The sequence below is a fragment of the Gorilla gorilla genome, chromosome 10 (assembly GCF_029281585.2).
Source record: "Gorilla gorilla gorilla isolate KB3781 chromosome 10, NHGRI_mGorGor1-v2.1_pri, whole genome shotgun sequence".
NCBI classification, from domain to species: Eukaryota; Metazoa; Chordata; class Mammalia; order Primates; family Hominidae; genus Gorilla; species Gorilla gorilla.
The window spans coordinates 68292197-68553207 of NC_073234.2; the positions used below are offsets into that span (position 1 = coordinate 68292197).

The 261011-nt window shown below is 40.9% G+C and overlaps 3 protein-coding genes and 2 pseudogenes across 15 annotated transcripts; 3 read left to right on the top strand and 2 right to left on the bottom strand.

Annotated features, from left to right (window-relative positions):
* The first annotated feature begins 18776 nt into the window (after positions 1-18776).
* Positions 18777-157189, top strand: PKP2 (plakophilin 2). Of its 4 annotated transcripts, none has more exons than XM_019038659.3 (14): positions 18777-19114; positions 36599-36711; positions 37088-37785; positions 46614-46749; positions 64581-64788; positions 74358-74535; positions 91386-91503; positions 92918-93082; positions 94019-94192; positions 112613-112766; positions 118895-119084; positions 122470-122557; positions 154635-154744; positions 156876-157189. In XM_019038659.3, the coding sequence occupies exons 1-13, from the start codon at positions 18892-18894 to the stop codon at positions 154710-154712; spliced, it is 2523 nt and encodes an 840-aa protein (XP_018894204.1). In that variant the 5' UTR covers positions 18777-18891; the 3' UTR covers positions 154713-154744; positions 156876-157189. The 4 variants fall into 4 exon arrangements, with proteins under 4 accessions (XP_018894204.1, XP_018894205.1, XP_055213893.1 ...); XM_019038658.4 differs by lacking the exons at positions 154635-154744; positions 156876-157189 and adding exons at positions 72246-72377; positions 122709-124447 and having other exon boundaries at positions 18796-19114; XM_019038660.4 differs by lacking the exons at positions 154635-154744; positions 156876-157189 and adding an exon at positions 122709-124447 and having other exon boundaries at positions 18778-19114.
* On the bottom strand, positions 52194-52536 carry LOC109029009 (large ribosomal subunit protein eL33-like; annotated as a pseudogene).
* A 1142-nt stretch (positions 157190-158331) lies between the features above and the next one.
* On the top strand, positions 158332-169613 carry YARS2 (tyrosyl-tRNA synthetase 2). 2 transcript variants are annotated; one of them, XM_031001048.2, is made up of 5 exons: positions 158332-159901; positions 160918-161085; positions 165755-165910; positions 166534-166704; positions 169274-169613. In XM_031001048.2, the coding sequence occupies exons 1-5, from the start codon at positions 159123-159125 to the stop codon at positions 169431-169433; spliced, it is 1434 nt and encodes a 477-aa protein (XP_030856908.1). In that variant the 5' UTR covers positions 158332-159122; the 3' UTR covers positions 169434-169613. The 2 variants fall into 2 exon arrangements, with proteins under 2 accessions (XP_030856908.1, XP_030856909.1); XM_031001049.3 differs by lacking the exon at positions 166534-166704 and having other exon boundaries at positions 158823-159901.
* A 1472-nt stretch (positions 169614-171085) lies between these two features.
* On the bottom strand, positions 171086-236174 carry DNM1L (dynamin 1 like). Of its 9 annotated transcripts, XM_019038662.4 has the most exons (21): positions 235904-236122; positions 213851-213998; positions 209555-209593; positions 208008-208054; positions 207198-207269; positions 204401-204487; positions 202065-202227; positions 197978-198098; positions 195967-196098; positions 194131-194337; positions 185666-185786; positions 185289-185444; positions 184858-184947; positions 182995-183087; positions 179510-179566; positions 178722-178799; positions 178368-178400; positions 176419-176595; positions 176141-176250; positions 173883-174042; positions 171086-173277 (listed from the first exon to the last, which is right to left on the bottom strand). In XM_019038662.4, the coding sequence occupies exons 1-21, from the start codon at positions 236003-236005 to the stop codon at positions 173221-173223; spliced, it is 2250 nt and encodes a 749-aa protein (XP_018894207.1). In that variant the 5' UTR covers positions 236006-236122; the 3' UTR covers positions 171086-173220. The 9 variants fall into 9 exon arrangements, with proteins under 9 accessions (XP_018894207.1, XP_018894209.1, XP_055213894.1 ...); XM_019038664.4 differs by lacking the exon at positions 209555-209593 and having other exon boundaries at positions 235904-236148; XM_055357919.2 differs by lacking the exon at positions 178722-178799.
* On the top strand, positions 189431-191528 carry LOC101146936 (nucleosome assembly protein 1-like 1; annotated as a pseudogene).
* Positions 236175-261011: the final 24837 nt, after the last annotated feature.

A 261011-nucleotide genomic window follows, 5' to 3' on the forward strand; every position in this document is an offset into this window, starting at 1 on the left:
GGAGGATGGTGGCCCTCTTCTCATAGCTCCACTAAGTGGTACCTCAGTAGGGACTCTCTGTGGGGGCTCTGACCCCACATTTCCCTTCTGCGCTGCCATAGCAGAGGTTCTCCATGAGTGCCCTGCCCCTGCAGCAAACTTTTGCCTGAGCATCCAGGCATTTCCATACATCTTCTGAAATCTAGGCAGAGGTTCCCAAACCCCAATTCTTGACTTCTGTGCACTCACAGACTCAACATCATGTGGAAGCTGCCAAGGCTTGGGGCTTGCACCCTCTGAAGCCACAGCCCAAGCTCTACGTTGGTCCCTTTCAGCCATGGCTGGAGCAGCTTGGACAAAGGGCACCAAGTCCTTAGGCTGCAAACAACCTAAGTTTCATGGGCCCGGCCCATGAAACCATTTTCTCCTAGGCCTCCAGGCCTGTGATGGGAGGAGCTGCCGTGAAGACCTCTGACATGCCCTGGAGACATTTTCTCCATTGCCTTGGTGATTAACATTCAGCATCTCGTTGCTTATGCAAATTTCTGCAGGTGGCTTGAATTTCTCCTCAGAAAATGGGTTTTTCTTTTCTATCACATTGTCAGGCTGCAAATTTTTTGAACTTTTATGCTCCACTTCCATTATAAGACTGAATGTCTTTAACAGCACCCAAGTCACCTCTTGAATGCGTTGCTGCTTTGAAATTTCTTCCGCCAGATACCCTAAATCATCTCTCTCAAGTTCAAAGTTCCACAAATCCCTAGGGCAGGGGCAAAATGCCACCAGTCTCTTTGCTAAAACATACAAGAGTCACCTTTGCTCTAGTTTCCAACAAGTTCCTCATCTCCATCAGGGACCACCTCAGCCTGGACCTTATTGTCCATATCACTATCAGACTTTTGGTGAAAGCCATTCAACAAGTCTCTGGGAAAGTCTCTGGGAAGTTCCAAACTTTCCCACATTTTCCTATCTTCTTCTGAGCCCTCCAAACTGTTCCAACCTCTGCCTGTGACCCAGTTTCAAAGTCACTTCCATAATTTCGGGTATATTTTCAGCAATGCCCCACTCTACTGGTATCAGTTTACCATATTAGTACATTTTCACGCTGCTAATAAAGACATATCCAAGACTGGGAAGAGAAAGAGAAGAGGTTTAATTGGACTTACAATTCCACATGGCTGGAGAGGCCTCAGAATCATGGCAGGAGGCAAAAGGCACTTCTCACATCATGGCAACAAGAGAAAATAAGGAAGATGCAAAAGCAGAAACCCCTGATAAAACCATCAGATCTCATGAGACTTATTCACTACCACAAGAACAGTATGGGGGAAACCATCCCTATGATTCAAATTATCTCCCACCAATTCCCTCCCATAACACGTGGGAATTATGGGAGTACAATTCAAGATGAGATTTGGGTGGGGACACAGCCAGACCATATCTCCTAACTTCTGTGTCTGGTTCATCTACTTAGCACAATGTTTTCAAGGTTCATCCATGTTATAGCATATATCAGTACTTTATTTCTTTTTATGGCTGAATAATATTCTAATGTATGTATATATCATAATTTGTTTATCCATTCATCTGTTGATAGATATTTGGGTCTCCACCTTTTGGCTATTGTAAATAGTGTTGCTATGACATGTGAGGGCCGGGCGTGGTGGCTCATACCTGTAATCCCAACACTTTGGGAGGCCAAGGTGGGTGGATCACTTGAGCTCAGGAGTTTGGGACCAGCCTGGGTAACATGGCAAAACCCCATCTATACAAAAAATACAAAAAAATTAGCCAGGCTTGGTAGCACACACCTGTGATCCCAGTTACCCAAGAGGCTGAGGTGAGAGAGTCACCTGAGCCTGACAGGTCAAGGCTGCAGTGAGCCATGATCATGCCACTGCACTCCAGCATGGGCAACAGAGTGAGACCCTGTCTCAAAAAAAAAAAAAAAGACATGTGCTTATGTATTTGTTTGACTATCATTTTTCAGTTCTTTTTGGCATATACCTGCTATAGTCTGAATGTTTTCATCCCCTCAAAATTCATAGGTTGAAACCTAATCCTCAATGCAATAGTATAAGAGGTAGTTGGAAAAGGGAGAAGTAGCTTTATAGCCTTTTCAGATAATGTGGGCATTTGCTTTAATGTCACATGAAAACTCAACAGATAGAAGAATCTTAAAGGCTGGTTGTGGCAGGGCACAGTGGCTCACACACGTAATCCCAGTAAGCTGCGAGGTCAAAGAGGGCAGATCACTTGAGGTCGAGAGTTAAGACCAGCCTGGCCAACATGGTAAAACCCTATCTCTACAAAAAATACAAAAGTTGGCCAGGTGTGGTGGCACACACCTGTAATCCCAGCTACTCGGAAGGCTGAGGCAGGAGAATTGCTTGAACCCAAGCGGTGGAGGTTGCAGTGAGCCGAGATCACACTGCTGCAGTCTAGCTTGGGCAACAGTGTGAGCTCTGTCTAAAGAATAAAAAAAATGTTGTTTGTAATGTGGAATCTGAAACTATATTAAGTTTTCTTAATCAATTACATTAAAATCTACCTGTCTATTTTGCACTTTGAATAGATCTTTCAATCATGCATGATCATAACATTATAGATGTTGGTACCTTGAGTTATGTGTCTCCTTCACATGTTGATACATATATTATACAATGGCAAAAAAATCATATTTGCTAATACAACCATTAATCTCATTAGAAAAATATGGGAAGCTGGCTGGGTATGGTGGCTCATGCCTGTAATCCCAGCACTTTGGGAGGCCAAGGCGGGCAGATCACCTGAGGTTGGGAGTTCAAGACCAGCCTGGCCAACACGGAGAAACCCTGTCTCTACTAAAAATACACAATTAGCTGGGCGTGGTGGCACATGCCTGTAATCCTAGCTACTCAGGAGGCTGAGGCAAGAGAATTGCTTGAACCCGGGAGGCAGAGGTTGCAGTGAGCCAAGATCGCGCCATTGCACTCCAGCCTAATCAACAAGAGCAAAACTCTGTCTCAAAAAAGAAAAAAAAAAAAAGAAAAATATGGGAAGCTGAGCTTTCCAGGTCACAGTGGTGATAGATACATGTTGCTATGGTTTGGATGTTGTTTGCCTGTCCCCACCAAAACTCATGTTAAAACTTGATTCCCAATGTGGCAGCGCTGGGAGGCAGGGCATACTGGGAGGTATTTGGGATATGGGAACAGATACTTCTATGAATGGCTTGGACTGTTTTCCCAGTAGTGAGTAGGTTCTCACTCTTAAGAGACTGGATTAGTCCTCTTGGGAACGTAGTAATTCTTGTGAGAAAGGGTTGTTATAAAACTAGGACAGGGTGGGGGTTGTGTCTCACGCCTGTAATCCCAGCACTTTGGGAGGCCAAGGCGGGCAGATCATGAGGTCAGGAAATCAAGACCATCCTGGCTAACACAGTGAAAACCCGTCTCTACTAAATAATGCAAAAAATTAGCCGGGCGTGGTGGCAGGTGCCTGTAGTCCCAGCTACTCGGGAGGCTGAGGCAGGAGAATGGCATGAACCCAGGAGGCGGAGTTTGCATTGCGCCGAGATCGTGCCACTGCACTCCAGCCTGGGTGACAGAGCAAGACTCCGTCTCAAAAAAAAAAACAGGACAACACTCAGATTTTCCCCTCTTTACACATGTCTGCTTACCTTTTGACCTTCTTCACCATGTTGTGATCTAACATGAAAGCCCTTACCAGAAGCCAGGGCCATGCCTTTGGACTTCTCAGCCTGCAGAACCATGAGCTAGATAAACCTCTTTTCTTCATGGATTGCCTAGTTTCAGGTATTCTTTTATAGCAACACAAAATGGACTAAGACACGTGTTTTCCAAAATTCTAATTTTTTACCTAAAACCTTGAATCTTGCAATTTGTAACAAATATTTGTAGTTGATATCCTTGAATTGACATGCTTACTTCACTAATTTTCAAGAAAATACCTGCCAGTTACCCAAGCCTGAATAACTGTATTGTGTCAGTCATTCTTACAAGTAAAAATTGATATCAAATGAACAAAGGTGCTAGTTTCACTTAGAACTCAAACATTGCACGAATGCTTCTCAAAACAATCCTCACACTTCTAAGTGCAGCAGAAGTAATTCATGTGTAATTCTAAATTCATCATATAGAATATTTTTTAGTTTTGACACGGAGTTTCACTCTTGTTGCCCAGGCTGGAGTGCAATGGCACGATCTCGGCTCACTGTAATCTCTGCCTCCCGGGTTCAAGCGATTCTCCTGCCTCAGCCTCCTGAGTAGCTGAAACTACAGGTGCCCACCACCATGCCTGGCTAATTTTTGTATTTTCAGTAGAGACAGGGTTTCACCATATTGGCCAGGCTGGTCTGGAACTCCTGACCTCAGGTGATCCACCTGCCTCGGCTTCCCAAAGTGCTGGGATTACAGGTGTGAGCCACCGCGCCTGGCCTAGAATTTTTAAAAGGTATGTACTTGAGGGTCAAGGTTTAACAAAATTAATAATTTTTATGGTTCCATCAAGGACAACTCTAAATAAAACTGGTATCTCCTTTTTTACTGCAAGGATGTGACAATGAAGAATACAATGACTACTAGTTCATTGCTAGCAATTTTACCCACCATTGCTTTTTATCATCAGGACAAATGTCAACACAGGGAAAAAGGTAGATAAAGTCTCTGTATTATTATGAAAATAGTTTTACTTTGCAGAACTCTCTGAAAGGGTCTCAGAAATCCCTAAAAGTCTGTGGACCATGATTTTAAAACCATTAATTTAAATTTATAGACTAGCTAGAAAAATGTATACAGGAATATCTTTTTAAGAACAGGACTAGAAATTTGGAATTCCCAAGAAAATCAGTTGAAAAGCTGTCTTCTATCAGTTAATTTACATATATTACATAGATCCACAATTCGTCTGTATTACAAGAGTTGCTTGTGTTAAGACCTATAGGAGACTGAGACTAAGAAGGGAAAAGACGTAGTCTTTTTTTTTTTTTGGAAACTGGGTCCCACTCTGTCACCCAGGCTGCAGTACAATGGTGTTATCATGGTTCACTGAAGCTTCAATGTCCCCGAGGCTGAAACGATCCTCCCTCAGCTGAAGGGATCCTCTCTTCTCAGCCTCCCAAGCAGATGGGACTATAGGGTAACGCCACCATGCCCAGCTAATTTTTTTCTACTTTTTTTAGAGATGTGGTTTTGCCATGTTGCTGAGACTAGTCTCAAACTCCTGGGCTCAAGCAATCTGCCTGATTCCCAAAGTGTAAGATTACAGGTGTGAGCCACCACGCCCAGCCTAAAAGAAGCAGTCTTTTTTTTTTTTTTTTTTTTTGAGACAGTCTCGCTCTTTTGCCCAGGCTGTAGTGCAGTGGCACCATCTCCACTTGCTGCAACCTCCGCCTCCTGGCTTCAAGCAATTCTCCTCAGCCTCCTGAGTAGCTGGGATTACAGATGCATTCCACCACACCCAGCTAATTTTTGTATTTTTAGTATAGAGACAGGATTTTGTCATGTTGGCCAGACTGGTCTCAAACTCCTGACCTCAGGTGATCCACCTGCCTCAGCCTCCCAAAGTGGTGGGATTACAGGCGTGAGCCCCCACACCCGGCCAAAGAAGCAGTCTTTACCTTCTAAACAACCAAACTTTTCAGGGGTCTTATGAATGGTGCTAAACATCCACCCTATATAACAAGTGCTTCTGCTACCATTCCCTCCTCTGTATCTGGCTGAGGAAACACAGGCTCTAGAGCCCTGAATTCTCTTTTTGATCCCATAATTCCTACACTGTACCTGTGGTCTCTTAGTTTGTCAATCCATCTCCACTTTCTTTTTCTTCCAGCCCATTCTAGAGATGACAAATAGACTGATATCTCGGAATCATACCTCTGAGCACGGTCAGTCCCCCTCTGTGATTCTCCACAGAATTCTGCGGTTTTCTTATAGAGTCCCCAGAGACATTTTTCCCCCTTTAAACAATATCCATACATTACTAAAGTTTGAGAATGTTGTTAAATACAATCCGCAGTCTTAACATTCAAGGCCTTTGGAGTTTGAACCTTAATTAAGTTTATTGCTTATAAACTACTAATCCTTTTTATCTGTGATTTCCAAAATTGGCTATTCCTTAGAATCACCTTGAAAGCTTTTTGAAGCTACAGATTCCAGACCCCACCCTTCAGAGATTCTGATTTATTTCATCTGCAATGGAGCTCAGAAATCTGTATAATTTTTTAAAGTTTCCTCTTTGATTCTAATATTCAACTGAGTCTGGGAACACTAGCTTGAATTATTCTAGTCACACTGGTTTCCTTGTTAACCTTCCAACTATTACCCTTTTCCACCTCCACACTTCTGCTCTCTCTTACCCTCTACCCACTTGCCACCTAATCAAATCCTACCTACCCTCAAGCCCCTGCTCACTTAACACCCAACCATAGCCTCTACAAATCCTCCCTGATTACACCAATCTGAAAGCAATCTCTTACTCCTGGGACTTCAGAAATATTATTTATCTTTCCAATTTTTTGACACCCTTTACCACCTCCTTTATTTTTGCCTTGGGTAATTTTTGACATACTATTGTTATTTCACCTTTGACATATTTTGCTTTATGAGGAGACATGTTTTGTACCCCTATCTGCAGTGAAAGCCCCTCCAGGGAAAGAATGTGACTTCTCCTCTTTGGATGCCAAGTTCATAGCTATTGTCTTGCATGTTGCTGGCTTAAAGACAATCTCTGTAGGCTGGGCGTGGTGGCTCACGCCTGTAATCCCAACACTTTGGGAGGCCGAGACGGGTGGATCACCCGAGGTCAGGAGTTTGAGACCAGCCTGGCCAACATGGTGAAACCCCATCTCTACTAAAAATACAAAAAAGTAGTCAGGCATTGTGGCACAAGCTGTTGTAATCCCAGCTACCAGAGGCTGATGCAGGAGAATTGTTTGAACCCAGGACGTGGAGGTTGCAGTGAACTGAGATGGCGCCACTGGACTCCAGCCTGGGCAACAAGAGCGAAACTCCGTCTCAAAAAAAAGAAAAAAAAATCTGTTAACTCTGATGCCACATATATAAAAATTCTAAAATATACAAGATAATATTTAACATTAATATAGTACTTTATGATTTTTTTTGTTTTTGAGACAGAGTCTCACTCCCTCACCCAGGCTGGAGTGTAGTAGCACAAACTTGGCTCACTGCAACCTCTGCCTCCTGCGTTCAAGCAATTCTCCTGTCTCTGCCTCCCGAGTAGCTGGAATTACAGGCCTGCGCCACCACACCCAGCTAATTTTTGTATTTTAGGTAGAGACAGGTTTTCACGATGTTGGCCAGGCTGGTCTCGAACTCCTGATCTCAGGTGATCCACCTGCCTCAGCCTTCCAAACTGCTGGGATTACAGGTGTGAGCCACCATGCCTGGCCTAATTTTCGTATATTTAGTAGAGACAGGGTTTCGCCATGTTGGCCAGGCTGGTCTCAAACTCCTGACCTCGGGCGATCCACCTGTCTCTGCCTTCCAAAGTGTTAGGATTATAGGTGTGAGACACCACGCCCAGCCCTTTTATGATTTATAAAGAATTTTCATATATGTTATTTCACTTGTTTTATGATTTGTAAATAATTTTCATATCTGTTATTTCACTTGTCACGTTTACCCTATTAAATGTGTACTACGTATTACCCTCCTTTTCAAGGTAGGAAAATAAGGCTTGGAGAAGTCTAACAACCTGACCAAAGTTAAACAAGTAGTAAGGGGCCGAGTAAGGAAAATAATTCAGGTTTCTGTAACTCCAGAGGCTATGTTCTAAACCATCATGCTGTATTTCTTCATACCTCGTGCATACAAAACAAACAAAAAAGGGGCATCTTTTCAGGACACTAGGCTGAGCTCTTTAAAAATGTTATGTCATCTCCTTTGATTATCAGGAAGCAAAAACATGACTCTAAAGATTCTAGGGAATGGGACAGGAGGAACCCATGAGGGCAGATGAAGTCAGCCTTACTAAGGAGAGGAAGCATGAACTGGATCTTAAAAGATGGGCAGAAATAAACTATGTAGCCACCAAAATAAAAGGAAATGAGCACCAATAATTTAGGGTATAATAAGAATTTTGGCCTGGCTGCTTTCGAATGTTTATGCTGAAGAGTTCCATACATTGAGATAAAGTCAGCTTGGTAAAGTGAGGCCCAGAAGGAAGGTCTTGGAATGCCATGATAATTAATGCTGTCTTGATCACTTAAGCAATGGAGACTTCAATGGGGTAACTTCCTCACTTAGTACTTTTCCGATAACATCCCTGACATTTTGTTTATTGAGTCAATAATTGCCTTGTTATTCATGACTCAAAAGTTCATTTTTTTCTGCTGAAGTCGACAAAATCGAAATATTCCCAAGGTTAATCAAAATAGCTAGCACATCATTTGAACCATTTTCTTTTTTTTTTTTTTTTTTTTTTTTTTTGAGACAGAGTTTCCCTCTTATTGTCCAGGCTGGAGTGCAATGGCTCGATCTCAGCTCACTGCAACCTTCACCTCCCGGGTTCAAGCAATTCTCCTGCCTCAGCCTCCTGAGTAGCTGGGATTACAGGCATGTGCCACCACGCCCAGCTAATTTTGTATTTTTAGTAGAGACAGGGTTTCTCCATGTTGGCCAGGCTGGTCTCGAACTCCCAACCTCATGTGATCCACCCGCCTTGGCCTCCCAAAGTGCTGGGATTACAGGTGTGAGCCACCGCACCCAGACTTATTTGAACGATTTTCACAGAAGCTGTTGCCACAGTCACAACTGCAGAAGAATGTTCTTACATCCTCTTTTGTACCACAAAGTAACCACTCAGATTTCTATTTGACTTTGGCTCTGTAGCAAGAATATCCCTTCAAAAAGTTTCCTGCTACCTAAGCAAGAACACTTCAAGCTTAAAAAGAGTATAACTGAATAGGTTTTAAATTTGAACTAACTTAGTTCAATCCAGTGAAAATATTGGAGAATTTCAGTTGCTGCAGGAAATCTTGGCCTATAAAGATAAAACAAATGACCTTGGGGATTCAGAAGTATGTATTATTTAGACCTATCCCTGAAACCATGAAAATCCAGTTTCCCAAAAGGCCTTTGCCCTTTAGAGAACTGACACAGTAGCCCTAACTAAAGGGCGGTGGTTCTGGGAGATTTGCCAGAACTCAGCACTAAGCTCTGGGTTTCAGGTTCCAGAATCAAAACAGATTGGGGACACAGGTGATTGCTTAAACTTACCTTCACTTAACACTGTTATTCACAGCATTAAGTAAAATAATAATAATGAAATCATATAAATGTCTCAGAATCTCATGTTCATTATAAACCATCTTTCAGAAAAATACAAAAAGGTTTGTCCCCAAATTTAAACTCTATTTAAAAAGTAAGAAGCAGGCCAGGCGTGGTGGCTCACATCTTTAATCCCAGCATTTTGGGAGGCTGAGGTGGGTGGATCACCTGAGGTCAGGAGTTCAAGACCAGCCTGGCCAACATACTGAAACCCCGTTCTCTACAAAAATACAAAAATTATCTGGGCATGATGGCAGGTGCCTGTAATCCTAGCTACTCGGGAAGCTAAAGCAGGAGAATCACTTGAACCCAGGAGGCGGAGGTTGCAGTGAGCCAAGATAGCGCCATTGCACGCCAGCCTGGGTGACAGAGTGAGACTCTGTCTAAAAAATTAAAAAAAAAAAAAGGAGAGAAGCGTCAAAATTAAAATGTCTTTCTGTTATTATTCATTTAACACATCTTGTAAGCTTACTCCATGTATGGATTCTAAGAATTACAGAAGAATTGGTGAACAAGACACAGTTTCTGCTTTCTTAGATCTTACATTCTACTAGGAAAGATAATACATATGAACACATACACCTCTGCAAACAAGAACATTATCACTCATGCTAAGTACTTTGCAGAGAGTGACGAGGTGGCTACTTCAGACTGTTGGCCAGGGAAATTCTTTCTGAGGAAGAGATATTTAAACAAATCTGAACGACAACAAGTGAAGCCCATGGAAATCTGTGGAAAACATATTCCAGGAAGTGGAAAGAATTAATGCACAGGTATATTTCTTCAAGAAATAATAAGGGAATCCCTACCTCTCAGCCTCACTTGGACAACTTTTAAATTAGGATCCTGCTGCAGAACAGAACATAATGGGAAAGCAGTATAAAATAATGGGATTGGAAAAATAAATTGCTGTTATTCTGAAATACAACAGCTATTCTCCAAATGAATAGCACACTTTCCTTCTTACTATTGTAAAGGTATCATGTATTTTTCTCTTATCATTGTAAGTATGGATACCACAATAAAAGCATACTATGAATCAGTTTCGAGGTTCAATTGTGCATTTAGTATTTTCTATTATTAATGAGTGTACTTTGAATAAAATACAAGATGGTGACTGTTCAAGCATCAGTGACCTCACTAAGACAGGGAACAAATTGGAACTCCACTCACTTCTGAACCAGCAGAGGAACAGCAGGGACTGCTTCACGTCTAGTGAAACATGTCATGATTCCTAGATACCCAAGGTTCCTGTGAATAGAGCTTAAGCTCCACTGATATCACAGGCAGAGAGCTATGTAAGAGACAATGTATCTCATCATGAGTAAATAAAGATTGCCTTCCTTTGACTTATTTCCTCCAGCCATCAAAAAGTAATAATAATCCTGACAACCTGTGAGAGATATGCCAACTCTAAAATAAAAAATAATAATAATAGTTACCATTTATTGCGCATTAAGGTGTTAAGATGGTTTGCAAAGACTGCCACAATATCTCCTCCCATGCCTGCATGCATACCCCTTGTAATACAACTTTATCTTTTCTCCCTTAAAAGGTGATGTCTCTTTCCCTGCCCTTTGAATCTGAGCTGGTCATGTGACATGCTTCAATCAGTAGAGTGTGGTCAAAATGAGGCCGGGTGTGGTGGCTCATGCCTGTTAATCCCAGCACTTTGGCAGGCCAAGGCGGGCAGATCACCTCAGGTCAGGAGTTTGAGAACGGCCTGGCCAACGTGGTGAAACCCCGTCTCTACGAAAAATACAAAACTTAACCAGACATGGTGGCAGGCATCTGTGATCCCAGCTACTTGGGAGGCTGAGGCAGGAGAATCACTTGAACCCAGGGGGCACAGGTTGCAGTGAGCCAAGATCATGCTATTGCATTCCAGCCTAGGTGACAGAGCAAGACTCCATCGAAAGAAAGAAAGGAAGGAAGGAAGGAAGGAAGGAAGGGAGGGAGGGAGGGAGGGAGGGAGGGAGGGAGGGAGAGAGAGAAAGGAAGGAAGGAAGGAAGGGGAGAAGGAAGGAAGGGAGGGAGGGAAGAAAAGAAAAGAAAAGAAAAAGAAAAAGTAAAGAAGGGAGGGAGGGAAAGAGAGAGCGAAGGAGGGAGGAAGGACAGAAGGAAGGAAGGAAAGGAGGGAGGGAGGGAGGGAAGAAAAGAAAAAGAAAAGAAAAGAAGGGAGGGAGGGAAAGAGAGAGCAAGGGAGGGAGGAAGGACAGAAGGAAGGAAGGAAGGAAGGAAGTCTGTCAAAATGACATTTTGCTGGGAATCTAGACTTAAAGAGATCTAGATTGTGTCTGCTCTTGCTGTCTTAGAATACTACTCCTACTCAAGACCACCATGTGGAGAAGCCCAAACTAGCCTACTGGAGGATGAAAGGTCACATGGAAGGAGAGGCTCAGTCCTCGTAGTTGTTCCAGTCACACCAGTTGCAATCCCAGATGTGTGAGCATGGCTGTCTTAGACTATCCAGCCCCAGCCAAGTCACCTGCTGGCCTTAGCCACAAAAGTGAAAAAAGCCCAGGCCTGCAGAACTGGATCAACCACAAAATCATGAAAAAGAGATCATTTTTGTTTTAAGCTCTTAAATGTTGGGAAGGTTTTTTGTTTTATGTGTTTACGTTTTTCTTTTGCAACTATAGATAACTGATACACTAATTATAAACTAGGAGATCTAAGTACCTTATATTTAGTAACTAAGTGAATGTTCTGCCAATCCTAAGACGCCAATCCTAAGACGTCAATACTATTAATGATACCCTATTATAAACAAAAAGCTTGAAGCTCAGTGAATATAAATGACTTGCCTAAGCTCACATAGCAAAGCAACAAATCTAATCCAGCTCTGTCTGGCATCAAGAATATATTTTATCACTCCAGTATGTTATGATGATGTTTCAAATTTGTGAAAGAAAAAAGGGTGTCTGTGTGGGGCAGGGGGGCTTTTAGAATCCAATCCAGATTATTAGTATTACTTTTCTATATGAAATGTAATACTTCAGTTTTTTAATTTCAAGGAAATAATAGTGTGTATGGGAAAAAAATGAGACATATTACAAATGCAAATTATTTATTTGAGAATTATATACCTATATCCATCAATATATAGATAATATCCAAACAATTCAAAAAATATACATAGTGCAGTATTATTTAAACAATGCATGACAATGAGGTGCTATACTCTCTACAGAGTTATGAAAATCAATCCTACTGAGTTTCTCTGATATTTTCATAAGCTTAGAAATCACTAAACATTGTCTTCCCATAGCCGGCCCTCAAGTCACTTCGGCATATTGTTTCAGGCCAGGCCATGTCCTTCAGGATGTTTCCTTCTGCTCAGCTGCAGCTGGGCCCACAGGCAAACTAATTAATTGAAATACCTATAGGTGAGATAGTACACTCAATTCACTATTCATTTGAGCACCTGCTAGCTATCTCGGTGCTGGGTTCTATGGTACAGACAAAGGAGTTCTGACCATGGTCCCTATTAAAGCCAAGAACCTATGGTAGGACTTGTCCATGCTGTGCTCACCCTTCAGCATCTCTGAACATCAGGTGAAAGATCTGACAACCATTAATGGGGCAGCTGTGGTCATCTATCCAGAAGGTATTCATTTTAACTAATGTACTGTGCTTCTGCATGCCCATGAGTCACGATTAAAGGGACTGTTTTGAAGTCTCCGTGACTATGAACAAATTTTTCATTGCCAGCCCTCAGGGTTGCCCACCTGATTTCCACCTCCTACACCACATTTGGGGTCTTTCAAAAAGAATAGGTTTCAAACCTACACGCCTACAATATATCCAAAATTGCAGACAAAATGAACATCTGAATGACATATAAACACCTTAACCCCCACTGCTGTTGAAAGTCCCCATCAGAGAGTGGTTTTCAGCATCTTACATGTGAATAGCTTCCTTTTCTAGCCCTGATCCAGTTTCATTACATGTGGTTAATGATAAAACTGCTACCAATTGCCTTGGCAACATATCTGTTTGCTAAAAGAGGGACTAAATTCTGAGGTTTGTTTTAAATTTTCTACCTGCCAGGTCCCTTACACTAATTTAGGAAATATTTTTTTAAAAAGCAATATATATTAATAGCCTAGAGATAGTAGCAGAAAATATTTCACGTAAGTTAGCATTCATGAGAATGTTAGTTTATTATTTTTAAAATATAAATCAAAGAGCTTTGGTGCCATTAATGTTCTTTCCATTAAAATATTCTTTCTGCTCCAACATTTATACTATATTTAGTCTTCTAGTAACTTCCTGAATTTTTTGCATATTAAAATTTCTCATATAGGAATTTATGTATGGTTAAAGAAAATAAAGATTACTCTGTGGAAGCCCTAACTGTAGATTTTAAAACAATAAATGATTATTGCTTGAGGCTATATAGTGTATAAAGCAAATAAAAATGCAAGGTTTAAACTCAAGAATTTCTGAATCTTTACTGTAGGTTCAAAGCAAAAGGAACTGTAGCCTCATAATTTGGTTATCTGTTATTTACATTCCAGTTCAACATTCCTGTGGTTTTGCCTTTTTATTTTTCTTTTTTCAGATTCTGGTGGTAAATGAAAACCAAAGAAATGGAAGAGTTTTTAAAACTGAACCTAAATACTAAAAGGTGGCAAATCGTAAAACAGCCAAACACCGCAAAAGGATTCAATAAAAGGAAGCATTTTATTCCATACTTCGCTTTGTTAGCTAGAAGCTACCTTTCACTGTTATCTCAGGGTTTGCTCACAGTTTAGGAAGTTGGGTAGGCAGCTTTCCCAGGAAATGAGAAGAACATGACAGGGCCTGCTCGCTGTTGGAATATAAGCACATCTAGGCTACATTTAGGAGCACAACACTAGAGTCTGCATACATCCTCACCCTGTGGGTGAGGTTCTCACCTCTAAAAAGATCCTTTTTTCTTTTTTCTTTTTTTGAGACGGAGTCTTGCTCTGTCACCCAGGCTGAAGTGCAGTGGTGTGATCTTGGCTCAATGCAACCTCCGCCTCCTGGGTTCAAGCGATTCTCCTGCTTCAGCCTCCCGAGTAGCTGAGATTACAGGCGCCTGCCAGCATGCCTGGCTAATTTTTGTATTTTTAGTAGAGACAGGGTTTTGCCATATTGGCCAGGCTGGTCTCGAACTCCTGACTTCGTGATCTGTCCGCCTCGGCCTCCCAAAGTGCTGAGATTATAGGCGTGAGCCACCGTGCCTGGCAAAAACATCGTTTTAAGTTGTTTTTCTGATTTTCAAAGGTATTGTTCTACTGAATCATTGCATTCTGTGAGTATTCAAAAATTTTAAACTTTATCTTGGTTTAGTTTGTTTTTTATTTATAAGGATGATTGCATAGCTAATTAGCAGACTACCTAGCATATAATGGTATCCATGTGACTTTTTGTTGTTGTTTTGTGGGGTTTTTGAGACAGGGTCTCATTCTGTCACCCAGGCTAGAGTACAGTAGCAACCAGGACTCACTGCAGCCTCAACCTCTCAGGCTCAAGTGATCCTCCCACCTCAGTCTCCCAAGTAGCTGGGACCTCAGGCGTGCATTGCCACCACAAGCAGCTAATTTTTTTTTTTTTTTTTTTTTTTTGTAGAGACAGAGTCTCCCTATGTTGCCCAGGCTGGTCTCAAACTCCTGGGCTCAAGCATCCTCCTGCCTTGGCCTCCCAAAGTGCTGGGACTGCAGGTGTGAGCCACTACACCCAGTCCTAAGTGACTTTTTAAAAGATAAGAGTTACCAAGAGTTTGAAAGCCTAAATCGTTATTACTAACAGTTGTTAAGCACTTATTATATGTCATGTAAGATACTAAGAGCTTTTATGCATGATTCATTCATTCCATGTATTCCTATTGCCTACCTATATTTCACAGAGTTTATATTCCAGCAAGGAAACAATCAACAATGAAGTAAGTAAAACATAAAGCATGTGTGATTAAAGTAAGTGCTGTGGAGAAGACTTAAGTGGAGAAGGGAAAGAGTGACTGTATGTGAAAGGGTCTCATCCAGTAAGTTGACAAAAAAGCAGAGACCTGAAAGAAGTGAGGTGGTCTAAAAGTGGATCTCAGCCTGGGCAACGTGGCAAAACCCCGTCTCTACAAAAAAAAATACCAAAAAATTAGCAGGGGGTGGTGGCACTCGCCTGTGGTCTCAGCTACTTGGCGATGGGGGTGAGGGTGCTGAGGTGGGAGGCTTGCTTGGGAGATGCAAGTTGGAGTAAGCAGAGATTGCACTACTGCACTCCGGCCTGGGTGACAGCAAGACCTTTTTTTTTTTTTTTTTTTTTTGGAGACAGAGTTTCACTCTTGTCGTCTAGGCTGAGTGTAATGGTGACATCTTGGCTCACTGCAACCTCTGCCTCCTGGGTTGAAGCGATCCTCCTGACTCAGCCTTCCAAGTAGCTGGGATTACAGGTGTCTGCCACCACGCCCGGCTAATTTTTGTATTTTTAGCAGAGATGGGGTTTCACCACGTTGGCCAGGCTAGTCTCGTACTCCTGACCTCAGGTGATCCTCCCGCCTCAGCCTCCCAAAGTGCCGGGATTACAGACGCGAGCCACCACACCTGGCCTGAGACCCTTTCACACACACACACACACACACACACACAAATAAAATAAAAAAGAAAAAAAGAAAAGAGGATCTCTGGCACCACTAAAGAACTTACTCATGTAACCAAATACCAACTGTTCCCCCAAAACTTATGGAAATAAAAAATTAAAAAAAAAAAAAAAGGAAGTGGATGTCTGGGCTGGGTGCAGTGGCTCACGCCTGTAATCCCAGCACTTTGGGAGGCTGAGGTGGGTGGATCACCTGAGGTCAGGAGTTCAAGACCAGCCTGGCCAACATGGCAAAACCCAGTCTTAAAATACAAAAATTACCTAGTGTGGTGGTGCATGCCTGTAGTCCCAGCTACTTGGGAGGCTGAGGCAGGAGAATCACTTGAACCCAGGAGGCAGAGGCTGCAGTGAGCCGAGATCACACCACTGCACTCCCACCTGGGCAACAGAGCGAGGACCCATCTCAAAAAAAAAGAAAAGAAAAGGAAGTGGATCTCTGGGGACGCTGAACATGTCTAATGTACTACTTATTGTTTAACCTTTACAACAACACTATTGATATGGTTTGACTGTATCCGCACCCAAATCTCATCTTGAATTGTAGTTCCCGTAATCCCCTTGTGTCATGGGAGGGACCCAGTGGGAGGTAATTGACTCATGGGGTGGATGGTTTTATAAGGGACTTCTGCCCCTTTGCTCAGCTTTCATTCTCTCTCCTGCCACCCTGTGAGAAGGTGCCTTCTTGCCATGATTCTAAGTTTCCTGAGGCCTCCCCAGCCTTGAGGAACTGTGAGTCAATTAAACCTCTTTATAAATTACCCAGTCTCATGTAGTTCTTCACAGCAGCGTACAAACAGACTAATACAACTATGTAGTAGATACTTTTATTGCTCCCATTTATAGATAAGAGAATGTACAGAGGTATAAAAATCTAAAGAAACTTGCTTGTGGCCATATACTTACAAGGGGTAAGCTAAGGTTAAAACCTAGATTTTCCTCACTCACAAGCTGTGCTTTTAATCACCTTCCCTCCCCTCAAATCACCTAACAATCCAACAACAAGATTTCTATGTGCCCAATTATTGGTACCTACCCAACAGGATAATCAATTCCAACAACACACTTTAAAAAAATTAATTTGAGAGGAAAAAAGTATCTGAGGTTTGGCTCATTAAAATAAATGAGAAAAATTCCTCTCTAGTCTCCTGGTGAGGAATCTAATTGCAGGCAGAGCTGACATTTTAAGTCATGGCTCTTCAGGTACAAAATAACAAGGAATGCCCCAACTGACCCTGTATGGACAGATACTGAAATTGTCTCTCAAAGCAGCAGATTCTGGTCTGCCAGAAGAGGCCATGAAAAGAGAGAGAGAGAGAAACAGGAATGTTGCTGGACGTTTCTATCATCACTTACCCTCAGTTCACCCCTCTCTTTTCAATTACATCTCAGCATCATGGTTGGATGTTTCCACCTGGCTACATAAGCAAGCTTTACACAAGGTGTAATTTGCCTAAATAGTGGTCCATTCTATTGGGGTGGGAGCAATTGCTTCCAGGACTCACATCCATATGGCTCCCACTTAGCCATGTGGCCTGCTGACAAAGGGTGGCGGAACTGTCACTACTCTGTTGTCCACGCTTTCAGTCCTTTGGTTTCCTCTTCACTCCCTGGACGCTCATGTAAAAAGGGAGGCCATATACCTGTGCATTGTGTGTCTAAGCATTCAGTGTGTGTCTAAAGGCAGAAGGGTGTGGGTAGGAAAACGAAGACGAGGGAAGCTGCGTTCTCCAAACACTTCAGACTTGAGTAAGTGGGGTTTTGCAGCAATTGAGTGATTTGAGGGAAAGTGAACATACAAACCCAAGCAATCAAAGGGAATATTATCTTAATACCAGGGATACATGTTTTTCTTTCTGCCTCTTAAGTCCAAAGAAGCAAATCAGGACAAGTGGCTTCGGTTGTAAACTTTAAGGTCAAGGATCCTTTCTGTTGAGCTTAGCTCTCAAGTTCTCAGCAGTCAACTGCGGTGAAACATAATTAATAGCACGATAAATACAAGTTGTGGAAGATTCGATTGAAAGTTGGAGGCCCTCTCCGTGGATCTCTCTACAAAGAGCCTGTAATAAAGAGGACTTAATCAACGTTAGCAGGGCTATTTAAAAAGCATCGTCTATTAAAATTCATTTCTTCTCTAGAGCCTCTTGTTGGAGTTTCTCTGTGTGGGTGTGTTCGTAAGAGAGGAATGGGTTAGCAAGAGTACTGGGTACAATTTGTGTATCCAAGAGAAAACAGAAGCTCTCAGTGAGGAAGAACATATGTTTCTGGGACTGCATCTGTGCAAAAAGTACATAGTCCTGATGTTGTACTAAGAAAAAAACACTCTCTTTAGAAAGTCTTTTATTTCACACGTTATCTTCTTGGCACATTTCCCTCATATTGCCCTTTCCGCCTGACCAAATAGCCCTTTCTCACCCTCAGGTCCAGGAAAACCAGGAAACGTTTCCAACAGTGCGACAAAGCCTGACTAACCAGACATACTACTCGCTCGGGGATCCTGGAGGTAAGCCTCAGTCCAGGAACAGGAGTGACTCTCGAGGGCTCACCTGCCTGCAGGGCAGCCCCTCCCTGCATCGAGCGGAAATCCATCCTGTCCAGCGCGGGGCGTGGGCAGAGCCGGGCGCGGCCCCGGCAGGCGGTATCCGCTGGGACTCCGACAACGTGCGCGACCCCAGGCGAACCGCGCCCCTCTCCCCACCTCCCCGCGGGCGGGTACAAGTCTCCAGGTGTCCGCGCGCTCAGCGGGGCCGACCCGCCCCCGCCCCCGGGCCCGACTGCGCGTGCCCGGCCGGAGCCGCGCCCCCTCCTCAGGGAAGGCCGGGCGTCCGGCCCACGAGGCCGAGCTCCCCCCCGGCCCGGGCCTCTCACCGGCGCGGGGGGCGGGCCAGGGGCGGGGCCGGACTCGAGCGGGGCGGGGCTCGCGCCAGCGCCCCCAGCTTCGCGGCGGCTTCGCCCGCGAGTCCAGAGGCAGGCGAGCTGCTCGGTCGCCCCCACCGGCTCCATGGCAGCCCCCGGCGCCCCAGCTGAGTACGGCTACATCCGGACCGTCCTGGGCCAGCAGATCCTGGGACAACTGGACAGCTCCAGCCTGGCGCTGCCCTCCGAGGCCAAGCTGAAGCTGGCGGGGAGCAGCGGCCGCGGCGGCCAGACAGTCAAGAGCCTGCGGATCCAGGAGCAGGTGCAGCAGACCCTCGCCCGGAAGGGCCGCAGCTCCGTGGGCAACGGTGAGTGGAGCCCGCCGCTCCCCGGCGCCGCCCCCTGCCCCGCACCCGGTCACCTCCTCCTATCCCGCCCTCACCCCGCGTGCTGGGAGTGCGGGACCCCGTGTTCTGCCCACCTGTTGCTCGCCGTCTTCCGTATGACGGACTTGCTTGTGGAAAGCACTCTTTTCCATAACCTATTACTCAGCTTTGTCATATAGGTACCTATGTATATTAAATATTGTACATATCTATCAATGTTAAATAACTCACTTCAAGATTTCACCCCTTTCTTTTTCTACTCCGCCGGTTCGCGCCCCTCACTGGTGCGGACTTAATTTGAAGGTTCAGGGAGTCTATAAACACCTTGAGATGCTATGCAGAATTTTTGGTGTGTACGATCTTTTTCTGGGAGAAGGAGCCCTGCACTTTTATTAGATTTGTTAAATAATTAATGACCCCCATAAATATCTTGGGGAAAAAAACCGACAGCACTGGCGCTCCTACAACCTATAAATTGGGATTTTGCTGTCTTGTGCAAGTACTTCGGGGCGCTCCACCCTGTGTGGGAGGCGAGTGGTGGATCTAGGGAGTGAAGAAAAGTAGCTAGGAGGCTTTGGTCCAGGGAACAAACACGCCGAGGAGGAGGTAGGGGACTTTGGCCCTGCCGGCAACAGCCGTGCCCGCCTAGCTGCGCTTCCTACCCCCACCAGTGCGGGCGTGGTGCAAGTCTGATCCCTCCAAAAAATTAAACCCGAAGGTGAAAGGGGTGTAAACACACACATGCACACTATGTTCATGATTGATAGACGGGGGAGGTGGAAGGGAAAGAAGATGGCAAACCACTTGTGAAAATTAGAGATCATGATGTATCCTTTTCTCCCCTGCTGAAGTCAGGTGATGGGATCAACTCAGTGACCCTTGTTTTACTTCTTGTTGTTGTGTATGTGAGTTTGCATTATAAAAGCACTATGTTGGCTTATAGCAAAAAGAAGAGGAAAGAAATTGAGCAATTAAGTTGGAATATCTGTTTCCTGCAACGTTCAGTTGTTTCTGTATGAAGTAACTTGGGCATTGGCGAATGTAGGCTAACCCATTCTAATTTCTGTTAGGAAAACAGAAAAATTCTAACAGGCCAGACCACAGATTTCAAACAGCAGAGTCTGGGAGGCTGTACTGTGTGTGTAAAAGAATCCTAAAGGATCAGGTAGTCAATATTAACATACTTGAAAGGTAAAGAGAAGATGTTCAATGATCGTAGTTAATATAACTGAGTGCATACTATGTGCCAAGAATTGGGCAATGTGGTTTGCATTCATTTGAGATATATATATATATATATATGTATTTAAAAACTTGTGAGTTAGGTATTTTCATCCTCATTTTACAGATGAGGAAACTAAGCAGTTAAGTAACACTGAAGCTCTAATAGATGGTAAGTGGCAGAGCTGGTATTTAAACTCCCAAACCTGAATTTTAAACTTATCAGTTTTATCATTAAGTTTTAAAATGATTAATACAAAGTGGGATTTGTTAGATGCTAAGCCTCTCCGTGGCCCCTTCCCATTTTTCTTTAAATAAAATTGAGGAAGTTCTGAAAGGCTGGGGAGGTCTAGAAAACACAGAACTGCTGCAATACATGGAGGGAAAGACCTTATATTTATTTAGACTTAGGGGTCTGACTAAAGACTGCAGGATGAGTGAGGCCAGTCTTTGAAAAGTGGAGCCATTACACCCATTCATTCTCTGCGCCCATAGGTCCAGTGCTAAACTGAAACCAAATCAGCTTCCCCTGCGTAGGAGACACAGGAGGCATATTAGATATTCTTTCTTATCCTCTGAGAATGACCAGCTAGGAAGAGAGCAAGCAGATACAACTCTTCCATAAATGGAGGGAATGGAGCATGAACAGAAGAAAAGGGAATGTTGCTGAGCATCTACTATGTGCCTATTCCAGAATCTTCATTATATTCTTGAAACAATTGTTGAGATAGATATGAGAATCCATCTCACATATGAAGTATGTGCCTGTCAGCAATGGTTGGAAATTTAATCCCAACTCCACACATAATCTGTTCTTTCTACAAAGTCATGCATCACCTGTGTGGTGAATTCAGCAAGCATCAAATGAGTATGTTCTTCATGCCGGGCGCTGTGCAGGTGCTGAATTAAACACAAAGACTCTGCTTGCTTTAAAGCAAAAAGTTTGAAGAAGGAAGCCAACCGCTAGAAAAATACATTACCAAATAAAAAGTAGTAAGTGACCCAAAAGAATGGCTAATATATTGTGGAGTTTAGAAGTGTAAATTGTCTGGGCGCAGTGACTCATACCTGTAATTGCAGCACTTTGGGAGGCCGAGGCGGGAGGATCACCTGAGGTCGGGAGTTTGAGACCAGCCTGACCAACATGGTAAAATCCCATCTCTACTAAAAATACAAAATTAGCCGGGTGTGGTGGCACATGCCTGTAATCCCAGCTACTCGGAAGGCTGAGGCAGGAGAATCGCTTGAACCCGGGAGGTAGAAGTTGCAGTGAGCGGAGATCTCGCCATTGCACTCCGGCCTGAGCAGCAAGAGCGAAACGCCATCTCAAAAAAAAAAAAAAAAAAAAAAAAAAAGTAAGTTACTCCTGGTGGCAGGAAATTTTGAAAAGCTTCCTGGAGGTAGATCTCAAAAATTCAGTAGGACTGGACATAGGGAGGTGACTGGAGAAAGATCATTCTAGGAGGGAACAGAATGAATATTTCACAGTTCACAGAGTTGATATGGTAGAACAAAGGGCACTATCTTGGTCCTTCTGCTATAATGCTTGGGGCAACTACTTGACTGGCTGTTCCAACTAAGGAACAAAGCGTTTGAAATATTTTGATTGCAACAGCAGCTTTCCAGTAAGCTGAAATACACTCTGCAGCCTACACAGAAGTACAAATCAGGCAGAGAGATAAGGCAGCAAACAACACCTACTTACTTTAAAGCTGAGGCTTTCTGAGACTCAAAAAGGAAATCAGCTTCAAAGGAATTTAACATTAGCATGCCATGAAACAATTACCAGGGGTGGTTCGTATGTATTGTTTAATTAAAGTTCTTTGTAAAGGTCTGGGGGCTCGTGGTGGTTCTGAGTATAATTTTTATTATTTCCATATTACTATCCTGTCTCTCAAGTTGAAACAGACAAGCAATTGTTGAAACAGTGCTGGTCTGGAAAAAATCCTGTATCAACACAAGAAATTCCAGGAAGAAAAGACCCTGATGTTAACTGCTATTAGCTCCAGGGCCCTGGAGAATTCTGAGTTGTTGACAAACCTGTAAGGTTGAGACAGCGGATAACCTGCTGAAAGCAGAGATGAGATAAATGTGGCTGATTTGTTGATAAGTATCTTGCAAGAGTCTTTAACCCTTTGACTTCTTTCCAATGCCTTAGTATAGCTGGGTGGTTTTCATTGTAAATCACTCAGTGACTTTTGGTGTTATTTTTAACTGTGCTGAACATTTTAAAGTTGGCTGTAACTCTTTGGGAAGAGGCCTTCAGAGGTGTATAGCAGCATTGTGAAGTAAGTCTGTATTGTAGCTAATAGTTAAAATATTTTTCTAAAATAGAAGACATTTAAGAATTGCAAGTACTGGCAAAGGGAAAAATTAAAAGCGTCCATATCCTATTTATTACACTTGCCTTAAAAGTACTACTTGTTACACAGTTCTCCCCCCTGCACCCCACCCCAGGTATCTGAGTGGAGAGAAAATTATGTTTTAAATTGTATTTACTACTTATAAAGGACAGTGAACAATCTCCTAATGCAATTATATTTACAACCTCTTTGGAAATCCACCACAAAACTTGAGGCACACTATTATCTTAGGTGATTTCCTTGGTGAAGCTGCTTTTCAATATCTGTGATCAAAGTGAATTCTGGGCTGGGCGCAGTGACTCATGCCTGTAATCTCACCATTTTAGGAGGCCGAGACGGGTGGATTACCTGAGGTCAGGAGTTTGAGATCAGCCTGGCCAACATGGTGAAACCCCATGTCTACTAAAAATAAAAAACAAATTAGCCAGGTGTGGTGGTGCATACCTGTAATCCCAGCTACTAGGGAGGCTGAGGCAGGAGAATTGCTTGAACCTGGGAGTCAGAGGTTGCAGTGAGCCAAGATCATGCCACTGCCTCCAGCCTGGGCGATGGAGTGAGACTCCATCTCAAAAAAAAAAAAAAAAAGTGAATTCTGGAGAGAGAATTGAAAATTGGCTCAGGGTAGCAAAAGAAAGGTAGTTACTAGGTGCTACTGTTAAAAAAAAGTTAGACATTGTTCAAATTCTGCATAAATTCTTTCTTTGACAAAAAGGAATCCCAGGAATGAAGCAATTCTGGGGAGCAAGGTGACTAATCGTTGAGAAAGTAGGAGGGATCAGGAAAGGGAAAAAAAAGAGTGAGATGGCGGGTGGCAGGGTCATGGCCCTCTGCTCTGAATGTGAGGTGTCAGTAGCACACTGGATTAAATGCACCTCTGTGTCTGTGTAATGTGGCCTGTGAGCCACTTTTTGTGCAGGGCCAAGCAGACTGAGTTCGGTAAGTCCAAAAATAATTAAAGAAATCCTTCTGATTATAGTAAGTGAAACAGAATGTTAACAAAATGGTAGTTACAAAAAAAAAAAAAAAAAACTTCACACCCCTGGAAATGTTGAGAACACATCTCTTAGGGGTGAAGTTTTGTGTGAGGGTAAAGTAAGGATGCTTCAGAATCCGTGGAACTGTAAGAAACCACAAGTAGACCCAGAGTAGCAGGGTTTGATTATGAAAGTACATTGTTCTATATGTGACAGATAAGACGCAGGAAATTACCTTAAAGGAAGAAAGACTGTTCATTTAGGCTTTTAAAAGACTGTTGTTATCTGTATGCCCTGTGCTAAGAGTTCCACAGTCATGGGAACAGAGGGTAGCTTTTGTATTAAATATTCTAGGTATTTGTAGTTCACATTTCCTCAAAGTTTTAGATAGCAACTTTACAGTTTTTTCTCATTTATTAAAATAAGCCTATACATAGTTACATTATTTTATCTTCACATTTTAACATTGATTTTACCCTACAATTGAATTCCTAGTCTGATCAATACAAATTATTAAAAGTTTTGATTTTTTTTCTCTGAGAGAACAAGCATATTATTGGCAAACTATGATAGTAATGAAATATAATAAATATGATGCTAAAACCTGTGGAGTTTATAAATCAGATGATTAATATGGCCTATAAGATGATTTATTTCCATCTCAGATGACATTCAACAAGTTTAAATTATACAATTCTGAGACAAATGTTGGACTTCAGGTATCTTGTGCATGTCTACAAATATATGAAGATAAATACCCTACTTCTCCTGAGGAAGTAAATTAGCAGCAGTAAAAGGCAGCAATGCAAGTGGAAATAGACAATAAATTAGGAGAAAACTTTATTTTTCTATTAGAGTGAGCCACCTGGCTCCCCTGACTAGTAGAGTAAGACTACTAAACAAACTATCAAGTGCTCTCATAATAAAAACACACAACAGGTTGTGTGTCTTTTCTTTTCTTTTTTTCTTTTTTTTTTTGTTTCGCTCTTGTTACCCAGGCTGGAGTGCGGTGGTACGATCTCGGCTCACTGCAACCTCTGCCTCCCGAGTTCAAGCGATTTTCCTGCCTCAGCGTCCCGAGTAGCTGGGATTACAGGCACCCGCCACCAAGCCCAGCTAATTTTTTGTATTTTTAGTAGAGACAGGGTTTCACCATGTTGGCCAGGATGGTCTCAAACTCCTGACCTCAGGTGATCCGCCCACCTCTGCCTCCCAAAGTGCTGGGATCTCAGGCGTGAGCCACCACACCCGGCCTGTGTATCTTTTCTATAATGCCATTTCTGGTAATTGGATATTGGACATAAAAACAGTTGTAATGTTCTTAAAGTGTTTAAAGACAAAAGCTTGAGAGCTCAATATGTAGATTTAAATAAAAATGGACAGTTGGAAAAAAGAAACTTAAGCATTTGAAAACACAACCTGCCATTACTATTAAAATAATTCACATATTTATATTCTTGGAATAATCAGCTTTAGACTTAATAACATTCGTTAACCAAAGCAGTCGTAATCAAAGTTCTGCAATTCCTTGATTTCCAGAATTTGTGGATGAAAACATTCATTAGAAGTTTAATGGATTATTTTTTCTGAATCTCTCAGTAAGCTATTTATGGGGGCGGGTGTGGGTGAGCATCAAGCTTATTGGATCTTGATTACTCTTTTTCATTGAAGAATGAAAACAAATGGGAACTTTTCTTGGCAGATAATATGAACTTATAGGCCACCGAAATATTACAGATAAATACACAAGCCATACAGATAAAAGAATGATAGTAAACATATATTATTCAAATATAGAAACAACCTTGCCAAAATGAACAAAGTCAGCTTTTCTTTTCTTTTCTTTTCTTTTTTTTTTTTTTTTTTTTTGAGACGGAGTCTCGCTCTATGCCCAGGCTGGAGTGCGGTGGCACAATCTCGGCTCACTGCAACCTCCGCCTCCTCGGGTTCAAGTGATTCTCCTGCCTCAGCCTCTCGAGTAAGTGGGATTACAGGTGTGTGCCACCACACCCGGCTAATTTTTGTATTTTTAGTAGAGATGGAGTTTCACCATGTTAGCCAGGATGGTCTCGATCTCCTGACCGATCCACCCGCCTCGGCCTCCCAAAGTGCTGGGATTACAGGCATGAGCCACTGCACCCGGCCCAAAGTCTGCTTTTCTAATAACTTAAGAAGAAAGTCTTCCTACATTTTGGGGAAGCAACTTTTCTTCCTCTCCATATACCCAGAATGACAGAGAACAGTCTAAACTATTTGAGCACCTTCCATCTACCCCAAGACAAAAGCATGTATGTGACTATCATACTCACATTTTAGTTCCATTCTGGTGAGCCACAGAATAGATACCTGCCTGAATGATTAAGCGCAAACTGAATTTGTGTAACTAGGATATTTCTAATGTACAGGTAATCTGACTAATCAACAATTAACTTGTCAAGTACTGATACAAGACTGTGCTAGAAGTGGTAGTGTAAGATACAGTTCTTTCTGTCAAAATCTCTTTGGAAGAGAAAATAACCTCTTTTTGTTTTAACGTGGCCCCGCTCCAATCCATTCTCCACACAGCTGCTAGAGTGAACTTTCTAAAATCTCATTGCATCATTTCCCAGTTTAAATTCCTTCAGTTTCTTACTGTTATCTGCAAGAGTAAAATTATTTGACACAGCATTCCAAGTTCTTCGTGATCTAATGCCTGCAACTTCTCAGACTTCATCCCTGGGGCCACTACCCTTGTTCCCCACCAAACACACACAGGCAGTTTATCTTGTTTGGTATTTCTACCCCTCCTTGTCTCCCTCCCTTCCTTCTCTTGCCCAGTTAACTTAGTTCAGTTGTGTCCCTTATAGGCAGCCTCCTTCACCCCTCTCCTCTGATCTTGAATGCAAGTTAAAGAGTCACAGATATTTCCACAGGGAAGAAACATGAAAAGTGCGGGAGTTTTGTGAAAATACATTTGACAAATTTGGTGGATTTAAAGTAGGAACAGACCTAGCATGGTGGCTCTTTCCTGTAATCCCAGCACTTTGAGAGGCCGAGACAGGAGAATCGCCTGAGGCCAGGAGTTCAAGGCTGCAGTGAGCTCTGAATGCACCACTGCACGCCAGCCTGGGCAACAGAGTGACCCTGTCTCCAAAAAAAAAAAAAAAAAAGAGGCCGGGCACAGTGGCTCACGCCTGTAATCCCAGCACTTTGGGAGGCTGAGGCGGGTGGATCATCTGAGGTCGGGAGTTTGAGACTAGCCTGATCAACATGGAGAAACCCTGTCTCTACTAAAAGTACAAAAAAAATAAGCTGGGCGTGGTGGCGCATGCCTGTAATCCCAGCTACTTGGGAGGCTGAGGCAGGAGAATCACTTGAACCCGGGAAGTGGAGGTTGCAGTGAGCCGAGATCGCGCCACTGCACTCCAGCCTGGGCAACAAGAGTGAAAATCTGTCTCAAAAAAAAGAAAAAGAAAAGTTGGGTTAGCAGTTATGAATCAGTTGGGAAGGGTTAACCCTGGCAAGTGAGAGGCAGGGGAAATATAATGACTTGAAAGTCAATACAAAGAAAACCTGTAGTAAGTATTTTAAAGCAAAAAATAATTTGTGAGTTCTATAAATTCACCTTTTTTTATATTATTGGGAGTATAATGTGATATTTGCCATGGAAGTTATAAAGTCTTACAAATCTTAAAGTCTCATGAGATATCTCAGCAAATAATTGGCAGGAATGCCAAAGTAAAGACACAGTTACAGAAATGAACAGTGTATTCATTCATTCATTCATGAGACAGCATCTGTCTCTGTTGCCCAGGCTGGAGTGCATCTTGGCTCACTGCAACCTCTGCCCCCCGGGCTCAAGCCATTCTCTCACCTCAGCCTCCTGAGTAGTTGGGACTACAGGTGTACGCCACCACACCCAGCTAATTTTTGTATTTTTTTTGTACAGATGGGGTTTTGCCTTTTTGCCCAGGCTGGTCTCAAATTCCTGGACTCAAGCGATCTGCCCACCTTGACCTCCCAAAGTGCTGGGATTACAGGCATGAGCCACCGTGCCTGGCTGAGAAATGAACAGATTTAGATACTTCCAGGATATTTCTATTTAATACTTCACCAGGATGCTAAATTACCAGTTTATAATAACAAATTCTACAATTACATATTCTAATACCTCAAACAAAATATGACATGAACACCTGTGATATAAAAGGGCCATTTAATGGCTTACGCCTAAAGCGCTGGCACTTTGGGAGCCTGAGGCGGGTAGAACTCTTGAGGCCAGGAGTTTGAGGCCAGCCTGGCCAACATGGCAAAACCCCATCTCTACTAAAAATACAAAAATTAGTCAGCATGGTGGCACACACCTGTAGTCCAGCTACTTGGGAGGCTGAGGCACAAGAATCGCTTGATCCTGAGAGGAAGAGGTTTCAGTGAGCCAAGATCGCACCGCTGCACTTCAGCCTGGGTGACAGAGCAAGACTCCATCTCAATAAAAAAAGTGGGAGGGGGACATTTAAAATGTGTTTTTGTCATTACCTAGAGCAGTGATTTGAGGATTGCCCCCCAAATGTCATAAATTGGTATATCAGAAGATAGCTCTTGAATTGCTTAGGGGGCTCCTGAAAAATAAGGACTCTAGTGGCTGGTATATCGTGTGAGTGATAACAGCGATGGATTAGTCAGTCGCACACTGGCATGTGGAATGTGTGGCCTACTCTTGCAGGAGAGCTGTTCTGTCCCTGGCATATTCAGCGTTTTAAGAACTCATAGCCAGTACTTTCTAGCATATACCTGATACACCAAGTTGTTTCTCATGGTTGATTATGTGAGCTAACTGGTCACAAAATATAGCACTGTACAACTGTTGGTTAAATTTCCAATAGTATAAAACTTTATTAGACTTTCATCTGCTTTGAAACAATTTTTCACCATAGTGTTCCCTTTTTTTTTTTCCTTTTTGAGACAGAGTCTTGCTTTCTGTCACCCAGCCTGGAGTGCAGTGGCCCAACCTCAGCTGACTGCAACTTCTGTCTCCAGGGCTCAAGCAATCCACCCACCTCAACTTCCCAAGTAGCTGGGACTACAGGCCCATGCCACCATGCCCAGCTAATTTTTAAATTTTTAAAATTTTGTAGAGACGATATCTCACTATATTGCCCAGGCTGGTCTCACACTCTTGGACTCGAGTGATCCACCCGCCTCAGCCTCCCCAAGTGCTAGAATTGCTAGTGTGAGCCACCCTGCCCGGCCAACTATAGTTTTCTAAACCAACAAATTCTACTTATTTTCCAGCCTAAGCAAATGCTTACTTGGGCTGTTGTGATTTCCATCAATATCTGGTTGTTCTTCTTGGAAAGTAAGAATAGAAGATAAAATATAGTTTTAAAAAATATGTAAGTCCAAGGAAATGAATCGTATGTTTTATGCCAACACAGACAAAAAACAAAAAAAAATTCCTTCACCAACTCAGGAGTGCGGACATACGTATGGTCTTTGATGAGTCTCAGTATATTTTATGCTTTCTTTTAAGCTCCTACTATTGCTAGTACATGACTTTAAGGATCCATTCAAATATGAATTGCTATACAAATTCCTCTGAATAAGTGTCAAGATCCCATGTCTTACCTGGAATAACATGTCCTCAACTTTACTGTAATGGGAGAAGTTAAATCTTTTAAGATTTGTGGAGAACGAGAGCTGTTGCAAGCCAGAGATTACTGTAGAAAGACCAAATAACAGTAAGATGATAAGCTTTTAGACTTTCAGGCTCTTTCCTTCTAAAAGACCATCGTGAATCCACACTGTGAGGACAACTGCTCACGGTTGTTAGCCCAATTACCTGCAGCATTTAGATCAATACTAATAGCGAACACCTGCTGATTTCTGTGGTTACATTTAACCACACCTGTTTTTGTGGGAACCTCTACACATATCTTCATCTCCAGAAATCCTCCTTTTAGAGCTCAGCGGGAAGCAAATCACTTTTTTTAAACCACACTCAGTGCTAGAAGATTGAAAGAAAAGACGCTTTTCTGAATGTGAGTGCACCTCTCTTCTCTCTAATAGAAGCAGGCTATATAAAGGTCTTGCTTGTTTAGCAGTTCTCTGTCATCTGCTTACTATAAAAGAAACTGTAGTTGGTTTTTTATAAATATGCCCAGAAACAGGTAATGGAACCACAATAGAGACTTGTCAATTTGATTTCATAAATATATTCAATCTAACCAATTACATAATAAAATTGTTCACAAAACTGTGATTATGAAAATCAACTTAGTTTTTTTTTTTTTTTTTGGTTTTTTTTTTTTTTTTTGAGACGGAATCTTGCTGTGTTGCCCAGGCTGGAGTGCAGTGGCACAGTCTCACCTCACCGCAACCTCTGCCTCCCGGGTTCAAGCCAGCCCCCAAGTAGCTGGAATTACAGGTGCCCAACAGCACACCTAGCTAATTTTTGTATTTTAGAGACAGGCTTTGTATTTTATGTTTTAGAGACAGGCTTTCCCCGTGTTGGCCAGGCTGGTCTCAAACTCCTGACCTCAAGTGATCTGCCCACCTTGGCCTCCCAAAGTGCTGGGATTACAGGCGTGAGCCACTATGCCTGGCCTTATTGACTATTTTAACCCTGACAATAATTCATTATTTCGAGCAATGTTTGTATTGGTGACCAAACACAAAGCTTCTTTTTCCATAACAGCTGCTTAGGAATCTTATCGTTCCAATGAACACTCAGATTGGGAAAGGGAGACAATTACATTGTCCTGTGACGGCTTCACCTCTGCAATTTTCTGAGGAATTTAGAATCCTACCACCATCCAAACAGACCTCCTTCACCATTACCCACCCCCGCAGTTGCTTTGACCTGAATTGCTTGTTATTTGAGAAGAGTGGAGTTTAAAGTTGCTCTGCAACTACCTACTTTATTTTCCTTAAAATGGGCTCCCTAAAATGTGCATGGTATTTTTAGAAAAAACAGTGTAGGTAATGTTGCCTGAGCCCGTGTTAATTTGAAATATTTCCTAGTAAATCATCCCCTTCTTTAGGAAACATCGAAAGCACATTATGCACTGTGCAAGTGAAATGAATGGCTGGAAAACACAGTAATGTCATCGTGCTCCTCAGTGGCGGGTCAATCAGAAGTCACCAGAAAAAGTCCAATTCAAGACCAGTGGTAAACTTAGCAGAAAAAAAAAAAAAACTGCTCTACCATGCACACTAGTTTATCCCTGTTATTAGAATAGACTAATTCATGAAAAAATGTGAAAATCAAATTTTTATGACTCAAATTCTATTTAGAAACCTTATCTCATTTTTGCATATTGCTTGTGTAGAGGAGAAAAGTTTTCTTTTCTTACCCGTCACCAGGTGTATGCCTGAGACCCCTATAACAAAAGACAGATTAAAAAGAGAAAAGCATAACAAATTTATTTAATATAAGTTTTATGTGGCATGGGAGTCTTCAGAAATGAAGACCCAAAGAAACAGGGAAGACTGTATTATTTATTTTTTTTCTTGAGATGGAGTCTCACTCTGTTGCCCAGGCTGGAGTGCAATGGCGTGATCCTGACTCACTGCAACTTCTGCCTCCTGGGTTCAAGTAATTCTCCTGCCTCAGCTTCCCAAGTACTTGGGATTACAGGTGCCTGCCACCACGCCTGGCTAATTTTTGTCATTTTAGTAGAGACCGGATTTCACCATGCTGGCCAGGCTGGTCTTGAACTCCTGACCTCAGGCGATCCGCCCACTTGGACCTCCCAAAGTGCTAGGATTACAGGCGTAAGCCACCTTGCCTGGCAGAAGACTGTATTTTTATAGACAGTCATGCAGAAGTCTGATGAGACAAAGGTGGGCCTGATCTAATGGTAATAAACTGAGAGAATTTAGCAAGGCTTGTTTGTTCAAATTCTTCCCTTTATGATATTCCTTTCCTCCAGGTATAGGGAGGATCCTTCTGGAATGAGTCTTTGACCTAATTCAAAGGAAGGTCAGCTTGATTTTATATGGTCTGCTTCAAGGAGAAGGGGTGAGAGGAAGGCGTAAGGATACACTTCCTGCGCCTGCTGCTTCCTCAAATGCCAAGTGCCATATTTTGGGATGACATGTCCTGAAACCCATCACTTCACAATTTTGAAAGCGTTTGAGTCTATGCTTTCTCAAATAAACCTCTCTCTCAGAAATCCTATTAGTAGCTGGAATTACGGGAAACAGGCATCTAACTGATTTGTCCAGACACATACAAAGCGGTGGAATAGAGGTTCCAGATGAAGCCTACAGATTTCTTCAATGTAGGGAAGATGCCTACTTCTTTTTCGAAATAAACAAGTCCTTTGAAATAGAATGACACCTCAATTTTCAGTGTAAGAAAATCTGGATTTTCATGTTGGATTTGTTTAAGGCTGGATTCACCTGTGTGTATGTTTTTGTTTGCTTTCTTCTATTTTCAGAAAAGGACATGGCTGAGTTATTTTATATGGTCAACAGTCATCACGATATCATCTTATTCTCTGAACAGAAAATGACTTAAAGAAATTCATTTCCATCCTTATTAGTATTTACTTTAAAAAAATTTTACTCAGTCCAAAATTTCTTTAAAATCTTAGAACACAGCTATTAATTCACCTTTAATCCAGCATACTGATCTCAAACTCATGACTGCCTAGGCAAATTAGTCTGCAGTATTTGTTGTTTGAGATTGGCTATTTATCCAGAAAAACTATCGATTGTGCCAACTTGCAGGCTGAATATCTGGAGTCACATCTTTCATGTGTATTCCACAGGGAGAGTGTCTGTGATTTAAAAATTCAATCTTATTTTTTTCCCTGTTTCCAACTACTTTGTAGTTATTTGGCGAACCATTAAAACAGTCTCAGTTCATTCATCTGAAAACTGAAGAAGCAGCTTTCTTCTAAGAACTTATGTTGGCAAATAAAGAATTAATATTTACAGAGTATTTGGAGTTGCGTAAGTGAAGGTTTTAGAGGAAAGAAAAATAATTTTTTTGTTCTCAGATCAAAACTGTAATAATAATCCCTCTAAGGCCTTGATAAATGACAATGTCATAATAGCCACCTTGCAGTCAGACAGCAGAGACCAGGGGAAAGGAGGAACCCAGGTTGATTTAATAATCAACCCTGACTATTAAATCTCTTTGCAATTTAAAGCAGGTAATTTAAGTTTCCCTATTTATAAACAGAGATGATAGTAGCTGGCTCCGCATCACAGAATATTATAAAGGAACATAAAATAATTTGAGCTCCTTAAAGGAAAAGTCACATTGAAATGTAAGGAGTTCACACAAGTTGCTTTAAAAAGGCTTAAAACTCACAGCAACAACTTGAATGTTTAATGTCAGTTAAACATTTTAGTTCAATAAACCTGATTATAAATCTCACTGATTAATTAGCTATTTGATAGGATATACTGTTTCACTGGGTCCTGTCCAAAGATTCGTACACATTTAGAAAACCTTTGCAGGGATCTCAGCTTAAAGATGGAAGAAGCACGCCATTAACTGTTCCTGAATATCTACCTACTCCTGGAATTAGGGCAAGGGTATATTCCAGGTGATGATGGGCTAAAGGGGCTGATTTACAGAATTTTTCTTGAATTCCTAAAATTGCCTGCTTTCATCACCTGCCATTTTATTATAGAGTAACAGGAATTAATGGTTCCAGCTACGGTCCATAAATGACCATTAGTACTTTGCCATTCTAGATTGTCCCTGACTTTCCTAATTCAGTTTTCATGAGGTCTAAAGGTTTGAACATGGATAGCCCTAAACTAATTTTTATAAAGACAGTAAATTGGATTTCTTATGTATCAGCTAACTAATAATGTTCTGCCTGGCTGTGGCCTTTGTACAAAGGCTTGTTTTATTGGGGGTGGGGATAGTGTAAGCACTCTCCCCAGCCACTCCCTCTACCCCGAACCCTTCCCCTTTCTGCATATTCCCAGTGCTGAGGGTACTCTGGCCCCTGGACTCTTCAGGATTAGAACCTTTTTATGTTCCCTGTACCTGGCCTGCTAGCCTCCTTTCCCACAGCAGCCGGGCCCTTGCAGGCCTACCTCCCTGGTGGCCTGGGGAGGAGAGAAGGAGTGCAGAGTAGAGGATAAAGGGTTAGCCTAGGCGCGAGCCTCAGCCAACATAAAATAATAATATGAGTCCGGACACGGTGGCTCACAGAGGCTGAGGCAGGAGAATTCCTTGAACCCAGGAGGCAGAGGTTGCAGTGAGCCGAGATCGTGCCATTGCACTCCAGCCTGGGCAACAAGAGCGAAACTCCGTCTGAAAAAATAATAATAACAATAATAATACGAGTTGCTTTCAACTTATTTATAATAATAAATGTCAGCGTCCTTAAGGATCCAACTCTTAATGTGTCCTTGATTTCTCTCTTAAATTGGCTGTGGGGTCATGGAAAAGATTGCTTTCAAGTAAGGGAGGCTGAGGCAGAAGGATCACTTGAGCTCAGAGGTTGGAGTTCAGCCTGGGCAACATAGCGAGACTCCATCTCTAATAAAATTTATAGAAAAAAATTTTTTTTTCTTTATTTAAGGTCCAAGTTCCAGCCGTTCTTTGCCATAGAGATTAAAAATTAAGTGGCTGCCTGACTTTTTGCCAGCCCTTGTGGAGAAATCAAGCCCCTGGAAACAGGAGATGCCTGGTTTATCTCAACTGCTCTTGTCTCTAGGGTGACAGTTACAAGCCTGCCACTGCCTCCTCACAAGACTCCTTGAGGCCTGAAAATTGTTTATCAGGCAGATTGTTTGGCTATAGGGAATAAGGACACGTGTACAAACATAATTTAGGATGGATTTAGACTTTTTAGCTCTCTGACAAAAATAATTTCAAATTACCATTCTCCCTCCCCTTGAATGTATCATCAGTATTTTGAAATTTTGTCTTTATAACAGTTTATTGGAAAAGTTATGTTGATGTGTTCCCATTGTACTGGAAAGGAGCACCCTGTGTTGTTGTATTCTCAACATCTTTCATGAGTCTCTGAAGCCTAGAAGAGTTAATTGAGTATATTTTCCCTCTGATTTCTAAAAAATGCTACATGACAGAAAGAAATTTCAGTTAAACGTAAGAAAGTAGATATTACTTGGCTTTTGGAGATTGTTGATTATTTTGATTAGCCTTTTTTTAAGGCAGTAAGAGAAAACTCAAAACAGAAAAAGCTGAGAGAAGGATAAAGGAGGCAGAAGAGGGACACAACATACTGCTTTCCACCACTCCCCCCTCCTCAGACAGGAGTATGTGAAGATGTATGAGACAGGCATCAGTTGAATCCCTGCAGGCTTCACAGAGCTGAGCACAAAGGGCTGGCTCCTGTCTGTGTTTTCATGAGAGTGGGCTGGCTATTAGACCACCAAACAAAAGAGGGGCCAGGTGATTCCACAAAAGCAGCCATTTGGATGGAGCATAGAGGTTGATTTCCTTTCCTGCCTAACTCTCCTGTTGCCAAATATCTCAACCCCAGCATTGGCCTGAAGTTGATCCATGTTTCCCTTGATCATGCTGATCTACCCTGTTGTTTTTCTTGTTTTTGTTTTTGTTTTTTTGAGACAGGAGTCTTGCTCTGTCGCCCTGGCTGGAGTGCAGTGGCGCTATCTCGGCTCACTGCAACCTCTGCCTCCCGGGTTCAAGCGATTCTCCTGCCTCAGCCTCCCAAGTAGCTGGGATTATAGGCGCCCACCACCACCCCCGACTAATTTTTGTATTTTTAGGAGAGACCGGTTTCACCATGTTGGCCAGGCTGGTCTCAAACTCCTGACCTCATGATCCGCCCACCTCGGCCTCCCAAAGTGCTGGGATTACAGGTGTGAGCCACCACGCCCGGCCTATCCTGTTGTTTATACAAGCTGTCTTATCTAGTAGTGCTGAGTCACCATTATATTTATTGCCTACACCTGCTTATTACAAGAAGCTTCCGAATTCCTGCCTTGGGAACAGAGTTCTGTGACTCGGGAAACTGAATTTTATAGTCTCGACCACCTAAACCAGACAATGAGTCCCAAATTTTTCAGCACTATAACAACCAAACATTTTTAGATTTTTGTGAATTTCCTCTCCCTTCTTTTTCTTTTTTTAAATTCAACTTTCATTTTGAAAACTTTTTTTTTTTTTTTTTTGAGACTGAGTTTCGCTCTTGTTGCTCAGGCTGTAGTGCAATGGCGCAATCTCAGCTTCACTGCAACCTCCACCTCCTGGGTTCAAGCGATTCTCCTGCCACAGCCTCCCGAGTAGTTGGGATTACAGGTGTCTGCCACCACGCACAGCTAGTTTTTTGTAGTTTTAGTAGAGAGGGGGTTTCACCATGTTGGCCAGGCTGCTCTTGAATGCCTGACCTCGGGTGATCCACCCACCTCTGCCTCTCAAAGTTCTGGGATTACAGGTGTAAGCCACCGTGCCCAGCCAAAACTTTCTTTTTGAGACAGTTTCACTTTTGTTGCCCAGGCTGGAGTGCAATTGTGTGATCTTGGCTCACTGCAACCTCTGTCTCCCGAGTTCAAGTGATTCTCCTGCCTCAGCCTCCTGAGTAGCTGGGATTACAGATGCCCGCCACTATGCCCAGCTAATTTTTGTATGTTTAGTAGAGATGGGTTTCGCCATGTTGGCCAGGCTGGTCTTGAACTGCTGACCTCAGATGATCCACCTGCCTCTGCCTCCCAGAGTGCTGGGATAAGAGGCGTGTGCCACCACGCCCAGCTGAAAAACTTTTGTAGAGAATGTTTTGATAACCTTTGATCACTTGCCATATCCCAGGGTGGTGTGAAACTAGCATTTAAAAACATTAACGTACATTTAATACTTGTTCTTGGCCTTCATTACTTAAATTTAAAAGTTTAATACATCATTGTTATACAGTCTGTAAATCTTAATTAGCCTACTTGTATTCTGAGTTATTTTAATATTTGCTTGATTGCAGGAAATCTTCACCGAACCAGCAGTGTTCCTGAGTATGTCTACAACCTACACTTGGTTGAAAATGATTTTGTTGGAGGCCGTTCCCCTGTTCCTAAAACCTATGACATGCTAAAGGTAGGATATCAAAGAATGTAACCCTAGTGATCAGATTACTACCATGAAAATATTTTCAAACTTCCTAAGATTATTTTTGAGTGTTTGCTTTTCCCAAGTATTATCATTTCCTAAATGAGTTTTGAGAAAATTTATATTTATGAGGATACCATGGAAAACTAGGGATGTGAAACATTCTTACATCCTAGTGCAAATAAATATGACTCAAGTCAACCAAGTCTTATTTTCAAAAAGCCTTTACCCAGAAAGGGGCAAACTTCTCGTCATCTGATTCAGAGAAACGGACATGTTGGGTAATAGTCCCAGAGTAATTAGTCCTCAGCAAAGTTGAAATTTGATTTATACCCCCTTTAAACTTTATTTCTCTCATGTGCAGGCTGGCACAACTGCCACTTATGAAGGTCGCTGGGGAAGAGGAACAGCACAGTACAGCTCCCAGAAGTCCGTGGAAGAAAGGTCCTTGAGGCATCCTCTGAGGAGACTGGAGATTTCTCCTGACAGCAGCCCGGAGAGGGCTCACTACACGCACAGCGATTACCAGTACAGCCAGAGAAGCCAGGCTGGGCACACCCTGCGCCACCAAGAAAGCAGGCGGGCCGCCCTCCTAGTGCCACCGAGATATGCTCGTTCCGAGATCGTGGGGGTCAGCCGTGCTGGCACCACAAGCAGGCAGCGCCACTTTGACACATACCACAGACAGTACCAGCATGGCTCTGTTAGCGACACTGTTTTTGACAGCATCCCTGCCAACCCGGCCCTGCTCACGTACCCCAGGCCAGGGACCAGCCGCAGCATGGGCAACCTCTTGGAGAAGGAGAACTACCTGACGGCAGGGCTCACTGTCGGGCAGGTCAGGCCGCTGGTGCCCCTGCAGCCCGTCACTCAGAACAGGGCTTCCAGGTCCTCCTGGCATCAGAGCTCCTTCCACAGCACCCGCACGCTGAGGGAAGCTGGGCCCAGTGTCGCCATGGATTCCAGCGGGAGGAGAGCGCACTTGACTGTCGGCCAGGCGGCGGCAGGGGGAAGTGGGAATCTGCTCACTGAGAGAAGCACTTTCACTGACTCCCAGCTGGGGTAAGTCCCCTCCTGACTCTGCAGCTCAGTCATTGCCAGCACATTCTGTTCCCACAGCCCTGACAGCATGAGCTGGCACTTCTGGGGCTTGAGAGAAAGGCTTCCAGAGATAAGTGATTAAAATAATGACTTTTCAGGCAGCTGCCTAATTGACAGATCAGCCTATTTACCTCAGGGACAGGGGCCAAGCTACCTGCTCACATGGCAGCTTTGTATGGAAATGTGACATTTAGTCCATCTGTTCCAGATTAGATGCTGGCTGAAGGGATCCTACCCCTCAGCCATATGAAAATTTGCTCTAAACTCCAAAGTAGACCAAGACATGGAGAATTGCATGCGTATTTTCTTCATCATCCCATGAAATAAAAGGAAAAAATGCTTATTCTTAGCACTAATGCCATTTGGATAACTATGACTGTAAAAAGAGCTAAGGAAAGATGGCTGACTTCTAGATGTCTTTTTTCTTCCTTTGGTACTTGGTACCTTTTAGATTTCTAGTGTCAGTGATTTGAAGGGGTATTCTTTTGGCAGTATTAAATTATTAAAATAACTGAATTTTTAAGTCATTCCTTTCCATTCCTATTTACTTTATAGCTTGACTAATTTAGTGTTTGGAACTTAACCCTTATTCAAGTTTAATGCCTGATCACAAATTTTATAAACTGTGCACATTACTAAGAGAAAGATTGAGAAATGGATGGCTGATTAGATCAGTAACTCCTGCAATAATGAACTAACATCATTAGGCTAAAACATTAGATATGTTATTGTCATTTGATTGCTAAAGTTGTCTAATGATAGTTGTTACCTCTAAACATCCCTTCAAGTGAAATTGTACAGCATGCTCACTGACCAGGTAGCATCATTAATAAACTACTTCTCAAAATGATGAGGGCTAATCTAATCTTAACACAGGAAATATTTTTTATGATGTAAAATTCACCATGAGATTTCTAACATTTCTTATAGTAAGCAGACCTTAGGCAATATGAGCATACTTACAAAGAGGAAAAATAAGCCGGGAGCAGTGGCCCAGGCCTGTAATCCCAGCACTTTGGGATGCCCAGGCGAGCGAATCACTTGAGTTTAGGAGTTCAAGACCAGCCTGGGCAACATGATGAAACCCCATCTCTACGAGCAATACAAATATTAGCTGGGTGTGGTGGTGTGCACGTGTGGTCCTAACTACTCGAGAGGCTGAGGCGGGAGGATTACTTGAGCCCAGGAGATGGAGGTTGCAGTGAGCCAAGATTTGTGCCACTGCACTCCAGCCTGGGGAACACAGTGAGACCTTGTCTCAAAAAAAAAAAGAGAAAGTGTATCAGGTCATTGTTTATGGAGGAAAAAGCTGATAAAGGCTTTTAAACAGGTAATTCAAAATTTATGGAATGCCTACCATAGCCTAGGATTTGTGATAGCCACAGTTTTAGCAAAATGATTTTAACAGTAACAAAATTATTATCCGACATCCTCCAACAACTGGCATTCTCTCCCTCCGTCTCTGTGTCCCTTGCTTCTTGAACCACCCTGTCACTTCCCAGTCTCTCGTCAACCCACTGCAATATGATTTCAGTCCCCTCCATTCCACCTAAACGGTCTCCTGACAAATGTAGCAATGATGACCTTATCTGCTACATCCTAAGCAGACACTATATTGAGTAATATAAGCACTGCTTATATTACTCAACCTGTGGGTGGTGTTTGAGACACCATGAAATTCTCTTATCCCTTGGTTTTCAGGGCGCCAGCTTCCCCTGGTTTTCCACTCACCTCTCCAGCCATTCTTTGTTAGTGTTCTCTGCGTGCTCCCTTTCTGCCTGCTCAAAGAAGGCATCTTCAGTAACCCTTCTATTCCAAGTCTTGATGCTCTTCCAGAGAGGCCCTATGTACCTCACTTTTATCCTTATGGTTCTCAAAGTTTTGTCTGCAATTCCATCCTTGATGCTGAATTCTGGACCTATATGAAAATGTAACAACCTCCTGGAAATTTCACACTCAGTATATCCTAAACTAAACTCATCATCTCCCTATCCTCAACTTCCACCCATCTCCTCCTGCTGTAGTCTACTATTTTCAAACCTGGAAGTCATTCTTATCTTCTCCCTCTGTAGTCACCTATCACCAAGCCATATTTTTCCTTCTATAATGGGTCTTGAATTTTTACCCTTCTTTCCATTTCCGTTACACAGGGCTCTCTGCCTCTGGTCTTGCTCAGTCAGAACCGTTCTCTAGGACTGTCAGAATTATCTTTCCACATGTGATTGTTTATAACCCTTCCATAATTCCACTAAGTGTTCATGCTTTTAGGCATGACCTACAAGCCCCATTGTGTTTTCAGCTCTGCTTATCACTTCAGCCTCTTCTCCTTCTACTCTTCTCTGCCATTCATCACCACCATCCCCAAACATACCCACATACCAATACCCAAACCACCTGGAACCTCTTTACTTTCCTTAATGCAAGATATTTATCCATATTCATTTTCTCTCTCTTTCCTTCTTTCCCCCCCTCCACACCTTTACATATGCAACTCTACTTTTGTCTGACTACTTATAATTCTGGATTTAGCTCAGATACCACCTTTTTTCTGACCACTTCCTTCCCAGTCTAGCTTAGGTGCCCCAGATAGCAGCCTTGTGTGAGTGTCTCTATCAGAAAAATATATTGTGGCTATTCATTTGCTTATCTGTTCTTCCTCTGGGCTTTGAGCTTTTTGTGAATGCTCAATCATCTTTATATTCTCAGCATCCTAAAATGGAAGTAGGCCTATAGTAGGCACTGTATAAATATATGATGAGGCCAGGCACAGTGGCTCACATCTGTAATCCTAGCACTTTGGGAGGCCCAGGCTGGAGGATCACTTGAGCCCAGGAGTTTGAGACCAGCTTGGGCAACATAGGGAGACCCCGAGACCCCACTTCTATTAAAGATACACAACTTAGCCTGGCATGATAGTGCCCACCTGTGGTCCCAGCTACTCCGGAGGCTGAAGTGGGAGGATTGCTTGAGCCAGGTAGGTTGAGGCTACAGTGAGCTGTGATTGTGCCACTGTACTCCAGCCTGGGCAACAGAATGAGATCTTCTTTCAAAAAATAAGTATATGGTGAAAGAGTGAAGGAATTAAAGGAAGGAGAAATGAAATATAAACTTTACTTTTTGCCATCTAGGTTCTTTTGTTGCTCAAATTCTAGAAGTATTAGTCATACTATTTTTGGATTATTGTTTTAATAGACAGGGTAAATTGTATTAGAATATTTAATCATATTTCCAAGAGTAGAAGGAACACTTGGGGTCAAGAAATTTAAAAATAATGAGTAAGAAATCTCTTCCTGAGATTTCCCCAAATTCTAGAGAGTAGAAATCATAGAAATCAACTTTTTTTCTCTGATTATGAAAGGAAAATTTGGCTCTCCGTGAAAAGGAGAGGGAGCCAGACGTATTTTGTGTAATGAGGAAGATAGATGCCCAAGGTGGTGCCTGTGCCTGCCTGACCTCCCCCTTTCCTCTGCTGGGCTCCACGCCTCATTTCAGTTCCCCAGGCTGCTCCCTGGGACACCTGCCCTGAGACCACACACTGTGTTCTCTTTGGTCCCGCATTGTCAAACTTTGTCCAGCCCTTTTTTGGGGGGGATTTAAGTTTTTATGCCTAGTGAAACTCCCACATGTAAAGGAGTATTCTTTCATATATGTTGAATATTAACTGGACAAAACCATAAACCTGCATAATGACTTAAGGTATTAAACAATGGACCTGGCTTTCCAAAAGAAGAATGGCTGGTTAAACAGTTACTAATGCAGCTAAAAACTGAGACTTGGAGTGTGAGAGAGACAAACTGATGAAACCGATGTTCTAAGTCAAACTGACGAAAAAGGTTTTTAAGAATCACCACAAAAAAAATTATAGATGAATTTTTCTAAAACCATGATTTATGACCGGTTGGAGACTGATGGTTCTGCAAATGAGTAGTAGGATCTTCATAGGTCCTTCCCAGTAAGCATCACAAAAGATGAAAATGGGCCGGACGCGGTGGCTCACGCCTGTAATCCCAGCACTTTACGAGGCCAAGGTGGGCGGATCGCATGAGGTCAGGAGTTCGAGACCAGCCTGGCCAACATGGTGAAAACCTGTCTCTACTAAAAATACAAAAGTTAGCCGGGCATGGTGGTGGATGCCTGTTATCCCAGCTACTCAGGAGGCTGAGGCAGGAGAATTGCTTGAACCCAGGAGGCGGAGGTTGCAATGAGCTGGTATCGTGCCATTGCATTCCAGCCTGGGCGAAGGAGCAAGAATCAGTCTCCAAAATAATAATTAAATAAATAAAAGATGAAAATTGAGTGAGATGTATGATGGTCTAGGAGAGGAGCAGTGAAAAATAGGATATATCATCAAGTGCTAGGTTGTGTGATACATATTAGTGTCTACAGAAATTTAAAGAACACAAGAGCAGGGCCGGGCATGGTGGCTCACACCTGTAATCCCAGCACTTTGGGAGGCTGAGGCTGGCAGATTGCTGGAGCCCAGGAATTTGAGACCAGCCTGGGCAACATGGCAAAACCCCACTTCTACAAAGTACAAGAATTAGCTGGGCATGGTGGTGCATGCCTGTAGCCCCAACTACTCAGGAGGCTGAGGCAACAGAATCACTTGAGCCTGGGAGGTCCAGGCTGCAGTCAGCCATGATCGTGACACTGCACTGCAGCCTGGGCAACAGAGTGAGACCCTGTCTCAAAGCAAAACAAACAAAACCCACAAGAGCATCGTGCTCTGGGATTAGTTGAGGGAGACTAAGCAGAGAGGGTGGATCTTCTCTAGGATTGACAGTCAAATTTGTGACCAAGAGCACTGCAGAGCAGAAAACAGATCATATTGACTTCCCTCCACGTCCTCTTAATTACTACCTGCTTTAGTTCTTTAATTTTTCATCTCTTTCAACTCTACCTTTTTTTTCCATTTCCATTTTTAACAGCCCAGTTCAAGGTTTTTTTGCCTCAGCTGAACCTTTTATAGTGCCCTCAACGCTGTCTCTCTTTCAAGAAACACATATCCATTCCAGAGTCATCTTTCCAAAGCATTGCTTTCATCCTACTTTAAAATATTTGTGGGGATTTGCATTTACTGAGCGTCTGACAACACTTGTAGGAGCTATCCATTCATCATTTTATGTTTGCTTTGCCTTCAGAGGTGTAGCCATATTCTAATATCAGGGGAACCAGCCTGGGCAGGGCTGTGTTGTTAGTTGGCAGGAATGCTGGCTACGGGGAGATTACACACACACACACGTTACTGGGTTGTTTTGTTTTGTTTTGTTTTGTTTGAGACAGACTTTCACTCTTGTTGCCCAGGCTGGAGTGCAATGGCATGATCTCGGCTCACTGCAACCTCCATCTCCCAGGTTCAAGCAATTCTCCTGCCTCAGCCTCCCAAGTAGCTGGGATTACAGGTGCCCGCCACCACGCCCAGCTAATTTTTTGTATTTTTAGTAGAGATGGGGTTTCACCATGTTGGCCAGGCTGGCCTTAAACTCCTGACCTCAGGTGCTTCACCCACCTCAGCCTCCCAAAGTGCTGGAATTACAGGTATGAGCCACCACCGCCCGGCCAAGTTACTGGGTTTTTTTCTCCCCCTGTAATGTCTCGTATTCTGACCAGTGGTATTTTACACTGCTTTCTCTTACATTTTTAAATTTATACTGATATCACTTAAAAAATTGTTGCAATGACTTACCTCTGGAGAATATGTTCAGGGGTCAGTGGGGCTAGGGAACAACTTCTCTTCCTGATCCTCCAGCCCAGGCCCATCGCCATCTCCCAAGACACATTTCTGCAGCCTTCAAGAAATGTTTTATAAGTGAGTGGGGAGAGAGAGAAGGAGGGAGGAAGACAGAGAAAAGGAGTTGGAACGGGGGAATGCTATAGGAGAATAGAGGAGGAAAGAATAGCTCTAGCTGTTCTAGGGGATGGGGCACAGAAAAGATTTCACAGAAATGAAGATATTTGAGCTGAGACAGGAGAATTGCTTAAGACAAGGAGTTGGAGACCAGCCTGGGCAATATAGGGAGGCCTCATCTCTACAAAAAATTTTAAAATGTGGCTGGGCACGGTGGCCCACGCCTGTAATCCCAGCACTTTGGGAGGCTGAGGTGGGTGGATCACGAGGTCAGGAGTTCGAGACCAGCCTGGCCAACATGGTGAAACCCTGTCTCTACTACAAATACAAAAATTAGCGGGGCGTGGTGGTGGGTGCTTGTAATCCCAGCTACTCTGGAGGCTAAGGCAGGAGAATTGCTTGAACCTGGGAGGCAGAGGTTGCAGTGAGCCGAGATCATGCCACTGCACTCCAGCCTCGGTGACAGAGCAAGACTCCATCTCAAAAAAAATAAAAAAATAAAAAAATTAGCCGGGTATGGTGGCATGCACCTGTAGTCCCAGCTATTCAGAAGGCTGAAGCAGGAGGATCGCTTGAGCCCAGGAGGTTGAGGTTATGGTGAGCTATGATCACATCACTGCACTGTCACACCTGAAACAGAATAGGACTGTCTCTCTAAAAAAAGAAGAACAAGAAGAAATGAAGATACTTGAATTGAGTCTTGAAGAATGGGTGAGAATTAGGTAGTATGATAAGCTTCCTGGAAAAGTCAAAGAAGGTGGCTTGTGAAGAAGGTGGCAGTGTTTAGAGAAGGATTAAAAGCCTGGTGTGATTGGAGGGGTGTAGTAGATCCAAGGAGGGGGAGGAAAAGAGGTTGAGGATGACAGGAAATGGAGTCAGACTTGGGCCAGAATGTATGCCGTGTTATGGAGTTGGACTTGATAGATAGTCAAACAGAAAGTTGACCCCCTGACAGCTGTAGTAAACCTTGCTGAGGAAGTCTTCACTTAGTTTAGGAATTTTTTTAGTGATAAAGTGAAATCGCATTGGGTTGCCTAAGTGTGAACACAGAGCTTCTATGTGAATCATGTTCAGGAAAATAAAGGATTAGAGTAGTGGAATTATTTGTGGGTGTTAGAGATGGGAAATTCAAACTTTCCTGAGTCATGTATGGCTTATGAAATGGATTAATGGCTCAATCTTTTTTTTTAAAAAAAGCTGCATAACAGAAGGCTGTTCTTATGAATGATCTTTCATCAGTTAAAACACCCGTGATGGCTGGCAAAGACTTTGCCATTGAGCTTGAGACTAGACTTACAGAGTTTTGACTTCTCTGTAAAGGCCTCAGTCCATGAATGTAAAATATTCCCATCTCCTTTAAAAGGTGTAATATCCTCTAATATTAGATAAAAATATTAGATAAAAGTGACTCAAATTCTAGTTTTAGTGGTAATAGCCTGCATTTTTTTTTTACTAATTATAATTGACTCATGAGGCACATTAAAAATATGAGATCATTATATAATTCTCAGTATAGACGCCAGAGATTTTCTGCTTCACTTTTAATACCCTTTATACTTATGAGGTAACCCTTCTGTGTTTGAACATGGGTTTCAGAAGCAGGGGGTATTAGTTTTTGGTCATGAGGCGCATTACTCCTTATCACCCCACCTGCACCACACCCACCCGCATCACACCCACCCACACACAGGCACACCCTTCATAAGGCTGTACACACTAACACCTGTACACATGTGCATGTATTCATGGGTTAGCCTAATAGAAAAGAGTATTTACTCACTATGCTTGCTAGTAGATATTGGAAAACTTCTCAGGATGTCTCCAGTGTCTGGAATGAATGTGTCTGGAATGAATGTGTCTGGAATGTTACCTGGAATGAATCAGGTATAACCCTCTTTGAAGCCAAAGAACACTCCTAAATTACCTTTAAAGCATGTCTTTAGTCATTATTTTGTTTGTTTGTTTGTTTGTTTTTGAAACAGAGTCTCGCTCTGTTGCTCAGGGTGGAGTGCAGTGGTGTGACCAAGGCTCATTGCAGCCTTGACCTCCCAAGCTCAAGCGATCCTCCCACCTCAGCCTTCCAAGTAGCTGGGCCTACAGGCACATGCCACCACACCCAGCTGATTTTGTTTGTTAGTTTGTTTTTTGTAAAGACAGGGTCTCACTATGTTGCCAGGGCTGGTCTTGAATTCCTGGACTCAAGCAATCCTCCTGCCTTGCCCTCACAAAGTGCTGGGATTACAGATGTGAGCCACCATGCCCAGCCTAGAAATAATTTTTAATTTCTGTAAACAGATTTCTTTTGGATTCTTTTAAAAGTCTTATTGTGCCTTTAAAGTTGCTTTTAAAGATGTAAGAATCATAGGATACATATTTATCTTTTTTCTTTCTTTTTTTTTTTTTTTGAGATGGAGTCTCGTTTTTTCTCCTAGACTGGAGTGAAGTGGCACTATCTCTGCTCACTGAAACCTCCACCTCCTGGGTTCAAGTGATTCTCCTGCCTCAGCCTCCTGAGTATTACAGTATTACACCTGAGATTACAGGTGTATACCACCACACCCAGCTAATTTTTTTTATTTTTAGTAGAGATAGGGTTTCACCATGTTGGCCAGGCTGGTCTTGAACTCCTGACCTCAAGTGATCCGCCCACCTCAGCCTCATATTTATTTTTAAAAGTTCAGCTTCTTTCTTTGGTATATGGTATAATTCAATCGAATGACATCGTCCAATGTCTTCTATCTGATCAAAGCTGAAGAATTTCTATCCAGTAGTCCCTCTGCCTTGTGATCTTGGGTGCTGATTTTTCTTTTGGCTGAAGAAAAGCCAAGGTTCAGATGTTCTAGTGCTTCCCAGTATTCGCTTAGTCGTCTCTGGAGGACCAGGTTGGTAGGCAGGAGGAGGGAGGTTTGGAATCTGGCTGAATCTGTGCCTGTTTGTCTAGGAATGCAGACATGGAGATGACTCTTGAGCGAGCAGTGAGTATGCTCGAGGCAGACCACATGCCGCCATCCAGGATTTCTGCTGCAGCTACTTTCATACAGCACGAGTGCTTCCAGAAATCTGAAGCTCGGAAGAGGGTGAGTGTCATCTTCAGTCCATTGCAAAGCGCAACACACTTTCACTTCTATTATGGTGACTTTGCACACTGAAACCAATAATTTATTTAAATTTTTAAAAATTGGGACCGGGCATGGTGGTTCACGCCTATATTCCCAGCACTTTGGGAGGCCGAGGCAGGTGGATCACAAGGTCAAGAATTTGAGGCCAACCTGGCCAACATGGTGGAACCCCTGTCTCTACTAAAAATACAAAAATTAGCTGGGTGCAGTGGCAGGTACCTGTAATCCCAGCTACTCGAGAGGCTGAGGCAGGAGAATCACTTGAAGCCAGAAGGCAGAGGTTGCGGTGAACTGAGTTCGCGCCACTGCATTCCAGCCTGGGTGACAGAACAAGACTCCATCTCAGAAAAAAAAAGAAAAGAAAAAATCGACCGGACGCAGTGGCTCACGCCTGTAATCCCAACACTTTGGGAGGCCAAGGCGGGCAGATCACTTGAGGCAAGGAGTTCAAGACCAGCCTGGCCAACATGATGAAACCCCAACTCTACTAAAAAAAAATACAAAAATTAGCCATGTGTGGTGGCACATGCCTGTAACCCCAGCTACTTGGGAGGCTGAGGCAGGAGAATTGCTTGAACCAGGGAGGCAGAGGCTGCAGTGAGCCAAGATTGCACCACTGCACTCCAGCCTGGGCGACAGAGCGAGACTCATCCTGAAGAAGAAAAAACAAACAAAAACTTCATTGAGGTCTTTTACTTTAAAAGAAAACAGCCACTCATTACCAAAAATATTTCCTGCAATTCGGAAATGTAGAAAGTAAGTCACTACACAAATTTCCCTCTTATTTTCCTGTCTCCCCAACCTCTCCATTTAGAACCATCCCCAGAGGCAAGGGTTTTGCAACTTTTTTTTATTCAGTGATTCCATTAACATTTGTAACAATTGTTCAATGAATTGCTTTGTGCATATATGTTTTGACACTTCTGTTCCTGTAGGACAGATCCTCAGAGATGGAATCAATATGTTATTTTATATTTGTTTTAAAAAGTGATACATTTGTGAGGGAGGAGGAATCACAGCTCAAAAAGGTGTTCAGTGAAAAGTAAGTCTCTTCTACTCCAAACTCCAGCCTATATATTCTCTCTGTTCTGTCTCTTTCAATCTCTCTCACACACAAACACATATATCAATTTTTTTATCTTTCCAGAGATATTTTATACACGTAAAAACAATTGTTGAAACAGTTGATTGAGTTTCCTTTTTAAAACATGAAATCATAAATGATAACTTACTACTTATAATACTTTATTTTTTCACACCGTATCTTGGAAATCTTCAATATGTATTAATCTTACTCATTCTTTTAAGATGCTGCATAGATTTCTGTTGTCTAAATGTATCAGTTTTGTTGGTTGATTTTTTAACTACCTCATTGAGGTACAATCTGACATAGTTTTGACAGGTTTGACACTAAAACCATCATCACAATCAAGATAACAAATGTATCGATTACCTCCAGCGTTTTCTTGTGCCCCTGTGTAATCCATATAATCCCTCCAGCCCTCAACCTACGAACAGCCTCCCAAAACAACCAGTGATCTGCTTTCTTTCTATGTTTTGAGACAGGGTCTCACTGTGTCGCTTAGGCTGGAGAGCAGTGGTGTGATCACAGCTCACTGCAGCCTCAACTTTCTGGGCTCAAGCAATCCTCCCATCCCAGCCCCCTGGGTAACTGGGACCATAGGCGCACACAACCATGCCCAGCTAATTTTTGTATTTTTTGTAGAGATGGGGGTCTCACTATGTTACCCAGGCTGGTCTGGAACACCTGGCTCAAGCAGTCCTCCTTCCTCGGTCTCTCAAAGTTCTGGGGTTACAGGCGTGAGCCACCATGCCCAGCCATGATCTGGTTTCTGTCACTATAGATTGAATTTTCTCGAATTTTATATAAATGGAATCATATAGAATATAAGATTTTTTTGGTTTGAATTATTTTACTCAGAGTAAGTCTTTTGAGATTCACCCATTTCGTGTTAATCAGAAGTTTTGGCTATTACAAATAAAGCTACCATGAACATTTGTATACAAGTCTTCATGTAGATGTATGCTTTTATTTCTCTTCAGTAAATACCCAGGAGTAAATGCCTGGATGGTATGGTAGGTGTATGTTTGACTTTTTAAGAAACTGCTAAACCATTTTACAAAGTAGCTGTGCCATTTCACATTCCCACTCACAATTTATGAGAGTTCCAGTTCCTCCTCATCTTAACATTTGATATAGTGAGCCTTAATGTTAGCCTGTAAGTTTGTACAGGTGTTTTACTGTGGTTTTAATTTGCATTTCCCCAATGACAAAGGGGTTGAACTTTTTTTTTTTTTTTTTTTTTTTTTTGAGAGAGGATCTGCCTCTGTTGCCCAGGCTGGAGTGCAGTGGCACAGTCTTGGCTCACTGCAACCTCCACCTCTCGGGCTCAAGTGATCTTCCCACCTCAGCCTCCCAAGTAGCTGGGCCTACCGGTGCACTACCACACCTTGCTAATTTTTGTATTTTTTGTAGAGATGGGGTTTCACCATGTTGCCCAAGCTGGTCTCCAACTCCCGAGTTCAAAGGAGCCAGCTACCTTGGCCTCCCAAAGTGATGGGATTACAGGCATGAGCCACCACACCCAGCCAGAACATCTCTTTATGTGTTTATTTGCCACTTATATATCTTCTTTGGTGAAATGTGTATTCAATTCTTTTGCCCATTTTGTTTTGTTTTGTTTTATTATTGAATTTTGTAAGTTTTTTAATATTTTCTGTATACAAGACCTTTTCTAGATATATAATATGAAAATATTTTCTCCCAGTTTCTCTCCTAATAGGTTTTCATTTTAATGGGATTTAATTTATTCAGTTTTTTCCCTTTATGGTTTCTGCTTTTCATGTGTATCCAAGAAATGTTTCCCTATTCAAAAGTTAGAAGATAATCTATATTTTATCCTAGAAGTTTTGTAAATGTTATATATTTTAGTTGTTCTATGGTCCATTTGTGGTTAATTTTTTATATATTGTAAGATGTGGACTGAAGTTCCTTTTTTTGGTATATGTAAATTTAATTGTTCAGGTGTCATTTGTTGCAAAGACTTTTATTTCACTGCCAAATTGTCTTTGTATCTTTGCTGAAAAGGAATTGATCAAATATGTGAGTCTATTTCTGGACTGTGTATTCTGTTCTATTGATCTATTTGTCTTTTTTTTTTGAGACGGAGTCACTCTGTTCCAGACAGGAATGCAGTGGCGCAATCTTGCCTCACTGCAGCCTCTGCCTCCCGGGTTCAAGCTATTCTTCTGCCTCAGCCTCCCGAGTAGCTGGGATTATAGGCATGTGTCACCACACATGGCTAATTTTTGTATTTTTTTTTTTGTGGAGTTGAGGTTTCATCATGTTGGCCAGGCTGGTCTTGAACTTCTTGCCTCAAGTGATCTGCCTACCTTGGCCTCCCAAAGTGCTGGGATTACAGGCATAAGCCACTGCACCCAGCCGATTTTTTTTTTTTTTTTTTTCCTGAGATGAAGTCTTGCTCTGTCACTCATGCTGGAGTGCAGTGGCATGATCTTGGCTCACTGCAACCTCCGCCTTCTGGCTTCAAGTGATTCTCCTGCCTCAGCCTCTTGAATAGCTGGGATTACAGGCACCTGCCACCACACCCGGCTAATTTTTGTATTTTTGGCAGAGACAGGATTTCACCATGTTGGCTAGGCTGGTCTCCAACTCCTGACCTCAAGTGATCCGCTCACCTCAGCCTCCCAAAGTGCTGGGATTACAGGTGTGAGCCACCACACCCAGCCTGTAAGATTATTTTTGAATGTTTACTATTCCCAAGTATTATTTCCTAAATGAATTTTGAGAAAATTGATTTTTGTGAGGATACCATGGAAAACTGGGGATGTGAAACATTCTTACGTCCTAGTGCAAATAAATATGACTCAAGTCAACCACATCTTACTTTCAAAAAGCCTTCACCCAGAAAGGGGCCAACTTCTCATCATCTGATTCAGAGAAACAGACATGTTAGATAATAATCCCAGAGTAATTAGTCTTCAGCAAAGATGAAGACATTTGTCTGTCTTATTCAAATTCCACAGTCTTGATTACTATCATTTTATAAGTCTCAAAAGTAGGTAATGTTAGTCCTTCTATTTTATTCTTTTTCAAAGTTTTGTCTATTCTACATCTTCAGCAGTTCCATTTGAAGTTTAGAATCAGCTTGTCAATTTCTTAAAAAATAATTGCTGGGATTTTGTTAGAGATTGCACTGAATCTGTAGATCAATATGGAGAGAACTGACATCTTAACAATATTGAGTCTTGTGACCCATAACCATGGTACATCTTAACATCTATTTAGGTCTTCAGTTTTTCTTAGCAGAGTTTTATAGTTTTTACTGTAGAGGTCTTTCATGTCTTTTCTTAGATTTATCCCTAAGTTTATCATATTTCCAGATGCTATTATAAATGGTACTTTTTAATTTCTATTTTTGGTTGTTCATTGCTAGTATATAGAATAGATTATATATATAATATATATATTTACGTGTGTGTGTGTGTGTGTGTGTGTGTGCTAGAACCTCTCCTACAATCTTGAAAAGAAATGGTGAGCGTGGGCATATTATCCTGTTTCTGATCCCAGGGCAAAAGTATTCAGTCTTTCTTTCACCCTTAAATATTATGCTACCTGTAGGTTTTTTATAAATGACCATATCAAGTTGAAGGACTTCCCTTCTACTCCTGCTTTAATGGAGTTTTTGAATCGCGAATGGATGTTGGATTTAGTCAGATGCTTTTTATGCGTTTATTGAAATATTTTTATGGTTTTTAATTTTAATTTTGCCATTATGGTAAATTACCTTGATTGATTTTAAAATGGTATTCCATTCATAAACCCCACCTGGTTATGATGTACTGTCACTTTGTAGGTTTTATGACTAGATTTGCTAAAATCTTGTTAAGAAATTTTACGTCTGTGTAAAAGACATGATCTGTACTTTTAATGTCTTTGTCTGATTTTGAGTTGTGGGTAATACTAGTCTCATAGAATGAACTGGGAAGTATTCCCTTCTTTTCAGCTTTTTGAAAGAGTTTGGTTAGAAATGGTATTATTTCTTCCTTAAATGTTTGGTAGACTTCAGCAGTGAAGCCGTCTCAGCCTGAAGATTTTTATGTGTGAGAAGGTTCTTAGCTGCAAATTCAGTTTCTTTAACTGCTGTGGGGCTGTTTAGACTATCAGTGGCTTTTTTAGTGAGCTTTGGTAGTTTGTGTCTTTCAAGGGAGTCTTTCAAGGGATTTGTCCATTTGATCTAAGTTGCTCCAGTGCTCTTTATTTGTTTGTGTAGATAGTGTGATCCTTTACCTTTACCTGAAAATTTTTATTTTGTTTTGTTTTTTACAAATCCACTTTTATTTATTATTGTTTCATTAGTTTAAATCCTTGAGGGGTACAGCATCACTCAGACTCTGTGTCCAATAGCTCTAGCAGGAAGATTGCTTCGGAATTTGGCACAAACCATGCCACTGTTTTCATGGGCCCAAGTTACCTTTCCTCAGATTACTCTGGTTTTGTTTGGTTTGCTGCCAGGAGTCACCGTGTTGTTCTTTGCTTTGTATACATAAGGACATCTCTTGCCCAAATAGAATTCTGTTTCATCTCGGGCATAAACACCTTTAATTTTAAGAAGAGATGTGTTCCCTTTTGTTCTGGAGACCCCACTTATAGCCAGCAAAAATGGCCTCGGACTACAGCCTGCTTTCCAGTCGTATTTCCATTTAGAAGTCCTATTCCTAGCAGGTCTCCACAGGATCCAACATGGCGAGGCAAGAATATTTATGTATGTATGTATTTATTTATTTATTTATTTATGAGACAGAGTCTCACTCTGTCACCCAGGCTGGAATGCAGTGGCGCGATCTTAGCTCACTGCGACCTCCACCTTTCATGTTCATGCAATTCTCCTGACTCAACCTCCCAAATAGCTGGAATTACAGGTGCCCGCCACTATGCCCGGCTAATTTTTGTATTTTTAGTAGAGGTAGGGTTTTGCCATGTTGGCCAGGCTGGTCTTTCACTCCTGACCTCAAGTGATCCACCCGCCTCTCAAAGTGATCCTCTTGGGTCCTCCTCAAGTGATCTGCCTCCCAAAGTGCAGGGATTATAAGTATGAGCCACCATGCCCAGATGACCTGAAGAATTTTCTTTTCTTTTCTTTTCTTTTTGAGACAGAGTTTCACTCTTGTTGTCCAGGCTGGAGTGCAATGGCACAATCTTGGCTCACTGCAACCTCCACCTCCTGGGTTCAAGCGATTCTCCTGCGTCAGCCTCCCGAGTAGCTGGGATTACAGGCATGCGCCACCATGCCCAACTAATTTGTATTTTTAGTAGAGATGGGGTTTCTCCATGTTGGTCAGGCTGGTCTCAAACTCCCGACTTCAGGTGATCCACCTGCCTTGGCCTCCCAAAGTGCTGGGGTTGCAGGTGTGAGCCACCATGCCTGGCCTACCTGAAGAATTTTTTGAAAATATTTGTTTTAGTTCATTACCAGCAAACCTGCATTATTTCAGCTTCTGTATGTCTGAAAAAGAATTTCATCTTTGCTTTTGAAAGGTATTTTCACTGGCTTTAGAATTCCAGGTTAACAGTTTCTAAATATCAGTACTGAAAGTTGGCCACAGCGTGGTGGCTCATGCCTGTAATCCCAGCCCTTTGGAGGACTGAGGCGGGCAGATCACTTGAGGCCAGGAGTTCAAGACCGGCCTGGGCAACATGGTAAAACCCTGTCTCTACTAAAAACACAAAATTAGCCAGGTATGGTGGCGGGTGCCTGTAATCCCAGCTACTTAGGAGGCTGAGGCAGGAGAATCGCTTGAACCCAGGAGGCGAAGGTTGCAGTGAGCTGAGATCACACCACTGCACTCCAGCCTGGGCGACAGAGTGAGACTCTCTCTCTGTCTCAAAGAAAGAAAGAAAGTTGCTCCACTGTCTTCTCACTTGCATCACTTGCATTGTTTTAGATAAGAAATCTCCTGTCATCCTTATCTTTCTTCCTCCATACATGAGTCTTTTCTTCCCACCTCTGGCTGCTTTTAAGATTTTCTCTTTCTTACTGGTGTTGATCAGTTTGGTCACATGTGCCTTAGTGTAGTTTCTCTTAGTTTTTTGTGCTTGGGAGTTCACTGAGCTTCATAGATTTGTGAATTTCTACTTTTCATCAAAATTAGAAAATTTTCACAGTTTTTCTATTCCTCCTTTGGGAACTACAGTTACGTACACATAGGCTTCTTTAGATCTTTCTTTTTTAGTCTTCTTTCTCTGTGTTTTTAGATAAGTTCAATTCCTATGCTTTACATTTGCTAATCTCTTAGTATGTGTTTAATATGCCATTAATACATTAATATGTGTTTAATATGCCATTAATCTTACTCAGTGTATTTTTTCTTCATACATTGTAGTTTTCATCTCTAAAATTTAGATTTCAGTGTTTTTATGTCTTCTATGTTTCTATTTAACATGTTCTATCTTTGCTCAAGATTTTTGAACATATGGAAGACAGATAAAATTGCTACCTTAATGTCCTTGTCTGCTAATTCTAATATCTGTGTCTATTCTAGGTAGCTTTTGATTGATTGGTTTTTCTCCATATTATGGGTCATATTTTTCTTCTTCTTTGCATGCCTGGCAGTTTTTATTGGCTCCTAGGCATTGTGAATTTTATCTTGTTGGATGCTGGATATTTTTGTAAATATTCTTGAGCTTTGTTCTGGGTGCAGTTAAGGTACTTGGAAACAGTTTGATCCTTTCAAATTCTGCTTTGTTTGTTTGTTTGTTTGTTTTGAGACAGAGTCTTGCTCTGTCACCCAGGCTGGAGTGCAGTGGTACAATCTCAGCTCACTGCAACCTCCACCTCCCGGGTTCAAGTGATTCTCTTGCCTCAGCCTCCCAAGTAGCTGGGATTACAGGCGCATGCCACCATGCCCGGCTAATTTTTGTATTTTTAGTACAGATGGGGTTTCACCATGCTGGCCAGGCTGGTCTCAAACTCCTGACCTCATGATCTGCCCACCTTGGCCTCCCAAAGTGCTGGGACTACAGGCATGCACCACCGCGCCCAGACCAAATTCTACTTTTAAAAAAAATTTTACTTGAAGCTTTGGGATACATGTGCAGTGCGCATTTGTTATATAGGTATACATGTGCCATGGTGGTTTGCTGCATCTATCAACCCGTCATCTAGGTTTTAAGCCCCGCGTGCATTAGGTATTTGTCCTAATGCTTTCCCTCTCCTTGCCCTCAAATTCTACTTTTAAGATTTGTTAAGTGGAACCAGAGCAGCATTTATTCTAGAGATAATTAATCCCTGCTTCTTAAGGCAAGACACTTCTGAGAACTCTATCTAATGTAGCAGGAATTTTTGAGATTTTTCTGGCTGGCTGATAAGAATAGTCATTGTTCCTAGGCCTGTGTGAACATGAGGAGCTGTTCCCTTAAATCCTTTTGGATGATTATTTCCCTGGCCTCAGACAGTTTCCTCATACCACATGTACTAATTAATACTCTACTGAATACTAGCAGGCAGGTCCTCTACACACCTCAGGAGTTCTGTTTCTGTTCAGCTCTTTTCTCTGTGGTACTCTTTTCTGCAAAAATTAGCCCCTTTGGTCTTCTCAAACTCTGAGCTCTGTGCCCTCAACTCTGTTGAGTTTCACTTAAGTTTTCTCTCACTGCCCCATAGCCTGGGAACTCTCCCAAGGCAGTGATATCTAAGGGATCACTATCCATCATTTACTCATTTTCAGTTATTGAAACCATTGTATGTTTTGTCCAATTTTTGTTTCAGGCAGTAGGTAAGTTGAGTTGTTAGTTACTATCGAGTCATTTTTAATTTTGATAAATAACTCCCCAATAAGTCCTCCCAAAAATTGCACAAATTTACACTCCCATCAACATTTTATCAGAGTGTTCATTTCCATGTACCATTACTACCACAAGGTATTATTCTTTTGTTTTTGTTAATCTGATAAGCAAAAATAGGCATTTCATTATCATAGAAATTTTATTATATTTGAAATCAAGACTAATAGTTGTGCAATCAAACAGTTATTGAGGGCCAGGTACAGTGGCTCATACCTGTAATCCCAGAACTTTGGGAGGCCAAGGTGGGCAGATCACCTGAGGTCAGGAGTTCAAGACCAGCCTGGCCACCATGGTGAAACCCCATCTGTACTAAAAATACAAGAATTAGCTGGCATGGTGGCATGCACCTATAGTCCCAGCTACTCAGAAGGCAGAGGCAGGAGGATAGCTTGAACCCAGGGGGCAGAGGTTGCAGTGAGCCAAGATCATGCCAGTGTACTTCAGCCTGGGCAACGGAGAGAGACTCTGTCACACACACACACACACACACAAAAGTTACTGAGAAAAATATTTTTTAAAATGATAAAATAAACCCTTTTATAGAATTTGTCATCATCTTGCATGCATAAACTATGCCCATTATATATCATCTGCCATTTTTAGTTTAAGTTTAAAGTGGAATGAGAACTTAATGGAACTAATTCATCTGAGTTCAAATCCTAGTCTCTTACATTAATTCTATCCATCACTAATTACAGAGCTCTCTTAAGCTTTTCACCTTTATCTAGTCTTTCCAAAGCATTCAAATTAATTTTCAGAGAAATAAGTACTCTTTCAATACTTATATTTCATCCATTTATAGAATAGGTAAGTAAATTACATAATTATAACAAATACAATTGACATAAATACCCTGGGAAGCAAACCTAAATTACTGTTGGTAGACATGTAACTCAGTTGGTAGAAATAGAAGTGCAAAGGCTCAAATAGAGTAACCTACCAGCTTTGATAGTACTCTGAGAATCAAGGAGGTTTCACAGAGGGAAAAGAGAATGTTATTGGTTAGCCTTGCAGGTCAGTCAAGTAAGGATCACACAACAGAGCTTCTGCTGATTTTTTTTTCACTTGCATTTCATTAATTATTCATGAAGTTGAGCACCTTTTGGTGTGGTTTTTGACTTTGTATTTCTTCAGTGAATTGTCATTTTTAATCCATTGTGTATTTTTTCTACTAAGATATATCTCTTTCTTAATGACTTACAGTTCTTTACCTATTACACATATTAATGTGTTGTTACATACGTGGCAAATAGTTTCTCCTGCTTTATTTTTGTTGTTGTTTTTGTTTTTAACTTTGTTTTTTGTATCTTTCGTCATGCAGGATTTTAAAATTCTTATGAGATCAAACTAAATATTTTTCATCTCGATGTCTGTATTTTAGATATTGCTTTAAAAGACCTATCCCTACATCTAGACTTTGCCGTTTCAAAAGTTGTATAATTATGGAGCATTTCTCACTGACCCTTTGCCTATTTGTTCTGTAGGAAGATTGAATAAGGATTTTAGAAGACATTTAGCTAGTGATGAACATTCTTTATACATATAGGTGAAGGGAATGGGGCTGAATATTGATCCTTTAATAGCTAGTCAGAGATAAATCTTTAAATCTTTTTTTATTCCTGGTTTTTTGGGGCATTTTGTTTGTTTGTTTGAGACAGGGTGTTGTTCTGTTGCCCAGGCTGGAGTGCAGTGGTGTGATCATGGCTCACTGCAGCCTCGACCTCTGGGGGTCATTCCTCCCACCGGAGCCTCCCAAGTAGCTGGGACCACAGGCATGGACTCGCCTGGCTATATATATATATATTTTTTTTTTTTTTTTTTGTAGAGATGGGGTCTCCCTGTGTTCCCAGGCTGGTCACAAACCCCTGGGCTCAAGCAGTCTTCTCACCTCAGCCTCTCAAAGTGCTGGCGTTATAGGCATGAGCCACCACACCAGAGCCTATTCCCAGTTTTTAAAAACTGGGCATCATTACGTATGCTTCGATTTTGTAGTACAAATTACTGGAATTTTTATTATGTTTCCCAAGTTGGGCTAGATTTCTATTATCTCTTAAATTACTAATTTGATTAAAAATATCATTTTGCTTATACATAGGATTGAAGTTGTTTGCTGGCTTGACTGTCACTCAGAGATAAAGGTAGAACAAAGACTGGTTTTGAGAATGATGAAACATGAAAATTATATGCAAACCTAAAAATGTATATGCTTCATAGAAAATCTAAGAATTATAATATCATAACCCAAGAACATTTGAAAAATCCTTCTTAGGTTAAACATGGTGCTATAGTTTTTAAATGTATGTATAAAAGAAAATTATAATTTGGACATAGAGATCAAAATTTTAAATCATAATACTTTTAAAACCAGTAGCAGCTTTTCAGTCCTCATTTTGTTTGATTAGGATTCTTGGTGTTTGACGCTGTTGATCTCTCTCTTTTTTTTTTTTTTCTGAGACATATTCTCACTCTGTTGCCCAGGCTGGAGTGCAGTGGCACTATCATGGCTCACTGTAGCCTCGACCTTCTGAGCTCAAGCAATCCTCCTCTCTCAGCCTCCCGAGTAGCTGAGACTACAGGTGCATGCCACTATGCCCGGCTAATTTTTAAACATTTTTTGTGCAGATGGGATCTCCCTGCATTGCCCAGGCTGGTCTCAAACTCCTGGGCTTAAGCAATCTTCCCACCTTGTCCTCCCAAAGTGCTAGGATTGCAGACATGAGCCGTCGCGCCCGGCCTGAACATATTATCTTCTTTTGCTTTTCTTCTCTACTCTCCAACCCTCCCTCTGTCCTGTTGGGCTGGGAGGCAGGACATTGGTGGTTTAATCATGGACTCTGAAGAGTCACTGCTAGCTGAGTTTGAATCCCAGCACCCTAATTACATAGGTGCCCTTGGGCAAGATATTTTACTTCTCTGAGCTTCAGCTTTCTTACCTATAAAGTGGAAATAGTTCTCCTACCAAGAGTTGTCCTGAGAATGCAGTCAGATAATGGTGCACTGCCTGCCCCAAGGCAATAACTCCGGGCATATTGTTCCCTGTCAGTGAACGGTAGGAGGGTAGTTCACCCAGGTAATTTCACACCAAAACTTGAACACTCTTTGAATCTTCTTTTTTTTTTTTTTTTTAATTATACTTTAAGTTCTAGGGTACATGTGCACAACGTGCAGGTTTGTTACATATGTATACATATGCCATGTTAGTGTGCTGCACCCATTAACTCGTCATTTACATTAGGTATATCTCCTAATGCTATCCCTCCCCTTTCCCCCCCGCCCCATGACAGGCCCCAGTGGGTGATGTTCCCCATCCTGTGTCCAAGTGTTCTCATTGTTCAGTTCCCACCTATGAGTGAGAACATGGGGTGAACCTTCTTTTTTCCTTACCTCTCATAGTCACTCAGTCTTCAGGTCCTGTTAATGCTACTTCTAAAAGTATTTGGAATCTACCCACATCTTTCCCTCCCTACTCAGAGATACTGTCTTGGTCCCAGCACCATCTTCTGTTAATCCAGCTGTCTCCAGATTAACATCCCTGTCTGCATTCTTATCCATTCCTAATAGTCTCATGCTTCACAGCCCCCAGGGAGACCTTTCCAATAACTGCCCCCATTGCCTGCAGGATAAAAGACAAATCCCTTAATTTAGTCTGTAAGACCCTTCTTAACGTGGTCTTATCTTCATGCCTGTTTCATATCTCATCACTGAAGTAGTCACTGCCAGAAGTATCTTGCAAAAACTTACTATAAAACAAATTCAAGTTTTTGATAAGAAATTTGAGAAATTAAAAAACAAAAAAGAAAATGCACCCATAATCTCACCATTATCATTTTTGTTTTGTTCTCTAATTTTTAATGCATATATTTACATATCTTCAATCAAATTGCATATGTAGCTTTCTTTGTCCCCACAAAAAAAATTTTTATTTCGATTTTTAAAAGTGTACACAAATACAGTCTCATTATTTGAAAACATAGAAAATGGCAGATCCTATTTATGATTCATACATTTACCACTTCTCCCAAATTCCCTAATCTCATTTCCTTTTTGCCTGTGTTTATGAGTAGAAATTCATAGATATTTTCTTCCTTTTTTTTTTTTTTTTGAGATGGAGTCTCTCTCTGTCGCCCAGGCTGGAGTGCAGAGGCTCGATCTCGGCTCACTGCAACCTCTGCCTCCCGGGTTCAAGCAATTCTTCTGCCTCAGCCTCCCCAGTAGCTGGGATTACAGGCTTGCGCCACCACACCCAGCTAAATTTTTGTATTTTTAGTAGAGATGGGGTTTCACTATGTTGGCCAGGCTGGTCTCGAACTCCTGACCTCAAGTGATCTGACCTGCCTCGGCCTTCCAAAGTGCTGGGATTACAGGCGTGAGCCATCATGCCCGGCCTTATTCCATTTTTTAAATGACATATGAATTTTTATAACATTAGTATTTTATAAATTTCAGTTAACATTGTTAAAGGTGATGGTAGTTGCTACCTTGTGTTGAGTAACTACTGTGTGCCTGACATGTAACTGCTCATCTTACACAGTAATTCCCATTTGACTAATGAGGGAACTGTATGGCTAATAAAGTGTCAGCTCTGCCTCTCCCGTGGATACCTCAACATGTGGGTATGTGACAACCATCAACCAGTCTTCCCCCATTGCTGGATGTTAATGGTTTCTTATTTTCTGCTATTACAAAAGATGTAGTCACTATTTTTGCATGTTAGTCTGTGTCTTCATTTCACATTGTTTCCCAATAAAAGTTACTAGAAGTGAATATTTTAAAAGTTTTGACACATATTGCCACTTGCCTTCCTGAAAGGTTATGCCAGTTTACAGGGAGTGATTAATTCTAATGGGAGAGAAAGCAGAGAAAGGAGTGACATTTCATAGAGGAGGTGACATTTGAGCTGGATCCCACAGGATGAGTAGGGCTTTGCCAGAAGAGAGGCAGAGTGGACTGAACCTTCCAGACAGGAGGAGGAAGCAAGAGCAAAGGCTCCAGGTCTGGAGAGAGCCTTTGCCTCAGCAGAGGCTGTGTGTTCCCTATGCTTATTTGCAACCAGAAGTCCTCGTCATTTACTTATTTTATAATTGACAGGGAAGATAGTCAGAATAAAACCACAGAGAGAGTTAAAATTCTCATATGTGACTCTGCCCTTTCATGTATTTAGAAACCAACTCAAATGAGAACTTTTTTGAAGTTCTGAAACATTCATGGTAGTCTGTTTCTTTTTTCCTTTTCCCAAAGGAGGGAAAAATACCCCGAGGATTCAGTATAATTGGGAAACTCATCAAACCTCCGTGGTTCCAGCTGCTTCCCTGAACGTTAAGGGACAATAGCAGCATATTTGACATTGGTCCTAATATGGATAGGATTCATCACCTACCATCTTCTAGTTACATGCAAGGAGAAGGTCATTAACTTTTTGCATTTAGCAGGATTTATATCCATTTGCTTGATAAAATGGATGAAAGTAACTAAAATCTATTTTTAAGCTTGGGATAAGTGCCAGACACTAGGGAGTCAAGTTATACAGTAAGTAGAGCTGTAGCCGGATTTCGGCCTTTATCTAAGCACTGGTGTGTCTGTAGTTCTCTCTTTCCGGGCTAGAGCAAGTGCTGAAAGCCAAGGTGATAAAGGTGACAGGGTAAGGGAGCAGGTCTGAGCTGGGGAGGCTTCCGTATGCCACTTCTTACTAATTCTATCATTGCAGCTTGAAATGCAATATGGCCAGTAAGCCATTTCCCATCATATTTTGAAGAAAGCAACTTATAAATTATGAATTAAGTTAATAAAATATTTCTAAAGCTGCCAAAGTACCTCAGGACAAATAGGATTTTTTTTGCATCTGATATGTATACTGCTACTGGGAGGATTTGGTATATCTGGCATTCATGAAGCTTATAAAGTGTGAATTTATATTATGAACTTATATTTTCTCAAAAACCTAAAAACAGGCACTGTGCCACGGTAGCAGAATAACAGACCTTACCCAGAAGACACGGGTATATATCGCACAGTGCTATTTTGCCAGTCAAGGCCTTTCTTTCTGTAGTTTAACTTATTAAAAGGAGGAAGCCGGCTGGGCGCAGTGGCTCACGCCTGTAATCCTAGCACTTTGGGAGGCCAAGATAGGTGGATCACTTGAGGTCAGGAATTCGAGACCAGCCTGGCCAACATGGCAAAACCCCATCTCCACTAAGAATACAAAAATTAGCTGGGCATGGTAGGGCGTGCCTGTAATCCCTGCAATTAGGGAGGCTGAGTGAGACAGGAGAATTGCTTGAACCCAGGGGGCAGAGATTGCAGTGAGCCAAGATCGTGTCACTGCACTCCAACCTGGGCGACAGAGCGAGACTCTGTCTCAAAAAAAAAAAAAAGGTATGAATTTACCTTAAAACCTTACCATAAAATAAAAATTAGGGAATTAGGGAAACGTGAATTACAGGTTGTTTTAACGTAAATTGTGTATTTTGGTTTTTTTTTTTTTTTTTTGTCTAAGGAAATGTAATACAGGTTAAGTATCACTTATCCAAAATGCTTGAGACCAGGAGTATTTTGAATTTAGGGTTTTTCAGATTTTGGAATATTTGCATTACATTGGTTGAGCATTCCTAATCCAAAAATCCGAGATCTGAATTACTCCCTTGGAGCATTATGTTAGCATTCAAAAAGTTTCAGATTTTGAAGTATTTCAGATTTTCAGATAAGGGATACTTAGCCTGTAATAGGAATAGATGAAGTGGTGAAATAATCTGTTGGACCAGATTTACTTGACAGCTAAGAAATCTTTTTTTTGAGATGGAGTCTCACACTGTTGCCCGAGCTAGAGTGCAGTGGTGCCATTTCTGCTCACTGCAAGCTCCACCTCCTGGGTTCAAGCAAATCTCCTGCCTCAGCCTCCCAAGTAGCTGGGATTACAGGCACCCACCACCATGCCTGGCTAATTTTTTTGTATTTTTAGTAGAAATGGGGTTTCACTATGTTGGCCAGGCTGGTCTCGAACTCCTGACCTCATGATCCGCCCACCTCGACCTCCCAAAGTGCTGGGATTACAGGCATAAGCCACCGTGCCCGGCCAGCTAAGAAATCTTTATCATGCATTTAAATGGCTTTAGACACAGTCCAACAAAATTGCTGTGGCCACTCTCCCATCTGTCTCTTGTTCTGCAAATGTCTCCTCAGAAGGGAGCCAGCAAGTGGAAGTATTTACTCCTTATTACGTCCAGTGAAGCCTTAAAGGAATCAAGAGTACTTTCTTCTTAAGGTTCTTGCAATCTATTAATTAGATAATGTATATAAAACTAACATTATACTGACGCTTCTTAATATTAGAAGTAGGAGGGAGAGGAGTTGTGATTTTTGCTTTATTATGATGACTGTGGTTGTTATTGTTGTGGCTATTATTTAGATTGTTTTACAATTCTGATATTTATTTCAGCCTTTCTAGTCTTTTCTCCAGTCCTGTCAAAGGAATATGTAATATTGGAGGGCTGTGTCCTAAATACCATTTACCTGTCTGTGAAAGGGAGGCTAGAGCTTGGTACATAGAAAATATGCAAATCTGCCCCGGGCCAGGCGTGCAGCTCTCCGCTGAGCATAAACTGCTGGTAGTTAGGGTGTCCTTCCTAAGTGACAAACTTCGTCTGAAAGGCAGGTTCATGCCCATTCATGAAAACTTATTTCCTCAAAATTTCTTCATGAAGATAGTGAAAATGAGATCTTTACCAACAGCTCTTGGCAACTTAAAAGTTTCAAAATCAAATGTGAATGGAAGCCTAAGAGAAGGAAAGCCTTCAGTCTACAACCTAATGTTTTATTTCACCAACGCTGTGTCTACCTTTAATTTCTTTAGATCATATTTTCCAACTAAAACAGAAAATCTCCCTGCTTAGATTAGGATTATTTGGCCCCTTCTTACATCAATTTGTTTCCCATTCCTGGTTGTGCCCTTTCTCTAATAGCATGCGCTTTCTTACGTATTTGGATAGAAGGAATATTTTTTAAATAATACATTTAAAAGTGTAAAATTATTTTATCTGCCTAAAGTGCTTGCATAAGTTTTATAAGTCTTTTAAAATACTCCATGCAATTGGTTATAAGAATTTAGGGTTAGTGGCCGGGCGCAATGGCTCACGCCTGTAATCCCAGCACTTTGGGAGGCCGAGGCGGGCGGATCACAAGGTCAGGAGATCGAGACCATCCCAGCTAACATGGTGAAACCCCATCTCTACTAAAAATACAAAAAATTAGCTGGGCGTGGTGGCGGGCACCTGTAGTCCCAGCTACTCGGGAGGCTGAGGCGGGAGAATGGTGTGAACCTGGGAGGCGGAGCTTGCAGTGAGCTGACATCCCACCACTGCATTCCAGCCTGGGTGACAGAGCCAGACTGCATCTCAAACAAAAAAGAATTTAGGGTTAGTTTGCATTACTACTGAGGCTGACATGGTAAACGCATTTTTATTTCTGTTAATGAAAGTGATACTATTCATTTTATATGGACTATAAAGTTTTGTCTTAGGAAAAAACGTATGTAATTTTGGATTATTTAATAAAAAAAACTCTCCTTACTGCCTAGATTCCCAATTCTTTTCATTTTTATTATGCTCCAAGCTTTTATCACTTAACTTTGTTTAACTAGTACCTATGCACCCTCTATCACTTAATCTTCCCCTTCAATTATTTCATAGGTTTCAGTCTTAACTTCCCGAATGTACTATAAGTTCCTTGATGACAGATACTGCCTTATAGCCGGGGTATATTCTACGAGAGCCTCAGTTGTGCTACACATAGTTGTTGATGAAGAAAGGTTATAATCAGCATCAGTAAACTTCATCTGTTTGTATTACATTGAATGCCTTGATGCCACATCAAAATTAATATTAGAAATATGCATCTGCTTCTTCCCCAGGTTAACCAGCTTCGTGGCATCCCCAAGCTTCTGCAGCTCCTAAAAGTTCAGAATGAAGACGTTCAGCGAGCTGTGTGTGGGGCCTTGAGAAACTTAGTATTTGAAGACAATGACAACAAATTGGAGGTGGCTGAACTAAATGGGGTACCTCGGCTGCTCCAGGTGCTGAAGCAAACCAGAGACTTGGAGACTAAAAAACAAATAACAGGTAGTGCTTACTGAACATTGAAGAACCTAACACATTTGCACCCCAGCCAGATGCCTTACATCATCTCTTTTTCTTAAGTTTCCTGGAGCAAATGATTGATGGGCTCATTGTTATGCTAGAGAAGGCTTTAAAGGAACATTGTTACCTGCTGGCTTAGACTCCAGATTTGAGCCATATTCGAATTCCTTTTTTTTTTTTTTGAGACAGAATCTTGCTCTATCACCCAGGCTGAGGTGCAGTGGCTCAGTCTCAGCTCACGGCAACCTCCGCCTCCGGGGTTCAAGCAATTCTGCCTCAGCCTCCCTAGTAGCTGGGATTACAGGCATGTGCTACCACACCCGGCTAATGTTTGTATTTTTAGTAGAGACCATGTTTCTACTAAAGTTTAGTTTCACCATGTTGGCCAGGCTGGTCTCGAACTCCTGACCTCGTGATCCGCCCGCTTCGGCCTCCCAAAGTGCTGGGATTACAGGCATGAGCCATGAGCCACTGCGCCCAGCCTGAATTCCTTTTTTCTAAAGGGGAAAATGTTCTGCGGCTTTTGCTTAATATTCTTAATTAGAAACTCTAAGCACCTTTGACTAAATGTCTTTAAAACAATTTGACAAGACACTGCAATGAAAATTCTGCTTAAATTCACTAACAGCCCACTTTGTAGTTTAAGAACGTGTAGGATTTCACTGTTATCCTAGGTGTCCCAAACTAAATTTTGGTTTCTTTCTTTCTAAAGAAAACTGACAAGAACCACACCCAGTTGTTTGTATTATTTACTCAACAACCAGCTTGCTGGATCTATAGAAAATGAAATGGAGTGTCACATAGTTTTCCAATGTGGAGGATCAATTTAATCAAATATTAGAAACTGTGTTTTCCAGTCTTTCCATTATCTGGACTCCTCTCAGTACCACCTCCTTAGCTCACTGAAACCTTAAAGAAGAAAAGAGTAACTGGATATGTTTGTTTTTTTAATCCTCTACTTCACATTTTTGTTCAAATACTGATTTGAGCAAATGTCTCCTTTTTATGCAATGAATTGGAGAGATGGACTAATCAGATAGAATTAAAACAGCAGTGTTAGTAATATGTCCTCTAAGCATGAAGAGAAGGGGCTAGTTTCATTTAAATGAACAGTCGTATGATAAAAGAGAAGATGATTTGTTGATGTTCCAGAATAAGCATTCTCCCTGCCATCACCATCAGCTCTCCGCTTGTGTTCCCTGCACACAGTACAAAGAGTACAGGAGGGGCTGGGTGCAGTAGCTCATGCCTGTAATCCCAGCACTTTGGGAGGCCAAGGCAGGAGGATTGCTTGAGCCCAGGAGTTCGAGACCAGCCTGGCCAACATAGTGGGACCCTGTCTCTACGAAAAATAAAGAATTAGCCAGGTGTGTTAGTGGTGTGTGCCTGTAGTCTCAGCTATTCAGGAGGCTGAGGTGGGAGGATTGCTTGAGCCTAGGAGGCTGAGGCTGGTGCAGTGAGCCATGATTGCACCACTGTACTCCAGCCTGGGCAACAGAGTGAGACCTTATCTCAAAAAAATTAACAAAGATTGCAGGAGGCATAACTGAGTGCAATCATCAGTAAATTTTTGTTAAATATCTTCAATGTCTCAGCGATATACGTACATTTTCTAATTTAATTATCACAAAAACCTTGGGTTTCTAGGTATTATCAGGTGCTATATCTCAATTTTACAGATGAGGAAACCAATGCTCAAAGAATATACATCATAGAAGAGGTGTGTTTTTTTTTTTTAACTGTTTAATAGTTGACAGTGTTCTGGTAAATACTTTTAAAGGAAATACTCCACAAATATTGTTTTAAAGTAAATTGAATATATTTTGCTCTTCTACCTGCTTCATTTAGTTATATAATAGGTTTAATTTTCCTATAAAGATTTTGTCATTATGTTATCTCTACTCGCTTTATATCTTAAAATATCACATTTTTAAAAATTCAACATTCATTTTAGATTTGGGGTTACATGTTCAAGTGTGTCACATGGATATATCGTGTGATGCTGAGGTTTGGGATACGAATGGTCCTGTCACCCAGGTACTCAGCATAGTACCCAACAGATAGTTTTTCAACCCTTGCCCCCGTCCTTTCCTCCCTCTTTTATTCATCTTTATGTCCATGTATACCCAATGTTTAGCTCCCATTTGTAAGTGAGAATATGTGGTATTTGATTTTTTGTTTTTGCATTAATTTGCTTAGGATAATGACCTCCAGCTGTATACATGTTGCTAAATATCACATTTTAAATTCTGATATATTTTAATGTTATAAAACTATGTGAGGTACCATGCTACTCTCTCTATTCTCTTTTTCTTTTTGAGACAGTCTTGCTCTGTTGCCCAGGCTGGAGTGCAGTGGCATGATCTCAGCTCACTGCAACCTCTGGTTCCAGGGTTCAAGCAATTCTCCCTGCCTCAGTCTCCCAAGTAGCTGGGATTACAGGTGCCCACCACCATGCCCAGCTAATTTTTTATATTTTTAGTAGAGACAGGGTTTCGCCACGTTGGTCAGGCTCGTCTTGAGCTCCTGACCTCAGGCGATCCGCCTGCCTCCGCCTCCCAAAGTGCTAGGATTACAAGCGTGAGCCACCGCGCCCGACCAGTACCATGCTACCCTCTTGCCAGCATTCTGTCAGGTCCCATGAGAGATTTCTTTCCATATCCATGATTTGTATATGCCTATAGAAATTAAAAGTGATTCCATTCATTTAACCAACATTTACAGAGCAGCTTTCAGGGGTCAGGTACTGAGAATCACAGCCTAGGGAGGGTGTGGATTTGGGGTTTTTTTGTTTTTGTTTTTTTTAAAGGATGGGGATCTCACTGTGCTGCCTGGGCTGGTCTTCTGGGCTCATGAGATCCTCCTGCCTCAGCCTCCTCAGTAGCTGGGACTACAGGGACATGCCACTGCACCCGCGTTGGATTTTGTTTCTCCATCTACTAGTTTTATAGTCAGGAAATACTTCCTGAAGGGGTTATGTTTCATTGTGGACCTTAAAAAAGGAATAGGCTTTGGATTGGTGTTTTGAAAGAGGATGAAAGTTATTCCTGGCAAAGTGAGCATCACTAGCAAGGCAAAGAGGCAGAAAGAAACTAGCTGCCGGTCATTTAGAGGAGACATGGAAAATAGCGTGATTTGGAGTTAGGGTGCCTGGTAATTAGAAAGCTTGGGAAGTGTGTGTGTGCTTGCATGTGTGTGTGTGTGTGTGTGTGTGTGTGTGTGTGTCAAGGGAACAAGCCATTGAATCATGTTTCCTCTTCTCCTGCATAGGCAATAGGAGACTAACGTCAGAGAACATTCTGTGATGTTGATGCCATATGAAACCATTCAGGCATCATTAGATCATCTATAGAGTTGATAAATGGAAGTTGATTGTGCAGCACCCAGGATTTCTAGTATAAGCCAAACATCCCTACTGGAGGGTGTTCATTACATGCTAATTGAACCAAACAGACATTTGAACATCTGATACAAATCCTTCTAAATTACTCCCTTTGGCTCTACTAATAGAAGAGCTAAATAAGGGCTTTCTGGGCCTCAGAAATAAATTGTTAACCTAATATAGACATGTTTATATCTTTGTTTAGAAACACAAAGAAAGTAAGTATATATGTGAATCTTACTGGTCTATTTCTTCGACCTTTTTTTTTTTCCGAACCCCTATTATGTGTTGATCACTAAGCTAGGGCTTTCTGTTTTTTTATCCCTGTTTCTCCTGACAACTCCGTAAGAGGTGAAAGCATAATTAGTGACTTACATATGATCAGTGTGAGACTCAGAGGGGTTAAGTAAATTGCCCAAGGTTGCCTAAATGGTAAAGAACAAAGCCCAGGTTTGAATCTAGTTGTATCTGAGTGTTTTGGTGTCACCCCACCTACTTTTGAGGCACGTGATGACTCATTTGTATGGTCTTTGAGAAGGGACTTGTCTTTGAGACTCCTCTGATCAGAGAGCTCTTCCTCACTCCTCTGACACCCTTCCTCTCTCTTCTTTTTTTTTTTTTTTTTTTGAGAAGGAGTTTCATTCTTGTTACCCAGGCTGGAGTGCAATGGCGCAATCTTGGCTCACTGCAACCTCTGCCTCAGATTCAAGCAATTCTCCTGCCTCAGCCTCCCGAGTAGCTGGGATTACAGGCATGCGCCACCATGCCTGGCTAATTTTGTATTTTTAGTAGAGATGGGGGTTTCTCCATGTTGGTCAGGCTGGTCTTGAACTCCCGACCTCAGGTGATCTGCCGGCCTCAGCCTCTCAAAGTGTTGGGATTACAGGCGTGAGCCACTGCGCCAGCCCCTCTGTCTTCTTGTCTATGCCTTGGTTCAAGCTGTCTTCATCTCTCGCTCTACTTCTGCAGTAGTAGCCTAGGATCTTCTCTTCTAATGAAAGAACTTCATGATCAAAGACACCCCCACTCCCCCTACCCCGGTGAGATTGTTCTTTCTCCCTTACTAAGTGAGCGTGGTAGTGTTCCCGTAATTGAAATGAGAACGGCACATCTTAGTCTCAGAAGTTCATCTTCAAGGTCACTGAGTAGTGAGCATTGGCTGGAGTGAGCAGGGATATGCCTTGGATTAAAACAGACAAGTCATGATAAGAGTGCAGCAGGGTTCTTATCCCTCTTTCATTACATATGAAAGAGTCGGGGTGATTGTCAGTGAAATGTGTTAAAACTGCATATTAATCCCTGCATATTTTATAGAAGTACTTAATTGGATTGCTGTATTTAATAAAATACTCAGAATGTTTTGCTATAAAATATTTATTACGCACTTTCTTTAAGTAATTGTATATTATTTTATTCCGCATTCGTAATGTGTAACAAGGTACCCTGGGTTTATATATAACTTGGAATACGTGGCCGTTTCAATAATCTGATATTCCAGTTAAGATTTGCAAAATTTAGGTGAAAGGAGGGGTATATCTATGCAAGGGAAATTGTAAATAAAAAAAAAAATTCCTCCCACTCTTTGACCACTTTGAAAAACACGGTTAAAGAGAACCAGTTTTCTTTCTTGTCCTTGTCCGAGCGGTCGTAGTCCTCATCTTTTCCTCCTCATTCTTTTTCACTGAAGATAGGGATTTATTTAATCATAAAATTTGTAAGTTTTGCTGCCTATGTGTTAAGGCAGATTTGTTAAATTACTATATTTTCTGTCCTAGAGGTCATTAATTTTTTTATTATTATTTTTATTTATTTTTTTGAGACGGAGTCTCGCTCTGTTGCCGAGGCTGGAGTACAGTGGCATGATCTCGGCTCACTGCAAGCTCCGCCTCCCGGGTTCACGCCATTCTCCTGCCTCAGCCTCCCAAGTAGATGGGACTACAGGCGCCCGCCACCACGCCTGGCTAATTTTTTTTGTATTTTTAGTAGAGACGGGTTTTACCATGTTAGCCAGGATGGTCTCAATCTCCTGACCTCGTGATCCGCCCACCTCAGCCTCCCAGAGTGCTGGGATTACAGGCATGAGCCACCGCACCCAGCCGAGGTCATTATTATTTAACATGAGTTGTAATATCTAAGCTCCCTTTACTGGTTAGCTATTTTTTACAAACATCACGGTTGGCAGTAAATTTCTGGCTAATGGAGTTATTGTCTCTTATAATTGGTAATTATTCTAATTATATCCCTTAACAGAGTCCAGATCCCTTTCTTTTTGGCTAGAATGAGAGCCTCATGGTAGAAAATTACAGGCAGACAGACCATCTGCAACAAAGAACTATGCTAGTAGACATTAAGACACTATGAAAAAATTGACCAGAAGTTAAAGATGAGACACATGAAAACCCAAACCGTAAATATTATATTAGGTAATCCAGAATCTGATCATTGAAGGGACATCTATTCAGAGTCATCTAGTCTATTGGTTTCCTCATGCCCAAAACTGGAATCTTTTTTTAAAATATAAGTTCTTGAACTCCATCCTGAGACTCTGGCTCAGCAAATTTGGGGCATGGCCCAAGACTGTGAGTCTGTTTTGTCACTGGGCTCATTTGGAAACTGCTCATCTAGTCTAACACTTTAATTTCAGGGTAAAAGCCCTCATCTACTTTCTGATAAGAGATAAGCTAATTTTTATTCCCTCCAGTGATAGAGCTGGGTCTTACAAGTAGTTCCTTCTGTTTTCTTCAAAGCTCTCTTAGAAGTTTATACTTTCAGTGAGCCAAAATCTCCTTCTTTAGCATTTCCACTCATTGGTTCTGGTTTTGCCTCCTCTAGTCATGGAAAATGATATCTAGTTGTTTAAGTTTGTATTTCTTTAGTTACTAGAGAACATGGATTCCTGTGTACATTAGCTCCTAATATCAGTTGGTTTTGTGTTATGTACCTTCCCAGTTTTTCTACTGGTGTTTCGCTTTTTAGTGATTTATAAAAATTCTATATATTAAGAGTATTAACCTTTTATCTCATATTGTACATATTTTCCCAGTTTGTAGTTGGTTACTCACTGATTTTGTGTGAGGGTGTGTGCGTATGAGCATATGTAATTCTGAATCTCTATTGAACATCTTAGTTCTTTCACAGCTTTCATGCCACCCAGAAATTTGACAGGCATGACATTTCTATGCAAAATCCTATATTAGAAATTCTAAAATTATGCTGAAACTTCCAAAATCATATACTTTTGTAGAAATAATGGAGCATGGCAAGCTCTAAAGGATATTGACTGTTGAAGGAAAATTCCACTCCCTTTGTTCCAATTAATCCTCTCTGGTTTTTATTGTAAGGTGTACTTTTTCTTTGAGTGCCCTGTGTGGTCCTTTTTAAAAGGAGGAAATGTCATTATGCTTCACATTCTTAAGCTTCTGGCAGGCAGAGACTATTAATTTGTTTGCTTATTTAGGACTAAAGAAGCTTTTTTTTTCTTCTTCTTCATTTCTCTCTTCTTTCTAACTTGCTTTTGTAGCTTAGTAACCAAAACTCAACCTCAGACTTGCCTTGAAATTGTTTTCAACCACCTTCTGAGTTTTATCTGTCCCTCTTCCAGGGCCTCTTAAGGAGAAGCAGGAGGAATGAAGTCATTGTATTGCAAAACCTGTGGCTGAGGGACACTGCTCCTTAACCCCAAATGCTAGTTTGATCAGGAAAATACCTCCTCATAAGCCAGAAATCTAGTCCTCACAAGACACCTGACACAGTGTCACTGTATCTAATGGAAGCTCTGTGTAGGCTCCAGTGGAAATCTGGTTACAGTTTCAAAAAGTAGCTACCTGTGCACAGCAGAAGCAAACTGTTTAAGCCCAAAAGACTGCATGAAGCCTAATGTGTTCTAATTGGTTGGACCAAATATAAGTATGCTGAGTAATTACCAAGCTTTAGCTATATAGGCTGTTATTTCAGGGGAGGTGATGTTTGCCACATAGTTCAGCCAAGTCTGCCACATTTGCTGTGTTCATAAAGGAGCCTGCCCTGAGTACCTATGCTTCCTCTTTCCTTTGTACAGACCATACAGTCAATTTAAGAAGTAGGAATGGCTGGCCGGGCGCAGTGGCTCACGCCTGTAATCCCAGCACTTTAGGAGGCCAAGGTGGGCGGATCACGAGGTCAGGAGTTCGAGACCAGCCTGACCAACATGGTGAGACCCCTGTCTCTACTCAAAATACAAAAAAATTAGCCGGGTGTCGTGGTCTGCGCCTGTAATCCCAGCTACTCAGGAGACTGAGGCAGGAGAATCACTTGAACCCGGGAGGCAGGGGTTGCAGTGAGCCAAGATTGCGCCACTACACTCCAGCCTAGGTGACAGAGTGAGACTCTGTCTCAAAAAAAAAAAAGAAGTAGGAATTGCTGGGCCAGGCACAGTGGCTCACGCCTATAATCTCAGCACTTTGGGAGGCCGAGGTGGGCGGATCACCAGGTCAAGAGTTTGAGACCAGCCTGGCCAACATGGTGAAACCCCATCTCTACTGAGAATACAAAAATTAGCCAGGCATGGTGGTGTGTGCCTGTAATCCCAGCTACTTGGGAAGCTGAGGCAGGAGAATTGCTTGAACCTGGGAGGCAGAGGTTGCAGGTAGCCGAGATTGTGCCACGGTACTTCAGCCTTGGCAACAAAGCAGTACTCCATCTCGGGGGAAAAAAAAGAAGTAGGAATTGTTGCCTGGGCAGTGAGAAGGATAGGGTAGAAAGGAAAGAGTCATCCCTTCTCTTTCTGCCCCTCTTCTCCTTTTCCTGGGCATTAGTGAGTTAGTGTAACCCATTATGGTATGAAAGATGATGAGGCGGGCCAGGCAATGGCTCATGCCTGTAATCCCAGCACTTTGGGAGATCGAGGCAGCAGATCATTTGAGGTCAGGAGTTTGAGACCAGCCTGGCCAACATGGTGAAACCCATCTCTACTGAAAATACAAAAATTAGTCAGGCATGGTGGCGGGCGCCTGTAATTCCAGCTACTTGGGAGGCTGAGGCAGGAGCATCGCTTGAACCTGGGAGGTGGAGATTGCAATGAACCGAGATCAAGCCACCACTGCACTCCAGCATGGGCAACAGAGTGAGACTCAGTCTCAAAAAAAAAGAAAGAAAGATGACGAGGCAACTTTACACCTGCTGGGAGTCCCTGGAATAGCAAGCAATCGGTGTACAGTCTTCCTTCCACTGAATCAGAAGGATTCGAGCTCCAAATTTCAAAAACAAAAAAAAATCCTAAATGTATATGCCACTTTCTATTTTATCTCAGTACTCAGCCTCAGTCTGTATGTCACAGTATATACCTTATAAAGTACAACATGCTATTATCTCAGTTTCTTCTGGATTGGCCTATATGGTCTTTCTCTTTAATATGGGGGATTCAAGAGGAAAGAGAAAATTTAATGAGTAAATAGGGTACTAATCTCTGAGCAGTACTTAGGCCATGCAAGTTGGCCAATAGGGAAGATGCTGTTGTCTCTCCTTCACTGCCAAACTATAAAATAAGAATACATGAGGTAGCCAGAATAAATTGCTGGAGGACGTGATTCTGTCATTGGGTAGCAGTCAATAACATTAATTGGTGATGTTGATCAGCTTCCTGTTGACAGGCATGGAGAAAGGCTTTCTGCAGACCTTCCCTGCTCTTACTGGGAGGCACAATGTTAGATGAAAGTTACAGTTAGTGGGGAAGGAGGCAGGGAAGATATTTTCCCATGTATATCTAAGGGAGAAAAAAATATGACTCTTTAAAAATGTTGAAGTTTTAGTTACGATAGGACCATTTTAAGCCTGCCTATTGGTGAGCCCAGACTTTATTATCCCGGTCAGGTCAGCTTTGTGGTAGGGCCCTTTAGGAGAAACAGCAATAAATGCCTAAGTATGTCTGGCCTTTATTTGTATATCTGATTAGTTTAAACCTGCACAGTTTGTAGCCTAAGCCATGTATTTATTGCTAATGTGGGTCAGCCTCCATCACCATCTAATGAGTTCTAATTGGGTTCTTCCAGTTGAGAAAGGGGCTGGCCCCCCCACCCCCCAAATTTTTTTATGACTAGTCATAGCCCTGGAGTTGATGGCCTTGACTGAACTTTTCAGCAGTCATTTTGGTCCCACCCTGCACTGTTTTCATGGTAACTCTGTGCTTTTCTAGGTTTGCTGTGGAATTTGTCATCTAATGACAAACTCAAGAATCTCATGATAACAGAAGCATTGCTTATGCTGACGGAGAATATCATCATCCCCTTTTCTGGGTGGCCTGAAGGAGACTACCCAAAAGCAAATGGTTTGCTCGATTTTGACATATTCTACAACGTCACTGGATGCCTAAGGTAACGCTACCTGTACCCTGCCCTGATAGAAGATGCAATAAAAAATTAGGTAGCCCCAAGGAAGTCAGGATATATTCTGCCTTTGGTTCTTTTCTAGTTACACAGTTTGTTTGATGGTTTGTTTATTTTATTTATTTATTTATCTTTTTTAAAACAGAGTCTCGCTCTGTTGCCCAGGCTGGAGTACAGTGATCTACCTGCCTTGGCCTCCCAAAGTGCTGGGATTATAGGCGTGAGCCACTGTGCCCGGCCTACACAGTTTATTTTTTGAGAGACTTTATTTGGATGGTAACTGAAAGAATTTATTATGATAAGATGTTTATTTTATGTCCATAGTTAGTCACACAGTAATACATATCAAATACCAATTTTGTGTAAAGCATTATGTTAGCTACTGAAGGCTATACAAAGATGAATAAGAAAACCCTTGGCTGGGTGCGGTGGCTCACACTTGTAATACCAGCACTTTGGGAGGCTGAGGCAGAAGGATCAGTTGAGGTCAGGAGTTCGAGACCAGCCTAGGCAACATAGCAAGACCCTGTCTCCACAAAAAAATGAAAAAATTAGCTGGACATGGTGGTGTGCACATGTAGTCCCACCTACTCGGGAGGCTGGGACAGAGAATCTCTTGAGCACAGGAGGCTGAGGTTCCAGTGAGCCATGATTGCACCACTGCACTCTAGCCTGAGTGACAGAGCAAGACCCTGTCTCAAAAAATATAAAACAAGAATATCGGTAAGGAATGTTTAGTGGAGCAGGGGACACAGATAAGCAAGTGAACTAGAAGACAGCTACAATGAAATGTGTTAGAGCAGCAGTTCTCAAAGCTGGCCACAGGTCCAGCACCACCTGGAAGTTGTTAGAATTCTCAGGTCCCACCCCAGACCTTCTGAATCAGAAACACTCAAGGTTGGGCCCAGCAATCCAGTTTTAACAAGCCTCTAGGTGATTCTGACAGTCACTGAAGTTTGCGAACTAGGATGTCAAAGGTGCAAGTGAAGTGCTGCGGGAATGCAGAACAAAGGACCATTCATGGCATCTGGTGAGATCAGAAGGGCACTAGAGAAGAGGTGTCAAGTGAGCTGGGCCTTGCTGGACTATTTTGGTAGTCAGAAATTCTCTAAAGATAAAGGACCACATTCTTGAAAGGCGTAAGAAGTGCCTAAGTGGCCTTCCTCGAATCCATCTTCTGTACTGCCCATTAAATCTGCTTTTCTAGTGCACTTTGATCCATCGCTCACCTGCTTAAACATATTTCATGTCTTAAAGTTTCTCTCCGGCTCCCATTGCCTTACCACATAAAACAGAGTTCTTAGTATGGCAGATGTATTAGGACTCTTTCCATTGAAAATGGTGGGAACTGAACTTAAACTCACTGAAACAAGTCGGAATTCATTGGCCCATGTGGCTGAGATATTGCAGGTCACTTGAGGAAGTGAAGGAAGTATACCAGGAACCATGACCGTATTCCCTTTTTGGGACAGAATTCAGCATTCCTAGGACTCACTCTTTTTCTGTTTGTATGTCATCTCTGCTTGCTCTTCTTTTTTCATAGTGGGCTCATTTCCTGCAAATGCAAACAAGCCTTCTCTACTGAGCAGATAACTTAATCGTAGGCAGCCCTTGCTTAGCCACAAAAAAAAAAAAAAAAAAAAAAAAGTGCACATCTTTCTTAAAATGATTGTGCCAATCACAGGGAAAGTTTTTTCCTGGCCTTGATTCAGAAAGGGGCACATCATTTGAGCAACTGTTGGCCTGGATTGTCCAAGCCTGGATCAGATACCTCCTTTTATAGTAAGGACAGCAAGATCTGTTACCATAAGAAAAGGGGTGGAAGAACTTACTGGGTGAACCAAACAAAAATGGAAGACATCTTGGTCCATCACAGCATACACAGCCTTTTTCAGTCTATCCACAACCTTCATTACCCCTTTTTTCCCACAAATATACTTCACACCCACCAAAGTGCTTGTTTTTCCTTAGATGTCATAGTACTTTCATATCAATACTTTATTTAATTTTATTTGCCTGGTAAACATTTTCTATTATCTGCCTTTTGAATACTTAATCTCCTAACGATTTAAAACCAAAGATAAAGTTCATAATGTTCATAAATGTTCTATGAAACATTTTCCAGCTTCCCCAGCAAAAGCTAGTGCTTGTTCCTGAGGGTTCAAACGGGAATTCATAGGCAAGTCACCACTGTTAACTGATTTTGTCACATTGCTGTTATATGATAGTTGTTTACATACCTTTGCTACTATTAATAGATTGTGCCATAAAAGCTAAGCCTATGCATTTAAAAAACATTTTTAATGCCTAACACTTAGCAAAGTTTTCAGCATATAGTAAGCAAGGTATTTGAATAAAATGAATAAATGAATGAGTGAACAAATGAAAATTGATGGTGAAATTGGTGAATAATCAAGTCTGATAAGAGTATGGAGTTTGTGATAGAAAGTAATCAAACAGAAATTGGAAACATAGGCTAAAGCCAGATAGTGGCGATCTTGAGGATCACATTAAGGAGTTAATTTTTTTTTTTTTAATTTTCGATTCAGGAAGTACATGTACAGGTTTGTCACACAGGTACATTGCGTGATGCCAAGGTTTGGCCTTCTAATGTGCCCATCACTCAAATAGTGAACTTAGTACCCAATAGATGGATTTTCAACCCTTTTTCCTGCTCTGTCCCTCCCTGCTTTTGAAATCCCCAGTGTTTATTGTTCCCATCTTTGTGTCTATTTGTACCCAGTGTTTAGCTCCCATTTTTAAGTGAGAACATGTGATATTTGGCTTTCTGTTGCTGCATTAATTTGCTTAGAATAATGGCCTCCAGCTGCATCCATGTTGCTGCCAAGGACATGATTTCATTCTTTTTCTTGGCTGTGTAGTATTCCATGGTGTATGTGTACCACATTTTCCTTATCCAGTCCCCTGTTGATGGGAACCTAGCCATGTCTTTGTTATTGTGAACAGTGCTGTGATGAACATGCGAGCGCATTTGCCTTTTTGATAGAACAATTTATTTTCCTTTGTATATACACCCAGTAATGGGATTGCTGGATTGAATGGTAATTCTATTTTCAGTTATTTGAGAAACAGGAGTTAATTTTTTTCTTCTGTAAGCAAAATTAGCTAGTATGGAGGACAGAGATATGATAATTTTTGTGGGAAGAAGAAGAATAATAGTATTAACAGGAAAGGTGTATTGTGAAGGTAAAAATCTAAAGGCAACAATGTTAGTTACAAATCTCTTCCTGTAGTCTCCCCTTATGATTGATGAGTAGAAGCTATACATTGGTTGGTTGTAGCAATGCCCTGGTTGGCACACATTTTTCAGAACATATAGTAGCTGAATACACTCCAGTCAGAATAGCACCATTTTAAACAGTGTTTGCAAAACAGTCCAGACCACTCATTTGAATTTCACCTTCCAAAAGCAGAATATAGCCAAAATCTGGGAAGTGAGTGCCATAATGTATATGCTTACTAAACTGTCCATTCCAATTTCATCTGTATATCTCATTTATAACAATAATAGCTAACATTTATTGTTGTTATGTTCTAGAAACTGCTCTAAATGCTTTATGAGGCTTTTCTCAGTTCACTCTCAGTAGCACCCCCTACAAGATAGGTTTTCCTCATTTTATAGATGAGGAAACAGCCTCAGAGAGGTTGAGTGATTTTCCTAAAGTGATATGGCTAGTAGTAGACAGAGTTGAAACTCAAATGCTGGAAGCTTGTCTTCAAAGCCGAAGGTCTTAGTCAGTATGCTAGATACATTAGTATTTGTCACATGTCCACAGACTGTGATTTTGTGGATAAAGCCCCTGCACTTCATAGTCTCAAGACATCACAGGGTCAGATATTGCCAATTTACAGACATATTCAGTTGTCATTATGGGCACTGTATCAGCATTTCAGTGTTGTTCTTTTTGAAGTTCTGTGCACGTAGAACTCTGCACTGCATTTCATATAAGATACAAAGATGAAGCATATGAAATGGGACACCTTTCCAAGGTAGGAGATGGCATTGTAGATGACTTCAGGGTAAATGTTGTCACAATGAATAGAAAGGCCACTAGGAGAATATTCAGGATATGAGTCAGAATGTAAGAAAAGAACTCCATGGAACCTGCAGTCACGTAGCATTGATTTCCAGGACATAGAGGTATCTGCTGAGTAGTTGCTCATTTATGTCTACAGCTCACTCTTAAAAATTTTAAGACAGATGTTGACTAGTTCTAGTAAGAGTTAATCTTAACTATATTTTTAAAAATCATGAATGTTACCAAATATCTTAATTGCCACAAATTCATTGGTGTTATTTTCAGAGCCGAGAGTGTATTCAGAGCCGACAGTGAACTAAATTGAGTAGTATTTCAGGCATTGTGTTTGATTTAGATTACTATAGTAAATTATTTCCGTCCATTTTGGAGAAAAACTTGTGCATACAACAGTGAACTTTCTCCGTTTACTAGACTTGACATTGAGATCATTTCTGGTCTGCATGTGGCAATGGTGCTGAGTAAATCTGCTCTGCATGTAAAATGTTTGCTTAACTAATGAACTTGTGTTAGTGACTTCAGTTCTGCCCATCCGAAGCTTCTATGGTGAGATCACTCATCTAAGAGAACATGCATAACTTATCCTTCAAAAAAGACTAGCACTGTCAGGTCCACCACCTTGAGGATGTATCGGATCATTTCTCTTTAGGATGAGCATGTGCCCACAACAGCATTTACCACAGGCATCGGTGCTGTCTTTAGGTCCCTTTGGAATTACATACTTTCCACAATTGAAGTCACTCACTTAAAGGTGATGCAAATTTTGCAATAGGGATAACCATGTGCCCACATAAGTTTCCAATTTTTTCTTAAGTAATACTACACTAGCTTAATGAGTGGTAAAATCCAAGATAGGAGAGGAAAATAAATTGTACACTCCAATATGTTGGAGCCAGCAAGTGAGAGTGATTCTTGGCATTTCAGCATAATTCCGTGTTCAGTGACATCATGTTGGTAGCTTGAAACTAGCCATGATGGGAGTATTTTACTAAGAAACTGGCAAACACAAGCCAGGCATGGTGGTGTGTGCCAGTAGTCTCAACAACTTGGGAGGCTGAGGCAGGAGGATTGCTTGAGTCCAGAGGTCCAGCCTGGGCTACATGGACCCATCTCTAAAAACAAAGAAAGAAAGAAATTGGTAAACACTATAAGTCAGACATCTCCCCCTCCCCCAGCCCCAGAAAGCTGGTTGTTAAACATTTATCAGCATGCTGCTAGCATTGAATTTCCATTAGTTGACTACTTTAACATCACAATCTAGATAACTAAGGTACAGGCATATTTCTCTAAAACATTCCTTTTCAAAGAAGAAACAATTCCTTTGTTTTCTTGGACAGTATAAGGAAACTTCAGCATGTTTTCTTCTTCTTGCTTTTGTTTCTTTCTTTTTTTCCTCTTTCTTTTTCTTTTTTTCCTCTTTTTCTTCTTCAGCGGAGAAAAGCTGCTAAAATATCTTTTTTTTTTCACAGCATCCTTTATTTACTTGGAGTAAGAAGTATAACTTAGTTAAAATATGTATTGCAGTTATCAGATTGCTCTTCCAAATATTTCAAATTCCAAAATATTTATATAATAGGCTTAGAATTTTAAATTACCCAAAAGTAGGCCGGGCACAGTGGCTCATGCCTGTAATCCCAGCACTATGGGAGGCCAAGGCAGGCACATCACGAAGTCGGGAGTTCAAGAGCAGCCTGCCCAACATGGTGAAACCTCATCTCTACTAAAAATACAAAAAATTAGCTGGGTGTAGTGGCGGGCACCTGTAATCCCGGCTACTCGGGAGGCTGAGGTAGGAGAATCGCTTGAACCCGGGAGGCAGAGCTTGCAGTGAGCCGAAGTCGTGCCACTGCACTCCAGTCCGGGCAACAGAGCAAGACTCTACTTCAAAAAAAAAGAAAAAAAAAAAAGAAATGGCTGTCTTCTTTGATTCCATACCCTCCTAGACACACACACACACACACACACACCTATTGTGAGTCCCTTTTTTTTTTTTTTAATTTAGTGTGAATTTATACTGTGGCTCATAGTATCAGCTCCTAGGGAATTGGTGTGACCTGACTATTAACTCTGTTTTCTACGTCACTGATTGGAAAACCCCTGGATGTAGCATCAATAAAACCAATGATTATTATTCGGGAGAAGTCTGAAATTGCTGCCAAAGTTTTATCATCATTTCTGCATATTATTCTTATAGCTTCTTTCCTCCTCTTTCTTTTCTTCTTTCTTCCCTCCTCCCCCACTAGTCTTCTTTCTTCTCTTAAAGGACAAGAACTGGAAGCAATTTAGAGGTAATAAATTAAAATGCCTCAGAGTTCAGGTAGGCACTTAAGTGGGCAGGTGTAAGACCATGAGGAATGGTAGGGGCTCCATCAGACTAGAGAAGGGAAAAAACACTTGCCCCAAGAGCAGTGAGAGTCAAGTTTTGGAAAACATTTAGGTCAAAAACAAACACATCTAGGGAGCTTCTGTTAGTGGCCTCATTCTTCAGGTGAAGAAATTAAGTCCCCAAGACTCTTCCGCAATTGTAGAACCAGCTATCAGAAATTTGAGAATGACAGCTAGCTAGTCCAGCCTTCTTGGTATTCTGCCACTGGTCTGCCTTTATTCTCCCTCTTATCCAACCCTATTGTTATTCCTTGAGTACTTGTTGAAGGCCTGCTCTATCCAAACCACTATTTAAATTTCTGAGATTTCAAAAGGGAATGGGACCTATTTTTGCCCTGGAGGAACTCTGGGTTTCGTGGAGGAAACTGGCACCTGAAGAGATCATGACAATGCATTTGGTAAGAGATTTAAGAGAGGGATGAAAGTTGCTTCACTAACTTTGCCTTGGGAGTTGGGAATTTTTTCTGGAGAAAGTCAAACTTAAAGAGCTGTTAAAGGATGAGTAGGTGTTTAAATGTCCCTCTCAGTCTTTAGTTCATCATTCTATCATTAGGTCATCACCAACATTCTTAAATACTGTAGTCATATTAAAAATGTGAATTCATAAAGCCCTAAAAAGTCACTTTCCTGAGTTACTGTAGTTTCTTGACCGTCCACTTACAAGACAGGCTTATAAAATTGCCACCTTAAGATAAAGGTGCAGTCTGCTTTGTGAAGGCCTCCCCAGAATTTGTCATTACACGTTTTAAAACATATTCTTTTTTCTCAATGCATTTTATGCCTGTGTATGCTGGTTAAAGAAGAAAAGCAATTTGTAATGCATTTCTCCTACAAATGGCATAAACTTCACTTTTTCCCACCTGTCATCGTATAGTAAATGTGTTTTGAATATATAATATCCTTTTATATATTAAATTTTATTACTTAAAATTATTTAAATTCTTAAAAGAAATTTTCATTGTCTCTTACACTGGAAATCTAGCTGGAGTGGGGAGTTGTCAGAGGAAGCAAACCGTACCTTTAGAAAGAAAGGCTATAACTATCAGTCTTGTTTCTAATTAGTCACAGAGTTAAGGGCAAGTTGTTTTGGAATATCAATATGAGCTACTCTCTGGAAAATTAATGTCTCCATGTACATTTTTAATGCATTCAGTTACAACTGTCTTCTCCAGCACATACACACCAAAAAAACCACATACCAAATATAATTTTTAATGCATATCTTGGTACCAAACTTTAGAAATTTACTGCATCTACATTTTCATGATTATGCATTTTCTTTTCTTTCTTTTTGTATTATTTATTTATTTATTTTTTGAGACAGAGTCTTGCTCTGTCACCCAGGCTGGAGTGCAGTGGCATGATCTCAGGTCACTGCAACCTCTGCCTCCCAGGTTCAAGCAATTCTCGTGTCTCAGCCTCCCGAGTAGCTGGGACTACAGGTGCACGGCACCTCGCGCAGCTGGTTTTCATATTTTTAGTAGAGACAGGGTTTCACCGTATTGGCCAGGCTGGTCTCAAACTCCTGACCTCATGATCCGCCTGCCTGGCCTCCCAAAGTGCTGGGACTACAGGTGTGAGCCAGCGCGCCTGGCCTGTATGCATTTTCATTCTAGTTACCTTTGCTCATCCATATCTTATTCTGAATACTCATGACTTATTTGATCTAGCCTTGTGCGTAGTCCCAGATAATTAAGAAGATAATTAAATCAGGGTCTAATTTTCTTGACTATCAAATAGCTATTTTTCTTTTTTGTAAGATGTAGACCCCAAAAGAGGCCAGAACTTACTATTGAAAATCAGAATCTAAATGCATTTACTTCTGGAGAAGAATTTACCATAAAACTAGAAGAGTAATGCTAGATGAGATAGTGCAAACAAAATGGAAACGTGATGAAAGTATCTAGATAGTTCAGCCCAGAGATTGGCTTTCCCAAAAATAGAAAGACAACTGAATCATCAACTTCAGCCTCAGTTATTTGGCTAATTACTTAAACTCTTTATGTTTCATGTGTAAATATAAGCAATATGAAGTTAATAAATAATGGAATTGGCAATATTTCTAATGTTATACTATCATAACCAGTCATAACCATATTTTCTGTTGGTTACTTTAGATATACAGACAAGTACATGGTTTAATTAATTAAATTACTTTGTAAATTTTTCTTTTTTTTCTTTTTTCTTTTTTCTTTTTTTTTTTTTTTTGAGACAGACTCTCATTCTGTCACCAGGCTGGAGTGCAGTGGCACAGTCTTGGCTCACTGCAACCTCCGCCTCCCGGGTTCAAGCAATTCTCCTGCCTCAGCCTCCTGAGTAGCTGGGACTACAGGTGCGCACCACCACGCCCAGCTAATTTTTTGTATTTTTAGTAGAGACGGGGTTTCACCATGTTGGCCAGGATAGTCTCGATCTTCTGATCTCGTGATCCGCCTGCCTTGGCCTCCCAAGGTGCTGGGATTACAGGAGCCACCCTGCCTGGCCAGCTTTTTCTTTAAGTAAATTTAAAAGGTGGAAGTGGTATTTAAAAGGGTAAATAAGGTCCTGATTTTTAAAAATGACTGTTTTATGAACTAAGCTTCAGGGTTTTAGGCCATTATTTTGAAATCTCTCAACAGTTCTTAAGTTGTTAAAGCAAACAAATAAAATCAAAACAAATATGGCTATGCTTGCCTGGTCACCCATGGTCTTTCTGAACCCAGTGTTTTTAAGAGTATATGTCTCACTGAGATGCTGAAGCAGCCCATCTACAACCAGTTGACCACCTTACAAAGGTCCCTGTTCTTCAGACTATCATTTTCCACTGTCCTATTCATATCTTTACCAGATTGGTCCAGATTAAAAGTTGTACTTTACAGAAATTATGTAACACTTCTCTTTGCTAAAGAGGCTCTTTATTCTTATCAATCAGTGCATAAATATTGACTGCCTGAAAATACATGAATAGGAACAATACAGAGGAATAAAAATCAGGAAAGGAAACAAAAGATTAATTTTTACTCATTATATCAAGTGGACTCTTTTTGCTGGGCTTTCTTAATCGGTTAGCTTATGAGTTGAGTCTTGGGCAGAAAAAAGAATTCACAAGAATGTCTTTCTCAGATACTTTTAATACCATCTTCATGTTTAAAGAAAAATATCTGTGTATAGCTCAAATTGGTGTTTTATGAACTGTATTTTGTGACACAAGGTCTTATTCCAAAAAATTTAAGACTATCATCATAATCAAAATGACTGCTAAAATTTTTTTTATTCATTATTATAAAAAGTGAGTGGGCTGATACATCAGGATAAAGCAACTGATGATTTTGTCACTATTGTGTGGTTAAAATCTGTGCCTGTCTTGGAGGTATGGATTGAGCATCATATTATTCTACTCTAGGTCTTAAACATCTTTCTTATTCCTGGTCTGACATTCCAAACGTCTCCTTTACGTGTCAAGAATGCTTATTCAAGTTGCAATAGCTCTTAGGTATATTTTTTAAATTACAGTTTGCTGTTTATAATTAATTTTAAATGGGATTTGGGATTCTGTCCTACCTAACATATTCTAGCTAATTGAGAGGAAATTAATGTAGCCTACCAGCCAGATGATTACTGGCTGAATTAACTATTCAGAATGCTTTTGGAAAACCTGAAAATGCAGGAAAGCAGAGCTAAAGGATTTTTTTTTTTTTTTTAGATTCAGTCTCACTCTGTTGCCCAGGCTGGAGTGCAGTGGCACTATCTCGGCTCACTGCAACCTCTGCCTCCCAGGTTCAAGTGATTCTCCTGCCTCAGCCTCCCAAGTAGCTGGGATTACAGGCATGCGCTACTACACCCAGCTAATTTTTTTATTTTTAATAGAGACAGGGTTTCACCATGTTGGCCAGGCTGGTCTTGAACTCCTGACCTCAGGTGATCTGCCCACCTCGGTCTCCCAAAGTGCTGGGATTACAGGCGTGAGCCACCGTGCCTGGCCAAAGCTAAAGGATTTTTAAGGATAGATTTTCTCCTCTACCACCTTCTAGTTTCTTGGTGTGGAACAGATGACAACATAGCTTTGTTCCATTAATTTTTCTTGTCCCCGTAGGACCAAGATGTGTAGGTTGTAGGGCCTTGTTCTACCTCCCAATGTTCTCTATTTGCAGAATGAACAGCTGACTTTGGCTGATGTTTGCTGATACCTTCAGGAAATAATGTTGACTTCAGAATAACAGACAAGCCTTCTTTTGGCATCGAGTTTTTCTTCCTCTGCCAGTTCAAATGAGGCTCCCCTTTTGTTGTGTGCAACCACAAGCTGACTGTACTGCTTCTCTTAGTTAATCACAGACAAGGCCCAACTGTTTGATATGTATCAGGTGGGAGTTAAACAAAAGCCCAAGCCTAAATCTCAAATAACAGGAGGAAGAAGGATGCTTCCATGTCAGCCGATGTCTCATCAAGTACCTACTTAGTCTTGGAATAGACTCTAACTTTGCCTACCAAGTGTTTATCTGACTGGTACCACTTAGGGTCTTACCATACAATTTACATTACACAGTATTAGGAAGTCTATACTTGTTGGTGATGCGTGCATAATTTTTTAAAACCATTGAGGTGATCACTATCTCAGAGTGCTGATTAGAACTTCAAGACTGGTCCCAGGCCAGGTACAGTGGTTTACGCCTGTAATCCCAGCACTTTGGGAGGCTGAGGCAGGCGGATCACCTGAGGTCAGGAGTTCGAGAGTAGCCTGGCCAACATGGTGAAACCCTGTCTCTACTAAAAGTACAAAAATTAGCTGGGTGCAGTGGCACACACTTGTGATCCCAGCTACTCAGGAGGCTGAGGAAGGAGAACCCGTTGAACTTGGGCAGCGGAGGTTGCAGTGAGCCAAGATTTCGCCACTGCACTCCAGCCTGGGCAACACAGTGAGACTCCATCTCAAAAAAAATAAAATAAAATAAAAGACTGGTCCCACAGCCACCAGGCCTTGTATACAATACATGCACATAAACTGTGTGTTAGTTAAAAAACCATACCCATTATCAAGTAGCAATAGTCCCATTTAAAAAACAAAATTTTGGCTGGTCACGGTGGCTCACGTCTGTAATCCCAGCACTTTGCAGAAGGATTGCTAGAAACCAGGAGTTTGAAACCAGCCTGGGCAATGCCATGAGACCCTGTCTCTACAAAAAATAAATCCACTGAGCATGGTGACATGCGCCTGTAGTCCCAGCTACTCAGGAGGCTGAGGTGGGAAGATCCCTTGAGCCTAGGAGGTTAAGGCTGCAGTGAGCTGTGATTGTGCCACCACACTCCAGCCTGGGCAACAGAGTGAGACTCTATCTCAAAAAAAAAAATAAGAAAAAATAAATAAAAAATAAAGAAATTTCTGGGCCAGGCACAGGGGCTTACACCTGTAATCCCAGCACTTTGGGGGCCAGGCTGGAGGATCACATGAGGCGAAGAGTTCAAGACCAACCTGGGCAACATAGACTCTGTCTGTACAAAAAATAAATTAGCTGGGCTCGGCAGTGCATGCCTATAGTCGCACCTACTCAGATGGCTGAGATAGGTGCACTGCTTGAGCCTGGAAGGTTGAGGCTGCAGTGAGGCATGATCGTGCCACTGCACTACAGCCTGGACGATAGAGTGAGACTATCTCAAAAAAAACAAAACAAATTTCTGCCTCCTAAAGTTATTTATTTTGTATGGTGGTGAAGTGTCTTGAAAAGATGCACTCAGACGTTATTGTTCCCGGCCATTCTCATGTCCTGGAAACTAACTGTAGCCTTTTACTTTAACCATCTCCTTCAGCTCATTGTTTCCCCAGGCCAGCTGACCACACACTGTACACTAAGCTTGGATGTTCTGTGTTGTAACAAACTTCCTTTCAGCACTGGTCAATTAAGCATATTTGATAGCAACCCTGCACATAGCCACAGACAAACTACTTTATATCCTACCTTATATGGAAGAGCCTGTAACAATCCTGTTAGAGCAGTTAATTCTGATTTTAAATGAGAATCACAGGTCGGAATTTCCCAGAATGAAATTCTAGGGTACCCTAATTTCAGGAATTTTGTGAAAATTACAGATCATGCTATTTATAAGTTGCCTACCATAATGTCTAGTGCAAACACTAAATTGCAGCTGTTTTTTTCCATTTGTCACTGTCCATTCTTTGGTTTACCATATGAATCTAAGATTTAGTCACACTGTCATTAATCTCAACCATTAACATACCATTCTTTCTTTTAATTCTGTCAAGGTCCAGGGTGTTGTGTTTTCTTTTCTCTTTTTCATTGTGACACTCAGGAATGTGTGAGATAAGAGGTCCTAGAGGGAGTGAAAAGTCACAGATTTGCTTTCTGATAAAACACCTGAATCCTCCTAAATATGTGAAGCTCCCTGACCATTTCAGAGACACACAGAGGTTCAGATTCTATTTCTTCCCCCATTACAAGTCACGTTGCTGGAGAGATTCTTCCCGATATCAAGCACTGGCCACAAGTCAAACTGGTGTCTTCCCATTTGGGACCAGTGGAGGTGAAGAACTCCAAATAATTCCTGCCTTTATGTGAAGAGTAGTTTGTCTCCTTCCTCACTCTACTTCTCCTAAGGCCCTGGCCCCTTGCCTTCAACCCCTAAGGACCTGTTTTTAAATTTCAGTATATAACAGTATACAGTTTTAGTTTTTTAAAGGTATGCAGATATTTACCCAGACTTAGGCTTGATTATACCAGAGGAAATAAACCCATCGTTTAATCAAATGCAAACAACAGGCACTAAATTACACATTTTTAATATATTCTATTGGTAACTTTAATAAGCACTATTTATTGAGTAACTACCATGTTTGTATGCTCATTCTCTTTTAATTTTCAATAAGGTAATTGTTTCAGTATATTTCACTTACAGTTTTGAGATATTTTTCTATTGAGCCACCATTGGGTAATGTATGGAAAACCAATCAATAAACAGTTCTTATGATTCAAGAGATACGTTGTAAAAAAGATCAATTCTGCCTAAAGGTAGCCATGTTAATTTTCTGATTCCCACAAGCTTAAGTACTAGCTGTTAAAAAAAAATATTTTAAGATGGATGTATCATTTTCTATAGTTATTGGTTATTTTCGGAGTGGTGCAATAACAAATTACTTTCTGTCTAATGACTTCTATTCATGGATGCAGTGGTATAAAATAACCTGCCCTTATCATTCATATTTCTGTGTAGTTGAGTAAGGTGGGAACTATTTTTGATATGCAGGAGCAAATACTAAAGCAATGGGGTTCCATGCACTTTCTGTCAGCAAAAGTATCAACTGCCAGAAACCCCCGATAAGTCCCATTTCAAGCAAGTAGAGTCTGGATAATACCAAACAGCAAGACAACAGTTAGTACTTGTGAACTGGCAGTACTGCCAACTTGACTTACCATTCTAACCCGAAATAAACACCCCGGAGTTAAACAAAGCTAAGTCATCCATCTGCAAGGTATGTAGTGGGCTTAGCCAGGAAGAAAGACCTTTTGATTTGTCAAAGCAATTTTAAACTACTGCCGTTTTTCCTGGCCAGAGGTTGAAAAGGCCAAAGGGAAGCTTTTAAACATATGATAACATCATGTAGTTGGGGACATATGGTATTTGCAGACTGAATGAAGGCTAGATGGGATTTGCTCTGTTCTGGGCCACCCTGGGTGCAGAATAAAGAACAGCCCTCTTTTCCTGACTTTACCACTAATTTGCTGTCACCAGGAAAAGTAACGGAAACTTTTGGCTTCTAGTTTTTCATGTATAAAATAAGGAGACTGGAAAAGATGCTTTTTCAGTTTCTGTCAAGCTTCTGAATCCCCATGATTCTTAAAGGGCTCACAAAGTAGATAGAGGATCTTGGTTGAAATGATCATTCTTTGAAAAAAGCTAAGTAAAAAATTGTTTTATTTCCAGCTTATGAACCCATTCATTTTTTTTTAAATGAACAAACTGTCCGAGTTTTTCAGGTACAGTAAAAATTAATAAGGAAGTAGAAGGGTCAAATGAGAATCAGTCACAGAAGAGATTTTGTTAAAAAATTCATTGTATCAATTCAGCAACCATTAAATTGTTAGTATATTCTTAGTTTTAGGTATGTTATCTCCTCAACTGTCACGTTGAATCATGAAATTGCCATTTTTGAGGGTTAAAACAGTCGGGTTTTGTCAGTTTCCAGAGTTCAACCTATAGATATGATCTCCGTGAAAGCAAGGTATAATATTGTGCATCTTCCTCTCATTCCCTTTGTTCTTTTTTTTTTTTTGAGACGGTGTCTAGCTTTGTCACCCGGGCTGGAGTGCAGTGGCACGATCTCGGCTCACTGCAAGCTCCACCTTCCGAGTTCACACCATTCTCCTGCCTCAGCCTCCCGAGTAGCTGGGAATACAGGCGCCCACCACCACGCCTGGCTAATTTTGTTTGGTACTTTTAGTAGAGACGGGTTTTCACCATGTTAGCCAGATGGTCTTGATCTCCTGACCTCCTGATCTGCCCGCCTCGGCCTCCCAAAGTGCTGGAATTACAGGTGTAAGCCACCACACCCAGCCACCTTTAGTTCTTGATGTAATGCTTAGGCACCTTTGTTTCTTTGACAAATATGCACTGAAAGCAGTATTTTGAGGCAGAAGGCCTTTTGGAAATCACTTATATATATTACTTTATTTTGTTAATTTTTTAGACAGGGTCTTGCTCTGTCACCCAGGCTGGAGTGTAGTAATGCTCACTGCAGCCTCAACCTCCAGGCTCAAGCAATCTTCTTCCTCAGTCTCCCAGGTAGCTGGGACTACAGGCACATGCCACCATGCCTAGCTAATTTTTTGTATTTTTTCATAGAGACAGGGTTTAGCCATGTTGCCCAGGCTGGTCTTAAACTCCTGGGCTCAAGCAGTCCTCCTGCCTTAGCCTCCCAGAATGCTGGGATTACAGGCATGAGCCACAGCTTCTGGCCTATATTATTTTAAAGATGAAGAAAGTAAGGCTCAAAAATGTCTCAAAGTTGCAGTTCTTTTTGATGTTCAGAATGACACTAACACATTATAAAGAAAAAGTCCTGAACATATTTTGGATATTCTACCTACCAGTAAAAGAAACTGATCTGGGCCAGGCGTGGTAGCTCACGCCTGTAATCCCAGCACTTTGGGAGGCCAAGGCGGGCGGTTCACAAGGTCAAGAGATAGAGACCATCCTGGCCAACCAACATGGTGAAACCCCGTCTCTACTAAAAATACAAAAATTAGCTGGGCGTAGTGGCGCACGCCTGTAGTCCCAGCTACTCGGGAGGCTGAGGCAGGAGAATCGCTTGAACCCGGTAGGTGGAGGTTACAGTGAGCCGAGATCGCGCCACTGCACTCCAGCCCTGGTGACAGAGTGAGACTCCGTCTCAAAAAAAAAAAAAAAAGGAAACTGATCTGATACATTTTATAGGGACAGTTCTTAGCAATTAAAGTTGGGAATAGAGGTGATTCTCAAGTTCTTAAAACCTGAAGGCCCTATTTTTTGTCATTCTTGTTGACTGAGGTATTGACATTTTTGGAAAAAAAAATATTTTTTTAAGTAGTTAATGCTAGTAAGAAAAACTTAATCTAAAGGAAGGTAGTAACAATAATACCAGACTATACACATGATCTGAATCTGCGCTGTAATCCCCAAATGCATTACTTTCCTGTATTTGATAAGTTTCATTTCTCTATCAGTAAACAACTTCCAATTATAGGTTTAGTTACTGTTTATAGAAAGGTGTCATGACTTAGCAATATTAGAAATAGACTAAGTGTAAAGATATTTATAGGTCATACTTTTGACTGAAGCCTTACACACTGCAAACTCTCATGTTTTCTGTAACATCTCTCTGCCATTTTAATGATAAAATAATCGCATTTTAGAGCATCTGATTTAATATTTGTCAATAACAGTTTATACTGAAATTTAGAAAACCACAAAGAATGTAGTCCAACACACTGTCTTTACAAGTGAGGAAACTGAGGCCCAGAGCAACTTTAAGTTACTTAAAGTTAAAACATGGGGCAAATTGGGACTTGGCATCCAGTATATTATAATGTCTAATGTGCCATTTGCTCTTGTTCTAGTTGCAAAAACATTTGCCTCATATCCACACTCAAAATGGAGTGAAGATTAAGTAAATAATGTTTTGATCATGGTACTTGGAGTGAAATAGAAGACTTATGACACGATTACGTGTTGTTTGGAAGTATTTAGAAAGTGTGTTCATAGTTGATCTATTAAGCAGTCAATGATTTGTTGACTGGGCAAGTCTGCCACACTTTTACAAATTTTCCAGTTTCCAAACACCTGGAAGAAGCATCAAGTAAAACTTCAAAACAAAGACCTGTTGGATACACAGCCTAGACTTACTTTTTTGTTTTTTGTTTTTTCTGATAGAAACATGAGTTCTGCTGGCCCTGATGGGAGAAAAGCGATGAGAAGATGTGACGGACTCATTGACTCACTGGTCCATTATGTCAGAGGAACCATTGCAGATTACCAGCCAGATGACAAGGTAATTCAAGAGATAAATATCCTGTTTTGTCTTACTAAGATGCTTCAGAATATTCTTAAGATAGCCGCTTGGTTTTAGGTTTATTCACTGATTCATTTACTGAGCCTAAGATCTTCCATTCATCCTTAGAAATATTAAAACCTAGGCCAGGCATGGTGGCTCACGCCTGTAAATCCCAGCACTTTGGGAGGCTGAGGCAGGCAGATCACGAGGTCAGGAGATTGAGACCATCCTGGATAACATGGTGAAACCCCGTCTCTACTAAAAATACAAAAAATATAGCCGGGCGTGGTGGCGGGCACCTGTAGTTCCAGCTACTCAGGAGGCTGAGGCAGGAGAATGGCATGAACCCCAGAGCTTGCAGTGAGCAGAGATTGCGCCACTGCACTCCAGCGTGGGCGACAGAGCAAGACTCTGTCTCAAAAAAAAAAAGAAATATTAAAACCTATTGCCTTATTTTTCTATTTTCCAGGCTCCAATGTCTGTCTGTCTAACCACACTATGTGGATATTTGAAAGGAGCCCAAATGCTACATGTTCAGCAATGAATTTTAATATATCTCTTTTTTCATTCCCAAACTTGTTCCTTCTTTTTATAATCCTTCTTTTTTTTTTTTTTTTTTTGGAGGCAGAGTCTAGCTTCATCACCCAGCCCAGGCTGGAGTGCAGTGGTGCGATCTCAGCTCACTGCAACCACTGCCTCCTGGGTTCAAGCAATTCTCCTGCCTCAGCTTCCCAAGTAACTGGGATTACAGGTGTGCGCCACCATGCCCAGCTAATTTTTTTTGTATTTTTAGTAGAGACAGGGTTTTGCCATGTTGGCCAGCCTGGTCTTGAACTCCTGACCTCAGGTGATCCATCACCTCAGCCTCCCAAAGTGCTGGGATTACAGGCGTGAGCCACAGCACCTGGCCTATAATCCTTCTTAATAATCATCACCATCCACCAAAAGAAGATGGAAATCTGAGTAATTGTGTGCTGTCTACCTCTGAAAAGGCTTTCAGTTCTTACACTTCCCTCTAATGCTTCTAATGTTTTCCTACATTGTGCATCTTTCGTGCCGATTATTGCAATAGCCTCCTAGTTGGTCCCTATAAACAGTATCTCCTCCCCTTCTCCAGCTCAACATGGCTAGTAAGTTACGTATCTAAGCCATACAGTTGTTCTGGACACACTCTTTAGAAAGTAAACTAAAAAGACTCAGCCTCTACTTCTTAGCATTGTACTCCTGACTGTTCATGAAAACCTTAGCTTTTCTAGCCATACTCATTGCATTTCCCCCAGGCAACCCGCAGTTTAAGCACACCCAGTTGCATCTGGTAAACCTTGTAAGAGCTAAAGCCTGTGTCCTGTGATATCACACCTGCAAGGATATCTATATGTATACGATCAATATTCTTGTCCTGTTTTCTCAGGCCACAGAGAATTGTGTGTGCATTCTTCATAACCTCTCCTACCAGCTGGAGGCAGAGCTCCCAGAGAAATATTCCCAGAATATCTATATTCAAAACCGGAATATCCAGACTGACAACAACAAAAGTATTGGATGTTTTGGCAGTCGAAGCAGGAAAGTAAAAGAGGTATATTGGGAAGTTTTTGAAAGAATGAGAAAGGGAGAGAATGAGAGAGAGTGTGTATTGTGTATATGTGTATGTCTAAGTACTTGGTATATATCGGCACTATTTTAAGTTATTTTAATTCTTACATCAACCTTTTGAAGTGTGTATTATTAATACCCTCATTTACCAGTGAGGAAACAGAGACACAGTAAGATTAATTTTCCTGGAATAATTCAGCAAATAAGTGGAAGAGATTGAATACGATGCCAGGCAGTCTGGCTCCAGATTTTCATTGCTACCCATGAACCGTACTGCTTTATGCCTTATAGGTTAGGAAATAAGCTTAATGCAGCATAGCTAATTGTATATAAATTGTTTTTATTAAAGTCGGCCCTGATATTTGGCCTTGGGTATTCTAAAAACAAACTTTGGACATACTAAAAGCAAACCTCATAGGAAGGAATACATATTTATTTCCATACTGATATGAAAACTAAAAGAATGTAACCTCCCCTCCTTCTCTGAGTATCGTGGTATTTGTGGAGACCAGCTGGTAAATTTAGAACCCTGGTGCTATCCTGGACACTTTCACAAGACTCTGAGGGAACAGGCCTGTTTTTCTTATCTACAGGGTGGTTGTGACTAATTTAGCTTTTAGCTCAACAGCAGCCTGAAAACCATTCTAGAATGACCTATGCTTAATTCTCTGAATTTTCTCTCACTGGGAGAAATATCAAGTTAGGGGTGTGGAGTGTTATTAGGAAGAAATAATCATTATGGGCTAAAAGTTAAGTGATTAGAAATTATATATATTTGCTTTTAAAATTTCTATTTCAAGGGCTTCTTATGCAAATTATGAGCCTTTCTAGACAGTATTTCTGGTCTCCTGGTTTGAGTGTGAAATTATAGCCATCACCTGACATGCATTAATTCTGGATTCCTTTTGTGTGTGGTCAGCAATACCAGGACGTGCCGATGCCGGAGGAAAAGAGCAACCCCAAGGGCGTGGAGTGGCTGTGGCACTCCATTGTTATAAGGATGTATCTGTCCTTGATCGCCAAAAGTGTCCGCAACTACACACAAGAAGCATCCTTAGGAGCTCTGCAGAACCTCACGGCCGGAAGTGGACCAGTGAGTATTGGGCCTGATTTCCTACTTTTTAAAATAATGATATTGTAGACATACCTACATTCAATTCAGAGATGAAACAGTGAGGGAAGAGAAAGAGGTTTCTTATTTTAGTAAAGACAATTCTTAGAAATTACAGAGGGCTTCGGTCTCAGCTTATGCAAAGTCAAGTCAGGCTGCTTCACTGACAAGTCAAGTCAGTACTCTTTCAGTTACAGATCTCAGAATCCTGCCTCAAGCTGGTTTAAGCAAAAAAGAGGAAATTTTTGGCTTATGGCACTGAAAACTCCAGGGTGGGCCTTCTTTCTGTCATGACTGGACTTAGGTGCACCAGTGATTACAGTTGACTTTCTTCATCTCCGGGCTTGGTTTTCCTCTGCTGGGTTTGTTCTCAAAGGCTCTCTCCATAGGGTAACAAAGACAGCCATGAATTATTTCAGGCTCACGTTTTATCAGCCCAATGTGTCCCCCACAAGAAACAAACTACCATTTTCCCAATAGTGTTGTTAAGAAGTTGGAGAATATGTCTCACGGGCTGGCTTGGGCCTCTTGCCCATTTCCGAACCAATACCTGTGTCTATAAGGCTATGATGTTCTAATTGGCCAAGTCTGGATCATATGCCCAGATGTGCACTTCCAGGGCATGGGTTTGATTGGATGAGGGCCACTGCCACTTGTACCACATGGGCTGAAATGGTAAAGGAGTGCTCCCTAATGGAAAATGAGACTGTTACTACCAAAGGAAGGAGGACTAAATGCTGGGAAGGCAAAAACAACAGCAGATGTCTACTGCAGTGTGGAGTTGGAAAGGCCATCTGTGCTTTTGTGTCCCAGAAATTCAACTACAAAATGAAGAGCTGATCCTCTTTCCAGATGCACTTATTTTATAGCAGCAAAGTCAAAATAATTAAAATAGTAAAAGGTTATTCCCTTCCCCATGTATTTTATACCCTTCCTATATATTAAGGTATTCTGTAAGTATTTAATGATTTAAACTAAGCTTGTATTCTTTGCCTTGGTCATGAAGCGATTAGAATAAACTCCCCCCAAATAGCTCATTGTCTGTCTAGTCTCCAATTATCTCTATAGAGAAAAGTACTATTGTAAGTAGCAAAAAATATTTATGTTTTACTTGAGAAACCATATTTATTCTTTAATATGTGTGTTTACACAGAAGCTTGTTCTCTGAATAAAATTGTGAAATGCTAAAACCAATATTTCTCTTACCTTAGCATTGTGGTTAAGAATGCAACCAAACTTTCATCTGTTTGGCAAAATGTACATTGAGAAAGAAACTGGGAACTACCAGGGAGCCCTTAATGACACAGGGACACTAATGAATCACGTTATTCCCCATTTTCCTATGCTAGGTTTCCCAAAACCATTTCTCTTACTTTGCTAAACTATAGAAGCCCTCTTATTAATTCCCAGCTAACATAAAAGAAAATTAAAAGGGGGGGGGGGTGTGTGTGCGTGTGTGTGTGTGTGTGTGTAAGCTTGCTGTGGTCTGAGTCTAGTTCAATATAAGCTAACCCTTTAAGCTTGGATTTTAGCCTCTTCCATTCCAAGAGCCTCCCACAGAATCCAGACCAGGGGTGCTTTCATTTTTCTGAGGATACACGGATATTTATGCCACTTAATCTCTCAATATTAGTGTATTACGTAGTTCCTACATTCATTTGCTGAACAAACATTCTTTTGAGCATATTACATAACAGACACTAGCAGTTATGGTGTAGGTTACACAGCAGTAAATAAGACAAATCCCTGTGTTGGGTAATAGTCTTACTGGGATGAAAAACAGAAATTTAAAGTACTAGGAAAAATTTAAGGTACCAGGTCCATAAAGGGCCCAAGTCATACCTAAGGGGCCTAATAGGCCATCCCTAAAGGGAAGCTTACACTAAACTGATACTGATTCATACCCAAGGTTGTTAGAATTGGACTTGATTGGAGATTTATAAGAGAAAATCATTAGCAGCATGGAACAAATATGAAGCCCCTTTATTTTATTTTATTTATTTTATTTTATTTTATTTATTTTGAGGCGGAATCTCACTCTGTTGCCCAGGCTGGAGTCCAGTGGCACAATCTTGGCTCACTGCAACTTCTGCCTCCCGGGTTCAAGCAATTCTCCTGCCTCAGCCTCCCGAGTAGCTGGGATTACAGGTGCCCGCCACCACGCCCAGCTAATTTTTGTATTTTTAGTAGAGATGAGGTTTCACCATGTTGGCCAGGCTGGTCTCAAACTCCTGACCTCAGGTGATCCACCAGCCTCAGCCTCCCAGAGTGCTGGGATTATAGGTGTGAGCCACCGCACTCAGCCTCCCTTTATTCTTTTAAGTTACGGGATGCTTTTTAAAATTTTGACATATGTGTTTTTTTAATAATACTTTTCCTACTTTTGTATGCTTAGATGCTGTGATAAAGATCTCTGGCTTTATAATTTCAAACAAGGAATCATTGACTAGGAAAACATGAAAATTAGGTCATACACATAGTACCAGAAAATATCAAGTCCATTGGCCATGTGATCGTAACTGAGATAGCACTGAGCAATTAATGACTGTGTACCTTACATGGCAAAGAACCCAAGCTGAAATAAATAGGTTCCTAAAAGACAGATTATATAATTTACGTACAGAATTATGACAGAATTTCTAGTTAAAGAATGTTAGTTTAAGCTTTATTAGTTCAGTTATAATGGTCACTCTAGTAGCAAAAGGATGGAATAATAAAATCTACTTATTTAGCAAGCTTTTAAATATAATATAAATTAAAAGATTAAACATTGTATAGTAAAAGTTAAAAGTCATTGAAATAAAGTTTTGGGGGTTTTTTGGGTTTTTTTTGTTTTTGAGACAGAGTCTCATTCTGTTGCCCAGGCTGGAGTGCAGTGGCGCAGTCTCGGCTCACTGCAACCTCTGTCTCCTGGGTTCAAGTAATTCTCATGCCTCAGCCTCTCGAGTAGTTGGGATTACAGGCATGTGCCACCACTCCCAACTAATTTCTGTATTTATAGTAGAGACGGGTTTCACCATGTCAGCCAGGCTGGTCTCGAACTCCTGACTTCAAGTGATCTGCCCACTTCAGTCTCCCAAAGTGCTGGGGACAGGCGTGAGCCACTGCACCCAGCCTGAAATAAACAGTTTTAAAAGCCCTTTATTTAATATCGATCGGAAAAAAATGAAACATATTCCTTCAGCGGCCCCCATCCTTTTTGGCACCAGGGACTGGTTTCATGGAAGACAGTTTTTTCACAGACTAGGCTGGGGAGAGATAGTTTCAGGATGAAACTGTTCCACCTTAGATCAATTAGATTCTTATAAGGAGCACACAGCCTAGATCCCTCATGTGCGGTTCACAATAGGGTTCGCGCCCCCATGAGAATCTAATGTCACTGCGGATCTGACAGGAAGTGGAGCTCAAGCACTAATAATACTCGCTCACTGCTCACTTTCTGCTGTGCGGCGGGTTCCTAACAGTCCACGGACTGGTACTGTGACCTGGGGGTTGGGATCTTCCCCACTACCGCATACCTTACCCAAAAATAAATACCAACAGGAATGAAACCTAAATATGAAAGGTAAAACAATAAAGATGCTAAACAATTACATGGAAGAATATCTTCATGACCTGGAACAGGGAAAGACTTCATTAAAATGGACACAAAAAGGACTAGCCTTAAAGTAAATATTTGATAAATTGACAATTAATAACTTATGCTATCAAAAGACATGTTAAGACATTAAAAAGGCAAACCACAGAATGGGAAAAGATTTTTGCAACATGTATAAGTAACAAACATGGGTATCCAGAAAATATAGAAGAGTTGAGGTAACAATACATAAACAAGGCATGGACAGCCCAATAGAAAAATAAATGGACAAGAGACTTAATAGACGAAAGATAACATTGAAATAGCCAACAGTTATAAATTCTTTCCCATGGCCAATGTCCAGAATGGTGTTTCGCAGGTTTTCTTCTAGGAGTCTTACATTTTGAGGTCTTAACGTTTAAATCTTAAATCCATCTTGAATTAATTTTTATATATAGTGAAAGGTAGAGGTTCAGTTTTGTTCTTCTGCATATGACTAGCCAGTTATCCCAGTACCATTTATTGAATAGGGAGTCCTTTCCCCATTGCTTATTTTTGTCAACTTTGTCAAAGACCAGATGGCTGTAGGTGTGGAGCTTCATTGCTGGGTTGTCTATTCTGGGACCTAATTAAGCTAAAGAGCTTCCACACAGCAAAATAAACTATCAACAGAGTAAACAGACAACCTACAGAATGGGAGAAAATGTTCACAAAGTATGTATCTGGTAAAGGTTTAAATCCAGAATCTGTAAGGAACTTAAAAAATTCAGCAAGCAAAAACTAAATAACCCCATTTAAAAAGGGAGCCAAAGACATGAACAGACATTTCTCAAAAAAAGACATTACCAGTGGCCAACAAACATGTAAAAGCGCTCATCATCACTAATCATCATTAATTATCAAATCAAAACTACAGTGAGATGCCATCTCATACCACTTAGAATGGCTATTATTAAAAAGTCAAAAAACAACAGATGCTGGTGAGGCTTTGGAGAGAAGGGAACACTTACATACTATTGGTGGGAATATAAATTAGTTCAGCCACTGTGGAAGGCAGTTTGGAGGTTTCTCAGAGAACTTAAAACAGAGCTACCATTCCACCCAGCAATCCCATTACTGAGTAGATATCCAAAGGAAAATAAATTATTCTACCAAGAAGACACGTGCACTCATATGTTCATCACCATGCTATTCACAATAGCAAAGTCATGGAATCCACCAGGGTGCCCATCCGTGGTGGATTGGATAAAGAAAATGTGCTACATATGCACCCTGCAATGATATGCAGCCATAAAAAAGAGTAAAATCATGTCCTTTGCAGCAACATGGATGCATCTGGAAGCCATTATCCTAAGTGAATTAATGCAGGTACAGAAAAACAAATACCACATATTCTCCCACTTATACGTGGGAGTTAAACTATGGTTACTCATGGACATAAAGATGGCAACAATAGACACTGGGGACTACAAGAAGAGGGAGAGAAGGAGGGGGAGAGGGATGAAAAACTAACTCTTGTGTACTATGCTTACTACCTGGGTGACGGGATTATTCATATCACAAACCTTAGCATCACACAGTATACCCATGTCACAAACCTGCACATCTACCCTCTGAATCTAAAAGTTGAAATTTTTTTTAAAGGCCAATAAACATTTGAAAACATTTTTCAACCTCATTAATGATCAAGGCAATATGAATTAGATGTGTTATTTGCAAACAGTTGACCAGCGAATTAACAGTCATTCTCACGTACTTACAAAAGCTAGAATATAGAATCTCTATTTGGTAGCACTCATTGCTTATTTTCCTTATGGAGCAAATTCTAAAGGTCATCCTACTTCAGGCATTCTCATTTCCCTCAGCAAATCGGAATTAGTGAAATTTAAGCTGAGCAAACAGCATTTAAGGAATCAGACCTCATCTAGAGTCACATGTTTTCAATGATTGTTCTTACAAATTAACATGAAAACGTTAATGCTCTTTATTATATCTCAGCATATATCATTAAATAGTATAGTATGATGTATCTATAAAGCGAGATTTTAATTCTCAAATTCTCATGTTTTAAAAGAAAACAAAAATTTTAAGAAATATTTTTTGACTTTATTTGATTCCCCATCTTGTTTTCAAGTACCTTCTGAGATGATAAATCTTCAGGGAAACTTGATAGCATATTATTTATACAATTCAGGTCAGTAAACATTTGTATAGGACCTATCATGTGGAAGGTACCATACAAGGCACTGAGGTGGAGAAAAGATGGATAAGATACGTTCTTTCAAGAGGCTAATGAATGGTCTAGTAGGAGAGATAGGCAGTTTAGGAGAGTTGTAAAATAGAGAATTAGGGAGTAGTGGTAAGGAAGGAAATGAAAGAAAATGTCGGGCTACAGAGGACTGTATGAGCCATACTAAGATGTTTGAACATCATTTGGAAGGCGATGGAGAGTCATGAAAGGGTTTAAATCTGAGGTGTGGAACATAATCAGATTAAATTTTACAAGGGTGATTCTGGTGTAAGGCTTTGAAACCCCCACTGGTGTTTAAGAGACAACAAGTTTACTAGCAACATTGAGTTCCTTGTAGAGATTGGAGGCCATAATTTGCAGATTGGTTCTTCTGCAAATGCATTGTTCGCCCTAGCAATATTTGGTAGACAAGTATAAAATCAGAAAAGAAAAAAGTTAAATGAACCGTATATTGCAGTTTTGATGGGTGAGAGAAAAATAAACCAGACTGACAAGATTGTTGAGAGTATTGGAATTTTTTTTTTTTTTTAAGACAGAGTCTCACTCTGTCGCCCAGGGTGGAGTCCAGTGGCACGATCTCAGCTCACTGCAACCTCCGCCTCCTGGGTTCAAGTGATTCTCCTACCTCAGCCTCCCAAGTAGCTGAGATTACAGGCGCCCACCACCATGCTCAGCTAGTTTTTTGTATTTTTAGTAGAGACGGGGTTTCACCATGTTGGCCAGGCTGGTCTCGAACTCCTGACCTCAGGTGATCTGCCTTCCTCTGCCTCCCAAAGTGCTGGGATTACAGGCTTGAGCCATAGTGCCCAGCCTGGAAAGATAATATTTAATGTGATGGTTCGTGCACCATAGTCTAAATAAGAAATTTAAGACAGGAGAGAATTGATAACTTGAGGTGTAAGGAATGAAGGTTAGGTAAAGGAACTAAAGTTCTTGATGAGGCTGAAGAGAAACATGGTAGGAGGGAGGGAGGGAGAGCAGGGAGAACGGGAAGCTATGTTCAGAGCCTGACATTGCTGAGTTTATGTTTTCAGAGGCAACGTGTCTCTGAGTGAACACAGGCTCTGTGTGACCATGGAAGTGAGTGGCTGATGTATGGAAGAGATGAAAGTCAGGGACTGTGGGGAAGTCTAGGAACTGTGAGGTAATCATTTTGATGAAGTATATGAATAGAAGGTGGAGAAGGCTGTGAACAGGGCTCCAAAGCCTCCAGCAAATGTTGAGGAAAGAATAATAGGCCTTGTGATAGCAAAGAAAATGCTGTAGGGGGTGATAGAGCTGGACGGTGGTGACTCAGAAGAGCAGGACTTATGCATTTGAGGGAAAACGGAATAGTGTAGAAGCGCAACTGGGAAGACAGAGAGTGCCAAACGTCCCTCCTGGCCCAGGATACAGGAGTGGTGTCCAATAGTCTCCTCCTTGGATGGCTACAGGGGAAGGATTCTTCTCAGAGGAGAGCAAATAGTCTAACAGAATGTTCTGCAAATTAATGAAAGACAAATTTTAATTTGTTTATAATAGAACAAACATTATAAAATAGTAATTAAATTCCTTTGAGTCATGGACACTTTGAGAGTCTAATAAAAGTTATGTTTTAATAACTAATAAACAGAGTATTGCAATTGTATCTAACAATTACATGTTTTCTTCCTCCTTATTTTTTTTTTCCCAAGATGAGGTCTTGCTTTGTCACCCAGGCTGGAGTGCAGTGGTTATAATCATGGCTCACTGCAGCCTTGACCACCAGGGTTCAAGTGATTCTCTCCCACCTCAGCCTCCCTAAAAGCTAGAACCACAGGCACATACCACAACACCCAGCTAAATTTTTTTATCATTTGTAGAGACAGGGTCTCACTATGTTGCCCAGCTGGTCTCAAACTCCTGGCCTCAAGCAATCCTCCTGCCTCAGCCTCCCAAAGTGCTGGAATTACAGGCAGGAGCCACCAGGCCCAGCTTCTTCCTACTATTTTTAATATTGAAAAAAAGATACTGACTAAATTATCAAAACAATAAGACATGACAGTTATTTGTTTCATTATATATTAAGCAGGCTCAGTTTAAAGTAAGTTGATTAGCATTAAAGTCATATCTGAAGGCCCAAAATGAACTTGAAATGATTCTACTTCCCAATGTTTATACGTTTTCTCCCACTGATCTGATAATCCTGTTCCTAAAATCCAGACATCCATATGAGAGTTCACAAGAGGTCCTTATGGCTTAGTCCATTTGTTTGGTTGTTTGTTTGGGGGTTTTGTTTTGTTTAGTTTTTTGCTTTGGTTTTGTTTACATTTTTGTTTTATGTTTGTTTGGTCACTATTGGGCTAATACTGACCATTATTTAGATTTATAACCTTCAATCTTGTGATGAATTGGTTTTGAAAACTGCAGGCTACATTTTTTTATTTCTCTAGTAAGCTCCTGGAAGTCAAGATATTTTATATTTTCAAAAATAAAATTCTCTCCTTCAGACTGACTGTGCCCACGATAGTTTACAGCTACAACCAGGAATAACAAATGCAAGGACTGCGATCAAGTTAACATGGATTTGACTGAATATACATCCAAACTTATAAGTGGGTTACAGAAAGTCAATTGGCAAGTCATTTGTATGGAAATAGTGATGAGATTTCCCATTTAAAAGTTAATAATGGCAAGGCATGGTGGCTCACGCCTGTAATCCCAGCACTTTGGGAGGCCGAGGCAGGTGGATCACTTGAGGTCAGGAGTTCAAGACCAGCCTGGCTAACATGGTGAAACCCCGTCTCTACTAAAAATATAAAAAATTAGCCAGGCATGGTGGTGGGCGCCTGTAGTCCCAGCTACTCAGGAGACTGAGGCAGGAGAATTGCTTGAACCCGGGAGGCAGAGGTTGCAGTGAGCCAAGATCATGCCACTGCACTCCAGCCTGGGTGACAGAGCGAGACTCTGTCTCAAAAAAAAAAAAGAAATGAGTAAATTAATTAGTGTGTGTAAATTGCCAAAACTTGAACAAGAAGAAACAGAAAAGATGACTAATCATCAACCAGTAAATAAACTGAAATAATGAAAGACATCTCCCTTTAAGATTTTTTCTCAGCTCAGTTAGCTTTCTGGGTGAACACAGATTCCATGTCACCGTGGAAGTGAGTGGCAGATATACAGCAATGTAGGTTGAGCATCCCTAATCCAAATTTTCAAAATCTGAAATGCTCCAAAATCCAAAACCTTTTTAGCACCAGCATGACACCATGCATTGAAAATGTTATACTTGACCTTATGTGACGAGTCACAGTCAAAACGCAGGCACACAATACACAGTTTACTCAGCATCCTCAAGCAGAAAAAAAAAAAAAACCCTCCCAGCTCCCTTCAGGTGCCATATATCTTTTCCACATACACCAAGTTTCCCCCATGCAAGCAAGCACACACACAAAGGATAGTAAAATGGCATATGTGCAGGCCAGGCATGCTGATGGCAGGTTTCCCACAATGCCCCACATGGAGCCAAGACCTGCATGCATGACTCAACAGTGTTTGGTTGCTTACTCTCTTTGCTGTGTGGTGTAAAGATATTGTTGAAAATGACAAAATGGCCTGCAGATACCCCTCAGGGTAACTGATAAAAAGAGGAAGCATTTATGTTTACCTCTAGCACAGAAAGCCAAGCTGTTGGAGAAACTGGACAGGAGTATATGAAACATCCATATATGACCTGAAGAAACAGAAGGATACACTGCTGAAGTTCTATGCTGAAACTGATTCACAGAAGTTAGTGAAGATTAGAAAACTGCATAAAGCCAGACATGAAGATTTTGATCATGTATTGAAAGTGCGGATCTGTCCACGTCACAGTGAACACATGGCACATAGTGGTATGCTGACCATGAAACAAAGGTCAATGATGAACTGAAAATTAAAAGGAACTGTGAATAATCAATAGTTTGGTTGCAGAAATTTAAGAAAAGACACAGCATTACATTTTTAAAGATTTGTGATGATAAAGCATCTGCTGATCACAAAGCAGTGAAGAAATTCATTGAGTTTGCCAGAGTCACGGCTAATGAAAATCTGAAGCCAAAACAAGTCTATAATGCTGATGAAACATCACTGTTTTGGCATCATTGCCTCAGAAAGACACTGACTACAGCTGATGAGACAGCAACTACTAGAATTAAGGCTGCCAAGAACAGAATATGCTGGGATGTGCTAATGCATCAGGCATACATAAGTGGGGTGATAGATAAAAACTTGTGTCCTCACTGTTTTCAAGGAGTGAATTTCTTACCAGTCTGTTATTATGCTAACAAAAAGACCTGGAGCACCAGGGACGTCTTTTTTGATTGGTTTCACAAACATTTGGTACCAAGTGGCTCATGCTTGCTACAGGGAGACTCAATTGGATGATGACTGCAAAGATTTTGTTATTACATGACAACTGTTCTGCTCATCTCCCAGCTGAAATTCTCATTTAAAAAATGTTTATTCTATGTACTTTCCCCTAAATGTGACTTCATCAATTTAGCCATGTGACCAGAGTATCCTTAGATCAATAAACAGTAGATTAAAAAAACACTTTTCTTGAATAGCATGCTAGCTACCAGCAGTGTGCAGAGGTGTGGGTGTGAGAAAGCGTTCAAAAGGAGTTTAGCCTGAGGATGCTCTATATGCTGTTGCCATTGCTTGAAACAGGTGTGCATGACTGGCACAACTCTGGCCTACAACTATGTCGATTGGTAATGAAGTCACCAGATGGTGACTTTGAAGGATTATATATGTCAAGTGAGAAAAAAAATGATGGCTGAACTCCATACCTTTGCAAAAAAACAGACCTTCACAATCTGTCAGTAAGCTGGAAGAAGTGAATACTAAAGAAGTTTCTAACATTGATAACAAGGCTCTACTTGTTCATTCATTGACCAATGGTGAAATGGCCAAAATGATTCTGAATAAGGTAATTGTGGTAATAGTGATATTGTTAACACTGCAGAAAAAGTGCCTGTAGATGACAGGGTAAAATTGTGTGATGGGCTTATTGAAGAACTAGAGCAGCAGGCATTCATAACAGAACAACTCATGTCTATTTATAAAATCAAAGAGAGACTGCTAAAATAAGAGCCATTGTTGAGATGGGGGCCAAGAGGGCCCATTAGAAGCAGCTGCAGTCCACAGCACAGAGAGGAATGAAAGCATCAAGTGAATTCAGCACCTTCAACTGAAATATCCAGGTTCTCGCATTGGGACTGACCAGACAATCATCCTGATCCAGAGAGAATAAAGAAAAGCAGAGTGGGTCAGTGGCCCACCCAGGAGCCTCACGGAGCCAAAGGAACCCCCACCCCCAGCAAAGGGAAGCGGTGACTGATTGTGCGACCTGTCCAGGAAACCATGCTTCTCCCACAGATCTTTGCAACTTGTCGATCAGGAGATCCCCTCATGAGCCCACGCTACCAGGGCCTTGGGTCCAGTAAACAGAGCTGTGTGGAGTCTCAGCACAGGTACACACAGAGACAAGAGTTTTACATACTCCGACCCCGGAATTTCCAGCAAGGTGACAGATCCCTTTGTACATTCCCCTAGGAAGGGGGCTGAATCCAGGGAGCCAAGCAGCATTGTTCTGCAGGCCCCACTTCCACAGCACCTCACAAGTTAAGTCCCACTGTCTTGGAATTCCAGCCAGCCAATGGCAACACAATGAGTCTGCCTGAAACAGGATGGAGTTCCCTGTGGGAGGGGTGGCTACCATTTCTGTGGTTTGGTCAACTGCACATTCCAGCCTGCCAGCTCCAGAGTCTGGGTGGTCCAGATGAGGAAGGGATCCCCCAACACAGCACAGCTGCTGTGCCAGATTGTGCCCAAACTGCTTTAAAGTGGGACCCTGATCCATTCCTCCTCACTGGGCAGGGCCTCCCTGTGGGGGGCCTTCAATCACTCCAGCCAGGCTTATATGGACAGAGAGCTCTGATCTCTCCCTGGGATGCAGCTCCCAGAAGGAGGGGAGGCTGCCATCTCTGTAGTTCAGTCAACTGAGCTGTTCCAGCTTGCCCACTCTAGAGAGTCTGGGCAGTCCAGATGAGGAAGGGTCCTCCCCAACACAGCACACCTGCTCTACAGCCAGACTGCTTCTTTAAGCGGGTCCCTAATTCTGTTCCTCCTGACTGGGTGAGACCTTTCAATAAGGGTCTCCAGAAACCTCTGAAAGGAGCATTTGGGCCAGCAGCAGGTCAGTACCCACCCTGGGATGGAGTGTCCAGAGGAAGGAGCAGGCTGCCATCTTTGCTGCTTCACAGCCTTCACTGTTGATACCTCCAAGTACAGGAAAAGCAGAGGCAACTAAGGGCTGGAGCAGACCCCCAGCAAACCACAGCAGCCCTGTGGTTGCTAACAGTCAGTAGCCTGACCGTGAAAAGAAAAAAACAACAACAACAACATCAACAAAAAAGACCCCACAGAAACCTGTTCAGAAGTCAGCAGCCTCAAAGGTCGAAGGTAGATAAGCCCACAAAGATGAGAAAGAATCAATGCAAAAACGCTGAAACTCAAAAAGACAGAGTGCCTCTTCTCCAGGTGAATGCAACACCTCTCCAGCAAGGCCTTGGAACTGCGATGAGACTGAGATGGCTGAGTTGACAGAAGTAGGCTTCAGAAGGTGGGAAATAACAAACTTCGCTGAGATAAAGGAGCAGTCGTAACCCAATGCAAAGAAGCTAAGAATCATGATAAAACAATACAGGAGCTGATAACCAGAATAGCCAGTTTAGAGAGGAACATAACTGACTTGATGGAGCTGAAAAATATAACATGAGAACTTCACAGTGCAATCACAAGTATCAACAGCAGAAGAGACCAAGTGGAGGAAAGGATCTCAGAGCTTGAAGACTATCTTTCTGAAATAAGACAGGCAGACAAGAATAGAGAAAAAAGAATGAAAAGGAATGAACAAAACCTCCAAGAAATGTGGGATTATGTAAAGAGATGGAACCTACAACTGACTGGGGTACCTGAAAGAGACAGGGAGAACAGAACCAAGTTGGAAAACATACTTTAGTATATCATCCAGTAGAATTTCCCCAACCTATCAAGACAGGCCAACATTCAAATTCAGGAAATGGAGAGAACCCCAGTAGGATACTCCATGAGAAGATTATCCAAGACACATACTTATCAGATTCTAGGTCAAAATGAAAGAATAAGTGTTAAGGGCAGCCAGAGAGAAAGGCCAGGTCACCTAAAAAGGTAAGCCCATCAGACTAACAGCAGACTTCTCAGCAGAAACCCTACAAGCCAGAAGAGATTGGGGGCCAATATTTAAAATTCTTAAAGAAAAGAATTTCCAACCCAGAATTTCATTTTCAGCCAAACTAAGCTTCATAAACAAAAGAGAAATAAGATCCTTTTCAGACAAGCAAATGTTGAGGGAATTCGTCAATACCAGGCCTACCATGCAAAAGCTCCTGAAGGAAGCACTAAATGTGGAAAGGAAAAACCATTACCAGCTACTATGAAAACACACTGAAGTACACAGACCAGTGACAGTATGAAGCAACCACATAAACAAGTCTGCAAAATAACCAGTTAGCATCATGATGACAGAATCAAATTCACACATAACAATACTAGCCTTAAATGTAAACGGGCTAAATGCACCAATTGAAAGACACAAAATGGTAAACTGGATAAAGAGCCAACCCCCATTGGTGTGCTGTCTTCAAGAGACCCATCTCACATGAAAAGACACACTTAGGCTCAAAATAAAGAGATGGAGGAAAATTTACCAAGCAAATGGAAAACAGAAAAAAGCAAAGGTTGCAATCCTAGTTCTGACAAAACAGACTTGACACCAACAAAGATCAAAAAAAGACAAAGAAGGTCATTACATAATGGTAAATGGTTCAATTCAACAAGAAGAGTTAACTCAGCTCTGGATCAAGCGGACCTGATAGATATCTACAGAACTCTCCACCAAAAAACAACAGAATATTCATTCTTCTTCTCACCCTGCAGCACTTACTCAAAACTTGTTCACATAATCAGAAGTAAAACACTCCTTAGCAAATGCAAAAGAACCAAAATCATAAGAAACCATCTCTCAGACAACGGTGCAACCAAATTAGAACTCAAGATTAAGAAATTCACTCAAAACCACACAAGTACATAGAAATTGAACAGCCTGCTCCTGAATTACTTGTGGATAAATAACGAAATTAAGGCAGAAGTCAAGAAGTTGTTTGAAATTAATGAGAACAAAGAGACAGTGTACCAGAATCCCTGGGACACAGCTAAAGCAGTGTTAAGAGGGAAATTTGTAACACTAAATGCCCAGATCAATAAGCTAGAAAGATCTCAAGGTATCAACCTAACATCACAACTAAAAGAACTAGAAAACCAGAGCAAACAAACCCCAAGGCAAGAAATAGCCAAGATCAGAGTGGAACTGAAGGAGATACAGACACACACACACACACACACACAAACCCTTCAAAAAATCAAATTCAGGAGCTGTTTTTTTGAAAAAAAATTAATAAGATGATCTACTAGCTAGACTAATAGAAAAGAGAGAAGAATCAAATAACACAATCAGAAATGATAAGTGGGATATCACCACTGACCCCACAGAAATACATACAGCCATCAGAGAATACTATGAATACCTCTATGCACATAAACTAGAAAATCTAGAAAAACATGGATAAACTCCTGGACGCATACACCTTCCCAAGACTGAACCAAGAAGAAATCGAATCCCTTAGTAGACCAATAATGAGTTCTAAAATTGAGGTAGTAGTAAATAGCCTATCAACCACAAAAAACCCAGGACCAGACAGATTTACAGCTGAATTCTGCCAGAGGTACAAAGAGCAGGTACCATTTCTACTGAAACTGTTCCAAAAAATTGAAGAAGAGGGACTCCTCCCTAACTGATTGTATGAGACCAGCATCATCCTGATACCAAAACCTGGCAGAGATACAACAAAAAAAGAAAACTTCAGGCCAATATCCATGGTGAACATACATACAAAAATCCTCAGTAAAATACTGGCAGACTGAATCTAGCAGCATATCAAAAAGCTTATCCACCACCATCAAGTGGGTTTCATCCCCGGGATGCAAGGTTGGTTCAACATTCGCAAATCAATAAACGTGATTCATCACATAAACAGAACTACAGACAAAAACCACATGATGTCAATAGATGCAGAAAAGGCCTTTGATAAAATTCGACATCGCTTCATGGTAAAAGCTCTCAATAAACTACTGCCCAAAGTAATTTATAGATTCAATGCTATCCCCATTAGACTACCATTGACATTCTTCACAGAATTGGAAAAAACTATTTTAATTTTCATATGGAATTGAAAAAGAGCCAAATAGCCAAGACAGTCCTAAGCAAAAAGATCAAAGCTAGAGGCATCATGCTACCTGACTTCAAACTGTATTACAGGGCTACCATAACCAAAACAGCATGGCACTGGTACAAAAAGCAGACACATAGACCAATGGAATTGAATAGAGAACTCAGAAATTAAGACTGCACACCTACAACAATCTGATCTTCAACAAACCTGACAAAAGCAAGCAATGGAGAAAGGATTCCCTATTTAATAAACGGTGCTGGGAGAACTGGCTAGTCATATGCAGAAAATTGAAACTGGACCCCTTCCTTGTACCTTATACAAAAATTAACTCGAGATGGATTAAAGACTTAAATGTAAAACCCAAAACTATAAAAACCCTAAAAGAAAATCTAGGCAATACCATTCAGGACATAGGCACTGGCAAAGATTTCATGACAAAAACACCAAAAGCAATAACAATGAAAGCAAAAATTGACAAATGGGATGCAATCAAACTAAAGAGCTTCTGCACAGCAAAAGAAACTATCATCAGAGTGAACAGACAACCTACAAAATGGGAGAAAATGTTTACAATTTATCTTCCTGACAAAGGTCTAATATCCAGAGTCTACAAGGAACCTAAACAAATTTACAAGACAAAAAAAAAACAACCCCATTAAAAAGTGGACAAAGGACATGAACAGACTCTTCTCAAAAGAAGACATACATGTGGTTAACAAACATGTGAAAAAAAGCTCAACATCACTGATCATTAGAAAAATGCAAATCAAAACCACAGTGAGATACCATCTCATGCCAGTCAGAATGGTGATTATTAAAAAGTCAAAAAAAAACAACAGATGCTGGCAAGGTTGCAGAGAAAAAAGAATGCTTTTCCACCATTGGTGGGAGTGCAAATTAGTTCAACCATTGTGGAGAACAGTGTGGTGCTTTCTCAAAGATCTAGAGGCAGAAATACCATTTGACCCAGCAATCCCATTATTGGGTATATACCCAAAGGAATATAAATCATTCTCATATAAAGATACATGCATGTGTATGTTCATTGCAGCACTATTCACAATAGCAAAGACATGGAATCAACCCAAATGCCCACCAGTGATAGATTGAATAAAGAAAATGTCATACATACACACCATGGAATACTGTGCAGCCATAAAAAGGAACGAGATCATGTCCTTTGCAGGGACATGGATGGAGCTGGAAGCTGTTATCCTTGGCAAACTAATGTAGGAACAGAAAGCCAAGTACCACGTGGCCTCACTTATAAGTGGGAGCTGAACAATGGGAACACATGGATACTTGGTGGGGAACTACACACACTGGGGCCTGTTGGGGGATGAGGGAGAGCATCACCGGAAGAATAGCTAATGGGTTCTGGGCTTAATACCTAGGTGATGGGATGATCTGTGCAGCAAACCACCATGGTACACATTAACCTATCTAACAAACCTACACATCCTACACATGTACCCCTGAGCTTAAAAGTTGAAGGAAAAAAAGCCATTGTTAATGAGGCAGATGACTCTAGAGGCAACATTTTGCAAAACCATCTGACAGAATGCCTCCTCATCCCTAAAGGACCCAGTTCCTGGTCCCTCAATTGCTTTTCATGTTTCTTCTCACCTGAAAACAAAAAATACAGTGGACAGTAACCTTTCCATCAAAACACAGCATGGTAGAGGCGGAAAGCCTGCCGTTGCCTGTTGCTGTCTAACAGCTGAGACAGGTATTCTGGTGATGCTACTGTGCTGCTTAGTTACCTGAACACATTATTTTTTTTAACTGTATTAATGGCATATCATATTTTTAACTGTTAAGTACATGTGTAAGTGTAAGAAAATGATTGCTTATCCGTAGTACATGAATTCAGAGTCAGGAATAATGGTGATGCCAAACAACCACAGATTGTCCACATGGGTGGCTGAGTTAGTGACACCTTTGCTTTCCAATGGCTCCTCGTATACAAACTATTTCATGCACAGAATTATTACAAATATTGGATAAAATGACCTCTAGGCTATGAGTGTAAGGTGCATATGAAAGATAAATGAATTTCATATTTAGACTTGGTTCTCATCCCCAAGATATTTCATTATATATTTGCAAATATTCCAAAATCTGAAAAAAAACAAAACACTTCTGGTCTCAAGCATTTCAGTGAAGGGATATTCAATCTGTATGGCTAAATTCTACCAAAAGAAGAGATTACTTGTATTACACAAATAGCTAAAGGAGGTAGAAAAAGATTAAATACTACCCAACTAACTTAATGATGTTAGTATAACCTTGATTCTAAAAGTGAAAAGGGTAGTACAAGAAAAGGAAAAGGGAAATCCATTTTATTTATAAACACAGATGGAAAAAATGTTAATAACCTAATTAAATCCAACATTGCATTGCGTTTGTTTGTTTGTTTGTTTCTTTGTTTAGACAGTGTCACTCTGTCACCCAGGCTGAGTGCAGTGGCATGATCTTGGCTCTCTGCAACCTCTGTCTCCCAGGTTCAAGCGATTCTCCTGCTCCAGCCTCTTGAGTAGCTGGGACTACAGGCACGTGCCACCACGCCTGGCTAATATTTTTGTATTTTTTAGTAAAGACAGGGTTTCACCATGTTGGCCAGGCTGGTCTTGAACTCCTGGCCTCAGGTGATCAGCCAGCTTTGGCCTCCCAAAGTGCTGGGATTACAGGTGTGAGCCACCACACCCGGCCCCAAGATTGCATTTAAAAGTACTGAATAAACAGTTTTTATCTAGTAATTGACTTGAAAACTTAATAAGAGTTTAAAGAAAATACCTTTAGACTAGTTCCATCACAGTTCTAATTTTTAAAACATCTTCGGCTGGGCATGGTGGTTCACGCCTGTAATCCCAACACTTTAGGAGGCTGAGGCAGGTGGATCACCTGAGTCAGGAGTTCGAGACCAGCCTGGCCAACATGGTGAAACACCATCTCTACTAAAATTCCAAAAAATGAGCTGGGCGTGGTGGCACACACCTGTAATCCCAGCTACTCTGGAGGCTGAGGCAGGAGAATCACTTGAACCTGGGAGGTGGAGGTTGTGGTGAGCTGAGATCACACCACTGCACTCCAGCCTGAATAACAGAGAGAGACTTTGTCTCAAAATAAATAAATAAGATAAAAATAAAACATCTTCATCAACCTCTGGTAATCTACAGAAAACTTAATGTTATCATGAAATCAAATACAATAGCACTTATAGGATATGTCTCACAAAACAGATGCCGACATCAGTGGCTCAGACAGTTGTCCAGAAGGAAAGTGGCCTGCAGCACACCCGAAAGATGCTGCATGTTGGTGACCCAAGTGTGAAAAAGACAGCCATCTCGCTGCTGAGGAATCTGTCCCGGAATCTTTCTCTGCAGAATGAAATTGGTGAGTCGGTATAAGTATCTATGTGTAATATGTACATGCTGAAGATACAATGCAATGAGATGTTGTCTGTATCACCTCCCGTTCACAAAGATGCACTGGAAATGGGAGTAAGGAGTAGGTGATAAACCGGCCTGCCTTTTGTGCCGCCAGATATCACAAACAGGCTTTCTCAGTGGATCTCACCAGAGATTTTTTTTAAATATCCAACATTTAAAAAAAAAATTACTACAAAAGAGAAATTTTAGAGCATACTAATAATTAACAAGATAAGTAATATTGTTGATATTTTTCACTGGGTGGCACCCTCAGTCACACCATCCAATGAAGTCTTTCTAATCCATATAGTTGTCTTTCAGAATGTTCTCTCTGTGGCTCTCTTAAGCACCACAATTCTAGAACATTTGAAAAACACATATAGTGGTGGTTTACTTTAGTAGTTTGGCAGTGTGTTAGACTATTAAAAAAATGGATAAACAGATAATCACAATAAAAAGACAAGGAGTCACTGAATATAGCAAATTTGGCATGGATTTTTTTTGAGTAACTGTGATGAGACATATTTTGCCTTTGACTGTATTATTGACAGAGATGATAACGGTATTACATTATCAAATAACATAATTTTTTATTTGTTTGCTTATACCAAGAAGTATGTGATAAATGTTTGTTGTATCTAGTAGAAAATTACAAAATGAGATGATAGAAAGATAATGCTAAAATTAAACATGCTTCATAATGCTCTGTAAATCGGTCGTTTCTAACAACTCAGATTTGGTTTTTCACATTTCACAAAAATTATAAACAATATTTTGCCTGTTTTAATGGATTAGATTTTTAAATATGCACATATATAGCCCCAGAGATATTAAAGCCTGCAGTTATGTTTTAGTAATGTCATTTTCAAAGCCAGCCAGCAGCACATTTGACAGGAGGTTTTATACAATGGTTTCATGCTCATTCTAAGTAGAGATAGCCTGGAACATTCTCAGTGAATCTGAAAGAGACCTCGCCATAGGCACTCTCAGAATTATTAAAATGCTCTCCCCATGGTCTTTTGTGCTGAACTTCAATAGAGGTGTATTATCCTTTCCCTTTTTTGTTCTTTTCCCAAAAAAAAAATTGACTCCATCTTTAAAACACCACCAAGGTAAATAACAGCACTATACACATTAAGCATGTACCTTCAGGGCAGAAATGCTGTTGGCCTCAGGTTCTGCAGTCCCCTAAATGTCGGGAAGGTATAGCTGTAGCCACATGGTTTATATTAGATGATTCTGTTGATAAACTTCACTTTAAGGATAACAGAGAAAAGAGGCTTCAGCAAGATAAATGCTATTTTAAAATTCCAGATTGGCTTCATGTGAAATATATAAGTAAAAGGACTTCTCTTAATTCAGAATTTTAATAGCAAGAAATAAGTGAAAGTCAGCTTGAACACATGCTTTGTGTTTCTCATGAGAGCTTTCTAAGCCAGGTAACTTTCCCTGTTCTCACCTGCAATAAAGTTGTTATGTTTTACTTACATCTAGAGAAATAAACTTGAAACTTACATTTTCTCAAAAACTTAAAGACAGGCAATGGAGCATGGTAACAGAATAACAGATTTCACACAGAAAACATGGGTTTGTATCTCACAGTGCTATTTTGCCAGTCAAGGCCTTTCATTCTGTAGTTTAACTTATTAAAAGGAAGGAGACTTCTGATAATAGCATCCACTGAGAGCTTACCACATGCGCAGTACTGCAATACAATTAACATGCATTGACTCGTTCCCTCAAAACAACCCTGTGACGTAGACATTATTATCCCACATTGCAACTTAGGGAAAAACAAATAGAGACATTAAGTAGCTTGCTCAGGCCATAGAGCTGTAAAGTAGCAGAACCAGGACTGAAACTACAGCACTCTGGCTTTAGATGAATGCTGAGCTCTCCACAGTATGCTGTGTGCTTGAACCACAGTCAAAAGGAAAGTGTTCAGGCCTGTGAGCAAAAGGTATGTCTTACCTGTCAATCAGGTCCAGGTATTATGATGACATATCATTCAGTGCCTTTTATTGAGTACTTGTCCATTTCAGGAATAATGATCAACGCTGGAAACACAGAAATAAGTAAGATAATTGGCTTCAAGGAACCCACAGCCTCATCTGAAGTTGAGACAGTCACACAATTCATTACTATCAGTATCATAGAGAGAGAAATGTGCTTCACGATGCCACATGAACACAGATGAAGGCACACAATAAAATTAGGCAGTATTTGTTAATTCCTGATAGACACAACACGTATTCGGAAGCTGTGGGGATCAGCAAAAGCAAAAGATGCATGCTCTCTATCTTTTAAGAAGAATCTAAAGTGGTTAGAGGAAAAAGAGGAAAACATACATGAAAATAACTATTACAAAAAGTTTAAGCACAAGTTCACATTGACCAAAATATGTACCATAGGACAAGTTCCAGTGGATTTATCAAATATTAACACCTTTTAAAAATTTTCAATAGATTTTTGGGTACAGGTGGTGTTCAGTTACATGGAAAAGTTATTTAGTGATTATTTCTGAAATGTTGGTGCATGTGTCACCTGAGCAGTGTACACTGTACCCAATGTGTAGTCTTATCCCTCACCCCTTCCTACCTTTCCCCCAAGTCCCCAAAATCCATTATATAACTCTTATTCCTTTGCATCCTCATAGCTTAGCTCTCACTTATAAGTGAGAACATCCAATATTTGGTTTTCCATTCCTGAGCTATTTCACTTAGAATAGTGGTCTCTAATTCCATCCAATTTGCTGCAAAGGCCATTATGTCTTTCTTTTTAATGGCTGAGTAGTATTCCATGGTGTGTATATACCACATTTCCTGTATCCACTCGTTGGTTGATGGGCATTTAGGTTGGCTCCATATTTTGCAATTGTGAATTGTGCTGCTATAAACATGCATGTACAAGTGTCTTTTTCATATAATGACTTCTTTTCCTTTGGGTAGATACCCAGTAGTGGTATTGCTGGATCAAATGGTAGTTCTACTTTTAGTTCTTTAAGGAATCCCTGTACAGTTTTCCATAGTGGTTGTACTAGTTTACATTCCCACCAGCAGTGTAGAAGTGTTCCCTTTTCACCATATCCATGCCAACATCTATTAAATTTTGATTTTTAAATTATGGTCATTCTTGCAGGAGTAAGGTGGTATCTCATTGTGCTTTTAATTTGCATTTCCATGATAATTAGTGATGTTGAGCATTTTTTCATATGTATGAGGCATATCAAAAAATTTTTCATATGCCATTTGTATATCTTCTTTTGAGAATTGTCTATTCATGTCCTTAGCCCACTTTTTGATGGAATTATTTGGCTTTTTTCTTGCTTTTTTGAGTTCCTTGTAGATTCTGGATATTAGTCCTTTGTCGAATGCAGTTTGTGAATATTTTCTCCCACTCTGTGGGGTGTCTGTTTACTCTGCTGATTATTTATTTTGCTGTGCAGAAGCTTTTTAGTTTAATTGGATCCCATTTACTTATTTTTGGTTTTGTTGCATTTGCTTTTGGGTTCTTGGTCATGAACTCTTTGCCTAAGCCAATGTCTAGAAGAGTTTTTCCAGTGTTATCTTCTAGAATTTTTATGGTTTCAGGTCTCAGATTTAATCTTTGATCCATCTTGAGTTGATTTTTGTATAAAGTGAGAGATGAGGATCCAGCTTTATTCTTTTACATGTGGCTTGCCAATTATCCCAGCACCATTTGTTGAATATGTTGAATAGGGTGGCCTTTCCCCACTTAATGTTTTTGTTTGCTTGGTCAAAGATCAGTTGGCTGTAAGTATTTTGCTTTATTTCTGGGTTTTCTATTCTATTCCATTGGTCTATGTATGTTTTTTATTTTCTATAGCCTAATTGTGAAAGTGGCATGTCTATTTTTTTAATACCTTTCTTGTTAGTACAAAAAAAAAAGCCAAACTCAAAACTTATAACCAAGAAGTTATATACATAGTGGAAAAGTACATTTAAAATAGTTTATTTCTCTTTTTAAAATAGTAGGCCAGGCGCAGTGGCTCACGCCTGTAATCCCAGCACTTTGGGAGGCTGAGGCGGGCAGATCACCTGAGGTCAGGGGTTCGAGACCAGCCTCAACATGGAGAAACCCCATCTCTACTGAAAAAAAAAAAAATACAAAAAATTAGCCGGGCATGGTGGTGCGTACCTGTAATCCTAGCTACTCGGGAGGCTGAGGCAGGAGAATTGCTTGAACCTGGGAGGCGGAGGTTGCAGTGAGATGAGATCGCGCCATTGCACTCCAGCCTGGGCAACAAGAGCGAAACTCCATCTCAAAAAAAAAAAAAAAAAAACAAGCGTGGTATTACTTATGTATTGGAAAAACCTTGGGAAGCAAAGATTATTCGTTTATTATTTATTTACTATTTAATTTTACTTTTTAAAATAGAGACAGAGTCTCATTATATTTTCCAGACTGGTCTCAAACTCCTGGGCTCAAGTGATCCTCCTGTCTCGGCCTTCTAAAGTGCTGGGATTACAGACATGAGCTACCTTGCCTGGCCTTAAAAATGATTTTAGCTTGGCCGGGCGCGGTAGCTCACGCTTCTGATCCCAGCACTTTGGGAGGCCCAGGCGGGCAGATCACAAGGTCAGGAGATCAAGACCATCCTGGCTAACAAGGTGAAACCCCGTCTCTACTAAAAATACAAAAACATTAGCCCCGCGTGGTGGCGGGCACCTGTAATCCCAGCTACTCAGGAGGCTGAGGCAGGAGAATGGCGTGAACCCGGGAGGCGGAGCTTGCGGAGAGCCGAGATCGCGCCACTGCACTCCAGCCTGGGTGACAGAGCAAGACTCTGTTTCAAAAAAAAAAAAAAAAAAAAAGATTTTAGTTCACTATTAATATTGTTGTAGAAAAACAGCTCCTATTAACATTTCTCCTCAGGTTTCTTATGTGGGTTTTTTGGTAATAGTATGTTTTTTGTTTTTTGTTTTTTTTGAGACAGGGTCTCTCTCTGTTGCCCAGGCTGGAGAATAGTGGCGTGATCTCTGCCCACTGCAACTTCTGCCTCCCAAGCTCAAGCAATTCTTGTGCCTCAGCCTCCTGAGTAGCAGGGACTACAGGCACAGGCATGTGCCACTACGCCCAGCTAATTTTTGTATTTTTAATAGAGACAGGGTTTCACCATGTTGGCCAGGCTGGTCTTGAACTCCTGACCTTAAGTGATCCACCCACCTCAGCCTCCCAAAGTGCTGGGATTACAGGTGTGAGCCACCGAACCTGGCCAATAATATTATGTATTATTTATATAAATATACTGATTTTTCACATACACTATTAACATAATTATTTTCTTTTTATTATACATGCTTCATAGGTTTTGTGATGAATAATAGTCTTTGCAGGTGTGTTTTAGTTAATCATAGTCCTATTATAAGGATATTCAGGCATTTTAGTTTTTCAGTTACATGTAGTACTGTCATAAAGATCTCTGCAAAAAGGTTTTTTCATTTTCAAAGTGATATTTTTAAGATGTATTCCTAGACATGGAATTACCGAATTGAAGAAGATGAAAATGTTTTAAGTTCTTGACATTTCTGCCAAATTACACTCTGAAAAGATTTTCAATATACTGAGCACAGAGTATCCTCTTTTCAAATATTTTTAAAAATTTGTTATTAGGGAAATTACATCTTTCCATGTGTTGTTAACCAGCTGTGTTTCTTTTTAAGAAAGTTCTTGGCCGGGCGCAGTATCTCACGCCTGTAATCCCAGCACTTTGGGAGGCCGAGGCTGGCGGATCATGAGGTCAGGAGATCGAGACCATCCTGGCTAACACGGTGAAACTGTCTCTACTGAAAATAAAAAAAAATTTAAAAATAAAAAAATTAGCCGGGCGTGGTGGCGGGTGCCTGTAGTCCCAACTACTCGGGAGGCTGAGGCAGGAGAATGGCGTGAACTCGGGAGGCAGAGCTTGCAGTGAGCCAAGATGGCGCCACTGCACTCCAGCCTGGGCAACAGAGCAAGATTCCGTCTCAAAAAAAAAAAAAAAGAATGTTCTTCACCCAAAATATATTGGGATCTTGGGATTAAGAAACAATCTTTTTAATCAAGTGTTTTTTTTTTTTTTTCATTTTGTAGCCAAAGAAACTCTCCCTGATTTGGTTTCCATCATTCCTGACACAGTCCCGAGTACTGACCTTCTCATTGAAACTACAGCCTCTGCCTGTTACACATTGAACAACATAATCCAAAACAGTTACCAGAATGCACGGGACCTTCTAAACACCGGGGGCATCCAGAAAATTATGGCCATTAGTGCAGGCGATGCGTAAGTCCTTCAGCTTCTGCCCGTCAGCTGCCTCCCTTTCCCCTCACCAGCCTGTGTGTAAATAATCCAGTTGTGAATGTGCGGTCATGACCATCATGTGCAACATGGCGGCAAACAGGATGTAAAGCCAGGCCAGATCATCTGGTCAGCCCTCAGTGATCAGCCAAGGAAAGAACTGAATCCACCACACCGCATGCTTGTCCCTTCTCTTCTAAAGTATCAAGAGAAGGTCAGACTCCAGAACTTCTCTTGGTTGTGCATTCCAGCATTGTATTGGCCTAATGAATTAGTTTCCCAAAGCCACAGCTGTGATTTAATAACAGCAGAATGTAGGCAAAGCAGGAGTCCTCTGAATAGGCAAGTGCCCTTTTCCTCACTTCCATCTTAGGAGGGGACGTCACACCAGGTGGCTTAGAAGAAGCAGTGATGGGCTGGGCACAGTGGCTCATGCCTGTAATCCCAGCACTTTGGGAGGCCCAAGCAGATGGATCACTTGAGGTCAGAAGTTCGAGACCAGCCTGGCCGACATGGCAAAACCCTGTCTCTAGTAAAAATACAAAAATTAGCTGGGTGTGGTGGTGCGTGCCTGTAATTCCAGCTACTTGGAAGACTGAGGTTTGAGAATCACTTGAGCCCAGGAGGCAGAGGTTGCAATGAGCCGTGATCGTGCCACTGCACTCCAGCGTGGTTGACAGAGTGAGATTCTGTCTCAAAAAAGAAAAAAAAAAAGCAGCAGCAGCAGTGATGACACAGGAGAAGCAGTCAGGGGGTAGCCTGATGAGAAAGTCTTGCTTTCACAGTTTTTTCTCTGTCTTATCTCTTCTGCATCTTATTCCCTTTTGATAATAGAAGGTCCAATGCATGTCATTCCACATCCGTGTTCCTGTTTTCAACTTTTCCCTATTAAAAAAAAAAGGAGGAGAATGAAAAACCTTGTATAACCAAATTATTTACTATTAGTTAATTTAGAGTGATGAGATTGGAAAGGGGCATGAAGATTATCTTTTTCTCTTTATACAATTCTGAATTATTTGACTTATTACAAATAGATATAAGTTACTTTTGTAAATAACCAAACAAGAAAAGAAATGGCTATGATAGCCTAGTTTTAATGAGTTACAAAGCAGATGACTTCACCTGTACTGAAGAAATGTGTGCTTGGCTGTACAGGGATGTACATGTTACCTCTACTACAGCCCCACCCAATTTAGGCCCCTTCTGCTCTGCAGCCCCACTCTGCAGTGCACACAAGGAAGGAAGACTGCATTTAGAGTCAGATTAAAACAAGCCCTGAGCACTGGCTGGAGTGTCAGTTCCCCAAGAATATTCACCCATCCCCAGAGGCTGGCAGATAGTATTAGAGTTGCTCAGTCTTTGTGGAAAGAGTGAATTACTGCTGCAAAACAGAAATGACTCTTCTTCCAAATAGTCGTCCAAACTTCCAAGCAAATCACCGTGAGATAGTATGATGCTCATTATTTGAGTATTCAGACATAACAATTGTTGCACATGGGAATATGCAATTACTTTTGGAAACTTCTGGTAGCTTAGCAAGATAGGGGGTGAGCTACTCTGTTACTTGTTTATTTCCGAGTGTCCACTTGTGAGTCCTCACATGCCCTGTCTCAAAAACAAAAGTTAACAAGGAGCTTCTTGCCAGTGGTGTCTGCTGCTCTTTCCTTACTAGAGTGTTATATATCTGACCTACCATTTGTGGACTAGCCTGGGAACTAATTATCATTTATAACATTACATCTTTGAATAAAAGAGTACCAAGTATCAAACAACCAACTTATAAACAAATATTATGAATATAACAGCCTTGCAATTTAATAACTTTTTACAGTTTTGAATATTAGAGACCCATCACTTTGATGGATTTATTTGCCTTTCAGTTATTACCAAGTGATTCTGAAAAGTCCAGGGGTTACTAATGAGTGCTGATTTGACTGCTCCTCCCTGCCAGGCTAGTATGGAGGAGAAAGACTTTTCACTCTTGAAGGAACACACCATGCTCTTCTCCGTACATCTTTGCACTCTCTGGTTTTGGTTTTATGTTTACAAATGCCTATGATATGGGAGGAAAAAGAATCTTTGTTTAAGAAAACAAATCAGCCATGTGCTAATCAGGTGATAGAAGAGAAAGAGATCTAAGGCGGCACTGATCTAAGCCAGAGGTGGGACATTTAGGATAAAGTTAAAAGCAGAACATGGGCTGGGCACAGTGGCTCACATCTGTAATCCCAGCACTATGAGAGGCCGAGGCAGGCAGATCATGAAGTCAGGAGATCGAGACCACCCTGGCTAACACAGTGAAACCCCGTCTCTACTAAAAATACAAAAAGTTAGCCTGGCGTGGTGGCATGCGCCTGTAGTCCCAGCTACTTCGGAGGCTGAGGCAGGAGAATCGCTTGAACCTGGGAGACGGAGGTTGCAGTGAGCCGAGATCGCACCACTGCACTCCAGCCTCAAAAAAAAAAAAAAAAAAAAATGAAATACTAATAAGTACAGTTCAAATGCAGTGGTGACTTGGATTTACAGCAAGAACAAGTTTTCCATTTGCTCTATATGGAAACGTAAAGAGATTTTGAAACTGCTTTAACAAGGGCTGCCACAAGAATTTCTTTTATTGACTTGAAAAATTACTTTACTCCTACATTCATGATGTCACAAAATCGTATGTATTTTTCAGTCATGGTTTCATGCATTTTTATTCTATAAACGTACATTATAAGTATACAAATATAGATTATATTCTATAAATAATTCAAGGATTTATAACATATCTAAAGGTACATTCCTTATAAATATCAGGGATTTTTCTGTATAAATTACTTGTTTATTTATTATCATTATTATTATTATTTTGAGACGGAGTCTAGCTTTGTCACCAGGCTGGAGTGCAGTGGCGTGATCTCGGCTCACTGCAACCTCCGCCTCCCTTGTTCAAGTGATTCTCCTGCCTCAGCCTCCCGAGTAGCTGGGATTACAGGCACACACTGCCACGCCCAGCTAGATTTTGTATTTTTAGTACAGACAGGGTTTCACCATGTTGGCCAGGATGGTCTCGATTTCCTGACCTCGTGATCTACCCACCTCAGCCTCCCAAAAGTGCTGGGATTACAGGCGTGAGCCACCCCACCTGGCCTATAAACTATTTATTTGTTAGCACTGTGCTAGTGGTTTAAAAAGAAAACAAAAACAGATATGGTCCCCGCCTTGCAGAGCTTGCTGCCTAATTGTCTGGTCACCGAGTGGCCTGACTTCATGGATGGCTGCTGGGGAGTAGCAGTTGAGGAGCGAAGAGGTTTTACAGAACACCCACAGGCAGTATCCAGAAGCCTCACTCATTCTCCCTGATCTCAGAATGTCCTTTTCTTTTCAGCTATGCCTCCAACAAAGCAAGTAGAGCTGCTTCCGTCCTTCTGTATTCTCTGTGGGCACACACGGAACTGCATCATGCCTACAAGAAGGTAAGAACATGAACAAGGAATGTGTCATAGTTAACAGAGCCAGGTAATAATGGCCCACTTGACTTGACCCTGGGAAGAAATCACTAAAAAACTGCATTTTCTTGTGTGCCAGTTTTGTTACCTTTCACGTTTCTGTTTGCTTATTCCAAAGGCTCAGTTTAAGAAGACAGATTTTGTCAACAGCCGGACTGCCAAAGCCTACCACTCCCTTAAAGACTGAGGAAAATGACAAAGTATTCTCGGCTGCAAAAATCCCCAAAGGAAAACACCTATTTTTCTACTACCCAGCCCAAGAAACCTCAAAAGCATGCCTTGTTTCTATCCTTTTCTATTTCCATGGTCCCCTGAATCCAGAAAACAAATAGAACATAATTTTATGAGTCTTCCAGAAGACCTTTGCAAGTTTGCCACCAGTAGATACTGGCCACAGCCTCGACAAATAGTGGTCTTTGTTATTAGGGCTTATGGTACATGGCTTCCTGGAATCAAAATGTGAATTCATGTGGAAGGGACATTAATCCAATAAATAAGGAAAGAAGCTGTTGCATTACTGGGATTTTAAAAGTTTGATTTACATTTATATTCCTTTTCCGGTTCCCATGTTTTGTCACTCGTGCACATTGCTTCGCCATTGGGCCTCCAGTGTATTGTTCTGCAGTGTTGAAACAGAATGGAAATGAAAAGAAATATCTGCAGTTATCCAGGAGAAAGTATAATGGCAAAATTATTGGTTTCTTTCTTTACTTTGTGCTTGTTTTTATCCCCTTGGGTTTTTTTTCTCTGATTTTTAAATAAACTTAAGAAATTTAGATTACAGAGTATGCATGACTGTAAGAAAAAGAAATTGAGAGGAAGTGATCATAGCAAACTAAAGAAGTCTTTTCCTCCCAGAACTTAAAGTAAAATAAAAAATAAATAAAATCTTTTCCACAGAGAAAGGCAACTGTGATTATAAAATTTAACGTTCCCCCAAACACTGAGTGAATGAGATTTTTCTCAGGAGATACTTTACCTATAACAACGCCGTTAAATCCAAATCTCTTCTAAACGATGGCATTCTATGTAATGCCTTTCCTGGACTTTTTTGGCCACTGCCCTGGACTAGTGAAAGAATGGACTCTATCTTTATCTGCAAGAGGAACTAAGGCCTTCTATCAGACTGCCCGGCCAGCCTGGGGCACTGAAAATACGGCTCATGTTAATGAGTTACATTATCAGCCAGCCCAGCCTTGCCCACCATTTAAGAAAGATCACAGAGCCACTAGATCTCATATGATCTTCTTCAAGCCTTTATTTTAACTCAAGAAAACTCTAGAGAAAAAAAGTGAAGAAGTCATGTTGAAGAAGATGTAAGAATGTGTCAAGACCATCCAGAAATGATATGAGAAATACTGATATTTTAAATGGTGACATCATCCAGCGAAATGAATCTACATTAAATGTTGTTTTAACTGCGCTATGATTAAAACCATTCATATAGAGTTAGTCTTTACAACTACTATTCTGTTATTTTTTTTTTAATCTGACAACATTTGTCCTAAGTAAGATAAGCAAAAAAATTCTTCAACTCCTTTTGGCAAGAAAACTGTAATAGAAAATAAATTTTGAATGTGTACTTAAGTCTTTATTATATTTGAAACAATTTTTTTTCAATTTTAAAAGCTGAATGAAGACAACTTAGGTTACTAACCTAGTTCAAAATGAAATTATTTAGATACCAACTTTTAAAATACTGGAGAGAATTTATATGTCTTTTTCCAGAGTTCTGATAATAAGTATTTGGAGTGCATTTATTCCTCCAGATAATAAATGTGTGTTCAGAACTTTTTGTGTTTTTTAAGGCATTAATAAAGCCTTCGATAATATTAAATACAAAATGAGACAAAAGTAGTGTTGCTTGCATTGGCGTCTGTGTATATCTGGTTTATTTGTGTATCTTGGAATATATGGTATGATTGACATAAAATTTGAGGATTTAACCTTGTAAACTTCAATTACTAAGGGTTTGATACTTTGTAATTACTTATATTTTCCCCCTAATTAAAATCCTAAATTTTTACCAAGAGACATTTCCTGTAAGAATGGTGGGACTAGATGGTGACCATAAAAATGAAGACACATGCAGACGTGTTAGCTGTGGTTAGATTTTAGTATATTATTGGGTGATTCTGTGACTGTGAAAAGACAGACTACGTTTGATTTGCATGTGCTGCTTTGTCCACTCTGTTTGCAAACACCTCACTACTTTACAATTTGTGAACACCTCTCAGGGAGGTTCTTCTGTGAATGAACAGTTTTGATCACAGGTCTATACATAAATCTGTTTGTTTTCCCGTGTGTCCCAGACAGGGCCCATGCCTTCAGAGAAACTAATGGGCAAAGCTGGGCCTTTTTGTTTATTTGTGTTTATTTGTTCCAAAGGGCTGCTCTCTGTCAAGAATTCTTAATGGTCTTCTGGAATGAAGGGGGTTGCTGCCCTAGATTTCCATCACTGGAAACATTTGTGTAGATCTGATGGCAATAACCAAAGGGTTATCTGATAAAATAGAGAGGGGATTAACATGTCAAGTGGGAGAATAAGCAGCAGGACCAGATAAACCACTATAAAACCAATTTAATCACCTTCTGAAGAAGCAATTTCTTAGAAGAAAACAGGAGATGGGAGATATATATATATATATACACACACACACACATACATTTATATATAGACACCTACATATATATATGTGTGTGTATGTGTGCCTATATACTATAGTTATAAAATGAGATTTCCCCTAAATAAAATGTCTAATGAACTTACTGCTTTGGAATAAGGAGGACTTCAGTATGTGTGTACATTGAACAAAATTGCAGAAGAAGCCTCAAATCACACAATCTCAGGATTAAGAGGGAATTTAGAAGGCATTTGGTCAAATCCTCCTCAAAGTATCATCTTGCATGAAAAAGACTCAGTTCTTATTAATGTGACAGAAAAGAAAAACATACAGTCATACACTCAACTAATGCTCAACATGACCATATAACTGGCTCTTTTCAAGACTCACTGTTGGATTAAAGTATTTCTTGCAGGAGGGAAAATAGATAAGGGAACAAACTTTTCAAAATAAAATTCTGCTTTAAGTTTCATGTTTTAGTTTATAGTGATACTGACAGTTTCATCACTTATGAAGTAAATGTTAACCTTTGAAGGACTATAAGAAAAACTCTTTGTGATATGATGTTCAGGAAAGAGCTCAAAATCCCAAGCATTGGCATAAGAATTGTTGAAAATATGAGCAGAAGGGAAAGTGCCCTGAAGGCCCTAGTTTGGGAGACTCAGTGAAAGGATCCAGCAGTCCTTAGCCTGAGAAGGGTGTTGTGTCACCTCTCTGTACATATTTGAAAGCCCACTGTAGAGAAGATGATATGCTTGTTCTGGCATAACATAGAGGATGAAACCAGGATCAATAGGGGGAGGCTGTTATGAGACTAGCTTTGATAGGGTAATAGTGTACATATATTGAGTACTTCTCACAGCCTCATGAAATCATCCTTTTTCTTTTCCTTTTTTTTTTTTTTTTTTTTGAGACAGAGTCTCACTCTGTGGCCCAGGCTTGAGTGCAGTGGTGCCATCTCGGCTCACTGCAAGCTCCGCCCCCCAGGTTCAAGCAATTCTCCTGCCTCGGCCTCCGAAGTAGCTGGGACCACAGGCCCATGCTACCACGCCCGGGTAATTTTTTCTATTTTTAGTAGAAACAAGGTTTCACCTCATCTTGATCTCCTGATCTCGTGATCCACCCCACTCAGGCTCCCAAAGTGCTGGGATTACAGGTGTGTGCCACCACACCCGGCCTACTTTTTAACATTTTGAAAAGCATGAGAAAGAAAACCTCGAAGCAGACAGAGGTTAAATCATAGCTGGAAAGTACAGAGGGGCTTTGTGAACCTAGATGATCTGGCTTCTCTCTGGGAGTCCCCTGTGAACCAAGAATGAACAATCCATGTCTCCGTGCTGGTGAACAGTGGAGATCTCTTTGGCTTTGCTATCTTTAGAGAGTAAAGAGTTCAGTATGACATCATGGTTAAGAGGGCTCATTCTAGAACAGCCAGCCTGCGCTCAAATTGTGGTTTCTCCACTTATTAGCTGAGGCACATCTCTTATTCTCACTGAGCCTCAGCTTTCCTTATCTGTAATGTGAGTGACAGTAGGATTTACCTCATTGGGTTGTTTTGAGGGTTAACTGTGTTAATAAATATAAAGCATTTGAAACAGTGCCTAATAGTATCTACTCAATAAATGCTGATATGGTTTGGCTGTGTGTCCCCACCCAAATCTCATCTCAAATTATAATCCCCACATGTTGAGGGAGGGACCAGGTGGGAGGTGATTGGATCATAAGGGTGGTTTCCCTCATCCTGTTCTGCTGATAGTGAGTTCTCATGAGATCTGATGGTTTTATAAGGCAGTTTTCCCTGCTCTTACTTGCTCTCTCTCGCCTGCCACCATGTAAGACATGCCTCTTCCCCTTCCACCATGATTGTAAGTTTCCTGAGGCTCCCCCAGCCATGTGGAACTGTGAGTCAATCAAACCTCCTTCCTTTAAAAATTTCCCGGTCTCGGGTATTTCTTGATAGCAGTGTGAAAACAAACTAATACAAATGCTAACTAAATTACTTGCAATTCCCTGGTTTGGAGGTCTTTGCTTTTCATTTTAAGTTCATCTCTTGTGAATTTCTCTTTGTAGATATGGCTGGTTCAGTTAAAAGCCCCAATAGAAGGCCAGGTAGAAATGAGGAAAACAAATATGGCCCAGGCAAGTGACTCTGAATGTCCATTCCTCAGAACGTGAGTCCTTTGTGGGTAGTTAAGTGTTACATGAAAATATCCCATACTTAAATAAGTATGTTCTTTATGAAAAAAGCATAGTTATACAAAGATCAAAAGATTCTTGACCATGGCATGACTTCTCAGAATGCCATGAGTGCACTGTAATTGTAAAATCTCCAAGGAGGGACAGCTTATGCTGCATGTCAGAGACCTGTTCTTTGAAGCTGTAAGCCCTTTTTTTCTTAGACAACTCTTGAAGCTATGCCGCTGCTGTAAACTCTGACCAACATCCACCTGTGCCAGATGTAAGAGGACAAGGGGTGTTTATCTGGCTCTCAGTACAGTTCATCAAGCTCCAAATATTCCACCTTCACAGAGCCATGTCCAAAGGCCAGAAGAATAAACCTTTCTTGAGCCCTTTTTTATAAGTAAATTTTTCTAGAAATCTCCATCAAACATCTTTATTTCTTATTGCCCAGAATTGCATTGCACATCATTCCTAAGCCAGTTTCTGGTGAGAAAAGTGCAACTACTATGCCTTTAAGCCAATTACATTTCACCGAAGGCTGGGCCTACCTTCCCTGAGGCTCATGGAGGGTTTTACTGAGCAAGGGGGGAAAAATGGCTGTAGACTAGTCAGTCAACATTGATAACTGGATGTAGTTCAGAGAGATACTCAATGAAGGGAGAATTCAACTTTTTTTTCAGCAAATTGATTTCACCTGGCCTGTAAGAGAACCTTGGTTTTTCAAACCCTGCAGGTGTGTCTACTGTAAGTTTTTCTACTATGATTGTTGTGTTGCATTTAGGACCCAGTCCATGAAAATCTGTGGGTAAAGAATGATGGGCAAGCTAGGAACTGCAGTTAGCCCAGTGATTTCAGGGAGAATAGTAAAAGTGATGCTCAGTTTTACAACAGGGAGTGGAAAAGTCATTTCAGAAGCTATGGTGCCTCTTTTTCATTCTCTCCTTTGCTTGACATCCACCATTTCTCACCTTTAAGTTGTAATTATGGACCCAAAGTTGTACTTTCATTGACAGAATCATTCTGAAAGAAAGTCGGCCTGTGCCTGAGGTTGTTGGACAGTCTAGTTTCCCCACTGAGACATCAGCCCTGGCAGTGTAGCCCAGTGGAGAGAACGTGAATTTGAATTCTGACTTTGGCTGTGTGACTCTGCAGGTAACTTTTATTTTCTGGGTGTCCATTTTACCTCAGTTCTTCGTAGGATTGTTGAGGGAATAAAATGAGATGATGTTGTCAAAATGTCTGCCACCTGGGCACTCAAGAAAAGGTAACCATTACTTCCTCTTGTAGATCTGGCTGCCACCCAGGGACCCCCGGGCTTCAACATCTGCCTCCTGCCTCCTCCCCCCACCCCTGATCCTACCACTACCACCACCCATTTTATTCCCATGCTTTCCACTGGGTCCTAGGGATCATCTTTGAGCAGAAAGCAAATTCTAGGGATCATCTTCGAGCAGAAAGCAAATTCCACAGTGGCAAAACAGGAAATGATGAGGGGGTGGGGGAAATGTACCTGCAGAATCTCCTCATTCCCAGCAGCCTCTCCTCATGGCTCCAGGTTTCAATCACTTCTCTTGCTGATCTGTTATTCAGAACCGCACAGTTCCTTGACCTCCCCATTTCCACACCAAACCCCATCCTTCTGGAGAACTCAAATCAGGGGAGCCTTTCCAGGGACACAAAGTGAGAGGACTCCCCTTGCTGCTAGGGTTGCAGCAGAAGACAATGTGGTCTCGCTAACCCAGGTGGAAATAATATGTTTTCCTAGTTTTAAAAAAGCATCTGTACTACCCAGGGTAAATAATGGATTAGGTCAGCCCAATAGTAATAATTGATTTACTTTTCTGGAAAAAAAAAATTTTTTTTGGAAGATAACTTGGAGCCAACACATGTTTTCTGTTCATATGAATGTCAGATGTGGCAAAGACTCTCACTGCCTCCACCATATCCTTTTTCTCCCTTTTCCAACACAATAGAAAGTCTAACAGAGCACATGGTACTCAGAATAAAGACTGCATTCCCCGGGCAACTCTCTCGGGTCCCCTTCCACACTGTGGAAGCTTTGTTCTTTCGCTCTTCACAATAAATCTTGCTGCTGCCCAGAAAAAAAAAAAGAAAGAAAAAGGAAAGACTGCATTCCCCCTCCTCACTACCGAGGGCATGGGACTGAGAGCTGGCCGGGGGGATGTGAGTGAAGGACAACCCAGCAGCTCCTCAAAGCCTTCCTTCAGAGATGGTGGGCATGTGTGTGCCCTTGCCCTCCTTTTTCCCCCTTTGTTCATCCTGGCTGGAAGCTGATGCTGCCTTCCTGAACCACAAGGATGGAGGCCACTCTTGTATGGCAGTACAGTGACCTGAGAGGAGCCGGGTCACAGCAGCTCTGGATCCCTTACCTTCCGACATCTGCACACATGAGAGAGAAATAAACTTTCATTGGGTTTCAGCTACTATTTTGTTTTTTATAAATCACACTCAAACTTAGTTGTAACTATTATTACTTCTTGACACCACGTCTAGAGCAAAATCAAATTTTAAAAAAATAGTCCAGGCATGGTGGCTCATGCCTGTAATCCCAGCACTTTGGGAGGCCAAGACACGTGGATCACTTGAGGTCAGGAATTTGAGACCAGCCTGGCCAACATGGTGAAACCCCGTCTCTACTAAAAGTACAAAAATTAGCTAGGCGTGGTGGCACACACCTGTAATCCCAGCTAGTGGGGAGGCTGAGACACGAGAATAGCTGGAACCCATGGGGCAGAGTTTGCAGTGAGCTGAGATCACGCCACTGCACTCCAGCCTAGGCAACAGAGCGAGATGCCATCTCAAAAAAAAAAAAAAAAAATTAAAATTTCCAAACCCAGGAGATACAGTGCCTCTGTCCTAGGTTAGAACACCAACTAGAAGATTAAACTGCTAGTGAGAATACACAGATAATTGAATTCAGTGAGTTAATTTTGGACTTTAGATCCCTTTATCCTATTGATAATGCTCTTTACAAAGCAGTCTTCAGCCATGCTCTGAAATTAATTCTGCTATATAGACAATACAAGTCCAAGAGAGAACTGGAAGGAACAGAACTGATCTAATGGTGCCAAATTTCCCTTGGGAACCATACCTGTAAGAAAAAAAAAAAAAAGTAATACCTAAAACAATTCGTAAAACTATATAACTAACCAATAGCCAAGATATGGAAGCAAACTAAGTGTCTGTCATAGATAAATGGATAAAGAAAATGTGGTGTGTATGTGTGTGTATACACACAGACTAGATAGATAGATAGATAGATAGATAGATAGATAGATAGATAGATAGATAGATAGATAGATAACAGATAATACTATTCAGCCTTAAAGATGAATAAAGTCCTATCACACACTACAACATGGCTGAACCTTGAGGACATTGAGCTAAGTGAAATAAGCCAGTCACAAAAAGACAAATACTGAATGATCTAAGTTACATGTGGAATCTAAAAAGTCATAGGCTGAGCATGTTGGCTCATGCCTGTAATCCCAGCACTCCCTGCAATCGCAGAAGTCCAAGACGCCTGAGCAACACGGGAGGATCCCATCTCTACAAAAAATTCGTCGGACATTGTGGCATGTATGCCCTTAGTCCCAGTTACTCAGGAGGCTGAGGTGGGAGGATTGCTTGAGCCCAGGAGGTCAAGGCTGCAGTGAGCCACAATCACACCACTGCACTCCAGCCTAGGCAACAGAGTGAGACTCCATTTCAAAAAATAAATAAAAATTAAAAAGTCATACTCAGCCAGGCATGGTGGCTCATGCCTGTAATCCCAGCACTTTTGGGAGACCAAGGCAGGAGGGTCACTTGAGCTCAGGAGTTTGAGACCAGCCTGGGTAATAAAGTGAGACTCCCCTCTCTACAAAAAATCAAAAACCTAGACGGACGTAGTGGTGCACACCTGTAGTCCCAGCTACTCGGGGCTGAGGCAGGATAATTGCTTGAGCCCGGAAGGTCAAGGCTGCAGTGAGCCATGATCGTGCCACTGCACCAGCCTGGGTGATAGAGCAAGACCCTGTCTCAAAAAAAAAAAAAAAAAGAAAAGAAAAGTCATAGAATCACTGTAAGAATGGTTATTGGGGGCCAGGGGTAAGGAAATGGGGAAATGTTGGCCAACAAACTTGGCAGTTTTAAGGTGAATACGGTCTGGAGACCTAATGTACAGCAGGGTAACTAGTTAATGCTGTATTGTATACTCGAAATTCTCTAAGAAAGTAGATCTTAAATAATCTCTCCAAAAAAAGCTAAGGTAATAGATATGTTAATTAGCTTGATTGTGGTTGTCATTTCACAGTATATACATATATGAAAACATCACATTATACATCTTGAATATATATGTTTTTTATTTGTCACTTACACCTTAATAAAGATGAGGGGTGGGGGGAAATACTGTGTAGCAAACAAAGTCTGCTTTCTACAGTGTATTTGCTGATAGATGTCAAGAGGAAATCGTTTTCTGCCAAACTTAGGTCACATTTTTTAAAGACTTGCAGGAAAACCATAGTTGCCTAATACAATGTATCTGACAGAGGCAATGTTTGACAAAAGGCATCCAGTTTTGCATGTGCATATTATGTTTAGGAAACATTGCCAAGTCATAATAAACAGTCCTATGTGGATTTGTGGGATTTTTGCTTCATGAATCTTGCCTTTGGGCACTCAGCACCCTGTTTGACTTCTGAATTTCCTACTGTATCGTTGGGGCTAGATTTCTCAGCCCCTCACAGTTGGGTTTTGGATGCAGCTTAGGTTCTGCCAGTAGGATCAGTTGCGTAAGAACGTGGAGGCCATTTTCCAGGAGGTGTTATGGTTGGGGAGAAAGTCCCAGTGTAAGTCATCAGCCTCTAGTCACCAGCTTCCTGAGTGCTGGCATCCTTGATAGTGGCAGATGTGGTGGCAGTTAAGTGCAGCAGCCTGCCCCAACTTCTGCTCCTCCAACCCTTTCCACAGTTATATAAGCACCCAAATTCCTGTACTAAATATTTTCTGGGTGTTGGGTGCACCAAACTCTCAAATCACCACTAAAGAACTTACTCATGTAAACAAACACCACCTGTTCCCCAATAACCTATGGAAATAAAAAAAAAATTAAATACTTTCTGCAGATATCTAGAGTGAATTGTGTTTTCTGCACTAAACCCTGGTACATATTCTAACCATTTTTATTTTCTAGGAATTGGAATAATTAATTTACCAGAAAAGCCTAATCTTGTTTGTTAATTGAGTTTTTTTAATGTTTATAACATTAAAACAGAGATCTTTGGGCCAGGCACGGTGGCTCACACCTGTAATTCCAACACTTTGGGAGACCAAGGCGGGTGGATCACTTGAGGCCAGGAGTTCAAGACCAGCCTGGCCAACATGGTGAAACCCCCGTCTCTACTAAAAATACAAAAATTAGCCGAGCGTGGTGGCAGGCGCTATAATCCCAGCTACTAGGGAGGCTGAGGCAGGAGAATCGCTTGAACCAAGGAGGCGGAGGTTGCAGTGAGCTGAGATCACGCCACTGCGCTCCAGCCTGAGTGACAGAGTGAGACTCTGTCTCTAAATAAATAAATAAAGAGATCTTTGGCCGGGCGCGGTGGCTTACGCCTATAATCCCAGCACTTTGGGAGGCCAAGGCAGGCAGATCACGAGGTCAGGAGATCAAGACCATCCTGGCTAATACAGTGAAACCCCATCTCTACTAAAAATACAAAAAATTAGCTGGGTGTGGTGGTGCCCGCCTGCAGTCCCAGCTACTCAGGAGGCTGAGGCAGGAGAATCACTTGAACCCAGGAGGTGGAGGTTGCAGTGAGCCGAGATCGTGCCACTGCACTGCAGCCTGGGGGACAGAGTAAGAGTCCATCTCAAAAAATAATAATAATAAAATAAATAAAGAGATCTTTGGTATGTCATAAAGATTTTTATTTTTTAAACATTAAGCTTAACTTAAATAGCTGGTCATTTTCACATATAAATCTAGTAGTTTTTTCTATAAGGCTTTTACTTGATCTTAGATTAATATTTTAATAATGGCTATGTTTAACAGAGTAATTTACTCCCAAATAATTAACACCTTAATTAAATTTAGTAATAAATAGACTGGTAAATAGTTAAGCATGTTAAACTATAATAACATAATTTCAGTGTATCTTAAGGCCTTCACACCTAACAGGGTAGACCCAGACATTTGACAAACCAAACTCACCTAAACACTTAAATGGTGCTTACCAACCTGAGAAACCTGAGCATAGAGATATAATACATCTGAAGCCTTTAAACATTCAAATACTATTTATAAGCCAAATACTTTTCTCATGAAAATCACAAGACAAATATTAATTAAACATTTCAAATTAAAATCCCAACTACAGAATGTCAGATTATCTTAAATGGATTAGATGTGTTAAGTAACATACAGAGGCAGATTATAATGATGATTTTAAAACTGAACACTAAGTGTACATAGAAGTATTACAATTATTTACAATTTTTATTTCTGTCCTAATTTCTGTTATAGTTTCTGAGTCTTTGTGGGATTTTATCGTTACTTATAACTAAGGAAAGCAGATTTATAGTCTCAGGGTAGCTGAGTCCAGTTGGTGTGAAATCAAGTATGAAAAAGCTGCCGCAGATCTAGGTACAGTCAGAGCTTCTAGCCCTGGACAAGGGGTCTGGGTGCTGGTTCCATTTGATTCTCCCTAAGCCACAGAAGACCTCTCTCTCCCCTTTCCCACAAATTTTTCTTCATAGAGTGATAGCACTTTTGAAGCATGTGCTTTTTCTTGCTACCTAGTCCCCTTACCCAACCTCTTACACCACTGTATTATCTTAGATGGGGTGCATACCTTTCTTACACACACGCACACACACACACACCCCAAACTGAGGTTGCAACTAATCTCTTTCCTGCCTCATTAAAGTTCATTGAATCCTGCAAACACACACACACTTTGTAATTAATCTTTTTTATGCTTTATTTTATTACGTATCTCATCAGCCATTATCTTTTTAAAAACATTATATGGACATTGCTGACTTTTGGCCCTGACTCAAAAAAACCTAAAGAAAATTAAAATTTAGAGAACAATCCTCCTTTAAGAAGAAAAGAAAAACTTCCTTTTTTCCTCCTAGGGAAAAATCATTGCCCCTGAGAGCGTAATAGCTTTGAGCTCATGGGAAATGAAGGGCATTTCCAGGTCTAGAATTTACATCCTACTTCAAAGACATGTTTCCTAGATCAAGAATACTTAGCAGTTTGAGATGTTTTAAAATCATTTCTGAACAAGCCCCTACTGGGGTTTTTGCTTTCAAGAGTTTTAGTTAAATTTTGGCAAGCAGATACTTAAAGCTGTTGATTTGTTCTGTCTTTAGCTACTGGAACTTATTACAGAAAGCTGAGATTTTTTGCAGGAATTTCTTCTGTATCAGGAAAACAGTAAGAGAAAGGTCATTTCTAGCAATGCTATGCTTAGCAAATTAATCTTTTTTGAAATACTATTCACAACATTAGTACAATACAAAAACCCAAGCATTTAGCCAAAACTCCTCATTCTTAGAGTTGTGGGCTGAAGTTCAACATTTCTTGACTCACTGCCCATGATTCATTATTTTGAAAAGTTGTGCTTTGGGCTCAGACCCCACCTTTGATAATCACAGCATTAAAATTCAAAAATGATGGTCAAGGTTATTTATGTGGTGACCATACACAAAATTTATTTCTGTATTCCACAATTCTTTATTGATTCTGGCTTATCCTTTTGACTTTGCAGTTTTAAGAAAACATTCCCTTATACAGTCTTTCAACTATAGAGTTTATCAAGCAACTATAATGTGTTTGAATTTTTTAATGTTACTGTGTCCTGACAAAAAACAACCATTCTTTGGGGATAAATGTGTTAGCAGCAGAAAGTATGCGTCTGGGTCTGCAGCAACCTCAATTCTTGCCTCCACAGAAGAAAGAATTCGACCGACGGACATAAGGCAGAAGGAGAAACCAAGGCAAGTTTTACAGCAGGCGTGAAAGTTTATTGAAAAGCTTTAGAACAGGAACGAAAGACAGGAAAGTATACTTGGAAGAGGGCCACCTGGGCGACTTGAAGGACAAGTGTCCCGTTTGACATTTTGACTTGGGATTTTATAAGTTAGCTTGCTTCTGGGGTTTTGTGTTCCTTCTCCCCACACACCCAACTCCTGAGATGGGGAAGCTGCTGCTCACCAGTTTCAGGTGTTTCCTATCTATTAGGAGCCTGCTGTTCCCTAGTGCCAGCTGTGACCAGTTATTAGAGAGACAGTTAACAACCGCTTGACCATCATCTGATGGTCACCTGACATTCCTGATGTGTACGTGGTGTGTGGGGGGCAGGGGGAGCCCTCTCCTGCCCTGCTCATGCCCGACTAGCTACCTACTGTAACAAAAGGAGTCTAAGGAAGTGATATAATGAAGACATTCTATCCCCCTAAAAAACATTCCTGCTTGAATGAGATGTTTATATCTGGTTTGTCATAGTACCTGAAATTCAACAATTGGAGATTAAGGCTTTGAGTAAATAAAATGTCTTTTAAAATACAAATTTTCTTAGACAACTTACACCAAAAGTTTACCCAGCATCAGAAGACTATGTAGAGCAAATCAATGGCATTAACATAATAAATCATCATACAACAGAATAATATACAGTAAAGAAAAAGAAGGAGCTGTGGCTACAAGCATCAATGAAAATAAATCTAAATTGGAGTATGTTAAGCAAAAAAAGACAAAAATATAAAGTGTGATTCCATTTAAAGTTCAAAAACAAAACTACAAAAATTAATAATACATACTTTTGTAGGTTTGGAAAGCTATAAAGATACAGAAGGAGCAGGATTGAAAATTTTTTATAAAAAAGCTCTAAAGAGTTGCCAGTAAAAATTAACACCAAACCTAGGTCAGCAGTTACCTCTACTGGGGAGATTTGTGGGGGGCTTCCAAGGTATTGAAAATGGTCTACTGCTTACACATAAATTACACGTTCTCTAGTGTGATATATGTTATGTTTTAAAAGTATAAAACTAATTTCATCTTCTAAATAAATTATGTATATTTAAGTTATACAACCTGATGTCATGGGATACATACAAATAGTAAAATGGTTACTACAGTGAAGCAAATTAACATATCCATCATCTCACATAGTTTCCCAATTTTTTGTTTTGTGGCAAGAGCAGCTAGAATCTACTCGTTTAGCAGGAATCCCAAATACAGCACAGTCTAGTTCCTTATAGACTTCATGTGGGACAGTAGCTCTCTAGACTTATTCATCCCATACATCTGCTACTTTGTAAGCTCTGACTGCATTTCCCCACTTCCTCCTCCTGCCCTAAAACTCATTTAAAAATTAAAGATGGGCTGCCATGATTCAAAAGTGGAGGGGCAGAGCTTGAGGCCCGGCCCCTGCACTTGCCCTCCTCTCTAGTAGAGGCCATGGTGTGCCATGAAAGATCCTCTAGAACAGAGGTCTGAAACACACAGCCCAGCTCCTGGGAGTGTTGGCAGCACCAGCTCTCAGCTGAGTCTCTCTCAGGGACTACCTTTTGGCTGAAAAGAACCACAGCCCAAGGTGGGCGTGGTGGCTCATGCCTGCAATCCCAGCACTTTGGGAGGCCAAAGTGGACGGATCACCTGAGGTGGGGAGTTCGAGACCAGCCTGACCAACATAGAGAAACCCCATCTCTACTAAAAATACAAAATTAGCCAGGTGTGGTGGCAGGTGCCTGTAATCCCAGCTACTTGGGAGTCTGAGGCAGGAGAATTGCTTGAACCTGGGAGGCGGAGGTTGGATCAAGCTGAGATTGCACCACTGCGCTCCAGCCTGGGCGACAGAGCGAGACTCCGTCTCAAAAAAAAAAAAAAAAAAAAAAAGACAAAGCCGCAGCCCAAGGGCATGTCCTCTTCCTGGAGAAAGCCCATATACACAGACTGGTGAAAATATAAAGGTTCAGCCCTTGACCCCCAGTAGGATACACATGCGATGACATAAACCTGCAAAATATTAGAATACTTGGGGTTGACTAAATGCCAGCTAGATATCACTGAAAACAGATGTCATTCTACACAGCATGTTCTCAAAAGTGCATACTGTCAAGAACCTCTTGCTGACATGTTTTTCATCAGCGGTCTCTTACAGTAACAAATATGTTTTAACATTTTAGAATACAAAAATCCATGATGGAATTTTCAGTTTTATTTGTATATGAGGATTTGAGGCATTCTTTCCTAAATGGAATTAAAACAAAATAAAATATACAAGCCTAAAGTTTAGTTTTTAAAGAAATATTACCAATGCAAATGATACAACCTCAGTTTGTTATGACCAGGCTGCTGGGTTAAGGGCTGATATTTAGAGGCAAGGAATTAAAAAGTCAAAGGGAAAGGACATCTGGAGTGTGATACCAGCATTTATCTTTCAGTCTTGTTTGAAAATCAGGTGGGACCTTCCCAACTGTGTTAAATAGAAGATACCACCCTTTGGTCAGTTCTGCTTAACAAGATGAGCTCTGAGGGGGACTCTTTATGCAACAAATGGGGAATTTTGAGAGAGGTGGAAAGCCTCTATTTTGGCTGAGAGTGGAAAAGAGTACAGAAATTATCTGAAGTCTGCTGGGTTTCAAAATGTAAACCCTCACTATCGTTTTATCTCCTTCCTTCAATCTTTATGAATAACAATGTTCATTCAGACGTGAACTCTGGAAACCTACCCACCCAGAATTTCTAGAAACTCCATTGACTCGGGAATTTATCTGGAGAAATTTTCCCTCTCTAAAAATGGCAGTAAGTGGCCAGGCATGGTGGCTAACACCTGTAATCCTAGCACTTTAGGAGGCCAAGGCAGGTGGATCACCTGGAGGCCAGGAGTTCAAGACTAGCCTGGCCAACATGGTGAAACACCGTCTCTACAAAAAATACAAAAATTAGCCACCACCCTCAGTCCACTAACTAGAGCCACATGAACTTGTCACATTTCTCCAGAACTTTTATGCAAGTCCTTTCATAATTCTGTGTCTTTGCTCATGCAGAGCTGTTCACCTGAAATATATTTTCCCCCATTTCTTCACCTGGCAAACTTCCTTTCATCCCTCAAGATGTAAATCAAAAGAAATTTTTGTGATGTCTCGGATACCCCAAGCAGAGTTGGTTGTTCAAATTGTTTTAAAGCTCTAAGGTCCAGCTACTTAACCGTTCACTGTCTGTTTCCCCTGCTGGGCAATAAGTGGATTGAAGTTAGTATTGGTGTCTTGGTCATCTGTGGACACTCAGCTTCTCAAGCAAGGCTGGGCACAGAATAGGCACTCCATACATGTTAATCATTGAATAGGTGAATCAATGAAGACACAATCCTTGTATTTTGAAATAAATATTTCCTCTGCAATCTCTACTGTGCATGGCCTCCTACTTTCCTCCTTCTCTTCCTGCCTAGTTATCACTTAAAGATGTATGGAAAGTTTAATACCTCAAGCCAGGCCTTGGTAAAACAGTGAGTCCTTTACTCTTTCCTGGTAGCATCCCTTGAGTTGGCTGCTCCATTCAACTTAACCTCCTTTACCAATATGATTTCTCATTGTTTCCACACTTTAAAGTGTGACTATCACTTTTGCCCATCATAAAGCAGGGGTAGTGTTATTTTTAATGTCTTAATTTACTAGAAGTATCCTTTGGCCTTTGTTCCCCACGTCTTACCCACATTTTTTTTTTTATAAGTACTCTCAAGTTGGCCTTTCTCTGCCTTTCTCTGACTCCCAGAACTTTTCTCCTGTGCCAGGGTGCCATGGCACATTGTAAAATTCTACACAGGGGAAGAGCACAAGCATTAAACCAAGTCTCTTAAACATATGTGTATGTCTCTTGCACTAAAACCACCTAAATCCTTTAGGGAATATGGGCAAAGCAATGGGGTAAATGCAGTCACTCATTATAAACAAACACAGCTAAATCAATGCAAGAAAAGACCTCATAGATACACGTATATGAGACAGTGCAGAAACTAAAAACTTAGACTTTGAAGCCAACCAAATCTAGGTTCAGATCCCAGCCCTCCCATGTAACATCTGAGTTGCCTCAACTTCATCTGTAAATTGGTACTAAAATTATACCTATGTCATAAATACATTATACCTGCCAGTTTCTAGCATCATGGTCTCAGGTCATCACCTATTAAATGAAACATTTTGGCCAGAAGATCAGCACATTTCTTCCAGCTCTAAATTATCCTGTGATTTTGTTACTGTATATGTTCCTCTGTTTCTTCTCTTCATTCCCTCCTTAGATTTATAAAAGAAAGGGAATTAACTATCATTGTTTATGACCAGTCTTTTAGTTTTGCCACTGATTCACAGTTCCCTTTCCCTAAACTCTAAATTCCCATGCGCACGTACACGAGTACTAGTGATAGCCCAACAACATCTCTCAAAGCTGCTCAACTGCTTTCTTTTGGATAGGGGTATTCCTAGATCAAAGATTAGGTTGAATGTTGTTTTCAGTATTTCAGAAACACTGGTTTCTAGTCTTCCAGGTGATAAAGCATCAGACAAGAGAATTGTGACTATCTTCAGCAATGGTTTAAACCCCACAAGAAAACTGTGATTACTTCTAGGTTATTCTCCTTAAAAATGTGGATATTTTTGAAGAGAACTCAAAATAGAATCAAGCAGTTGGGAAAACCCATCTAAAAACTTTTTTTTTTTTAGACAGAGTCTCGCTCTGTCACCAGGCAGGAGTGCAGTGGCGCGATCTTGGCTCACTGCAACCTCCACCTCCTGGGTTCAAGCGATTCCCCTGCCTCAGCCTCCCAAGTAGCTGGGACTACAGGTGTGCACCACCATGCCCAGCTAGTTTTTTTGTATTTTAGTAGAGACGGGGTTTCACCGTGTTAGCCAGGATGGTCTCGATCTCCTGACCTCGTGATCTACCCACCTCGGCCTCCCAAAGTGCTGGGATTACAGGCGTGAGCCACCATGCCCGGCCCATCTAAAAACTTTTTAAAAACTAGGATCGGCCAGGTGCAGTGGCTGACACCTGTAATCTCAGCACTTTGGGAGGCCAAGGCAGGCAGATCACCTGAGGTCAGGAGTTCAAGACCAGCCTGGCCAACATGATGAAACCCCATCTCTACTAAAAATACAAAACTTAGGCTGGGTGCGGTGGCTCATGCCTGTAATCCCAGCACTTTGGGAGGCCAAGGCGGGCGGATCATGAGGTCAGAAGATTGAGGCCATCCTGGCTAACACGGTGAAACTCCGTCTCTATGAAAAATATAAAAAATTAGCCGGGCGTGGTGGCAGGTGCCTGTAGTCACAGCTACTCGGGAGGCTGAGGCAGGAGAATGGTGTGAACCTGGGAGGCAGAGCTTGCAGTGAGCCAAGATCACACCACTGCACTCCAGCCTGGGTGACAGAGCAAGACTCCGTCTCAAAAATTTAAAAAAATAAAAAAATAAAAATACGAAACTTAGCTAGGCATGGTGGCGCATGCCTGTAGTCCCAGCTATTCAGGAGGCTGAGGCAGGAGAATCACTTGAGCCCAGGAGGCAGAGGTTGCAGTGAGCCAAGATTGTGGCACTGCACTGCAGCCTGAGTGACAAGAACAAAACTCCATCTCAAAAAAAAAAAAAAGCTAGAATTATTAAGCTTAGTAAGAAGAAGTGGCAGAAGGCAAACTTAATAATGGTCTTCAGACCTAAAAGCTTTTTGCAAAAGAATAATAACAAACAGTTTTGAATCTCTCTTGGGTGCAGAACAAGAAAATTCCTTTTGTGATTGCTTGACACTGCTTGCAAATGCACTCACTACTTTTCCTTATGGCCGTTTGCACAAAATATCCTCATTTCCTTGTATCTAGTTTTCTTAGTCTTTAACTAACATTTATTGCCTTTTAAATGTAGGTATATTCGTTATGAAAGAGCAGTTTCTAATCTGCTTCCTCTTACACTGCTATAAAATCCAAAGCGAATGATAAGAAATATGGGCGTGTGAGCTTTTTGCTGGGCTGTCTGCCGAAAGTCTGCGTTTTCACAGCCAGCAGGGCCCTAAGTTAAAGGTCATCGTTAGGAGGAGAGCTGAGACCAGAACATCCCATAGGAGTCCTTCCCTCTTGTCTACTGAGAGGATTGACTGGGCCATTCCCTAACCAGGAGCTTAAAAACGTGTCCACCTTTTTACTCAGCATCATGAAGAGGAAGAGTCCACACACCTCTCATATGGGAAGAGAAGAAAAAGGAATGCTTCCCCTTCATCTCTTTGAGGACATACAAGTCATCAAGACCACTACAGTCCTCACTGATTAGAGAAGAAAAGCAGCTCAGGTTAAAAGTGGTTTCAGGACAGAGCTACAGTAAATAATAAAGGACAGAAGGTGTGTCCGCCTTTGCCAAAAATGTTACACATGATATGTTTCTTGTTGACAGCCTCATAAAGTAGACATTATTGTCATCATATTTTAGATGATGAAGCTGAAACTCAAAATGGCTAAATAACTTGCTGAAAGTCACAGCCAGAGAAAAATGGAGCTGAGATTCAAGATCACCTCTATTTTACTCCAAAGCCCATTTCTTACCCGCACTATACAGCTCCCCCGATTCAGAGGGACTCTCATCCGAACCCTCTCAGGCCAGTCAAGCTGCAGAGCAGGACAAGGGCTTCAAGGGTTGGCATGGACCAGCTCTCAGAGAAAGGAGACATGTGGTTAGCAGGACTTTCACCAGCAGCGCAGAGATCAAAATGCAAGTGTTGAGCTAACAGTCAGCTGAGAATCCCCACAAAATTCAAACCCTGGGTAAGAAGGTCAAAGTGAAGAATTAAAGCCCCTAGCAACAAGATCTTGGCTAAGAGGTCAGCATGCAACGACCTCAACTGAGGGGAAGCATTATCAGGCAGTACAAGATCCAGGCTGGATTCAAGGCTTATACCAACTATGAAAAACAAGAGTAGAACTGAGTGTAGACCTGTTTGGATTGGGATTAGCATCACAGAATCTTTAAAAGAAAAGGGTATCCACAGAGCAGGAACACAGAACTGGCTCATTATCTCAAGACAGGGCATTGCTGTCCTCTGTTCTTGCTTTAAGTTGCATTTGATATGTGGATGAATACCATCGAGGCAGCGTGTTTAGCTCTCAAAGCAAAGCAAGGCTCTGTGTCGTGTTACAGGGCAAAGAGCTGGCCCGCTGCAGAGACTTCAAAGTTCTAACAGAACTGATATAACCATAAAGAGAGATGATATTAATAATGATCTGTGCCTTTCCCCAAATGGTTCCCCCACTGGTGTGCTGGCTTTTGGGTATATTTATGCAAATCCCAATTCCAGGCCCCAGTGGTCTTGACCAACAGTTGCATCCACTGTCCATTCCTTAGCCTTTATATGTTTTCAATTCAAACTCTAGGCTTCTTGATGTCATCTTTTCCTGCCAATAGGATTTCATTTATACCCTAAATGCTTTCCACCAGAGATAATGCTGAACAATATCCTCTACTCAGTAGACTACCTTCAATTGAGGCATTAACAAATAGTATCTTTTTATCCAAAGAAGCACACCTGGAAGAACAAAGCAAGTTTTTTTTGTTGTTGATGGTGTTTTGTTTTGTTTTCTGCAAACTTTACCTGCTGGGTTCAAGCGATTCTTGTGCCTCAGGCTTCCAAGGCTGAAAAAGCAAGTTTTGTTCCTCATCCGAACAAACAGTTCTGTGAAAATAATTTATTCTTGCTTTTTGGTTTGGTTTATAAAATATAACATTACTATTCTTGATTCCTTTATCTCCCTCTCTTTCTTCCTTCCTTTCTTTCCTTTCCTTCCTGTTTCTTTCCTTTCTCTTTCCCTTTCCCCTCCCTCCCTCCCTCCTTCCGTCCCTTCCTCTCTCCTTCCTTCCTTCCTTCCTTCTTCCTTCCTTCCTTCATTCCTTCCTTCCTTTTTCTAACAGGGTCTTGCTCTATCACCCAGGCTTGAGTGCAGTGACACAACCATAGTTCACTGTAGCCTCAACCTCCTGGGCTCAAGCAGTCCTCCCGCCCCAGACTCAAGAGTAGCTGAGAACACAGGCATAAGCCACCAATGCCACCACGCCCCCCTAATAGAAATGGAGTCTTGCCATGTTCTCTAGGCTGGTCTCAAACTCCTTGGCTCAAGTGATCAGCCCGCCTCGACCTCCCAAAATGAAAAAAAGTAAAAAAACAAAAAAATTACCCTTCTTTCTTTAGGCTTTTTTTTTTTTTTTTTTTTTTTTTTTTTCAGATGGAGCCTCACTCTGTCACCCAGGCTGGAGTGCAGTGGTGTGATCTTGGCTCACTGCAACCTCAGCCTCCTAGGTTCAGGCAATTCTCCTGCCTCAGCGTCCTGAGTAGCTGGGATCAGAGGCCATACCACCACACTCAGCTAATTTTTTGTATTTTTAGTAGAGATGGGGTTTCACCATATTGGCCAGGCTGGTCTTGAACTCTGGACCTCAAATGATCCTCCCGCCTTGGCCTCCCAAAGTGTTGAGATTACAGGTGTGAGCCACCATGCCCACCCACCCTTGTTTCTTAAAGCAAACGTTTTTTGAAGTCAGAGCCACTGCAGATGTATGATGCAGAGTTTATAGGCTTAGGGTGGAGTTTAGAAGCAGGGCTTGCCTCTGGGTTATCTCTCTGTGCCCAACTCAGGACAAGGAAGTGATAAACCCAGAAACTCATTTATCTAACATGAGTTGCTTTTGAATTTATTATTGAGAATAATCATCATGTTTTGTGTTAAAGATTACATACTAACCATATCTTTCACCTTTCTTCCTATATTTGACTGTTACAACAGTTAATTGGGTCAATATATGAATATGTGAGCTCTCTCTACCAATAAAGCATTATGCCTGGCATTGTAAAGGACACATTGCTCAGTCTCATTTATTGCTGGCAATAATTGCTATTACCTATTAAAAGTAAAAAATCACATACGCTTTGATCAGCAGTGGAATTTTTAGGAATTAATACTACAGGTGCGTTAGTACCTATACACACTGGCCTATTCAAGAGTATTCAAACAGCATTGTTTGTAACAGCTAAAGACTAGTGCTATTGATTATCAATAGTATTGGTTAAATAAATAAAGTTACAGCTTTTTATGAGATTATTAAAAAGAATGCAGGTGTTCTTCCTGTACTGGTTGGAAACTTTGCCAAGATATGTTAAATGGAAAAGCGAAAGATGCAGAAGTGTCTATATGGGATGTTATTATTAGTCTTATGTATGATATATTTCAAAAGATGCAAAAGAAGCTGGTAAGAGTGGTTGTCTTCTGAAAGAAAACTGGACCTGTCTTTAAATGCCTCATATTTGTCTCATAGGCTTTTGATGCTAATCCCAGGATATGATGGTCAAATGGCTAAAATCACAGCTCTTATTATGTATTAAAGAGTCATTTTTATAATGAAAAGTAGTACAGGTTTTATTTCTATTCACATCTCTTTTATGTATTTTTGCATGTGGGAAGTCCCAATTTACTTTCCAGTTTTCCACCCAATTAGCAACTTATCCAGTCTTTGAATAGCTTCCAGGTCCTTTCCATCTTGGGCAGAATCCAAGTGGACTCTGAAAGAAATCACTCCCTCCTTGTTTTTTTGTGTATCATTTCAATATTGCCAAGAACACTATCTTGTAAAGTCAGCATGAATGCATCTGTTCTTACATGTTAAACTATCATGGGAAATAGATTCCCCGGGAGAAAACAAGACCACAAATAAGGGAGAGCAAAAGGAAAGAAATATGATGGAAATCCAAAGAGAACAAGAAAAATCAAGGATTAAGTTAGCTGGGGTCTGAAGTAAGAAGGATTATGTGTGGACATTAAGAAACTAAAAAAACCATTAAAGTCTAGTTTTAAAATATTACCAAGAGGGGAGCCAAGGGAGATTTAGCACTGCAGGGGGTTGGCTCATTTGCACTTTGTTCTGCATTGCAAGGCATTCATCTTAAAATGGGGTGTGAGCATCCCTTAGAGGGTGCAAATTTATCCACTGGGATACAAGATGGAAAAATTAGAATTTTTAATTTTATATTTTCGGTTCACTTTGTGGATGTTTTATTATGTACATAATACATATTCTTTCAGTAGGATATGTTTAATACATGTGCACATTGAAATATTGGCTTTTCAAACTTTCTTTATTGATAAGGGTACATGATGAAAAAAGGTTTGGAGGTCACTGGACCAGTGCTCCAGGCTGAGAATTAGAGAAAACAGATGGGAAGACATTTGTTTCTTTGGTGTCCAGGATTAGTGGAATGAAGGAAGAGGACTGTATGAGAATAAGACACTAGACATTTTAGGAAGCTCGGGACAGACTCTAAGCCAGATAAAATTCTCTGGTTTTATTGTAATTTAGTAAACTATACATATTTATGTCCTAAAAAAAATCCATGTAACAGTAGCTTTTTTTCTACACTAAGCAGCCGAATACCACCCTGGTGGCGATTTGGGATTTAGGCACTGCAGAGAAAAGATCAAAGGGACAGGAGGTATAATTGAAATTTTAGCCCTAAAGGAAAAGTATCTTTAATCTCTAAAAGACCACAAATGAAGTTTGGCAGAAAACAGGGATAAAGTTCTAAGGGTTCTTCGGCATTTTATCATTCATTCAACCAAAAATATTTATGGAGACACATTTACTTCCACCAGGATGGAGTAACTGGTTTACTAGACTTGTCTTTCCACTATAAACAACTGAAAAAATAAGATACATGAAACAACTGTTTTTAGACATTCAATAACAGGCTTTTCAGGACTTTGATCACAGCGAGAAGAGAATAAAATAAGGTTAGCTCATCATCTGAGCTTTCCAGTCTGCAGCATCTGTAAAGGGAATCCAATCAGTGAACAACAGTTGTAATAACATAAAAAACAGACAGCAGCAATCAGGAAGGTTGAGAAAATGTTCTCATTGGTCGAGGCACCTGTAAAATGGTCATATATAAAATGTGTGAATCGTTTGCTTTAACAAATAACAGCATAAATAACAAAAAATACATAAATACATATACATACCTGAATGTATTGCAATAACAATTTCATTCTTACTCATGTGAATTCTAACATGTTGCTATGGCTTGGACATCACCTCCAAAGCTCATGTTGCAATTTAACCCCCAATGTTGCAGTATTGAGAGGTGTGGCCTTTAACAGGTGATTGGATCATGAGGGCTCAGCCTTCATGAATGGATTAGTCATAGATTAATGGGTTATCCTGGGAAGGGAACTGGTGGCTTTATAAGCAGAGGAAGAAAGATCTGAGCTAGCACGTTAGCATACTCAGTCCCCTGGCCACGCAATGCCCTGTGCTGCCTCGGGACTCTGTAGAGAGTCCCCACCAACAAGAAGACCTTCACTATATGTGGCCTCTTGCCCTTACACATCTCAGTCTCTGCAAGTGTAAGAAATTAACTTCTTTTCTTTATAAATTACTGAGTTTCAAGTGTTCTGTTATAACCAACAGAAAGGGACTAAGGCACATGCTTTCTGGAATGGAAGATAAAACCATGGGTTATACCCTTAGTTCATGTGTTTGTCATGCATGTAAATGTCATTATATGTGTTGTGAAAAAGGTGTTCTAAAATTTAGATGATTTTTAATTACAATAAGTTATCTTATGAATACATAGTAGCGGTGATGTCTTTGATTAAGTCGTAGGGATCTGCCCTCTGCTTTAACTCCAAAGAGCGTGTTAAAGTCAGATGCACATTAGTAATAACAATAGGAATAACACAACTGTGATTTATCAATTTCATTGTATAACAGGTACTTATTATATAAGGTGGCATTTAATCTTCATGACAACCCTGTAAAGTGCGTTAGAATCACTATTCATAGTTGACTTGCCCATGATCGTTGTAGAGGATTTGATCCCAAATCTGATTCCAAAGCTTATATACTTATCCATTACACAATATTGCCTTTCAAATCATAATCAGATGGCTATTTGGGGAACATGGAATCAGAACCAGGAGAGTGAAATGAATCAAATGAGAATTGGTAGATCAGTCAAGATTCAGCACAGGAAGAAACAACCCCAGGTATTTAAGGAGCAGTCAAGAAGGAATCATGATTATCGGAAGGACCAAAGGAGCAGGAGTCAAGGGGCTGCCACTGGACCTACCGTGTCCCAGTGACTAGGAGATCATAAAGCTGGGGTAGGAAGTGGTAGCTGCTTCTCCTACTTCCATAACTGCCTCTCAAAACCCATGAAGCTGGACACTAGATGCAAGAACACTGAGTTACCTCTTTCACTTCCTGATACATTCCCACGACTTGCTTCCCAGGAGAAACAATGTCAGAAGGATGACCTCCGCCTCACCAGTTTCTCATGAGTATATCTAATTCAAGGAACCCATTCATGTTTAGAACCCTACCTGCAAGGGAATCTAGGAAATGGAGCTTTCAGCTTTCTAGGACCTGCAGCACAGAAAAGCACATAGAAGGAGTTAGGAATAAATGTCAATCCAATCTAACTAGCATGAATAGTATCAGACTAAGACAGCCTGATATGCTCATCTCACAGCAAACCTGAGCAGCAATACCAGTACCATCTGTAAGCTCTTGCTAAGCTATAAGCTCTACAAGGACAAGAGTCATATGTCTTCTTATCAGTGAAATTCGCAGAGCCTAATATAGGTCCAAAACATAATAAATACCTCTTGAATGAAAAACTACATAAAGATCTTGTGCAGAGTGGCCAAGATGATGTCCTTTGCTGTCAGAAATATCTGGATTCAACTGTTAGTAAGTCTCTTCATCTGCGAGCTAGATAAAAATAATTGCTTTCTGAATTTTTGTAAGAATTCAGTAAAATAATGCATGTAAAGCATTTAATGCAATGCTCAGCACACATAGAATTCACTAGTGTTTGTTGCTATTATTAGTTGTCATTACCAAACTTTGATGTCACTTCAAACACCAAAACATTTTACATGAGGAAAATGTGCCTTTAAACCACAATTCTTTGAATACTTATGAGCCAGAATATTTTATGTATTATATTGGCCATTGGGATTTGTGTGTATGTGTGATTTGCTTATTCATTTACCTAGGAAAAAATCTTCTGGACGTTGGCCTAGGCAAAAAATTTATGATGAAAACCCCAACAGCAAATGCAACAAAAACAAAAATAGACAAATGGGACTTCATTAAACTAAAAGGCTTCACACAGCAAAAGAAATAATCAACAGAGTAAATAGACAATGTGTAGAATGGGAGAAAATATTTACAAATTATGCTGCTGACTAATATCCAGAATCTATCTACAAGGAACAATTCAACAAGAAATAAAAAATAAAAAATAAACATTAAAAACTGGGCAAAGGACACAGACATTTCTCAAAAGAAGAAATACAGGCAGCCAACAAACACATGAAAAAAATGTTCAACATCACTAACCATCAGACAAATGTGGGCAGCCAAATTAAAACCACAGTGAGATATCATCTTACACTAGTCAAAATGGCTGTTATTAAAAAAAAAAACCCAACAGATTTTAAAAAAACAACAACAGATGTTAGCGTGCATGTGAAGAAAAGGGAACGCTTGGCTGGGCATGGTGGCTCACACCTGTAATCCCAACACTTTGGGAGGTTAAGGCAAGTGGATCACTTGAGGTCAGGAGTTTGAGACCAGCCTGACCAATGTAGTGAAACCCTGTCTCTACTAAAAATACAAAATTAGCCGGGTGTGGTGGTGCATGCCTGTAATCCCAGCTACTTGGGAGGCTGAGGCAGGAGAACCACTTGAACCCAGAAGGCAGAGGTTGCAGTGAGCTGAGATCGTGCCATTGCACTCCAGCCTGGGCAACAAGAGTGAAACTCCATCTCAAAAAAAGAAAAGAAAAAAGAAAAGAAAAGGGAATGCTTATACGCTGTTAGAGGGAATGTAAATTAGTTCAATCTCTATAAAAACAGCATGGAGATTTCTCAAAGAACTAAAAAAAAGAACTACCATTTGACCTAGCAATCCCCTTACTGAGTATCTACCCAAAGGAAAAGAAATCATTCCATAAGAAAGACTCAGCACTCATATGTTCATTACAGCATTATTCACAATAGCCAAGTCATGGAACAAACCTAAGTGTCCATCAATGCTTGACTAGATTTTTAAAATGTGGTGTATATGCACCATGGAATAATATGCAGCCATAAGAAATAATGAAATCATGTCCTTTGCAGCAACATGGATGGAGCTGGGGAACATTATCCTAAGTAAACTAACTCAGAAACATAAAATTACGGCATGTTTCCACTTATAAATGGGAGCTAAATAAGGAGTACACATGGACATAAAGAGGAAAATAATGGACACTCGGGATGCCAAAAGCGGGAAGGATGGGAGCGGGCAATGGTTGAAAAATTACCTAGAAGGTACAGTGCTCACTATTTGGGTAACAGGCACACTAGAAGCCCAATCCCTACGATTACACAATATGCCCATGTAACAAACATGCACATGTACTCCTTGAATCTAAAATAAAGTAAAATTCGTAAAAAAGAATCTTACACAGAACATTAAAAATCTTTAACTCAAAATTTTTTTTAGGCCAGGCACAGTGGCTCACTCACAGTGCCTGTAATCCCAGCACTTTGGGAGGCCAAGGAGGGAAGATTATTTAAGGTCAGGAGTTTGAGAACAGCCTGGGTAATGTAGTGAGCCCCTGTCTCTACAAAAAATAAATTAAAAAAAAAATTAGCCAGGCATGGTGGCACATGCCTGTGCTCTCAGCTACTCAGCAGGCCGAAGTGGGAGGAGCACTTGAGCCTGGGAGGTCGAGGCTGCAGTCAGCCATGATCATGCCACAGCCCTCCAGGCTGGACATTGCAAGACCCTGTTTCAAAAATACCCATTTTAAAAATTAACTTGTTTTCCAGAGTAGAAATTTTAGATAGAATGTCTGTAAAATTTATTCCCAAAACAGGACATTTTCGAGAATAAAAGGGGTCATATAAATAATTAGGCTGAGACAAGAGGCATATAAACCAGGGCTACGTTCACCTATTTACTGGAAGCTTTCTCAAATATATAGTGTGACATAATGTTACAAGTCCATTGGAAAGGTGTCTCAGTTGGTGCTATGTGCTAGATATTTGGTCACCATCTGACACCATCGTGTCCCTGATTGCCACTCCCCTGAACCTCCTTAAACTGTGCTTGGAGAAGAGTTACGTGAGACATATAATGGGAAGAGGGGCATGGGTGTCTAAGATTTCCTTTGGTTTTAGAAAAAAATAGCTATGAGAATACAGAGGAGTTGTTTTCATTTGCTATCTCTGTTAGTGACACCCTTCCAGGTCGGTCTCCCACCCACGGGCAGCTTTGAATGAGATCAATGGTAATTGAAACTGTTTGGATCTGAGCAAAGCTGCTTGGATTTTCACTGGATCTTTCTGCAAATATGATATATGTTTCATTGGTCAACTATCACTTTCTAAATCTTCAATCTTAATTTTTCAAAACGTGTCATAATACAGTTTCCCTCTAATAACAGCCATGTAAGCATGGACTTAAACTGGCTTCTACTGCTTAAGCAAACCTCAGTAGAGGAGAAAATAGATGTATTTATTTATTTATTTAGTAATAGAGTCTTGTTCCGTCACCAGGCTGGAGTGCAGTGGCGTGATGTCGGCTCACTGCAACCTCCGCCTCCTGGGTTCAAGCAATTCTCCTGCCTCAGCCTAGTGTGTGCCACCATGCCCAGCTAATTTTTTGTATTTTTTAGTAGAGATGGGCTTTCACCATGTTGGTCAGGTAGTCTCAAACTCCCAACCTCAAGTGATCTGCCTGCCTCGGCCTCCCAAAGTGCTGGGATTACAGGCGTGAGCCACTGCGCCCAGCCTTTTTTTTTTTTCTTTGAGAGGGAGTCTCACTTTGTCACCCAGGCTGGAGTGCAGAGGCATGATCTCTGCTCACTGCAACGTCCACCTCCCAGGTTCAAGCGATTCTCCTGCCTCAGCCTCTCAAGCAGCTGAGATTACAGGCACCCATCACCATGCCCGGCTAATTATTTTTTGTGTTTTAGTAGAGATAGGGTTTCACCATGTTGGCCAGGCTGGTCTCAAACTCCTGACCTCAAGTGATCCGCCCATCTCGGCCTCCCAAAGTGCTGGGATTGCAGGCATGGGCCACTGTGCCTGGCCGATGAATACATTTTTAACCTCCTCCCTGGTGTGGTGGCTTAAATAATGAACTTAAAGCTAAGAAACAATAAATGGGACCTTTGACTAATGTGATAACAAACAGGCATTTCAGAATTGTAGAGGTGAATGAGATTTTAGAATTCATCTAATCCAGCCCATTTACTTTTTTTTTCTTTTCTTTTCTTTTTTTTATGAAATGGAGTCTTGCTCTGTCGCCCAGGCTGGAGTGCAGTGGCGAGATCTCAGCTCGCTGCAATCTCTGCCTCCCAAGTTCAAGCGATTCTCCTGCCTCAGCCTCCTAAGTAGCTGGGACTACAGGTGCCGGCCACCATGCCTGGCTAATTTTTTGTATTGTTAGTAGAGACAGGGTTTCACCGTGTTAGCCAGGATGGTCTCGATCTCCTGACCTCGTGATTTGCCCACCTCGGCCTCCCAAAATGCTGGGATTACAGGCGTGAGCCACCGGGCCAAGCCCAGCCCATTTACTTCTAAAATGAGGACACCAAGGCTAGTGTGTTAAATGACTTATCAAAGGAGGAACAGGTAGTCAAGGTTAAGCTGAGACAGCTATTCATGTCTGTGACTCCTAGTCCAGTGGTCTTTGGACCACCACTCAGAAGCACATTTTGTTATGGTTGTGAGGATGAAGGAAGTAATATTTGACTTTTCTGTAAACATTATGTAAATACAAGGTATTTGATCCCCTTATGATGTTACAGAACATTAATGAGTGAGATGTTTCCAGACTTGTTTCTCATTTTGGTAACTAACCAGTCAGTGCTTATAACAGAAAAACATAAAGTCCATATTGAAGACACTGAGAAAAAAAGACAAAAATAGTTTTAATCAAAATATAATTGCTCTACAAAACATAGAATGATTGCTTATTGTTTTGTTTCTTCTCCAATGGAGATATAAATTCACTTGGCCTTGATGGAGGGACAATGATGAGTTGATTGATTCACTTGTACTCTCTGTCAGAGAGACCAGAAAATTACTAAGGTAACTTGATAAATAGGAAAATTCCAAAATGATCTTCACTGAAGACATTATCCATTTGATCTAAGCTTTTCAGATGCAATCACAATAGTGTCTCCAAGATCCTCTTTCTAAGAGGGAAGCCTGCTTTTCTCATCACATTAGCAAACAGCCAGGCGGATTCGTTGCTTGCCAATCATGGCTGAATTACAGTCCTGACAACATGGCCTGGGAAAGAACATGCTGGTAGGGGACTGCGGCGGCTATCACCAAGCTCAGAGCAGAAGGGGTGGATGTTGGGGAAAGGATTCTGCGAGGAGAAAAATTCACTGCAGCAGGAGTGAAGGGAGACACAATTACATATTGAAAGGGGAAAAGCTGTTCGAATTCTACTCTACACCTCAATCACCACCCTCCTACAAGGGATATCTTTCCCTTGGTCATATTCTCAACAAATGTTTCTCTCCCACAGCCCCCTCCTAATCTGCATGTTCTTCAACAGCTACCTAGGAGTCACTCTCTCTCTGCTCCAAAAATTGGGCGTGGAAAAGGAACCCAATCAGAAAGAGGAAATGAAGAAAGAGGAAGTGAAGAATAAAACTGCTCAGAGAAAAATAACTTCATAGAATAATATTATCTCCATGAGGACAGGAATCTTTCTTTCGTCCATGAATATGTCCTAAGCCATTAGAACAGCGCCTGACTGATCAAATAATTCTAATAAATATCTGTTAAATGAATAAGCAAACATCTATGTCCTTAACCCACTGGAATGGTAGAAAATTGTTTCTCCATCATTATTAGCCTCCTTCCCGCTTCTAGGGTTTTACCAAAATTTGATCAACGTGCCCCAGGAAATAATATCTCTAATTTCCAATTGGTTCTGGTCATTCTAGCCATCCTTGTTGGCCAAGCCTTCAGTGGTTCTCTGAGACCTCCAGCTGGCACTCAGGGGCTCTCCTGCCTCAAATGAAGCAGAGGAACCTTAGGCGAAGCCAGGAGCCCCAGGCCTGAAGTGTAGCAGGAGGTCGTCCCTTTGAGGCCAGGGAGCAATGCACAGCTCCTCTGGCAAACCAGGGCCATAGCCAGGGCTCCCTTGCCCAGGTTTGGGGCAGGGGCACTCTCTTTAAGCTGGAGAATCCTACCTCTTTCTCTTCTCTAAGCTTATTTCCTTAAACTTCATCCTATCTTAGGCTTTTGACTTTTGGAAACAAAAGATACAAAGAGTTCCAGGATGACTCTGTATTCCTCCCTGACTTGTACCTTCCCCAAGGCACTGACACACAGAACTTGCTACAAATGGATAGTTAAAATGAAAAGTGGAAAATGAAAGATTTTTTGTTTGTTTGTTTTTTTGAGATGGAGTCTCACTCTGTCACCCAGGCTGGAGTGCAATGGCGTAGTCTCAGCTCACTGCAACCTCTGCCTCCCGGGTTCAAGCGATTCTCCTGCCTCAGCCTCCCGAGTAGCTGGGACTACAGGCGTGTACCACCACACCCGGCTAATTTTTGTATTTTTAGAAGAGACGGCTTTTCACTATGTTGGCCAGGCTGGTCTCGAACTCCTGACCTCGTGATCTGCCCACCTCGGCCTCCCAAAGTGCAGGTGTGAGCCACCGCACCCGGCCTGGAAAATGAAAGATTTTTAAACCCATAAATATCTCAAAACATTATCCAGCCATATGGTATGGGACCAGGTGCATAAAGTTAAGGCAATGCTGAGACCTCCAGGTTATTCCACTGGCTACAACAGCAGCCTAAAAGAAAGAAAGAAACTTGGGGTATCCTTCTCTAAATTCTAATATAGAAAGGAAATGCATATCTAGTAACATGTTTCTTTGCCTAATTATCCTCCTACAATCAGCATCTTAAAATAAACTAATCTCTTATAAAAAATTTTTGGATGTTAATATGACCATCAGCTCAAAAAGCATTAAAGCCACTTCAATCAAGGGACACAGACTAGGTTTCAAGACACTTAGCTCACATAAATTTCTATAAATTTTAATAGAACTTAATGGTCTTTCCATTTTTTTGTGTGGGAAGGGTAAGCATTATTAATTTTACGTTTTAATACATTTTAGGGGCATGATGAACCTGGACAGCAAAAGCATCCTTCCTTCACCCTACCTAATGCAGAGGAGCTTCCTGAAAGAAACTAGTTTGGAATGAAAGGGGAGCAATTGCCTTGCAGGTAAGGATGGGCAGAGTGGGAGGATCTTTAGGACTTTAGATGTAGGTTTCAAGAAAAACAGCAACATGAAAGTCATGTGTGAGAAGATGTAATTATGAGGCAGATTGAGTTATAAATTATTATACAAAGGCAACAAAGACATGAAACCAATCTTTAGAAATGATTCTTCCCAAGTAATAGGAGATAGGAATGTCATGGAAATACTTCAACTGGAAGAAAAGCCATGGCCTTTCTGCAATAACTTACAATTTCTTTTTCTTTTCTTTTTTTTTTTTTTTTTGAGATGTTGTCTCATTCTGTTGCCCAGGCTGGAGTGCAGTGGTGCTATGTCGGCTCACTGCAATCTCCGCCTCCCAGGTTTAAGTGATTCTCCTGCCTCAGCCTCCTGAGTAGCTGGGATTACAGACGCCCGCCACCACGTCTGGCTAATTTTTGTATTTTTGGTTGAGATGGGAGTTTCACCATGTTTGTCAGGCTGGTCTCAAACTCCTGACCTCAGGTGATCTGCCCGCCTCAGCCTCCCAAAGCGCTGGGATTACAAGCGTGAGCCACCATGCCCAGCCGTAACCGGGCATGGTTACGTAGGTTTACAATTACAGGTTTACAATTTCTATTTCTTGTTCCTATCCACTCCCTTTTGCATCCGATGTCACCAATAATGTTCTCCAAGGAAAAAAAAACAGAAAACACAAATAAGAATTATATTTTATAGTGATTATAATGATCAGAATTCCTCAGACTTCTTTCTGCTGTCATTTTGCTGTGACGTTCGGGCAGCTCATATTTCAGCCCTAACCAGATCTCTGCTGTAATCTGAATATATATTTAATACTATGCTAGAGATAGAGAAATTTTCAAAGTTAAGTAGAGATCAGTTAAAATACCATTACTGTTTACTCTGTGTCTTTTGAATTCTATTATATTTATATTTGTTTACATTTTGAAAACCAAGCCATTTAAAACAGGGATCCCTTCAAAGAGAACATTTATGTGGCATTTTGTTGCAGGAAAAGGTAACTGTAAAACACATGTGCCTCTAATTCAAGGCCAGTTAACCTCAAGTTATTACAGTTGAGATAAATCATATTTTTAAAAATACTTTTTAACCCTTGTTCACTCACTTTTTAAGCCAATAAAAACAGCAAGAATTAACTTGGTCACTTTTTTGTAACCCAAATGCAAACCATGGGTGCAATCCCATAAAATTTTAGCCACGGATATAATTCCAAAGGTTTGAAAGTCCCATCTTCTACTATTGCTCCTGTCTTTGGGACAAAGCCCAATTTCCCCTATAATACCAACACAAATTATAAAAAGAGAGTAATTGATCTGACTGTATTTTCCAAACTTGTTGCTTGTTACTGTCATTGAGCTACTGTCAAGTCTCATCTAGCACCTCCTGTGACACCACCTTCTTTTTTTTTTTTTTTTTTTTTTTTGAGACGGAGTTTGGCTTTTGTTGCCCAGGCTGGAGTGCAATGGTATGATCTCGGCTCACTGCAACCTCCACCTCGTGGGTGCAAGCGATGCTCCTGCCTCAGCCTCCCAAGTAGCTGGGATTACAGGCATGCGCCACCATGCCTGGCTAATTTTGTATTTTTAGTAGAGATGGGGTTTCTCCATGTTGGTCAGGCTGGTCTCAAACTCCCAACCTCAAGTGATCCGCCCACCTCAGCCTCCCAAAGTGCTAGGATTACAGGCGTGAGCCACCGCACCTGGCCTGACACCACCTTCTATATCAGACTTTGCTGCCTCTTCATGAGATGCAACTAAACTTAAGAGACAAAGCAGAGCTCAAATCTATTTTTAAAAGACTTTATAATAAATTTTAATCCCAGGTAGAAATTTTCTATTTCTCATTATCCACAAAATTCTTCTCCATTAAGCACAGGTCATCAAGTAACCCTGACATCAAGTAACCCTGGCATACTGTTGTAACAAGTAGGATTTTCCAATTACTAACACACCTGTAAAAGCCAGAGAGTTGTGTGTCACCAGAAATACATGTGTGCCCTATGTATTAAGGTACTAAATAGAAAGCACCATTTGCTGTGTGTGTGACAGTACTGATTCCATGTTAGAGGAAAGCTTGCTTACTTGAATACAATTATTGTTTTGCTTGATTTTGTAGATCATTGACTAAAATCAGCCTCAGAAAAACAGGATCTTGAACAGAGATAAAAGAAAATACCTAGATCAGCCTCTCTGAATGGGCTGACCGACCCAATAAGAATAGGCTGATGGTACCTGCAGAAAGCCACAAAATATTGACCAAGAAAGCAATGATTTACTGCCAACCTGAGACTGCACATGTTTCACAAAAATCTTTTTATCATCCTTTCTCTTAATTGCCCTTAAAAACCAGAGGTGGTCTTTGAACGCTAGCTCACTGCATCCCCTGGGGTTGCTGGTCTCTTGAATAAAGCTAACTTTACTTTCACTACAGCTCTTCTCTTGGGTTTTTGGCTTTCAAGTGACAAGTGGCCCAGACGTGAGTTTCCTTACATGTATGTGCTCAGGAGAATTTCCTGCCATACCTACTGAAATCTGTCCCTGATCAAAGTGGTGGACCATATGACTGCAGATTGGCCTTGCGAAGTAGCTCATGCCTGTAATCCCAACACTTTGGGAGGCAGAGATGGGAAGCTTGCTTGAGGCCAGGAGTTTAGGACCAGCCTGGGCAATACAGTGAGACCCCCGTCTCTATAAAAACAAAAAATAAAAATTAGCCAGGCATGGTAGTCCACACCTGTAGCTCCAGCTACTTGGGAGGCTGAGGCAGGAAGATCGCTGGAGCCTAGGAGTTCAAGGCTGCAGTGAACCATGATCCTGCCACGGCACTCCAGTGTGGACAACAGAGTGACACTTAAAAAAAAAAAAGACTGAAGATCAACAGGTTATGATTGCAAATTTTAAGATATTTTGAATAATAACATGAAAGAACACACTCTATTTTCTTAAGCAGTTGGGAGTATGTTTAATAGCCTATTGAATGAGTATCTCAAAATCCTATTGAAGTTACTATTTGGCAATGAGAAACTAATTCACTGATAATTATACATGCAAAGAAACTAATTATTAAAATAAGTTTTCATTTTGTTAGATGACTTTATAACGTTAAAAAATGGAAAAGTCCTGTAGGGAATGATTTGGAACATGGCCCAGATCCCAGTCACAGGACCAAGGCACTCAATCCCCCAGCTGCTGGGAGTGTTGGTTGCTTATTGCTCACAGCTGAGTCCCTTCCTGCACATCTCACTCTCCAAAAGCCTTAACCCAGCGTTTTGCTTCCTCCCCAGAAACATCCCACATTTAATGAGCAGTCAGTAAGAGGGTCTAAAGGTCTGCCCCCTGGCCTCAATTCAGGATGACTCTGAAAGGAAATCCCGGCTCCAGAGCCCTTAATGGATTGCCTGAGGCCTCTATTACAAATTGTTCACAGTTCAACTTCTTTCTCCCTCCGCCCAACCCGGCCTCCCTCACTCCATTATAGGTGTTGTTCTTAAGAGCACACTCCAATTACCCTCCTGCAAACCAGTCTCCCCCCCCAACTCAGAGTCCAGGGAATTCTACCTAAGATGATTTTGAAAGCGGTCCTAGAAATCAGGCTCTAACATGGGATTTTGAAGCTAGATCACCTGCCAACCAGCTGCCAATAAGAACCTCATCCCTGGTCAGTATTCAGAGCACCTGTCACGCTGCACGATGTGATTACTAATTTGAATCCACTCATGCTAAGCTGTGTCCCAACCTAGTTAACGGTATTTAAAATAAATAAACCACAGGACTTGATGCATGTACTTTATTGCACTGAGTTTTTCTTGCTATACCTTGGACAAGACTGCCACCTCCTGGAAGAGCTGATGAATATTGGGGACTGAGGTGCAATTAGGGAATCGGTACTATGAAATTGCTTGCGTCTCAGCAGCAACTCCCTATCTCTCCGCGAAGTTAAACCAATTCCTAACCTTTCTCAACCTCTGTGAGCAGCTTTTTGCATGGAACCAAGACTTCAAAGAACTTGCGCATCACAATCTTTTTACGTGAAAATGTAAATACAAGTTAGCATTTGTGAAGCGTTATGTGCCAAATGCTTTAATTTTTAAGGCTCACAACAGCCTTATGAGGTAGGAACTATCATAAGCAGATCCACACTGCTGATGGAAAAATTAAGTTTAAGGGAACGTAAGGCAACGGCTCTGACGCGGAATCGCCACTTGGAGTCGGGACTCAACTGCTGAGAGCGCAAGCTCCGTAACTACGTAACCGTCTCGGGCATGCGCAGAAAAACACTGAAGCACCTTCCCTAGGAGCTGTAAGTAGGTGGGTGTGGTGGGAGCCTCTGCAATCCCAGCATTCCCTTCGTGCCGCCACCAAGATGGCGGCGCCCATCTTGCGGTCCTTTTCCTGGGGCCGTTGGTCTGGTACCCTGAATCTCTCAGTATTGTTGCCCTTGGGGCTGCGTAAGGCCCACTCGGGCGCTCAGGGGTTACTGGCAGCGCAGAAGGCTCGAGGTCTGTTTAAGGACTTCTTCCCGGAGACGGGGACGAAAATAGAGCTTCCAGAGCTCTTCGACCGTGGCACGGCGAGTTTTCCCCAAACCATTTACTGTGGCTTCGACCCCACGGCAGACTCGCTTCATGTGGGTCATCTACTTGCGCTGCTGGGCCTGTTTCATTTGCAGCGAGCGGGCCACAACGTGATCGCGCTGGTGGGAGGCGCCACGGCGCGCCTGGGAGACCCGAGCGGCCGTACCAAGGAACGCGAGGCGCTGGAGACAGAGCGCGTGCGAGCCAACGCGCGAGCTCTGCGCCTAGGGCTTGAGGCCCTGGCGGCTAATCACCAGCAGCTTTTTACTGATGGGCGCTCCTGGGGCAGCTTCACTGTGCTGGACAACTCGGCCTGGTACCAGAAGCAGCGCCTGGTGGACTTCCTGGCGGCAGTGGGGGGTCACTTCCGCATGGGGACGCTGCTGAGCCGGCAGAGCGTGCAGCTGCGGCTCAAGAGCCCCGAGGGCATGAGCTTGGCCGAGTTCTTTTACCAGGTGCTCCAGGCCTATGATTTCTATTACCTCTTCCAGCGTTATGGATGCAGGGTCCAGCTGGGCGGATCTGATCAACTAGGCAACATCATGTCCGGATATGAGTTCATCAACAAGTAAGTGCCTTTAGACCTTGGGGAAATCCTGGGACCAAATAATTTACACACTAGTAGCCTGTGATTCACTCTTAGGATTGTAGTTGCTGCCGTTCGTTCCAGCTCTTGTTGGTTTTATCCCCATTAAGGCTCTATAATGGCGTTAATAACACTGGCTAATAAGAATTAAAGGGCTGAATTAAGGGTATTAAGAGTAAACGGTGTATTCTAAAAATTAGCTGGGCGTGGTGATGCACGCCTGTAATCCCAGCTATTCGGGAGGCTGAGGCAGGAGAATCTCTTGAACCCGGGAGGCGAAGGTTTCAGTGAGCCGAGATCGCGCCACTGCACTCCAGCCTGGGGCAACAGAGGGAGACTCCGTCTCAAAAAAAAAAAAAAAAAAAAAAAAAAAGGAAACAGACCACTAGTGAAGATTTGGTCGGTCTGTTTTGCTTCGCCTAAGTCGTCCTCTCTAATTAGAGAAACTGCTTTTGTGTGTTTATACCAGAACGTGACTGGGCCTCCTTGAGTAACTAGCCTCTGCTTTAGCTCTGCACCCTCCATGAAACTAGTGTTAGTCTTTGATTGGTATCTCAAAAAGTTTTTTCAACTCCAAATAATTGACAAGTAATGCGGGTCTAATAGCATTTTCTTGAGAGAGGTGAAGGATAGGGCTAGCTCATGTGCTACAGAGCAAAGCACATGTTTAAAAGGCGTTTAGAAGATTTCCTTTAGTGTCTCTTCCTGACGCCCCTTCACCCAGTTTTCTCCTTCCCACTCAGCCTTTCAAAATCTCTAGTCCATTGTTATGTAGCACTTCCCCTTGGCCTGCCTAGAACCTGCCTGGAACCACTCATGAGGATCAGAATGAATAGAGTGAGTACTGTAACAATACATAAGAGGGACAAGAATTCAGATTTAGGAGGTCAAGGAAGTTTTCCTGGGGCAAGTAACCAGAAAGAAATCTGGAAGGTGAACAGTAGAACCTACCACCACTTGTGCTTGAGGCACATAATGAAATTGTTCTTTATGCATAGGTTGACTGGAGAAGATGTATTTGGAATCACCGTTCCTCTAATTACAAGTACAACTGGAGCAAAGCTGGGAAAGTCTGCTGGCAACGCTGTTTGGCTAAACAGAGATAAGACATCTCCATTTGAATTGTATCAATTCTTCGTCAGGCAACCGGACGATTCAGTGGAAAGGTGAGTTCTGAATAATGGGCTGAGAAAAACTGACACCATAAACTCATGATGTAATTTTAGCCATTGAATCTATGTACATTTTATAGTTTTTTTGTTTTTAACGTAGTTTCTGTCTGTACATAAACCATTACATCATAGAAGACTAATTTTTACTGTGTTGTAAAGTTAAACACTTTGTTGGTTAAAGCAGAAAAACAGTGGGTGGCTAGAAAATGTAGAGCCAACTTTTTGATCTGTATCTAGCAAGTTCTTAGGATTTTATCACCTGCATATTCTAGTTTTTTCACTCCTTTCAACTTAAACTTGACTACCCTTATTTTTCCTTTGTCTCTCTTCTCTCACAAGTATGACTTTAAAGATCCTCTTAAGAAATGATTTCTCCTTAAATCAAATTGCCTTAAAGTCTTGGAAGAATATGAATTAATGAGAAACAAATATACCTGCAACAAAAAGTGAAAAAAAATTTTGATGCTCTGTAACATTGAAGTAATCTAGGAATAATTCTTTAAGACTTAAAAGGTATATGACTTTCCTGCAAAATATTAAAAGATGCTATTGAGCAAAATAAAGACCTACATAAATGGAGAGTTAGACCATATTCATAGTACAAAAATAATATCAGTTCTTTTTTGTATTTTTTGAAACAGAATCTCACTCCCATTGCCCAGGCTAGAGTGTAGTGACGCAATCTTGGCTCACTGTAGCCTGAAATTCCCAGGCTCAGGTGCACACCACCATGCCCAGCTAATTTTGTATTTTTTTTTTTAGTAATGGTGGAGTTTCACCTTGTTCCCCAGGCTGGTCTCAGACTCCTGGACTCAAGCGATAAACCTGCCTCAGACTCCCAAAGTGCTGGGATTACAGCATGAGCCCCCGCACCCGGCCAAGATACCAGTTCTGGATTTGATCTACATTTAGTACAGTGCCAACCATATCTAAACCGGCTTTTTGTGGAACTTGACAAGCTCATTGTAACATTGACATAGAAATAAAAAGGGCTAAGATTGGCCAAGATGTTTTTGAAGAACAGAGTGGAAGATTATCATGCCTTATTACAAAATTTCGGTAATTGTGTTTTTTTCTCTTTAGATTTAGTCCTAGAATGTTTGACGATATAGTCCTGGGGTTTTGATGTATTGAGAATTGATAATCTATTTTTTTTTTTTTTTTTTTTTTTGAGGCAGTGTCTCACTTTGTTGCCCAGGCTAGAGTGTAGTGGCATGATCTTGGCTCATTGCAACCTCCGCCTCCTGGGTTCAAGTGATTCTCCTGAGTAGCTGGGACTACAGGCATGCGCCACCATGCCCAGCTAATTTTTGTATTTTTGTAGAGGCAGGGTTATGCCATGTTGGCCAGGCTGGTCTTGAACTCCTGACCTCAAGTGATCCACCTTCCTCAGCCTCCCAAAGTGCTGGGATTACAGGCTTGAGCTGCCGCACCCGGCCTAGAGAATTTAGATAATCTTTTCGAAAATTGCATTTTCTATCTGGTTCTGGTGTATAGAAATACAATTACTTTATATATATTACCTTTAAATCTAGCAACTCTGCCAAACTCATTATTTCTAATTATGACCTTTAGGTTTAAAGGTACACGTTTAAATGTAAAGTTAAGAGACCAATGGCACAGATTAGAGAATCCAGACACACTCTAGCATATATGGTCTCCTTATCCCTGGCAAAGGTGGCATTGTAGTTTGGGAAGACAATCTTCAGTGAATATTGCTCCATTAGTTAGATGTCTTTGTGGGTGAAAAAAAATGAAACTTAACCTTACATAGTACACAAAAGTCAATTCCAGGCAGATTATAGGCCTAAATCTGTATTAAAAGACAAAACAATAAAGCTTTTAGATAAATAGGAAAATGCCTTTATTACTTTAAGATAGAGAAAGATTCTTAAACAGGACGCAAAACGAAGAGATTGACAAGTTAGACTAAATTAAAAATAAGATCTGTTCATCATAAGTCACTGTTAAGAGTGGGAGAAGATATTTTCAATACACGTATCTAAATGATAAAGGGCTTGTATTCACATTAATATAAAGAATTTCTTATTTCACATTGCATGCCTGTATCAAAACATCTCATGTACCCCATAAATACATACACCTATATACCCACAAAAAAAATTTAAAATAATTTTAAAAATGAAAAAACTATGTAAATACTATCTTAAACATAGTTATTTTAATGTTAAAAAAAGAAATTTCTCTAAGCCAGTGAGAAAAAGACAACCCAGCAGAACAATGGAAAGAGACTTGAACAGGTGCTTCACAAAGATCCTATCCAAAGGCCAAAAACATATAAAAAAGTGCTTAGCCTTCATACTGAGAAGAAAAATACAAGATAAAGGGCACAATGAGATACCATTATGCATCCTCCGGAATGGCTAAACAAAAGAGTTGGCAGAACCAAGTGCTGACAAGAATGTTCCAAGGTGGTGGGAGAATAAACGTATAGAACCACTTTGGGAAAATATTTGGCAGTACCTACTAAAGCTAAATGTGCACATAACCTGTGATCCAGCAGTTCCTCTTCTGGGCATATATACCCAACAGAAATTAATGCACATGTGCACCAACAGAGGTATATGAGGCTATTCAGAGCAGCATTAATTGCAATTGTCTAAAAGTAGAAACAGCACAAAAGTTCACAGAAAAATAAACACATCATAGGATAATCATAGCATGGAATGTTGCACATGCAGCATCATGGATGACTCTCCTAAACATATCGATGTGCCAGAAAATAAATTCTGTGTGATTCCTTTTATATAAAATCTTAAAGACAGGCAAAATTAAGTGATGCTCTTAAGGGAGGCATGCTGAGATGTTAAAAGTATCAAGAAAGACAAGGAAGTGATTACTATGAAAGGCAAAATAGTGATAAACTTGGAGGGGTGTATGATATATTTGTGCATTCTTGGGTAGGGGCAATACTGTGTTTCTTTTTCTTTTTTTTTTTATTTGAGATGGAGTCTTGCTCTGTCACCAGGCTGGAGTGCAGTGGCGCGATCTCGGCTCACTGCAACCTCCATCTCCCGGGTTCAAGCCTCAGCCTTCCGAGTAGCTGGGACTTTTTTTGTATTTTTTAGTAGAGATGGGGTTTCACCATGTAGATCAGGCTGGTCTCGATCTCCTGACCTTGTGATCCGCCCGCCTCAGCCTCCCCAAGTGCTGGGATTACAGACGTGAGCCACTGCGCCCGGCCCAATACTGTATTTCTTGACCATGGTGATGGTTACATAGATGTTTTATGATTCATTAAGCTATATCTTTGCGAATAATGTTCTTTTTTCTGTGTGTTATATATATTTCACCAAAGAAAAAGAGAATACATATAGGATGATATTATAGTCATATATCACTTAACAATAGGGATACATTCTGGGAAGTGTGTTGTTAGGTGATTTCATCACTGCAAATATCGTAGAGTGTCCCTGCACAAACACAGATAGCATAGCCTACTACACACTTAGGCTATACAGTGTACCCTGTTGCTCCCAGGGTAGAAACATGTACAGCACATTACTGTACTAAATACTGAAGGCAGTGATAACGTGAGGGTAAGTATTTGTATACGTAAACATAGAAAAGGTACAGTAAACTATGGTATTATAATGTTATGAAGCACTGTTGGACTGTACCAGTCCGTGGCCTATTAGGAACAGGGCTGCACAACAGGAGCTGAGTGGCAGGCGAGCGAGCATTACACCTGGGCTCCATCTCCTGTCAGATCCACGGTTGCATTAGATTCTCATAGGAGCACAAACCCTATTGTGAACTGCGCATGCAAGAGATCTAGGTTGCGCATTCCTTACGAGGATCCAACAAATGCCTGATGATCTGAAGTGGAACAGTTTCATTCTGAAACCACCTCCCCTCCCCGCCGCCTCGTGGTGCCAAAAAGGTTGGGGACCGCGGATATATGTAGTCCATCATTGACAGAAACGTCATTATGCAGAGCATGATGATTTATATCAGTTTTTAAAATTACACAGTACTTTTTTTTATGGCCACATGCACATGAAAGTATAAAAACATGCTTGGGAAGGATGGCAGCACATAAACTTAGATTTATGATTATCTCGGGGCAAGGAAGGGAATGTGATTGGACTGCGGCCTTCATCTATGCCTATTTTGTTCCTTTTAAAAAGAAAATACGAGGCTGGGCTTGGTGGCTCCTGCCCATAATCCCAACACTTTGGGAGGCTGAGACAAGAGGATCACTTGAGCCTAGGAGTTTGAGACCAGCCTGGGCAACACAGGAGACCCCCTGTCTTTACAAAAAAAATGTAAAAATTAGCCAGGCGCGGTGGCACAAGCCTGTGGTCCCGGCTGCTTGGGAGGCAGAGGTGGTAGAATTGCTTGAGCCCAGGAGGTTGAGGTTGCAGTGAGCCATGATCATGCCACTGCACTCCAGCCTGGGCAACAGCAAGACCCCCATCTCAAAAAAAAAAAAAAAAAAAAAAGAAATTGAAAACAAAGATGCCAAAATAGTAACACCTTAAATCTGGGTGATGTGTGCATGGGACCTACTATGTTCAGTACATTTCTGTGTGTTTGTTTCATATTTAAAAGTAAGCAGGATAACCTTAAAGGGTAGAAGAGCTGGAGATAAAAATTAGGTATGTGATATAAGTGTAACTCTTTATTTTTTGTCTCAAAGGTACCTGAAGCTGTTCACTTTCCTGCCCCTTCCAGAGATTGATCATATCATGCAGCTGCATGTCAAAGAGCCAGAAAGGCGGGGTCCTCAGAAACGACTGGCAGCAGAAGTAACAAAGCTTGTTCATGGACGAGAAGGACTGGATTCTGCTAAAAGGTAGTAGTTTAGTATAATTAACACTTGATAGTTAGTTATTCAGTGGATAGACATGAGAAAAGTAGGAATATGTTTTAGGATTATCTTGTCATTTATCACAAGGACTGTCAGTATTTGACTTAGCAATTTAAAATAGCCCCTGTTTATTGGAAAGAAGGATTATCTTGAATTAAGTTTATGAATTATACCAGATAGATGTTTAAAAAACTTTTAGTCTATGCCAGGCGCGGTGGCTCACGCCTGTAATCCCAGCACTTTGGGAGGCCAAGGTGGGCTGATCACAAGGTCAGGAGTTCGAGACCAGCCTGACCAACATGGTGAAACCCCATCTCTACTAAAAATACAAAACTTAGCTGGGCGTGGTGGCACACGTCTGTAATCCCAGCTACTCAGGAGGCTGAGGCAGGAGAATCACTTGAACCCGGGAGGCAGAGGTTGCAGTGAGCCGAGATCATGCCATTGCAATCCAGCCGGGGCAACAGAGCAACACTCCATCTCAAAAAAAAAAAAAAAAAAAAAACTTTTAGTCTAGAACTTGGACACTCTATAATTGGTTAATGGGTATTAAAACATGTATTTGAATAAACATTTATATGATGTAGCTCTTAAAACGTGTTTTTCAGGTGTACACAAGCCCTTTATCACAGTAGCATAGATGCACTGGAGGTCATGTCTGATCAGGAGTTAAAAGAGTTGTTTAAAGAAGCTCCATTTTCTGAATTTTTTCTCGATCCTGGAACAAGTGTCCTAGATACCTGCCGCAAAGCAAATGCCATTCCAGATGGTCCCCGAGGGTAAGATTATTTAACTTTTAGATTTACAGTTAATTCACCATTAAATGTTACAGTTCACAAGGCCGGGAGCAGTGGCTCATGCCTGTAATCCCAGCACTTTGGGAGGCCGAGGCGGGCAGATCACGAGGTCAGGAGATCGAGACCATCCTGGCTAACACGGTGAAACCCTGTCTCTACTAAAAATACAAAAAAGTAGCCGGGCGTGGTGGCAGGCGCCTGCAGTCCCAGCTACTTGGGAGGCTGAGGCAGCAGAATGGCGTCAACCCGGGAGGCAGAGCTTGCAGTGAGCAGAGATCCCACCACTGCACTCCAGCCTGGGTGACAGAGCAAGACTCTGTCTCAAAAAATAAATAAAATGTTACAGTTCACAGCATGTGTTTCCAAAGAGGGTGTTTTCCTGATAATGCTTTAGTGGCATCTCTTCCTTAGAAAAGTTAGTTTAGTCCAAGAATAAAGTATAGCCTGAGAGTACTTATTGTTGAAAATACTTTATATTTTCTATAATAGTACAGTACTCCTATACTGTCTCTTATTATATCTAACCCAGTCAGTCTTTCCTCCAACACTGGAAAAGTGCATTTGAGGGACATGTTGTTCAGTAAATACACTGGCATCAGTGTACGGCTTAGGGATATGGTCACAATTTTAGAGGGATGCAGAAACAGAGGCTCTGTGTAACAGATTAACACAGCCCCTCTCATAGTCTGTATCCTTTTTATATTCGGGGATGGGAAAGGTTACCTAACCTATCTATAGTATTAACTGAATTTCTGAAAATGAAATGAGCATATAATGGCCAAAACCGCAAGTACTTTTGCACTAACCTACTAACGTCATAAGACTATTATTGTAAACTATATAATAATCCCCTTGAGATTGCATTTTCTATTCAGGAATTGAGTAGAATATTTTAATTAATCAGTTATGAGGTATTAAGGAGTAAATAAGGTTTTTCACAAAAAATAATTCAGCATATAATTGATGCTTATCCATTTTTAAATGAACAGTGAGGTGGAAGGAAAAGTGTTGGGTAGCCAGAAGACCCCCAGGTGCCTCTTTTACAGGAGTTCACACAGAAGTCAAATGGTTATCGGCCATATCATGGCCATGATTATGAATGACATTTGTTATAGTTGTTGTTCTCTTTCAACTGTCTTGGATTGTTTGCCAGAGTCCTAAAGAGTCCTGGACTATTCTGCCTGGAAAAAGCACCCATTGTCTCCCTTTGCATCACCTGCCACTCCATCTTAGTGATTCCCTCATCTGCTGCTTTAACACACAGTGAATTTGAGGCTGGTGTCATATACTTCCCTATAGTACGTCAGTGAGACAAATAATTTTCCTCACTATGGAAGCAGATTTCGTTTTCTTCTGAACTTTACTATAGTGTGTTCGCTAATACTGGAAGCTTTACCACTACTAAAGATGACCACATCTGATTTAGCCAGGGCTCTAAGTAATACTGATTTTTTTTTAATATTATATAAGCTAAATAGGTTTGGTGCATTTAAATTAAACATAGAACATGATCTGGAAACTAGCAGACAGCGTAAAATAATACTTCCTAAAAGAAAGGAATCTGGCCTTAAGTAGAAAATCTTTTACTGATGAGTTTTGTAAAACCATGTCCATGGCCAGGTATGGTGGCTCACATTTGTAATCCCAGCACTTCGGGAGGCCGAGGGCGGGAGGATTGCTTGGGGCCAGAAGTTCAAGATCTGTGTGGGCAAGGACGTAGTGAGACTCCGTCTCTACCCAAATATAAAGGTATAAAAATATCTTTAAAACCATGTCCAGTAGTGGTTTCTTAATTTTATTTGGTAACATTCAGATGAGAAAAAAACCACCATTTTTCTTTCTTAAGGACTTCCAAGATCTAGCCACGCTGTAGCCCTGTCTTCTCAGATCTCACCTCTTTCTAGCTGCTCCCATGTTTCCTGCCCTGATTGTCAAGGTAGCTTCACTCCCAGTTTCTCTTTTTTCAGTGAAATGTTCAGCCCTCACCTACCCAGTGTGCTCCTAGAACAACTTCTCCTAGGTCTTTCTTTTTTTTTCTTGAGATGGAGTCTTTAAAAGAGCAGATGCAAGGCGTAAATTCCGGCCAGACACAGTGGTTCACACCTGTAATCCCAGCACTTTGGGAGGCCAAGGCAGGTGGATCACCTGAGGTCGGGAGTTTGAGACCAGCCTGGCCAACATGGCGAAACCCGTCTCTACTAAAAATACAAAATTAGCCAGGTGTGGTGGCATGCACCTGTAATCGCAGCTACTCTGGAGGCTGAGGCAGGAGAATCACTTAGAACACAGGAGGCAGAGGTTGCAGTGAGCTGAGATCATGCCAGCCTGGGCTACAGAGCAAGAATGTGTTTCAAAAACAAACAACAAAAAACAAAGAGCAGTAAAGAGAGGCAGAATCTATTAATAATAGAGCAAACATGAAGGTAACAGTCCAGTGCCAAATGAAATCTTCTCAATTGGAGAGCCTCTGGAATCTAAGTGAAAGTCTTTTTTGGGGGACAGATCAACAGTGATTGGATCTCTCTACTTACTAAACGTTTCTATTTTTTAGGTATCGAATGATAACAGAAGGCGGAGTCAGCATAAATCACCAACAAGTAACAAATCCTGAGAGTGTTTTAATTGTTGGACAACATATTCTCAAGAATGGACTTTCCTTACTTAAAATAGGAAAAAGAAATTTCTACATTATAAAATGGCTTCAGTTGTGATGAAAAGTCCTTCTGGTTGTCCAAATAAACTTACCCATCATTCATTCTCAAGACCTCTGAAGGGTTGGCTCCAGAACTTAGACGTTTGCTTATGCAAATCAGAAAAACAGAATGGACTAGGACTCAGTGTGAGTAACTTCATTATTTTTATGGGCCGGTTAATAAATATTTGTTTAATGATGGGATGTTTTATTTTCTGATGTACAAACCTTGATTACCATAGAAAACCGTGATTTTCAGGGTTAATCTCTTTTTAAAATTATACTTCAGAAGAGAAAGAAATGCTGCTTTCCTATCTTACCCTTCCTGCTCTCCTTTTTGTAGTGATGAGGAACAATGAAAAAGAGGTAGTGTAAGGAATTGTGAGGCTGGGCACGGTGGCTCACACCTGTAATCCCAGCACTTCGGGAGGCCAAGCTGGGCAAATCGCTTGAGGCCAGGAGTTTGAGACCAGCCTGGCCAACAGGGCGAAACCCCGTCTCTACTAAAAATATAAAAATTAGCCAGATGTGGTTGCAGGCACCTGTAACCCCAGCTACTCAAAGAGGCTGAGCTGCGAGAATCACTTGAACCCAGGAGATGGAGGTTGCAGTGAGCTGAGATCACGCCACTGCACTCCAGCCTGGGAGACAGCATGAGTAGTGAGTGAAACTCTGTCTCAAAAAAAAAAAAAAAAAAAAAAAGGAATTGTAGCTGCTTTTCTATCAGGTATGGAGCACTGATGTCACTAATGTTATATAGTTGTTTATAAAATCAACAGGGCCTCTAGTGTCCACATTAGAAATGGGAAAACTAGTATTAGAAACTTTGAATAGAAATTTGATTTTTTTGTAGTTCAGAGAGCAAATGTAGTTCTTAAAAAGGAGAAAAAGTTAGATGAGGCCATGGTTGCTTTGAGAAATTACAGTAAGTAGTTTCTTTACAAATAACAGTACAAAAATCAGTACGTGACTTTTCAGAAAGTTTCTAATTAAGTTTTCTGGTTCCTTGCCTGTGTTCCAGTATAATTCTGTTCACATTAAGCCTTGTTGTCAGTGGATTCCTAAGGTAGCAATGTTTTATAAATTTAGAAACTTAAATTGGTTTTAAGTTTCAGCTTTTCCCCCCAAGCAGATTGCAACTTGAGGTAAATTTAAAAAACCCCCCAAAAATAAAGCCAATTATACCAAATATGCAATCATATGAGAATATCAAAAAGTATCCAGGTAAGGAAAGTTTTCAGGTCAAACTTAAAGGATTTGGAATCAAGACTGAGTTCAGCTCTGCAAACATGAGGCAAATTAATTCTCCAGAACTATTTCCATATCCGAAAAATCAAGGCAATGCCATCCCTGTTGCCTTGAGGATCAAGTGAATCACATACGAAATGATTAATCAGATTTCTTTTGAAAACCTTACAGGCAGCAGAGTATGGCTTTAGTGTTCAAATTCTAGCCATTTACTACCTGGATTACTTGGAGCAAGTCACTGTCTTCATACGCAAAAATGGAGATGTTGTAATACCTTGGTGAACTGTCAGAATCTGGTAGGAAAAATGTCATAAAATTTTTCGTACTCTATACGGTTATGTTCCAAAGTAGATTAGGTATTAAAAAGCTCCTTTTGTCTCCCTTTCTCTGGGAGAAAAGTTAAGAATTCATTTTTTGACAAACTTTAGTGTCATTTCATACCAGCAATTTTATTTACACAATAAGAACATACAGGTATCATCAGAGATCATCTCTACATTTCAGATCTTGACTCAGTTTAAAGGCCAACAAAGGAAGGCTTTTCTCTTTCTGTTGGTTCTTGCCTCTGTTTTTTGTTGTACAAAGTGTGTAGTACTAGCAAGTGCATTTCCATAGCATGTCTTTAATTTTCAATTTGAAATCTGATGTGCTGGAGAAAAGTGCATCGTAAGTTTTTGGTTTTTTTCCCCTTACAAATTCAAAGGACTAGAATAATGGTAGTCATCTGGAAAAAGTAAATCATGGTTGGCTATAATTTTGAAATTGATGCTTAATGATGGCAGTGATTTTTAAGTGTGGTAACAAATGTTTTGGGAGCATGTATCCTCTGTCAAGATGGTACTAGTAACAGATTCAAAGTAGTACCATATTGTATCAGACTGATGTGGGGGTTTTTATGTTTGACATCAGTTGGTGAGCCTGTTGTTCCTTAGTAAATTGATGCCGTAAGCTAAAGTTAACATATTCATATTTTCCCTGCCAATAGTCCTTCATAAATACCTGGTCATAAGCTGAAAAAAAAGTAATATCTGCAATATAAATGTGTTGTCTATTAGAGACGGGGCTAGATGTCTTAAGGATTTCTAAGTACATCTTAAAATTTATAATATAGTAGTTCATACCAAGAATCATCTGGGGAATTTTAACAAAATGTGTATATGTTCTAAACCTCATCACTACCCCATAAATGCAGCTTAGGTCTATAAGTAAGTCTGAAGGAGTATGTGTATCTGGGTGTTGTTTTTTTTTTTTTTTTTGAGACGGAGTTTCGCTCTTGTTGCCAAGGCTGGAGTGCAATGGCACGATCTTAGCTCACCACAACCTCCACCTCCCAGGGTCAAGCAATTCTCCTGCCTCACCCTCCCGAGTAGCTGGGATTACAGGCATGCGCCACCACGCCCGGCCAATTTTGTATTTTTAGTAGAGACGGGGTTTCTCCATGTTGGTCAAGCTGGTCTCCAACTCCTGACCTCAGGTGATCCACCTGCCTCGGCCTCCCAAAGTGCTGGGATTACAGGCGTGTGCCACCACGCCCAGCCTTGGGTGTTTTTCTTTCAGCTCCTCCAGTACTTTCATACTATTCTAATATATTTTGTTGGTATGAAGCTGTGAAGCAAAAGTAGCTATTACCAATGCATACATACAGTACATTGGTTTTAAGTTCCACCTCAAAGTGAATCTTAGAGCCTGGTGTAAGTAAGTGCTCCACTTTAGAGATGTACCTTAATTACTACTGTATTTGCAAATTAAGGGAAATTTAGGTCATCATTTGATTTTCTGAAATCTAAAAGGAACTGGCCATCATTACCAAGTCTTTCTAGATAATCAAGGGTAGATGGCTGTTTTTAATGTAGGAATTAATGTAGGCATTCCTGCTTTCAGGTTTAAGTATGAATCAAAGCATATTTTAATTTGCTAGTGCAAATGGACCCAGAATTGGAAGGGCTATGTAACTACACAGTATGCACACCACAGCCATGTCAGTGTCACAGATCCTCTTGTGCATTCAGCTTTCTTAAAAACACATCAAAGGCTGCAAAGAAGCTCAGAAAAAACTAAATTGAAGGACAGGTGGAATACAATGACTCTATGTGAGGAACTTGCCAACTCACATCTTTCAAAGCCAGATCAGCTTATATAGTACATGCATTATAGTCATATGAAATGTTGTCTTGGTGCTTTCTTCTTGGAGGACTATGGCAGCAGCTTTAAGACTACTAACAAAGATTATTTATTACACAGGTCATCTTATCCACAGGCAAACTGCTTTGCACAACTAGAACATTAACAGTTCTTTTTAAGTTCAGATGAAACTGTCACAAGACAGACTTGATGTATTTTATATATACTGGGAAACTTTAGAAACAGCCATTTATTATTTGGATTAAATGTGTGATTTGTTCTGCAATATGGAATACACTTTTCAGTTTATAGCCAGTCTCCACATGAGCAGATTCATACCATTGCAATACACAGGAGTTCATAAATAAGATTCTACTCAGGTAGGCAGTAACTAGCAAGTTTTGAGTCAACAAAGTCTCAGTATTACATAGTTCTCTTCACCAAAGATGAGTCTCTCGGATTTCAGCAATAATTTGACTGGCTCCTTGTAATGCCTGCATTAAAGGAAAAAAAATTTTTAAATGCTTATTATAAAGTTATGAAATTAATCTGAATTACACAGGGTAATTTTTCCAATGTATATGTGGTAGGTTTATAACTAACCAGTTTATACTAACCAATATCTTCTCTGGAATTAGAATCTAATCAAGTACTGGCCAGTCGCAGTGGTCACGCCTGTAATCCCAGCACTTTGGGAGGTCGAGGCGGGCGGATCATGAGGTCAGGAGTTAGAGACTATCCTGGCTAACATGGTGAAACCCCGTCTCTACTAAAAATACAAAAAATTAGCTGGGTGTGGTGGTGGGTGCCTGTAGTCCCAGCTACTCGGGAGGCTGAGGCAGGAGAATGGCGTGAACCCGGGAGGCGGAGCTTGCAGTGAGCTGAGATTGCGCCACTGCACTCCAGCCTGGGCGACAGAGCCAGACTCCGTCTCAAAAAAAAGAAAAAAAAGAAAGAAAGATTCTTATCAAGTACCAACAGGAAACAAGCCTAGCTAGAATATAAAGACTATACATATCCAAGAATCAAACTGCATTTAAAACTATTTCTATGTTTCTATCTACTACCCAAGTATAAAAATTCAAAAGGTCCACAATACCTTTAGCATATCAGCTGCTTCTTTCCTGCGCTGTGCCATGTCCTCAGATTCTGTCAGAAGATCATCCAATAAGGATGATTTATACAGCTGGCCTACTAGCTCACTCTGAAGAGTGTCTTTCACATGATTAACCAAAAAATGCATTACTGCCTTTGGCACACTGCAAAACCAAACCAAATTATGGAATTTTAGCCAAAATTCTACTTTTAACAATTTGGGCTTAGATGCTAACCTCATGAAATAAAGTTAAGTAAGAACACTACTACTTTGGATATTTCATTAATGGCATAATCACCCTTTAGATTTTTGCTTAACTGTAATTAAACATTAAGAAAAGCAGTTCTCGGCCAGACGCAGTGGCTCATGCCTGTAATCCCAGCACTCTGGGAGGCTGACGCGGGTGGACTGCTTGAGGCCAGGAGTTTGACAGCAGCCTGGCCAACATGGTGAAACACCGTCTGCACTAAAAATAAAAAATTAGCTGAGTATGGTGGCACATGCCTGTGATCCCAGCTACTCGGGAGGCTGAGATACGAGAATCACTTGAGCCCAGGAGGTGGAGATTGCAGTGAGCCAAGAACACGCCACTGCACTCCAGCCTGGGCAACAGAGTGAGACTCTGTCGTCTCAAAAAAAAAAAAAAAAAAAAAAAAGCAACAGTTCTTGATACTTCACCTTCTTTTCATCATCTTTATTTCAAAACTCTTCAATAAGCATTTATTCATAATAGCCAACAAGTGAGAAAAACCCAAACATACATCAGCTGATGAATGCTTAAACACAGTATATCTACATAATCTAGTATTATTCACACATAAAAGATATGTCACTTAATGACAGGGATATGCTTTCAGAAATGCATTATTAGGTGATTTCATTACATGAACAGCACAGAGTGTACTTACACAAACGTAGATGGTATAGCCTATGACACGCCTAAGCTATATGGGGTAGCCTATTGCTCCAGGCTACAAATATGTACAGCATGTTACTATACTGAATAGGGAACTGTAACACAATAGTAAGTAAGTATTTGTGTATCTAAACATAGGAAATGTACAGCAAAAATATGGTATCATAATCTAATGGGAACACATTCAAATATGTGGTCTGTTGACTGAAATGTTATGTGGTGCGTGACTATACTGATTCATACTACAGTATGGATGAGGCTTAAAAACATTAAGTGAGCCGGGTGCAGTGGCTCACACCTATAATCCCAGCACTTTGGGAGGCCAAGACAGGTGGATCACCTGACGTCAGGAGTTCGAGACCAGCCTGGCCAACATGGTGAAACCCCTCTCTACTAAAAATACAAAAATTAGCCGGGCATGGTGGTGCACACCTGTTATCCCAGCTACTCAGGAGGCTGAGGCAGGAGAATCGCTTGAACCCAGAAGGCAGAGGTTGAAGTGGGCCAAGACTGCGCCACTGCACCCCAGCCTGGGCGACAAAGCGAGACTCCATCTCAAAACAAAAACACCTTCTGCAGAGGATGAGGGCAAGGAAGGAGACAAATGGAATTTTTTTCTTCAGGCCCACAGTGTAAAACACTAGGAACTGTTATTTCTACTACAAGCTACAGGTTTAAAAAGTCTACAAGCAAAAAAGATAAATGGTTCTACAGACAAAAATCATTTATTTCAATATGAAGTATTAGACTGTTTATTACTCTGTGCAGTAAAATTCATCTTAGCTGCTGACAGATTACCAAAAACTGGATACAGAATATTTTCTAATAGATCACCACACAACTAAATGTATATTCTCCCTATTACTGCATGAAATGACATACCAGGCAACATGAAGGAGAAGATGCAGTAGGGACTAGATACATGAAAAAACATTCTGAACGAGAAAAAATACACATATTTCCTAGTAAAAGACATTCGTTTTGATACTTTGGAAAACCAAGTTAAATTAAAAAGGCAAGTCAGTGTTACTAGCCAAAATAATTAATGAAACTACTAAATTAAAATTTAGGGAAAAAATTTCCTTAAATGACTCAAAATGTGGCAGCCAGATAGAACAAAAGAATCTCTCATTTTTAATAGCTTTTTCTAGCTGATACATGAGGTCCTAGTCATTCTATGTTAACAAAATGGGTCTTGCTACAAGTTACCCAAGGACTATCAGAAAATCCACTTGATGATTTAGAATAAAAACCTAAAATTGTAAAAATACATGTATTGTTCAAAACAGATCACAGAATCATCCAGAAGTATTAAAGTCCGTCATTTATATTAAGTAATACTAACCTGTCTTGAATATTCTTTCTGACAATGAGAAAATATGATTTAATGAGTCGTTCAATAACCTCACAATCTCGCTGTTCCCGAGCAGATAGTTTTCGTGCAACAGGAACTGGCTAAATAGGGATGAGGGGGAAAAAATATTACTTTTGTGACACTGAAATGGCAGCTTTAACATCTGAAAGTTATGTAAGTTTTTGAGACTTTTAGTTCTTTCTATCTAATCGTTTTCCTACTAACTTGGTCACCTACCTTATTACCTAAACCAAATTGTCATGGCTTACCACATCTAGCAGATTCACGGCATGACCTTTTTGTGGACTGGCTGGCATAATTGGAATGGGTTTTGATTTTTCTTCTGCTAATAACTCTTCAGCTTTTGAAGTTTTCAGCATTCCTCTCCAGTTGCCTGTGGTTGGTTCTTGAACACCATCTCCAACCCCACCACCTCCAGATGCAACCTGAAAAAACATGTTCCAAAACATACCAACCACATCATATCTGACCTTAACTAAAACAAAGTTCATTTTATTTGACAGTAGTCAATATACATCCAGTACCCATCTGAAGTTTATTCAGACAGATAATGAGGTCAGAAGGAGACACTAGGTAGCATGTATAACTGGAACCCTGACCTATCTAAATAATGAAGAGGTTCTGCTCTAAGTTGTTTGCAAGGCATCAACCAACTTATGTTCTATTTAATTCCTTTTATCATTCGCTAACTTTTCAAAATCGTTCCTCTTCTCCCACCCTTCAAACACTAAATTGTAGAAAAAGTATATGCTGCCCTTAAAAACAAAACTACTCGTTAAAAGCACAAAGAACTGCTATTCAGTTTAATTTCTTAAGTAATCATAAACACTGTTAAACTCTAAAAGTTCCATGAACTTATGTCTCTGAACTTGAGTTTATATATTTCTCAAGTCAATTTACATTTCTAATAGTCAACAAAAATGCCATAAGGTATAAGAACTCTTTAACAAAAAGCAAGACTACATTTACTATTCTTAGGCTGACAGTCACTATGAGTTGTTTCAAATGCGGAATGTGACAAACAACAGAAGTCCCCTCAACCTCTGTACTCTTAAGGATTTGCTGAAAGAAATCTAGTGCTACCATTAATCACAAGTGCTTTTGTACCTTGTTTTCTAGAAAATGTATTAGTCTTGACTTCTAAAAGTCAAAAATGACTTTATAATGGAAAAACATAATTCATCAACATTTAAGAGGGTTTTTTTTAGGTATTCTTTAAGATCTTACAATCTAAAAATGGATTATATAAGTTTAATAGAGGATTATGGCAGTTAGAAAAATGGTAGTTTGAGGTATCATTCTGAATCAAAATATTTGCTAAAATCTGTCTTTAGTATGTCAGTTAAGGTGAACTACATTTAAATATAAGTAGTATATTTATGTTACACATTAACTTAAAAATGAGTAATTAGATTTTTAAATGTTTGTTAACTATACATGAATGACATACCAAATGAAATCTTAAGGAGAGAGAGCACATTCAGTGTGATGTCATGAATGAAATAAAACTTGTGCAGTGATTTAGATGGTTTGATTAATATCTGAGCACAGTGGGCTGAGAGAAGATAAGACATTTATAAACCTTTATTTGAAGTTCAGAACTTTAAATCTGGATAATTAAGGAAAGGAGCTAAATGGCAGAAAATCTTGAAATAGCAATGAGTCTGAATAATTTATACATTATTTAATTTTCCTCTAAAATGGTTACCAAGAATTGAAAACAGTCTCAAACTCTCACAGTCCCCGTTTGTTTTTTTAATTTGCTTAAGCTTCTGAAGCATATGTGAAGCTATATATAGGGTAACAAGTGCAAACTAACTGGAAGCATAAGAAAGAAGCATTAGATTAGAGGATTATCTATTAGTACTGAACAGATCTCAAGATCTTTAAAGAGGAAAGGAAATGTCCAAAAATACAATTCCATCTCTGAAATCTAGGAAATCTCTGAATTTCCTACCAAAATACTAAATTAAAACTATTCTTGAAGGTAACAAAACAGTGAGAAAGCCTATTATTGTTACTAATTAAAATAACGTTTAATGCCATCTTCCATAGGTTAGATAAAAGGAACATTAAGAACATAACACAGACAAGAGATAGATACCACTACACAAACAGGTTCTTTAATGGTGGTATAGACAGTGTTTCAGTGAGAACCAAAGGTACCAACATTTCCATTCTGAAGCAAGAGACTCACATTTTTAGTTTCTCTTCTGCTGTCCTGAATTAACTGTTAAAAGATATGTTAAAACATGCAATTTAACAAGCAAAATTTAAATACCAATGGGTTGAAATTCAAAAAGTGCAGGATAATTTCCTCTTTAAATTACTTTTTCTGTGTGCATCTTCTATATTGCAAGCAAAAGCATGTCAATGATATAAACTATACATTGCATTGTTATATAATTTTAAAATATATATTAGACTAAAGTGATCTGACCCTAGCACAGTATCCCATATTAATATTCTTCTATTCAGTGTATTGTTTCCAGAAGATTATGTTGTACCAGAGAACTAGGCATGCAGGCTTAGATTAAGAATCAGAACAGACCTTGCCATCAGCCTCAGCAGAAGCAGCGGGGGAGGGCTCCTGGGAGGCAGGTGCCAAAGCACTTGGAACTTTAGAAGACTAAAGGCAAAAAATCCAGGGGGGGGGGGAAAAATCAAGGATGCAAAAATGCATTCAGGAACATTCTATAAATGAATTTTTCCCTTCTGTAATAAAATCGTAAAATAACATGAAAAATGAAAATAATCATGGGAGATAAAATTGTTTATTCTGCCTTATTTCCTTCACCATTGTCACCTGTGTTAAAAGTTTCCTTCAGATGAATACATAAGAAAAATCCAAATCCAAAAGCTTCATTTTTATTTTTGGTATTTGATAAGATTCTTTTCTGGCAAAGAATTCAAGGTAAAAGATTTTTATACACACTTTAGTATTACAACTATTTTAAGTATTACTAGTAATTAAAACCTCTGTTCTGTGCATACTGTTTTTTCCAAGAAACCCTCTTATTATAATAAAATCTTCAGTCATTTCAGCTATGTGCAAAGTTGATAAAGTCACTGACTGAATTTTTTTAAAAAGCTTGATGCTTAAATGCTTAAATAAATGCTTAAACCTACTTTTAAGCATTTATGTCAGTGAATTCAAAATACTATTATCTTTAAATCACTCAAAACCCATTTTAAACTTGTATGCCTTTACTCAATTAGTTCCAATGGAGTGTTAAAGGGAGGAAAAGAAGAAAAAATTACTCCTAGGACTGAATAATATTCTGAGCTCATCAATCTATCTTTAGGTATTGGGAATATGCATTAAAAACATTTTTTTACCTTGTCTCGTGATACAGCTGAAGGTAATTCTCTGGCTAGCCTGTTTCTCCTTTGTTCCTAAGAAACACAATCAAGCAAAACAAAAGTGATTATCCAAGTATTGAGATATATGCCTACTAAAAAATGTTCATGTTAATTGAAAAGTGTGGAGTAACTTACAGATACATCCTCTCACTGTTGGGACTCATGCCATAATTATCATATTTTAAAATAAATAAATAAATCATTTAACCCAAAGTTTCTTAATCTTTTTTTTTTCTGCCCACACACCTGAAGGATACAATACAGTGTCAGTAACAGTGGCTCCCTGTAGTGGGGATTCTCAAATGAGGGGCAACAGACTGCCATCTTCTCCCCCTTTCCCACTAAGAAACAGTGATGTAAACTATCCTCACATAAATGTGGAACGTGGTAAGCCTTCAACATAACCATGTGGAATTTGAAGTCCAGAGATCACAGAAAACTCCACAAAGCCTTTAAGTCACTCTAACCTGAACACCTTTGTGTTAAATTCAAACAACTCCCCTCATAAAACCGTACCTTGAAGAAGTATCTGTGGTTGAGGTTATCCTATAAAAATGTTCCATTTCTTCCTCCAGGAAATAGTGTTGACAACTGCTAGTCCTTTCTGTAACCTGGCTAATTTAACACACTGATCAACTGCCTACTGTTCTAATTTGCTAATATTATCAAAGTAACTTGTACAAAGCTAAAGAAACTGTTAAATTCAAATTAGAATGTCCCGAGCATCTGCTATATCCAAGCACCAAGACAGGTAAAAGATTATGAAAATATTGGCCGGGCACAGTGCCTCATGCTTGTAATCCCAGCACTTTGGGAGGCCAAGGTGGGCAGATCACTTGAGGGCAGTTCAAGACCAGCCTGGCCAAAATGGTGAAACCCTGTCTCTACTAAAAATATAAAAATTAGCCAGGCGTGGTGGCGCACAACTGTAATCCCAGCACTTTGGGAGGCCAAGGTGGGCAGATCACTTGAGGGCAGTTCAAGACCAGCCTGGCCAAAATGGTGAAACCCTGTCTCTACTAAAAATATAAGAATTAGCCAGGCGTGGTGGCGCACACCTGTAATCCCAGCTACTCAGGAGGCTGCGGCAGGAGAACTGCTTGAACCCAGGAGGCAGAGGTTGCAGTGAGCAGAGCTCATGCCACTGCACTCCAGCCTGGGCGACAGAGTGAGACTCTGTCTTTAAAAAAAAAAAAGAAGATTAATGAAGATATAGAAATCTGTAGATGTTAATTAATGATGGATCTCTCACAGGCAGCATCAGATAAAGTAGAAACTATTTAGGTTAAAGTCACAATTGCTCCTAAGTAGGAAGTATTTCATGAACACAGTCCAACTTGCAAAAAAATATAAGTTAAAGCCTCACAATGATTTTGTTTTTGTTTTTTGTTGAAATGGAGTCTCGCTCTGTCACCCAGGCTGGAGTGCAGTGGTGTGATCTTGGCTCACTGCTCAACCTCCACCTCCTGGATTTAATGGATTTTCCCTGCTGCAGCCTCCCTACTAGCTGGGATTACAGGCATCCACCACCCCCGGCTAATTTTTCTATTTTTAGTAGAGACAGTTTTGCCACGTTGGCCAGGCTAGACTTGAACTCCTGACCTCAGGTGATCAGCCTGCCTCAGCCTACCAAAGTGCTGGGATTACAGGCATGAGCCACCGCACCCAGCCCACAATGATGTTTCATGTGTAATAATTTTTTTGGACAGAAATTTGACCCAATTTTATTTTTTCATGGGTGGGTATTCAGTAATAAAAAATAACAGATAATAAAAGTATAGATATTAACAATCTTCAAAATAAAAAATTAGCATGATAAAACGTACGTTTTGAACAGGGATACAAAGCAAAAGGCACGGTATCTAGAATTCTCACCCTAGTCTGTTACTAACCAGTTATGATCTGAGCTGCTCCTGGACCCCAGCAGATCTGGAGTACCTGCTTTGCTAGCTGGACAGCTTACCAACTATTTTGAAGCCCTAGTGTCCTAATCTGTTAATGACATGATCTGCCCTCAGGGTATGGTAAAGATTAAATGAAAATATCCACATAAAGTTCTCTGGCACAGTCATTAAAACCAGAAACCTATTCATTTGTAGAAAAATACTAATCTGAAATCATATCACATATGACCTTGTCAGTGTAACAAAACTACCGCAAACACAAGTTTTTCATGATGTTAGTTTCAATGTAAAAAGAACTAAATCCTTTAAGTGTCTATATGCTAATTTTTAACATAACTGTGATCTGGCCTACTTTCTGAGTGTTTTGAAGTGCCTACTCATGTATGCATTTTGGAATTTTTTCTGATAACAGGAATCACCCCCAGCTATGTAACCAAAAATTAGTTCCCTATATCTGTGTTAAGAAGGTGCTTGCTTCCTATAACAGTGCCCTGCAAAATAAGCACCGAAGGAATAACTGCTATCTGTAAGCCTCAAGCTCCCCAGTTTTTTTTTAAGATGGAGTTTCGCCCTTGTTGCCCAGGCTGGAGTGCAATGGCGCGATCTCAGCTCACTGCAACCTCCACCTCCTGGGTTCAAGTGATTCTCCTGCCTCAGCCTCCCTAGTAGCTCATATTACAGGCACCTGCCACCAAGCCCGGCTAATTTTTTTGTATTTTTAGTAGAAATGGGGTTTTGCCATGTTGGCCAGGCTGGTCTCAATCTCCTGATGTCAGGTGATCCACCTGCCTTGGCCTCCCAAAGTGCTGGGATTACAGGCATGAGCCACCACGCCTGGCCACCCCATCTGTTTTAACCAGAGTTGAAGTCAATAACACAGGATCCCTTCCAGCTTCTGAATTGCATGTTTACAATTTTCTCACCATGGATATGCAGAAGAGGAAATTTGGTATAGCAGGGGACTCAGGTCTTACTGAATTAGGGAGTAGCAGAAAAATGTACTATTTTTGGAGAAAAGCGGCAGAGGAAAAAAATAGCTTCTGGATAAATTGCTCTGTCCACCAGCCTTGGCTCCATCTGAGATCTTATTCAATTTGTTACATTAAAATCAAAAGGAAAGAAAAGATCCATGAAATGCAGCCACCCCAGTAGTGGTGAAAAAAGCACTCTGCTTTTTCAAATTTATGCTAAGTTGGTTAATTCTTGAGTGTTTCCTTCACAGCTTTCAAAGCCAAATGAAAACAATTTTAAATACTTTGTTGTACACACTTCCCCGGTATAAACTGTAAGTTACCAAAATAGAGCCAGTCACACCAAATCAATGAATTTTCAGATTCTTTCTGAATTTCAGTTTCATAAGCAGAAAGTAATAATGCCTGCAGGTGGTTTTGAGAATTAAGAAAACAATGTAATCCCCTCAGCATATTTCCTGACATGCAGCAGGTACTAATGTGGCACATGTCTATTTTATAGTTACTCCATGCTAAATGAGTTTGATATAACTGAGTTACAACAGATTTTTCTATCTGTGAAAAAGCATTTAAGAATTATATTTACCTCTATATTATTGTTCATTAGCCCACAAGCATCAGCAAAGTCTGGATGTTTTGTGTTGATATAAGCCAGTTCAATTGCCACTAAGTTATGGACCTAGAAGAAAAGTAAGTTAGGCGATATACAAAAATACATCAACCATATTTTACTTTGAGAACTTTATATATAAAACTTATGAAACAGACAATACCGAAAAAGTACAGGAAACTTATGCCTAAATTACTTGATAATTATATTCCAACTGATAAATCTTATGCCAAACAATAATTTACTCTAGCTTTAAAATTATTTACATTTCAGCATCTAAAACTGCATTTCTACGAGGGAAAAATTACATTAAAGTAACTACAAGTATTTTACTGTTAGGGAAAAATAGTCATCTACCTGATGCAAATCTAAATTCCAACAGTTTATGCATCTTTGCTATTAAAACTTCAGATCATCCACTATTCCCTGTCACTTTTTTAGTTCATTTTCAACAATAAGAAAATAAGTTCATAACAAGGCATAAGTTAAAGATGTTAACTTATTTGGGTAAAGGATACGTCTAAAGACCTGAGGTAGTGACTGATTAGCCTTAACTATAAGCACCTAGTTAAAATATTATATGTAGTTCAAAATCCTAAGAGGAAAATAAAAAAGAAAAGTTAAAATTAATTTATCCAGCCCTCTACAGAATTGCTAAGTCTTTTTGTTTGTTTGTTTTTTTGAGACGGAGTTTCACTCTCGTTGCCCAGGCTGGAGTGCAATGGCGCGATCTCGGCTCACCGCAGCCTCCACCTCCCAGGTTCAAGTGATTCTCCTGCCTGCCTCAGCCTCCCCAGTAGCTGGGATTACAGGCATGCACCACCACGCCCGGCTAATTTTGTATTTTTAGTAGAGAGGGGGTTTCTCCATGTTGGTCAGGCTGGTCTCAAACTCCCGACCTCAAGTGATCCACCCGCCTCGACTTCCCAAAGTGTTGGGATTACAGGTGTGAGCCACCACACCACTAAGTCTTACAGAGAGAATAAACTTAAGCCCTTTATTATGTGCTGTCCTAACAAATCTCAGGTATCAGAACGGCACTTATCAGTCCAGAACTGGGTAAAAAGGGTCTATTAAAATGAAGGTCCAATGATTCTGGGCTAAATTCAGTCTTAGACATCGGAATCTGAGGGCTATCTTCGCTAAAGAAACAACCAAGCAGCAGCACTTACATTCCAAGGATGGTTTTGTACTCTTAGTAAACCTCCACGGGGCTCACCATCCTGAGCCAAGGACCCAAATGCACTTTTAGTGATCAGAAAGAAAACAAAAAACAAAAAACCCAGCCAACAATTAGAGGCATGAGGGCAATTTTAAATGCTTATCCCATATTTCTGCCAATTTCAGCATTTTTATTTGTGTGGATAGCAGCAACCCACAGAATAGTAGCAAGCAACTACGATATTATAGTTATTAGGTCATAACAAGCAAACTGCAGAAGTGGCCAGATTACTCCGATGTACCTCAAAGTAACAGTGTGCTATAAATGCTCAGTTTACTGAGGCTAAAGATGGAACTAATTTTCTCTTAAGATCAGTGGTGCTAAATAATACAGCAAAGCTATTCACACCCCTCAATCATAAATCTATTTTCAAGAAAACCCATGCCTGCAGGCTAACAATGATTAAAATATGAAGAAAAAATGCACTTTATACCAGAATTATTAAAAATTTTCCTTTAAAATGGGACTGAAACTCAACTTGTTTTTCCTCCCAATACACTGGAAAACATTATGCCTAAACTCTAAAGTAACCATATAATGCTTATTAAAAAGCAGCCAAGCAAAAATTTAAACTTTTACTAATAGTAATTACAATGATCTATGCTATAGTAGCTCACCATTTCATTTGTAACAGGCAACCTTTTACGAAGAAGACAAGTCACCACTTCAACTATGGCATCATGAAGTTTAGGAAATCGTAACAATTCCTATAAATGGTAGATGAAAGAAAAACGTGTTTGTTTTTTGTTTTTTTTAAAGTCATAGTCTCACTAAGCCATCCTCCCACCTTAGCCTCCCAAGTAGCTGAGACTACATGTATAAGCCACCATGCCAGGCTAACAGTCATTTTCTTTTACTTAATGATCACAGAAATACTGAATTCAATTTGGAGACTACATTTAAGAATCCTATTTCAAGTCACTTTCAGGTAAGGGAACTACAGATTTTACCTTGTATCCCATCTTATACATTTCCTTCCACCCAGTGAAACCACCACTTCATGTCCTTTTCTAGTTCATGTGAAACCTGTTACATTTCTCTCCGTTACCTGTGTACTGTAATTGCTACAGTGCTGAATGATCCTTTGCATTTCCTCATGAACCAATTCCACACAGCGGAGGCTGGGCTCTTCTAGACGTTTGATTTGCCGCTTCACCAGTAACTCAAATGAAACCTCAGGCACAAATAAAGCAGGACGAGGACCCTGAGAAAATAAAACTTAGAACTCTTATTATATATGTAATTTCAGTTCTTCCCAAGGGTTAAGAAAGTCACATTTTTTGTATTTTTCATGAAAAATGCTTTTTAATTTCAAATATGAGAGCAAAATAAACTGTATAATTAAATTTAAAAAGACACAGTATATGGGTAAGAAAAACTTTAACCTCATTTTTTTTTACAGTCTAAAAAGCTAAACATACTCACAGTAGCATTTCTAATGGCAGTCAAAATGTCAATAGTGTTAAGGCCACCAAGTGGATCAACAGATTCTAAGGTTCGCCCAAAAGTCTCATGGAAAATATAACAAATTCTAGCACCACCACACCTGAAAGGCAATGAAGTATATGGTTTCTGGCATTGCGAAAAGGAAAAGAAGATACAAGTTAGAAGTCTTTCTAGAAGCTTTAAGCTCATCTTATTTTCTGAGAAAGCCTCAGATAAACAATTTCATTCATTCCCATTACCATGTGTTCTAACTCAACTCATTATGAACTAGTTTCTCTCATTTTTTTAAATGGGAAAAGGAATCATTAAATTATATATATATATGTAAATATAATAAATGTTCTGACATAAAACAACAGTTAACTAAGAATTGCTAAGCACCTTTTCTCTGCCCTAGTTTTCCTTGAGGACAGGAAACAGTGCCTTATATTTATTTCCATTGATTCACAATCTGAAGTAGAGGTTGGCAAACTTTTTCCATAAAGGGTCACATAGTTAGTATTTTAGGCTTTTCAGGCCATACAGTCTCTGCTGCAACTACTCAACTCTACCATTAAGCACATAAGCAGCCATAGACAATATGTAAATAAATAAGTATAGCTTGTTAGCCAGGCTTGTCTCAAACTCCTGACCTCAAGTGATCCGCCCGCCTTGACCTCCCCAAGTGCTGGGATCACAGGCGTGAGCCACCCGTGCCCAGCCCTACTCTTGCTTTAGACAAATTAAATCTCTCTTTTTTTGTTGTTTTGTTTCTTTTTGAGACGGAGTCTCGCTCTGTCGCCCAGGCTGGAGTGCAGTGGTGCACTCTTGGCTTACTGCAACCTCCGCCTCCTGGGTTCAAGCGATTCTCCTGCCTCAGCCTCCCAAGTAGCTGGGACTACAGGCATGTGCCACCACGCCCACCTAATTTTTGTATTTTTAGTAGAGACGGGGTTTCACCACATTGGCCAGGATGGTCTTGATCTCTTGACCTCGTGATCTGCCCACCTCGGCCTCCCAAAGTGCTGAGATTACAGGCGTGAGCCACCACGCCCAGCCTTAGACAAATTAAATCTCTTGATATAGTTACTGAGCACCTTATGTTTCCTATCTTGTTTAATAACTAGAAACCCTGGTATTATCTTTTTTTAAATTCAAGTCCATCTGAATTCTACAAATACCTTTATAATGCCTCCCCAAATCATCCCTTCCTCTCTATTTTTACAATCACTATTGAGTACTTTTTTATAGTAGCTCAGGCAAAAAGTACTAGTCTAATATTAGGCTAACAGAAGTAAGCCAAGCACAAAAGGACAAATACCAAATGATTCAATTTATATGAAATATCTACAGTAGGCAAATTCAGAAACAGAAAGTAAATTCGGCCAGGCACAGTGGCTCACACCTGTAATCCCAACACTTTGGGAGGCTGAGGTGGGCAGATCACCTGAGGTCAGGAGTTCAAGACTAGCCTGGCCAACATGGTGAAACCCAGTCTCTACTAAAAATACAAAAATTAGCCAGGTGTGGTGGTGGGCACCTGTAGTCCCAGCTACTCAGGAGGCTGAGGCAGGATGATTGCTTGAACCTGGGAGGCAGAGACTGGCCCAAACTGTGCCACTGCATTCCAGCCTCGGCAATAAAGTGAGGCTCTGTCTCAAATTAATAAAGTAATTAATTAATTAAATTAGAGGTTACCAGGGCTGGAGGGAGGAGAGGGGAATGAGTAACTGCTTAATAGATAAGAATTTCGGCTGGGCGCGGTGGCTCATGCCTGTAATCCCAGCACTTTGGGAGGCCGAGGCAGGCGGATCACAAGGTCGGGAGTTTGAGACCAGCCTGGCCAGCATGGTGAAACTCCATCTCTACTAAAAATACAAACAATTAGCCGGGCATAGTAGTGCGTGCCTGTAATCCCAGCTACTCGGGAGGCTGAAGCAGGAGAATCACTTGAACCCAGGAGGCGGAGTTTGCAGTGAGCCGAGATCACACCACTACACTCCAGTTTGGGCAACAGAGTGAGACTGTCTCAAAAAAAAGGGGGACTGGGTGCGGTGGCTCACGCCTGTAATCCCAGCACTTTGGGAAGCCAGGGCAGGTGGATCACGTGTTCATGAGCTCAAGACCATCCTGGCTAACACAGTGAAACCCCATCTCTAATAAAAATAAAAAATAAAAAATAATTAGCCGGGCGTGGTGGCACACGCCTGTAGTCCCAGCTACTCGGGAGGCTGAGGTAGGAGAATCACTTGAACTTGGGAGGCAGAGGTTGCGGTGAGCCGAGATCGCGCAGCTGCACTCCAGCCTGGGCGACAGAGCAAGACAGAAAAAACTTCGTATCTACAGTCTTGTTCCTAGACACCCTTCCTGCCTTATCTCCTATTATGTCCCATCACTATACTTGCTGTTCTCCAAAAACATTATTCTTGCATTATTCTCTGCTGTTGCCAAGCCTAAAATGCCCTCTCATTACTGCCTTCTCAAATTCTATTCAGAGCCCAATTCAAATGCCTTCTTAAATGTGGAGTTCTCCCAAACCCTGAAATAAATGTAAATGGTCTCTCTTCAGTGTCTGAAACGCTTGATTAGGTGGACACAGATAATTGGTTTATTACCTATTTATAAAGTGTGCATATACACTGTATGTACTTTTCTGAATATGAATTATATCTAACAATAAGAAGTATTTAAATAAAAGTTATACTTTTGCAGCCTAATCAAGCCCAGTATTACCTTGACCTACTTTACCCACTAAACTCTTTAAAGGCCCATTTGTGGTAATCTATTTTTCTCAATATGCCATACATATAACCAATAATTAGTCTGATAAATACTCTCTTTACGGAGTTGACTCATATGAAGACCATCTTGGTCACACTAAAGTATACAGAACTACACACACACACACACACACACACACACACACACAAGTTCACATATAAATCTGAACAAGCTCTGTGGATTGTACCCATGTCCATTTTCTCACTTTGTTATTGTACTATAGTTATGCAAGATGTCCAACAGTGGGGGAGATGGGGGAAAGGGTACACAGTGGAGGGTGCATGGGACCTCCCTGTACATCACCCTGCAACTTCCTGTGAGTCTATAATTATTTCAAAATAAAAAGGTGTTCTAATGAGGGTGTAGAGAAATGGATGTTCTTGCTAGTAGTAAACAGTACAATATGCTAACAATATGCAATATGTAATGAAAGATTCTAAGGATGTTATATCCTTTAATCTAATAAACTTACTTCTACAAATTTATCCTTAGTGTTTACTTGGACACAAAGCCCCAAAGACAGATGCAGGTAGTCCATCACAGCTTATATGTGTATATAACAGAAAACAAACTATCCAGTAGTAGGAGACTGGCCTAACAAATGAGGGTATATCTAAAAAGTAAAATACTATGCAAATCTTCAGACTGATAATGTAATGTATGAGACAGAAAGTTATTTGTTACATGATTTGAGAAATGATTCCAAGATAGGTATAGCATCTGATTTTTAAAGACATGTAGTATAGGCATCTATGTGTTGTAGATGCATACAAAAATGCCTAGGTCAATGCCAAATTTTAGGAATTATCTCAGGTTGGTGAAATTAAGAGTTTGTTTTTTTTTCCATTTTCAGAGATAGGGTCTCTTTTTTTAGCGCCATCTGCTTGCGGCGCTGCCTCTTGCTCCTCCCCACCACCGCTGCTGCCCTGAGTCACTGCCTGCACAGCTCCAGCCGCCTGGCTTCCCATACTAGCCACTGATATTTGGAGTTCTTACAACATGGCAGACAATGACAACCTGCCTAGCTAGGGTAGTTAAAAGAGGAGTGAATGCTCTCAAAAACCTGCAAGTTAAAGGTGCACAGATAGAAGCCAAATTCTATGAGGAAGTTCACGATCTTGAAAGGAAGTATGCTGTTCTCTATCAGCCTCTATTTGATAAGCAATCTGAGATTATTAATACAATTTATGAACCTACAGAGGAAGAATGTGAATGGAAACCAGATGAAGAAGATAAGATTTCAGAGGAGTTGAAAGAAAAGGCCAAGACTGAAGATGAGAAAAACGATGAAGAAAAAGAAGACCCCAAAGGAATTCCTGAATTTTTGGTTACCTGTTTTTAAGAATGTTGACTTGCCCAGTGATATGCTTCAGGAACATGATGAACCTATTCTGAAGCATGTGAAAGATACTAAAGTGAAGTTCTCAGATGCTGGCCAGCCTATGAGTTTTGTCTTAGAATTTCACTTTGAACCCAGTGAATATTTTACAAATGAAGTGCTGACAAAGACATATAGGATGAGGTTAGAACCAGAACCAGATGATTCTGATCCCTTTTCCTTTGATGGACAAGAAATTATGGGTTGTACAGGGGGCCACATAGACTGGAAAAAAGGAAAGAATGCCATTTTGAAAACCATTAAGCAGCAGCAGAAACACAAGGGACATGGGACAATTCGTATTGTGACTAAAACAGTTTCCAATGACTCAAATCTTTAATTTTCTTGCCCCTCCTGAAGTTCCTGAGAGTGGAGATCTGGATGATGATGCTGAAGCTATCCTTGCTGCAGATTTCAAAATTGGTCACTTTTTACGTGAGCAAACAATCCCAAGATCGGTGTTATAGTTTACTGGAGAAGCGAAGATGATGATGATGAGTATGATGAAGAAGGTGAAGAAGCAGATGAGGAAGAGGAGGACAAAGGAGATGAGGAAAATGATCCAGACTATGACCCAAAGAAGGATCAAAACCCAGCAGAGTGCAAGCAGCAGTGAAGCAGGATATATGTGGCCTTGAGGATAACCTGCACTGTCCTAGCCTAAACACAACTCTTACTTACTGCCTTATGTTTTTGTATTTTCTTGGTAGACTGGGTAATTTTTGTTTTAAAGGACAGGAAACTGATATTTTAAAGACCAATCTGTTCTACCTAGCATTTTCACTAGTTTTTCTGCCAGGTATGTTGAATGCACAAATTCTGTCACACATGTTCATTCGCTGCTACATAATGTGGTTCTTCTGGAATATTTTTATATAGCTCTTGGAGTACAGCTATGAAAATTAACAACTGTTAAAGGAAACACTTTTTTTTTTCGTAATTTTTTCCTTGAAGAACCAAAGTATTTTTTCTGCTGTTTGTTGAATAGGGTTAAGTCTGCTTGGATTAGCTGTGCCTTTCATTACTTTGTTACAGAAATGCAGAGACTTGTACTAAGACAACTCATCGTTTAAAAAAAAAAAAAACTGGCATGCCAGTCGCGGTGGCTCACGCCTGCAATCCTAGCACTTTGGGAGGCTGAGGCAGGCAGATCACCTGAGGTCAGGAGTTCAACATCAGCCTGACCAACATGGTGAAACCCCGTCTCTACTAAAACACAAAAATTAGCCAGGCATGATGGCGGGTGCCTGTAATCCCAGCTACTCAGGAGGCTGAGACGGGAGAATCACTTGAACCCGGGAGACGGTGGTTGCAGTGAGCTGAGATCGTGCCACTGCACTCCAACCTGGGTGGCTGAGCAAGACTCGTCTGAAAGAAAAAAAAATTGGCAAGACAACTATATGGTTAAGAATTTAAGAACTTCCAGTATGACCACACCCAATAACTATTAGATTGTTAATGGATTATTGTGTTATAGGTGACATAGTTAACTGTAAAGTACCCTGACTCAGTATAGTTACTGGTACCACAGTGAGGTGAATAAAACAGGATTTTGCAGAAGTTAGCCTGAATTTCACTGTACTTTTAAATTTAACCTCCATTAACTAAGCATCTTTTCTTTGTGGTAGGGTCTACCTTCTGCTTCCCTGGAAAGGATGAACTTACATCATTTGACAAGACCTGTTTTCAAGTTATTTGTTGTTTGTTTGCTTGTTTTTGTAGCCTAAAATAAAAATTTCAAATACAATTTTAGTTCTTACAAGATGTCTTAATTTTGTACCAATTCAGGTAGAAGCAGAGGCCTAGCTTGAATTAAGGGTTATACTCAGTTTTTACCACATTATTGAAAAGGGTACCACCTTTGGAAAGAGATACTATACTAATAAGCAAGTGTAAAAAAAAAGAAAAAAAGAAGAAGAAAATCTTCAGTGATACGATGCTTTAAAAAAAAAAATTAAAGTTCATTTTCTTTGGGGTAGAGCTAGAGAGAAGGCCCCAAGCTTCTGTGGTTTCTTCTAATTCTTATTGCTTGAAGTAAGAGTATGTCACTTACCCATGCTTCTGTTTACTATGTATTAAAATGTGTAGTACTGTTTACTTAACTACCTCATGGATGTGTTAAGGCATATTCAGTTAAATCTCATAAAATGTTTCTCATTCTCATTAAAAGCTCAAATTTTGGGCCTATTTGTAATGCCAGTGTTGACACTCAGCATTTTGTTCACACCATGCTTTGATAACTAAACTGGAAAACAGTTATCAACTAAACTATCAGTTAGTGATCTTTGTGTGGCTTCTATATATATTATTATATATAATTATTATATTATATATATATATATATTGGAGATAGAGTCTCTCTCTCTGTTGCCCAGGCTGGAGTGCAGTGGTGCGATCTCAGCTCACTGCAACCTCCACCACCCGGGTTCAAGCGATTCTCCTGCCTCAGCCTACTGAGTAGCTGGGATTACAGGCACGTACCACCACGCCCAGCTAATTTTTGTATTTTTAGTAGAGATGGGGTTTCACCATGTTGGCCAGGATGGTCTTGATCGCTCGACCTCGTAATCTGCCTGCCTCAGCCTCCCAAAGTGCTGGGATTACAGGCGTGAGCCACTGCGCCTGGCCAATGTGGCTCCTATTTTTATAGAAGTGGATGGATGCACTATTTCACAAGGTCCAACAATTTTTTTCTGTATGACTGCATAGTAGTAAATACTACAGAGATAGCACATAGTATTGTAGTCATGAGATTAAAGTGGAGATAAGACTATTTTTGACAAAAGATGCCATTAAATTTCAGACTGTAGTGCCACATTTACAATACCTCAGGCTAATTACTGTTAATTTTGAGGCAACTTTCTTTTGACGATGGCGAGGGTGGACTATTGGATTGTCATTAGAGGAAGGTCTAGATTTCCTGCTCTTAACAAAATTACACTGAATTCATTTTTAGAGGTGATGAAACTTCCTTTTTGAGAAGTTAGTGTTCAGGTCTTGGAATGTGAACACATTGTTTGTAATGCTATCCATTCCTCTCCTGAGATTTTAACTTACTACTGGAAATCCTTAACCAATGATAATAGCTTTGTTCTCTTTATTTGCAAAATGATTTCCTTTGCTTTGATTAGACACTCTGTTTTTTTGTTTGTTTGTTTTGTTTTGGTAGCCGTAGTTCATCTAAATGCAGCTTTTTCTGAACTTTAAAGATAGAATCCCATTTTTTTTTTTTTTTTTTTTTTTTTTTTGAGACAGAGTCTTGCTCTGTTGCCCAGGCTGGAGTGCAGTGGCACCATCTCGGCTCACCACAACCTCCGCCTCACGGGTTCAAGCAATTCTCCTGCCTCAGCCTCCCAAGTAGCTGGGATTACAGCTGCCCGCCACCACACCCGGCTAGTTTTTATATATTTAGTAGAGATGGGGTTCCACCATGTTAGCCAGGCTGGTCTTGAACTGATGTCAGGTGATTCACCCGCCTCAGCCTCCCAAAGTGCTGGGATTACAGGCATGAGCCACTGTGTGTGGCCAGAATCCCATTTTTAATGAACTGAGGTAGCAAAATAATCTTTTTCATTCTTTTAGGAAACAGCTATTGCCAAAGTGAAGGTGTCGATAATACCTAGTCTTGTTATATAATGGGGATGTGGTTTGCAGAAGAATTTTCTTTATAAAATTGAAGTTTCAAGGGATATCAGTGTTTATGCCATTTTTCCAGTTCCAAAATTATTCCATTCCATTCTAGAAATCTGAAGTATGTAACTTGAAATCCTTAATAAAATTTGGATTCAATTAAAAAAAAAAAAAAGATGGAATTTCAATATGTTGCCCAGGCTGGACTTGAACTCCTGAGCTCAAAGAATTCTCCTACCTCAGCCTTCTGAGTAGCTGGGACTACAGGTGCACACCAACATGTAATTTTGTTTTTATGTTTTATTTTTACTTATCTGCATTTTCTAATTTTTGTGAGCAATTATACTGTGTGTACTAAAGAAACAAACACTTTAAAAGCTAAATTATTTTTAAATACTTATTAAAATATTTAATAAATACATATTAAAATAAGTATTTAAATACTTATAAAATATTAAAATATTTAAAAATACGTGACAATTTTACTTTGCTTTATATCATTTACAAAGCATATTTTCACACAACCAGACATCATCCTATTATCTCTACAAAGTTATATTTTTGTTTTATAGAAAATAAATCTTAATCAGATAATCTGAGCTGAAGTCACCCTCACAAAAGGAAAAGTGACCTAGCAATCTAGGTAACCAAATCTACAGAAAAATTTCTTACTTACAGCTCCGAAGTTTCAATATATTTTGCAGTTCCTTCAATAGTGTTACAATATTCTGTGGCAAATTTGGTAATAAGTTGGAGTAAAGTAGCACTTTTATCATCCACGGGTTCACCGTAGCTATTTAGAAGAGACTGATACTGAGCAGCTAGAACATTTATTCTTGTTTTCAACTCTGGTAAACAATCTCTGATGTGATGCATCAGTAACCTAAAAAAGGTTAGAAAGGAAGGATTTAAAAGTAAAATTGTATATTCTAAAGCCCTAAACAAGTCAAATTTTTACAATGGGGCAAACCTATCAAATAATTCGTCCTGGCAAATGTGATACTGTGAAATATATATTTGGTCTTTGTCTTCATTTCCTGGCAGTCAGCTCCTAAAATCCTTGGACTCTCCAAGAGCATTAAGGGTGTTTAGAGTGTCTCTGCATGCTAATGAGATGACTGGTGGCTGGGGGTCCCTAGATAGTTCAGGATGGGAGCTGGTCACCAGAACAGCCTCAGAAGAGAGGAGAGAGGCCAGACGTTGAGCTGATCACCAATGGCCAATGAAGCTTCCATAAAAACTCAAAAGGACACAGTTCATGGAGTCTTCAGAGAGTTGAACACATGAAGGTTCCTGGAGTGTGGCGTGCCCAGAGAGGGCACGGAAGCTCCACATTCCTTCCCACATGCCCAGCCCTGTGCATCTCTTCATCTGGCTATTTATCTATATCCTTTGTAATATGCTTTACAGTAAGTGGGTATATGCTAAGTAGTGTTTCCCTGACCTCTGTGAGCCACTCTAACAAATTCTTCAAACATGAAAGGGGATCATGGGTACCCTGACTTATAGCCCGTCAGTCAGAAACACAGGCTACAACCTGTGCTTATAACTGGCATCTGACTTGGGGGCAGTCTTGTGGGACTGAACCCTCAACCTGTGGGAGCTGACACTATCTCCAGGTAAATAGTGTTAGCATTGAATTAAAGGACATTCAGCTAGAATCCCCTGGAGAATTCCTTGCTTGATGTATGGGGGAAACTCCCCATATATCTGCTCTCAGAAGCATTCTTTGCCATACTGATTAACTGTGTGTGAAAAGGAAAAAAACAATTTTGATTGTTTTTTCCTAAATAATAAAAGCAAGGAAAAAATGCAAATTATTTTCATATTACTGCAATTACCACAGAGAAAATAAGCCACCCAATCAATTCTTCCTATATAATTTTGGTTTCATTGACTTGTCATTTACAATTGGTACCCAGCAAAGTGAAAATCAACCTTATTAAGATCCAAGTCTATCAGTCTTTAGGGAATAAGATAAAAGTAAGAGAAAATGGCTTCCACTTCAGTCATTTATAAATCATCTAGAAAGGTCTTCTAGTCCCCGCACATCAGTGGGTATTCAGAATCCAACGTATAGTTATTTCTACAGTGAATAGAAATAAAAGACATTCTATTTCTTTGTTTTTCCATCTCCCTTTCCTGGTAAATAAAACACATTCTAAGTTAAGAATAGATAATGTGAAAATTACAAATTTTAATCAGTTCCTGAAATGCAAAGTGGAAATGAAGTCATCTCTAGTTCTAGCCACAAAACTAAATTAACTGTCAAAATTTTCATAATTAAAACATTTTAAAATCACTTGAACATTCATTCTAGACTACATGATGATGTAATGTCAACCACCCCAATAAAAACAGAGACATCTACTCTTCAGGAACCTACTATATAAGAAACCATAAGTGAAGCTGTTAGGAACAGTATGAAAATGTAAGGAACTGAAAATGAACCCTCTCAGACACCAATTGGTAAAAACAAACACATCTCATTTCCAAAAGGTAAAAAAATTACCTGTTTAGAGTCCTAGCAAGATACTTTGTTCCATTTCTATTGGCCAGAGATGGATATTTCTTTTGAAGAAAAGCATACTCATCACGGATTGAATCAGTTACACTCTTCTTGTTGTTAATATCTAGCTGGCTCCTGAGGTTGAAAAAATAACGAAACTATTCAGCTTAACTGTTGTCCTCTTCCTACCTTAGATGATGACAGCACCAGGCATTGTTCTCTAATACCTGACAGGGACTGTTTTATTTAATTCTCACAATAATTTTATGTGGCAGGTATTATTACCCCATTGTATAGCAAGGAACTGAGGCACACAAAAACTAACTTACCCCAGGTCACACTAACTGGCATAGCCAAGACTTGAACTAAGTGAATTGTAAGTAACTAGTGCCTAAATAGAGTAGGCCTCATTATTACCATTAACTATAGACAAAAACAATAAGTAACAGGTATAGAGACAGGTATAAAAATATAAGAGTATCTTAGTCAACTGTATATTTTATCCATGGACAGGGAACTAATTTCTCCCAAAAATAATTAAGTTAACTTGAAGAACAATCATCTACAAACAATGAACAGTGTTACGCCACCTCCTTACCTGAAAAAGGAGACAGCTGGAATTGGGAGTGGGGATGGGAGAATGACAGTGGGGATGGGAGAATGACAGTAGGGTTGGAATGGAAGGACATTAAAATAGAAGCAGACAACTGGAATGGATCTTATGTATCAGGCAGTAAAAACATTTTCATTTTCTAAAGGCTTGAGACCCAAAGACATTAGGTGTCATTTAAACCTACGTTGTATCTAGTTTATGTAAGAACTAGGACTATAACTCAGATTTCATGATAATTTCAGTGTTTCCTACCATATGAAGGCTTTGGACTAAAAGAGATATTCATCCGAATCCAGCTCTTTCACTACCCACGTGACTTGGTTAAATGTATAACCTGAGGTTTCTGATTTTAAAATAGACATCAACACCTACCTCAAGGGATGCTGTGAGGATTCCAAGAGATACCATTTGCAAATTGCTCACAGTAGAGTGTCTAAAACGTAATTAGACACTTAATAATAATTTCCTTTTCCCGATTTTTAATACCAACTATTTATAATTAGGATACCTTAAATAAAATTTCTCCAAGTCACATCCTGGCAATTACACAGAATCACTAATGCTAGGGATTAAACCAATCGATTAAAATCTTGTCACCTTTAATTAGACACTCAATACTAGTTTCCTTTTCCCAGTTTTTAATACCAACGATTTATAAATTAGGATACCTTTAATAAAATTTCTCCAAGTCACATATATCCTGGCAATTACACAGAAGAATCACTAATGCCAGGGATTAAACCAATCTATTAAAATCCTGCCACCTTAAACTCTTTCTCGATTGGGTGCACATTAGATAATTTTTCCCTTACCCAGTACCTCCTCATACATAGCTTAACATGATAGGCAAGAATTCTTAAAGCCTGGCTATTACAACATTTCTTCCATTTTGTGGTATTGCTTACTTTAGAAACATTTTCCAGTAAAAATGTCTACGGGGCAGGCACAGTGGCTCATGCCTGTAATCCCAGCACCTGGGAAACCAAGGTTGGAGGATTGCTTGAGCCCAGGAAGTCGAGACAAGCCTCGGCAACATGGCAAGACCTCGTCACTACAAAAAAATTTAAAATTAGCCAGGTGTGGTGATACACACCTGTAGTCTCAGCTACTTGAAAGGCTGAAGTGGAAGGATCACTTGAGCCCAGAGGTTGAGGCTACAATGAGCCACAATCACGCCACTGCATTCCAGCCTAGGCAACAGAGAGAGACCCTATTTCAAAAAAAAAAAAAAAATTCTCTCTCTTTTCTCCCTTTAGGGCAATGGATTCTTTAGCAATACCAAGATCATAATAAAAGGGAGAAAATATATAGTACAGTATCACATTTCAAACAGATTTTAGAAATTCAGACTTGCTCTGAAGTGAGAATGCTACCAATTCTTATCCCATTCTAACTGCTAACCTGTTAACTACTCCAATTATTCCAAGTTTGACTGGAATAACCCTTCCCATCAATACATCCATGGCATCAGTACCCGCATCCATGAGATCAAGTTTAGTGATTACAGCTAGGGTTCTGCGACCTGGTAAATGCAAAAAGAAAAAAGGGCAAAGAAAAGAAAGAAAGAAAATGATCCATTAAACAAAACTATTTAGTGTTAATAAAGGAAAACCCTCATATATAATCCCACTTAGTATTATCTCTGTCATCATTTTGGTAATGACTTACTTACCAGTGCTTTTTTAAAAATAATGTTAAACATTGTGTACAATTTTTTAAAACATTTTTGCCGGGCACGGTGGCTCAGGCCTGTAATTCTAGCAGTTTGGGAGGCCAAGGCGGGCGGATCACCTGAGATCAGGAGTTCGAGACCAGCCTAACATGGTAAAACCCCATCTCTACTAAAAATACAAAAATTAGCCAGGCATAGTGGCAGATGCCTGTAATCCCAGCTGCTCGGGACGCTGAAGCAGGAGAATTGCTTGAACCCGGGAGGCAGAGGTTGCAGTGAGCTGAGATCGTGCCATTGCACTTCGGCCTGGGTGACAGAGCAAGACTCCGTCTAAAATATATATATATACTATATATATAAAATATATATAGTGATATATAAAATATAGTGTATATATATAAAATATATATAGTATATATATCGTATATATAATATATAGTATATATAAAATATATATAGTATATATGTAATGTATATATATATAAAATTTTTTTCACATGTAATTTTTTGTTGACTCTTAGGGCTATTTTGTAAGCATTTCAAAAATCTGTATAAAATTTACATCCAGGTGATATGGCCCATGCCTGTAATCCCAACACTTTGGAAGGCCAAGGCGGACAGATTGCTTGAGCCCAGCAGTTCGAGACCAGTCTGGGCAAAGTGGTGAAACTGTCTCTACAAAAAATAGAAAACTTAGCAGGGTGTGGTAGTCCTAGCTACAGGTGAGGCTGAGGTGGGAGAATCACCTGAGCCCAGGTCAAGGTTGCAGTGAGCCGTGATTGCACCACTGCACTCCAACCTGGGCAATAGAATGAGACCCTGTCTCAATAAACAAAAATTAAAATAAAAATATTTACTCTTTTTTGGTGTACAGTTCTAAGAGTTTTGACAAATGCCAAGAGATATGTCACAACCAACTCAAGACACTGCCGCCCCCCCTACCAAATTTTCTTATGCTAACCAATCAAACCAGTTTTCCGTTCCTAGTTTTGCCTTTTCTAGAATGTGTTATATAAACGAAATCAGATAGTACATAACCTTTTGAGTCTGGCTTCTTTCATTTAGCATAATGCATTTGAGATTCATCCGTGTTCTTGTATATTAATAGTCCATTCCTTTTTATTGCAGAGTAGTGTCCCATTGTATGGAATGTACTATACTTTAGTTTCACTCCCCATCTGAGAAATATGTGAGTTGTTTCTAGTTTTTGAAAATTATGAATAAAGCTGCTGTAGACATTTGCATATAGTTTTTTATATGAACACTGGTTCTCACTTAACATGGTTAAACACCTAGGAATGGGACTGCTAATTTAACTTTATAAGAAACTGCCAGACTGTTTCCCAAAATGACTACACCACTCCCACCAGCAACGTGTGAGAGTTCCAACTGCTCTGCATAGTGTACAATTTTACCTATGGTATTTTTCAGTTACAAGCATTTTTCTTTTTTTTGAGACATTGTCCTACTCTGTTGTCCAGGCTGAAATGCAGTGGTACAATCTCGGCTCACTGTAACCTTCGCCTCCACAGTTCAAGTGATTCTCATGTCTCAGCCTCCCCAGTAGCTGGGACTACAGGCATGCACCACCATGCCTGGCTACTTTTTGTATTTTTAGAGAGATGGGGTTTCACCATGTTGGCCAGGCTGCTCTGGAACTTCTGGCCTCAAGCGATCCGCTCACCTCAGCCTCCCAAAGTGCTGGGATTACAAGTGTGAGCCACCATGCCCAGCCTACAAGCATTTTTCTGTATTGCTACAAATCTACAAAATCATCCTTTTTAATTATTTCATATTTTATTATTGTAATTTACTTAATCTTTCCAACTGCTGGCCGTATTAAGTTGTTTCTAATTTTTTATACTATAAATAATACTGGGCCGGATTATTTCCTTATGATGTCTTACTAGATTATGATTAGTAATCAAGCCAGGTGCAGTGGCTCACTCTTGTAATCCCAACACTTTGGGAGACTGAGGTGGGGAGATCACTTGAGCCCAGGACTGCAAGTTTGCCGTGAGGCATGATTGTGCCACTGCACTCCAGGCCTGGGCAACAGAGTGAGACCCTACGTCCAAAAAAAAAAATTAGATTAAAAATATGACAATACCTATGGCTCAAGGGTCAGTTTAAAATAGAGTTTATACATATAAAATGCTTAACAGGTTTTTGTTTGTTTGTTTGTTTTTTTACGAAGGTCTGGCTCTGAGCCCAGGCAAGAGTGCAATGGCATGATCTCGTCTCACTGCAACCTCTGCCTCCCGGGCTCAAGCCACCCTCCCACCTCAGCATCCCAAGTAGCTAGGACCACAGCCCAGTGCCACCATACCCAGCTAATTGTTTTTTGGTTTTTTTTTTTAAATAGAGATGGGGCTCTCACTTTGCTGCCCAGGCTGGTCTCAAACTCCTGAGCTCAAGTGATCCACCCACCTTGGCCTCCCAAAGTGCTTGGTATTACGAGCATGAGCCACTGAGCCCAGTCTACTTTAAATAATAAAAATAAAATGTAAATAAACTCTTTGATATAGTTTATCTTTTAATTTAACTGAAATGAACATTATTTACTCAAGTGGTAAAAAAGAGTTTCTTAAAAACTTGAAATATAAAATATTGGGGCCAAGCACGGTGGCTCACGCCTGTAATCCCAGCACTTTGGGAGGCCGAGGCGGGCGGATCACGAGGTCAGGAGATCGAGACCATCCTAGCTAACACGGTGAAACCCCGTCTCTACTAAAAATACAAAAAATTAGCCAGGCGTGGTGGCAGGCGCCTGTAGTCCCAGCTACTCAGGAGGCTGAGGCAGGAGAATGGCGTGAACCCAGGAGGCAGAGCTTGCAGTGAACTGAGATCGCGCCACTGCACTCCAGCCTGGGAGACAGAGCAAGACTCCATCTCAAAAAAAAAAAAAAAAAAAAATTGTTAAAGTGACCCTGCTTATGGGAATTTTTATTGGCAGATTGGCAGTCTTAGCACTATTTCCTATCAAATTTTTATTGGAAATTATTCTTCAAAGCAGGCAAAGAAAAACATGACACAACCTTCAGACCCTCTGAATAGTAAGGTGAAAAAAATGGTTTCTATATGAGGCCATGCATACATTTGTTAGCAACAATAGTAACCACTCTCTTACAAGCTAGCATTTTCTATATACTATGAGATGTGCACTACATCATTAGTCAAGCATCAGTGACCCACAGTATGAACTAATCCTTGGGGCTAAAATGCTTCATGAAAGGATTTTACCTTCATTTCTAAAAATCCCCTGTGCCTTGAGCATGTCTAAATATTTTCTACCTCTGCAGAATGTAGATACCATAATTCTCTACTGTACCATAATAATCTACAATGATTACCTACTGTGTTTTGGTTTTTTTTTAACAGACAGAGTCTATGTTGCCCGGGCTGACTTTGAACTCCTGGCCTCACGCAATGCTCCCATCTCAGCCTTCTGAGTAGCTGGGACCGCAGGCACATGTGACCACACCTGGCTATGTTATTTATTCTTAAAAGTCAACTATTCAAATACCTAGGTCACAAAACAAGAAATCCTTTTTGCAAAGCCACTGTATTATTTTTAAATTATTAGGTAACCATTACAAATAAAGATGTAAAATATTTTCGCCTAGTCTGTATAGCAACTTAATAACCTTATTTTCCATCAGAATTTCTATTTTTATAAACAAAAATAGGAAAGCATTATCTTTTAAATTTGTATTCACAACTAGAGATACTGTTTTTAAAGAGAAAAATTCCTTTCTCAAGGGTAGATTTACCATTGTAAAATAAGCATCTCATTAAATTAACATCTGTCCTTACCATCTGGATCTACCTCTCTTGAAATTTTAAGTGCCTCTGATGTTGCCATATCTGTATTAGCAGCAGTGACAGCGAGGATAATGGAATTAGGATTACTGATGAACCGAAGAATGAGCTCTCTGATTTGAAGCTCAATATCCTTAGGTTGATCACCTACAGGCACCTAAACCAAACAGAGATGAGCAAGGAACTAATAATTAAAAATCAACTCAGCTTTTTTACCCACATTTAATCGATAGAATATAGGTATATCCATTTACAAATAGTTAAAATAAAAATAAAGACATTACTAATATACTACAATGGTATTTATGAATCTGGTAATGTGTCAAGTCTCAAAGTGTAACTCTTGCAAATATCAAAAGTTGATTTAATACAATGCCATGTTAAGAACTGGTCAATGTTGATTGGCTAGATACAAATTCATTCACTCATTCATTCAATTACCAAGTGTTTACTGGCAGCCTACTCTATTTTAGGCACTTTTCTGAACGTGATTTCAGGTCATCTCAGATTATGTTACAGTAGTGAATTTTAAAAAGACCAAACTTTCTGCCTTCATAGAACTTATGTTTTAGTAATAACAGGCATATAATAAACAAAAACGTATATATAGTATACAGATGGTGGTAAGGGCTGTGGGAAAATAAGGCAGAACAGCGGGCTAGGGAATGATTAGAGATGATTTTTTTCTTTTTTTTTTGAGACAGGGTCTCACTCTATCACATAGGCTGGAGTGCAGTGGTGCGATCATAGCTCACTGTATCTTCGAACTCCTGGGCTCAAATGATCCTCCTGCCTCAGCCTCCCAAAGTGCTAGAACTACAAGCATAAGCCACTGCACCTGGCCATTAGGATTATGATTTTAATGTTTTAAATTGGATTATGTTTTTAAATAGAGTAATCAGGGAAACTTCACTGAGACAACTGACACTTAAGAGAAGGAGCAGAAATTAAGCCAATAAGGGAGAGATAACATACAGACATCCGGGGGAAGAACATTCCAAAGAGAGTGGACAATAAGGGCAGGAGGCTGAAGCAAGAGGAGTTAGGAGAAGAATAGGGACGTAACAAGTAGATATTTTAGACCTCTGTAATAACTTGGGCTTTTAGTGAAATGGGAGAGGTTTTAAGTCAAGGAATGACAAGGAACTGGAGAGGTTTTGAGCCAAGAAATGACACAATCGAATTTTCACTTTAATCGTATCACTGTCTACTAAGATGAGATCACGAGGACGACCTATTATTTATTATTGTGCAGTAATCCAGGTAGCATGATAGTGGCTAGATCAGGACAGTAAATATGAATTTATAAAACACGATTGAGTTCTGGATACACTGTAAAGGTAGGAAGAGCCAAGAGGATTTGCTGGCAGGAAGTGGGATGTGGGATAAATTAGTGTCAAGGATGACTACAAACTCTGGCTAAGCAATTGGTAGAATGGAGTTGCCATTTATTTATTTATTTAGAGACAGGGTCTCACTCTGTTGGCCAGGTTGGAGTGCAGTGATGCAATCATAGCTCACTGTAGCCTCAAATTCCTAGGCTCAAGCAATCCTCTTGCCTCAGCTGGGACTACATGCATGCACCGCCATGCCCGACTAATTTTTGTATTTTTTGTAGAGACGTGGTCTTCCTATGTTGCCCAGGCTGGTCTCAAACTCCTGGGCTCAAAGAATTCCTCCCACCTTGATCTCCCAAAGTGCTGGGATTACAGGATAAGCCACCACGCCAAACAGAGATGGGCAAGGAACTCATAATTAAAAATCGACTCAGCTTTTTTATGAGTTGCCAATAAATGGCATGAGTTGCCATTTATTGCGATGGGGGAAGACTATAGAAGGACCAAATCTAGTTGAGGAACAGGTCAGGAATTCGGTATTAGAGTTTGAAATGTCTATTAGACATTTAAGTGTATATGTCGAATAGCAACTAGATATACAAGTCTGGAGATATTTGAATGCCGTCAATATACAGAGCCTTACGTAGTTAAAGCCATAAAATCTGATGAAATCATCAAAGGGAAAGTGTACCTAGAGAAAACAAGAGTTCCATAAACTGAGCTCTGGGGCACTTACTGTTTAGACATTGGGGAGATGAGAAGAAACAGCAAAAGAGACTGAAAAGGAGTGGCCAGTGAGACTGGAGATAAACCTGTAGAGTGTGGTATCCTGGAAGCCAAGTAAAGAAAGTGTTTCAAGGAGAAAGGAGGGCTCAACGTTATCAAATGCTGCTAACAGATCAAAGTGATTGCAAAAAGAAGCTGATTATTCTCATATGGGATGTCAATGAAGTGAAAACAACCTGACCAAATCTACAACTATTCCTTCCTTACCTTGGTCATTCCTGGCAAATCCACAAGTGTCAAATTGACAACGTTGGGTGAAAAAATCTTAAGATGAATTGGTTCAGGGCTTACTCCCTAGAAATAAATTTTAAAATGTATTAAAATTTCAATGAACTATGAAGTAATAAACTTCATTTCAAGTACATAGACATTAATGCTTTTAAAAATGAATTAAATCATGATTCCTAAAACTTTTTTTTTAACAATCAAAACCTGATGAAACACATGGGAAGTCAGCCATATTAACAGCTTATAATCCTACCTCTATCCCTGTATCATATTATATGTACATGTATTATATACCATGTATTATTTTACATTCTTTTCTCTTGATTATAAACATAAACTTTTCCTTTGTTTTTTTTTTTTTTTTTTTTTTTTTGAGACAAGGTCTCACTCTGTCACACAGGCTGGAGTGCAGTGGTGCAATCATGGCTCACTGCAGCCTCAAAATCCTGGGCTCAAGCAATCCTCTTGCCTTAGCCTCCTGAGTAGCTGGGACTACAAGGTGTGCACCACCATGTCCAGATAATTTCTTTTTTATATTTTGTAGAGACCGGGTATTACAATGTTGCCCAGGCTGGCATATGCCATTCCTTAAATATGTTTAATAGATTTAGTGCTGAATAAAAGAATAATGTATTCCTCACTATCCAAATTTATGAGGTTCCGAGTTCAGAGGGTAAGGCATAGATAACAAGTTGTCCAAATCAGCCTGGTTCCTGATCTTTGAATATCAAGTGGCAAGAATGTGTACAGTAAGAGATTCCTCAAGAAGTTTATCTAACTCTTTAATCTCTAGTAAGAATTTGGATAGTGAGAGATACGTGTATTTTCTCTCCTGCAGACTAAGAATACTGCGTAGGCTCCCTCCTCTTCACCACTGGCCCTCTACAAGTATTAGGATTGAATCAACTACACGTAAGAAGACACTTATGAGATGTTTATACCCTGTCTTTGTACATGCCCTTCTTTAGCCTTTAATATATCCTCTCTTCATCTGTTTAACCACCTTATGTTTTCCCTCATTAACCCACTGAAAATTCTGATTTCCCAGCAAGTTTTTAATATCCTTTACTCCACGTTCCCTATACAATTATATTTGCTATTTTAGATTACTCTGTGCTATTTTTCCATTATAAATACTCCAGTGTTCCAAAGCCAACAAATGTCACTATCTGGCATACCTACTTAGGTTGTGTATTTCTCAGGATCTTTATTGCCATGGCATTCCCCTATCAGTCCAATACAAAGCTCTGCCCAGTGCCTTTGCAACTCTGAACTCACAGACATTTTAAATCCTTCAGGGCTATATGTTAGGCATATGCAGTCATTTACATATTTTGACATAAAAATTATATAAGATCAAAATATCATTTACTTCATTACATACGTGATTTGGGAAAGAAGAGATGTTTCATAGATTTGGGGTTGGGGGACTTTTCATCTTTTAGACACTGTGGATGAAAAGCTGCTAGGTAAGTAAATTATATCCTCAACATAAATTAAACATCTTGTAGGTATAGACTCAATCTTTAATGACATTCAGTTTAGTGTAACTAAAAACATTTCTGAATCACCACAACACTCTAAATTCTGGTACTGTGTAAAATTACCACCAATTGCTGAGTTCACTAAGTAAATGGGGACTGTAGGAGAGAGAATTCAGACTGATGTTATGATCAATAACATTCCAAAAGCCAAAAATATCCCTCATATAATTAGAGGAATGACGATAAGCTAATCTAGTTTCTGCCACTTTTTCAACCCCTTCTATACAACATGGTTACTAGAAATTCAGGAAAGTATGGCAACAGTAGCAGTAGCTCAAAGGTAACCAGCCTAGAGTTCAACAATGAACAAAGCTCAGTCAGTCACTGTAACAGCAACAAATATCCTGAACAGTCATAAAGGTTAACATGACTCTAAAAATGCCTTTCTGTCAGGAAATAATCTTTTAGCATAGTAACTGGCAGATACAAGGATTCAATATTTGTCAAATATTAGTACTAGGCTAGGGCCCACTTGTGGGATTAAATGTGCCTCTGGATAATATAAGAATGGAGCTAAGAACAAAAAGGAAGGGAAATAAAAATCTCAAGAGATAATATATATCTCTTGAAATATAAAGAGAAAAATAATAGGAATAAAGAAGAGAAAAGACAGAAGACAGCAGGATTCAGGCAAGGCAGTGATAGTACCTAGTGTCAAGATTAACAGTATCTTAGATACATAACTTACTTTACATTCTCACAATCTCAGAAAATAAGAAAACCAGTTGCTAATGTATTATTTTCATTTTCACTAAAAAAAAGAAAAAAAAAATTCCCAATTTGTCTCTCTTTGCTTTCATAAGCAAATCTAGCCATACACAGGTAAGAAAAAGAACTCCTCAAAAGATATATATACAAGTGATACAATGCTTCCTGAGTTAGAGTACAATCAATCCATCAGAAAAAGATAACTTATTGTAGCAATACTAAGTAGAATTATATAATAATGTGGCATGTACATGACAGGAACAAGAATAAACATCTAAATAATATTTGATTTATATGAAAGCTTTAAGTTCAAAGAAAAGGGATTTTAAGCAAAGTTCTATATATCTGTGAAAATACTCCATTTGTTTCAAAGTCCATTATGAATTTACAATGTCCATCTCTTCTCAGCCTTTTGGCTAAGATCAAGAGTATGAATTTACAATGCCCTTCACATATTATGTACAGAATACCTCAATTATATATTTACTGATGCTTATGCCTTCTAGCTCTAAAAAGATGCCTACCTTATTATTTCCTGAAATTCTTTCTGTTTCATTTTCAATTTCTTGTCGAATTTCATCAAAATCCGTGTAAAGCTAAAAGTTTTTGAAATAAAAAAGCATAATATTCAAAATAAGATCAAAAGTTCTTAAGCTGGAGGGGGAGTCCATATACTTCAAGGATGTCTATGTATTTGCTTCAGAGAATAAATAAAATTCTAATGTATACATATTTTCTGAGCTAAGGATTCATAGTTTTTTTATGAGTTTTTTTCTGTTTGGATTTTTTTTTTCTTTGAGAGAGGGTCTGACTCTGTCACCCAGACTGGAGTGCAGTGGCACAATCACGGCTCACTGCAGCCTCAACCTCACATCCTCAAGCCATCCTCCCGCCTCAGCCTTCCAAGTAACTAGGACTACAGGTGCATGCCACCACGCGGGGCTAATTTTTTTCAGTTTTTATAGAGACAGGGTCCCCCTATATTGCCCATGCTGGACTCAAACTCCTGGGCTCAAGTGATCCACCCACTTTAGCCTCCCTAAGTACTGGGATTACTTGCATGAGCCACTATGCCTGGCCATTATGAACTTTTCAAAGCTTCCTGATCCCACAACAATTAAGAATCACCAAATCACAGAGAAAATCGGCCTCAATTTCAAGTGTTTTCCAATAAACAATTGTGGTTAGAAACGTTACTAAGATTTATTTTATAAGGAATAGTTATAGTTACTTTAAAATAACGTAATTGCCAATGATTAGAAACTAAATTATCAAGTATTCATACAAAATATTATTTTCAACATTATTTCTTCATTATATGCATGTGTGATTACCTTATTTTTGGTGTGAAGAAATTTACCCCATTCTTCTGCTTCCACCCCTGGAAAAAGAAAAACTCATTTATTGGAAACTATGGAAACTACTTTTTATCTTTAGGAATTCAAAAAGGCAACATAATAAAACACTTACTAACTTGTATTTAATTTTGCCATTAAGTACAAGTTAACAAGTATTTTAAGGTCTGCTAAATTATATTTTTCTAAAATTGTATTTTCTGCTAAATTATATTTTAAAAATTGCATGGTGTATTTCAAAAACATGACCAACTTCAGGCAGAGCTGCTCACAGGTCTTCCCACTAGTTGAAATCTAGATTTTGCAAATAAAATTGTTTATTTCTCTTCATATTTTTTTGTGTAGTTATATTACAGTAAAAGGAATATTCTTTAGTTTTGAAAATCTTACATATAAAAGCAGTTTTCTGACGAAAGTAAAGTTAGTAGCTAAGAAGAAAAATTAAGAATCCCACTGAGTAGTGCAAAAAACGTATGTAACAGATTTACACATATGACTCAAGGAAAAATTTTACAATGTGTCAATGAAACAGCTAATTCTTCAGTTCTTTTTAAAAATTTGGTTTCCTGTTGGTTACCTGTAGAGCCACAACTTGCTGTTCCTTTAAAGAGCGCTCTCATTATTATAGAGCTAGCTGCTTTGTAATTTATACACACTTTCAAGGTGATTTTCCCCCAGGGTCAAGACTGCTTTCCCTTGGAACTGGAGGCAGGAAAGAAATAAAATGGAAGAAAAGGAAAAACAAGAACCCTGGTATATGCAGCGTAAGGAGTTGCCACTCTCCATTAGTTTCCAGTCATAGGTCTGTTCCTCTTGTACTTGCTGAAAGAAGGAAAATAGATTCACTGTTGCACTGTGTGAAGTCGTCTAAAACTTGGAGAGCAAGATATAGTCTGTTTTTCCCAGAAAAACTAGAACTGTTGAATTGTGGAAAGATAATCTAACTTTATCTCCTCCAAACACAGCTGTTTTGCTTTTGTCAAATTTAAAGAAGGTTAAAATATCTTAATAAGTGTATTGAATAATGCATATCAGCCTCCTGAAGTCTAAATAAAAATGATCATAAGATATTCAGACAAACAGAAGAGTGAGTCAGTCCTTTGGTGGAATAAAGGTAAATAAAACCGGATCCTTTTTGCAGATAAAATGCTCACCTACTTGTAGCTTAGTACCTTCTTCCAAGAAGTCTCATTGGAGGACTGGAGTAATCTAGGTGAACAGAACTCACAAAATGCAAGTACTACATACCAAAGAGCTGTTTCTAATTTATCTTATTATATTTAAAAAGGCTTGGCTTCACAAGCATGTCTTCAAAAATAAAAATAAAATAAATTACATTCACCACCAAAAAAGCTTGCATTTTGATGCAATGCCAAAAAAAAACAAGAACCACTAAAACCTGCAATCAATGTGGATGGGCAAATAAAAATGGAAGAAAAAAAAATACACACAGCCTGTAATAGTACATAAGCACACATGCAGGCATAAGAGAAAAAAAGGGTCAAAAGCAAATGGATAAAGGAAACCTTTAGAAAGGTGTCTTGAGTTTTTCCATGTAGCAGGGTCTGTAGTTAAAGAGAAACAGCACAGAATAAGTTTAGTGCTTATCCCTAAAATTTTAAACCTTATTAAAAATTCAAATGTGCAGAAACCTGATCACATTTCAAATGCACATAGCATTCAATCATTCAGAATTTACTGACGAAAGTAAAGTTAGTGGCTAAGAAGAAAAATTAAGAATCCCACTGCGCAGTGCAAAATACAACTAGAATTAGAGGGATGTATATAATATTTTTAAGTCATAGAAACAAAGCATATTGCTTGCCATAACTTATTTTTAACATTTTTAGGAAACAACCTTTCCAATATAATTAGTTATATCTGGCTTGTCTGAAGGTAGTTATCTCAATTGACTGTTCAGTCAGTTACAGATGGAAGTCCTTGTTCTACTCTTTCCCGCCTTCTCACTACTGCACTTGACTAGTCTAAAAAATAAAAATTAAATTTTTAAAATTAATAAAAAAGTTATGTGACCATTATTTCTAATTCTGACACAAATGAAGCACAATTAATTCACTATTCAAAGATTTGGGCCGAGTGTGGGGCTCACACTTCTAATCCCAGCACTTTGAGAAGCCAAGGCAGACAGATCACCTGAGGTCAGGAGTTCGAGACCAGCCTGGCCAACATGGCAAAACCCCGTCTCTACTAAAAATACAAAAATTAGCTGGGCGTAGTGGCACACGCCTGTAATCCCAGCTACTCAGGAGGCTGAGGCAGAAGAATTGCTTGAACCCAGGAGGTTTCAGTGAGCTAAGATCATTGTGCCACTGCACACCAGCCTGGGCAACAGAGCAAGACTCTGCCTTAAAAAAAAAAAAAAACTTTGCCTGAGATATCTGATAACCTACTACGGGAAAAGATAAATTGCCTGATTTTAAAAAATCTACAAAATATACTAAATACATCTTTCAAAACCTTAAAAGTTGGTAAGTATATGCAAGCATTTGCCCCATTAGCTAAGACTGGACTGTATAAGGGTATTTTATTTGAAACATATATTGGATTTAATAGAACACTGCCAGAAAATTAACTCTTGACCTTCGTGGACTCAATCCAAAGGGAGACTACTACGTGTATCACAGCACCCTATGCAGAAAAATTAATCCTATCTTTTTCCTTTAATTCTAATGTGTAATTTTACTGCTTTTTGGGGGGCAACTGATTGCTTTTACAAATAGGTTACTTAATGAAATGGGGGTAAAATTTCAAATTATACCAAGATTTTAAGCATTATTCTATGAAACATGTATGTTTGCATTTTTTTTTTTTTCAGACGGAGTCTTGCTCTGTTGCCCAGGCTGGAGTGCAATGGCTCGATCTCGGCTCACTGCAACCTCCGCCTCCCAGGTTCAAGCGATTCTCCTGCCTCAGCCTCCTGATTAGCTGGGATTACAGGCACCCGCCACCACGCCTAGCTTATTTTTTGTATTTTTAGTAGAGACGACGTTTCACCATGTTGGCCAGGCTGGTCTCGAACTCCTGACCTCAGGTGATCCACCCGCCTCGGCCTCCCAAAGTGCTAGTATTACAGGCGTGAGCCACTGCGCCCGGCCTATGTTTGCATTTTTTAAAAAGAAAACAAAAAACTTTTGCTTTAGTTCAACAACTTTTCTCCCCAAAATAAATTCTTTTTTTTTTCACATTTTTTTTCAAATTTCTACTGACACTGTTCAGAAGTATCATATATAGCACAGTTTTGGCCTTTAATCAGCATGCTACTTTTGGATTTTGTCTCAAAGGAAAGCTGAGGAAAGCTTGATTTATTTCTTACAAATATATGAAAGATAACCGTGGAGTTCTGTTCAAACTGAACCACCACTCTACTCTAAAACATAGTTTAGTATTGTTTTTAATAAAAATTTAACAGAAAATTCTTTTACATGGGCAGAAGTAGGGGGCAAGCTGAAATGACCATAAATCTACATACTGACACCTCAGTTATCCCACAGTTGACAGAATGAAGAATCCTATGCTAAATAAATTTCCTGATGATTGAATTATACCTATTAAACACTAAAATATTTTACTTTAGCCAGTTTTGATGAAGCTACATCTAAAATGGATTATACTTCTCCATGTCATCTTAGAATGTACTACTCTGAATCTAGTATTGGTAACCTAGGTCTTTGTCATGTAACTAAGCCTTCACTGGCTAAAATCCCTACACAAAATGTTAGTAACTAATTTCTTTTTTTTTTTTTTTTTTAAAGTTTATGTTTTCCTCCCTTTCTCCTCTCTTATTATCAGGCTGTCAGGTAGGTCACACCCTTCTAGCTAACTATATTGTTTATCTGCTTCATGGTTTCTAATTTCCTCTGGGTTAGAATGATTTATGATATGCTAGAATTGTTTATTCTAAGGATAAAGAAGCTTTGTTGAAAAACTAACGAACTGTCTATGCTAGAATAAAACACATGAAATCTAGTACTCAAATTTATATAATCTATATTGTGTTTGGGGTAGTTGAGTTGTCATTTTAAGCAAATATATATACAAAATCAGCACTAAGCTTGGAAAAAAACAGTAGGTAGGCAGATTTACTGACCAACCACTAAGAGGAGACATCAACAAAACATAGGGGACATAAAAACAAAGAGATACCAAACAGCTGACACTACGATAGCTGAAAGGTACACCCTTTTCTAACAAGCACAATTTTATCTAAGGAAACACTGCCCACAATTCAAATAGTTTCTGAGAGACAGAATATCATGGGCCCTCTCAAGGTGACAGAAGAAAATGAAAAGTTAAAAAAAAAAAAAGAGAGAGAGAGAGACCTAATATCATATAGTGTCTTAAGGTCTTAGTTTCAGGTGTTTGGTAAATTTGATGAAATCAGTTAGTGGGGATGAAATTTTATAAGTGTTATTCTATACATTTGAAGGTGAACCCCAGACTACTCCAACATGATTAAATTCAAGGTTCAGAATTTCAATAAGTATTAGAGAAATGCAAAGGGATGAATAACATACCCAGAAGCTACCTAATGTAATTAAAAGGCTCCCACATAGCCACTGGCAGTCTATCTGAAAATATTACTTGCAACATCTACAACTACACTAATTTGCTTCAGTGACTAACATTCTAGAGTCATAGCAGATGCTCATGAGGTTTTTTTTCCCCATTAAAAAAAAAAAATTCAAGTCATCACCACCAACAGCTCCTACAGTAAATGAAAAAATCAGACACAAATTAAAATAAGTTTAATTTTGTCAAAACTATCATCCCATCTTAAATCAGAATAAGAAGTAGAATAAAACTGCATTGAAAACAGATCTCTGCAGATAAGTAACAGATATGGTACTCTGCTGCAAAAGTAATTTAATAATTAGAGCTATGTTACAGAGTTCTATAAATAAGAAAGTCTGAGCCAAATACTGATCTAAATAGGAAGATTAAATACGTTACTCTCATTCAACATTTCAAACCTCATTAATATAATTAACATAGGATACATATTTGATAAGCAATTTAAAATCTGCTGATAGACACAGCATTCCCTAATATATTTTCAATTTAATCAAAAAAGAACGGTTATAAAGGACAATGCCTATTTTCTTCTTATTATTATTATTTTTTTTTTTTTGAGACGGCGTCTCACTCTGTCGCCTAGGCTGGAGTGCAGTGGCGTGATCTCAGCTCACTGCAACCTCTGCCTCCTGGGTTCAAGTGATTCTTCTGCCTCAGCCTCCTGAGTAGCTGGGACTACAGGCAAGTGCCACCAAATCTGGCTAATTTTTGTATTTTTAGCAGAGACAGGGTTTCACCATATTGGCCAGGCTGGTCTCGAACTTCTGACCTCGTGATCCACCCGCCTCGTGATCAGCACTTTGGGAGGCCAAGGCAGGCAGATGGCTTGAGGTCAGGAGTTCGAGACCAGCCTGGCCAACAAAGTGAAACCCTGTCTCTTCTAAAAATACAAAAATTAGCTGGGCGTGGTGGTGGGCGCCTGTAATCCCAGCTACTTGGCAGGTTGAGGCAGGAGAATTGCTTGAGCCCAGTAGGTGGAGGTTGCAGTGAGCCAAGATCATACCACTGCACTCCAGCCTGGGCGACAGAGTAAGACTCCCGTCTCAAAAACAAAACAAAACAAAAACTACTCTTTTTTTACATTAAGAAAGATGCATACTACTTCTCACAGGACTTCTAATTATGCTACAGTCACTAATTTCTAATTATCTAATCAATTCATATCTTTTTAAGAATGGATCAAAAATGAAGAGCTGTAAAATAATTCTTATCTCAAATCTGAAATTTACCATTTTCTTCTCCTGTTGTTTTTCGTTTATCTTCTTGTGAAACATGGACCAGTTGCAGAATGAGAGGTCTCCGGGTGACAATTCCAGTACCTCTGGGAAGCAGGTCCCTCCCCACCAGGCTTTCTAGCACTGAGCTCTTTCCGCTGCTCTGAAAACAGAATATATAAAAGAGCAAAATGAGTTTCTTAACACATTTTTTGTTAATTCAATAAACTATATTAACAAACCAGCATACAGAATTATTTTAAAGGAAAAATTAGTGCAGGGACTATTTTTTTTTTTTGAGACGGAGTTTCGCTCTTGTTGGCTAGGCTGGAGTGCAATGGCACAATCTAGGCTCACCGCAACCTCCACCTCCCGGGTTCAAGCGATTCTCCTGCCTCAACCTCCCGAGTAGCTGGGATTACAGGCGTGTGCCACCACGCCCGGCTAATTTTTTGTATTTTTAGTAGAGACGGGGTTTCTCCATGTTGATTAGGCTGGTCTCGAACTCCCGACCTCAGGTGATCCACCTGCCTCAGCCTCCCAGTGCTGGGATTACAGGTATAAGCCACCATGCCCGGCCACAGACTTTTTAAATGAAAGATAATTTTATTTCCTATTACATGATCTATTTGTTTTTAAGCCGGAACCAGAAAATAACAGCCCTGTTTTCCCATAATTATCCCACCTGTTTTGATACTCCACCAACCAGGTTTCAAAACCTACACAATATTGGTATATATAAAATCATGCCTACAATATGTAGTTATTTTACTGTAAATGGGACAGTAATGCATATCTTTTTCTCTAACTTTCTATTTTTATTAATTATTATTATTACAGTGTGTCACTCTATTACCCAGGCTAGAGTGCAGTGGTGTGATCACAGCTTATTGCAGCCTTGACCTCCCCAGGATCCGGTGATCCTCCCACATCAGCCTTCCCAGTAGCTGAGACTACAGGCATGAGCTACTATACCTGGCTAATTTTTGTATTTTGTAAAGGTGGGGCTTTGCCATGTTGCCCAGGCTTGTCTCAAACTCCTGGGCTCAAGCAATCCTCCCACCTCAGTCTGCCAAGTGCTGGGATTACAGGCATGAACCACTGCTCCTGGCCTAACCTGCTTTTATTTTTAATGTAATAATCAGGGATATTGTTCCATATCAATACATTAACTACTTCTGTGTTAATCCCAGCACTTTGAGAGGCTGAGGCGGGCAGATCATCTGAGGTCAAGAGTTCGAGACCAGCCTAGCCAACATGGCAAAACCCTGTCTCTACTAAAAATACAAAAATTAGCTGGGTGTGGTGGCGCGCGCCTGTAATCCCAGCTACTCCGGAGGCTGAGGCAGGAGAATCACTTGAACCCAGGAGGTGGAGGTTGCAGTGAGCCGAGGTTGCACCACTGCACTCCAGCCTGGGCATAGAGCGAGACTCCTTCTCAAAAAAAAGAAATAGCTAAAACAGTATTCTACTATGTATAAAACCAAACCCAAACTGATGAGCATTTAGATGGTTTTTGGGTTTTGCTGTTTTTAACAATGCTGCAATGAATGTGCTTATACATATAACCTTACTCACTTATCTTATTACCTCACTATATTTAGTTCATTTAAGTTAAATTGCCGTTATTAACGAGCATACAGATTTTAAGCATTCATAGATACTGCCAGACTGCAAAGAAGAAGGCATCAAGCTATACTTCCAAGAGTTACCAGTTTGTTCAATTTGCTACAGCTCCATCAGTATTAAGCATCATTGCTTTTTTTTTTTTTTTTGAGATGGGAGTCTTGCTCTGTCGCCCAGGCTGCTGGAGTGCAGTGGCACCATCTTGGCTCTCTGCAACCTCTACCTCCCAGGTTCAAGCAGTTCTCCTGCCTCAGCCTCCCAAGTAGCTGAGATTACAGGCGTGTGACGCCACGCCCAGCGGTTTTGTATTTTTAGTAGAGACAGGGTTTCACCATGTGGGCCAGGCTGGTTTCAAACTCCTGACCTCAAGTGATCCGCCCGCCTCAGCCTCCCAAAGCATTCTTTTTTGAATCTTTGCTACTTTGATAGATGGATACCGACAGCTCATTTAAATTTACATTCCTTTATTATGAAGGTCAAGCATCCTTTTGTTTAATGGCTTTCTGTATTTCTCCTTTAGTGATCTGCTCATTCAAAGGCTAGCATTTTATATATTTCTTATTAGTTTATAATAAAGTTCTTTATCCATAATAAGTATTTCAATTTTCGTTGTTTTAAATATTTTCCAACTTTTTATTCTGAAATTTTCAATGCCACAAAAAAAGTTGCAAGAATGGTAACAGTGAATACTCATATATCTTAACATAATTCACCACTTATTAACATTTTGACACATTTACTTTATGTCTCTCTCTCCTTACATGTACACACAAAGACTTTTTTCCTTTTGCTGTCCCATTTGAGAGTTAGTTACAGAAAGCATGATACTCCACTCTAAACATTGTGGCATGCATCTCCTAAGAACAAGGCCATTCTTCTATAGAACCACAATACAATGATCACATTCAGGATTTTTTTTTTTTTAAGAGATGGGGTCTCATTCTGCCATTCAGGCTGGAGTGCAATGGCGTGATCATAGCTCACTGCAGCCTCTAACTTCTGGCCTCAAGAGATCCTCAGGCCACCTCTGCCTCCCGAGTAGCTAGGATTCCAGGAGCCAGCCACCACACCACTTACATTCAGGAAATTTAACATACATACAATACCAATATCCAATTACTAAATAATCAAAAATATCAATACTAACAGCTAATGGGATAAATAATCAAGTACTATATAAACCTCTATTATACATTTTAAAAATTTCTAAATTTTCCATTTTTCTTAAGTTTGCAATAAACTGTTATTTTTCTATACAGTATATTCTGTACTCTATTTTTTTCTTAGTCAAAACTTGTACTTTAAAAATTTATTTTCTACAAATGCAAAAGTCCTAATTTCATCAGTTATGTCAGACAGGGTCTGCAGGAAGCAGATGGCCCACTCAAATTAGATTAATTTAAAGAGGGTTTATTTACATAGGGACTATTTACAAAGCTGTGGGTGAGGCTTATAGGAAATCACAAGGGATACTGCAGTAACCCAGGCTAGTAACAAGAGAGCAGCTCTCATCATCCCGAAGCCTAAAAGGAAGGACCAGGAGGACTAAGAGTGACACAGCCAGCCAGCCCAAGGCTCCTACATACAGAATGTATGAGATGGGGGAATCAAGACCGGGACTTTTTTTCTCCTCTTTCCTCCAATTCCCTGCCAGGGCTCCTCATTTCCACATCCAAATCAGAAGACAGAGGACATAGGGGCTCATTCATGTTGTCCAGAAAGGTCCCCTATGATGGAAAACACAAATGCTGAATGGATCTGGAGAGTTAAATTGAAGAATATAAGACATGTCTGCGAAACTGCAGTTGTGATATCCAGGGTAGCCCCTCTCATTAAGTAAAACAGGGTGCTTTCCATCATTTCATTCCTGTACTCTGATACTATACTCTGAAATAATTTTAACAACATATAGACATTTCCTGTTCTTTATATGTCTGATAAAATGTGTCCATAAAAAAAATCGAATTCTGATTTTCAAATTTATAGGCATAACTACTCATAATATTCTTAGAATGTTCATTTTTCTTATTTCTAATATTTTACATTCTTTTTTTATGAGACTTTCCAAATGACTATTAAATTGATTTTATTGGCCAAATATTTTGCTGATTTTGCTTTGTAATTGATTTTTTTTAATATTGCTAATTTCTTCTTCCTGGGATTTTTTTTTCTCCTGGTGAAAGGAGGGTTTATCTGTTCTTTAAAAAAACTCCTTGAGTTGAAACATTAGCTTTTTTCTCTATTTCAGTTACCAACACTTGCAACCCTCACCCACCCCTAACATAAACATACATTCCTCTAATCAGTCATCTCTGTCTTCTTTCTTCCACACCAAGAGCTGTGGTTATCAATGACAGTTTGTGACAGAATTAGAATAACACAATTACTTGTTTGCTTTTTATTTCATGTTACACACAGATTCTCAAAATAATAACACCAGTACTACCACCACCACCATTATTACTGAAAGTAGCTTTTTAAATGTTTTGCATATAATCCCTCCATTCTCCTTCCCACCCCTGTACAGATCATATCTTCTTTCAAACCCTCATTTGGTCTTAGTTACGTGTAATACAAATCACCAGTCTTTAATGTGTCTCTAGTCATTCTGATTCTGACGCCCATTCTCTAGTAGATTCCCCAGGAAGGGCTAATGGGAAAAATATTCTTCAAATTCTAGCATATTGTTTGTGACTTTTATTTTTTATTTTTTTTAGAGAGTCTCGCTCTATCACCTAGGCTGGAGTGCAATGGCATAAGCGTGGCTCACTGCAGCCTCCATCTCACTGGTTCAAGCGACTCTCTTGCCTCAGCCTCCCAAGTAGCTGGGATTACAGGTACATGCCACCACACCTGGCTAATTTTTGTATTTTTAGTAGAGACGGGGTTTCACTATGTTGGCCAGGCTGGTCTCAAACTCCTGACCTCAAAGTGATCCGCCCACCTTGGCCTCTCTACTGTCATAGGAGAAAGGAGACAAAGAAATTCCATATTTAAGATAAGAAAGTGTACACCAGCCCGGGAGTGGTGGCTCACGCCTGTAATCCCAGCACTTTGGGACGCCAAGGTGGGCGGATCACTTGAGGTCAGGAGTTTGAGACCAGCCTGGCCAACATGGTGAAACCCCATCTCTACTAAAAATACAAAAATTAGCCGGGCGTGGTGGCAGATGCCTGTAATCCCAGCTACTCAGGAGGCTGAGGTAGGATAATCACTTGAACCCGGGAGGCGGAGGTTCCAGTGAGCCGAGATCGCGCCATTGCACTCCAGCCTGGACAACAAGAACAAAACTGTCTTTAAAAAAAAAAAAAAAAAGACAGTAATCTGATTATTTTCCTTTTTTTTTTTAGAGACACTGTCTAGCTCTGTTGCCCAGGCTGGAGTGCAGTGGTGCAATCACAGCTCACTGCAGCCTCCAATTCCTGGGCTCAATAGATTCTCCTCTCAGCCTTCCAAGTAACTTGGACTACAAGCTCACACCACCACACCCAGCGTGTGCATGCATGTGTGTGTAGACAGGTTCTCACTATATTGTGTGTGTTTGTGTGTGTGTGTAGACGGGGTCTCACTATATTGCCCAGGCTGGTCTCAAACTCCTGGGCTCAAGCAATACCCCCACCTCAGCCTCCCAAAAGTGTTGGGACTACAGGTATGGGCTACCACACCTGGCCCTGATTTTCCTTTACTTATAAAGGTAAGAGACTTTGTGACTTCTGCCTATATGTCTGAGGATTTTTATTTTTCCTTTAAAGTCCAATAATTTTTCTAGACTATGTCTCAGTGTTGGTCTACCGTGTCACTTTCTTAGGTATGTGCTGTACTCTTCCAAAATTTAGTTCCCCATCTACTTTTATTTCATTAAAATTGTCTTGTATTGTAATTTTTAGTACCCATTCTGTTCCCTTGCTATAGTTTTCTTCTTTGGGGACACCTAATATACATATGTTGGATTTTCTTTACTTGTTTCCAACGTGTCAATTTCTACAAAATTCTTTTTACATCTCTTTATTTTTAATGTCTTTCTCCTTTTCAGCTTCTTTCCCTCATAAGGTATTATCTGTTACGTTTACTTGCTCTTGTGTTCCTTCTAATTTGTCTTCATTTCTAAAATAAATTTTGTTTCATTTCATTCATTCATTAACTTAATTTATCCAAGACAAGGTCTCACGCCGTTGCCCAGGCTGGTGTGCAGTGGCACCAGCACAGTCCACTGCAGCCTCAACCTTCCCAGGCTCAGGTGATCCTCCCACCTCACCCTCCCGAGTAGCTGGGACTACAGGCATACACCATCACATCCAGCTAATTTTCCTATTTTTTGTAGAGACAGGGTTTCATCATATTGCCCGGGCTGGTCTCAAATTCCTGGACTCAAGTGAATCCTCCTGCCTCAGCCTCCTAAAGTGCTGGGATTACAGGTGTGAGCCACCATGTCCAGCCATTTTCTTTTATTTATAATACTTCACTATCACTTAATTTTTTAATTTTTCTTATGCAAATTAATTTTTGAAATGTCTTATCATTGTAGTGTCTTCTGTCTTGCCTTTTGTCTTAATATCTCACAGTTTTTGTTTGTTTTCTAAGTATGTCTTTCTGGTGTGCTTTCATTTCCTTGTCTAAGGGGTCTTGTTTTTCTTCAAAAATTTGCATGACATTTGACAACAATCATTTCATACTGTTGACTTTTGAAAGAGGCTTGGCTCTGAATAGCTACTCTGCCTTTATACTCTAAAACTCCCTCTTGTTGTTTTCATACAGTATTCAAAAATATAGTTTCTTGCTTTCCGAGATATCTTGGCCCTGTTTACCTCCCCTGCTTTTATCTGGACCTTCTCTTTCCTTGGTCTGTATTCTTCAGAGGATACTCAATTGTATCCCCGGTTCCTTCTTCTTGTGAGGAGTGGGCCTGGAAGGGAGCTTTGGTTAGTTTTTAAAGTTTCATGAAGGAGCGCTAGTCCCTTCAGACTTTACAACTGATCCCTTTCACTCACCCATTATCGATGTGTGCAATACCCTTCCCAAATTCCCATTTCAGCTGGTATTCTAAAATCGGCCCTTTAAAAAGCTTTCTAGTGATTGCCTTTGGGTTATTCACAATTCTCCGCTCCATCAGATGTTCCACTGCTTCCTTCTGCTTCTTCCAGTATGGATAACAATGGTTTGTTCCCAATCTGCTGGTATTTGAGCGTCTGTAGAGGAACATAGTCAACTAATTTTCTCATACACGTTTTCTATGTGTTTTTGGTTTTCCTATCCTATTTGTTCTGTTTTAGGGGAAAGTCATACAGATATTTAGGAAACTATTCTACCACTGCTGTCATCTTCCCAGGATCCCTAATATGGATATTTAATCCACTAGAAGTATCAAGACTAATGTTTAGCCTTATAAAAGTTATTTTATACTTCAGTCATAAAAAGGAATAAGGTACCGATGCACGCTCCAACATGGATGAATCTAAAAACATTATTCTGCTAAGTTAAAGTTAGTCAGTCACAAAAGACCACATATTATTTGACCCTGTTTCTATGAAATGTCCAAAATATGGACGGGCGCGGTGGCTCACGCCTATAATCCCAGCACTTTGGGAGGCCAAGGTGGGCGGATCACAAGGTCAGGAGTTCGAGACCAACCTGGCCAACATGGTGAAACCCCATCTCAACTAAAAATACAAAAATTATACGGGCAAGGTGGCACGCGCCTGTAGTCCCAGCTACTCAGGATAGGCTGAGGCAGCAGAACTGCTTGAACCCAGGAGGCAGAGGTTGTAGTGAGCCAAGACTGCGTCACTGCACTCCAGCCTGGGCAACAGGGCGAGACTCCATCTCAAAAAAAGAGAAATGTCCAAAATAGGCAAATCTATAGCTAGAAGTAGATTATGTGGCTGTTTAGGGATAGAGTGAAGAAGAATGGGGAGTGACTACTAATGGATACCAGGTTTCTTTCTAGAATGATGGTATATTCTAAAATTAGTTTAAAGGTGATGGAAAGGCCAGGCGAGGTGGCACATGCCTGTAACCCCAGCAATGTGGGAGGCCAAGGTAGGCAGATCACTTGAGGCCAAGGAGTTCAAGACCATCCTGGGCAACATGGTGAAACCTCATCTTTACAAAAAATAAAAAAATTAGCCAGGCAAGGTTGCAAATGCCTGTAGTACCAGCTGCTCAGGAGGCTTAGACAGATGGATCACTTGAGCCAGGGGATTGAGGCTGCAGTGAGCCATGGTCATGCCACTGCACTCCAGCCTGGGCAAGAGAGTGAGACCCTGTCTTAAAAAGAAAAGAAAAAAGAAAAGTTTAAGGTGATGGTTGTGCGACTCTATAAATATGCTAAAAAAACACTGACTTACACATTGTAAATGGGTGAATGTTATGGTATAGAGTGTATCTCAATAAAACTGTTAAAAAACAAAATAAAGGAGAATGACTTCTTAAACAACATACAATATGTACAAAACCACAGAAGAAAAGATAATTCAACCACAATAAAATTAAAACTTCTTTTCCTCACAGAAAAAATTCAGGGAAAACATTTGTGATCCATAAGTAACTGGTAACCAAAATGTATAAATAACTCCCACAAATCAAATTTTTAAAAATACCTAACAGAAAATAATGTGCAGAGATATCAACAAAAACTCACAAAACAAAACCTCAGAGAGCCAAGAAACATGATAAGATGTTCACACTCACTAGTAATCAGGAGGATGCAATAGAAACCACAATGAGGTACCATAAATTTAAAATGTGACTATAGAAAGTACAGATATAAATAAACTTCAGTCTGTTGATGGGAATGTAAATTACAGCCATCCTGAGAAGCAATAGCAATATCCAATAAATATACCCTACAGTCTGGCAATTCCACTCCTTGATTCGTTAGAGAAATTCTCAAACATGAGACATTTATATGAATATCCGCAGTACCACTGTTTACAAAAACAGCTATAGCAAACACTGGGGAACACAGAAATTTCAACAGGATATATTCCTATAATGGACCATTATATAGCAGTATAACTGAACAAACTGGGATTATATGTGTGTATATAAATAAATTTCACATGACTGTGTAAAAAAATATATATAGATTACAGCTACTTTGTGACTGATAGTGAGTGGAACTTCCACCTGATATATCCCTATTATACTATGAAAATGTACAAATACCTGAAATGTAAAAATGAGCCTAATGTTAAGATGGATAGGAAGGACACTGTGACTAGTTCTGTGTGGAGTTTGGTAGCACTGTGATTCATTTGATGCTTCTAGAAACCACAAAAAACCATACATTGGAGAAATTATGGACTCTGTGTTCTTATGATGACTAGTTAGTTCTGAAGCACCTGGACATTATCTGAAGACTTCATTCTTGGAATAGAAGATGACATTTCATCCCTGACTCCAGTGGAGTTCAAATGTGAATAAAATGATATGAACTGCTTTGGTCATTTCAGAATTAGACTGAGTCACTTCTTGGAAAATATAGCTCCTAAACCCCAGTTTAGGTGCTGTTAAAGTAAGTATCATCTACCTCACGGGTACTCATGGTGACTGACTCTTGGAGACTCTAGAATGCACCAAAACAAACAAACAAATTCCATACATTCAAACTAAAACTTTTAACATGTTGTCTCTATTCCTGAGATCCCAGCAGGACTTCCTGGAGCCTGTGCTTAACTTGATCTCTCTGCTTAGATTTTAATTAATTTTGCTTAAATGTAAATCTTATTCTATAGAATGGAATGAGCAAAATTTTAAATAATTAAAATATATATCACCACCCAAAAAGAAAAAAAGAGAAAATGGTTATAATATGAATGAATACAGAATTTTATAATCACAATTTCCCTAAGAACTCTATTAAACATTTCTCCATGCAGTAACATTTACTGTGACAGATTGGAAGTCTAATGCCAGTCTGATTCTCTTTCCCGTTTAAGAAAGCTTTTTTTTTTCCTCCCTCCTGTTTCAATTTAGAAGCTTGTAGTATTCTTTTGTTTTAATTTCAGAAATTTAACCAGGGTATGTCTCTTCTCTCCATATTTATGTGCAGCAATTGAGACCTGAAGATGTCCTACTTCAGCTCTGGGGAACTTTTGTCTTTTATCTGTTAGGATTATCGTTTCTCTCCTCATCTGCTCCAAGTGCTCTTAACCAATCATCTATGATCAGGCTTTTGGCTCTCTTAGCTCTCACCTTCAATCTCTTATCTCTAATAAATTCCATAACATATGTTTTTGATCTGCCTTTTTAGGACAGGTTGTTACAGACTTAATTGTGTCTTCCCAAAATTGATATGTTGAAGCCCTAACCCCCAGTACCTGGGAATGCGACTACATTTGCAGACAGGGCCTTTAAAGAGGTGATTAAGTTAAAACAAGTCCAGCCGGGCACGGTGGCTCATACCTGTAATCTCAGCACTTCAGGAGGCCAAGGCAGGTGGATCACAAGGTCAAAAGATTGAGACCATCCTGGCCAACATGGTGAAAACCCAACCCCGTCTCTACTAAAAATACAAAAATTAGCTGGGCATGGTGGCACGTGCCTATAGTCCCAGCTACTTGGGAGGCTGAGGCAGGAGAATCGCTTGAACCAGGGAGGCAGAGGTTACAGTGAGCCAAGATCGCGCCTCTGCACTCCAGCCTGGCGACAGAGCGAGACTCCATCTAAAAAAAACAAGGCTATTGGGGTGCTGGGCCCATAATCCAAACAGACTGACATTCTTACAAGAAGAGGAAATTTAGACACAGAGACAACACGGACACAGCAAGAAGGCAGCCATCTACGAGCCAAGGAAAAAGGCCTCAAAAGAAACCAAACCTGCTGACACTTTGATCTTGGACTTCTAGCCTCCAGAACTGTGAGAAAATAAACTTCTGCTTTTTAAGCTACCCAGTCTGTGGCATTTTGTTATGGCAGCCCTAGCAAACTAATACAGAAGTTACAAACTCAACTGCACACACATGCAATGAATAAATCAATCCAGACTTTGGTCAAAATGACATCAGAATGTCAACCATACTTCAGTAAAGTGATTTTTTTAATGCCATCAGATTGTATTCTCCTGACATTTTGTACATGAAAAATAAGAATATTTCTATACATCTGCCCCAAAATGCTCATTTTTCTTAAAATGTACAGCCATTTTAATCAGTAGTAATGGCTAACATTAATCGAACATACTACATTGCTACTACCATTCCAAGTGATTTACCTCATTTAAGTCTAACAACTCTATGAGATGGTTACTATTTAATTCTCACTTTATATATGAGTTAGCTGAGTTTTAGAAAAATTACGTAACTTGCCCAGATATAATTAGGTAACAAGTAACAGGGATGAATTATAACCCAGTAGTCTTCAACTTTCCCACTTTTGATGCAGATGTAGAAGGAGGAAATATTTCATTGCTTATTTTACACTATAAAGAAAGACAGCACATATATGATGATAACTGGCAACCAGGGAAGGCAACTGGGAGCAATAGGAGCTGTGGCTAACTAGATATTAACTGACCCACCTAAAGCAGGCGTTATTCAAATCCACTGGGAATATGGGTGAAGGGTTTTCAGATTTTCTGATTTTTTTAAGGCAAAACCAGAAATCTGGGCCTTTCAACTAAATCTACCAATTTTTAAACACTGGCAACTAATTCATTTATTTTTAATACTGTATGTGTCAACACACACAGACTAAATGAAACACATCTGTGGGCTCCCAATGTTTTACCTCTCATCTAGATTCACTACTATAAATGGTACTGGCTTCTTCAACAATTGGTTCTATCAGTGCTTTTTCCCCCACCTGGTGATTTAAACATCCCATGTCTGGGTTCTTCCCAAGAGGTCGAGTAGCTACAAGAGTTCTAAAGTGGCAAAAATCACAGCTAGCTTGCTCTGAAAATCAGGCTCCATGGCACTACAAGGCCTTCAGATTTTTTTCTCCACAAACTCCCAAAGCTGATTCAATAACCTGTATTATATTTAGGAGCTAAAGATTTGTACGCCTGGTCTCAGTGTCATCTTTTAGTTTTAGTTTCTTCCAAACTGCACTGTATTGGGATTTTTAGTGTTTTGAATTTATATTTTGAAATGTGGCCTTTCACGGAAAAAGTTTTGTTGTATTTTCAGCTCTTCCCTAATAATCAGCATCAGTTGGGGTTGAGGAGTTAATAATGTTCATTCATACCACATTAACCAAAGCTGATCCCTTATTTAACTTCTAAGTTTTAATTTTTCATTGTGTAAGGCAGACCTCTCAATTCTTTATTTTGATATTAATATAGTAAAGATATACGTCTCTTAATATTTTACTTTTTATTTTGAAATAATTTTAGATTTACAGAAGGTTTCCTTAATATTTGCTTCACTTATTTAAATAAAATATTTCTAAGAGTGTCCTTAGAAATGTTAATCTTATGGTATTTAAAACAGCTAAACTACGCCGGGCCCAGTGGCTCATGCCTGTAATCCCAGCACTTTGGGAGGGCGAGGCAGGCAGATCACCTGAGGCTGAGACCAGACTGACTAACATGGAGAAACCTTGTCTCTACTAAAAATACAAAATTAGCCAGGCGTGGTGGCGCATGCCTGTAATCCCAGCTACTCGGGAAGCTGAGACAGTAGAATCAGTTGAACTCAGGAGGCGGAGGTTGCAGTCAGCCAGAATCGCGCCATTGCAATCCAGCCTGGGCAACAAGAGCAAAACTCTGTCTCAAAAAAAAATAAAATAAAATAGCTAAACTACAATGTTTCTACCATATAGGTCAAACCCTCTACCTAATGACAAAATATAAATATGAAGTTTAAACCACTTCATAATTTACAGTTAATATGTGGGGTGTTTTTTGTTTTTAAGAGACCAGGTATCACTATGTTGCTTAGGCTGGAGTGCAGCAGCTATTCACAGCACAATCACAGTGAACTACAGCCCTCAACCTCCTGGGCTCAAGCAGCCTTGCCACCAGGTCTCCCAAGTAAAAGGGACTACAGGCACAGGCCACCACACTTGGCTTAAAAGATTGTTCTTATATGAACTTAATACCCAAAATCCAAACTTTCTAAAATACTGCAGACCTAACAGTGCTTAGGAAGGAATTTTTTCTTGGTTATAAAACTATAGGTCCAGTGCTTTCTAGATCACTAAGAGTGAGAGATTCAGATATCTGATAAGGCAGAAGTATCGTCTGTGAAAATCCCCACTTCTTCCATAAAAGCATGAAAAAGTGATATGAATCTACACATCCAAGAAGCTCGATGAACTCAAAGCAGGATAAACACAAAGAAATACACACTTTGAGATAAATTATAATCAAACTGTTGAAAGACAAAGACAAATGTTAAAAGCAGCAAGAGAGAAGCTAAGAGTCATGAACAAGGGATCCTCAATAAGACTAACAACAGATACAACAGATTTCTCATCAGAAACCATAGGGGCCACAGCAGCTCTGCCTATGGAGTAGCCATTCTTTTATTCCTTTACTTTAATAAACTTGTTTTCAAAGAAAGAAAAGAGAAAAGAAACCATAGGAGCCAGAGGCAGTAAGATAAAGTGCTAAAAGAAAAAATCTCTCCATCAAAAATTCTAACTTAAAATGGTTAAGATGCCAATAAAACCTGAAGCAACCTATAGAGGCAGCACAATCCCCATCAAAATCCCAACTGTCTTGTTTACAGAAATGGAGAAGCCAAATCTAAAATTCATATGGGGCCCGCACAGTGGCTCATGCCTGTAATCCCAGCATTTTGGGAGGCCGAGGCGGGCAGATCACCTGAGGTTAGGAGTTTGAGATCAATCTTGCCAACATGGTGAAACCCCATCTCTACTAAAAAAACAAATATTAGCCAGGCATGGTGGTGGGCACCTGTAATCTCAGCTACTTGCAGCCTGAGGTGGTTGGATCGCTTGAACCCAGGAGGCAGAGGCTGCAAGTGAGCCGAGATCACGCCACTGCACTCCAGCCTGGGCGACAGAGCAAGACTACCTCTCAAAATAAAATAATATAAAATAAAATTCATATTGAATGACAAGGGACCCCAAACAACCAAAACAATTTTGAAAAAGAAAAACAATGCTGGTAAAGTTACACTTCTCAAATTTTAAATATACTCCAAAGCTACAGTAATCAAAGCAGAATAGAACTGAGAATCCAGAAATAAACCCATATAATAAATCTTTGGCTGGCCGGGCATGGTGGCCCATGCCTGTATTCCCAGCACTTTGGGAGGCCGAGGTGGATGGATCACCTGAGGTCAGGAGTTCAAGACCAGCCTGGCCAACATGGCAAAACCCCGTATCTACTAAAAAAAAGTACCAAAAAAAATAGCCCGGCGTGATGGCAGGTGCCTGTAGTCTCAGCTACTTGGGAGAATGAGGCAGAAGAATCGCTTGAACCCAGGAGGTGGAGGCTGTAGTGACCCAAGACTGCACCATTGCACTCCAGCCTGGGTGACAGAGTGAGACCCTGTCTCAACAACAACAACAAAAAAATCTTTGCTCAACTGATTTTCAACAATGCCAAGACTATTCAATGGGGAAAGAACAGTCTCTCCAACAAATGGTACTAGGTCAACTGGAGAAGCACATGCAAAAAAAATGAAATGAACCCCTACCTCATACCATACGAAGATGTACTCAAAATGGATCAAAAGCCTAAATATACAAGCCAAAACTATAAAATAATTAGGGAAAAAAACATTAAAAAATAAAAAAAAATCTTCACGGCTTTGGATTTGTCAATGCCTTAGATATGACACCATAATCATAAGCAATAAAAGGAAAAAAAAGATAAATTAGCCTTAACCAAAAGTAAAACCTTTTGTGTATTGAAGGACACTAACAAGGAAGCAAAAAGACAAGGCCAGGTGTGGTGGCTCATGACTATAATGCCAGCACGTTGGGAGGCCAAGGCGGGCGGATCACCTGAGGCCAGGAGTTCAAGACCATCCTGGCCACCTGGGCAACAGAGCGAGACTCCATCTCAAAAAAAAAAAAAAAAAAAAAAGAACTCTTACAACTCAACAATAAGACAACCCCAACAAACACACGAAAAGACGTTCAACACCATTAGTCATTAGGGAAATGCAAAACAAAACTACAATGAAATACCACTTCACACCTATTAGGATGACTATAATCAAAAAAAGATAATAACAAATGTTGACAAAGATACAGAAAAACTGCACCCTTCATACACTGCTGGTGGGAATTTTAAAATGGTGTAGCTGCTGTGGAAAACAGTTTGGTGGTTGCTCAAAAAGTTAAACAAAATGACCATAGAACCCAGTAATTTTACTCCTAGGTATATACCAAAATAACTGATAACAGGTACTCAAATACTTGTACACCAATGTTCACAGCAGCACTATTCACAACAGCTAAAAGGCAGAAACAACCCAATTGCTCATCAATAGGTGATTGAATAAACCAAATGTGGTTTATACATATAACAGAATATTACTCAGCCATCAAATGGAAAAGAAAGAAGAGGGAGTGACAGCTCAATAGTACAGTTTTCTTTCGTGATGACATTGTTTTGGACCTAGACAGAGATGTCATTATGAATGCACTAAATGCTACTGAATTATACATTTTATAAAAGGGCTAATTTTGGCTGGGCGCAGTGGCTCACACCTGTAATCCCAGCACTTTGGGAGGTCGAGGTGGACGGATCACCTGAGGTCACGAGTTTGAGACCAGCCTGACCAACATGGAGAAACCCTGTCTCTACTAAAAATGCAAAATTAGCCAGGCATGGCACATGCTTGTAATCCCAGCTACTTGAGAGGCTGAGGCAGAAGAATCACTTGAACCCGGGAGGTGGAGGTTGCTGTGAGCCGAGATCGCGCCATTGCATTCCAGCCCGGGCAACAAGAGCAAAACTCCATCTCAAAAAAAAAAAGGCTAATTTTATGTTCTGCAAATTTCACCTCAATTTTGTTAAGTTAAAAAAAAGCAGCAGCTCATAATCTATACAAAAAAAAAGAGAAAAACATAAATTTATCTAAGAACACAAGAAAACAATGCATAAGAAGGAATTAAATTACAGTCAATAAATGCTAAAATGTAGACAGCAGTGCTCATGGAGAAAAAAAAAAGAGAGAGGGACATCAAACTATGAAAAGAGTTGTCCATAAGAGAAGGAAATGGCACAGGGGTCAAAAAGTGCTGTTTTTCAAATAATTCCAGAATGATTTAGCGCTTAAAAAAAAAAGATAACAACAAGTGTTGATAAGGATGTGCAGAAACCTGAACCCTGGAGGGGATGTGAAATGGTGCAGCCACGGCTGGGCGCAGCAGCTCACGCCTGTAATCCCAGCACTTTGGGAGGCCGAGGTGGGTAGATCATTTGAGGTCAGGAGTTCGAGACCAGCCTGACCAACATAAGGAAACCCTCGTCTCTACTAAAAATACAAAAAGTAGCTGGGCAGTAGTGGCGGGCACCTGTAATCCCAGCTACTCAGGACGCTGAAGCAGGAGAACGCCTTGAGCCTGGGAGGCGGAGGTTGCGGTAAGCCAAGATAGTGCCACTGCACTCCAGTCTGGGCGAGAGAGTGAGACCCTGTCTCAAAAAAAAAAAAAAAAGGTGCAGCCACTATGGAAAACAGTTTGGTAGTTTTTCAGAAAGTTAAACGTAAGAATTATCATATGAATCAGCAAGTCTACGCTTAGATATATACCCAAGATAATTAAAAATACACATTCACTGACCGGGCGCGGTGGCTCACGCCTGTAATCCCAGCACTTTGGGAGGCCGAGGCGGGTGGATCATGAGGTCAGGAGATCGAGACCATCCTGGCTAACACGGTGAAACCCTGTCTCTACTAAAAAACAAAAAATTAGCTGGGCGTGGTAGCGGGCACCTGCAGTCCCAGCTACTCGGGAGGCTAAGGCAGGAGAATGGCTTAAACCCGGGAGGCGGAGCTTGCGGTGAGCCAAGATCACGCCACTGCACTCCAGCCTGGGTGACAGAGCGAGACTCCATCTCAAAAAAAAAAAAAAAAAAAATACACATTCACACAAAAACTTGTAAATGAATGTTCACAGAGCATTATTTATTCATAATAGCCAAAAAATAGAAACAACCCAAAAAGTCATCAATTGATGAATAAACTGTGCTATATCTATACAATGTAATATTTATTATTCTGCCATGCTACATAATGGATGAACCTAAAAAACATTATGTTGAGTGGCTCATGCCTATAATCCCAGCACTTTGGGAAGCTGAGGCAGGCAGATCACTTGAGGTCAGGAGTTCGAGACCAGCCTGGCCAACGTGGCAAAACCTCATCTCTACTAAAAATACAAAAAAAATTAGCTGGGTGCGGTAGCACGCGCCTGTAATCCGGGCTGAGGCAGAAGAATCACCTGAACCTGGAAGGTGAAGGGTTGCAGTGAGCTGAGATTGTGCCATTGCACTCCAGCCTGAGCAACAGAGCAAAACTCTGTCTCAAAAAAAAAAAAAAAAAAAAGAATTATGTTGAGCAACAGATGCCTGGCACAAAAGATCAAATCACATATTATAGGATTCCACTAATGTGAAATATCCCAAATAGGCAAATCCATACAGACAGAAAGTAGATTAGTGGTTGCCAGTGATTCCTGCTTTTTCCAGTATCATGCATTTTAAAATCCAATGATTCACTACTATATTTTTCAAATTAGGATCTAGGAACCATCTGTATCAGAGTCACCGATGGACTCTCACCCACGTGGGGCTTATAAAATCAAAACCTGTCAGAAGCTGGGGGAGGACAAAACGGGGGTGACTGCTTATGGGCAGGAGTTTTCTTTTTCAGGTAATGAAAATATTTTGGAATTACACTATGGTGGTACAACTTTGTGAACATACTAAACACTGCTGAGTTGTGTATACTATATAATGGTGAATTTTGTGTTACATGAATATTTCAGTATTTTTAATGTTAAATTTTTAAAAGTTGATTTGGAAATTAGAAATTAAAATCCAAATTATTGGCCGGGCATGGTGGCTCATACCTGTTATCCCAGCAGGAGGCTGAGGCAGGCAGATCATTTGAGGTCAGGAGTTTGAGACCAGTCTGGCCAACATGGTAAAACACTGTCTCTACTAAAAATACAAAAATTAGGCCGAGCACAGTGGCTCATGTCTGTAATTCCAGCATTTTGGGAGGCCGAGGCAAGTGGATCATGAGGTCAGGAGTTCGAGACCAGCCTGACCAACACAGTAAAACCCCATCTCTACTAAAAACACAAAAATTAGCCGGGCGTGGTGGCATGCACCTGTAATCCCAGCTACTCAGGAGGCTGAGGCAGGAGAATCACTTGAACTCGGGAAGCGGAGGTTGCAGTGAGTTGAGATCGCACCACTGCACTCCAGCCTGGACAACAGAGCAAGACTCCATCTCTAAAAAAATAAATAATAAAATAAAATAAAATCCAAATTATTTTTAGGCTAGGTGCAGTGGCTCACACCTATAATCCTAGCACTTTGGGAGGCCAAGGCAAGAGGATCATTTGAGCCCAGGAGTTTGAGACCAGCCTTGGCAACATAGTAAGGCAGCGATTTTAAATTAAAAAAAAAAAAAATTAGCCAGATGCGTGCCTGTAGTCCCAGCTACTCAGGAGGCTGAGGCGAGAGGACTGCTTGAGCCCAGGAATTTGAGGTTACAGTGAGCTATGGATTATGCCACTGCACTCTAGCCTGGGTGAAAGAGCCAGACCCTAAAAAAATAAAAATAAAAAATCCAAATTGTTTTTCCTTTTACAGTTGTCTGAATTACTGAAGATGGAATGCTGAAATCACTGAAATAAAAGGAAAAGTGTAAAGTACATTACTAGGAACACTAAGCCAGAGTCTCAGGTTAATGTCATCTGTATTCAGATACCTACATTGGGTGGTAGTTTAGATTACATACCTGGAGGGCTCCCCTTTCCAATTCTTAATTTAAGAAATAGGATTAAATTTCCCAAGTTGAGTCACAAAAGTTGTTTTAAGTCTTATCTCCTCTACTTGCAAAGTTACACCATGGTCTAAAAGTATCATCAGCCTTCTCTCTCTCCCCACTGTGTCTGTTCATTTCACACAGATGGTCTCTACTAGAAAAAATAAAAGCAATTTATTTAGCTAACACATAAAACATGTGAATGACTGATAGCTGTAAACATGATTCCCTCACCTCCACTCCTCCAAGTCCCCAGCCCCCAAATGAGTGTTACTTGGGCATTTCATAAAACCAAAGTTTAAAACATTTAGGGGTCAGCAATGGTTGCCTGGGAAGTGATATATTAGAGCAACAATGCCACCAAAGTCAGCATAGTACTGGATGGTAGTACGCCATAGATTCAACCTCCCCTAATTTTCCTGCTTTTTCCAGTATCATGCATTTTAAAATCCAATGATTCACTAATATATTTTTCAAATTAGGATCTAGGAACCATCTGTATCAGAATCACCTATGGTCCCTCACCCACCCCAGGCTTATAAAATCAAAATCTCTGGAGACAGGATCCAGGAAACTTATTTTCAAAGTGATTCTTAGGCCAGGCGGGGTGGTTCACACCTGTAATCCCAGCACTTTGGGAGGCCGAGACGGGCGGATCACCTGAGGTCGGGAGTTGGATACCAGCCTGACCAACATGGAGAAACTCTGTCTCTACTAAAAATACAAAATTAGCCGGGCGTGGTCGTACATGCCTGTAATCCCAGCTATGTGGGAGGCTGAGGCAGGAGAATCACTTGAAGCCGGGAGGCAGAGGTTGCAGTGAACCAAGATCATGGCATTGCACTCTAGCCTGGGCAACAAGAGCGAAACTCGGTCTCAAAAAAAAAAAAAACCAAAGTGATTCTTAATACACACTCAAGTCTGAGAATCACTGTTCCAAAAAGTTCAACAAGATAGAAACTGAAGCCATTTAAGGTATGGATAATATGTAGGATAGAGACTACACTTGAAGTTGTTTTTTAATTTTTTTTTTTTTAAGAGACAGGGTCTCACTCTGTCGCCCAGGCTGGAGTGCCATCGCAGAATCATAGCTCACTGCAGCCTCAATCTCCTGGACTCAGGCAATCTTCCCAAGTAGCTGGGACTACCGGCACACACTACACACCATAGCAACTGGCTAATTTATACCTGTATTCTGAAGACACAATTACTGCCGATAGGTTTACTAGGCAGAACTAAGTACAGAACACTTATATGTCTGGAACTCACTACAATTACTTCATTAAATATAAATGTGAGGTATACATATATGTTACAAAACACCAAAGAGTAAAAATGGCAGACATCACAAAGTAATGGTATACTAGTATTTAAACCAAGAAGAGATTCTTGTTTCCCCAACACACTACAAAAAAGGCGGGGGCAGGGGCGGGGCGGTGTGGGGAGAAAATAGTTTCTATTCTCTCTCTCTCTTCCTGCTGGGGTGCAGTGACATGCACTCCTGCACGCACCACAGCCTCAACCTCCCAGGCTCAGGTGATCCTCCCACCTCAGCCTGCAGAATAGCTGGGACTACAGGTTCGCACCACCACGCCCAGGTAATTTTCGTATTTTTTGTAGAGATGGAGTTTCCCCACGTTGCCCAGGCTGGTCTTGAACTCCTGGACTCAAGTGATCTGCCTACCTCGGATAATTTCTATTCTGTATTTCTTCTGTACTTGAGTAAAAGACTGATTATCAGCTAATAAGAACTTAGATGGAAATAACCCTCATTAAATCAAGTAGAAAAACTGACCTCTTGAGAAATTTCAAACATCAACATGCAAATATAGCATATAACTGTCAGTACTAGGATGGTTTTTGCACATGTTAATAGCTTTCAGAAGGATGGGATCTTTACTTTTCTCTCCTGCCACTCTGTATTTTGCCAACAGGTTTACTGACCAAAATAAACTCTATTTTGTGTAAAAAGAAAAAAACAACTTATTGATTTTAAACTATTTATGCTGACACACTATATCCCTAATTCTTTTACTTCCTCATGCTTAAAAAGCACTGAGACTCTCTTTTAAAAGTATGTGGAAAGTTTCTAGTGTGCAGCTAGAAGACACTTCTGAATCACTTACTATCAAAGACTTAATTTATATTATCTCTAACTTTTTACAAAAACAGGTTAGTTTTGATAAAAGTCCCAGTGTTTTAAAACATTGTGGTTAGAGTGAGCAATATTTACTCAAAATATTTACAGAGCACTTACTATATGTCCCAGACTGAACAAAATTATGTTCAATAAAAAATAATCCTCGTAATTTGTTTGATGCTTCTGAATCTCCAAACATGACAAATATTGTTACAAATACTAGAATACGTAGGCAAGATTGAGCAGAATCTTTCCCAATCCTATAGCAGACCAAGGAAATGTGTTTCTAAAACAATTTCTATTGCTTCAACTATTTAAAAGCCAAAACAAACAAACAAACAAACAAACAAACGAGTACAGGGTGTCTATAGTTTCCAGTGTTTGGATAGCCACGAATACTTTGAACATTAAGTTCCTTCTGATAGTACTTATACCCTATACCATGTACCTCATGGAAAATGATAGGGAAACCTTACCTTCTCAATAGAAAAGATACTATTAAGAAATGAAAGCACTTAAAATCAATATACTAATTTCTAAAATCCGTTTCTCTGAACTCTAATCGAAGTGGCAGAGAAAAGGAAAATTACACTTCTCCTCTGTCACTCTAGAAATAAGTTATTTTGCCAACATTTCTGCATTCAAAAAAAAATGAGTTAGCTATGAGAAGACCAGAGAAACTGATGCCCAATTTAGGTCACGATCACAAAACTGTGGAAGACAAAAAGCACAGCCTACGCAGAAAAATCGGATATTCCTTCCCAACACCCGCAGAACTCTAGATACACGTTTTGTTTTTCTTTTTTTTAAATGCTGCTTCGGCGTTCTCGAAACCTGGTGGAATTACACTGCAGGAAAACACTGGCGCTCACGCACCGTAGCGTCTCTCAGCCTCAACAGCGCGATTCCAAAACTAACTCCGCAGTCCCTGGGCAAGGCAAGGAGGGAAATAAAACACCCGTCTCACGAAAGCCAACCGTGACGGGAACAGCCAGCCCACCGAGCCCAGCGAGACCCGAGTGCCCCGCGCGTCCCCCAGGTGCCCTTGGAGGCAGCGGCACGCGGACGAGGCCGCGCCCGGTCCCAGCGGACTCCAGTTCCGCCCGCCGGCCCCATCCTTCCCTCTCCTGTCCCCGGGACCCGCCGGGCTAGCCAGGCCCGCCGCGCCGGCTCCGCCCCTGGCCGGGCCCCGGATTCTCCGCCTTGATGCAACGCTGCCCCGGGAGGGCGGGTGCGGCAGAGCCTGGAGAGCCCTGGGGCCCCCAGCAAAGCCCTCCTCCCACAGGCCCCAAAGGCTGGCGCGGGAGTGGGCACTGCCGCAGCACCGACCAGGCCTGCGGCCGGGGTCTGGCCCGAGCGAACGCCGCCTGCTGCTCTCACCTGCGTTCCCACTACGACGATTTGAGGCAGCTGGATGATGTCGGCGCCCACCGTGTTGAAGACGTCCTGGAGCTTGTTTATGACAGGAATTAGCGCCTCCATGACTCTGAAAACACGGGGCCCCAGTGCCCGCCGGCCACGGCAATGAATGGGGCCGGGGCCCAGAGTTCGCCTCCTTCCTCCTCTCCTCCGCCCTCTCCTCGGAAGCCGGCACCCATTGGACCGGGCCCGCCGGCTACCTGCCCCCTCCCGGCAGGCCATGCGCTGCGAGGGAGGTGGAGAGGAGCAAGGCCTGCTGGGAGTTGTAGTTCTGGAGCGGAGGAACGCTACTCCCCACAGCTTCCAGGAGGCTGCGCGGCATCGGTGGGCCCTTGCCTGGGACTGGGATGCTGCGCAGGCTCTAGTCAAAGGCTAGGAGCAGGCCGGGAGCGCAGGAGGAAAGCCATAAATTTATGCCTGTCCTCAAGGCACGATGGATGTGACAGTGCTGGGTGTGAATATGTGTTAAAGGCGCAATGATGTCTCAATTATCCAGTGTCACTTCCTTTTATTTATTTTTTATTTTTTATTTTATTTTATTTTATTTTTTTTTTTTTTTTTGAGACGGAGTCTCACTCTGTCGCCCAGGCTGGAGTGCAGTGGCGCGATCTCGGCTCACTGCAAATTCCGCCTCCCGGGTTCACGCCATTCTCCTGCCTCAGCCTTCGGAGTAGCTGGGACTACAGGCACCCACCACCACGCCCGGCTAATTTTTTGTATTTTTAGTAGAGACGGGGTTTCACTGTGTTTTCCAGGATGGTCTCGATCTCCTGACCTAGTGATCCACCCGCCTCGGCCTCCCAAAGTGTTGGGATTACAGGCGTGAGCAGTGTGACTTCCTTATGAAGACACTTTCTCTAGAAGGACGGGTTGGAAAGGTTTAAAGAAGAGCTTATGGCTGCAAACAACCAAACTGGGTGCAAAAAAATCTGCACGCTGATACGAGAATGTGTGGGGTGTTATTTTGCAAAAATACAAAAACCAGCCCAGGTTAGAATACGCGGGTTCTCCAGGGGTTTTGTAAAAAAACAAACAAACAAACAAAATGTGTGTTCAGGACCGAGCGCGGTGTAATCCCAGCACTTTAGGAAGCGGAAGCAGGAGGATCGCTTGAGCTGGAAGTTCGAGACCAGCCTGGTCAACATAGTCAGACCTCATCTCTACCAAAAAAATAAATAAATAAATAAAAAAGCAGGGGTCGGAGCAGCGTGGGGCGGTGTTCATGAAAAAAATCTTAAGAGTATTGGAGTTTTACAGGGGAAGAGCTGGGCATTTATTATCGATATTATGTATAAACCTTTATTTGCTGTAGCCTGATTCCTGGCAAAGTAGGCATCTGATAACTGCCTTACTCTTTGCTCATAACGTTCTTTTTTTTTTTTTTTTTTTGAGACAGAGTCTGACTCTGTCGCCCAGGCTGCAATGCAGTGGCGCAATCTCGGCTCACTGCAGCCTCCTCCTCCCAGCCTGAAGCGATTCTCCTGCCTCAGCCCCCCAAGTAGCTGTTATTACAGGCACCCGCCACCACCCTGGGAAAATTTTTGTATTTTTAGTAGAGACGGGTGGGGGACGGGGTTTCACCATGTTAGCCAGGCTGGTCTCGAACTCCTGACCTCAAGTGATCCGCCCATCTTGGCCTCCCACAGTCCTGGGATTACAGGCCTGAGCCACCATGCCCGGCCCATACTGTTATATTTCTAAATGTTGTTTTTCTTTTTAGACAGATAGTATCCCTCCTCTACTCCAAACCTCCAAAGGTAAAAGTAAACCTCAAAGTAAAAAGGTGACATTTGAGTAAAGAATTAAAGCAGGTGAGGAGAGGCCAGGCACCGTGGCTCACACCTGTAATTCCAGCACTTTGGGAGGCCAAGGCAGGCAGATCACTTGAGGTCAGGAGTTCAAGACCAGCCTGACCAACATGGAGAAACCCCGTCTCTACTAAAAATACAAAAATTAACCGGGCGTGGTGGTGCATGCCTGTAATCCCAGCTACTCAGGAGGCTGAGGCAGGAGACGGGCAGATCACTTGAGGTCAGGAGTTCGAGGCCAGCCTGGGCAACATGGCAAAACCCAGTCTCTACAAAAAATACAAAAAAATTAGCTTGCCTGTCGTGGTGGTGCATACCTGTGGCCCCAACTACTTGGGAGGCTGCAGTAGGAGGATCACCTGAGCTTGGGAGATGGGGACTGCAGTGAACTGTGATCGTGCCACCGCACTCCAGCCTAGGTGACAGAGTGAGGCCCTGTGTCAAAAAAAAAAAAAAAAAAGAAAAGAGAAAAGAAAACATAATAAGAGCACTTTTTCCAGTCTGAGCGAGAGGATAGAGGTTCGAGAAAGACTTCCTAGAAGTTACTAAATTTAATCTCCATGAGGACAAGAACCACCAGCAGTAGTGGAAGTTGTGCACTACGCAACTCCAGTGGGTGCCATTCACCTGCTTAGCTGTACACAATGGCTGCGGGGAACATGCTTGATTTGTTCAGCAGGACAAATGGCAGGTGCTTAATAAATATTTGTGAATAAATGGATGAAGTAAGCCAAGACCTAAAGATCCATTAGTGGTGTTTTGGCATCTTGACAGGTTTTGTGAACATCTCCTCTTTGATTATTTTCAAAAAAAAAATTTCAGAGATAAAATAAGACAAAAATTTCAGAACTCCAAAAAACAGTTTTATTCCAAGTCTCTTGACTTTCTACCAAAGATAATATTACATAATAGTCAGATATTACCCACTTTGCTTCTCACCCCTCTGTTGATGGAGCTTTTGTTTTCTTCTAAAGAAAACAGAAGGCCGGGCACGGTGGCTCATGCCTGTAATCCCAGCACTTCAGGAGGCCAAGGTGGGCATATCACCTGATGTCAGGAGTTCAAGACCAGCCTGACCAACATGGAGAAACCCCATCTCTACTAAAAATACAAAAATTAGCTGGGCGTGATGGTGCATGCCTGTAATCCCAGCTACTCGGGAGGCTGAGGCAGGAGAATTGCTTGAACCCGGGAGGCAGAGGTTGCGGTGAGCCGAGATCGCACCATTGCATTCCAGCCTTGGCAACAAGAGCAAAACTCCGTCTCAAAAAAAAAAAAAAAAAAAAAAAAAAAAGAGCCGGGCCCGGTGGCTCACGCCTGTAATCCCAGCACTTTGGAAGGCCGAGGCCGGCGGATCACCTGAGGTCAGGAGTTCAAGACCAGCCTGACCAACATGGTGAAACCCCATCTCTACTAAGAATACAAAAAAAAATTAGCCTGGTGTTGTGGCGCGTGCCTGTAATCCCAGCTACTCGGGAGGCTCAGGCAGGAGAATCACTTGAACCCGGGAGGCAGAGGTTGCAGTGAGCCGAGATCGCGCCACTGCACTCCAGCCTGGGTGGCAAGAGCAAAACTCCGCCTCAAAAAAAAAAAAAAAAAGAAAAAGAAAAAGAAAAGAGAAAATTGCGGGCAGTCTCTACTCCTTCTAACAAGAAAAGACAGACAAAAAAATATGGAGTAGGCTCATGGAAAAACTTCACGGGCATAATCAGTAACTGCTTTAAAGGACTGAGGTGCCTTGGGGCAAAACTGATAGAACTATAACTGTTTTTCCTTTACACAGTCTTTTCCTATTTGCTAATGACCAAATTAGAAGAGGAAGCTTATATATATTCCAGAAAGTATGCTGCATGCCACTATATGTTTTCATTTAAATTATAAATTACCTCTTGGGATGGAACATCCAGAGTCTTTTATTAACATGCATCTTTTTCTAGAAGGAAAAATGATCGTGTGACCAGTGCTCAAAAGTCTTCCTATCACTAACACCACCAATCAGGCTTAAGTAGGATTGTCCAGTAGCTGTCTAGACTCTAGAACACTGAGTTAATCTGGCACAGAGGAAAAGAAACAGGAAATGATAAAGATTTGAAAGTGGCTCCAATGTGGTAACTTAAAAAAAAAAAAACATAAGGCAGGATATTCTGTGCACAGTGTTTCACTAGAGGGAAAAGAAAAACCAATTTGGGGCTGGGCACGTTGGCTCACACCTGTAATCCCAGCACTTTGGGAGGCCAAGGTGGGTGGATCACTTGAGGTCAGGAGTTCGAGACCAGCTTGGCCAAAATGGCGAAACCCCGTGTCTACTAAAAATACAAAAATTACCCGGGCATGGTGGCGTGTGTCTGTAGTCCCAGCTACTCGGAAGGCTGAGGCAGAAGAATCGCTTGAACCTGGGAGGCAGAGGTTGCAGTGAGCCAAGATTGAACCACTGCAGCCTGGACAACAAGAGCAAAACTCCAACTAAAAAAAAAAGAAGAAGAAGAAGAAGAAAAAAAACCAATTTCGGTTTTCATGTTTTAAGTTCAGAACACTCTTGTTTGTGGGAAATCAATTTAACCAATAAGTGGCTAAATGGATTTCCCACAAAAAAGAGTCTTTGTGCATCTAAGAATAATGTGTTCTTCAGTGGCTTCCTGTGGGAATCACATTAAACCATTATCGGATATTGTCTCAAAAGGCCTTTAAAAAAACCTCTTCTCGGCCGGGCGCGCTGGCTCACGCCTGTAATCCCAGCACTTTGGGAGGCCGAGACGGGCGGATCACGAGGTCAGGAGATCGAGACCATCCTGGCTAACACGGTGAAACCCCGTCTCTACTAAAAATACAAAAAATTAGCCGGGCGTGGTGGCAGGCGACTGTAGCCCCAGCTACTCTAGAGGCTGAGGCAGGAGAATGGCGTGAACCCGGGAGGCGGAGCTTGCAGTGAGTCGAGATCGCGCCACTGCACTCCAGCCTGGGCGACAGAGCGAAACTCCGTCTCAAAAAAAAAAAAAAAAAAAAAAAAAAAAAAAAAAACCTCTTCTCGGCCAGGTGCGGTGCCTCACACCTGTAATCCCAGCATTTTGGGAGGCCGAGGTGGGTGGATCACGAGGTCAGGAGATGGAGACCATCCTGGCTAACACGGTGAAACCCCGTCTCTACTAAAAATACAAAAAATTAGCCAGGTGTGCTGGCACGCGCCTGTAGTCCTAGCTACTGGGGAGGCTGAGGCAGGAGAATTGCTTGAACCTGGGAGGCAGAGGTTGCAGCAAGCCAAGATCGCGCCACTGCACTACAGCCTGGGCAACAGAGTGAGACTCCATCTCAAAAAAAACAACAACAACAACAACAAAAAACACCTCTTCTCCTGCAACCATCCCTCTCTCACCATAGCTTTATGATTTAGGCAGGATAGCTAATTGTAAGGACAGAAATTTAATTCTGAGCTAACTTGCCTCAAAAATGACTGAATGGCTGGGCGCAGTGGCTCTAGCCTGTAATCCAAGCACTTTGGGAGGCCGAGATGGGTGGATCACTTGGGGTCAGGAGTTCAAGACCAGCCTGGCCAACATGGTGAAACTTCGTCTCTACTAAAAACACAAAAATTAGCTGGGGGTGGTGGTGAGAACCTGTAATCCCAGCCACTCGGGAGGCTGAGGCAGGAGAATTGCTTGAACCCGGGAGGCGGAAGTTTCAGTGAGCCAAAATCAGGTCACCGCATTCCAGCCTGGGTGACAGAGTGACACTCCACCTCAAAAAAAAAAAAGACTGGAACTAGGAGCTCAGGCAGACAGAGCTCTACATCTTATCACTACATCATCTATTTCATTCTCTCACGCAGTTTACTCCTGTGGAATGAGGTGAGTGTGCTGTGGGGGAGGCTGTAGGGGATCTCATTCAGCAAGCTGTCTCACAGCAGATGAGGCAGAGAGAACTGGGGAGGAACTGAAGCCTAGGACCCTGGTTTCTGCCTTGCTTCTCTAGTATATTAGTTCCCTATTGCTGCCTTAACAAATTACCACAAATTTAGCGGCTTAAAACAACAAAAATGTGGCCAGGCGCAATGGCTCACTTCTGTAATCCCAGCACTTTGGGAGGCCGAGGTGGGCAGATCACGAGTTCAGGAGATTGAGACCATCCTGGCTAACACGGTGAGACCCTGTCTCTAGTAAAAATACAAAAAATTAACCAGGCGTGGTGGCGGGTACCTGTAGTCCCAGCTACCCGGGAGGCCGAGGCAGGAGAATGGCGTGAACCTGGGAGGCAGAGCTTGCAGTGAGCCAAGATCACACCACTGCCCTCCAGCCTGGGCAACACAGTGAGACTCCATGTCAAAAAAAAAAAAGTATTGTTTTACAGTTCTATAGTTCAGTAGTCTCACACAGGTCTCACTGGACTAAAATCAAGGTGTCACCAGGGCTGCAAACCCTCCTAAAGCCTCTAGCAGGGAATTCACCTCCTTGCCTTTGCTAGGGGCCCCCTGCGTTCCTTGCTGGTTACCTCCTTCCAACCTCTTCAAAGCCAGCAATGTCGCATCTCTTTAACTCTTCTGCTGTCATCAGGCCTCTGACCCCCAGAAAAGCTTCTCTGTGTTTAAGGGCCCATCATTAGATTGGCCAATCTGGACAACCCAGGATAATATCCCTGTCTCAAGGCCTGTACCCTTAATCACATTTACAGAGTCTCTCCTGAGACATAAAGTTCACAGGCTCCAGGGATTAGGACATGGACTTATTGGAGTGGCCTACTGCACCTGGTTAAGGTGATTGGTCTAGGGATGGACCTGCAGGACCATTTAGAATCCTTCTCTGAGAATTTCCTAACCTGAATTTGAACAAAAATATTTTCTCTCTCTGGTTATAGAACTGTAAGCATGTGAGTCAATGTCTCCAGAGATCATGTTTCCTATCTCATGGAATAAATTGGTTTGCAAGAATAAACTTCTTTATTCACCTTGAAGAACTTCCCCAAATTCAGTAACTTACCCATATATATACGTATATATATATATATATTTTTTTTTTTTGAGACGGAGTCTTGCTCTATCGCCCAGGCTGGAGTGCAGTGGTGCAATCTCAGCTCACTGCAAGCTCCGCCTCCTGGGTTCACGCCATTCTCCTACCTCAGCCTCCCGAATAGCTGGGACTACAGGCGCCCACCGCCACACCCGGCTAATTTTTTGTATTTTTAGTAGCGATGGGGTTTCACCATGTTAGCCAGGATGGTCTTGATCTCCTGACCTCGTGATCTGCCCGCCTCAGCCTCCCAAAGTGCTGGGATTACAGGCATGAGCCACTGCGCCTGGCCAACTTTCCCATATTTTTAAATGTACATGTGCTGTACAGCACATAACATCAGAATTCTAATCCCCATAGTTAACCATATGAATTTCTCCGTTTTTCCTTGTTGCCCTTTTCACACAATATTATTGAACTATTATTTAAGTGCTTATTGTATGTAAGGCACTATACTAAGCATTTTATCAGAGCCTCGTGAAGTAGGTTTAGAGATGTAGAAACGGAGGCTCCGGGGATTGAAGTGAAGTGGTAAATTTACACAGCTAGTATGTGGCAGAGATGGAATGAAAAGGGGCTTTTTGGCAAACTCCCTTTTTTTTTCTTTGTTTTGAAACAGAGTCTTACTCTGTCGCCCAGGCTGGAGCACAGTGGTGCGATCTCAGCTCACTGCAACCTCTGCCTCCCAGGTTCAAGCAATTCTCCTGTCTCAGCCTCCCCAGTAGCTGGAACTACAAGCGCACACCGCCTCGCCAGGCTAATTTTTGTATTTTTAGTAGAGACTGGGTTTCACCATATTGGTCAGGCTGGTCTTAAACTCCTGACCTCAGGTGATCCACCCGCCTCGGACTCCCAAAGTGCTGGGATTACAGGTGTGAGCCACCATGCCCGGCGGCAAACTCTCAACCGCTACACATTCTGCCTCGTGTATTTATTCCTTTCTTCATTAATTCAACACATATTGATGAAGTACTTGTTGGGCATATGGATCTTAGCCAGGCAGTATATTTTGCTGGAGAGTAGGGAGGAACCGTGGATATGGCACTAACATGCCCTCCCCCTTCACCAATAGGGAGCTCACGAAGGGCAGAAGTGATTATCTTATTTAGCTGTGTTCCCTACTACCTACTACTATTTAGCTGTGTTCCTACTACCTCGTATGAAGCGTGTTGCATAATATTAGTCTACTGGATATGGGGTTTTCTTTTCTTTTTTATTTGGAAAATCTGGAATAACAAGGATTTAAGCAGCTCTGAACTGATATAATTGCAACCAGGACTGGCAATCAAATCTCACCAACACATATAAGTCTGGCTTGGCATAGGACTCCTCGTTAGAATAGATGCCAAGTTACTTAGCTAGGGAGTAGCCTGGCTTTGTTCTAACTTAAAATCCCGAATTAGAGGAAGTTTATTTTGGATTAAATTAATAACTGGAAATTAATCGATCTTGGAAAAGGTCAGACTGTTTTTATCGCATGTGTCCAATATCATTTTATGCCAACATTTTGATCATCAATCACAGCCAAGATGCCAGTATCTGCACCTTCAAATCATAGCGGTTAGTGGGGATCTAATGTTAATATAAAATATAAAGCTCTGTTGGGGAAGCCTCTTTGTCATATTTTGGAAACTGCCCGTGTTTTGCAAAGATGATAAAGTAAACAGATTTAATCAATTTGCTACTCCCCAGGCCTCAAGCTTAACACATACTTTGTTAGCAGGTGCAGGAAATTGTTTGCAGATGGTGGAATTGGCCAGATGGTTCAGAAGCCAGAAATTGAATCTAGTGAGATACTGACGGGACCATGAGAGGGCAGTGTGACAACACAATTAAGAGCAGTTAACAACAAAATAACTTGGGAGTTAAGATATGGTCCTGATTTCTTCCCTTTGCTCCACACCCACACCCCAATAGAACGTAGCCCTTCTTTTTATCCTCCTACCATCAAAATGTGTGGCATATTTTAGAAACTATTTGAGATAATAGAGTTATTTTATTTATATTTATATATTTATTTTTGAGATCAAGTCTCACTCTGTAGCCCAGGCTGGAGTGCAGTGGCACGATCTCAGCTCACTGCAACCTCTGCCTCCTGGGTTCAAGAGATTCTCCCACCTCAGCCTCCCAAGTAGCTGGGATTACAATAGGCGTGGGCCACTCGCTAGCTAATTTTTGTATTTTGTTTATTTATTTTTTTGAGAGACAGAGTTTCGCTCTTGTTGCCCAGGCTGGAGTGCAATGGCGTGATCTCTGCTCACCACAACCTCTGCCTCCCGGGTTCAAGTGATTCTCCTGCCTCAGCCTCCCGAGTAGTTGGGATTACAGGTATGCACCACCACGCCCGGCTAATTTTGTATTTTTTTAGTAGAAACGGGGTTTCTCCATGTTGGTCAGGCTGGTCTCGAACTCCTGACCTCAGATGATCCGCCCTGAGGTGTTAGCTAGACATCCAAAGTGCTGGGATTACAGGCGTGAGCCACTGTGCCCAGCTGTATTTTCAGTAGAGACAGGGTTTCGCCATGTTGGCCAGGCTGGCCTCAAACTCCTGACCTCAGGTGATCCGCCCATCTTGGCCTCTGAAAGTGCTGGGATTACAGACATGAGCCACCATGCCCAGCAATAGTGATTTTAAATTACAGCAGTGACAACTGAAAATTATATGTTAGACGTCCCTGCATTTAAACTACTTCGCCTGCCCCATTTCTCAAGCCTTCTCATTAGCCTCTTTACAACTCTACTCCAGGTTCTCAAATGTTGTTTGACATTCTTAGAAGCTTTTCATATCTCCCTTCACTGTTTTTCTGTTTTTTGTCTCCCTCACACAAACTCAATTTGCTCATATTTGATGGTGAAGAGAAATTTCACTTTTAGCCCTTGGTTAGCTGCTACCTTTGCAGATCTAAAGGCTCCCTAGTACACTATGACAAACAAAAGGGACATCTACTCTGGGATGCAAGATCATGGGAAGCATGACATGGTTCTGGACTTAATGGTTCTGATGATATTTTCCTGATTCTCAGATAACAGTCGAGATAAAAAGATCCCGAGAGCCAGCTGTCGCTTATGATAAATATACAGTAACTTCTGGTGTACTGATTTTGTGACATTGTTCGGGAAGTAATTCCTGGATGTCTAGCTAACACCTGTTTTTCCCAGGCACTCTAACAGATTTATAAGCATCTAATTTCCCATATTAAATATCTTTCGGGCCGGGTGTGGTGGCTCACACCTGTAATCCCAGCACTTTGGGAGGCCGAAGCAGGCAGATCACTTGAGGCCAGGAGTTCAAGACCAGCCTGGCAACATGGCAAAACCCCATCCCTACTAAAAATACAAAAATTAGCTGGGCATGGAGATGCACGGCTGTAGCTCCAGCTACTCGAGAGGCTGAGGTGGGGCAATTGCTTGAACCCAGGAGGCAGAGGTTGTAGTGAGCCGAGACTGCACCACTGCACTGCAGCCTGGGCAACCGAGCAAGACTGTCGAATGAATGAATGAATGAATCTCTTTCTGCATAAACTTGGTGGTGGAATATATTTGTTTCCTGGGGCTGCTGTAACAAAGTACCACTGACTGGTTGGTTTAGAACAGCAGATATGTATTGTCTCACAGTTCTGGAAGCTAGAAGTCCAAGACCAAGGTTCCTAAGGATTGGTTCCTACTGTAAGACACAATGAATTTCTCTGAGTTTCTCTTCAAAAATTTAGACTACTAACTTCCTTGTCTTTTGTTCTCAAACTCAACTTTCCTGTTCTTCCTTGCCCCTAGTTACTGTAAAACAGCCTACCCCTTTCGTATCAGCTCTAATCAATAACTCACATCTGTTCCCTTGGTTACCTGCACCCATCTAATGTTCCCCCAAAACTGCACGTCTCACACACTCCACCTCTGTACCTCATGTCCCCCTCCCCTTCTGTATTTAAAAATATATATACAAGTAGCCAATCAAGTCAGCTCAGATTGTGCAGTCCAACCCCAGCCCATGGGGTAGGGACACAGAAGTAAAGATTGCATTAAAGATAGAAAAAAACCCTGGTCTCCTTTGTTCTCTGTGCCCTTACGATCTTGATTGATGCAGGTAGCACCCTTCTGCAGAAGTAAATTGCCTTGCTGAGATAATTAAACTTTTGCCTAAGTGCTAGTTTTACTTCACTGCACCAAGCATTTATTCCTAGAACATTTTTACATCCAACACTACTGAGGGCTGTAAGGGAGAATCTGTCATGCCTCTCTCCTAGCAGTTAGCACTTGGTGACTCCAAGCATTTAATGGCTTGTAGCAGCATAACTCCAGCATAACTCCATATCTTCACATGGCATCTTCTGTGTGTGTGTGTGTGTGTGTGTGTGTATGTGTGTGTGTGTGTGTGTGTGTTTGAGACAGAGTTTCACTCTTGTCACCCAGGCTGGAGTGCTATGGCGTGATCTCGGCTCACTGCAACCTCCACCTCCCAGGTTCAAACAATTCTCCTGCCTCAGCCTCCTGAGTAGCTGGAATTACAGGCACCCACCACCAAATCCAGCTAATGTTTGTATTTTTTTAGTAGAGACGGGGTTTCACCACTTTGGCCAAGATGGTCTCAAACTCCTGACCTCGTGATCTGCCTGCCTTGGCCTCCCAAAGCACTGGAATTACAGGCATGAGCCACCGTGCCCGGCCTCTTCTTCCTGTGTGTGTTCACATCATCTCCATATCCAGATTTCCTTCTTATTTTTTTTTTTTTTTTTGAGACAGAGTCTCGTTCTGTTGCCCGGGCTGGAATGCAGTGGCGTGATCTCAGCTCACTGCAAGCTCCACCTTCCAGGTTCATGCCATTCTCCTGCCTCAGCCTCCCAAGTAGCTGGGACTACAGGCGCCCGCCACCACGCCCAGCTAATTTTTTTGTATTTTTTTAGTAGAGAGGGGGTTTCACCGTGTTAGCCAGGATGGTCTCAATCTCCTGACCTCGTGATCCACCTGCCTCGGCCTCCCAAAGTGCTGGGATTACAGGCGTGAGCCACTGCGACCAGCCTCTTCTGCTTCTTATAAGGACACCAGTTCTACCAGATCAGGACCCCACCCTTATGACTTCGTTTAACCTTAATTAAGTCTATAAAAGCCATGTCTCCAAATATAGTCACTTTGGGAGTTAGGGCTTCTTCGACATATGAATTTTGCGGGGGTAGGGTAGGGAAGACACAACTCAGTCCCTAGCAATATCATTAAATGAGTAATGTAATCTATAAAAAGCTCCTCACCTCTGATCATGCTCCCCAGATGGGAACCACTGTAAACATCTTTTTGTTCTTCATACTATTCACTGGTTCGGACGAACGTATAAATTAGAGCATACACACATATAGTTCTCTTTGATTTAACTTTTAGTGAAAAAAATCTCCTTCTCCCATAAGCTTTTTCCCTGCCACTTATCACTGCATTATTGATAGCTTCTATATCAGTACATAAAAATCCCAAAATATTCTTTGCAAGAGCTGCCTAGTATTCTCTTGTAAGGATTATAATAATTTCACAGTTTTTCTCTTGGTAGATTATAGATAGCTTTGAATTTTTATTATGGAAAATGTTGCAGAAAATATCCTTGTAGATGTATATTTTCATACTTAATGTTAGTATTTCAGTAGGGTAGATTCCCAGAAGTGAAATTGCTGAGTCAAAAGGTATGCATCTTTAAAATCTGAATAGGTATTGCCAGTTTGCCCTCCAAAAAATTGTGCCAGTTTACATTACAGCAAAAGTATACAGGAGTATATGTTTACCCACACTCACCCTAGAGTAGTTTCACTATTTTTAGTTTTGCTAATTTACAGTTTAAAAAGTTAAAGAAATGTTTTAGGCCGGGCACGGTGGCTCACGCCTGTTATCCCAGCACTTTGGGAGGCTGAGGCGGGCGGATCACGAGGTCAGGAGATCGAGACCATCCTGGCTAACACGGTGAAACCCCGTCTCTACTAAAAATACAAAAAAAATTAGCCGAGCGTGGGGGCGGGCGCCTGCAGTCCCAGCTACTCGGGAAGCTCAGGCAGGAGAATGGCGTGAACTCGGGAGGTGGAGCTTGTAGTGAGCCGAGATCGCGCCACTGCACTCCAGCCTGGGCGATAGAGCGAGACTCTGTCTCAAAAAAAAAAAAAAAAAAAAAAAAAAAAAGAAATGTTTTAAAAAACAATTATTTTCCCGAAAACAGGAATCATTGTTCTTACTTGTATTTCATGATTGGAGAATTCTTTAGTATATTTAGTATATTTTTTAGTATATTTGTATTTCATGATTGGAGAATTCTTTAGTATATTTAGTATATTTTTTAGTATTTTTCTTTTTTTTTTTTTTTTTTGATAGGGTCTTAGTGTGTCCAGGCTGGAGGGCATGGGCACAATCTCGGCTCACTGCGCTCACTGCAGCCTCACCCTCCTGGGCTCAAGTGATCCTCCCACCTCAGCCAACTGAGTAGCTGGGACTACAGGTGTGCGCCACCACGCTCAGCTAATTTTTTTTGGTAGAGATATGGCTTCACCATGTTGCCCAGGCTGGTCTTGAACTCCTGGCCTCATGTGATCCACCCACCTTGGCCTCCTAAAGTGCTGGGATTATAGGCATTAGCCACCACACCTGGCCCAGTATTTATTTTTCTATGAATTGCCTATTTATATTCTTCGCCTACTTTTTTCCGTTACAATGATATTTCAAAACACTCATTTGTATGAGTTTCTTGTATTTATTGTGGTAAATATGCTTTGTTATATACGTTGCAAATATTTTCTGTCAATATCCCTTTTGTCCTTTAATTTTGATAATATTATTCCTAGCTGTATGGAAGTGAAGTTATAGGACCAAATCTGGTACATAATACAGGGCATGTGCGTTGGGGGTTAGAAATCAGTCTCCAAGAGTGAACACTGGACCAGGGCAGACACAAACCCTACAAATGCCTTCTCAGTGCCTAAGCGCAATGCTTAGAAGACCTTATCTGAAATCAGCCAGCCTATTTGCCTGAATAAAAACTTTGAATCTTAGAAAAGGAGATTTTACTATGTTTATTAGTGAGACAGGACAATAGGGTCTGGAGGCAGGGGACCTAAGGCCAATTCAAGCCGGCTTCCTAGAACTAAATCAAAAGGAAAACGCCAACTTTCCACACCTAAGTAACAAAAGGACCAGAGGCTACTCCCTTTGCAACTTCTCTCCCCCTTTTTTCTGCTTTCCCTTTACAACTGCCCTCCCCCTTTTTTCTGCGTGGCAGATGGAAAATTGAAAGTATGGTTTTAAATTGGTTGCTTTCTGCAACCAATCAGAAGTTTGCATAGGAGTGTAACTTTGTAACTTCACTTCAGCCTCTGATTGGTTTTGGAAAACAACCAATCAGACTTATTGCAGGCCACTACCTCATTTACTTTATTTTTATTTTATTTTTTGGAGACGAGTCTCGCTCTGTCGCCCAGGCTGGAGTGCAGTGGCGTGATTTCGGCTCACGGCAACCTCTGCCTCCCGGGTTCAAGCAGTTCTTCTGCCTCAGGTCCCCCCTCCCGCCCCCTGGTCCCCCCTCGCCCCGCCGCGGAGTAGCTGAGACCACAGGCACACGCTGCCACGCCCGGCTAATTTTTTTTTTATTTTAGTAGAGACGGGGTTTCACTGTGTTTCCCAGGCTGGTCTCCTGAGCTCAGGCAATCTGCCTGCCTCAGCCTCCCAAAGTGCTAGGATTATAGGTGTGAGCCACCGCGCCCAGCCCACCACTTCATTTACATAGGGTGTATACAAAGTAACCAATGGGAAACCTCTAGAAGGATTTAAAAGCCAGAAAATTCTGTAAGGGGGCCCTTGAGCCCCTATACTCTGGAGGCTCCCACTCTGTGGAGTATACTTTCATTTTCAATAAATCTCTGCTTTTGTTGCTTCATTCTTTCCTTCGTGTGTTTTGTCTAATTCTTTGTTCAAGACGCCAAAAACCTGGACACCCTTCATCGGTAACATTAGTACTTGTGCTGAACCCTCTAGCTACCTTATTTATGCACATGGGATCCACTAATGCCTAGGAGCTTTGGTTGAGACATCAGGACCTCCTGATGAACAGGAATTAAGAGAAGACTTGGTCTGCAGCATCAGTCTTAAGCACTTGAAGGAAATTTAGAAAAATTTAGAAAAATCTAAGTGACTATGTATATTTATACATACAATCAATTATACTCACATATATATATATACATATATACACACACGCACACACACATATATACACATACTCACATATACCAAATATAGGCTTTCCAAAGGCAAAGAGAGTCAGGGGAACCATGAATAAGAAAATAAGAACACTAGGAATTGCATGGTATTAGAGCCTAAAGGAACATTAGTAATTTTCATCATCTTAAATTTTAGTCCAACTGTAGTATTTTACAAATGAGGAAACCAGGGCTCAGAGAGGTTAAATGTTGGGCTCAACATCTCAGCTCCAGTTACAGCAGAGAGAGAACCAGAACTCAGTTCTATTCATGCTCAATTTGACAAAACCTCCCTGATTTAGCAGTTCCTTGCATCTCTGGATGAAAAAAAAAAAAAAAAAAACACAGGCCGGGCACAGTGGCTCACACCTATAATCCCAGCACTTTGGGAGGCCAAGACAGGTGGATTACCTGAGTTCAGGAGTTCAAGACCAGCCTGGCCAAAATGGTGAAACCCCATCTCTACCAAAAAAAAAATACAAAAATTAGCTGGGTGTAGTGGTGGGCGCCTGTAATCCCAGCTACTTGGGAGTCTGAGGCAGGGGAATTGCTTGAACCCAGGAGATGGAGGTTGCAGTGAACAGAGATCGTGCCATTGCACTCCAGCCTGGGCAACAAGAGTGAAACTCCATCTCAAAACAACAACAACAACAACAAAACAACAACAACAACAAAAAAACACTGGGCTCAGTGGCTCACACCTGTAATCTCAGCACTTATGGGCAGATGACTTGAGGCCAGGAATTCGAGACCAGCCTAGCCATCATGGCAAAACGCCATCTCTCCCAAAAATCCAAAAATTAGCCGGATGCAATGGCGCACACCTGTAGTCCCAGCTATGCGGGAGGCTGAGGCATGAGAATCACTTGAACCCAGGAGGCGGAGGTTGCAGTGAGCAGAGATCGCGCCACTGCACTCCAGCATGGGCAACAGCAAGACTCCGTCTCAAAAACAAAACAAAAAAAACAGAAAAAAAAAAACAAAACCAACTCATACATTTTAAAATGTGACTTTGAGCAGAATTTGTTTAAATTTGGTAAGTTACTAATTAGGCTTTCAAAATTATTTTCTGTCATGTCTGAAACCCAGCTGCACTCTTTGGTAGGTCATCCCAAGATCTGACATCGACCCAAAGAACCTAGAAGCATCTTTGAGTTTCACCCACAGATTCCGACTTCCCCAGGCCTCCCCTTACTGAGATTATCAGCTCCCAGGATTAGCAATTCAGAGCTGCCTGAGGCATACACCTCTGGCCTGCTAAACTATTCAGGTTCTCCAAAAGCCACTTTCCTGCCCTCCCTCCCACCCACCTTGCCAACTGTGTGTTGTAGATTTCACATCTCACTTTCCAAGTCTTATTATAAAACATTAGCATGTTGACAAGCAGTTACCTTTAGATGACCTTTAGAACACACCCAAATGAGAATGTGTCGTCAAGCCGGAAGCCTCTCTGCAGCCAGTTTGTAGATTTTTTTCACTTCAAAGAAACGGTGGAAATGAATTTAAAAATTAAAATGTATCGTATAGGGCCGGGCGCAGTGGCTCACGCCTATAATCCCAGCACTTTGGGAGGCCAAGGCGGGCAGATCACCTGAGGTCAGGAGCTCGAGACCAGCTTGACCAACATGGCAAAACCTGGTCTCTACTAAAAATACAAAATTAGCCAGGTGTGGTGGTGCACGCCTGTAATCCCAGCTACTCGGGAGGCTGAGGCAGGAGAATCGCTTGAACCAGGGAGGCAGAGGTTGCAGTAAGTCGAGATCACGCCACTGCACTCCAGCCTGGGCGACAGAGACTCTGCCTCAAAAACAAACAAGCACACAAAATGAATTGTATAAAGGTAAATTATAAAATGAAGGGGAGATAAAAGTCACCTGGCTGGGCACAGTGGTTTACAACCTGTAATCTCAGCACTTTGGGAGGTAGACATGGGAGGATTGCTTGAGCCCAGGAGTTAAAGACCAGTCTGGGAAACATAATGGTACCCCATCTCTATTAATAATTTTAAAATTAACTGGGCATGGTGGTACATGCCTATAATCCCAGCTACTCAAGAGGCTGAGGTGGGAGAATCACCTGAGCCCAGGAGGTTGAGGCTGCAGTGAGCTGTGATTACGCCACTGCACTCGAGCTTGGGCAACAGAGCGAAATCCTGTTTAAAAAAATAAATAAATAAACAAACAAATAAATAAATAAATATATATATATACACACTATAAAAGTCACCTAAACTCTTCTGACACCTCATCAAACCTTTTTCCCTAGAGGTAACTACCATTAACTTAGGTATGGCCGGGCACGGTGACTCACGCCTGTAATCCCAGGCCGAGGTGGGCAGATCACGAGGTCAAGAGATCGAGACCATCCTGGCCAACATGGTGAAACCCCATCTCTACCAAAAACACAAAAATTAGCTGGGCGTGGTGATGCATGCCTGTAGTTCCAGCTACTTGGGAGGCCGAGGCAAGAGAATCACTTGAACCCAGGAGGTGGAGGTTGCAGTGAGCTGAGACAGCACCACTGCACTCCAGCCTCATGAAAGAGCGGGACTCCGTCTCAAAATAAAATAAAATAAAATATAAATAAATAAATAAAAGGCTTGACAGAGTGCCAACATAATGAAATGTGCCCAATAATAGTAGCTGTTACTATCCAGTGTGGGCCTTGAAGCTAAGGTACGTCTGGGCTTAAAATCTGCCTCTGCCACCCCTTACTTAATACGTCCCTGAGGAATTCTAAGTTTCTGAGCCTAAATTTCCTCATCCTACCTTACTGGATTGCAAGGAGTAAACAGATGCTTAGCATAGTTCCCAAAACATGGTAGATGGAAGCACTTAGCACCTTGTTTGGCTCTTTGAATGGAGCACGCATCAGCTACTTCCCTCTTTCCTTCCCAGCTCACCACTGCACAGATGAGGTGTGTTGAAACTCCAGTATAGGAGTATTGAAGAGAGGTTTTGAAGTCAGAACACTTGTGTCCTTTTTTCACTGTTAAATCTTTTAAAGTCCCTTCTACAGGGTCAGCCTTACCCAACAGCTCACAAGGAATATGAGATGTAATGAAATAGTGATAAAATATATTCAGATTTGAATGTTAATCACTCAATCATTTACACAAAACAAAACCAAAACACCCCACAGGGGACTACTTTCTTTAAGGCACACATTTTCTTAGTTTCTTTAGTTATCAAATAGCAACTAACATCAGTTATATTTCCCTGTTGTATTTACAAGTTCAATAAGAACACTAATCATAATGACATGTTGTGGGGATGGGGAGTGGTTACTGGGTTACTGGAGGCTCTTTTTTTTTTTTTTTGAGATGGAATCTCGCTCTGTCACCCAGGCTAGAGTGCAGTGGTGCCATCTCGGCTCACTGCAACCTCCGCCTCCCAGGTTCAAATGATTCTCCTGCCTCAGCCTCCTGAGTACCTGGGATTACAGGCATGTGCCACCACGCCCGGCTAAGTTTTTTATTTTTAGTAGAGACGGGGTTTCACCATGTTGGTCAGGCTGGTCTCGAACTCCTGACTTCATGATCCGCCTGCCTCAGCCTCCCAAAGTGCTGGAATTACAGGCGTGAGCCACCGCGCCTGGTCTGGAGGCTCTTAATCATGGCCCAAGGGAATGGCAAAGCTGAGGAAATACCTTAAGGAGTTGTTAGACAGCGAAGGGAGGAGGAGCAGCACGATGGCATCAGGAGCTGGTCCCTCCTGATGCTAACAGAGGAAAGGCTCCATTTGCTCAGTGCGTTGAGCTTACTCAGGGCAAACTGACTCTGCACAATTGCAATTCATGTGGCAGGTGCAGCTTGCCCAGTGGCCGAGGTCACTCCTACAGCGGCCCAGGCATCAGGCCCTGGTGTGAGCTATTTATAGTTACACCTTCTACGTGGTGTCCCAGGAGCATTTCCTAGATGAGCTGGAAGATGAGGCCAAAGCTGTCTGAACCCAAGCTCTGGCAAGGGCGTCAGGACCTCAATCTGGATGGGCATTGCACATCTCTGACCTGCTGCAGCCCCTTCATATGGTGGATGACGCCCCACAACCCTGTAGAAATTGAAGCCTGCTTATAATATCACTGGCCTTCTTACCAACCTTGAGCCATGACAGAGCCCAGGAAGCCAGGAACTCACACATTTGGCCACTATCAAGGGAACATTGCCCTCCTCACACTCACTGCGTGCAGTGATTGAGCCCTTCTTGTAGTTTGTCTTCTTGTTTGAAGGATGTACAACCTAATCTTAGTTTTTCCCAAAGCTTCTGACTTTGTGATATACCCTCTTCACTTCCCAGTGGCACAACTGTTATGGGGGTAGGTGTGGCAGCTCTGAGCAGTGTTGGAGTCAAAAGTGGGAAAGATAGGGTCAAGTTAAGAATAATAAACTTGACTGGGCGCGGTGGCTCATGCCTGTAATCCCAGCACTTTGGGAGGCCGAGGCGGGCGGATCACCTGAGGTCAGGAGTTTGAGACCAGCCTGGCCAGCGTGGCAAAACCCGGTCTCTACTAAAAATACAAAAATTAGCCGGGCACGGTGGCGGGTGCCTATATTCCCAGCTACTCAGGAGGCTGAGGCTGGAGAATTGCTTGAACCTGGGAGACGGAGGTTGCAGTGGGCCGAGATCGCGCCACTGCACTCCAGCCTGGGTGGCAGAGTGAGACTCCGTCTCAAAAAAAAAAAAAAAGAATAAACTTGACTCACCCCTGCCCCCCCCAAAAAAAGATGTTAAATTACACTAGAGAAATAGAGATGGCTCTGGAAAAGTTTAGCAATCATGGTGCAAGGCCACTTAAGGACAGGGATTTTCAAACTGCAGATCACGCACCATGTTCCCCGTCCACTGGTATTGAGGCTATTTTTATCTCTCCATGAGTTCCCAGATTTCATACTAGAGATAAGGCATCACTTTGCTCCAGGGACTTTATTACTAAAGATTCACCCACTACATACTAAGAATCTAAGGCAGTTACTCAGGGCCCAGGAAACTTTCTGGTCAGATGCCATCATCGTTCCACTTGGACCTAAGGGAAGCAGAGCACTGGACAGGGGGACAGGAGAAAAGAAGACAGGGTTGCAGAGAAAATCACAGCTGACAATCTTGGCTTTCCTCCATCCCTGTCTGAGGAGTGGCGGGAGTGGGGGAATGGGTAGCCAGAGAAGTGGAGGCTCTGGAGCGGGGCTTCCCAACCTCGGCACCATTGACATTTTGGGCCAGATCATTGTTTGGGGGGCTGTACTGTGCCTCCTGGGATGTTTAGCAGCTTCCCTGGCCTCTACCCACAGGATGCTAGTAACACTACCTCCCCATCACCACTCTGTTTGTGTCAAACAAAAATGTCTCCAGACTTTGCCACATGTCCCCAGGTGGGGAAGAAAGGGGAGGTAGGAAACCAGGTTGGGAACCACACTGCTCTGTCGTGTGAGAAGGCAAAGAATGGGAATACGACCTGGCCAGCTCCCAATTTCCTTTCTCCTTTATAAACATTTGGCTGTTTTAGAAAGCCTTTTTATGGATCTCTTAATTCCTTTCTCTTTTCCAGCCAGATAGCTATCTTTGCTTTCAGTCTAGACAGCCCACAACAGGCTGAGGCTTACCTGAGAGCCTCTCAGTGAAGCCTGTGGAGCTGGGTGGACAGCAGGAGGGTGTGCTGTCACAGGGAGCAGGCAGAGCACTGATGTCTTGGCTGCACAGGGCTGTGGTACTGCGCCTGAGTGCAACCCTTAAGACTAATGGCCTTTCCTCAACTTTATCACAATGGTTCATAAAAATGGGGACCAGGGGCCGGGTGTGGTGGCTCACACCTGTAATCCCAGCACTTTGGGAGGCCAAGGTGGGTGGATCACCTGAGGTCAGTAGTTCGAGACCAGCCCGGCTAACATGGCGAAACCCTGTCTCTACTAAAAAGACAAAAATTAGCAGGGCATGGTGGCACAGCCCTGTAGTTGCAGCTACTTGGGAGGCTGAGGCAGGAGAATTGCTTGAATCCGGGAGGCAGAGGTTGCAGTGAGCTGAGATCATGCCACTCAGCCTTGGTGACACAGCAAGACTCATCTCAATAATAAATAAATAAATAAATAATTTTAAAAAATGGGGATGAGGGACAGGCAAAAAAATGGAATGAGTGAGAATCACTTGGGAGAAAATTATACACCCAAGCCCACCTGCCAGCATGCAGCCTCAGGCACATCAAATCCACAGGGCAGCAGGATGTGGGACAGATTTCCGAAACACAGCTCACATGATTCTCAGATGTTGCTTCCTCCCACCCTCTCCTTCGAGTTGAATCACCTGCCAAATGGGTTTTCTATGACATCTGCCCTTTATCACAGATGGAACTCTCAGTAACAAGTCAAAGATGTTTCTTGATGCATTATTTACAGTGCTTACACTGAAAAACTGTGATGGAATATGAATGAAATTATTTCTATAAAGTTCATAGAATAGTGGCTAGCACATACTAAACCCTCAGGTTTTGGCTGTTGCTGTGAAAACTGTTTTGGAAGGAGGGGAAGTGCTTAGGGTACAATTTAAATAAAACTAATAGGACCTCAGACTACAAACAGTGGATCTCTATTTTATTTTATTATTATTATTTTTTGAGACGGAGTCTCTCTTTGTTGCCCAGGCAGGGCAGTGGCACAATCTCGGTTCACTGCAGCCTCTGCCTCCCAGGTTCAAGTGATTCTTGTGCCTCAGCCTCTGGAGTAGCTGGGATTACAGGTGCCCACCACCATGCCTGGCTAATTTTTATATTTTTAGTAGAGACAGGGTTTCACCTTGTTGGCCAGGCTGGTCTTGAACTCCTGACCTCAGGTGATCCACCCGCCTTGGCGTCCCAAAGTGCTGGGATTACAGGCGTGAGCTATGGCGCCCGGCCTGGATCTCTATTTTATTTTTTTGAGACGGAGTCTTGCTTTGTCGTCCAGGCGGGAGTACAATGGCGCGATCTCGGTTCACTGCCACCTCCGCCCCTTCAGGTTTAAGCAGTTCTCTGCCTCAGCCTCCCGAGTAGCTGGGATTACAGGCGCCCGCCACCACGCCCGGCTAATTTTATGTATTTTTAATAGAGACGGGGTTTCACCATCTTGGCCAGGCTGGTCTTGAACTCCTGACCTCATGATCCACCTGCCTTAGGCCTCCCAAAGTGCTGAGATTACAGGCATGAGCCACCGCGCCGGGCCAGATCTCTATTTTATAAAGAGACACCTAGCCGGGCGCGGTGGCTCACGCCTGTAATCCCAGCACTTTGGGAGGCCGAGGCGGGCAGATCACGAGATCAGATCGAGACCATCCTGGCTAAAACGGTGAAACCCCGTCTCTACTAAAAATACAAAAATTAGCGGGGCGCGGTGGAGGGCGCCTGTAGTCTCAGCTACTCGGGAGGCTGAGGCAGGAGAATCGCTTGAACCCGGGAGGCGGAGCTTACAGTGGGCCAAGATCGCGCCACTGCACTCCAGCCTTGGCGACAGAGCCAGACTCTGTCTCAAAAAAAAAAAAAAAAAAAAAAAAAAGAGAGAGAGAGACACCTATATAACACCTATATATGGGGGATCCCAGCTCAAGATTGAGCTGTGACAGTCTATCCCTTGGATTCGGTCGTGAGTTCTATTGTGGATAAGGTTGGAGAAATTTGCTTTGATTTTTTTTTTTTTTTTAAGGAAAGGAGAATAACAGAATCAAGGAGCAAGGGCAACTTGACCATGGGGTGGCCGCATTGTAGACTGTTCTTCCCAGCAGAGCAGGATAAGAGGGGCTGGCCGGGGAGCTGCCAGTGTTGCCATCCTGTAAGGGATGCTAAAGTATCAATGAGCACTTAGGCGTCTCTGAAACCATAGTGATACGGAGAAAGTTGTGTTAGCCGGAACTCCTGCAGAGCAAGAATGTGGTTAGTCACTTAGCATAGTTTGAAATCCTTAGAGGGCGCTCTTGAGCAACAATAAATGATCCCTAAACAGCTTTCCAGTGAAACCAGCTCCAGCTGATTCCACGTCCTTTTACTTGATGAGTAGTAAATATACACAACTCTCTCCCCAAAACTGAAGAGCGCAGATACAATGGAAAGGTTGCCAGCTCTCCCCCAGAAGTCTGACTATTTTGTTCATTCCTCCGCGCTCTAAATACATGTTGAGGCCAGGTGCAGTGGCTCATGCCTGTAATCCCAGCACTTTGGGAGGCCAAGGTAGGAGGATCACTTGAGCCCAGAAGGTTGAGGCTACAGTGAGCCGTTTGTGCCACTGGGTGACAGAGACCCTGTCTCAAAAACAAACAAAAAACCCAATAAAATAAATACATGTTGAGCAACTATTTCAAGAATATTGATTTTAAAGGGTGCCTAGATATTACTTTACCTGGGAGGCTGCATGTCCCATCTGTTCCTGATCTCAGGCTGGCCCCATGGCCCACATCACAGCCCCATAAACAGTGAGTTGTTGGCAGAAGCTGAAGGAATTATGTGTTGTGTTTGGTTGTTATGTTGTCCAAGGAATCTGTTGAGCCCAAAGACCTAAGCAACACACACAGTATAACTGGGGCTCAGGTAACAAATAGTAATGCGAAGTGTGGGAGCTGGGGATCTCTCTTCTGTGTGGAGCCCCGCTCCACTGCCAGATAATACACCAAAGCTGAGAGGAAGGGTGGACCTGGCCCTTGGTTACCACTACTGGCAAACTATCCTAGGTGGCCAACTGCTACTAGTGGGCTGGTGCTATCATTTTGTTAGATGGATAAAGTGGATATTGGTGGTTCCTTAATAACAATGTATTTCTTCTTAAACTTTAAATTTTTAGATGGAAAAAATGGAAAACACAGAGAAGAAAAATTAAGAAAAAAAACAGCTAGGCTTTCATTTTATTTTATTTTTTTTGAGACAGAGTCTTGCTCTGTTGCCCAGGCTGGAGTGCAGTGGAGTGATCTCGGCTCACTGAAGCCTCGGCCTCCCGGGTTCAAGCGATTCTCCTGCCTCAGCCTCCCGAGTAGCTGGGATTACAGGTGCCCGCCACCATGCCTGGCTAATTTTTGTATTTTCAGTAGAGATGGGTTTCACCATGTTGGCCAGGCTGGTCTTGAACTCCTGACCTCGTGATCCTCCCGCCTCAGCCTCCCAAAGTGCTGGGATTACAGGCATGAGCCACCGTGCCGGGCTTTTTTTTTTTTTTTTAATTTAATAGACATTAATCTTTACTTTGGCTGTTTGAAGCAAGAGTTTGAGAAACTGCTCCTCTCTGGACTTGGGGCTCTAATCTCATACATGGGTTTTGTTTTGTTTTGTTTTTCTTTTCTTTTTTTCTTTTTTTTTCTTTTTTTTTTGAGACAGAGTCTCATTCTGTCACCCAGGATGGAGTGCAGTGGTGTGATCTCCTCTCACTGAAACCTCTGCCTCCAGGGTTCAAGTGATTCCTGTACTTCAGCATCCTGAGTAGCTAGGACTACCTGCCACCATGCCTGGCTAATTTTGTATCTTTTGTAGAGACAGGATCTCACTATATTGCCCAGACTGGTCTCAAACTCCTGGGTTCAAGTGATCTGCCCACCTTGGCCTCCCAAAGTGCTGGAATTACAAGCGTGACCCACCACTGATCTTTTTAATGTGTCAAAGTTTTACCTTTTTCAGAATGTCATATACATAGTTGGAATCATATGATATGTAGTTTTGTTTTTGTTTTTGTTTTTGTTTTTAGAGATGGGGTATCATTATGTTGCCCAGACTGGTCTCAAACTCTTAGGCTCAAGTGACATGTCAGAAGAACCAGGAGGCAGCTCGAAGGGTCTCCCACTGGCAAAATCTGGGACAGTTAAACATAAAAATTAACATAAAATTTAAAATGATGGCAATGGATTATACAATCCATTGAATAAAATAGGAACACAGGAATCCAAACATATGAATGAATGAATGAATGAATGAATAAATAAATAAATAAATAAATAAATAAATAAATGATAAGAAAAAATGCTTATAGTAGGATGCCAACAAATAAGTGTAGAAGAAATGATGAAATGAAAACATCAGCAATTGACAAAACAAAGGAATCATTCAGAATCATCAATGG

What these genes read in the sequence shown, in the direction of transcription:
- DNM1L (XM_019038665.3), bottom strand. Translation starts at nt 236,164, where the DNA reads ATGGCCTGCCGGGAGGGGGCAGGTAGCCGGCGGGCCCGGTCCAATGGG. An exon ending in AACAACAGGAGAAGAAAATG is followed by an intron (nt 208,055 to 213,850) that starts GTAAATTTCAGA and finishes TTCTTTTTCCAG; the next exon opens with GGGTGGAAGCAGAAGAATGG. An exon ending in ATTTGCCAGGAATGACCAAG is followed by an intron (nt 202,228 to 204,400) that starts GTAAGGAAGGAA and finishes TGTTTGGTTTAG; the next exon opens with GTGCCTGTAGGTGATCAACC.
- YARS2 (XM_031001048.2), top strand. Translation starts at nt 159,123, where the DNA reads ATGGCGGCGCCCATCTTGCGGTCCTTTTCCTGGGGCCGTTGGTCTGGT. An exon ending in GGATATGAGTTCATCAACAA is followed by an intron (nt 159,902 to 160,917) that starts GTAAGTGCCTTT and finishes CTTTATGCATAG; the next exon opens with GTTGACTGGAGAAGATGTAT. An exon ending in CCGGACGATTCAGTGGAAAG is followed by an intron (nt 161,086 to 165,754) that starts GTGAGTTCTGAA and finishes TTTGTCTCAAAG; the next exon opens with GTACCTGAAGCTGTTCACTT.
- PKP2 (XM_019038658.4), top strand. Translation starts at nt 18,892, where the DNA reads ATGGCAGCCCCCGGCGCCCCAGCTGAGTACGGCTACATCCGGACCGTC. An exon ending in GACTAAAAAACAAATAACAG is followed by an intron (nt 64,789 to 72,245) that starts GTAGTGCTTACT and finishes TCCTTTGTACAG; the next exon opens with ACCATACAGTCAATTTAAGA. An exon ending in AGACCAGCCTGACCAACATG is followed by an intron (nt 72,378 to 74,357) that starts GTGAGACCCCTG and finishes GTGCTTTTCTAG; the next exon opens with GTTTGCTGTGGAATTTGTCA.